We start from the raw sequence: 207,896 nt of genomic DNA on the forward strand, positions 1-207,896 counted from the left end.
TGTCTGGTTTAATAAATATCATAATTTATTATTTGTTTGTGATTTAAAAAATCATTAAAGACCGGCAACAGTATCGGTGACTGCTTTCATTAATGCATATGGATGTGAAAGCGCCAATAATGTGCAAGGATTCTGTATGAGCCATGCATGACTGCTTGTTTTGGTCAAAAATAGCATCAAATGTGTATATTTCCACCAAAACAATGTAAAGAAAAGAAGTACTGATAACCTGCCTGTCAACAAGCGCATACTTCCCCTTTTCACCATGCAAAAACTTATGGTGTGTTTTAAAATGAAGGTGAACTACGTCTTTCAGTGATCCGACAAAGTGTTTTCCCCTGAGCTGCTCAATTCGTTTTGCTGGTATTTGATGTTACAAACCAAAAGAAAAGTGGTGCATGGCTGTGAAGCAGATAAAGACTATATCTATTATGAGATGTTTTGGAAATAAAACTAACGGAGCCAGACATAAATTTCAATTCAGCCCTGCTGCTTTGAAAAACTAAAACTGCAGGAAGTTTTTGTGTCGTTTCTCCATCAGCTTTTAGCTTAATTTTTTTCTCATTTCTCTTTGCAAAATACTTCAAATTCAATCCGATTGGATGCAAAGGAAACAACTATTTAAGTTCTGCTACAGATTCTTAACTGTGTTTACGTGTTTCCTTTGAGTGGGAGATTTTTACACGTGGAGATGTTTTGATCTGAACATCGTTGCTGCAGCTGCATGTTTATTGATGTTCTGCTGGAAGGTGAACGTCCTCCACGGTCGTAAATCTTTCGCAGTCTGTAAAAAGACTTCTGCTGGGATTTGTCGAGGAGTTAACTCACTCATTTAACTCTGACTCATTAAGGAAACGCTTCTTCCCCACAGTATGACGCTGCCACCACTGTGACTCACCATTGGACTGTGGGGTTCAGAGGGATGCTCAGTTTTAGTTTTCTGCTGTTTGTCTCCACACATTTCACTGACCCGCCTGCTGGGTTCCCTGATCTTGATGATCCTGTTAATTCACTGATGTTCTCTGACAAACCTCTGAGGCCTGCAAAGAAAAACTGCAACTGTTTAGGGCTAGAGTTTAGATTTATGACCCAACACCGAGTCGAAATGTGTGCTGGGTCATGCCAAAATTATTTGCCTGATGGTCGGGAGTCAGTGGTGCGTTTAATAACCTGGCAATCCATACAGCACAGAGAAAACTTAACAAGAATACACAAAATAAAGTTGTGTTATTCTACTTGTTATAGTCTAAATAGATGAGTATGTAAGTATGTAGTTTGATTTGTTGAGGAAAAGAAAATAAATTAAGGTGCAGATGTTCATTAGATTGTAACAAGCGCAGCAAGCTTCACAATATTTATGCAACTCTGCTCCCGTCAGTCACACATCCGAGATGATTTACACTTGGCTCATTCTGTGGTTACAAAATGGAGCCGGAGGATGCTAAACAGAAAGCTAAAAACAGGAGAACTTACTCAAATCATCCTCAAAAAACGAGAGCATTAAAATCTTAATTTAAATAATGAAAGTTAATTAGTCGGGCTCAGACACGATGTCTACAGGATCGGATCGGGTCTTGCTGGATTTTTTTTTTTTAGGCCTAATCCAAACTAGAAAGAACACGAGAGCAGCGCTCCCTTTAAAGTTGTCATCTTTTATAACAATTATGTAAAAGACAGACTATAAGCAATCATTTTAAAATGCTGTTGTGAGTCCTTGAGATTATCTGACCCTGCACCTGAAGCGTCACGACCCACAGTGGGGTCCCGACCCAAACTTTGGGAACCGCTGCTCTAATCTTTCACAGCCTTTGTTGGTGTCAGCGGTGTGAGCTGATGATAATGTTGCTGGGAGAACTTGAGAGGTGCTGATAAGGCTCACTTAAAATCTGTATGATTGCTTGTATTGTTTTATTCATTTTTTATTTTAATCCACCGCATTCTTCCGATTTCTAAATGAATTAAACTCTAATCCTGAAACGTCTCCTCACCTCCTCCGGCCTCCAGGCTCACGTTACGTTCTCCTCGCCTCCCCCGCCCCGTCTTCGGGACGTGAAGGTCAGATGGGAGGGAGCGTTTGATCGATAAGCACCACCCTGTCCTGGACTCACCGACAGCTCCTGTCAAGTGTCCGGCAGGACTCCTATCAAATGGATCAACTGTTTTCCCAAAGCCCCCTCCGCCCTCCACCACCTCCCAGCTTTAAAAGAGAGCTGTCACTAACTGCCACTGTCACATACCAGGCAGGTGCTTTCAACGCTCTGATAACGTGCCGAGGAATCTCACCAGAGCCCACGGTGTGTGTGTGTGTGTGTGTGTGTGTGCGTGTGTTGGACTAAGACCTGTTGAAAGTTGGCCCATATGCTGTGGGAGTTTGTGCGTGACCCCTCTGACCCAATTCGCAGCTTATCATTTGGGATCAAGATACGAAATTGTAGGCTTCTTCAGCTGTGCGGTTGTGAAGGGGATTTTTTTTTTTTTTTTTTGGTTTTTTTGTTGCGGCAAGTTGTCGAACTTTGAAGAAACACAAACATTAGCCAAGTTAAAAGGTCAGAGAGCTGAGGGAAAAAAAAAATGAGTTGAGATGAGTTATGAGCCCTGAAATGCATACTTTTTTCCCCTCTCTCTCTCTCTTCTCAACTCGCTGCTTTTCTGTTTGCGTCACTAAAAGAAGAGAGGGGCTCCTCGGTGACCCACAACACAGATGTTGGAGGCCTTTCCTGTGAAGTTGGACAAATCGCTGTTTGCGTGTGCTGAAAAAAACCATTTTTAGGTGCTTATCGTGCTGATGACTGCGTCCTTAAAAGAGAGACGCAGTAAAGTGAACTCTGTGTGTGTGTGTGTGTGTGTTGTGGGTGGTGGTTGGGTGTTGGGGAGGGTGCTGAGGGTGACAAGGAGATAGTGTCGGTGATTGACACGTGAAGAGCAACTAAAAAAAATGCCCCGCTTTGGAATGTGACAATCTCCCAGCGTCCCATGTTGCTCCGTGTCTGACAGTGAATTGTTAAAAGCATTCCAGGCAGCTGGGGGTTGAGGGCGAAAAGGGGGTAAAAGGAGATGTACTGGGGCTACAAAAAAAAAAAAAGAGTTTGTTTGCCCCTACAGTAGATGAACCACATCCTAAATGCCCGCAAATAAACTAACATGTACAAGAAGCGTGCATTAATATGATGCTGAAAGCATTTCAATACTTGCATTTTGCTTTTTTTTTTTTTAATTCAGTCAGACGGGGGTTCAAAGGAGACCTGGTGGTCCCCCACCAGCGTCCTACAGTGACATATAGGCCCCCTCCACAAGCCCCCGAAACCCACCCACTGAGGCAGGCGAGGTGGTGGTCACGCTACGAGGAAAGGTCCTTATGGAGCGGCAAGTTAAACAGACCACACGACAGGGGCAAAAGGCCTCCGCTTACAAGGTCTAATTGGTTCCACAGGTTGCAGACTGGAGAGCAAAGACAGGGACCGCCGGAGAAAAGGATGGGTCAGTGGAGCAGGAGGGGAGGCAGAGCGGGGGTCAAAAGACTGTAGAGGCAGAAAGGGGGAGCAGGAGAAAAATAGAAACAAAGAAAACATAAAATATACCAACAGAAGAAAGAGGAGCGATGGCAGAGCAGTGGAATCAGAGGAGGAGTGGTTCCCGTTTCATTTTTGTTGTAGAAATGAGAGATTTGTTCAGACATCGGGTGGATGATGGGCGACGTCAATCCCACATGTGTGAATATTTTCCGAAGTTCAGGTCGTCTGTAAATAGACGTGTTCAGAGTGCTAGCTTGATGCTGTTGTCTAATTTTGGTTTATTTAGTTGTGTCATCCTATTGTTCTTTACTTAGGTATTTTCTTAAGTTTTAGTAAACTGCGTTGTCCTTAATTTGTCAAGTGTCAAATAAAAACAAATGTTCAAATCCTTTTTTAATAAGGTTTTCTGTTTTCAGATTGTCGCTAATTAACGTCACAAAGTAAGGGTTTGAACGCTCACCTTTCACAACAAAAGACGTCACAAAAGAGGAAGCAATAATTAAAGCATCGATGATTAACTGTTCTAGTTAAAATAATTGGTGGATTTTTAATTAATAATTGGAAATGTTAGAAACAAACAACTTCAGTGTGTTTTAAAGACAAGAACTTGGCAGGCAAGTTTAAATTCATATAATTTCTTTTTCTAATCCACACAAAGTCATAATTATATAAACACACTTATATGTTGGTGACTATTAAGGAGCACTGAGGAAGATTCAGACTGGATATTTAATCATTATCAGAAATTGTGGAGCACATCTGCAGCTTTTCGCAGTTGCTTTGGTGCAATTTTCTGATCAGAATGAATCAATGCAACATCCACAATATCTAGTCAATAAAGCTCATAGTAGCAGTTTCTCACTTCTTCCAGCGAAACTGTAAATCCTTCTGGATCAGCTGGTTCAATGTAACGCTCTGCTGTTGTTTAACATCATTTGTTTATGTCATGTCAATCAAAGTAAGTTATGTGATGAATTATCATTCCCGTTAAAGCTTGTCTTCATTTCATCACTTGACTCATTACATACAAACGTGAACTATCTGGAAAACAGTTGACCTCGATTCTCATCTCCCTTTACTGCTCTGTCTGGGCCTTCTTTAATTGACCTCAATTTCTACCAGGCCGATCAGCGAACAGAAGGAGAAGTTTGCTGATCTGAGCTGTTTGAGAATCGTAGTCTACCTATAGTTTTAGCGATGGCAGTGGAGGAAGTGAACCAAGTCGTTCAGTCATATTGAATGTTGGCCGTCGATATTTAAATAACATTAACAGCCGCCTCGCATTGGAGAAGTGAGTGAACTATCATAACAAAATATGAACAAGCTACTCGACTTGCTTGTTCATAAATGTGGTCAGGATTTTTCATTTCGTCAACACCGGCAGTCTTTCGTTGTCATAAGTTCTTACTTTGTACATGCTTTGTAAGTTATCAGCTAGATTTTGCAACTGGTACTAGTTGGTTTGGGAAATGGACTAGCTGTTGTGCAAATGGAAAGAGTGATGTAAGAAATACAAAAAGGCGACTGAGAAAAACTGGTTGGTTTGAACTGACTAGTTCAAACCAACCAGTTTGAATGGAGCAATCTTTTAAATTTTCACAGGATTGTCATTCCAAAGACCTGAGAAATCCGTTTTTATCGACTCCAGTTCCAAGTGGGCTCGGAGTCGACATTGAACTCCCTTGCTGTTGATCACAGGAAATGTTCATGAACTTGGAGGCTGGACTCCTTCATATAATCCCTTTTGCATGATCCAATATTAGCTCTGGTAGCAGCACAGACTCTCACCGAGACGCTACCACCACCATGCTAACCGGCTGGTGATCAGCTGTCTCCGTTCATGGTGATGTAAACGATCCTTTGGTGGAGATGCTGGTATTCCAAAAGTTCACAGTTTACAACAAAAACATGACAGGAAGGTTAACATCACATGAGTAAAGATCATTGTTTTTTTTTAATGTACAACGTTACAGTCTGCTTGTCCTCAACGACGTCTGACCAGTTGTCTTTACCGTCCTGGGAGGATGATCCGAGCTGAACTGGGTTCAGCCATGAAGCCTAGAAAACATCTAAATGTTTTCTCTTTTGGTATCAAAATATTTCAAAGCGGCAATAGAGAAAACAGCATCCAGACAGATACAAAAGAAGAAGACAAACAGCAATTATATTTTATGTTATGGTGACACAATGTGAAGAATTGTGTCCTTAAGGTCGAAGCCTGACATTAATTTGCTGCTCAAAGGTTTAAAACGACTGAAACCTCACAAATCTGAAGATTGGTGGTGATATTAGCCGAGTGGTGCTACGAGGAAGTGATAACTCCTGTCAACAGTCTCCATGGTAAACACTGAACTTCATAAGAGCTGAAAGAATGATTAAACCGTAAGCACATCTATCTGTGGATTTAGATTACTTAATGTGTTTGACATATTTGGTTTGTGAATGATGGCTTTATTCTCGACAATCGCATCAAAATTCATTGCTCAGACTCAGTGAAGTCATTGTTGGCACATTGATTTATTTAAAATAACGTCCGGTGAAGCCAATGCTCATGAAGGATATACAGCTTAAAGTGCAAACAGTAAAGTGTCTCAAGTGCATTTTAAATCTAAGACCTCATATCTTGTTTTTAGTGTTTTCTTTGCTAAGTTTATATCATGTTTATACCACATCAGCTATTCTTCCAGACAATGAACATGTCAACTTTATGGCTTCAAAACGCCGCACAAAGCCTTAAAACTGTGATCCCATTAAGAGGTAAAATCTGGAACTGTTCAGCAGATGAAAGTTTGACTTTGCGAGCCCTCCGAGTATTTATTTCTTTTTATACCTCGACAAGCTTTAGTCTGTATTATTGGTAGTTATGGACCAGAAAATGGAATTCCCAGAAAAGTGACCCGAGGTGCTGTCACACCGCAGGAAATCTTACAAGTCATTTAATCTGTTTAAGACCCTTAACTTATTGTTTTTCTTTAAACAGAAAGTTGAAAGTGGTTTGCAGACGAGGGAAACTTATTTGACTTGTTTTTTTTTTTATTTGTTTGCTACTGCTAAAGCTGTCAGTGTTGTTTTACAGTGTTTTTTTTATTATTACGTTTACTGAAAAAAAAAGAAGCATTCGCAATTACAAAGTAAGCTTGTTTAAATTTTTCATTATTATTAATTTCCTTGAAAAAATACGCACCTCTTCGTTTGCACTTTGTCACCTGCTTTAAAACGTTCAGCCCCCTTCATGGAGCAGGTCCAGTCTGACATCTCCATGACATCTGTCTAAGACTGTCTAGACCACAGTAATAACACATATAAATTCCTATAGTGAGTGGCATTCCCATTCGATGTAAACCGATCTGCTGTGTGCCTGCCAGGTCTGAGCAAACAAGATCACTGACACCATTTCTGCTGTACAATTTATTTGACGGAGTCAGTGGGTTTCATTGTTCTTCATCCTCATGCTTTTGTTCCTGCGAGCCGAGTGAGTCCGGAGCAAATGTAAAACCCTTTGGAAGATTTAATCCTCCCAGAGTTAATTATGTTAATGCGTGAACTATCTAAATTTCCTACAAACATGCAGTGAGCTGAGTCGCAGCTGTCATAATTAAACGGCCACGGTCCAGATGTACTGAGAAAGTATGCTCCACAGATGTCAACTCCATGTTCGTAGATGTGTTATGAATGTGTCAAACGTCTAGTAAATGTGAGCGTTTACCGTGACTTCTAAATGAAAAAGGACTTGAAACAAAGTGAAGTCTGGTTTCTCGGTCATGTGGACGAACCTGGTTATTGGACTCAGATGTATGGGAGCTTTAGAGGGGAGCAGCCTGTTAGCGTAAAGACAGAAACAGGAATGGACAGCTAAACCTGGCCTGGTGACAGAAACAGAGTCTGATTACCTGCATACCAGCACCTCAATAAGACTCAGAGTCGTTACATTTATGCCCTGTTTATTTATGTTGGTGACAGAACAGAGAGACAAAACAATTGGTGAGGCCATTTTACCTCCTGCTAAATCAATTCACAGACGTGAAGCCGTGCTGAACTGACCCGTGGGCACATACACGCGTTCACATTCATGTTTGGCACAAAACGCCACAATGGATCCAAATTAGTAATATTTGTCAGCTCTGTGAAGAATGAAGAGACCACTAAGCTGAACCCACTGAAAGCCTCCTGGTTGTTCCACCAAATGTAGATTTCTCAATTCTTCCTGAGTTTAAACATCAGTGTTGTTGCTTCTAAATCAATATGAAGTTGTTTTCTTCTTCATCTTTTTCATTATTTTGACCATTTCTCATTTTCTGCAAATAAATGCTAAATTTTTTGCTTGGAATTTTGGAGAAATGCTGTCAGTAGTTCATAGAATAAAAGAACAATGTTCAAACATTTACCTATAAAGAGTAAAATCAGAAAAAATTGATCATTTTAAGTGTTCTCTTTTTTTTCCAGAGCTGTATAACAATAAATGAAGCAAATAAAATATTCTTATATTTAAGTATTCATTTAATTTTCTTTACAGACACACACCTGAAATGGACAAATTAATGTGTAAAAGTTGAAAGCTTGTTTGCCCTTTCTGGACATCATGTTGTTATTCTTTTTAATTTTGTCAAAATGTGTCGACGGTCTCTTTGGTTTAAAGTGGATTCATTAGGCAAAATTAACTTTTTGCATGTTTTTGTATTTCCATTTGGGTCTGTTTCTAAAAACAGTCCAAATGCTGGAAAAAAGAACAAGAAAACCTGATGTTTTTTGGCAATAAGTTAATGTTTTTTAGTATCTGGAAAATGAGTCATTTCAAAAGCTTCTCATTATTATGCCACCATCATGGCAAGAGGCTCCATTTCTCCTTCTGGGTCTGACTCCGGGTCAAGGATGTATCGTTGCACATACATCTTTGACATGTATAAAGTGTGAGTGTAGACCCTTCGTTGGGGGGGATGTGGACAGCTCCAGTTTATATAATTAAAAGTCACAGAGCCCTTAAGCAGCTCGTTGTGATAAGAGCGCAGGACTGAGCAGGTGAAATCTCATTATCTGAGAACAATTTGTGTAAAAAATGTAATAAACATCTTTTTTTATAGCCCATAAACTTATTCTAACCTGTTCCAGGAAGCGTAATAGGTTCCCTTTAACTAGATTGATTTTCCTCCTGTTTTCCTGGTTTCTGTAACTCTTGCCTTTCTTTGGGTTAAATGTTTACTTTTTAACTCTGCTCTGACTGGTTCGCAGTCTGTTTGGGTCCAACACAGCAATAAACATCATGCATGCTGTCATTTGTACCTAACAGACATAACTAGACTAAAACCATTCTGTTGCAGAAGACTACCCCGACATTGATAAAGACATATAAAAGAGCTGCTAAAGCAAGATAATAGTTTATATAACTTCTCTAACCTTTGCTTGTTTCTTCTGAAATATTGAAATATTGCTATTAAGAGCCACCTTTGAAATGCCAAAGAGGCAGAAAACTAAGACGACGTTTCAGTAAAAGAACACCATTGCTGATGTCTCTGAGCTGTAAGCATCCTGTGTGTGAATGAATGTTTCTCCCACCTTCTCCTTCTGCAGGGTGTGAAAGTCAGGATTGGTTCCAGCTGGAGCTCATCAGGTGACAATCAGGGGTAACGTTTAGAGGACCTGCTTCCCTAAGGTGAATGCCAGATGACTCCCCTGAGGGATTCCTGGTTCCTCGTCACCTCCTACCACTTGATTCCTTCCAGTCTCACTGCCGCTCCTCACACTTACCTGGATTCATCGTCCCGTTCCACCTACCTGTCCACCTTTCCGTCGCCGTCCACCTTGGGAATAAACCGAGAAACAATCACCAGCCAACCGCTGACCCGGCTACGTCGGTCTCAGTCTCGCAGATCTCAACTAATTTAATGTGAAGTTGATAAATTATCTTTGTCACCTTCAATTCAGTCGTCAAGAATCAATATTAATCAGTTACATTTTGACAATAATTTCCACTGCTACTTCAGTAGAGGTAGCAAAGCACCAATTACTTGTCATGTTTGATGATATCATGAAATCTGCACTCTACCAGAAACTTCTGCAGGAGAAGGTTTGACCATCCATTCGTGGCCTTAAACTCAATCACACTTGAGTCAGGCAGCAAGACAATAATCCAAAGAATGCCAGCAAATGGTAAATGATCTGTACCTGTATACGATTGGTTCAGTCCAGAGGACCACCAATCATCAGTACTGTTTGATGGCAGCTGTTGCCATCAAGGAGACAATCAGTCGTTAGGTTTATTGAGCAATGACTGCAACTGCATTTTGAATTTCCTCAAGTTATGTTTGTTAAATGATCTGAAACAGTGTGATAAAAATCAAAAACAGAAAAAAATGTGCAAGGTGCAAATACTTTTTCACAGCATTACATGTGCAAAGAACAAGTAAACATTTCCAAATAGCTCTTAAAGTTAAAGTATTTAGTTAACGGCCCCTATGCTCCTCTGAACATGACATTGCTTGACCGGCCCTTTCAGTGCTCAGTGGGAGACGAAGGGTTAAGTCCTCAGTCGGAGGAGATAGGAGCTGAAAGGAGCCCATGAATCCTGAAGTCCCTGCAGGCCCAGCATGGTAAAATAATTAGGCTTACCTTTGAAGAGAACTAAACAAACACAACAGCACTCAACACCAGCCACGTCCTCTGCCGACTTTCTTCTTCGTCTGTTCCTCAAAGCGGCCTTTCCTTTCTCTGTTTCCTCGCTCTGCTACCTGCCATACCAAGCCAGTCGAGTCACCCTCCCTCCCACATCTCTCTTCTTTTCATCTTACTCTGTTCTTCGACATTTTGAAGTCTGGCAGTCTCTTTCTGTCTGCCGATTCTCTTGGGGAAGAAAGATAAAAATGGAGGGGGAAAAAAAGAAGGATGCAGTTCACGGATCAGTTTTTTACATCCTCTAAACTATGCTTTAAACTGCAAGAAGAACCAGCGCTGTAGGAATATTCAAAAAGAAATCCCAAAGTGCTGACTTACTGTTAAATTCCCCATTGTTAAGTGGCTTCTAAGACGCTGGACAAAACAGAGATTGTTTGATCTAATTCTTATAAAAGCAACGAGTTTGAATCACGCTGTTTTAAAACTTTTTCATGGAGGATTTTTGGTAGATTGTCTCAGAATTGCTATTACATTCTATATGACAGATGCTGCTAACTGTTTTATTATCCTTCATACAAAAAAACACATTGACGTAATCAGGAAAATAAAATCTTATTACAGTTATAAGTGCTTCAGTACTCCATAACATACAGTTATGACCAGGGGTGAAAGTAGTTTCAAATTCTTGGGGGTACTATATATATACATATGCATATATATATATATATATATATATATATATATATATATATATATATATATATATATATATATATATATATGAAAGCTGGGTTGCTCTTGAATTGCTACAAAATAAAGCTGTATGTCCTTCAGCCCACTGGCTGCAATGTTGACACCTTGAGATGCCATGAGACCTAAATTTTGAACATCATGGCATGGAATGTAGCAGAGATATTTATTTAATTTTCTTTATGAACCTTCTCAAAATTAATGTTCTTTGAATTGACATGTCTGTTATATATTGTTTCTGTTTTATATTACTTTTATTTTTTTGTTCCTAGTGTGTAAAAATCCATCCTCATCTATGAACACTTGTTTTCCTTTGTTTTTTAATTGTATTTTATTTTGGTGGGGAAGCTTTTATTTTCTTACTTCCTGTTTTTGCGTTATATCCTGTGTGTTCCCGCTGCCCTCCTCAGTTCGCGCCAAGCTGAGCTGAGGAGAGGTAAGCGTTTTTATGTTTGCATATTAAAATATTGAAAATGTTCTAAAGTATGTTGTAAACTCATAAGTTTATATATATATATATATTATTGTTTAATTGTTTTATGTTTAGAGCAGCAACTCACTGGGCATTTAATTCCCACGTTTGTAACGTCTATTAAGTTTTCCTTGCCAAAGTGATTATTTTGTGTGTTTTTTTTGGTTGGTTAAGGTGTGTGTGAGGAAGTTGAAGCCCAGGAGTTGCTGGAGTAAAAATGTTCTTGTTTTGAACAGGTATGTCTGTTGTTTAAAATTTTATTTAGATGTTAAATTAATGTATTTAGCATATTTCTATGTTATGGTGGAGAATTGTAATTATAGGATAGATTATTTCTGTTTAGGTTTTATTTTAATTGTTTTGTATGACTATATATTTATTTTAATGTTAATGAACCTCAGAATTTTGGTTTTGTTTAATGTATTTCTGTGTCAGTTCGCGCCAAGCTGCGCTGAGGAGAGGTGTGTCTGAGGAAGTTGAAGCCCAGGAGCTGCTGGAGTAAAAATGTTCTTGTTTTGAACAGGAATAAAATTATCCTGATTCCAGTGATTCTGACTTCCTGTTTTCAATCGCTACAAGTGCATCCCAGTTTTCAATGTCTGGCATACAACCATTAATTTTTTGCTTTTAAACTGGTTATATTGATCTTGGGTCCAGACAGAGGAATAATCAGTAGCCCAGCATCATGACCTGTTTGTTCTGAAGATCCTGCAGCTTCCACTTCTCTTCCTAACATGGCGCCTCCTCATCCTGACTCTCATACTGGTAGGAGGAACCACAGAGCTCTGTTAAGTTAAAAGCACATCTTCTGAAGTTGGGATATTTTTCCTCCAACAGGTTCCAGAGGAATCACCTCAAACCAGATGTTGGACTGGATTTTATTTCAATGTCATTTGTGAATGTTAGAGCCTGATTTTCAACAGTGGAGCTATAAAAGTTTAAAAAAGTTATTTTGGAGAAAATCTCATCAACATCAATATTTCCACTAAAAAAGAGGCAAAAAATTGATAAAGGAAAAGCCTCTTAGATTCTTGGCCCAACAGCACCAAACTATTTTTTGTATTAGACAATTCATTTAATTTCACACAATTATCGCGGTAGAAGCCATTTGTTTGTTAAATATTTAATGAAACATATTTACCGTGTTTGATGTTTGTTGTAAATGACATATACTCACAAAGAACGAGGTAATTAGTCCAAGTTTGTCGTTTATTGAACGTTCAGAAACTACACCAGCTGTAAAGAGCCACAGCAAAGGTAAAACAACCCGAACAGATGATCAACTCAATACCAGTCACACATTTTCTCTCTCTCTCTCTCAATTAATCTCTCACATGTCAGTTCAAAATGTCCACTGGTACAATTAAGTACAGTTGGCAAGAAAACTCAGTGTCAGACATAATTCATCAAAATTATTTCTGATAAAAATCCGATCATCAATTGTAAGAAGGCTCTGATTGCTGTGATGATCTATGAATATTTTCTTAGGGATGGTAATTTTTGACATACAAATCGATAATTTATTAGTAATTGTTAAACTGGCACTTGTTTTACACTGCTTTAGTCATCTTTTGAATGACATGTTTCTTGGTTTAATGACAATAAATTCAAATCTTAATCCAATCAGATGCATGGATAATTTGGGACTTAAGTACCCAAAATTACATGTGGTACTTAAGTATTTCTAGTAATACTGTTAAACAAATAAATCTGCGATAATTTTTCATGTATTTATTTTTCAAATTCTCAATTTCCCTTTTTTCATTTATCTATTTTTCATTTACTCATTTTTCATTAATCTATTTTTCATTTCACCATTTTTTAATTTAGCTTTTTCATTAACCCAATTTTTAATTTATTTTTCATATTATTAATTTCTCAATTTCTGTTTTTCATTAATCTATTTTTCATTTATCCATTTACCCATTTTTCATTAATCTATTTTTCATTTAACCACTTTTCAATTTCCCTTTTTGATTAAACAATAATTACTGAGATTATTAATGTTGTTGGGCCATTCATTTGAACACGTTTTGTTGATTTTATCCTTAATAAGATGTATTGGATCAGAGGACGTGCTGGTTTCAACATCCTGGAGGCGTTCAGTTTGTCACCTACTGCCGAGATCAACTCAAAACCTTCCGTGATCGTAATTGAGCCCTATTGATTAAATATGACTAGTTGGAAAACAAACATCAGCGGTAGCTTACCGTGTAACGTCTGGGCAACCGGAGGATCCTGGACGGACAGCAGCGGTGCATGTCTGAAAGATGGCCTCTGACGAAGATCTCCAAGGCTTGCCACTCTCATTCTTTCAGCATTCTTTCAGCTGCCAGAGGCAGCTCCATAGAGCTGCCTCTGGATATTGCAGTTCACTTACGATGTACAGTAAAGTTGCTCCCTATAGTTGGATCACAGCTGGTAGCTACGAAGATGTCCCGAACCTTCAATCGTAAGCCAACTTCTGCGGCCACTTTGTCCAAACTATAAAAACTCCCGACGGTGAAGCTCTGAGTCCATGAGAGCCGCCAACTGAAACACGTTCTGTCTGAGCGGCCACACAAAAACTAAAGTCAGGAGTAATAACACTATTTTCTAATGAAGTTAATGAGCTTCAGTTTATTGATAACCCGTTAGTAGGTCGCCATCTTTCTTGAAACAAAGTATGGGTCTGACGCTAACCAACCAATTGGGGAAGTTGTAGCCTGATGACATGCCTCTCCTCATTTGCATTTATTTTTTTCTAAGTTTTGCGGGGAAATAGAATATGATAAATAAGATAATAAAGAAATACTAAATGATTACGGGAAATTGGAAAATGGGAAAATTAAAAATTTTTCAAACAAATGTTAAATGAAAAATAGATAAAAGAAAAATGGGTAAACAAAAAAGTGATATATGAGAAATTGATTAATGAAACTGGGAAATAGAAAATCGGGTTAATGGAAAAAGAAAATTGAAAAATGGTTAAATTAAAAACTAGATTAATGAAAAATGGGTAAATAGATAAAGGGATAAATGAAAAATGGACAAATGAAAAAGAGAAATTGATAATCTGAAAAATAAATGAAAAAAGTGGTTAAATGAAAAATAGATTAATGAAAAATGGGTAATTTTTTCATTAAATTCATTAAAACAGCTCCACACAGCTGTTTTAGGGCCAGGGGCTTCTTTCTCCAGAGCCCAGATGAAAGAGCCGCCTTAAGCAGCCTTACAGGTAGGTCTGGTAAAGCCATTGCTCTGGCTGTCCACTGCCTAACGCATGAAATAAATAAATAACACATGGATAAATAAAAAATAGATAAATGAAAAAGAGAAATTGATAATATGAAAAATAAATAAATGAAAAATTGGGTTAATGAAAAAGCTAAATTAAAAAATGGTTAAATGAAAAATAGATTAATGAAAAATGGGTAAATGAAAAATAGATAAATGAAAATTGAGAAATTGATATGAAAAATAAATACATGAAAAATTGGGTTAATGAAAAAGCTAAATCATTTATTTAACCATTTTTTTATTTCATTCATTCATTTTTTGATTTATTTTACTCATTTTTTATTTATTTCACCCATTTATTTATTTATTTAATTTTGGCTGAAATGGCTCTCCATAGTTTTTCAGTAAAATATGCTTGTTCAGAGAGAAACAAATACCAGGAACATATACCCGAAGAATAATCTCATTTGCTCAAAGGACAGATTGAACCCAGAAGGCAGAATCAAAATGGCTTAAAATAGTTTAATCAAATCTTTTGTTGGGCAGTGATGATAACATAAAAATTAAGAAAGAAGGAGGCGGAGAAAGGTGGACTTAAAGAGAAAATAGGGAGGGGGGGTGAAGGAGCAAAGAGGCATACGGAGGCAGGATTCCCAGAAGACCACTGAATTTCCCTTCTTTCTTTTCTGCCTTTTTTCACAGTCCTCTCACTCCCAGCTCCACACAGCTGTTTTAGGGCCAGGGGCTTCTTTCTCCAGAGCCCAGATGAAAGAGCCGCCTTAAGCAGCCCTACAGGTAGGTCTGGTAAAGCCATTGCTCTGGCTGTCCACTGCCTAACGCATGAAATAAAAAAATAAAAAAGACAGAAAGAGTGGGGGGAGGGATTACACTAGAATGAGCAGAAAAATGAAGATAAACTTGAAAAAGCAGAGTTTGAACAAAGTGACAGAAAAAGCGCAACGATTTGTAAGAACGAACAGACAGGTGAGGAACTGTGAAGAGGTTACCTGATGTTGGGCACCAACCCCACGACGTTAACAATGTCCGCTCTTATTGACTTTGTTGGAGCATTTTCAATGCTACTTTCTACATGTTTACAAGAGTAAACTGCGCTGAAGAGGGTGGGTAAGGCTTTAAATTCAGCAGAAAACATCTAAGATGTCTAAAAGGTAGCCTGCTCAGACTGAGCTAACGACAAGCTTTCTGCTGCAGCTTTGTTTTACTGCACACAACTGCTCTCTCTCTCACACACACATCTTTCCATCCAGATGTTGATGGAGAAGCCACTGCAGGGCTTTTTGGTTTTCCAGCTAAATTACTTATATTTTTAAGTTCCATAAGTCTGAGTGTGTGATGCTGTTATTGCTGGACCACATAAAACATCAGCTAAAAACTGAAAAACAGTGTCCGTGTGCTTGACAACTGGTTAAGAACTTCACCAGAACTTCTTTAATGTCACTGGGAACACCGTGCTCAAAGTCGTTATGCAAAACTGCGTCCCTTAATCACTTCTACACACCGAGGTCATTCCCAGACAGTCATTTCATCCAGTTAGAGACTTATTCAAGATCGCCGCTCAAACACGAATAGGTACTTCAGATGCAGCTTGAAATGCTGGATTTTCCAGCTTTTCTCACTGCTACAATTTTCTCAGGCTCCGGCAGAGCGACACCACCCACACACAGTCTTCGCTAACCACCAGTGTGTGTGCGACTGGAGCGCTCCAGGTGACGTCTAACCTCTCCACCTTCCCACATTTATACAGCCTCATTTCTATGGTATATCACTAAAACAGTTACTTCCCAAAACTGTCATTTTGATGGCAAAATTTTAATACAAAACGTGGTATGGAGGAATGGAGTCCAATTTGTTTATTGGCTAATTTCACTGAAGGACTAACTATCTCTTTTTCTCATGGATACTTTATGGTGCTCAATATTTATACTCAATATTCGTACATGGGAGCTGACCAAAAACCCAATTCGGTCATAAAAATCCGTCAGAATTCTACCTGAACTATTCTGGTGTTGATGACTCTAACAGAGCTTTGCTAATGCGGGAAGCATGGTGGCTCTTCCTCGCAGCAGGAAGTCTCTGCGTTCCAGTCTTGACCAGAAATGTTCTGACGAGGGTTCTCTCTGGGTTCTCTCTGGGTTTCTCCCCCATCTAAAGAATATGTTAGGCTGATGAGAGACATGGTTGAAAGTGTGAGACACAACAATTCAGCTTATCTGTTTATGTGTTAGCCTTGTGACTCGTGACCATTCAGGGCATACCTACTTTATACCAACAATTTTACTGATCAATCAGTGGAAAGCACATGGTACTAAATAATGCAAGATGTATTTAGTGGCAAGTGGTCTTTCGAGACCGTACCTGGGTGTCTTAGGAGTGTGATCCTGCTGCAATTGGAAAACACTCAACCACCACTCAGATCTGCCAATCCAGGGTAACTACCCCCTTAAGGAAGTCCAGGTGAATCTCATCCACCACCAGGGCCTTGCTACCAAGACGCTTTCTAATCACCTCAAGAGAGTTTGGGGACATAAGATCTCTACTGCTGTAATCAAGATCTCTACTGCAGAGAAGATCTCTTCTTGCAGGACATTGGCGAAAGTTGCCTTGACTACCAAACTATCCATTCATGGAGACCAGTGGTGATGGAAGCATCAAACTGGAAAACTGTCAATGGCACTTTACATTCTGTCATTCACTCCTTCACTCACACATTCACACACTGATGGTGGCAAGCTTTTGGACAGTAGTCACAGGCGCCTTGTGGCAGTCTGACAGAGGTGAGTCTGCCATGCACCGGTGTCACCAGGAGACACGACGGGTGAAATGTCTTGCCGATGGACACAACAACATAGGTGGACAGAGTGGGGATCGAACTGGCAACCCACCGGTTGCGGAACAAACATAATAGAATTGTACCTTTTCATTTTTTTAATAAACAAAACATCCATTCATTGTCTGTTCCTGCTTATCCATACAGGGTAGTGGATGATTCCTCTCTCCAGACAGGGATTCCAGACCTAATCCAAGATGGCAGTGCTTACTTCTGCATCACTGTGAATGCCATGGTTACAACATTATTTTAAAAGATTGGAACTTACTTTTTTATATCTGTCTAACATTTACAGATGTTTAAAGGGTTCAAATTTACATGCTGTGGCGATAAGTTATTTTTGGGCAAAGAAGATGAGCAAATAAAATGAGATTAACAATCCTCAACTGTTCTCCTAAAATGAAAATATTAAATGTAGGTCATGAAATATTGACAACTACTTACAACTCCCAAACCAGCTATGAAAATGTATTGGACAAAAAAAAAAGAGTTTGTTTGTCTGTTAGATATGACAGTGAGGCAAAGTTTTAAAACTGGGTGAACATTATGTCAAAGACCTGAAGTGTTTCAGGCTCATCGGTGCAGCCGTCTTCCACTTCCTCCTGCGCTAGAAACAAACTGTGACTTTCTGTGATGCTCTGGATGTGAGCCAGTACGCTCCAGGGCCAGCTCAAGGTAAATTGCTGTCGAGGTGATGCGGTTTGAGGCCCATTATGTGGTTCAGGTTGTTGCAACAAAGCAGCAGTGCATAATTACAACAGGTGGTTGGAGAGATTTTCTTCTCAAAAGCCACTGAGGTTTGGGCAAAGAGAAGGACTAGCAGAGGACACAGAGTGAATTACACCATCACACTCTTTCCTCCCAGCCTAACACACCCAAACTTACTATTTGCTTATTTTCTTTTACTTTTATTCACCATTTCCATTGACCTGGGAAACTAATAGCTGTGGTCTTTTCTGGGACTTTTTGTGTTCAACGATAGTCACATGTAAGACTTTATGAACAAATTAGGATTCAAATGAGATAAACTGGGAGGCTAATAGAAAAGAAAAGAAAAAATCTGGGGCAAAGCTTGGTCCTGTTTCAACTCTTCTCTTGAGGCGGCCAAAAAGCTTCTCGCTGGAGGATCCAGGCGGCCGACAGTTAGGTATGTAACAAAGCAAAGAGGGGGGAAAAAATGATAGCTTTTGATCAGGTTTCAGCAGCAACCTTTCATGTTCAGTCTGGAGAATTTTAACTAAACTCTCCTGACAGGCCGCTCTTGCGTTTGCAGAGACTGAAGCTTTTCTAAATTATGAGTGGCTGTTGTCGATGACTGCTGAACAGAGGATTTGCACGGGGCGTGCAGAGCAGGACCAAATGTTTCCAGGCTGGTTTTAAAAACCGAGGTGTTAATGTGGGTCAGAGCCTGTTAGCGTCAAGTCGGTGCTGATTAACAGGATCGCACTAAGGTACAGTAGAATACAGTGAAGAAAAGTTTATGAAAGGTCGTTCAAGTGCTCTCCAAACAAATCCACTTTACTGCACTTTTAATCCCTTTGTAAAATAAGAAGGGCACCGATACGGAAGACAAAAACAACTTTGTCAGTTTCTGCTTTTGTCACCTGATTATAGTACATAGCTAAAGTAAATAGACTCAACAACCGAGTACATGGATTTTGAATCTCAAAATGAAAGCTTACAATCATCCACATGTAAAAAAAAAAAAAAAAAAAGTGTGAAACGGAGCCTGTTTTATCCAGTATATTAGATTTTTTTCCAATTTGGTATTTGTGCAGCATATTTATAACTATTCCAGTAAAGTTGCTTCTTTTTTCCCAGGATGATTAAATATTTGATCTAGAGTTGTTCCTGCCTTCTTGACGTCCAATCTAAACTGGAAATGGACTGACTGGAAATGTTTTGGCCAGTCTTCAATATTGTAAATCTCTGACGATACTGAATTTAGTCAGTTCTGATTTTAATTTGTGTACAGATATTAACATTTAAAATATATATACATATATTGTATTTTTGAAGAAATTAACTAATTTAATTGTAGACACAAGACTGTGAAACAAATCAATGATTGACTCAGACATAGAGAGCCTTCTCACTCTCTCTCTGTCTTTACTGTAAATCTCTAATCACCAGGTTATTAGATATAGGAATGTGTATAAATAAAAACCAACAAAAAATTCCAATATATTTTATTTACTCTTTTACAAGAAACTGACTTTCACTCCTCAAAACCCAGAAGTGCACCATAATCGTCATGTATTTGAACATATCTTGTCAGAACATTGGAGAAAAATGCTTCAGCGTTTCGGAGATATAAAAAAATGTTAAATTATTCACTTCATCATCCAGGAACCTTAAGAAGCCCTACTATAAATAATAATTAACAATCAATTTAGGAACAAAAGATGACACCAGTTGTGGCACGATGTTTATGCTGGAGAGAGAGCAGTAGGTGTTGCACAGCTCTGCAGTCTGGAGTTTCCTAAATGCCAACATTTCTAAATCCTGCACGTTCCATGAAAGAGCGACCCTGTTGGCGCCGGACTGACTAAACGACGACATGCCTCTGCAGATGGTACAGCGTCCTTTCTTGAAGCTTCTATATTTAATTTCTAAACACCTCGCTGACATTGACAATGTTTGACTTTAAGCTCCACACGGACAAGTGCAGCTGTTTTTAAGTCCTGTCATAGCTTAGAATTGGAGTTGACTTGTTAAAAAAAGATTGGGTGTTTGGTTTAGCAATAAGAGCATGTTAGGGGCAAAGATGGCCGACTGAGAGTCAGTCAATTATGATGTAGATTGGCTGTCTGAACTCTACATCACATCATCGTGACCGTCTGAATTTTAAAATCTGCTCAGGATTTTCTTTACACTTGACCTAAATGTGTGGGTTCCTGGCAGCGAATTAAAAGTCTGGGAATTGGAGTAACAATAGTTATCAGAATATTTATAAGCGCTTTTAAAAATGTTCTGAGAAATGACGGAGATTTAAGTCAGCAAAAGGCACCAGGAGTTTTCATGCGTTAAAAAATAGCCACACCTGCTAACTGTTAGGCAGAATTTGCGCAGCCTACACTGGCATATAAAATAGTCTGACTTAATATGCAGCTAAGAAAACAATAAATGTCATATTATCTCAAGTCTCAGTTGGTCGAACCCTAAAGCAGAAAATTCTGTCTGAAACATTTAATATGAAACTGCAACAGTTCAGTTTCTGAAGAGATGACTAATCTAAAGTTTCCAGGTTTATTTTGCCTAATTTTTTTGCATAATTTGCTTTTAGTCAGATAAGCATACACTTTTGAAGTTTAATGGCGTTCACGTGGAATTTATTTCAAGATATTTTAATTGTTGCTTCAAACAGGATTAAAACAAAGTGCTGAACTGTTCCATATGGCCAATTCACTTGTTGCAGTGTCCCGCTGGAACTAATAAGCCAGTCCATTTTCACCCTTTAAGTCTCCAGCATGGGCCAAAATGACTGATTTACAGCTAAGATGTTGAACAAACTCTCATAATTATATATGTAATGTAATTTACTCTTATACTGCCCCTCCGTGCAGCAGTTTCCCATTATGTTCACACATGGAGGGTGAGAGCCTGCGTTTATAAAGCTTTACAAATCGGAGTCACAGGGACAATAATCGCATTTAAGGCTTGGCGTCTGTAGATCTGTGCTGTGACATTTTTGCCCTGATTAAGAAGAAAATGCATATTGTGACATTTATGTTGCTAGAAATGTTTTGGTGTCATCACATTCTTGGTTATTTAGCAGAAATAATGCCTTTTTTTGTGCTCAGCAAATAATTTCTTGGATTTTGAATCAATCAATCAATCAATCAAATTTTATTTGTTTAGCACATTTCAGCAGCAAGGCATTTCAAAGTGCTTTACATAATTCAAATAAAAACAGCATGTGACATTGAATAAACAGTGAGAAAGAGAAAGAGATTTTAAAAAAAGATAAAAACATTTCCAGAATCGTGTACCAATAACTGCATTCAGCTTTCCACTGTGTTTTCCCAATATTAGTTTTCTGTACTTGTTATGTAACTTGTCTGTTTAGGGAAAATATTGGAGGGGTGGACCTCAAGGAAAGTGTTGCATATAATATTCCTCTTTACTCATTAGACCCGGTACAAAAGTAAGCAACAGTAAGCTAAAAGCATTATTTCCACAGAACAAGTGTGTTGATCTGATTTGTGGTGCATATCATTTTTATTTTCGACTCACTTTTTCACTGCAATTTAGATTGTTTTATTATTTCATGTCACTTTTTTGCAAATTACATTCATACTGAATATACAGATGTACCCCTATTCAGGCAACACATTGGTCGTTTGACTTCTGCCATTTAGTCAAACTTAAGAAATTTTAATGTTTTTACCAGTCGATTTCTCAAAGCTCCTGGCCTGGTAGAAACCAGCTCCATGTCCAAAGCTTTAAGGGTTGGAGAAACGACTGCTTCCTGGAGGTGTGGACTCTGTTACAGTTTTACATTTTACCCAACGGCTAATGTTTGGCTGTGACATAAGTAATGCACAAATTCAACTCTACACAGTTTACCAGAAATTGCCTGCGTTGTAAGCAACCATCCTCTGTGAAGAAAGAAGTGCCGAGCTACATGAGGCGGCTGTTGATGCTAATTCAATATTTGGAAGTGTGGCCAACACAGACTTTGTTCACTTCCTCCGCTGCCATTGCTAAAACTACAGGCGGACTGCAATTGTAAAACAACCTCCATCATTCACAGCTTCTGTTCGCTGATTGGCTCGGTTGAAATTCTACCGGAGAAATCCATTTCAATGGGAGAAAGTCCAGACAGAGCGCAGAAGAAATAGCGAATCAAGCTGAAAACAGGAAGGCTACAAATTACTAGCCTGAATTGTGTGCACTATTCAAAAAAACATCTTTCCAAACAAATAAGTTTGTTGCGAAAACATTCATTCTTCTTATTTCCTTTTGCACTTTCACATACATCAACAAAAACAAAAAAACTTGATCGCCTTCAGTTTAATCCAGAGCTGCGGAGCGAGACTCTTTAACTGGAAGAAGCAGAAGAGCTTGTGACACTCCTGTTTTAATGTCTTTACATTGGCTTACCGATTCATTTTACAGTTAACGTTAGAATCTTGACTTTAACTTTCGAGACTCTGCATGCGAGGCCAAGCACCTTCCTATTTAACTTAACTGTCAAAGACAAAGACACACTCCAACTGGAGGCCTACAAACCAAATCCAATCATAGTCCAAAGCATAAACACCCAAAGTGATCGCTCTCTCCAGCTGTCTTGAAGACACTCTTAATTCGAAGGTACTTTTCTTTGAAATTTGGTTTAATATCACTTTATATTCTCATTTTATTATGTTTATCATTGAACTGTAATTTTATCTTCTAAATTACACTTCAATATTTATTCTCTTTTTCATTAAAGAAGTTTGTGATTTACATCTTTGTAAGGTGCCATGTACATGAAATGCATTAATTACTCGCCGACAGGCAGTTATTTACAGCATTGTTGTTGTGCAAACATGCAGCGGTCATCGTCCGCTTAAAGGAAACCCTGCACCTCTGTTGCCACGAAGAATAATTATGGTTTAACAGCATGATGTATCGCATGAAGCCGTGCTGCGAAAGTAGCACTTGAGGCCCCAGACGAGGTTTTCAGGCTCAAACCCGAGGCCTAAAGCAGTCGTTGAGGGGTGTTTGTGAGCGAGAGAGCATGTGTAATCGCGTGAAAAAAGATGAAAAAAAAAGATGTTATGTGAAAACCATTGTGCTTCATGTGTTCACATGGAATACGTATTACTTAAATATGTAGGATGAAAAAAAGTATGTTGGGGTCCTATCCTGAGGGACCTCCCCCCTCAAACAACCTCTAACCTGCAGTAAGGGAATAACTTAATGTAACTGTAGATTTTCTTAAGTACATGCCAGGGAATTTTTCCATGTGCTGATAGAAAACAAAGTGTTCTGTGATTCTGGACTTGAATGAGATTAATGTGATTGGGAATAATGGCTGGTTATGTTTTTTTTTTTTATCTAACCTGCCTTTAAACACAGAAAAAGCAGAATGCGTCTTAGATTCACTGCATGTCTACCATGTGCATGTCCACTGAAAACTTCACATATTTCAATCATTTATTTCAAATTTATTTCAAATCAGTACATTCCTTACACAGAAGGTGGTACAAGTCAGGTGTTCACATGCTGTCACTTTAGATGAAACTCAGTTTTTCATGAAGAAAAAGCATTATGCAAGAAAACTGAAAAGTCATGCTACGGCCATGTTTGAAATATTTTGTGGTTGAAATTAAGAACCCAAAGGTCATGCATAGGCATAAAAAGAAACCGATGAGCAACACTGGGGAAAAGAACAACATTGCAATAGAAGGGATATGGCAAAGGGACAAGTGAGCAGAGGAATATTTATTCTGAGGAGGGTGATCAATGGGACCAGCATCAGGTGAGTCGAATTAATACAAAAGTCTTGAAGCCGTTGAGAAGCATGAACCAAGCAATTAAGTGCTGATGGATCAAAACGGCCATTACCAAGACGCACAGGTGACGTAACATGAACAAAGGACGACACCGATATCTAAATAGAGCATTTGTAGACACTAGGATCTACTAAAATGCTAAATAAATCCAAAGAGAAAAGGAATTCAAACAAAAGTAACACAGCAGAACCAAACTCCTTCCATGTCATGATAGAGATACGGCCTACACAATGACAAGAAAGACTGTTGACTTGTCCAGCAGACAGTCATCAGCACCCTCCACAAGGCAGATAAGCCATAAAAGGTTGTTGCTAAACACGTGGCAGCTCATAGACATCCATGCATAGAAAGTTGAGAGGAAGGAAAAAGTGTCGTAGAAAAAGAACTTGAGAAACTAATTGGCCTCATGGTTAGCCACTAATGAACCCAAGATCAACTCAGAAGCATCTTAAAGAGAAAAAGAACTGCATATGCTCAGCAGTCTAAAGCGGCCACATTTTATTTCTAAATCGAGGTTTGAAAGTGTTAAAGGAAAAACAGTGGAGAGGCACAAAATCCAGGTCGTCCGAGGTCCGGTGGGAAGCTTCCGAAGCCAGCGGATGACTTGAGCAGCCGTGTCATCGGCTGGTTTTGGTTCACGGCGTTTCATCAGGTAAAGGCAGAGCAGTCGGCTACCAGGAAACACGTCAGGCTTTCCTCTTCTGACCAGCTTTATGGAGTCACTAAATGTATTTTCCTGCAGGACCTGCTCACACTGCCAAAAGTACTAACACCTGCTTTGATTACGGTTCTATCACTGTGCTTGAACGGCCACCAATGGCACAACAATGCCACAATGTTACATTGCATTAAGGCAGTAATTCCACTGACAAGAGCTCCGGCCAAATACAGTACATGGACATGTGTATATATATATATATATATATATATATATATATATATATATATATATATATATATATATATATATATATATATATATAATTGTTATTTGGAAGGACATTTTGGATTAAAATAATTATTTTATTGGACTAATGTAATATTCTAATTCCCTGTGTTTTTCAGGTTAACATAGACAATAACTTGAAACACATAAATCTGCTTGAAACACGTCCATATACGAGTTTCACTTTTTCTAAAATTGACTTACTGAAATGAATTCACTTTTCGATCACACTCCACTTTTAGTGAGATGCACCTGTACAGATGAACGAGTCCCTCCGTATGAATCGGTGAAGGATTCGCACGCAGATCGTTGCAGGCTTGAGCGTCCTAACAAGGATTCAGTTTCATCTTGGCTCCAGTCTGAACGCTCCGCCTGCTCTCGCTGAGGATATTGACTTTCCCGCAAGTTAAAGTATTTAAATGTAGAGTGAGACAGATGCTGTATGTGGACTGGAGGCGACCGCGGGAAGAAAAAGAAAAGAAGAAAAGAAGGAACACGCGTGTGGGTGGAAGACTTGGGGACGCAGGGACTTTACAATCCGCACGTATAGATTGACAGCGGAGGCAACTTTGTTTGCCACATTTTAAGGAGATGCGCGCATCATCTTTCCTCACAAATGACCGCACACTCCAGAGGGAAAAAAGCATCTCTTCCATGACGCGCAGAAATCCGTTCGTGAAACTAACCATCGTCACTCTTCGAGAGCGATAAAGAGGGATTAATTTCTACTTTCAAAAAAACAACAACAAACAAAACAAAACAAAAAAACCGTTTTATTGTTTGAACAACTGAATGAGTCAAAGAGGATTTGATGGAGGAGCTGGGGTGACAGCGACGCTCTTCACAAGACTTCGCTTTTTGGATTAGCGTCGCAGCGCCTTTTAAATCTTCCAGACGTTCCCCTCCTGACTGCGGAGAGGACCTGCGTCGGGACTCCTGACAGTTCTGGATCTCTTAATTGTCATGGGTTTGGCTTTCGGTGCGCAACAAGGAGGTTGATTCGAACTAAACCGAAGGCACCCATCTACGGGAATGCTATTTCTGAGGGCATCCAACGCCGAGTCAGCGAAGTATTCATGAAGCAATATTTGAACTATTACAGGATGAGGCTGAGAACATCGAGGTTAGGTTATCTGTAAGTGTTGGAGCCGCAAACAGATTATAACATGCTTTTTTTTTTCTTTTTCGTTGGTGCAAAAACAGTTATTTTATTTTTCATTTTATTTGCTGTTTATGCCGCAGGTTTCTCCAGTTCGCGGCGCTTTGCTTTTACGCACAGGTAACTCCCACTTCCAGTTCAATAAATAAATAATAAATAAATAAAATTAAAAAAAATCATGCTGCATAAAGTTGTTATTAATTTGAGTAAAACCTAAAAAGATACCTGGCCGATGACTTAACGGCAAGTAGCAACTCCCTTCAACAGGCTGCAGTAACAATGAAAACATTTTATTATGAGCGCTATGGCTGTTGGCAACTATTCAAACATCTTGAAAAATGTTAAGCTGCAGCCTAAAAGGTAATTGTTAAAACACATGTGGCTGCAGGACGGTTGAAATGATGAGGGCGAAAAAAAAGAAGAAAAGAGCACAGGGAGGGGGAGGGGGGGGGGGGGAATAAGAAGAAGTCATGAAAAGGTGAAAGATCATCGGTGGTAAAAAAAAAAAAAAAAAAACCAGCCTATCAGAGTGAACGCTTCTCCAAAACAGGCCACCCATAAATCAATGTTAGACCGCAAGAGTGATGCAGCTATCGGGATAAAAAAAAATAAATAAATGCATAATAATAATTCTGCGATATGTTTCATATTTTCTCGGTAGGACACTGTGCAGTCGTCTCCTAATTTCAAGCAGCACGTCACCGAACAGAGCCGGCTGTCGGACCGCATGAGCCGCAGACTGACCCGAACCTACCAGCTGTACAGCCGAACCAGTGGGAAGCACGTCCAGGTCCTGGCCAACAAGCGGGTCAATGCTAACGGGGACGACGGCGCGGTGCACGGTAGGAAGAAACACTTTATAATGACGAGCAGTCAGACGACATGTGTGTATTGTTACATCAACTTTGCGCTGATAAATCCTATAGTTTAATAACACGGTGATGTGTTTTTTTTTTTTTGTTGTTGTTGTTGTTTTTGGCAGAAGAAGTAAGGTGAATATTCTCTCCGGTAATATTATATATATATTTTTTTAATGCAGCTTCGTAAAGAAGAATCATTAATGTACATTAGAGTAAACATAATGCGAGGCATCTTTTCAACCAATAAAAAATGTAAACAATAAAAACTTAGTAGTTTTTCTTGACAGTCTGTGATTAAACAGCAACTGATAGTGCCCAAATTAAGAGTTGCAATAAATTAATGAATGAAAGTCCTCTCTTTATGGGCAAACTGTGTTAATCCTAAAATGAAGATTTGTTCTTGAAGTCAGCTGAGTTATTCTTTCTTTTTTTTTTTTTATTAGGTAGAGCAGGTCTGAGACATAAGCAAACTGAGCTCCTGCTTTTTGCCCCCAGGCCAACAGGGGGCCTCCAAGAGCTTTTGAATTTTCACATTACTCATCGTTATGAATGTCAAACAATTATGACTGTAGCCATATTGATAATTAATATGGTTTGCATAAAATTGTCCCAATAATTTTAGATTTGCGGAATAAAGAAGAATCTTTTCATTTTCTAGAATGATACATTTTATTTTAGAAATTATTTAAAGCAATAAACATTCTTTGTGTTTGTTTTTTTCTCACTTGGAGGCTTAAACAGTAGAAGAAACAACTCATTAGTTTCACCCATATTTAAGACAATTTTCTTTACTACTTTAGAACAACATTTTATGATACTGTTATACAACAGGGCACACCTAAGATGGTTAACAAATAATTACAGAACAAATTGTTAATTATGATGAATACAGCTCATAAACCATTAAGAAGCGGCTAGAGCGCATCAGCGAAAAGCCAGAGAAGAGACAAATGTTGCCCATGGGGGGGAGGGGAGAGTATTTAACTGGACTCTCCTGTTAAATACAGGAGAGAAAACTTTTTATTTTATTTTTTTATTGCAAAGCCTAAAACATGTCGTCTTATCTTCTATTACCGCTATACTTTTACAGATGCTTTAAGGCTACCTTTCCTAGCCCAGTGTGTTAATATTACAGTCATAAACAGTTATTTAATTATCATTTTGCTTCACCATTTCACACATTTTTAAAATGTTGGGGTTTTTTTTCCCAATCTGCTACTTTGATGTGTTTATAAACTACTTACTCAAACTTGTTTAATACAAACTGTAGATCATGAAAAGTTGAAAAGTAACAGGAAAGTACAGTTAAAGGACATCTCAGCATTTGATGTCTAAATATAAGACATTGGTGACATTTAAAAAAAAATGTAACTAATATACCATTAATGCTCATTAATAGTTTATGAATAATTTTTCATTTGACAGCACTGCATGTGGGAGCCTTATTGTAAAAAATAAATAAGTGACACTGCTAATGTAACTGAATTATTTTTAAAGCTTGTGTCTGATCTGAGGTCAGGTTTCCTGCATGCTGTAAACAACAAGTCTTAATTTGCGATTCATCAATAAGATCAGATCAATTAAACTTGACCCCTCCTTTTTGACTTTTTTTTGTTTTTTTGAGTCTGGATCAAAGTGTTGACTGCCAGCTCAAATAGTTCAGAGAAAAAAATATATATATTTGAAAAAGGTACAAAAGATCATGCAAGGCTAAGCATGATTTTAACAGCGGGTTGGTCCCTCATTAAATTCCACACAGGGTCTAACAGAAACCCTGGCCTGGCTCTGCTCCCACCCATCTCCGCTCCTCCATCCTCCCACCTGCTCTCTCCTACCCACTTCGACTTTATGGGTAATTTTCATTGCCTTGCAAGTCAATGCATGAATCGATTTATAAGCACTGGTTAAAGTTTGCATCTTCCTCTTCACTTGTCTCCTTCGTGTACTTTTTAAGCCTTCCTCAGGCTCAGAGAGAGAGAGAGAGGTCAGCCCCGCTCGTTTCGGCTGCACCCTCTGGGTGGGAGTCGCTCCCATAAACCCAGACCGCTGCACCGCTGCTTGTGGTTGTGTCCCTCTAACCACAGTATTTCTCACTGTCCTCTATCCCCGTCTGAGCCGGCCCACAGAGCACAGAGCCTGACGGGCCCTCGGCATCAGCCAAGGCCATGTGAAATCGCTGTCATTTGATGCTATTTTGGAAGCCCTTGATGCTGCTCGTTAAAGGCGGGCTGCTGGATCACGGCAGATAAAGAGGGGATTCATGTCGTTTTAACAACTTGGGCTGAGCAGCATCATTTTAACAATCTGCTTCATTTGTATCACGCTCATCTTGTCATCTTGTTTTTGTCTGTGCAGCTAAGCTGGAAGTGGAGACGGATTCCTTTGGGAGTCGCGTTCGGATCAAAGGGGTGAAGACGGGATACTACATATGCATGAACAAGAGAGGGAAGCTGATTGGCAAGGTGGCTCGGTCTTAATGAAGCGACACGTTGAATGCTTTTCGTTTACTGTGGCTCTTTACACGCCGCTGGGATGCACGTAAAACCAGCCAGCGAAAGCGTGCGGAAGCAAAAAAGATGACGTTTCAGATCTCCCTAAAAAAAACAAAAAAGCTCAAGCTTTTTTTCTTTCCTCCCCAGCGAAAAGGACGAGGCAAGGACTGCATCTTCACCGAGATCGTCCTGGAGAATAACTACACAGCCCTGCAGAACGCCAAGTACGAGGGCTGGTACATGGCCTTCACGCGCAAGGGCCGCCCGAGGAAGGCCTCGAAGACCAAGCAGCACCAGAGGGAGGCCCACTTCATGAAGCGTCTACCGAGGGGCCACTTGCTGAGCGACAGGAGGCCGTTTGACGTCCTCCCTCTGCCCGTCCCCGTGCAGCCTCTCAGCAGGCGGACTAAACATTCCCATCACCAGCGCTCTGGGGGACGCTGAGGACCGAAACCACTGAAGAGGAACAACACAGAAGAACCACTTCAAGAGAAAGCATAGTGTGAACTCAAGTGCCCAGATACTTTTTTTTTTTTTTTATTTGCCTCATTTCTGGACTTCTTACGTACTTCTTGGTTACTGGGTTTTATGTAAACTATCTAATCTGCTAGTTATTTACAGACTGTAGCGAGATTTCCCCCCTATCTTTGGCTATTAAATCAGGGCATTTTACGAACTGGAGAGCTCAAAAAAAAAAAAAAAAAGAAATCTCATAAAGGGTTAGACGTTAGCCAGCTCAGCGTTGAAAAGAATGTTAAAAAGTGAAGCTAGACGTGGCAGCTATCTGTGGTTACAGCGTCTCTCAGTCGACGTGCTCTCTCTGAGAATTTTGTAACCCGTTTTGTTTTTCTACGTATACGGATATATTTTTACTGTAAAAATGTAAATTACATCAAATGATGGATATATTTATTGTAGAGTGTATATTAAAACCACTAAAGAGTTTCGTAAGCTGCTTGTGTGCTCTCTTGTGGTTGTTTTCCAAACTAGAAGCTAGCATACCAACCAGCCCCCTCCACGCCCCCAAAAAGGAAAAAAAGTTTTGTTTTTTTTTGTTTTTTTTCTTCGTCTTCTTCAAGCTGAAAACCTAGATAACTGAGGGGCAATATCTGTGACAGGCTACTGAATTCAATGTGCTCAGCAAGTGAGACTTGGGCCTGAATGGTCTGAGCTATGCATTAAAAGCGATGAGGTCAGCCCACCATTTTGGCTCAAACAAAGGTTACCACCATGTAGTTGCATTTCTCACGATCGCACACCGTAACCCTCTGATCAAATGGGCCCTTTGTGGGACCTCATATAAAAGGGCATGTTATACAATAGTGGGTTCGAATAATAACACGAGGAGGGGTCAGTTATCAAAAAGAAGCCAGTCACACAGGGGGAGGGGTGGTGGAGAGGAAGCTGAGGGGAGGCAGGGGAGGAGGGGGGGGAAGCACCAGGGCCTGTGTGGCAAAATGTGGCATCAACTGAAAGAGGGGGAATGGCTGGGAAGAGGCATTCGGGAATGAAAGGGAGGCAAGAAAGAAACCCTCTTCCCAGAAGCAGTTGAGCATGACCGTCAAAGGCCAAATGACAGGGGAGAGGAAGACCCTAAACAGAGGAGTTGGGCTTCTCTCACCAAGCATGAGCTGGATGTCAAATTCGTTAAGTTTGTGCCTCCTGGTGCAGGACCATGGACTTTTTTCCCCACTTTCTGTCTACTTACAACCACAAACTATAACCTATTTAAGTGGTATTCTGTGTGGCAGACTATTTATTTCAACTCAATATTAAAAAAAAAAAAAAGAAGCTGAATCGTCCCCTGATGAAATGTGATCAAATGCTGTTTTGTCACTTCAGGGTTTGGCGAAGAAGAAGAAGAAAAAAACAAAAGTTCCTTCCCCAACAGAATTCCCAAAACAACAAGACTGGCTGGTTTAAACGTTTTCTTGTGTCCTGTCCGTTCCATCTGGAAGAAGACAAAGCACAATGGTGAGAGAGGACCTGTGGTTTTGTCTCTGCTTTTTGCACTTGCTTTCTGGGTTTGGACAAGCGGCGAAAAATGCAAGGAATCACAAGGTTGAAACAATCTATATTTAAGTGCCATTGTCCCGTTTAAACAGCACTACCGCTTTTTTTTTTATACTGTTACACTGTTTAAGCATTTCAGTCAAACTGATTGTATTTCTTTAATATGCAGCGGGGAAAAAAACACCAATTTGTCTTTTTTTTTTTCCTATTGTACTTTTTTCTTTTAAAAGAAAGAGACAAAAACTTTCATTTTATATTTATTTTATCAAAAGGGCAGTGCAAGGCAACTGGAAATATAATTTCACCGATTTGAATTTATTCCTAAAGTCGAATCCGTTTATAGTTTCCGCAGCATTTCAACCGACGTGTGTTGTGACAGGAAACGGTGAAACAAGCCTGCGCGATGGCTTTCAGGGTGGCCAACGGCGTGCAAACAACATGAGGGAATTCATTTAACACAAATGAGACGTCGTCGTAACCGTGACCTCTGAACGAACAAGCATAAAGCATTGTGTGTCCGGAGTGTTTTACAAGGACATCAGTGAAAGCAGAGTGGTAGGTTATGTGACCCTCCTACCACCCCCCGCCGGAAAAAAGAAAACACCTTCAAATGAAGTGCAGTAAAACAATAAATACATCTTTAGGGAACCGAGAAAATGAATGAACTTGCAAAGTTCTTAAATCAAGGTTTTAGAAATGCATGTGTGGTGTTGTTTTTTTTTTTTTATTAATACTGTCTACATCAGATTGAATAATTAACCATCAAAACTGAAAGCACTAGCCCAGAGACAAGGCACTGAGGATGCAAACAAAAAGCTTAAAAACAAGCTTGCGGGTGAGGAGGGACATGACAATCGGAGGCGCTGCCTGAAACGCAGCCCTCTATCATTTTCTTTTCATCATACTCAGAATTCACTGGGTTGTACAGTCGACGTCCCCTTCACCGGTCCCCTTCAGTTTCTTCACTTCCTTCAGCAGCTCCTGCTCCAGAGCTAAAATCTCTTTGGGTTTCTGGTACTGGACAAGCGAGAAGAAAGGAAACGGTCAACCTAGAATTACTTTGAGACACACATATATAGACCCTTTTTTTTTATATGAATGCAATTTAGAATTGTAAAAGGAACAGACGGAGACACAATTGAAAAACTTTTTTTTTTTTTTTTTTAGTACTGATAAAATAAATTTTTTTTTGGAGAGACAGAATAAAACAGATCTAGCACTCTGCATTTAATCGTCTTTTTTTAATTGTTAAAATGGTCAACATTAGAGGGAAAAAAACCCCCATAAAATAATCATTAGAGTGTGTGTGACTTACACTGACTATTAAAGTGTTGTTGGCATGCGTGTAACTGAGTGCAGAGCCGTCAAGTGGCAGATGGCTTCGATCCAGATCAGGAACACTGAACTTCTTATAATACCTGGGAAGACATGAAGAAGATGGCATAACGTAGCCATAGAACTAATGGATGTATTGCAAACAGTGCCATCTATACTTTAGGCATAAGAACTGAATCCCAGTAAGCACACTTTACAAGAACAAGAAGGTGCTCAGGAAAATGCCACTGGTTTTGAGCAAATGTACTTTTTATTTGTGGTCTTTATGATGATGCATCTCTCAGACGGCTCCATGGAAACGCTGAAGACATCCTTGGCATAGGGAAGGTTACGGATTCGCCACTGAAAGCTGGTTTTTGTGTCTTTGCGCATAAACACCGGCTGAAGAGACAAAATAGAATTTAAAAAAAAGGCATTCATTTTAAAGAACTTATGGTTTAAATGTATTGGATACATAAATAATAAAAAACCCACATTGGAGCAGTTTTCTTTAATGACATCGGAGTGAAGAGCTGCAGGTACGTTTACTGGCTCCCCGACTTCTACCTGCCACACACCCTGAACTCCCAGCGTGCTTTTCTGCCGCCACTTTCTAGCTGTAACACGCAGTGTTTTAGTAAAACACAATGAAATATTACAGACACCATGCGTTATTAATCTGCAGATGTGTCGAGCAGAAAATCAGCTGCTTACAGATGAGTTCATCTGTTTTCAAGTCGTACTCTTCAGCCATTTCTTTTCCATCTGTGAAGAGGTAATGGATCTTCCTTTTCCCTGAAGGTCAAATATAGAAACAAATGAACAATTCCACTGTACACAAAAATAAAAACAGTACGAATCAAAATTGTTAAGATTTTTTTTTTATCAAATAGCAATTCTGAATGAATAGATTGTTATTTATGATCAAAGAATTAAAAATCCGGGGTTAGTCTAAAAATACCAACAAACATTTACCTGCAATTGTACAGAGAAGCCCAAAATTATTCACATTACTGGCAGATTTAGGTTAAATGTAATATCTAAATTTTTACCAACATGATTCTTAAGATTGAAAGTAATGTAAATTACAAGTTTTGGACTGACTAAGCCAAACTTGAATCTGATAAAGAATCTTTGGGGAAAAAAAAAATAAAGATTAGAGTTGTGGGACAGAGGCTTACCGATCTTAAAGGGCTGGAAATGTTCAATAAAATGAAATTGCTGTCAAATTTCCAGTGAAAATGCACCAAAAGCTATTGAGTTTGATGGCTTGTTGTATATAAATATATATATTTTTCATTTTGCTTTTCATTAATCATTTTTCTTAGTTGTATTATCCACTGATATATACATGTCTGATTTCCTACCAAGAACAAACTTCTTGGTTGAATGAAAATAGTCCTAAACCTAAATCTGTCAGGGGAATGAATAATGTTGGGTTTACCTGTCCAGTAAAGGTATGTAGGTCTTTAACACGACTCTATACTGCACTCTTGTGGCCAGATTGTGATTTGGATTTTTTTTTAATGTTTTTTTTTTAAATATATAATTTAATGTATTTATTTATTTACTTTTATTAACTGAAAAGTATTGAACCAAATACTAACCAATGACTGCTTGATAGACAACTGTCAAGTCAGTAGTATTTGTGAAGACCATAACAACATTTCTGTGTTAAAACTGCATTTCTGTTGGTCTAATGTAATATGAAAATTGTGTAGAATATTTCTGTGCACCTTTTCATTTTCCATTTCAACAATATGTTTAAGTACACTTTTGTCTGACTAATAACGGATTTCATACGTGATAAGCAAAAGTGGCATTGAGATAGATTAATTTTGAGGTACCTCTGGTTAATTTACACTGATAAACATATTCTATTTTGTGTGTATTATTTCCTATTCCCATGGAAAACCTCATACTTATTAAGTATGTGCGGTTTCCACTCATTTGTAAAACGAGTTCGTTGCCTAGTAACACGAACTACACAGGTAGCTACCAGCTTACTTTAAAGAAATTAACTCATAGCGTCTACGAGACAAAATAAATTCTGGTGATAATATGTTATGTAATGCTTACCGTCCTGTATCAAAGCCGTTTTCTGCGAAGATTTCAGGACATCGATCCAGTTTTGCACGGCCATGTTTCCATGAGGGCCACTTCCGTATTCAACTTGTAACCCCAGCAACCTGATGACGTAAACAAAAAAAGTTAACTCGTCTTACAGGAGTTAACTTTGTAAGACGTTAATTATTATTGAATTATTAATTCAATAATAATTTTTATACAATTAAAATTTATTAATTCAATAAACAAATAAAGGTACACAATGCAATTTTTTACTATATAAATTCTGAAAATGAACCAAAGACACACTTTGGGCTTAACGTAATGGTTGCGCCACACCCGGAAGTGAAACATTTAAATTGCATGTTTTACTTCCTCTGTCATAGTTACCGTGTTTATGGTTGGAGTAAAACTGGGGTAAGAGCTGAGATTTTAAGTTTGAGATTTCACTTTTAAGCCAAGCAGTTTTCTTTACGCTGTCAAACCTGAGCTCAAAATCGAAACGATTTATTAAAAACCCACATGTTTATACGTTAAACGTCAACTTAAATTACAGCTAGCTTGCTACTAGCACAACACAGGCAGCAAAAACTAGTGGGTAAGCTGGTTTTAGACTAGCGAAGATGTCTTTTTGTTAACCGTTTGGAAATGTTAGTGATGTGAAGTCCAGATTAAATACCACAGTAAAAACTTTAAATGGTGCTGCATGAGTTATTTATAGTTCTGCTGCAAGAGTTGATGTAATCGTACAAGGTATGCTTACTCAAGTGCTATTCCATGTTACAGATTCCTATATATTGAAGCTCTATTCCATCTTTAAGAGGAAGGTTAAATATTAGACTAAAGAGAGATTTTGTGTCATTTAGCATAACAGCTAACCTATGGACTTACTTTGTTAAATAATACACTTTGCTCAAAAGTAATTATCATAATCAGTTTTATTTATAATGCAAAGTCACACAGTTTTGATTTTATAGTCTATCCTAAGTGGAGATAATGTGCAGGGATTTGAAGTCATTTTGTCATTGGTAACAGTAAATCCAGGCTTTTTTTTTAAGATTACAGATGATTCAAATGAAGCACTTCTTCTGGTAATCTATATGATAAATAGTGTATGCTGCAGAGCTCCATACTGCATTGTTTTAAACTGCTTTATGCCACAGGGCGGTGGCTCCTCCCTCCAACAACCAGGATGGAGCCTCGACACGGGATCATGAAAGCCTTCCCCAAAGTTAAACGGACTAAAGTGTTGCAGGAGAAGGACGTGCCTCCCCTCAAGAAGAAAACAGAGGAACATGATGTCACAGGTTGCTATTTTTGCCCTTGTGAGCTGTATGTAGTCTGACACAGGCAGTTTGAAAAATATCATTGGTACAGTATTGGGTAAAGATGGTTATGGCCCTTTTCTACAAATTCTTTCCCAAGTTGCAACCACAAACTTCCATGCTTAATAATATAGGAAAAAGTTTTAAGTTATATGAATATTTATGGGTGGTGTACGAAGCAAATTATCAAGATAAACAAATCCTCACTAGTCTTCAGAATCTGATAAGCATTCTGTTATTGCTTATTTTTTGCTTTCCTGCTTCAGGAGACTTCTTTAATGGCGTCACAGTGTATCTTCTGCCTGCTGGAATCGGAAACGCCAGATGCCAGATCTTCCACAGGCAAATCCAGCAGAACGGAGGGCAAATCCAGAGTTCGTTGTCCCCCTCCGTCACTCATGTTGTTGTTGATGACACTATGGACAGCGACAGGGCTCTGCGCCTGATGAAGGTGGATCGTCTGCCATCCGATGTTCATCTGGTGAAATGCACCTGGTTAAGCTTGTGTATTAGTGAGAAGAAAGTCCTGGATGAGGAAAACTACAGCCTTCTGTTACCCAAAAGGTTCGGCATCTAATTATTCTTTATTCTAGAACGTAGTTTCAATAATGTCTTGAAACTATTGCCACTTTTATTTCTGTCATATTTGATCAGTTTTCACATGTTCACTTACACATTAGGTCTGGGCATTTGTCATGCATTTTATCATTGGTCATGAAAAATGTCTTGTCTGTTCCAAGAGAGCATCAATAATTATCAGTAAATTGGACGTTTGATTAAATGCACTTCATATGTTCAGTTTAAATCACAGTTCTTTAAGTAAGTGGTGTTCTGAATTAGCCTAATTTAAGTGGAAATGTTTATTTAAGAACGATATTTTTGTTTGTGCTGCTATGAATACTGTGCAATGTACAGCCATAAAGTTTCGTGGTCATTTTTAACATTATCACCATAATACCACAAAGTACTGTGATAGAGTTTTACACATTCTTTTGACAATTCATTTAAGAGAAAAGCAACTCAATTATCAGTCTAACAACATTTTTTATGGGATTTCACACAGGGACTCGGAATCAAAGCATGAAGGTACAGAAGACAAACAATCAGAAAATACTGAACATCCTGCTGAAACAACCACAGAGCCAGAAAGTCTGCATCTTACCATGCAGGAGGAGACTCTAGACATAGTAAGTTTCCATGTACCAGCGACATATTTACTTCTGTCGACAACTATGCTTAGGCTCTGAACTCAAGAAGGCAATTCATGTTGCATCATCATTCGCATTTTATGTTGCTTCTGCTTCTAGACAATCCCAAAGGCCAAAGAAGAAGCTAACAGAGAAGAAGACGGCGTCTCTCAGAGCGACCTAGAAGCCCTCCTCACCGGACGGCACCCTAAAGAGGAGACTCCCGGCTCCAGCACAAACTCCGGTCCAGATGCAGCTGCTGCTGCTGAAGCTCAGAAGCCCGTTTCAGGAAAGTGGGTCTGTGCTCAGTCTTCTCAGTGCAAAGCTATCAACTTCAACAAAGACATCACAGACAAGCTGGAAGTGTTGGCCAAGGCCTACACACACCAAGGAGACAAGTGGAGAGCACTGGGCTACTCCAAGGCTATCAACGCACTGAAGAGCTTCCACAAGCCCGTCACATCATATCAGGTAGCCTATAGAAAGCTTTCTTAGCTGGTTTTGTATAATTTACTTTAACTGTGCCACTTTGTACACACAAATATATGATTTGAACTGGTGAATTGTATCTCTAGCTGTATGTTTGGGGTCATTCTTTAAATTACACAAAGGTGTAATCCACAATTTACATATTTGCTAACTTCTGAAGGCAAATTATTACGCTGGGATTTTATTTAGATGTGCCAAATTCAAATGAGCTGAATAGACATGCACACCCCAAACCTGTTTTTGTTGATCAATCATAATGTGAATAAACAGCACTGATGTTTATGGTTGCAATGTAAAAATGTTTTTAGGGGGATTCATCATTTTTGTTTCTCCCCCCCTCCGGCCCCCACCTTTGGTGTTAGGAAGCTTGTCAGATCCCAGGAATAGGAAAACGCATGGCAGATAAAATAGAAGAAATTATGGAGAGTGGCCACCTGAGGAAGCTCGATCACATTGGAGAGGCCGTGCCTGTCTTGGAGCTTTTCACCAACATCTGGGGAGCAGGAGCGAAAACGGCACAACTTTGGTACCAACAGGTAAAAACAAAAACATTATCAGCACTACAGAGATCCGGGGCTGTAGCACCTCGGCCCATATTTAATATCTGTTACGTCATAGATTATGTTTGAGTGATTAAAGCTAAAATAATGCATCGACTTCAGTTTATTAGTCAAGTTGTTTGTAAAGTTTTCTATCTAGGGAAACCCAGCCGACTGCATTGAGTCATTAGCTACGCGTTTTGACCAAGTCCCAGTTTCTTGCCTGCGTATTGTGCCGTATCCAAAATTGATCTTTGTAACTTTTGTTTTTAATGTTTTGCTGTTGAATGTCATTAAACTACTACTGAAACCTATTATAAATATACTTTTTGTATTATTATTTATTTTTTTTACTTCTTTTACCTTTTGTTTAAAGGTAAATTATTTCATAGGAAAAAAAAAGCATGATTTCTGAATCTCCTGATTTGTCTTGCAGGGCTTCCGCACCCTAGACGACATCCGAACAAAAGCCCACCTGACCAGCACTCAGAAAATAGGACTGAAACACTACGATGACCTTCTAGACCGAATGCCTAGAGAAGAGGCGGCAGCCATAGAGAAAGTGGTAATGTATATTCATTTATAATACTGCAAGCATTTGGTATTCTCTGGCTGAAATACCTTTGTTCCTTTTATCATGTCAATGTGTTTAGCAAGAAATTGGGCGAGGTGGGGGTGAATCACCCTCAAATTATAGCCCTGAAATAGAGCTGTGCTGTTTAGTGGAGCGCAGTGAAAATACAAACATTATACAAAATTATACACCAAATACTTTAGCTCAACAAATAAATATGCGATTATGTGTGAGGAGAAATAAACGAAGGTGTGAAAACAAACCAAAAGCAAAGTTGTGATACAACCTCCAGTTGTATTGGAAAGAGAAGCTAGATGGATGAACAGCGAGTTGGGCTTGCTACAATCAGTAAAGATATAAAGGACAGTGATTTGGCTCCAAGATAAATTCTATGACTCATAAGTTTTTATCCTTTGCAGGTGAGGGATGCTGCACATGCCGTCGATGGCGGCCTCGTGGCAATGGCGTGCGGCTCTTACCGTCGCGGGAAAGCGACGTGTGGAGATGTGGACGTTCTTATCTCTCACCCTGACGGCAAGTCCCACAAGGGAGTTTTCAGTAAGGTCTTGCAGATTCTCCATGACGGTGGTAAGCCCTTTACTATCAGATAGACACACGTTTTTTTATTTTCTTTTTTTATATTGTTCTCATTTATAATAATGAAAATAACATCAATCTGTATTTCTAAGGGTTTCTAACAGATGACCTGGTGAGCCACGAAGACAACGGAGAGCAGAAGAAATACATGGGCGTTTGCCGTTTGCCAGAGCCCGGTCGGCGCCACCGCAGGCTGGACGTCATCGTCGTGCCTTACGAGGAGTTTGCCTGCTCGCTTATGTATTTCACCGGCTCGGCCCACTTCAACCGCTCGATGAGAGCGCTGGCAAAGACAAAAAATATGAGCTTATCGGAGCACTCGCTAAACAAAGACGTGGTGCGTCAAGGCAGCTTGAAGATGCACGGTGGCAACCCGCTTCCCACGGCGACGGAGAAAGATGTTTTTAGACTTATAGGGATACCGTACAGACCACCTCAAGAAAGGGACTGGTGATGATCTCCAAAACAATTTTTTTTGCTTTTAGAAAAAGAGAGCTTGGTATGTTTTTATGAATGGTAAATCAGGAATTATGCAAACACACTTCATTTATATTTTTAAAAAAAAAACATGGAAGTGTTTCACTAGCTAATTTATTTTGCAAAATATAAAGTCTGGATTCAGAATAAAGAGGATTATGATGAGGTTTGTTGATCTGGAGAGCTTCACTGCAAATGGGGCTCTTGTCTCAAGGAATCTTTGGAAAATGGGGAGTGGACTGTATTTATTTAAACACTGGCTGCCAATGTTTTCACCAACATATATAGAAAAAACTGGGGATGAGAAGAAAAATAAAGGCTGAAAATACACATACTAATACTTGTTTCCAGATACTTATTCAACTTCCAAACTTCCGCTGACAAGAAATTACGATAAATACACTTCTTTAGTTCTGCACTCAACATAAGATGTCGTGGTACGCTGCAGCAGCTCCCTTCCCTCCAGAGATGAAACATGTTTCAGGGACCTCAGCAAAGACAGGCTATTCCTCCTTACATCTGAAGTTGAGATAAAATTCTCTATGGGCAAATAAAAATTGGTGAAATAGTCCTTTAGCCCACAAAGGTATGTGTTAATTATTTTTTCCTTGAGGTTTAGATTTTGTTTTATTTACACTAACAAAAGTAGTATCTTATTACTTTTAAAATAGATAAACAATCTGAAAAAACAAGCTCCTCTGCCTCCACCCTGTGGTCCTTCTGCCATTTGTGGAAATACACTGTTAGGTTGGAAACAACCACTCATGGCCAGGAGGAGGATCTCAGTGCTGTCAATCAAGCTTGTGTGCGCTGCCCACTACCTCGCCTTTGCTCTCTGGTAATAACTGCTCAAGCCAGTTAGCATAACTAATGATAGCAGTGGATAAACAGTGTTCCTGGACTGGTAAGTTATTTTTCTGCCAGTAGCACATTTAGTAGCACGTACACAAACTTGACTGACAGCGCTAAGACCCTCCTTCTGGCTCTGACTGGTTGTTTTTGACTGAGAAAGGTGCATTTCTGCAGATGGCAAGAGGAGCTCAGGGAGGAGGTGAAGAAGTGTGATTTTTTTTAATATACTAGGGTATTTGGGGTAACATAATAGCAGATAAGTTGGATAAGGAGGCAGTCACCAAAGGAGTTATTGGTATGCCAATAAAGTTATCTAAAACCGAAGGCAAAAGCATAGTTTGTAAAGAAAATAAGTTATAGAAAATGAGGTGGGGTAATAAAAATAAATATAAATAATTTGCTGTATAGGACACAAAATACAGTTGATATAAGAATTAGAGGAATAGACAGGAGGGAGGAGATCATTCTAAATACAATAAGAACCGGTCATACTTTTTTGAAAGGGGGACGTCTTACTGGTTTATTGGTGTGTAGTACCACAGAGAGGATAGAACACGTTTTTATTAGTTACAGAAAATATGACGGTCAAAGAATATCATTGATTGTGGAAATAGGTTTTAATAAAGATTTGAAATTTGAAAATATGATTGTTGCAAGGAGCTCCATATTGTTCCGATAAATTGTAATGAACGGAAAGATTTTTCGTTTCTTTTTTTAAATACTGGAGAATTTGAGGAAATGTAGTAAGTAGTAACATCCAATAGATGGCAGTAGTGCAACATTGATGGGTGCAAGATCCTTTTAAAAACTAAGGAAGAAGAACACAGTGAATTTGAGGAAGAGCAACGTGCTTCGTTGAGTTTGGATGGAAACTGAACTGTATCTGCTCAGTAATTGCTAAAAGAGCATCATAGGAGGAGGCAACAACAAAGACGGGGAGGCAGCAGCTCAAATGGTGGTAGAGACCTGCTGTCGGAGACATTTCTGAAGAAGCTTAAAAGGGACAAAGAAAATAACCTGCGACAGATCATGGAGGCTGTTTTCAACCAGAAGGTTCTGCTAAACGGATTAGGTTTGTATGTTTTCATGACAGTTGCAGTTGAGGAACATTTTAAGACAACTAATAGATCAGTTACCTAAAACTCAAATTTAGCCAGTGGACATTTTAAACGAGCGACGTCCGCCATGGATTAGCATTGTTATGGTAAGTAGCACTTCAAGAGAGCAGAAGAAATCTTGTTTTTTTTAACAATAACAATATTTGTTGTTAATCAGTTGCTAAGAGATGAACACGTTTTCTGGTAGCAAAGTGCCTTGGGTTGCCGCCCGTCCCGTAATTTTCTGTTAAATGTGATTTGTTCCGTATTCTACAAATGTGAATGTGTAATAATAAAAAAGTGGTGACCGAGTTACTGTTTGACTCACGGTGTTGATGTTGCGATATAGAGCTTTGGAGCTGACGTCACTGCGTATGACGTTTGTGTCTCTCGGCGCCATCTTTGGAGTCCACAGACCAAAACAAACAAGTCAGAACACCGGTGTTTTCATTGTGTTACCGACCACAGTGAAGTTGTTTTCAAGTTGGATAATGGATATCCGGCGCTCCGCGGAGTAAGGGGCGTTCAGCTCAAGGTTGATCCGATTTATGAACGCTAATTTCGGCCAGCTGTTCTTTACCGCTCCCTCCTCAAGCGCTCAGAGTTTCACATAGGGACCGTCAATTTTCCGAACCAAACAGTCCTGTAAATAAATGCCTTGTGGTATTAATGCTATTACATGAGGCGCACTATCCTTTATTCAAATTTTAAGCCATATTCAATAATTTAAATATTAAATGTTTTCTTCAATAGCTTCCAAATCGTGTCCCCCATTACCTCAAAATCTGTGAAATTGTTCTACTAGACTGTATAGATGAGGCACACTCATCTTTTATTACATTTTAACACCTTTTATATATATATTTTAGCAATTTCTGTAGTCAAAATTTAGTATTTTCCTTCCAATAGTTTCTAGGTCATGCCAGCTATTAACTCAAAACAGTGTGAAATTATTCTACTAAACTATATAGATTAGGCATATTTTTATTCCATTTTGACCCTTTTTAAAAAAAAATGTAACTAAAAAATTATATTTAAAAAAGTATTTTTGAAAAATGTTCATAAAATGTATTACCTCAGATGATCATCACTTGTTACCTGTAATGTTTAATTACATAAAATTCTAGGACAGGATTTATTTCATTACATGTTCACTTACCTGAAATATGTTAAATGCAAGAAATATTTATTAAAGTGTGATCCATTTCATAAAATTTGTCACCTTTATTATTTAATTACACGTTACATGTTTAAAGATGGGCTCTTTAATCTGGTTTGTGTCATGATGTGGCGGTGGACACAAACGCAGCAGGCAGTGGATGTACTTTATGAAGATGTTATTTTTAATGAACTAAACAAACTAACTAAATCCAAAATCCAGGGAAAACAAGGAAATCCAAAACACAATGAAACAGGAGACATGAGGGATAACAAACGTAACGACTGGCAAGGTGGTGAGCAGGATAACAAGCTGGACTGGTGAGTTGTGACTGAAAAAGAGGAGCTTAAGTTGTGGGAAATTAGCCTAAATGAGAAGAGTGATAGCAGGTGTGAGTAATTTAGCACAGGAGCTGCTGAGGGAAGGGGGGGAAGGTGGCACAGGGAAACCAAGGAGATCTGCTGGGAACACAAACGGGGAACTGAAAAATACTTCTAATACAAAAGACACTAAGAGTAAAGAAAACCTGATGAACTAGGAGAGAAAGTTATGAGGGAAACCATAACCGAACCTAAATAGAAACTAGGCTGATCTAACAACAATAAGAACTAAGGAACACAGAGCAAGAGAAACTAGACAATCTAAACAAAGATATTTCTTTGTTTAGAAATATCTAAACAAAGAATGACTAAAGAAAGATACAGTCTCAGACATGGAAGAATAACTGAACCTATGGTGATCAAATTAAGAAATAAACATTACCAGAAACCCTGCAGGGAGGCTGATATAAGAAATAACTGGAAGGATAAAATAGAATTAAACTATAGTCATTAAAGAAGGCTTGACATGGACTCAGACAAACAAGGAAAAGCAATAATATAATTCTAATAACTACACTAAATACCTCTAATAATATCAAAAGGACCATGAAGGGCTAAACTAAAGTGAATTAAAACATGAAGCTAAATAAAATGAAAAGCAAAACAAACCCAAAAACCCAGTGTCCTGACAGATGTCTGATTATAATTGTTTACTTTAATCACATAAAATATTTATTTAAAAATATAATCTTTCATGATTATTACCTGAAATATTTTAAATATCAATTTTTTACTTAAAATGTGATTCATTTCTTCACCTGTTTACATGCAACTTGAAGTGCTTGAATCAAACAATTCATGAATGTTTAATACATGAAATTATTAAATGAGAGAAAACAGCCACTTCCAACTGTATTTCAACACAAATGGTTCATGTTCAGAGTCTGCAGCCTTGCTGATCTTCTCTCGTGGGATTTCTTCCTCAGCCTCTCCAACTTGCTGTTCTTCTATTGCCTCCACTACTGTGTTTTCATTATTTACATTTTACATGTCCACTGACAAAACTCGGACCATGCTACATAAACAAAATCATAGCCAAAAAAATATGACGCAACACCAACAAAGCAAATTTAGACACTCACCAGAATGGAAATGTTTGGAGCAAACTTGTAGATATCTGGGGATGTTGGAGAACGTAATATCAGGTCGCCTCAACCGCTGACACCCAGGACATTTGTTTTCTTTTCGTTAGCTCCAATAGCTTAGCCTCCTCGCGTTGTTTCCAAGCAGGAAAATAGTGTAACGAAAGTCCGTTTTCCATCTTTTTACCGTTTCAGTCGTGTGATCGGACATTACAGACAATAACGCAGCAAGTTTGTACCATAGCTAAATTATTTTTAAGTAACTTGGATTAAAAAAAATTGCGAGACTTGTTTTTGTCGGTTAAGTTTAACAGAGAGGACCCCAAAGATGGCGCTGATGTCCCTCCGTCTACAGCAGTGACGTCACTCTCCGAAGCTCTACTGTGCCCAACTGCTTTCTGGGTAACAGACCAACCGACACGCTGCCGCCGTGTACATTTAAATGGACTGGTCCCTTATTTTAGTTTCTGAAAGGTGGCAACCCAAAAAGTGCCAAAAAGTAAACATCTGACTTTTACTTTTGCAAAATTTACCAATTAAATTTCTTGTGTCTAAACAGAGTATTTCAAAAGAATTTATGTTGTATAAACAATAATTAATTTGGTGTTGAGATGAGCGCTTTTTTCTGGTGGCGAACTGCTCCGTAGTATAAATCAGACTTTTGCCGATAAAAGTGTGCTCTGAGACACCGCGGGGTTTAAAATCTTTCGGATATTTTTTCAGTATTTTTGTGTTTGTTGCTGCACACACACAAAAAAATTATTGGTGGTATTTATATGAAAACTAGAAAATTTTTGAAGAAATTTAATCGGGGCCTGCCAAAGTGTGCCCGTCGTTTGAACCCAGCGTTCTGATACTAAAAATTAGCATCAATGCTAAAGTAAACTACAATGTACTCAATAGCATGTGGAGAGTCACAAGCATATTGCGTAACAATATGAGGAAGAGCAACGTGCTTCGTTGAGTTTGGATGAAAACTCAGCGAAGTTGAGTTTTCATCCAAACTCAACTTTGTATACATATCAATGTATATTGGTATACATTGATATGCAATGTATATCAATATATATTGTATATCAATTGTATATTGATATACAATATATATTGTATATCAATATATGTATATTAATATACATATATTGAATGTATATTGATATACATTCAATATCTTAAAATAATTGTATAAGCTAAAATTAGCCAAAATGCTAATTGTTGCTCAAAAAACATAAGATTTCTTCTGCTCTTTTGAAATACTACTTAACTTACAATAAGTACTACTCAACAAGAATTGTGCAGTTATGTTTTTCTGTAAAGTGAAAGTTTTTCATTTTTTGTCATTGTTTTATAATATATTTACCACCAGACATTCAATACAAAAGCAAAAGTCAGATTTATACTACGCAGCAGTTCGTCACCAGAAAAGAGTGCTCATCTCAACACCAAATTAATTACTGTTTATAAAACATAAACTCTTTTGAAATACTCTGTTTAGACTAGAGGATGTGCTGATCAGGTTTTTTTCCTGCCGATACCGGTCACCCAGGAGGGCTGATCACTGATACCGATCACATAATTATAATTTTTTTAATCATAAGCACTACGGTTACATTATGTGGAAAACGGAACCATGAACTCACCTTAATTTACATAAAAGCTTCAAAATGGCTTTTTCCAAGAAAAAAAAACAAAACGGGCATTGTGCAAATTGTACTGCTATCGGTAATACTATCTTTAACAGATGACTGAAAACGTATGAAGGCTCTGAAGAGGCTAAATAATGCAAAAGGTCAAAATGAAACCTCTCAACATTGCCAAAAGATTCAAGTATAAAACTTAACATTCAAAGGCAAATACAGGTTCCATTACAATAAACAATCCAGAGTTAATGAATGAAAACTTCCTGATAGCATGGCGGCTAGCTGATTACTGCTAGTTCTGTTTGGCTGTTTCTGACTGAGCGGAGTAATTATGCAGAGCAGGGAGGAGATCAATTATTTTTTCAGAGATTATCTGTCTCATGTTAGGACAACGAAAGTTTTAATACGCATGTAAAATGTATTTTTTTTAGGTTAGATGCTGTAGCTTTAAGCAGGGGTGTGAGAGTCACTACCAGGTGGAGCAGAAGCGGTGCTCAGGGATAAAGATTGGCTCGAAGGGCTGGGTCGGTCGGGCTGGGGTGCGAAGCGGGGCTGGGCGCGTGCCGCGGCTGGGGGAGCAGCCGCCCCGTCACCCCCGCCCCCAAACCCCCCGCCGCCGCGGAGGGGCCGCGCTCGCCGCGAGGCGGCGGTAAATATTACTACCTGTAGCGCGTAACAGCGGTTCAACAGCGAGAGCAGAACCAGCGTCTTGCACCGCAGCTCGATGACTTAAATTATTTTGCGGGTTATTTGTTTAGCTTTCTGACTGTCGTGCTAATCCGGGTGAGTGTTTGTAGCTGTGCGCTGCTTTACCTGCTATCTGATCGTTTACTGCAGTGAGACTCAATGTAGCCAAACTCCGTCAAGTATGGCATTGTTCTTATGCCATATTAGATTCGTCGTGTAGATGCATTTTGACGTGCTTCACCCCACTTGCTTCAATTTTCCGCCGCAACACGCAAACTTCCCCATTCACTCAGTGCGTTATAGTTCCACATCGCTTAGGATTTGTTGCTGCGCGCTTGCGCAGTGTGAAGGAAAGAGGAGACCAGCTGCACAGGCAGGCAGAGAAATGAAAAGCAGTTGATCGGTTTGTGTGATCGGCAACAAGAGACCGTGATCGTCGATCACCGATAATACACTTTTTCACGGAAATCGTCCGATTATGATCGGTGGCCGATCGATCGGCACATCTCTAGTTTAGACACAAGAAATTTAGTTGGTAAATTTTGCAAAAGTAAAAGTTAGATGTTTACTTTGTTGCACTTTGCCACCAGAAAATGTGTTCATCTCTTAGCAACTGATTAACAACAAATATTGTTATTGTTCAAAGAACATAAGAATTCTTCTGCTCTTTTGAAGTGCTACTCACCATAGCAATGCAATGCTTCCTATTGCAATCCCATAGGAATTGCTTCCTATTGCAATTCCTATGCATTGCAATAGGAATTGCATGACAAGGAATGCATTGCAATTCCTTGTCATGCATAACAAGGAATGCATTGCATTGTCATGAGCTCATGACAAGCTTGTTATAACAAGCTTGTTATGAGCTTGTCATGACAAGCTTGTTATAACAAGCTCATGACAAGTTTGTTATAACAAGCTCATCATGAGCTTGTTATGTTATGACAAGCTTGTTATGCTTATCATGAAGCATAACAAGCTTCATGACAAGCTTGTTATGAAGCTTGTCATAACAAGCTAAGGTTATGACAAGCTTCATAACCTTAGCTTGTCATGAAGCGTCATTTAGTAAATAATGACAATTTAATGCAAAGTTGGCACTTTTAATGGACTTTCAATGCAACTTTTAGTGCAACTTTACATTAAAAGTGTCATTTACCGAAGTCATAGACATTCATAAAGACTCGTTCATGTCAGTCTTATTCACACCCCGTCAAATAAAGTGTTACCAAAGACTGTGTCTATTTAAAAAGTGTCTCCAACAGTTAGCAAGCAAGAGACAAAGGTAAATTTAAAAGACACCAATTAGCCTAGTCACTTTTTTCCCCGAAAGGTAGGAAAAACCGGAGCACCCGGAGAAAACCTATGCATCCCATTTAAAAAGTGTATCGTAGAAAGGAACACAATGTTCAGTACAGGTAGGGATACAAATAATTAATTAATGAGTTAATCTAAAGTTGATTAGATTAACATTATGGTTATGGCCAAACTGAACCCTTGGCCGTCTCCCGGTGGGACATGCCTGAAACACCTCGCCAGGGAGGCATCCAGGAGGCACCCTAACCAGATTTTCCGGCTCAATAACCTGGCCTTAGATTTGGAGGCACTGATCCTCATCCCGGCCACTTCGCACTCGGCTGCGAATCGCTCCAGTGAGAGCTGTAGATCATGACTTGATGAAGGCAGTAGAACCATATCTTCTGCAAAAAGCAGAGATGCGATCTTAAGGCCACCAAATCGGATCCCCTCAACACCTTGGCTGTGCCTAAAAATTCTGTCAATAAAAATATTGAATAGAATTAGTGGCAAAGAGCAGCCTTGGCGGAGTCCAACTCTCACTGGAAACGAGCCCGAGTTGCTGCCAGGAATGAGGATCAGACTCTGATACTGGTCGTACAGGAAGCTCAGGATCAGATCACCAAGGTCCCCCACCTTCAGCTGCCATCCTTTTGATACTGCAACCTAAAGCTCCATGGGTTAAAGCCCAGCTCCATGATCACAAACGCACCTCATATTGAATTGCTGCGCTTAATTGCCATTGAGGGAAATTTACTGTGCTCTACTGAGGCCCTCCTGCCAGGTTGCTCGCTAATGTTTCTCTGCTGAGCTTCTGTGGAAAAAACCCTCCTGCCTGCCGATGTAAAAGGCCACATTTCAGGCTTACTTTTGCTAGGCGGTGTTGGCTTCAGCTGGTTTGTGTTGTGAGGTGTTCTGAGGTTGTCTTGAAACACTGGCTCCAACTTGCCTTCACGCTGAAGCAGAATTCTTTGATTACTTGTCGATGGTGGTCTGGGTGGCTGGAAGGTTTTTTTCTGGATCAGTGGTAGAACTGTGACTTTTTGATCGTTGGTTTGTGTTTCATCTTTTGGTCCTTCCAAAGCAATATCATCTTCACCCTGAGTCTCCTTGCTTTTTATTAATTTCTTCAAATTCTCATGTTGCATCCTCTCATTCATATACAAATCTGTCACCTTACGCACTTGGTCATTGGCTTTTATAATGTCATCTAGATACCTCGGCCTGTATTCAAGTAGTAAGTCTAATTGATTTTTTAGGTATGTATTTTCTGTCTCCAGGTTTAAAATATGATATTCTGTGTGAGGTGAACTTTTCTTTGCAGCAGCAGCTGCAGCCGCTCTCTGTCGTCTCGTCTTGGAGGTCTCACCTTTATACTTCTTGACTTTACTCACATTGTGTTGTTTTTTCTTCAGATGTGTTAATGTCCTCTTTTGGTGTTTTTGCACAGCTAATACACCTGTAGATGAATTTATTCTTGCTTTAAACGGTTGCTTAGTGGCTTCCTCCATTGGATTTTTTAGAAGTTTTTTCTCAACACTTTTATTTTCCTTCTCTGCCTCTTTCAATTGCTTTTCCAGAGTTTTTACCTTGCCCTCAAGACGTCTGTACTTGTCATTTTCTCTCAAAATCTCTTTATTCTTCATGCTGATTTCGTCAGTCTTTCGGGAGATTGTAAACTCAAGTTTCTTCACTTCACTTTGGTGGTTTTCAACCTTCACTTTATATGCTTTGATTTCAGACATAATTTGCCTTTTTTCTGCCTCAGTCTTCTCAATCAGTAGTTTTGAGTCCCTCTTGCGGTTTTTTAAAGAGGTCTGAAGCTCTTTGACTTTATTTTTGTTGTCTTTTACCTCAGACAACTGAGTCCTGTGGGAACTCCGGTTCTCTACCTCGTGTTTTAACTTTGGTATTTTCTGACTTTCCAGGTTTTTCTTGAGGGAGCAGTTTAGCTCTTTGGTGATTGAATTAATTTTCTTATTTAAAAGCTCAATTTGTTCATGAGCTTTTTCCAAATCCTCCTGCAGTGGGTTCTGCTCAATCAGTAATGCATCTGTCAATATGCATTACTGATTATTGACAGTAATATTCTGTCAATATTTTTATTGACAGAATTTTTAGGCACAGCCAAGGTGTTGAGGGGATCCGATTTGGTGGCCTTAAGATCGCATCTCTGCTTTTTGCAGAAGATGTGGTCCTACTGCCTTCATCAAGTCATGATCTACAGATCTCACTGGAGCGATTCGCAGCTGAGTTTGAAGTGGCCGGGATGAGGATCAGTGCCTCCAAATCTAAGGCCATGTTCTTGAGCTGAAAAATCTGGTTAGGGTGCCTCCTGGACGCCTCCCTGGTGAGGTGTTTCAGGCATGTCCCACCAGGAGACGGCCAAGGGGAAGACCCAGGACACACTGGAGGGACTACGTTGACTTTACTCACCTTGTGTTGTTTTTTCTTCAGATCTGTTAATGTCCTCTTTTGGTGTTTTTGCACAGCTAATACACCTGTAGATGAATTTATCGTTGCTTTAGACGGTTGCTTAGTGGCTTCCTCCATTGGATTTTTTGGAAGTTTTTTCTCAACACTTTTATTTTCCTTCTCTGCCTCTTTCAATTGCTTTTCCAGAGCTTTTACCTTGCCCTCAAGACGTCTGTACTTGTCATTTTCTCTCAAAATCTCTTTATTCTTCATGCTGATTTCGTCAGTCTTTCGGGAGATTGTAAACTCAAGTTTCTTCACTTCACTTTGGTGGTTTTCAACCTTCACTTTATCGCACACAATGCATGTTTTCTCCCAATCTATGGAAGAACGGTACCTGATGGGGAAACGTGAATCCACGTGCCTTCAAGTAGAACTTTTTTTTTAAACACATGTGCACTTAAAGACAGGAGGGCCGAGCTCAAATTGTGACACCGCACCTACTAATGGCACTTCCGGTGGCAGGTGTCATTAGGCGCCACAAGTGTCACTGTTTTCGGGGGCTAGCTGTCAGTGTTGTCGCTGACTTCGACATACTTCGGCATCTCATACTGGCACTTCCTCTGACACCTGCCATTATGCCCCACAAGTGCCACTGTTTTCGGGGCTAGCTGTCGGTGTTGTCGCTGACTTCGCCATACTTCGGCATCTCATACTGGCACTTCCTCTGACACCTGCCATTATGCCCCACAAGTGCCACTGTTTTCGGGGCTAGCTGTCAGTGTTGTCGCTGACTTCGGCATACTTCGGCATCTCATACTGGCACTTCCTCTGACACCTGTATTAAGAGAGGAAAAATTATTCTAAAACTTTAAAAACCTTTTGACTCGTTATATCCTCTCTATGCCCGGATTCAGAAAATGCTGTGTGCAAGGACTGAGATCACACAGAGATGACAGCGTCACAATAATCAGCATTTATTCAAGACAGATGCATGCTATCACCAGAAAAGCACATCACAAAACATCAGAAACCTCAGAGCACAAACAACACATGAATTTACCTGAGAAAAGGAAAAAGACAAACAGACAGCAAAGACGTCTTTGGAGAATTGCAAGCGCAAATCTGATTTGTTACTCTGTGTGGAAAGTTTTATCTCCCTTTCTTTAATTTATTCAAATAAGGCGTATCTTTGCTCATCCAACCAGGACCTGTCTCTGACCCTCTCTCTACAGCCATTTGCTCCCATTGTCTAAGGAGAGCTTCTCCAAACTCCTGCTGGTTTATGTCTTTCACAGATCAGTGTGAAAAGCTGGAACTTCCTACTGATTGTTTCCCAGACAGACAAAGGGCAGATCAGAGATCTTGGCAAACAATCTGCCTTAACTACAGGTAAAATAAAGATCAATAGGCCAGAATAAGTTATACATTTTAAAACTATAGTTAGGCTATTTCAATCAAGTCGTGTTAAATTTCAAAACTAGCTTATTTTAAATATATTTTCTTAACAAACCCTCTTTTAATCTCTTCAAAGAGATTACACTCTAAAATATTAATTTAAAATATAGTATGAAAACGTATAAGCCCAAATTCAGAAACACCATCTTATAGCTGAAAAATTCCACCCGGTTTTTAGTAGGCAACCTTCTACATAACATTTGTTGTTAAAATGTTGGAATATTCATTGCACATAAAATCAAACCAAGTCAGACAGAAAAATCATATAAAAATTCAAATCCTAAAATAAATGTTCAAAATTGTCTAACCCAGAGTCATGTCTTAATAGAAAGATGATTTAAAATGCACAAATTTATCAATGTTTAACAGAAACTTTACCATAAATCTTAATGTTATGATTTTTTTAGAAAAGTCAATCCAGTATTCCTGATGTAAATAGGACGATACACAAATATTTGTCCAAGATTATCCATGAAATGAATGAGCAAGTTAGACACACAATATACTGCATATAAAAGACTTACAATCTATGAATAAACCTTGATTAGTTTTGTACACATTCTTTTTTCAAACATATCTTCATTTTGTGTCTCTGTGTTCCTTGATGCTTCTTGAAGTAAAAATGAATTCGTTGTTACGTCATAGGTGAAAGATGATAATTTTGTAACAGGAGAAACAACAAATATAATCCTCTGGTCTCCAGTAGCTCATTTTCCTCAGTTTTGAACTCAGGCTCATCACCTGAGTAACCGATGCTCCCCATTTTGGTGAGTTTAACAAAGGGGTCATTTCCTTTTCTCCAGTTTTGATGACAGAATTCCTGATGAGCATCTGGGTGTGAGGTCGTCCTCCAGCCAGGGCTGAAGATCCCCAGTTTTTCACCAAGTTGTGGTCCTTTTGATGTTCAATGGGGTCATCAGCTGGTCGAAGTACTGGAGCAGAGTCCATCACCCTATCTAGAGCTCCTTAATGTATTTAAAATAAAATAAGTCATTCCTTCCGATTTGAATTAATGTTTTATTTGTACTGATTTGTTAATTAATATTCTAATCATTCTTTATTGTTTTAAGTCATATATTGTTCTTATCAAATCTTATTTTAATAGTTTATTTTATTATCAGTAAGGGAGAGATTTTGTAGTAACTTTTAGTTTTATTTTTTATAACTTCATTCAGATTATAATTCCATTCCTTATATTAACTCTCCTGTAATTTTCCTTGTATATTATAACTCAGTAAATTTAGCATTTTAAAAAGCTGCTCCTTTAAAGCTGTATTTTGTCAATATTTTGACCATCTTTTTATATAAGGCCTACATGAGGAATTAATGTTTCCCATCGTTTTTAACCCAAAACTTAACTATATTTTAGAAGCAGTTCCATAATTGTCAAATTTAAATTTCCAATTTAGACCAATTTGAATAATATTTTTTGTCTTTTTAAAACCTTAAATAATGATCAGCCTGTTTTACAAAAATAAAGTTAACCACGTCACTAAATATCAAAAATGACTTATGTTATTCTAATCAGTTTTAAATCCCAAAATTTCACCCATTTTTACCTTTGTTCCATTTATTCTTTTGAAAACCTATTCATGAAATATTTGAATAGTAAATTACCCTTTTATATTGTTTATCAGTTATCAATATATTTTCAATTTTTTTGGGGAGAAGATTAATACAACTAAATTTATTAAATGATGTAAATTTTTAGTTTCAGACATTCCTGGATTGGTTAAACAACTTATTTTAAACCATATGAAGAGAGATGCAATAATGTAACAATCACTTTCCCTGTTTTAGGAAACACTGTTTTATATAAACTATTTGACAGGTAATATTAGTAAGTTTAGTGTATTCGATTTATAAATTTTATTTAATATTTCCCTCTTTATTCTATAACAGAACAAATGTTCTGTCATAGAATATTATAAGAGTCCTATACAAGTTAAGTAGGTGGAATCTGCTATCACTGTTAACTTCAGCATTATGTAACACAGCTGGATGCAATTCAAACATGGTGTCCCAGATGCCATAACAGCCATTTGCTCCCATTGTCTAAGGAGAGCTTCTCCAAACTCCTGCTGGTTTATGTCTTTCACATAAACCAGCAGGAGTTAATTAATCAAAAAAATTTAAATTTGGTGTATAATTTAAGAAAGTAAGACAGAACTTGGTCTTTAGCTCAGTACGTCCAACAGACACCCCTCAGTCCACTTTAGCATTCTAAATTAAAATTTCAAATTTAGTTAAACTCTAGTTTTTACTGAATGATAGTCACTGTTATAGGAACCAAATAAAATTGAAATCATCTACCTTTGTAATTGAAGCGTATGGAATCCAGATATTACTTTAAGAAAAAAACATAAAAGTATAACGGCTATTTCCTTTCCCATTCTTATCAGACTGCAACGGGAAAAACACATCAGGATATTGGGGAGAGACAGAATGAATCGTAAAAAGGTCTGACACCAGGAGATGAGGCGTCGTTAACACTGTAGCGTCAAACCACAGGGATTCAGGACGTGAAGACAGGAGACCGTGGGTGCTATACATAAATTAAGGAGAAAAAAAATAAAAAATGGCATCACACGATACAAAAATTCAAAAAGAACCAATTTACCACGACCAAGTTTTGTTGGCATCCCTCTTGTCTCCAACCTGCAGACTGACGGAAACTTCAGAAGCGGGCATCTGGTACTTGGGTCACATGATCAGAAGTGAGAAATCCGGGATCAATCGTGCGAACACACAACAGAACCACTGCTTAGAGCATGCCCCAGTCCTTTATCTGCCATAAGATATCCAGAGTAGCAGTCAGTTCTGGAGTACAGACACATCTGGACATTGAATGCAGTCTGTTAGATGAACCTAGGTCAGCCTTTCGTGTCGACAGAGCAGGATGTAGCAACACAGCAGATCAGTCATTGACTCCAACCCCCGTCTGGCTTCGGACAGACGAGATTGTCTTTTGTGGAACACGACTCCCTGCTGATTCCTGGCCGTAGAAGACCCTCACAGCTGTTGCCTGAGTCCCTTTTGGTTCCAGCCAGGTGTGAAAGATAACACCGAACGCAGACATCTGTTGCCAGGCCTTGGAAGCAACGCTTTGCCTTGAGATGACTACAGGAAAACAGTTCTTTCTTCACTGACCTTAATTGTTCGACGGCTTTTGGCTTTCATAGAGCAGTCCAACAGAAGATGGGCATTGTTTTAGCAGTGGCCTGATGTGGAACTCAGAAAGATCCCTGATAGTCACGTCCTCCCATGATGTCTGAGTTTCAAAAGACCCAGCCCCCCAAGATTGCCATCAGTCACAGGCAGGAGCTCTGGCAGAGAAAAAATAATACAAAGTAATTTAAAAAATCCACAAAAATGTATGCAACATTTCGCTTACTTTAACTACTATAAATAAAATGTAATTTTATCTTGTGATGCATCTTCCCGTGTGGCTTTTGGATTTGTTGTTGATGTCATAGCAGAAACGGCCAACTGCTTCAAATCCTGAACTTCAAAAAATCAAATGGAAATGTGTTAAATGATACACCATCAGATGTGCCAGAATTAAAGTATTTTATGAATGTAATATCTAATACCAAAACATCCTTATTGTCCTACGCTTCAAGACAAAGTGCAACATTTAGATTTGAATAAAATTATTACTGTTATACTGAGATTTTTCAAAGCAACTTCTATGTTATTTTAAATGTCAGAAGGCATTCACATGTTATTTGAATGTCGTAGCAGTTTTAACCAAAGTTTTCCTCAAAATTAACAATTTACACCCAACTGTAACAGCACAATTAAAGAATCAGCAGTGATGCAGAAATCCATCAACAATATCAAAGAAATAAACATGAAATGGATGTTGTTTGAACCTGTTCAATTTTAGATTATCAATTTTAATTTAGTAAGAAGCTTCTACGTCAGAGACACCATATTGTGTCAAACAGGAAGGCAATATAAAAGCTCTTTACCCAAGTAAACTCATAATTCACTGTTGTCAAGTGAAAAAGTCAAAATTATTGATCAACTAATTCACAATTAGCCATTATCTATAAATTGATCAATTTAATTTAGGGTCTATTTTCCCTTCTCCCCTGTTGATATAATAAAACCATAATTTTGAAAACAATTATGAATCTATGTTACCGTTTTATAATTTGCAGAAAAACCAAACCATTGTGAGAAGTTCCACCATTTCTCCAATTATCCGTCTAATGTTCAAAATAGACTGAAATGTTTCAAATTTCAAAGTTCTATCAGTAAGATCTTATCTTTATAAACACCCTTGTGTTTTCCTTATTTCAAAAAGAAAAATAATTTATAGGTGGAAAACCAAATTTGAGGAATTGTCCCCATAATACTAAAATTTCAACACGTCCAATTAGTTACCAATGTGTCACCTAAAACAACAGTTAATTCAGTCAATACATGAGTGTGTTAGTAATAAAACACCATAGTAGATGAGACAGTCTGTCAATCACTAAATTTTCAGGTTTAAGCCAAAGCTCAAGTTTTGTTGCTCCTATTGCATTGTATTAATTCTACTGTACAAGCAGAGGATTCCACCTAAATTCAGATTGTGATACCAAAATATGTAATCATTATCAACTTAAAACTGTCCGTAAAGTAGTAGTGAAAGTTAATTTCAGTACAACCTATGCCAGATCTTATTTTTCTAAAATAAGAAAAAATATCACAGCTACTCACTCAAATGACGTCATATTTACACAGCGCTTGTAAAAACCCATGAAAGGCTCCTGACCTCCATTCACTCTCAATCACACGCAAGCAGACTCTTTCACACCTTATTGTCAGAAAATGCAGAATGTAACCCCAGAAACAGTGGGCAAACATATTAAGTTGTCAAATGTCCCACAGCAACTGAAAGAGTCTCATGTTCACCTGTAATTCGTTCGTCACACTCCAACATGTGAAATAAAGATATCTGTTAAACATAAAGTTAGAACTTCCCAATTTGTACTGATTCCATCTTCCAAACACATATTTCCCCAGATTCGAAACCAAAATCCATCCTGTTCAAAGTTTTAAACACAATTTTTATAACATCATACCTGAAAGAAACATAATTATCTGAAATCAAATTAACATACGTCCACACAAAATGCATCATCGTGTGCGGAGAATCGCCTAATAGAAAAATGTATGCATTAGTCAACATTTCCTGATTTATCTGTAGGAAAAGCAGGAAAGAAACACAATTAAGGTTATAGATGATTAGAAGAGGTACTCGCCCCCTGTTATCTTCCTGCGAAGTGAAAAAGAAAAAATATACATAGAGAAAGAAAACAAAATGTTATCACACACAGCGGCGCAGAACGGCACACAGAACATGAAACTTACGCAGCGCACGGTAGCAAAGAAACAGCAGCTTCAAAAAGCATGACCAAGATGGGACACACAAAAGCAGCTGCGCACACAAAGAAACACGGAGGCGCCAACACACAGAACGGCCGACATGACGCACAATGATACAAAAACTGCAAACTCATTCAGACGAAAGAAATCCCTACGGACACCGGTGTCAGAAAATAAAAAAAATATGTGGGCCTCACTCCCTGTCCTTTCGTAACGCTACTCGTCACAGGTGGATTTCACACCGAATTTAGTTCCAGTCTTTTCCGAGTCGAGTGCAGAACTCGAGGTGGACTGACCCTTCAATTTAACGTACGCTTCGAACCACAACCCCAAACACAACGAAGCAGTACAACCTGTGCCAGATCCGAATAACACTCAGCCAAGAACATGTCCCTTAAGAGAGGATCAAACTCTCAGGCTGATACAAGCCTGTTCCTACAATAACCGCACCAATCCATGAGAGCTACAGGCCCAGCCTGATCCAGAAGCTGCGCCTCGACAACTGGGGGTTAGGCCAACAATCACAGTGGTACAAAATAAAAGTCCTATATGCTAAGATCCAATAAGAAGAAAAATTACACAATCGTTTCTCTGCAATCAAACCAAAGATCCGGTCGAAGCCACAAACCAGTGCGTCAAAGAGAAATCAAACTCACATCAGGAGACGCACCTGTATCGTGATCCAACACGGAGCTCAAAGTCGCTCACTTGCGGTCCCAGCTCCAATCACACAGCACTGTTCAGAACCGGACGAGTCCCCAATTATTAAGAGAGGAAAAATTATTCTAAAACTTTAAAAACCTTTTGACTCGTTATATCCTCTCTATGCCCGGATTCAGAAAATGCTGTGTGCAAGGACTGAGATCACACAGAGATGACAGCGTCACAATAATCAGCATTTATTCAAGACAGATGCATGCTATCACCAGAAAAGCACATCACAAAACATCAGAAACCTCAGAGCACAAACAACACATGAATTTACCTGAGAAAAGGAAAAAGACAAACAGACAGCAAAGACGTCTTTGGAGAATTGCAAGCGCAAATCTGATTTGTTACTCTGTGTGGAAAGTTTTATCTCCCTTTCTTTAATTTATTCAAATAAGGCGTATCTTTGCTCATCCAACCAGGACCTGTCTCTGACCCTCTCTCTACAGCCATTTGCTCCCATTGTCTAAGGAGAGCTTCTCCAAACTCCTGCTGGTTTATGTCTTTCACAGATCAGTGTGAAAAGCTGGAACTTCCTACTGATTGTTTCCCAGACAGACAAAGGGCAGATCAGAGATCTTGGCAAACAATCTGCCTTAACTACAGGTAAAATAAAGATCAATAGGCCAGAATAAGTTATACATTTTAAAACTATAGTTAGGCTATTTCAATCAAGTCGTGTTAAATTTCAAAACTAGCTTATTTTAAATATATTTTCTTAACACCTGCCATTATGCCCCACAAGTGCCACTGTTTTCGGGGCTAGCTGTCGGTGTTGTCGCTGACTTCGCCATACTTCGGCATCTCATACTGGCACTTCCTCTGACACCTGCCATTATGCCCCACAAGTGCCACTGTTTTCGGGGCTAGCTGTCGGTGTTGTCGCTGACTTCGCCATACTTCGGCATCTCATACTGGCACTTCCTCTGACACCTGCCATTATGCCCCACAAGTGCCACTGTTTTCGGGGCTAGCTGTCAGTGTTGTCGCTGACTTCGGCATACTTCGGCATCTCATACTGGCACTTCCTCTGACACCTGCCATTATGCCCCACAAGTGCCACTGTTTTCGGGGCTAGCTGTCGGTGTTGTCGCTGACTTCGCCATACTTCGGCATCTCATACTGGCACTTCCTCTGACACCTGCCATTATGCCCCACAAGTGCCACTGTTTTCGGGGCTAGCTGTCAGTGTTGTCGCTGACTTCGGCATACTTCGGCATCTCATACTGGCACTTCCTCTGACACCTGCCATTATGCCCCACAAGTGCCACTGTTTTCGGGGCTAGCTGTCAGTGTTGTCGCTGACTTCGGCATCTCATACTGGCACTTCCTCTGACACCTGCCATTATGCCCCACAAGTGCCACTGTTTTCGGGGCTAGCTGTCAGTGTTGTCGCTGACTTCGGCATCTCATACTGGCACTTCCTCTGACACCTGCCATTATGCCCCACAAGTGCCACTGTTTTCGGGGCTAGCTGTCGGTGTTGTCGCTGACTTCGCCATACTTCGGCATCTCATACTGGCACTTCCTCTGACACCTGCCATTATGCCCCACAAGTGCCACTGTTTTCGGGGCTAGCTGTCAGTGTTGTCGCTGACTTCGGCATACTTCGGCATCTCATACTGGCACTTCCTCTGACACCTGCCATTATGACCCACAAGTGCCACTGTTTTCAATGGTAATTGTATTGGTTAATTATCCGTATAACACCTTGAATATTTTTGGCTTAATTTAATTGAAGGAAGAAAAATTTGAAGGTGGTTTAACTTGAAAATGAAAGTCCTGCTGCCTTGAAAATGCTATTGAAGTGCATTTTATAGTTCAGATTTTAGATTCCACTAGTGTTTTCTTGAATTATAAAGTCATTTATATTAAATCTGACACAGAAGCTGTCACCAAAGAATATTCTATTCCTATTCTATTGTTTTCCCCACTAAGCATATTTAAATATGCTGATCTATGTATAATACAATTTAAAAAATACTTTAAAAATACAATTGTTTATAAATGTAGCTGTTTATATAAGGTTTCCAGTAACAAAACAGAGTGTTATGAAAGATTAAATGCGCAAATACGTCATTGTGCCTGCCAAACGTTTAACACTGAGTGGAGTGGTCGACCGCTCTAAGATGGCCGCCCTAAATCTCATCAGCGAAAATAGTCGAGAGCGGTCCAGGAGGCGTGGGAGGTACCAGTATGAGGTCGCGGCAACCTTTGGAAGGTGCTGAAGTCAGCGACAACACTGACAGCTAGCCCCGAAAACAGTGGCACTTGTGGCACATAATGGCAGGTGTCAGAGGAAGTGCCAGTATGAGATGCCCAAGTCAGCCGAAGTCAGTGACAACACTGACAGCTAGCCCCGAAAACAGTGGCACTTGTGGCACATAATGGCAGGTGTCAGAGGAAGTGCCAGTATGAGATGCCGAAGTCAGCAACAACACTGACAGATAGCCACGAAAACAGTGGCACTTGTGGCACATAATGGCAGGTGTCAGAGGAAGTGCCAGTATGAGATGCCTAAGTCAGCCGAAGTCAGTGACAACACTGACAGTTAGCCCCGAAAACAGTGGCACTTGTGGCACATAATGGCAGGTGTCAGAGGAAGTGCCAGTATGAGATGCCGAAGTCAGCCGAAGTCAGTGACAACACTGACAGCTAGCCCCGAAAACAGTGGTACTTGTGGCACATAATGGCAGGTGTCAGAGGAAGTGCCAGTATGAGATGCCGAAGTCAGCAACAACACTGACAGCTAGCCCCGAAAACAGTGGCACTTCTGGCACATAATGGCAGGTGTCAGAGGAAGTGCCAGTATGAGATGCCGAAGTCAGCAACAACACTGACAGCTAGCCCCGAAAACAGTGGCACTTGTGGCACATAATGGCAGGTGTCAGAGGAAGTGCCAGTATGAGATGCCGAAGTCAGTGACAACACTGACAGCTAGCCCCGAAAACAATGGCACTTGTGGTGCCTAATGACACCTTCCACCGGAAGTGCCATTAGTAGGTGTGGTGTCACGATTTGCGCCTACTGTTTCTCCTTAAAGAACCTAGCACCAACTAGTGGCGTGTCGAGAGCATTAAATGTTTTCGATGTGTGCCGTTACTCTGTAAACAAAGATTGTAATTAGAACGTTTTCATGTAAATGATCCAACAAAAACGGAATTTTTGTTTCGTTTTTGTTGGATTATTGTCGTGTAAACGGCCCCTCAGACAGATTCTTTGGAAAAAATAAAAATAAAAAAATCCTATCTTTATGAGGCACCAAATCTCGTTTTTTGCAATTTTGTCGCTCTTTTAACTCCAAATCCCTCTAAAAATAGTAGCTCCCTTCTCAGGATCAAGCTGAACGTTTTATTACCACTTTCGTGGGGGTGCACGCAGCAATACGAGCTGCAGGGTGACGGAAGAAGAATATATACGTTTAAAGAAACGCCTTATTGGGTGTAAAACAGTAGGTTCCTGCCATGCATTGCATAGGCAGGCCCCAAAAGGCTTTTAAACGCATCAGACCAGTTTTAAATTAGGGAAAAGGACCAAACCACAGATCCAGACGTGATCTTGTTTTGTTGACTTGAAATTATACTGTTCATCTACTAACACAAAAATGTGTAGATTTTTGTTGTATTGTAGTTATGTGTAGATGAATGAGAGAGCAGAATCTGCTCAGATTTTAGATGAACTGGTAGGAGCATCAAACAAAGGCAGATGTTTGTATTGGAGTGTCCAATCAGGACCACTTTATTGAACCAGAAATTAAACAATGTGTGTTCAATTTAACAAACTACAAATCATCGCAAAATATATCAGAATTCTATCAATATGTTCACACAAAATGACTTGAAACTAGATTCCCCAAGATAAAATGGAAGATTCACAATGGGTCTGTGATTAGAATTTTGGAGTCAATGTTGGCTTTTTTCCCTAATTTTTCCCATTTTAAGACATTTTTTCCACATAGAAACAAGTAAAAATGTATTTCGTGTCACTGAAAACAATTCTTTACAGGTGTTATTGAGACAAAAAGAGCCTCAATGGGAAAACAGAAATGGTTTCGTCATATAGTTGTTGTGAAGGGTTGATAAAATGTTACCATAAATAGTCAGAATTCTTACTGCAATATAAAGGATACAGAAATTATTTAATTAAATTTAGCCAAGTCATTTAAATACATCTTTATTGAAGTAGTTCAGTCCAGGCTGCAGTCCAAATACTTTCTAATATGCATAATGTGTTTCCATGTTCGCTACAGATTCTAAGCAGATGCTGATGGTTAAAGAAGAAACTCCTGAAGACCACAGATCTGTTGCTGAGCTGCATGACCCAAAGCCCCAGCAGATAAAGGAGGAGCAGGAAGAAATTTGTATCAGTCTGGGGGGAGAGCAGCTCAATAAGGATATTGATGCCAGGTTTCCAGTCTCTTCTACTCCGATAAAGAGTGAGGATGACAAACAGTTCATTGTGCTCTCACAGAATCTTTATAAAGACGAAATTAAAGACAGAGATTTTCCAAAAGAATTCAGTGGGGGAGAAGAATCCATCAAAATAGAAAACTGTGGAGATGGTTATATTTCCTTAAAGATTGAAGATGCTGAGAAGGATGAAGAGGACAATGAGGTAAACCAGTCTACTTCTGAGTTAGATTCTGGACTGAAAACTGAGAACTTGGACAATGACTGGAAGGAGAGAAGAGCTCCAAAGTCAGATGGAAACATTAACAAACCTTGCAGCTCCTCTGAGTTTCCTGAACAATTTGTTCACTGTTGCCCCATTCAGAAAGATGTGCCACATTCAGAAATGAGATCTTCAACCACCGTGGGTAATGAATGTTTTACAGAGAAGAAAAATGTGGACTCAAAAAGTAAGATTCAGACAGGAGTGAAGTTGAGCTGCAAATACTGTGGTAAAACATTTTCTGGAAAATACACTTTAAACACACATGAGAGAATCCACACAGGGCAGAAACCTTTCTGTTGTGATCTCTGTGGACAAAGATTTAACCAAAAATCAACTTTAAACAGACACATGAGAAACCACACTGGACAGAAACCTTTCTGCTGTGATTTTTGTGAACAAAAATTTAGCCAAAAATCACATTTAATCAGGCACATGAGAAACCACACTGGACAGAAACCTTTTTGTTGTGACTTTTGTGGACAAAGATTTAGCCAAAAATCACATTTAAGCAGACATATGAGGAACCACACTGGACAGAAACCATTTGGCTGTGATTTATGTGGACACAAATTTGGTGAAAAATCAAACTTAAACATACACATGAGAATCCACACAGGACAGAAACCTTTCTGTTGTGATATATGTGGACAAAACTTTGCTGCAAAATCTAATTTAATCACGCACACGAGAAGCCACACAGGACAGAAACCTTTCTATTGTGATCTCTGTGGGCAAAAATTTAGCCGAAAATCACATTTAAAAACGCACATGAGAATTCACACTGGACAGAAACCTTTCTGTTGTGATCTCTGTGGACAAAGATTTAACCAAAAATCTAATTTAAACACACACATGAGAATCCATACCAAAGGAAAAAATGTGTAGCTATGAATACTCAAACTGCACGTCTCCAGTTGCGAAACATTTGCGTGTTGTCATTAAAGTCAAGAGTTTTTTCTCTTTGGTTTCAGTATTTCTCTAGCGGTTTATTTTTCTATTTTATTTCTTAAACGATTCGATTTAATAATAGAATTTATTTGAGAAATTTATTTTAGATATAAAAACAACACGGGCTGCACAGTGGCGCAGTTGGTAGAGCTGTTGCCTTGCAGCAAGAAGGTTCTGGGTTCAATTCCCGGACATGCAACATGCAAACTCCCATGCATGGAGCTTGCATGTTCTCCCTGTGCATGCGTGGGTTTTCTCCGGGTACTCCGGTTTCCTCCCGCAGTCCAAAAAAAAGCATGACTGTTAGGTTAATTGGCCTCTCCAAATTGTCTGGTTGTTTATCCTTGCAAAGTAGTTGTTTATCCATGTAAACATGGTTGTTTATCCTGTGTGTCTCTGTGTTGCCCTGCGACAGACTGGCAACCTGTCCAGGATGAACCCCGCCTCTTGTTAGCTGGAGATAGGCACCAGCAACCCTCCCGACCCCAATAAGGGACAAGGGTGTAAAGAAAATGGATGGATGGATGGTAGAAACAACAGTAATACTGTAACAATATTGCAGGCTGTTTAGATTTTAGAAATTTTAATAAAATATTGTCACACGAACGTCACCACGTTGTTCAAGCTGCAATGCATTTTGGGTAAATGACGTCTATAGGTCCAACTGCACTAGCTCCGTCCAGCCAAAACAGTGATGACTAACGTCATTAAGCCTTTTTAATTTGAACCGGAGCACATTCAAATCCATGGGAATGTAGAAATCACAAGAGGTAATAAAAACGACGAGAAACAAACGGATGAAGAGGACAGAATTGGCTGTAGGAGCTGGTGTTTCACTGTTGTTGCCAGGTTCATCTTCATAAATGAAACAATGAATGATGCATACCTCTGGTCGGTCTGCATGATCCTGTAAGTACTTCTAACAGCTGTTTAGGGTTGGTCGGATCGGTGGTTTCATATTCAGTACTGGCAGCAGTATAGCTCCATTAGCATTTCAAAGAGCTTCCAGCTCTGTCTGTCTCAGCACGGTATTTATTTTTAGCTTGCAAAGGTAATGATCACCTGTTAGAGCCTTTGTCAGTTTTGCTCTTGCAAATAACTGAATGTCCTCTGGAGAGAAATGTTGAGGGCATAAATGTAGGTTCTTCGGAAGTTGCTGTCTCCAACTATGCTCTTCTTTTTTTCATGTGGTAAATAATCACCTTTCCTGCGCACATTTAGTTCCTTATTGGACATTCATGTCAACTTTTCTGGCCGGTATTTTTTAATAGGTCTGAAGATCTGACCTGTAACAAAAGAAAATCTGTTAAATTGTATAATATGATGGTAAATTAACATCAGTTTAGTTCCTAATGTCAGCACTATTTAAGAGAACCCATGATATGGTAAACTAGAACATCTTTGTGCAACATAGTGCCAACTACTGTTCAGGAATGGTCCAGTGCTGTGTTATGTTAATCATCTGGGGGTGGTACTTGGGGATCCAATAACAGTGTGCCTCCAACCCACTCTAGGTCCCCCGCTGTCTCCAGCACTACCTTGGGCCGATTTCCTTGTAATTTGGTTGTATTGACCTAGGCTGCAGTTTGTAATAAAATCTTTGCCTTTTTCAACCAAAGTCCACCCTGTAGAGCCTTATTCCTGAACCATCACCTCACCAACCCCTTGAAGACACTGACGGAATACACCACACAAGCTTCCAAACTTCTGTCTCACAGAGCACACTTCCCCTGTACTGTCCCCACTCAGCTCCTTCAGACTAGCTAGCAGCAGCTAGCAAACACCTGGTGAAACTGCTAGCTGAGCTCATTGTACAAGCTACTTCTCAGTGCAGAACTGGTAAAAACATTGTTAAAAGGTTAATAGATTGTTGTTAAAGGGTGGAGTTTTGGAAAGAGCAGGCATTTTTGAAGACTGAGGCCCAATTTCAAGGCCTTACTTTTTATAACGACTGAAGGATACTTGACTATATAAAATGGCACAATGTGCCTAGAAAACGCATAATGCTGGCCCTTTAAGATTATGTCAAGTTTGGAACCAGGGTCAAATCTTTTCTTTCCAAAAATTCTGAGGCCACCTTACAAAGTGTTTATATCCACTTTATTCATTATTTTCATTAATTCTTCCTGCAGGACACAGCAGCGTCAGAATGGCCTTCTTCGTTTACTGACGTGATGAGTTACATAGAAGATGCTTAGAGTTACCAAACACCAAGTTATTCAGTTTCAAACAATTCGTTCAGGATTTGCACATCACTAGTGACCACGCCACACCCAAATGACCGGAGCAGTGTCTCTCTGTCGGGAAGGGGATGTCTTGTGTAACAGCGGTGTCGGGCAGCGGCGCACCGTAAGCAACCAGTTGCTCCGGCCCCGATTCTCGTTGTCATGTCCCAGAGGAGGCGGCGCATACGGCGGTCTCTGAGCGCAATTCGAGCCGAGTCATAAGTTGAAGACACAGTCAGGGGACGCTGTTTGTGGACAATATAAGTTTACCTCCCGCGGCCGGTTCTTGGAGGAATGAGAGGCGTATGTTCGGCTCTAAAGATGGGGTTGTTTTTGCATGCTGTCGGCTCTGTCAGCCCCACGGAGTCCGCAGCAGAGGGGGTAAGGTTGGAAGACAAGGTTCTTAACCAGAACTGTTGGCTAAAACCCCAAACGGGTCGGCGCACCTCCTGTCCATAAGCTTACTACATCATATAAATACAGAGTGTTTTGTTTTAGCTGCTCGGTTTAGATACTAACTACAGAGAGTTATTTGACCTGCATAAGCAGTGCTACACGAACTGAGATGTTAGCATGCCTGCTAGCTGTTAGCTTCCACGGCTAGCGTGGCAGCCGCTGTACTAAGAAGCTGTCGCGGCCTTTCTTGTTTTTATAGTTTGGGGGGTGGGGGTGGTTGATATTTTAGACGAGCCAAGTTTTAGAAACAACAACTCTACAAGTGAGCAGAACACAGTTGGTGGTATTATTGGTGGAAAAATTGGGTGCCAACAACATCTGTTGTGGTTTACTTCCCAGCTGCATCATCTTTTAACAGCAGTCCGGTTGCATTTCTCTGTCTTTAAACGACTCCAGACTGATTCGCATTTTCTTTGTGTTTGCAAAGTAGTTTGAGGTGTTTGTCTAAACAGTTTAATTTAAAAGAGCACTGTTAGAAAATTCAAATAACCACATAATGTTTGTTGGTTGAATATTAGGACAAAGTGTTTCAAAAGCCAACATTCTGGTGAAGCGATGCCCTTCAATTTAGACCTGTGAAGAGCTGTGACGGCATAATCAAAACAGATTGTTGTGAAACCTGGAGCTGTTTAACAGATTTTTATTTTTTTTTTATTGATAATTTTAGTTTAAAATTACTGTAACAGTAGGTCATGTTTGTTGTTTCAGCATTAAAGATCACAAGTGATTATCCTCCTTTGGAACACAAACATAATTTTGCCTGCATTTGTAATCAAACTCCTGAATTACATATTCCGTAATTGAGATAAAAAAAAAAAAAAATTAAATTGATAATAGTCTAGACCTTGCACTGGCTAATCAATTTGTTGATTAAATTATATTTTTTTGGCTGTTTTAAACAGTTGTGGACTGTTTAAAACAGTCTCACAAAACCTGAAATTGCTGCAACAGAAGTTACTCAACAGGTTGTTGCTAAGTAACCAAAGAAAAACTGAGTTGATGCCACCTACCTTTCTTAGCTGACCATAAGAGGGTGAGCATTGTTCTTCACTGGCTTCTTTCATGATGCAAACCATTTTTTCTGCTGTTTTTCTGCCTGTTTTCTGTAATGACTGTTTTCAACCATTGTTCATTTTAATAAAACACAATGGTCCTTCCAACAAAACCTACACAACATACTAGAGATTGTCCCAAGAATTTGTTACACACAGTACTGTTGTCACTTTATGTACTCAGACACAAAGTAATTGTAATCAGACTTTAAAATAAACTAAAACATATTTTCAAGTATTTTTAATTATATGTATTCGGGGAATCAAATTTCCGCGAAGTTTGATACCATTGTCTGAAATGAAAAGTTGATTGAGGCTTTGAAAGTTTGAAGCAACGAGTTTCACCGTGTGGTTGACGCTGTCATGCACAGTCGGTATGGAGTTACAGCAACGTCATTCAGACATAGCTACAACTTCCAGTTAATATGTAGTTTTAAAATCAAATGGTAGATACAGACATACACGATGTGAGAGGAAATTTAACATGCAACTTTTTTCCTGAGCATCTTGTCTAGATGTGTTTTTGGTTTCAAAACAAGTGGAGCTTCAAATCCATTGCATCATCTGAGCTTTCTCTTGGTGACCTTGACGATGATAATAAGGTCTCTTTCTTTCACAGCTAATCGGCTTAAGAAATAATTGTACAGTGAGGGGCCCATGAGCGTTGGCTGATTGCCTTATAGTCTTGCATGAAAGTGGATCAGTTGTGACTGTGAAGTCTGGCTTAACAAAGAACTGCAGACACCTCTCTTCAGACACAGTATCACATAGTCACAAAGACATCTTTTAGGTTCTCAGCAGCTTTTCATTAAGGTTGATGTGTCTGCTGCAAAGACTTTCTGGGATGGTAACCAAATCTGCGTCTTAATCTGTTTGTAAAGAATGAGAGAGGTGGACAGTTTGGGTATGCAGGAGAATCTGATCCGTACAGACTGTTCTCAGTGTTATTTTGTTCTTTTTTTTTCCTTTTTTTTTTTAAGTTGATCTTTTATATTTTTTGTCTGGATCTCACTTAAAGGCAACACAAAGTTTTGTTTTTATGTAATCTTTTCAGATGGCATTGATCAGCACTTCTTCAAGCTTTTTGAAAGATTCTCAAAGTCTTACCAAGAAAGTTTGCTACTTTTTTAAAACTCTTTTTTTTTTCTAAAGGCTCGTCATAAAACAGGTTTCAAAAGCTACCAAGTGGAAGTTTGACCTGGTGTTTTTCTACCGGTTTTTGAAGTGGACCATTTGTCACCATTATTTTTAATTCTCATAGATGTTTATTTGACTTCATTTTGGAGAGGATCTATCCATAAGACTGTGGTCACTTTTTTTTAAGCTTGGCTCTTACATCACTGCTTTCTCTTAGTTATGAAACGCTGTGCCGACACAGAAAATGGCAAAGATGGAGTTTTCATTTTTAAAACTTTTTTTTTGATTACCTGTAATATAAAGGACCTGTAATATAAAGGAGAAACTTTATGAAACAAAAAATAATAATAGAAGTGTCGTAAGTGAAATTCAGTCTCTTTGTTGAATTTAGGATCTGTTTTCTGTATGAAACTTCAACACATCTGCAGCATCAGGAAACGCGCAACTACAACAAGACTAGTTAAAAGACAGCCACAAGCATTTAATATTCAATTTTAAGATGAACCTTGTGATACAAAAGAAAACATGTTTTTGGTTTAAAAGGAAACTGAACATACAAATGTTTAAATGGAGGGGTGTGATGTAAATTCGACTTTTTATAACTTTATATCATGTTATAATGTTATTACCTCTTGGAGTGTTGTTTTGATACTTTAATCTCCCGTGGCAACCATCTGGGGTGCCTAAACGCTTGCTCAAGCAATCCTCAAACAAGTGTAGAACATCTTTTTTTGTGAAATTTAGGACGTTATTTCAAATATTGCCATTCCTGTCACCCTTTTCTAGTGCACTACTTTGAATTAAAAAACTTAAATGGAAAGTTATTGATACAGAAAATCTCTGGGTCTTTTTTACTTTGTAACAACTTCCACATTGAAGGGAGTTGTGACAGCAAATGATGTACCTTCAGGCGAGTCTTTGGTCAGCAAGAATCAAGCTGAAAATGAAAACTATCATTGGTCACCCGAAGGTTGATGCATTTCTCTAGTCCTCTCTGCTGGATTAAAAAAAAATCTTTGTTTTACAATTCTTTTTTTATTTGTGCTGCAAAGGTCAACAGAAGGTCTGCCTTTTTGGTCCAAAATCAAGAAGATCACAAATTGTTTTAAAAAAAATTGCACAGGTTTTATTTGAATGCTTTTTTGCTACCGTATTTTCCGCACTATAAGGCGCACCTAAATACCTTCAATTTCCTCTAAAGCCGACAGTGCGTCTTATAATCCGAGCGTCTTATATATGGACCAATATTGAGCCACAACAGGTCTAGGAACTATGGTAAGCAGCCGCCGACTTCAGAAGAAGAAGCATGAGGTGCATGCTGGGATAGTTGTCAGAACGCTGGTTTAATAAAGTTTGACTGACCCATCTACCTACCGACCGTCTAGAATCAGGTCGTCTGCAGGTCATTTAGCACCACGTTCTCCACAAACATGCTGTGCGCGAACGGAGAAGGGTGACCATCATCCGGCCACGTCCCTGCCCAGTCGCGGAAGGCTCTCCTCGCCGACCGGAGTCGGACTGTTTTGTTGACATTCTTTATGTTAACAAAGTGGCTTTAGACATTCATCCTTTAGTGGAGCTCCATCTAGTGGATGCATAATGTAACTCCAGCCTCTACTGTAGTGTCTATGCACCTTATAATCCGTTGCGCCTTATAGTGCGGAAAATACAGTAATTTTAATAGCATTTTTAAGTATTCAGATCGGCGCTTTAAACCAAGAACCAACCAGATTCTTTTAGGCGAAACGAGGACAGTCTGAGACACATAGGATACCAATCAAGCCAGGAGAACAACAGATGATATTGCAACAGAGGAACAGAATGTCATGTGGTCTTTAAATCTTTTCACAGACTAGTCTGTTATGTTTTTTTTCTTTAGTTGGCCGTGTTGATAAAGTCGAAACATCTGATGGTTTAAAACCAGGCTGCTGTTTCACAGTTAGCAGTTAGATTTTGTTCTTATCCAGTGTGTCTTGTACATCTACTATTCCTCTTTTGTGCCTAGATACGTCTATCGTTTCTCTCTATGCGTCTTACACTCAACACACACCTCTCAGCCCCTTATTGTCATGGAGTGGTGCAGCCAGGACCCTGTTCTCAGTCGCTGCCTGGAAATTTCCGTAAAGCAATCCTTGTTGGCTGTTAGGGCTGCGTTGGAGTGGGGTGGGCGTGTGCGAGTGTTTCGGTGGGTAGAGTTGAAGAAGGCAGTGGAAGGTAAGCAGAAAGGGGGGGGTATGCTTAAGAGCTTTTTGACTTTTCCTCCGTGGGGAGAACGAGCCGTTAGGTGAAAGAGGGATTGTCTGGATCTGGAATCGTCATGCCTCTAAGTCAGCGACTTTCAATGGTAATCTATAGAAACTAAAACTTATCTTTATATTTAACCTTTGGTTGCTAACGATTAAGATAAGTCTTGACAAAGTCCAAGAGGTTTTCCCAGAAAACCCCATCAGCGCATATTGCTTTCTTTAATGATCTGTACTGCTTTTTTGGCATCCTCTCTTCTAATCCATCTTGTTTTCTTTGACCTCCTAGCTTTTCACAGGTTTGATGGATATCATTAACAGGTTCTGTTTGGTTAACTTTTGACCAGGCTGCAAGTTTGCTGTGTTGACAGTGAAAACATACAGCAGGCTGATGGAGGAGACAAAAGTTTAGAGGATTTCTGCTGAAAATGACCTTAAAATGGATCACTCTTTGGTGTTTTAGGCTCACATTGTGTATTTACATTGTGGGCAACATACTGAGGGCTTTTGTGCTGGCAGTGATATAACAGTTGATTTGCACTAGAAAAAATGTCAAGCTATAAAACAATTTTGATATTTTACCAAGACACAAAAGATCGCAATGACGTTAATGAAGGGTAAGATTTTAAATTCAGTGATACATGTGGCCTATCAGGCAGTACGTGGTAGCATTGTTTTTTTTTTGTTTTGTTTTTTTTACAGATTGAAATGTGAGTAAAGCTAATACATTTATTGGGTTCTAGTCATTATTATTAACTCTAAATTCAAAGTTTGAGATGGAGATGTGCCTGTCAGAATTTTGTGGCTATTTTCGGAAGTTTGACTTTAAGAAATATAACATGTAATCTACATTTGCCATCATAATTGGTCCAACTCTATTTAATAGTTGCAGCATTCAGTAGAATCTCTATATACTTTGCTGATTTGCATCCTAATTCCATCTCTACGTCTTACTATTTTCTCTCAGCCTTCTTGCGTTTCACGCTCCTAAACAAACCATTTCAGAAACACACACTGAAGCGTTGCATCAGTTTACTTACCTTAGGTATGTCATTATGAATTAATTATGAAAATACATAACTTGTTCCAATTTTCTGAATATTTTCTGAAGACTGTGTAGATAGATGTATTACACTCTGTGTCCATTGATTTTGCTTCTGATCTCCATGTGGGCTTGTTGGCTCTTATTAAAAACGACACATTATGTTCACTGATCAAACTGAAATAATGTCTAGAAACATTGACTCACATAAACCTCATTAGGCTGCTTGTTTACATTAAACAATACAAGTAACCCAAAAACCATTACACTAAATTAGATGTTTAAAATGTACAGAATTGCTGTTGTTTTCGAAATGTTGCCGTATGAAATGTATTAAAGTGTTTATGCATTCGTACTCTAGATTTAAATATTGACCCTGCTGGATGAACTTTCACTGCACATGACGGCCACACATGATTTTAGTGGCTTGAACACTCAAACTCATGAAAAGTGTTGGGGACAATGTGTTGATGGTAAACAGACTGTGGAGACTGGAGGCTAGTCATATATTGTCTCTGCAGTATTAAACAGCAATATCCCAAGTGCATGTTTTGCCCTTATGTGAAAGCAGGGGCAAAACGCCCCCAGGACAGGTGTGAATTGTTGCATGGCTGAGTTCAAAATGTCCTGTGGAAGACGTCAAGTTTGGGGGAAAGACAAATCTGAAAAGAACAAAACTGCAAAAGCACCAGAGGGCAGAAAAAAGCCAAAACAACCTGCACCTTTTTAATAATGAGACATTCACAACACTGATTTCTCAGAAATAACAATAGAATAGATATATCTATCCTATGTTGTTGCTAATCGGAAAATGCGAGTAAATAACAGCTGTAATGGCATTTTTCCCATTGAACTAATATCCTAGTAATACAGTTTATTCTTTAGTGTCATGCTGAATTTTTTCTTAAATATTTATATTTCAGATCAAGTGACTGAGGGGAATCATTGTGACCAGCATAATCAATACTTTTTCTGTTTCCTGTTAACCTGGGTTATGCAGCAGAAACTCACCAAGTACATCAGTAGTCTGTTATGACTTTAAGTTAGCAACACATTTATGTAAACAAGTCGAAGAAAACGACTAAAAGCTAACAGAAAAAAAAAATCTCGTTACAAGTCATTACAGCTCTGGGGGGAAAAAGAGACCACTTAAAATGATTAGTTTGTAAAATGAACATTATTCTTTTATTCTATGAACTACTGACAACATGTCTCTGAAATTCCAAGCAAACATTTTGTATTTATTTGCAGACAATGGAAAAAGGTCAAAATAACGAAAACATTGCAGCGTTTTCAGACCTCGAATAATGCAAAGAAAACAAGAAACGACAACAGTAATGTTTTAACTCAGGAAGAGTTCAGAAATCAGTATTTGGTGGAATAACCACCAGGGTTTCAGTGGGATTCACTGCAGTGGTCTCTTAATTCTCCCAGAGCTGATTGTTACTTTTGTAATGCGTGAACTTGGAAAAATATGACTAAATATTGGTGGTGATGGTAACTGATGACTAAACACAAGCAGCACTGTGGGTTTTTGTTCAAGGAAAACTTCTGCCAGTGTCTTTATTAGCACTCAAAAACATAGCTGTGTTTACCCCTAATGACTCATGGGAGCAGAACCTTACTCTCGTCAGACTCCTTTCCAAACCTTTTCCCCTCATGAAAGGAATATCCGCTGAACGCCTCGAGGGAATTTATTCTGATTTGTCCGCTTTCCCTTCGACTCGAGGATCAACAGAGATTAGATTTCTCTGGTCAAAGGTCTAGGTCAGTGCGACCGCACGTCCATCCCTTTCTGCTGGATGTAATATTTCAGGAATGTGTGGAGGGATTTTAATTACTACTGGTGCAGGGATTTTCTTGGATTGGATGATTTAGTTTATGTTCAGGGTCTTTTTATTACCACATTATTTATAAGAATAGAGCAACATTCTGCAAAGCTCTTAAATAACCAAGAAGAACCAGTTCCTGCCTGGTAGCCTTTTGTTTTTCTTCTATGAGCAAAAAGTTTGAGTTTGGTTACTTACCACTTCTGTAAGGCTGGGTTGGTTCAAACATGAGGAATTTAAACATTTATGAGTACCCTATTACTGGAAAAAGTGGGTTCTGATGGAAAATTAAAATGTCAAGTAGTCCTCGCCTATAACAATGCCGCGAGCACTGAAATTGCAATGGCAATTTTAATTCAGTATGTATTGCAGTTTTAGTTTGCAAATAATGTTTCCCCCTGAAGTATGAATCATCCATCCTTACACCTTAAATGTGCAGAATAGTTGTGTGGTGATTAGTGCAAAACTGTGAGTCTGTTAATAAATGTAGTTTCTCGTTATTCAAACTGTTGCTGCAGTCTTCACCTGGTCTTTGTTCTCCTCCAAGCACATTGGAAGCAGCTATAAGTGGCTGTAGACAACGGAGGGGTGAATACCAGAAAGGAATCCTTATTGTTCTGCCGTTTCATTTTTACCCACGGCCTGAAATAATACGACTGGACAAGATGACTTATTTTACACTAAAACATTCCTTCACAATGTTCTGCTGTCCTTGTGTTGCAGAGCTTGATCCACTGTGATGGCGTCAACAACCAGAGCTACTTCTGCGAGTACGGACACTGCTGCGGAGAATCCCAGTGCTGCAGTTACTACTATGAGCTCTGGTGTAAGTTTCCTCCTTCTTCCTTTTCGTCTTTACACTCACATCATATCCATTTATTTCCAACTTCACTAAGACTGCAGCTTGTGTTGTTTGTGTTGTGTAATTAGTCACTATTTTCCCTTTTGGCCTAGTCTCAAAAGATCAGCCTGAAATGACAGAAATACATTTATTTTTACAAATTTATGTTTATAAACTATTAGGAAACCTCGGTGAAAACAGGAGTTGGTTACATGGCCTGAAGTGAGGTTTTGCCTCTTAATAACACTAAGGTGTGCTTCATTGATGTCACTTTAAAACATTCATTCAGAAGTGAGTTGAAATACAGCAGGAAAGTCATTTTTTTTCTATTATTCCAGAAATTGGGTAGCTAATAGTTCTATTTCTTAATAATTATAGATTAAACCAAATTTAAAGGATTTAATCTATAATTGGATATGTGTCTTTTATGTTATTTGTCATTAATCATTTTGGTTTTTAAGGAACTGACAGAACCCACAAATCAATGCACCTTCTAACTTACAAAATTACTTTTTCAGTTTATGTGGCCTCTTAAAAGAAGGTTTAAAGCTGGACTTTTGATTCTGAGATGAATTGTCCTTTGGATCTCAAACTAAATGTTCACGTTCCACTTTCTGCAAACAGAACATATGCATCATGGATCAAAAAAGACTTTATTGTCAGATTATCTAATCTATAAATTTCTCTTAGTTTGTCGGTAAAAGTGAAGTATGAAATGTTACTAAAAAGCTTATGCAACAATTTGACGCCCATGGAGAGATTCATTTTCTCAGAGCCTGAATTTAATGTTTTCTATGTGTTTTTGTTTGTGTCTGCCTTCTTGTTTGTTCGTCCTTGAAGTGAAATTCCTCACATTTTTCTGTGACGACACAACAGAGGTCTGTTAATTTCCCACACATCGTAAACAAAGTTCTCTCCTGCTTCCTGCTGCAGTTTAAACTTAAGTCTGGAGGAGCTGACAGGGCATTACTAAAAGCACATTAAAATAATTTTTCTGGCAATTTGGAATGTATATATTTAGAGTTAAATTTAACCTATGCCACCAAATTAAATTATTTCTTCCATGGGAATGCGTTGAACCATTATGTTAGGTTTTAGGTGAATCGCTTCTCTTAATGTATTACTTGGATGCGCAGAGGCATATTTTACTCGCTTCCTGTTTTATTTTTGAAATAAGAAACAAAACAACAAATGTAGGATTTCTAAAGTAAATGCTTTTTTCCCATCCATTTTTAGGGTTTTGGTTGGTGTGGGCAATCATCTTTATTTTGTGCTTCTGCTGCATTTGCCACCATCGGCGCACAAAACACCGAATGCAGCAGCAACAGCGGCAGCACGAGATCAACCTCATCGCCTACCGGGAAGCACACAACTACCCCTCAGTTCCCTTTTACTTCCGTAAGTACACAAAGTCTTTGAATTTTGCATTGGTGAAACCTGCAGATACCCTAATGTGGATTAGTATAGAAATAGTTTGCAGCTTTTCGTATCTGTGTTAACCATGTTGGGGCGTAGCTTCACCTCTGACTTAAAAAAACTAAGTTATTTTTTTGCCTGTGGGTATGTTTTCCTCATTTGTTTACCAGAAAATGTCTTCCAAGTCAAAGTGGGAGCTTGGCTCAGATTTAATGTTAGATGAGATTCATCCTGGGGGTCTTGCAGCATCAGGACCTTGACTTGTTTACATGTCCCAGCCTTCAGGAAACGCTGAGCATTGCTTTCTTGGTCCCTTGCCAACTTCGCAAATCCTGCTCCGACCGTGTTTCAGCGCAGGAAAGAAAATCCAGAAATGACTCCATCACTTTACGCCTCCTGATACTGTGGGAGGGCTTGAGTAATGATCTGGAAAGCTCTGTGAGGCCTTAAGGAGAAATGTTTAGTCAAGGTTGGACAGATGTTTTTATACATTCTATAAAGAGATGCATAGCCATTTATTTCTTTGTCTGATATTGTGGCAGACATTACCAGAATTATTTTTTTTGCAACAAACTTTTATTAGACTGATAGTGCAACGTTCATGAACTCTCAATAGAAATATCAACACCGTAGAAATGTGAAGTCAGCACACTAAATGTTCAGGAAGGAGAGGATGTGTTGATGCAAACCCCTAAAACTAAAGCAAAAACTGAAGCTGCTTCGACAGCGCGAGTACCACAGTGAAATAACGCCAACGTGAGCCGAAAGGCCGCTCAGAAAGGAAGAAGCCATTACTTTGAAATCAGCACGAAAGGCCAGATTAAAATTTTCAATTGCACTCAAGAACAACGCATTAATGTTTGGACGGATGTCCTGTGTGTCTGAATCTGAAATTGAATTGTTGACGATCTTCACAAAGTAGATGACATTACAATGAAATAAGGTCATGTTGAAATGTTGAAGCAACATCTCAAGACATCAGGCAGAACGTCAAAGCTTCGGCCCAAAACATTATTAACGTCAGATTAGTTTGCTTTAGGTAACAAAGACTCTCTGTTGGTGCGTCACTCGGCCCTGATCTGATTCGCATGGAAAACTTTTTACTCATTCTGAAAGGTGTGAGGGAGCGAGGCGACCTGCAAACTTGACCCAGTTACACCAGTTCTGCCAGGAGGAATGGGCCAGAATTTCCAGCATGCTTGTGTAAGAAGCCGGAGGAAGAAACCCGAAAGGTGTGACTCAAGTCGTAAAAGTTTGAAGGCAAATACTGAGGGAGTGGATGTAAACTTCTGAATTAAGATCTGAATCTAAACAAACCAAAAATTGTCCAAAAACAAACTTTTGATCTGATTTAATGTTGGCGATTGTTTTGCTTCTGTGTACAGTCTGTATGTTTTGGGGTTTTTTAATGTAAAGAAATCTATTTTGAATCTCAAAGTTGAGTTTCGTCTATTTTTCTCTCTAGGTTTTTTACCAAATTACCTCCTTCCTGAATATGAAGAGGTGGTCAACCGACCTCCGACCCCTCCACCTCCTTACACCGCCCTAAACTTAAACTCCTCCTCTGTGGCTTCTGTTGCCATGGCTCCTGAGCAGCAGGCGGGACACTGTCCATCCACCCAGTCCTCTCCTGTGCCCCCGGTCTCCGACGGTCTCTGCAGTAGACCCTCAATAGAGGAAGCGCAGCCTCCTTCCTTTGACTTTAGGCCGAAGCCCGACAACAAACCCCATCAAACGACCCAAGATTCCAGCATTATTCTTCTATCAGATGGGCTGAATGTGGAGATGCTCAGCAGCCAGGAGAAAAAAAGTGGAAGTGGGGATGACTCCTGCAAGGATCCCCTGCTCAAGGACCTTTCGCTGTCAGAGGGTTGTACTGAGGATAAGGAGCGCCTCCCCAACGGGAGGAGGCGGCGATTCACCGGGGACTCTGGGATCGAGGTGTGTGTGTGCGGCACACGCGGGGGCGGCGGTTACGGTGGAGCTGGCGGGACGGGTCAGGAGCAGGAGAGCCTGCTGGGGCGTGGCTTGGACGGCGGTAATGAGGAGGAGGAGGATGCGGGCGACTTCTGTGACAGTTGCGGCCATCAAGCCTCCCTGAGCTTAGAGGAGGAGCAGGCGCTGGGCGGGGCGGAGAGGAGGGCCGGGCGCGGGCCCCCGCTGACGCCTCCGAATGCAGGCGGCGGCTCACTCAGTCCCCCCGCGTGCCTTCTCCTCCACACCATCAGCGAACAGGACGGCCCGGCCCACAGCCCGGATCCGCAGGGTTGAAACGCTGAGAGGCGTCAGCGGCACCTTCGGATTGTTTTACGAATGAGCCCATCTTAAAATAACCAGATGAGGGAGCAGCAAAATGACTCCGACGCACAGGCGGAGACGCCTTGCTCTTCCCCGTACTAGTCCCAGTGGCCTTAACCAGCGTAACATGGGCTGCGTAGGGGGCAGTGCAAGCCCCTTCAGCAGCCTGCAGCAAGCGAAAGCTCTCCTCTCCGCAGTCATCCTTCTCCTTCAACCCAACGCACTGACTCGGCAACGGATTCAGTGGGAGGATGAGAACAGGAACTCTTCAGTTGCAGGAAATCTGCAACTGCTGCAGCACATTACATGGTGGTGTAACATGCACAGCGGGAAAAACCTCGAGTGAACTGGTGCATTCATAAGGATACCGCAACGTCTACGGCATTAGCAGACTGCACGGCGTCCCGGTAGTCGTGCTTCTAAAGTGCTTTTTCAGCAACTGTAAACCACTCTGCCTTCTGTTGGTGTTGCTCTATCAGCCTTTTAAGCGATACGATAGTTTGTCTGCGTTTAGAAAACAAAACAAAAAAAAATAGATAAAGCGTGAACACTTCCAGTTTTGCACAGTTTCTCTAAAAGTGAAAATATTTTGCAAAGTAAAACAAACCCCAACATTTTAAGGCTGAAGTGTTCATTTAGTTTCGCATGGTTTGTGATTAGTTTCCATCGCAACATATTGAAATGGAGAGGTGTGTGTGTGTGTGTGTGTGTGTGTGCGTGTGTGTGCGTGTGTGTGCGTGTGTGTGTGTGTGTGTGTGTGTGTGTGTGTGTGTGTGTGTGTGTGTGTGTGTGTGTGTGTGTGTGTGTGTGTGTGTTGGCAGTAGGAAATGTAACATTTACTTGGAATGTGATCATTTCAACCTAACTTAGCTGAATGTATGTAGTCGGTGCCTAACAGAACTCGGTGTGAAAGCTCGAGGAACAATAAGCTTTAGTGAAACTGACGAACCCTGAAGAAGCAGGTACTCGAATCAAGAATGTTGAGCTTCAGAGAGATTAAAACTGAAATGACAACAAGCAAACCTCAAGATGTCTTTTGTAAGTCACTTCCACAAGATTACCAACCCTCACCAGCTGTTAAAAAAATGAATCCCTCGTTAGAAACACTGAGAACTATTCTTAATATTTGGTGTTGCATCTTTGGAGCAACTTCCAGTCTGATGTCGTTCAATATGTCAGTAACGTCATTGTTTAGAACTAAAATTATATCCAAGTCTTTTTTTTTTCTACATGTTTTGCATTTGCACTGTTCAGTTAAAGAGATGAAATTGAAGAAAACGATCTGAACTTTTATGTATGTTAAAGTAGGGCTTGATGAACCAATTAAAACCTGGTCGGTTTCTTCTTGTATAAAATCCACTCAAAAGTATTCACTACCTTGAATTTTTTTATTATTATTATTTTCACTTTACAAAAAACTTCGGATTTAGGTCCGGGTTTTAGTTTCTTACTGGACAAAAGCATCCCCTCAGCATGATGCTGCCACCACCCAGTAGGTTTCATTTTGGTCTCCTCAGAGCTACTTCTGCCGCTGTACGCAGAACTTCTAGTGGTTGCGAGTCCAGATTTTTATTTGTAAAACTTCACAATTACAAAATTCCACTGAAATTCACACAGATTTCTGGTTGTGATGTGAAAAGATCAAGGGTTGTTTCTGTAATTCCACAACAGAGACATTCCACACTTGTCGTCCTCCAAGCCCCTATTATTGAAGATGTTGCTAATGTTTTGGTTAGCAAACACAGTTGTTTCACCAAGAATTCAGTTCATTACTTTTGTTCAACTGCCCGTCTCCATAGAGGCCACGATAAATTGCAACATGTTTTGTAAGACTTTCCTTCCTACAACCGCATGAAAACGCAACGTTCAATCTCTGCGAAGCACAAAAGTTTTAACAATTGGTCAAACAAATTTATTTTAGTATGAATACATATATACTGAAAGCACCTTGCAGGAGGTTATTTCCCCCCACATTCTTCAGCACAGGGTTACAGTGCAATGTGAAACCTTCTTGTATTACCAGTAAGCTGATTGACTTTTATGCATCGCGACATGGACACACTTTTAAGTGCTTTACATATTAGCGTATTTTATGAGCTGCAGATGAAGTATTGTGTACTTTTGTCTTATTAAAAAGAGCTATTTTCATATCTGCCTGTTCATTTAAGTGTAATGGAGAGAAAATCCTAAAACCACTTTATATTTGCAAATTGTGTACAATCATCTGTAGCGAGTTGGAGAACCATATAGTTGCTTTATAATGTTTTACAAAACATTATAAACATTTAGCTTTATTTTCATGGACAGATTTTACTATTAAGGCTAACATTGGGTTCTTTTAGAAAATCTCCCTGCATTGCGAGGTTGTGTGAAAGGTACGTTGGACTAACGATGAGTATTTGTTCAGAGATCAGGGCAGTGCTGCCAAAGATGCTTTTCTGACTTAAGTGTGTGTGTTTTGCACATATTCTGTGAATGTTCTGATCATAAGCCATTTATTTCAACAACTAAGATGAATGTATGTTCAATAAATACACTAAATTTACAAGCAGTGTTGTCTGGGTGACTTCCTGCCATCTTGGTTTGGCATCAGCGATGGAAGTTTAGTGTGGAGGAATGATGAATATAGAGAGACTAAAGCAAGTCTACCCCATCACTTACTGATGATGTGTCTTACAACTTTGTGAGATGTGAATAAAAGATTTATTAAATAGTAGTTTTGTAGGTTCTCTCTGTGTGTGATTGAGTGAGTGCATGGCTGTTTGTCTTGTGTGCCGCTTTTAAAAGCCTCGTCTACTGACTAACGGAGATGGATACCGGCCCTGTACGATCCTCCAAGGATGTACAGGTACAGACAATGAATGACTTGAATGAATGGGGGAAATGTATGTACAACCACTTTCAGAAACTACAGAAGAACTATTTTTGATCCCAAAAACGCTGAAATCAGAGCTTAGTGAGCCACCACACACAGGCCTATCAAGCTCAATAGCTGCTCTTTGTGTTAAGCCACTTCTCAACAATGTCTGAAGTCTCTTCCCTTGACCAAGGAGGAAACTGGCTACACTGCTGCTGTCACAAAGCCCTCTATTTAGATTAAAACAAACTGAATTTCATTTAGAAAATGTGGTGCCAGAGGCAGGAGGAGGAATCCCCACAGAACCCATGTTATCTAAAGTCCAGTGTGACGCTTCCACAGTGATGACTTGAGGCACCTTGTCGTCTGCTGGGGATTGTCCATTGTGTTTTCTGAAGTTCAAAGACAAGCACAGCCATCTACCAGGACGTTTTCATGGTTTCTTCTGCTGACAAGCTTATGGATATGCTGAGTCCAACTTCCACCTGGACTTGGTACCTGCCCACTCTAATGGCACCTGCTTTAATCAGTATGGTACCTTTGTTACTGACTGACAAGCCAATTATCCTGACCTAAGCCCTCTTACAGAACCTATGGAGTATTGTTAAGAGGAAGATGAAAACTATAAACACAACAGAGCAGACATGTAGCAGTCCCAGTTACAAGCTGAGCTCCTGAGGCAGTAATTATGCATAAATCAATAAAATCCAGATTAAATTAACATTTATATACACAGGGTCCTATGCTACACTGCAGTCACAGTCTAAAAGCACCCTTTTACTGACATCTATTCTGATCTTTTTGACTGACTTGGATAAATAGTAACTCTTTTATAATTTAAAAGAAGTAACCTTATGAAGTTACAGGACGGTCTAGAAAAGATTAATCTTTTGGACTGAGATTTGGGTGGAAATCCAGCAGAGGGCGCGGCCGATCAGGAAGTGAAATCCGTACTGCTTTGTTTTTAAACGTGACCTAAGTTCCCTATTCAGCCTTTAAATTTTGCCGGAACCCGTGATAATGGCTCACCACAACAGGTAAGTACTTAATCTTCCCGCTATGCGCTGTTTGTAAGTGGCATTTTACAGCTAACATGGCGAGATGTGTTCCGACTTAAATGTCCACATGTAGTCCAAAACGGGGACATAAAATTATGTCACAATAACATTTATTAAGGTACTCTGCACATTTTAATTATTCTGTAAGTTTTCTGTAGCTATAGCCACCTGTTTATTCTATCTAAATGCAGCTATTGTCGCAGTCAAGGCTAACGCTGGCATTGAGAGTTAATGATTGACTATTCTTTTTTTCTTTCTTTTTTTTACGTGCCAATGGAAATGATTCCTCTGACAGCAGCGTTCACGAGGATGTCAAGGTAACGTGACGTCGTTTTGCCCTCCTTCATCCAATTATACATTTAATTTAAGGTCACTAAAATTGGCTACATTTTAAAAAGTTTTAGATGATAAATGGAAGTTTATTGACATCCCTTTCTTATGCAGTGATGTCAAACTGTGGTGTTGGGACTCAACTGTTGCAATTCTCAAGTGAATCAATTCAATGATTCAGTTATTGAAAGTTGTTAGTAATTATGATTCAGTTGATAGGTGATTGAATTTTATAAGTTGAAAATGCAGTCAGCAAGGGAAAGACCCAGAATGTCATGCACTGATTAATTACTTCAGCAATCATTAAAAAAAAAAAAAACTACTCCACTCAATACTTTTGAAACTTAAAATCATACCAGGTCCGCTCACTGCAGCACTGTTCAATCCCAAGCAGTGAGGTGAGGACTTAAAAGCTAAATTCTCCAGCCATATTTGTCCTCGTTTGTTGGTAACTGATGAAAAATAATCCACCGACGACTGGAATAATTCATCTTTACTTCACACCAGCTGAAACCTCACGTTCATACTAGTAAGAGCTCAGCCTAAAATCAGAGAAACAAGTAGTCCTGTCTCAACATATTGAAGTCAGAATCATAACAGGCAAAACAAGAAGATATTTAGCTAAACCCCTAGCTAGTTACTTAAAAAAAAGAAGCTTGCTACATATAATTTGGCACCAGAACAAAGAGCTTTACTGCAGCTGCCGCTATCATTGCAGAATTTGCAATGATAGCGGCATTGCAAATTCCTATATAGAGCTATATAGAGGATGCGGTTTACCCTGTCGTCAGTGTTTGAGCTTTTCCATGATTAACAGGATTATTATGGAAAGAGGCTCCAGAAGACGTCGGACCTGAAGACAGGCGCCTGCGTGGCTCCAGCTCAGCCTCTCCCAGCCTTTATACGGGAAGCCCTGAAGAAAGTTCACCCTGAAGTATCTAACAAGTAATTTAGGGGAGGAGGATTTTTTAATTATTTTTCTTTATTGAGAAAGAGCTTTGAGATTGATCTGTTTCTGATTTCCCCCCCGACCAGATACTACGGGTGTGGTCTGGTGGTGCCGGAGTCCTTGGAGGGCTGCAGGATTCTGGACCTGGGCTGTGGGAGTGGAAGGGACTGCTACATGTTAAGTTTGCTAGTTGGGGAAAAAGGTCATGTCACTGGCATTGACATGACTGAGGCCCAGGTAGGGAGCAACGGCGTTACGAAAGCAGCCATTAAGACGGACCACAACATCTCAGCCTGTTGTCGAGTTCAAGAGAAATAATTTCTGGCTTTAAAAATGACATTCATTGGGACAACTTCACAAAGTCTGTAGCAAGTTTGAAAAATTACTTGATTCAATTTTAGTGTAAATTATTGAAGAAAAAAAATGCAGAGTAGTTGGTAAACTGAGTCTTGTTTAGGGGTAGAAGGTTTTTAAGCATGTTCAGAAGAAGTGTAAATGGCTAAATGTTAACTTTACGAATGTTTAAACCCGAAATGTTTGACTCAAAATGAATGTGAAATACAAACGTTCAGAATAAACCCAGATATTTTTCTTCCATTAAAGCTCGAAGTGGCCAGAAAATATATGGATTATCACGCGAAGGAGTTCGGCTACAAGAAGCCAAACGTGAGTTTTGTCCAGGGCTACATTGAGGCCTTATCTGCGGCGGGTCTGGGAAAAAACTCGTTTGACATCATCATGTAAGACGCCATCCTTAATTCATCAGGTCTTCTTCTTCTTCTTTTATCCTGTTTGTAACATTGTTGATTTTTGATATTGCTTAGCTCAAACTGCGTAGTGAACCTCTCCCCAGACAAGAAGCAGGTTCTGGCTGAAGCATACAATGCACTCAAGGTGCGCAGCTTCATGCTTTTACCAGTTGTTTTATTTATTTAATCACTATATATTTGAAGTTGTATTGCTGTTGCGATATTTTATGCAAACGTGTGTCTCCTCAAGGACGGGGGTGAGCTGTATTTCAGTGACATCTACTCCAGTGGAAGGCTGACAGAGGGAATTAAAAATCACAAAGTGCTGTGGGGTGGGTCACAAATATTTTCTGCCACCACATAATCATACAAAACCGATATTTAAGGAAAAAATATTTAGTTTCAATTAAATTTTAGGTAAAAGATTTTTCTATTTACAATGAAACAAAACATTTTCATCAGTTTGATATGACAGAAAAACAGTTCTGTTAAAAATTAATGACGCCTGTTTATGATGAAGCAGACACAGATAACTTTTTTTTTTTTAATAATTGTATTATAAAAAAATTTCCTGTCAGAGCGTCACAATAAAAGCATTTTGGGGTTTGAATGTGTGCATGTTTTCCCAATGCTGTCAGCTAACCAGCAGTTCACACACCTTCTTAGTTGACTAGTATCAGTAAGGCTTTGTTCCATAGTTTCTGTTGTTTGTCTCATAAAGGTTGGATGATCTTTGCAGGTGAATGTCTGGGCGGAGCGCTGTGGTGGAAGGACCTGCTGCAGCTGGCTGAGGAGGTGGGCTTCAGTCAGCCACGGCTGGTCACGGCCACCGTTGTCGCCGTTGACAATAAAGAACTGCAGGACGTGTTAGGTTTGTTTTGTAGAACAGCCAGTTCTACTTAATTATATTATATATATTATATATGACCAAAAGCTCTTTTGTTGTGTTTTTACCTTTTCTGCACCTTCTCTGGCTGTGTAAAACCGCTTCCTCTCAGTGTATTTTTACATTTCGGTGAACTTAAGTTGTAAGGAACGTCGCACCACAGCGCACTTACATGAGTGAATTTCATTTAGTGACTTGTAGCCCGTCGACGGTTCTTGCATGTGTTCATCCAGGTGACTTCAAGTTTGTTTCTGCCACGTACCGCCTGTTCAAAGTCCCCAAAGGCAAAACCAAGACCTGCCAGGTCATATATAATGGAGGCATCACTGGGGCAGAGAATATCTTCCAGTTTGACTGTCACTACACCTTTAAGGTCTGTACACATCTTGCGTTATGATGTCAAAAAAAAAAAAAAGCACCGTGTTTAAACGGCTGTTTTCAATACAGACCAATGAAGTGGTGCAGGTGGACGGAGAAGCAGCTTGCATCCTGACGCATTCCAGATTTGCAGAAGACTTCACTTTCCAGCCACCAGGGGGCTCCAGTGAGCCTTGTTGTGCCAAGCCTAAGGTCAGTGTCATGTTTTTAAGTTTTTGCATGAGGACTTCTCCAGTGTATTGTATGTATCCTCGTATCTTTATTGTTATTTAATTATTGATGCAGACTGACACGGTGGATCCTTTCAACCTGGCCTCTCAGTCGGGCACTCGAGGGGGATGCTGCAGCACGAAATCTGCCGACTGCTGCAAATGATCACGGGACGAGCACTGAGAAATGCAGCAGCATGCTGTATGCTGTGCGACTGTCCTTTTTCAGTAAGCTTAAGATCAGACACTTCAGATGAATAACATTTCAAACTTTCCCTGTTCCAAATGTGCCTCTACACAGTTTTCTAAGAGAAGAGAGATGGCTGTGAAATGTCACAAAAGGACTTCTTTTTTTGGCTTTCCTGAAATCACTTTCTAAATTAAGGATAATGGAAAAATAGCTCAAATCAGAAAAAATCTGAGTAAAGATGACTACAAAATAACTTGCTATTCTTCACAGAGCACCAGTGAAGGTTTTTTTTCTTCTTTTACATGTGTTGGCAGTTCTTTGTAATCAACAGGCTCTAACACCATCGTATCCTTACTTAACCTTCGTAAGGTGAAGCTCTAGTTTCTGCAGCCACTCAGGTTCTAAGGTGATTTACAGAACTGGACATGTTGACATTTCCCTGTAACATGTACTCTTTGTGTAGATGAATAAATATTGTGTGTCCTCAAGATATCTTGGCTTATTTGTGAACATTTGGTATTTTTATTTATTTTTTTTAAACTACTTGTGTGGTGTTTATAAACAGAACTCCACAGATGATTTTAAAAATGCATGTTTTTGTTTTTAGCTGGGCTTTAATGAATTACTAAAATCCTCAAACCTTTTTCGCTGTTCAGTAAAAAAATCACATTTTAAATAATATACTAATGTTTTTACAGAAAAAAATACCCTGAAACCACCATATACATGGCTAAACATCTGCTTTAATTGATGAAAACTGAATCCTGTAAGTTGCCCTCTAATACAAGATATATTTTTCATATGTGTCAGACCCAGCAACATTTTTTTTATCTGTAATGACAGCACAAGTGGTTTTGTGTTAGCCATCATTATTTTGTCTTCAGGACATTCTGACTAGCTGAACATTTTTTCCTCTTGAGTCAAGAAACTCCTACTCTCATGTGTTTTTGGTAAAGTTTGTGTCCACAAAGGTCACAAGTGAGAAGTCTGTATGGATCCCTGTATGCTCATTTAATTTAACTGCTAAGCTGAATCTTATTTCACACAAAAGCAAAAGGATCCCTGCCTTTATGGATTCTCATGTATGTTTAAATGTCCTCCATGGTTACATTCATTTGCCTTCCTTAGCCATTTCTCTTGTGTTTGCTGAAGTGATTTCAGTGAGGCGATTGCAGGGCCAGAGGACTGCTTACAAATTGACCATCATTACACGTTTATGATTTGTATATGCTGTATGATAAAGAAACAAGATGCATGCACTGTGTTTTCACGATCGTAAACATGTCCAGACTCAGTAGACAAAGAAGGTGGATGGAGAACGCGTCTTGACACCATTCCAGCTTCGCAGAGAACTTCAGCTTCCTGCCACCGGGTGGCTCCTGTGAGTCTTGTTGTGTCCAACCTAAGGTCAGTGTCATATTTAAATTCCTGCATGAGGAATTCTCCGATTTATTTGTTTGTTTCGAACCACTGGAGGTCAGTGTGTGCCTGGGATCAATCCGAAGTGTGTGACACACCCAGGGAGCCCCGCTGTGCGCACAGTCACAACTACACATGTGTGCACCGGGACGCCCGCTTGCACTCTCTCTCCCACTCGCATACCCACTGAAACATGCATACGCACACATCCACACGCAAGAAGGTCAAGCAGCTGTCTCAGAGTCATAACCAGAGTGTGGAGTCATGCCGGGGAACCTTGAACAGGAAGGAATGTTCTCTTCTCAGCCAATGGAATGCCATCTTATCAGCTCCTATAGTCATTTGGCGCACATACACGTACTTATTTGTTACGGAAAATGAGTCCTTAAGAGTCATCCATCAATAATAAATGAGTGTTATATCCCAACAGTCACTGATGTTTGATTGCATTGGAAACACAGTGACTGTCGAGGCTTATAGAATGTGGTTTGGCCTCTGGACGCCCCCGGCCCCCTGTAGGGAACGTGACCCCGGGTGATGAGGGATCGTTTGCTGTGTTTGAGTGGTGTGAAAGTGGTGATTTCCTAAACATCCACAGTGCTACTTAGCCGTGCAGCACGACTGCGAATGTGTGCCAAATACAGTGCTGCATAATAATTACGACGAGCTTGGTTATCGTGATTGAGACACGGTTGTACATCTGACATTTGAACGGACACGGCGCGTTCTTGTGTGTGTGTGTCTGTACGCGTGCGGACGTTTTACACTTCTGATGTCTTTATTGCTGTTGAATTATTGATGCAGGCTGACATGGTAAATCCCTTAAAACTGGCCTTTCAGTCTGCCAGCCCAAGGCCTCATTTCAGCCACAGGGGGATGCTACAGCACAAAATCTGCTGACTTCTGCAAATGATTGTGCAAAGAGGACTCGGAAATACAGGCCCAGCAGCGTGCTGTGCATGAGTGATTTTCCGACTGATGCAATGAAACTGCATTAATGCCTGCTTATGAATGATGGTCATTTGTTTTGCTTGACACTACAGGAGGCCAGCAGCACTAATAGATTACAACGAGGCTTGCATTTTTGCATGTGTCTCGAACTGTGCAGAAATATAAACACTTGCTCTACGAGTGCGTTTAGGATGTTTACTCACAGTGCCTGAAAGAGGATTGTGTTATCGAAAAAAATAAAATAAAATAAGTGACTCATCCCTGGATGAGTGTGTTGGTCATGGCTCACCTTAATCTCCTCTCTTACAAAAGGATGGTAATAATGTTGAAACCCCAAACCAGAGGGGGAAAAAATGGAAGTGGATGCAATTGGGAACTACAAAATAATGTACCTACACTTTGCTCACTTATCTTAATCAGTGGGCTTCATACCATTCATACATGTATCTAGCTTGTTCTAATGAATGCTGCAATAACCTTTACTAAAAGATTTTAATTGGCAATTACAATAGAATATATTATTTATCCCTAACTGAGAAATTCCCAAAAGCTAAGTTTATGTCAGCAGCAAAAAAAGTAATAGAAATATATCAGATTTTTTAAATAAAAAATATACGAAAAAAAAGATAAAATGGAGCAATAAATTGGATAAGTTGAACCTGAAATACTCAAGAGAAATAATTTGTACCTGTTTGAACAAACTTTAACAACAAAAGTATTTTATGTATTTTTTTAAACAATTGTTGGTTTATATAGACATACAATGTGTATAGCTCAGTTAATTTAATTATGTAATAAAATATGTTCATTTTCAATAAATGTCTGTGTAATAAGCACTGTATTTTCCAAGTTTCTAAAAATACCCAAAACTATAAGCCCATTTCACTATACAGCGTTTTAATGTGTTGAATTTTTATATATAAAGAGCCACAACAAACTACTGAAAACACATTATTGTACAGTGTAAACATACTCTACTTTTTAAAATCACTTTTATTGGTCTCAGTTTTCAAATATATATATATATATATATATTAGTTTTTTGTTTTTTTTTATCTGTCAGCCATAAGCATTGGAATAATTAGATGTAAACACTTGAAATCTCTCACTGTGTGTAAGTAGTCGATTTAAACTTAAGATTTTATTATATACATTTGTGATTGTACTATTTTGTACTGTATATCGGTGTATTTTGTTGCGCTACCTTCTTGTGTTGTCTGTGAAAACGTGCTAAATAAATAGTACTTAAAAAGTGCTTAATTCAATATGTATATGTACATTTTAGAGTAGAATTGTTGGCACACACTAACTTTTTTTTTTTTACAATATTCTATTTTTTTTACATGCTCCTGTTTTTATGATACACTTTTCTGCAAGTTTCTTGTGAAAACAATTTGTTTTTTAATTTCTGAATTATATTTTTTGCTTTACCTTAAGTCCACTTGCAGAAACTTAATTTTTTTGCTCCAAACAGTCTGATGCTGACCCATGTGGCTTATCTTTTTATTAAATCAGCCAGGAGTCGTGCCCCCGAGTGCAGGGTGCATAAAGAAGCCTGCTTTAAAAAGTCAACGGGTAGAGAGTTCTCTCTGCCTCCAAAGATGAGCTGCACTTGTTCCGTAATCTGATTCGCCAAGGAGGCTGCGGACGCCCCGCCCCCCGGCTCGGCCGCCTCCCCGGATTGGTCCTTCCCGTCGCCCGTCTTGGGGACCCAGAGAGAGGCACGAGCTGGCCTGTAAGCCTGCGCTGGCTGCTTCTCAGTGTCGGACACGTAGTGGGAAAGAGCAGGTCCCGATGCACAAGTCACGGCAGCCCTGGGCGGAGATGAAGGCGGACTCCGACTGGCTCTGATTTTTCAAAGCCCTTTTCATTCAGGAGCTTGCTTGCCCAAACGGTCATCGATATGGCAGATCCCTTATCCCCTGGACCCAACATTGCAAAAATGGCGTCACTTAGCCGGGTCCGAGCTTTGGCGATGATTTTCTTAGCTGTCACTGGCTGCTGTGTCACCCCGACAAGTGGCAAGGAGGGCTCCGAGGAGACCGTCATCATCGGGCTCCGGCTGGAGGACACGGACGACATTTCCTTCATGGATAAAGGCTACCTGCGGGTGAGCGAGCGGTCTCGGGTGAAACTGAGGGTCTACGGGCAGAACATCAACAACGAGACCTGGTCCAAGATTGCCTTCACGGAACACGAGCGGAGCCGGGCGGTGGGGGGCTTTGACAGCTCCTCGGGGGATAACCAGAGCCGGGAGGACTCGTCCGGCTCGCATCCTTGCGGAATTAGGACTTCGGATATAATTATATTACCCAACATCATATTAAATCGGAAAACATCCGGAGTAGTCGAGATTGAGGTCAAACCCCTGCGGAAGACCGAGAGGAGTAAAGCGTACTACCTTTGCATCGCCACCTCCACGCCGGCGGTGGCCGGGTTGCACGACCCGTGGACTGAGAACACCTGGATCTACCACGACGGGGACGACACCAAAGTGATAGTGGTGGAGGAGAAAAAGTTCCTGCTGCCTTTCTGGCTCCAGGTCATCTTCATCTCCATGCTGCTGTGCCTGTCCGGCATGTTCAGCGGCTTGAACCTGGGGCTCATGGCTCTGGATCCCATGGAGCTCCAGATCGTCCAGAACTGCGGCACGGAGAGGGAGAAGAACTACGCCAAGAAGATCGAGCCGGTGCGGAGCCAGGGCAACTACCTGCTCTGCTCGCTCCTGCTCGGGAACGTGTTGGTGAACACCACGCTGACCATCCTCCTGGACGACATCGCCGGCTCCGGGCTCATCGCGGTGGTCATGTCCACCATCGGGATCGTTATCTTCGGTGAAATCGTGCCGCAGGCCATCTGCTCCAGACACGGCCTGGCCGTGGGGGCAAACACCATCTTCCTCACCAAGTTCTTCATGCTGCTCACCTTCCCGGCGTCCTACCCGGTGAGCAAGCTGCTGGATTACCTGCTCGGACAGGAGATCGGCACCGTGTACAACAGGGAGAAGCTGCTGGAGATGCTGCGCGTCACGGACCCTTACAACGACCTGGTGAAGGAGGAGCTGAACATCATCCAGGGCGCGCTGGAGCTCCGGACTAAGACCGTGGAGGACGTCATGACGCCGCTGAGAGATTGCTTCATGATGCCCGGGGACACGATCCTGGACTTCAACACCATGGCCGAGATCATGAGGAGCGGCTACACGCGCATCCCGGTGTTCGAGGGCGAGAGGTCCAACATAGTGGATCTGCTGTTTGTGAAGGACCTGGCCTTCGTTGACCCGGATGATTGCACGCCGCTCAAAACCATCACAAAGTTTTACAGCCACTCGCTGCATTTTGTGTTTAATGACACCAAGCTGGATGCGATGCTGGAAGAGTTTAAAAAAGGTGAGAAAAGCATATTTGTTGTTCTCCCCGTATGGAAAGCCAAAAGTGACACAATCCAATACATTCTTTTTTTTAAGTATAATTATCTTTTATGTATGACTTACAATAATTAATTGGAAAATTCAATCGCCAAATCAATATTTAAAGCATAGTTTTAAATGTTGTGTCAAAGTCAGGGTGTAGTTACAAAGCTATTAATCCACTGGTTTTCATCCACAATGTGTGCCTGATCACATTCCTGTTTTATATATTTTCAACCATTATGATCATCTTCACTCATGTTTATTCACTTTCAGAATAAGCATTAATACTCATTTTTATTAGTATTAATTTATTCATTCTTATATATTTATTCACATTTCTGATCCCTTCGTTTTGTAATATACTTGCTTTTCACTTTACTTTTCATGTTTGCCTCTGGACCTCTCCTTTAGCGAAACTGTACTTGTCAGAAATAGTTAGTTATGCTGTGTAGTACAAATAAACAGCTGTTTAACATTCAAGATGTCTAATTGTAACAAGGTACATCATTTTTGAGATATGATAACCTTAAGTATCTCTGTATAAAATTAAAATGTTATTTACTTTCTTTCATTTAAAATTGAGAGCATGATTCATTCAAATTGGTGATATTACAAGATATTCCACAGTTGTTTATTGTCATTGCAGTTTTGATTCCTAGTCTTAAGAAAAAATGTAGAATAAACATGCTAAGTTCTGCAGTACTTACTGTAGCTTTTGTCTGAAAAATTATACCTGCCAAAGGTTTTTCTCTTTAAAGACTGACTCGAGTCTAACAAATGGATGGGAACTGGTTAGTTAGTATAGCCAGCAGTTTTAACAGATGAATGGATGGTAGCCAATTGTGTGGCACTACTTTTGCTTTCGAACCATACCTGTCTCTGTTTTCTGAAACGCTAAACTGCAACTGAGGGAAAAACACAGGAACTTTATTTCAACGGTGCCCCCAAGACGGAGCATGGCAAATGTAGATCAAGTTAAGCTAGCACTTTGTATGCGATTCGGTTATGTTTTTCCCCCCCGAGTCTGTTCTTGTCTTTACGCAGTTAAATAGTTAACATAAGACTGAATTCAGTGGATCCAACATACATCACGGTATTGAAATAAGACCTGCAAAGCAATAATAAGAAAAACACTTGCTCTGCTGAAACACTTGTTTGCAAATCTGCATAAAATTAAGCATGCACTGTCTGGAGATTTGCTGACAGATTTGCAAAAATACATACATGATTTAGTTTTTTTTAAAAGTAAATATTTGCATTTAAAATGTAAATATAATATAAATTTAATAAAGAGATTAAAAAATTAGGAATACTTAGTTACAGATAAATAGCTTATTCAATGATTGAACTGTGGCACTTTTGGTTCTCCATAGCGCCCGTATTGTCTGTACATGTGCAATGTTTCAGGATTCTCACTCCTTCACTGGTTATTAAACTGGTGCTTCACCTGTCTTCTCTTCCTCTTGAGTCAGGTAAGGTATTGGATGAGTTGTGCCATAATTTGTGAACCAAAGCTGACCTTTCATTCTACTCTGGATGCCTGTGTTGGAGCTGCAGGCCAGGTTGTTTCAAATGACCTCAAAAATAGTCTAAACCTGATTTTCAGGAGCAGAGTGAGGAGAACGTATTTCTGGCCTCCTTTTGACAAGATATTCCTTGCAGCGAAAGCAAACGAAACAAAACAAAAATCACAGGAGCACCACGTTGGGTTTGTTTCAGCCTCATCAGCCACATCCTTAGCCACTAGCTTCCTGTAAACGGGGGAGCAGGAGGTGCCCTTATCACTCTCCATCACTTCCACTCAGTGTTAATGTTCACACTCTCCCACTCTCTTCCAGCTTTCCACAGCTTCTTACCTTGCCTCTGAAGCCTCCCCGGCCTGCCTCCCCCTCTTTCTGTTGCTCTCTCTCGCTCTGATTTGTAAAGCAGTGGGACATGTGGGAATGGTGCAACGGCGGTGCCGGGGTTATCAGGTGAGGGCATCTCGTTCGAGAACCTGCTTAAATCCGTCTCTGCCTCTCTCGTGCTCGCATCTGAGAGCGATGGTGGCGATAACAGCTTTTGTCCGGCGCTGGAATGCGGTTGGGTGGATAATGAATAACAGCCTCTAGCACCTCTGAGCCCCCGAGTGTTTGTCCGCGCATGTCGTTCGACAAAGATGCTTACCTCACCTGTGGTTTATTCGGCGGAGGGGGCGGTTTGATTTCCGCCCTCGCTCCGTGGGTTGCGTCTGACTAAAACATCTGCTGCTGGACTTAATGCAGGTTCCTCCTAAAACTACAGAGCTGCAGGAGGGACGGCGAGGCGCGCCCGTCCGCAGCTCATTTACCAATACTCTAAAATGTTGGAAAAAGCATGATTGGGTAGCCTCGCATGCTCATTAGAATAATCACTTTACTTTTAAGAGGATTAATCAGGAGGTAAAACAGAACAAATCATTCAGCTCCATTACCAGAAATTAGGTGAAGTTCTCCATGCCAAATTAGCATTACGTAACGTACTATTTGTTTTCATCACAGTTGACTGGTTACAGACAGGCACTGTTGTTGAGAGGAAACAAACGTCCGTCTTTCGGGGTTTATTTTATTAGTATTGTTGCCGCCGTGTAAAGTGGAAAAGTATCGATACCTTTTGAGATTTCTTTGCACTTTGTCACATTACATCGACTAACTTCCATGTATTTTACCAGGCTTTTATTTGACACGTCAACACAAAGCAGTGGATAACTGTGCTGTGGAAGAAAACTGACACATGGAGTTCACTTTTATGTTGTCTAAAGTTTGCAGAACCACATCTCTACCAGAGGGCCTGGCGATAAATAAAGCGATTTGATCAATTAATAGAGTTTTCTGTTTTTGAAGATTTCATTTTTGGGAATAAAACGATTTTATTTCCATCGTTCACCCAAGAACTGTCGTCTTTTTTTGCCATCTTTTATTTATATCAGCTTTGAATGCTGGTCAACTCACAGAAGGAATGATTGGAATGAAAGCCAGGTTTCTAAAGATATTTTATGGATTTTTTTAAGGAAAAAAAAGTGAATTTTGTATTTAAAAGATGAATTTTTAAGCTATATTGCCCTATTACCAGCCTCGCACAGCTATGACTGGTGTTTTTTCCATACCAGTCATAGCTGTACAAAGCTTTGACTTTTAAAAACATTGCAAAACTATCTTTTGAAAGCTAGTTTGACGCTTTTAAAAGCGTCAAACTAGGCTTACCTCATTCTACAATGTTTTTTCTTTCTCCTCTTATAATAGTGGATTCCATTTTGTTCTAAAATATGAAAATAGAAAGACACTTTAGTTTAACTTTATTGTACTGCTCATAACATGTTCTCATAATAAGACATCTAATGTTGTGTAGAGGAGAGCGGCTTCTCCTCCAGAGTCACCATGGCTCTCTCTGTTTGATGCTCTCCTTGCCCAGTCTGTCTGTTTAGATGGACAGCCATGTCCTGGTAGGTTTACAGCTGTACTGTACTGTTCCCATTGTCAGACGATAGACTGAACAGCATCCAGTGTGATGGTCAGTGCTTGGGATGTTGTTTTATGACGTAACCTTTTCTACATCTTTATCCCTGATGTAACTGTTGTGATTCTTGGCCCTTCCGGTGTTGGGTCTTCACTAATGTTCACTGCACAACTTTCAAAGCTGCTCTCTGGACTGTAGCTCTAAAATCAACACCTAGGGAGGCAGAAGGACTTTACGGTCTCTTGTGAAGGAATGGGCCACTCTGAGGCGCTCGGTGAATGCCAGTGTGGTTCCATGCAGTCACTCCTTCTAAATCAACTATTAGTGATATTTGAAGTGAAAGGGCACGTAAAATCACCAAACGGGGTTAGTTGACGGTGAGGCACATAGTAGTTATTTTCAGTAGCTACAGACCTGATTAGCAGGAAAACAGAGCATGAAATGTGCTTCTAGTGGTCAGCAGCTGTGCCCAAGCCCTGCTCCACCAGTGTAAAAGCATGCTGCCGTTTGTCTTTGTGGTGGCATGTGGAGCTGCGTCCTCTGACGTGTTCTTCTCCTTGTTGCAATCCAGTGGACGACGGTGTGTTTGACAGGGAGCAGGAGAACGACACCGGGCTGACTGTATTCTTCAAGCACAGCCTTTGGTGCAGAGTGGGTGATGGTGTGAGGCTGTTGTTCAATGGTTGGGTTCAGCCCATGTGAATTCATTGGAAGGATCACTTAATGCTTCCACAAAAGACCATTTTTGGGCAGTTTTCTGCTCCCCGTCCTTAGGAGCTGTTTAGAGATGGCTTCTTCTTTTTCCAACATGACTATTTTACCAGTGCATAAATCAAGGCCCTTATAGACATCAAGGACTCTGACATAAGAACACGACTGGCCTGCACAGAGTCCAGATCACAGCCCTGACGCAGGAGCACCGTATGATCGTCAGCGTCTGGCTTCACAAATGAGATTTTGAAAAAAAAATAGTCATAAATTCCCATAAACACAGTCTTAAGTTTGGTTAAAAGTCTTCCTAGAGGAGTTAAAGTTCTTGGTGTGACGTAGTGTGGGCTAATACCATAATTAATAATTTGCTTTAACAAGCGATTGGTATTAAATTTTATGTGTGTAAAAAGCAAGTGGTTCAAAACTTTTATAGTGCTTTTCCAGTATTTATATACACAACTGTGGCATGGAGACTGTAACCAATCACCAGGTAACGCTGATTTAAGCCGAGCAACAAGCAGCATATGCATATCTACCAGAACAGACGGTTCACTGATATCGGCTTGTTTTATTTGTGTTACAGTATGAAGAACAGATACATGGATCTGTGCAATAAGATCTAAAACCTAAATCTAATTGCTGATTTTCTTTCCGTAGATTAGGTAAAAGTCATCATCATTTTGTTTTTGCACTTGCTGGAGTATTGTTCTGCCAATAATACTCATCTTCAGATTAGATTAGATAAACTTTATTGTCTCCATGGGGAAATTTGCGTTGCACTCCCCTTGTTCACCTTAAACATCTTATGCTATTTGTCTACAAGAACTGGATAGACACTGACTGCTGTTCACATTCCTTTCTGATGTGCAATTTTGCATTTTTATTGACGTGCGTTCAAATTAAACTAACATTTTGGTGGAGTTAGAGTCGACCACGAAATAATCCAGGCCCAGCCTCCTGTGGACTACTCATCGTTTATGCTAATCCTAAAACGAAGAAAGCTGTGCTTTCAAGCCAGTAACTGGCCTGTCCAACTTGACTGATGCTAAATGTTAATATTACAACTCACAGTAAGACTACCGAGTTTTATAAAATGATTACTTATGCTTTTAGTCTTTGGGTACAGAAGCTTCCAGGAATACAGAGGCTCAAAAATGAATATAAAAAGCTCTCCCTGGGCATGTTCTTAATTAGAGAGATATCTAATGCTTCTCTCTGGGTTTGTGCTTTTGACTGAGAGACAGCGCCTTGGAAAAGATTTCCTTTGCCTTAAAGTTTTTCACATTTTGCCATTTTAGAACTGCAAATGTTTATGTCCTGTTAGAATAAACAGGATAGCATAAAATACTGCAGCATAAAATACTGCAAGAGTGGGAAGGGGAAGCAACAAGAGATGGTTTTTCAAAGTTTTTTTTTTTTTCCAAAATAAAATCAGAAAAGTGTCCAGTCTCAGTATTTTGTGCTGTGTTGTAATTATAGCTGCTCGTCTTTTGGGGTTTGTCTCTACCAGCTTTCCATGTTTTGGAGATTGTTGGTTTTTTTTACATTTTTTTATTCTTATCAAAATAGCTGAAGCTCAGTCAGATTGAATGGAGAGTATCTGTGAACATCAGTTTTCAAAAATTCACAGTTGGGTTTAAATCTGGACTTTTACTGGGCCATTTTATCACACAAAATATCCTTAAATCTAAACCACTTATACATTAAGGTGAACTTAAACCCAAGTCTGAAGCATCTTGGAGCGTGAAAAGGTTCACTTGAGCACGGCGCCTTTAAACACATTGCCCGTTACTTGGCAAACTTTAAAGCGGACTGGTTTTCTTCTTGTCACTCCTTCGTACCTAGACCAGATTTGGAAAGTACTTGATGGGTAATTGTCCTGTCAACAGTCTCTCACCTGATCAGGTTAGGATGTCTGCAGGTTTTTCAGCGAGTCAATTCTAAGACCGAAGAACTTTAAATATCGGGGATTGTTGAGGGATGTTGAGGGATTCTACTGTATTACATTCACAGCAAAAACTGTGAAATTTCTGGGGTTTGTTTGAGGCTTTTGGCAGAAGCTTTGTGCTTCTCACACTGCATATGGCTCTCTACAGCCTTTACCCCCATAGCGTCAAGATTTCTTTTTTCTTTCACAGAATGTGTCAAGCCTCAGAGGTACAAAGAAGTGAACCGGTGATGAAAATGAACACGGTACAGCTAACTGCCTGTAAATTTTCCCTTACACACGATTGACACAAAAAAAAACTTGCTAACTCGTTAGCAAGTTTCTATTAGCAGAGATCCAGCAAGAAAAAGAAGTAGGAATACAAGACTAAATAGTGCTGCTATGAAAAAAATTAAGACCTAATATATTTAAGGCTCACTTACATGTTTTAAAATGAATTGAGAACATTATAAAGCATTCATTTTATAATCATAAATGTAATACTTTAGAGACTAAAGTATTACATTGGACACCCTGGCTGAGGATCAGTGCAGCTCCTCCAGAGTTAGCGCTCTCTTGACTACTTCTCTAAATAAAGCTCTCCCTGACCGGCCTGTCAGATTAATTGACCATTTAAGACATTACTCTACATGCAGTTGCACTTTACTTACTAATTAGGTCATTATGAAGCTTATTGGTTGCGTTTTTTTTTTCATTTGGCATTGTCAGAGAAAAAGGACCTGGATGCTAATTCACCCTTTCAGAGTTTGATGTGTTAAAGATTTTGAGGACTTTCCTGACATCTTGACATTTTTTTTTATCACATTGTGTTCAAACCATCACAATCCTAATAAAATGCGCTCAGGTATTAATGTGGGAAACAAACAAAGAAAACAAAATAATGGGTCTAAATATTTTTTCCTCCTCACTGTAGTTTTGGTCAACCTGCTGTGCGTCCCACCAGTTTAAGAAAGCAGCACCAGGTCCGTGTCCGCGTCGCATTTGCAACATGCTTACAGTAAACTAGTCGGTTTAGCTTTAGTGGCTGAATCAGAGTGTTCCTGCGGCTGGCGGCACACCAGAGGGAATTTGCCTTTGCTTCGCCTCCCTCTGGGGAAGTCATAAGCGACTGTTGAAGGGAGGGCGGCGGGGTCAGAGTTTCCAGTCAATCTGGCTCTGGTCGCAGTGCACTCTCACTTCAAAGTGCTTTGTGTTATAAGTCACTGTTAATTAATTTGTTGCCTCTCGCAGAGCTGCGTGCGTATCTGAAGACTGTTGCAGAAAGAATAAAGGGCCACGTATATCAAACACGCAGCACGTCCAGGATGCTGTCCGACGTCTTTCTGTGATTGTTGTGGCCTAAAGCGTGAAATACTTTTTTTCCCCCCCCAAAAGTTGTGGTTAAAGTTGCAATTTATTTAAATCTTTACTCTTTACTCCCGCATCATCATCCTGCGGGTAAATCTGTGTTCGATGAGTGAATTTGCATTAATGGTTGCGGTCGCAACCAACTGGAGAGACTGAATATTGCGCTGACTCAGACGGTGTTTCTTCTCTTGTAGATATTGGGGATTTCTTGGAGATGATTTAAAAAAATTTTTTTTACACTCTTCCATAATTCAGTGTAATACTTTCATTGAGGTTTCTGGTCTCCGAAACGACACAAAAGTTAATTTTCTCTGTAAAAGAAAGGGAGGCGTTACGCCGTGATTCGTTACATCATATTTGGCCACATCTTAGTGACACGCTGTACTGTCACAGGTCTCCACAACACAGGTCCAACAGGTCAGGGGTCGCAGCGAGCTTCACGCGGGAGCCTTTTAATGCAGTCAGACACCCTTGTGGAAACTTCTGGCCCCTTCATTAATTGCCGTGTCTCCGACTGCAACAATTACCGTCATGCAGGGGTTGTTTGGTCCAGCTGCAGGGTCACTGGTTAATGAGTGGGTCAGCGCATGCCATTTGGGACTAAACCGAGTGGCGGGGGCAAAAACAGGAATTCGGCTTTAGAGGGAGGTGTGCTATTCCTGAAAGTCAAAGTTACTCAATGTGAGTCAGCGGACGGGGCGCTGCTCACGTCACGGCACGTTACCGTAACCGTAAACTCAGTTGGCTCTAGCTCTTGTAAACTGTTGTTTTAGTTTGTCAGCTCCCTGCTTGTCGTGAATATCCATATTACCTTGTATTCAGGTATAATTTTTTTTTCTTTCAGTTTCAGAGTAAGGCATTCTGGGTAAAAAAAACCCCATTGAACTACTTCCCCCTGATTCCTGTAATATAGGCCAATCTATGCTTAAGTCAGACTCAGCAACCTAAACGACCTCTGTCTGCAGCGCTTTGTCTTAAAGGGGGGGAAAACAAAAAGTTTTTCCTGTTGCAGCGTTGACAAAACTCTTGTGCTTGGTTTTCTGTTGTTGTGGAGGATATGACAGCAAGCGCCTTGTAAAAACCGTGTTGGTAAGAACACTTAATGTTTCCTGATGAGGGACTCTCCTTTGAACTCAGTAAGAATTAATCAGCCAGCTGCTCACTTTATTAGAAGTGAAGAGGTTTTTTTTTCTGCATCTCAGTTTACTTGTTCTTGCAGGGCAGAAGTGTTGTTCGGAGATTTTCCCCTGTGCGGAATGGGATTTCTTTTAGAAAGGTGCAGTTGTTTGTAGCCAGAATCACAGTAGAGCAATCTGTGCTTTGTTATAAAAGCTATCCAAGCTAAGCCTAACCGAAAAATAATTGTCTCGCTTGCTAAATCGTGAACTAACGACAATTGTTCGCTCTTTTTGGGTTCAGATTGAGTGGTTTTGCCCTCACTTCACTTAAGAATCTTCTTCCCACAGTGCTTGGATCATGTGTTGATGGAGTTTCTCCTGAGTTAGCAAACAGAAAATAAAATGAATAAATTAATCGCATGGTAAATTGAAACAAACGCAATAACGCATGATTTATGATTTTTCTCTTTTCTCTCTTTTGACCAATAATCGGATGATAATAGTCTTGTTGTTTGGTGCACTGATCTCAATTAGCGCTTTCTGTTTTTGAAGGACCATTTTGTTTACAAAGACTTCATAATTCATGTTGATTGTCGTTTCTGTTATTTTAGTTATTTTTTTGGGATACTTAAAATGTCCTCCAGTTCCAGTGTTAAATGTTCAGTAGAATTTAAAATGTATTGATGTATTTCTTAGATTTATTAGCACTTTAAAATGTATTTCTAATACTGTATAAAATAAGTTCAGTTAAAATCTGAGCTAGCAGTAAGTCCTAAAGAACCTAAAGAGTAAATATAAACTACTAGCCTTTTTTTGTTTTGTTCATTGCTGAATGTGTCAACAAAATGTGACGTGTCCATCCAAACTCTGCAGCTTTGGACATCAATGAGGAAACAAATGACTGACTTCTGGCGTGTGTGGTGTTGGCTGGACTGAACTCTGGTGTGTGTCGTGTTGCAGGACTCGCTTTAGATTTGGCCTACATTCTTCAGATTCTGGTGCAACATGGAGTAGGCTTTTAAGACCCGATTAGTACAGCAGTCGAGTGTGAATCTAGACATGGTGCATTCCCAGAGCCTGTCCGATGGGGAATTCTGGGGAATTCTAACTTTTCTTTACACTTTTTTTTGTTTTTTTTTAAATAGATCTCATAATACCACATCACTCACCTCAGAATCATCTTCATTATACAGCTGAATAGCCAACTTTGCAGCAAACTTAAATGTAGAATTCAACTTGCTTACATTAGGTTAAGTTTGCAATCATGCAGTGCGAGCCTGGACTGGGTTGTTCAACAAAGAAACTGCTAAGTATTACCTTACTATAGTTGGAATTAAAGGGAAAGTACTTTAGCCTCCAAGTTTGCTCCACTTGGCAAACGTCTCCAAAAAGGCAGTCAGACACACAGTAAGCTGCTGTGAAAGAAGTAATCACGTATTTCTGAAAAGTTAACCCCTTGTTAATGACCTGTTGTGTATGAAAGATGCTTGATGTATCCCCTCTGTATCTGACCTGGTCCCTGTCATCTTTATCCATTTGCAGTCCTGAGGAATCAAGAGGCTACTTATAGCAGAATGTTTAGTTTGCTTTACTCAAACGGTTTGTCTACAAAGTCTGGTTCATTTGGGGAGGTGGGAATGCGTAATTGATCTATGATGCAGACCGAGGAGCGAACTCTGGTCCTCCTAAAACCTTAATTCCCAGCTCGCAGGAAGCGAACTGTAGCGCAGGGCATTCTGGGTAAATACAACCAAAACAAACAGGCAAGTCGAGCGCTAGCGAGAGAAATGGCTCATGGTCTTTTGCCAAAGAATAAAGAGAAATCCTACAAACGCTAAAACCTGACACCACTTTATTTTTGTCTAACTTTCGTGAAGAAGGAAGTTGGGTTCAGTGTCTTCTTCAGAGGTGTTCGAGTTGTTTCCTTCAGAGGTTCTTGTTGCAGCGCCACCACAGGCAGGCAAGGTAACAAATGTTGCAATTTTGGTCCCCAAGCAAACCGAGTCACCGTAAGCTTCAGGGATAGTTTATTGTAGCAGATATTGCGTTATCAGGGCGTGTCCTTCGGTCACAGCAGAGATAAAAACAGTTACAAATTGTCTGAAGTGGTATGGTACATAAATATGTAGATTTAGCTTCAATCAAAGACTGAATGCTGGTTTTTTTCGTCATTAACATGACACTGTTGCATCTTTCTGCATCAACCCGGCTGCAGACTCATTAGTGACTCCTGTCACGTCCAGTGGCCCCTTATGATGCGCTGCTCCTCAAGAACTGCTTTCTGTAGTTCTGTGTTGTGCGTGTAGTTAAGGGGCAGAGCCTGCCTTCGGCGCATGTTGCCTAGGTTCTGTCGCCATGCGCCACAGTGGAAAAATTATTATGCAATTCAGAATGCAACCACCCCCACGCTGCTTTTATTAATCCGTTTCCCACAACAGCGATCGCGCCGGACCGCTACGTGTCTTTATTTTTTTTCTCTCGTTTACAGATTATTTAGACTTTATGATTTGTGTCGTCACAGAACTACAAGACTCAGATGCTCTTACTGAACCTTAGAGCAGATCCAAAGGGGCGAGAGCTACAATTACCAAAAACAAATTACACTTCTTAGAAAAGTATTCACTCCCCTCGAGCTGATTTTTGTCACATTACAACCAAAAACTACAACATATGGGATTTAACACAATGTACGGTAGTTGTTTAGTGGCTACATTCATTTTATTATTGTTTTTTTATGATAGAAATCTGACAAGCGTGACATGCGTTTATAATTTATCCCTCTTTACTCTAGAAACACTAAAAGGGATCCATTGCAACCAGCTGCCACAGTTTCAGTAAGAGGTTTGTTAGCAAGCAGTATTAAGCAAACAACATCATGAGGAGCGAGAAGCAGAGCCGACAGGTCATTGAGAAAATGATGGCGAAGTTTAAAGCTTTAAAAAAATCAAGAAAATTCTGCTGATATTCAGCTGTTGTCGACTAAACACAAATTTCCAATTCCAGTGTTTCCATTAAATCGGAAATGCGGTTAAAATCCCACACGAATAAGTTCGTTTGACTTCAGTGTCAATTAAAAATGCATTCTAAGTTTTCAAAATAGCTTTTCACAGACACTCTTCGTCTAGTTTGATTAAGACGGTAATGTTTTTTTTAAAGAAGGGGACAACTATAGAAATGTACCCATCAAACTACGCAGCCTTTTAATTCGACTTTACGATTAAGAACTACTTTGTGTAGGTCAATCACATGGACTTCCAATAAAATGAATTAAAATTGATGGTTGTAAAGTTTAGAGGTTATGACTACCTTCGCAAGGCCCAGTATGAGTATGAATCTCCAATGCAAAACATTTTCTCGTGTTTCTTTGCATAAGCTGCTGCCAACTCAAACACCTTACAACCACTGCAAGTTCACAAAGGCACTGAATTTTCCAGAGCAGATATAATTTTTTAAAGAAAAATCCTCAGTCCGTTTAGTTTTTTTTTCCTTCTCATAAAAAAACAATTCATTACATCTTTGAAAAGGAGGAAATGCTTGTTTTGTCTGTGGTTATGTCTTTAAGATCTTATCTGAGTCATTTGGGTGTTGAACATTGCGTCACTCATGTAAAATGAACGGAAATTACTGCCATTACTGTCGCTGCACTGTATGATGATTAGGAGAGGGATTATGCTCAGATCAGTGCGTCTTAATAGCAGATTGGAGTTCTCAGAAGTCGGTACCGTTTTCCTGTTAGCGTCAAATATGCTTCGAAACTGACTGAACGTTTCAGAATTCGGCTAATCTTATTGCTTGCCTCAGCAAGAATGTTTTATGTTGAAGTCATACAGAAGGCAGAAATATGAATGTCTGCTAAAGCTCCTTGCGACAAAAGGTGTAGGTTTTGTTTTCATGTCCACTGAGGATAAGACCATTCTTAGCTTATTAAATTTGAGAGCATCTCTGTATTAAAAGATATTAATACATATCACTTGATATCTTTTTGATTCTTTTTGCTAAACTTCTTAAACTATCCACATCTTGCCATTTAAATGATTAAAATACTGTTTTTTATATCTTTCTTGAAGCAAATACCTCTCTTCCTTCCTTCACAAAGGTACAATGTCTACATCTAGCTTGGTTCTTATGTGATCTTGATCTACAGAGTAGAGAGCCTTGAATCAGAGAGTTAAAAAAAAGAAAAGCTGCTAACTTTTCCAAATCCTTTTACAAACACAGATCTGTGTCAGAGTTTTAACCTCAAAAGGTTAAAAATGCTTTAAAAATTCTTTAATTTTTAACCTCAAAGGTTAAAAATCTGACACAGATTTGTGTCTGTAAAAGGATTTGGAAAAGTTAGCAATTCATTCAGCCTTCCTGTTACCTACTGAGACCTCGCTCTCTCTCCTTCAGTCTGAATGAACCGCAGTCATACATTCTGTGCTTCCTCTGACATCAGATTCAAACACCTCACTGATACTGAAAATGTAACGGTGTCCATCACTCTGATTTCAGCACGATCTGGTTACACTTAGAGTAGTGTGGTTCACTGATTGGGAAAATTGGGATTTTTGAGTTTCTGGCTGGGCCAGTAAGTCTGAACTCCCACCGATTTCTCTGTGCATCTCCAGTCCAGAGTTGCTGGTGTGTGCTAGAAGCTCCGTCAGAAAGCCTGCGGCTCGTCGGATCGCTCATGAACAAGAATCCTGTTAAGACATTAATTGTTAAAGACAGAAGTGCTGAGCTTCAGCTGCGCTTCAACATTTGGTCTGAGGCAAATAAGCCGAAGTTGCTGGATGGCAAATGGAAGAACTTCTGGTGAGACAGCAGTAGTTTGAAGGGTGTTGACTGGGTTGTATATGATATGACGATATTCTTTTAGCCATATTTATACCTTCCACAATTTAGCCACGTGGAAATGGATTCTGGCAGTCCTAAAGCCGCGTTGTACGACTGTGAGAAAAGAGCAAGCAGGCAGCAGATCCACAGCAGCAACAGCCGTGGAGGAAAGGTTGTCTTTGTGAATGAAACACACGGCTGCTGTGATACGGCAGTTCAGCAAAGCAACAGCAGCTGTGAAGGAGAAAGGCAGGATAATGTAAGCAAGCGAAGCAAAGCTGTTGTTGATTCAGCAACTGTAACGTGGTATTAAGAGCAAATATTGATGCTGCATTAAAATATCCGCTTTTGGTCAGAGAGAGCTGCGCTAGCAAGCTGAAGGAAGCTCGTGTGTATTGCAAGAAATGTGAATTCACAAACCCATGCATTTTACTTATGCTTACATATTTTATGTTCACGTTGTTAAATTAACAGCATGGTTAAAAAAACAAAAACAAAACTACAATAGATTTTCCTTCAGAAATCCAGTCTCCAGAACATAGTGAACAAACAGTGGTGCTGCGGTTGCAACCTGAAAACTCAAGAAGAAGAAATATTTGTGAAAAGCTCTGTACAATAAAATATCAGTTTGCTTTCTGTCAGTTCTGGTTTTAGATATCTACAGATAATAATAATTTCAAAAATCCCCCAGACTTAAGAGAAATATGTAAAACTAATGACACTCCTCCATCTTGCCAGTATCTTGTGGAAAACTTTGCTGCCGCAATTACTTGAGTTCATTTTCTCTTATATGACTTTTTTTTCCCCGCAGACGGCCGTTTCTCCTATATGCTTCTTTACGATACTTATATTTGAGAGTTTCATATATTTCAGTTCATAACATTTTTCTTTCTGAATCAAAAGTTACAAATGACTTCCAACTGAAGCATGAATCCTTCAGGCGGAAAATGTATTACAGTAGACCCCCGTATTGGGAGTTAGGGACCACAACTACTCATGAATAACTGAGATCTCCTCTAAGTATGCTTACAAATAGTTCAAACAACAAATATATCTTAATATGCATTAATACACGTGGCGTATTACAGAAGTAAACATCTAAAATCTTCCTTATTTCCCATCTTGGGCGTACAGACATCAGCACCAAGAAAAATTAAAGTCCTGTCAAGTAGAATTGCACAAAACTATTTCAGCCTCTCTAGTTGCATTTTCTTTAGGATATTTTAGATACGTTCTGCAAAAACAATCTGTGAACACAGCAAATTATACCGAGGAAAAAAAATCACAGACTATAAAGACTCCGTAAGAAGTCTCCATAGAAATATGTTAGACATTGAACTATGAGTTGAAAAACTAACATCGGGAATGCCAACTTCACTTGTGATTATAATCACTTTGCTTTAGGGTAATATTTTCTTCCAGTGCTTACAAAATGTTCTCTTACTGTCTGATACTCAGTTTTTTTACCATTTGTTCAGCATTCTGGCTCAGAAACTATGTTAGAGTGTTTTGTGTTTGTTGCGTCACACTCTCAGTATGCAAAAGAGCTCTGAAGCTGAAGTTGTTTAGTTGTACCAGTTAGACTGTTTCTTCAAAATCCTTCCCACTTTAGAGTAATGCTTGGTAGCAGCTGGAAATGGCATTTGAACTCTTCAATTGAAAGCAGCAAGAGAGGAAAATAAAACTGCTCTAACTTCTGCTTTCATAGAAAAACTTAAAGATGACGATGATTCATAGGAGGTTATGAGTCGATGATCCCCATAGATGTTTACTGCTATACAAGATTTACTTGAGGTGTGAACCCACATTATTATGCACTGCTTCTGTATTATGGCTCAATTTTTACAACATTTCAACTTCTTCATTAAAATTTCAGCTGTGTTTTTTTATTTTTATTTTATGCCACGATTTTATAGATCAATGTGCGGGAGTTTATTTTTGCCATTTTATTGTGATTGTAGGTAGATTAAAATGAAAACTGACATTTTTTCATACAAAGCTGTTAATTTAACAAAAACGGTACATTTTCTAATACTACTAAATATTAAAAAAAGTAATCACTAGCATACAGCTGTGGTGGTTAGTGATATTATTGTGAAAATGAACCTTGAACGCCAAAACACAAATGTACCTTAAACATATCCGCGTGGTTTCTAGTTGACGTAGTTTAATTACAACTAAATTACATTTTGTCTTTCATTTTTCTTATACCTCTGTCTTTATTTGAAACCAGAAGATTCCTAATCGTCCTTTGTAATTGTCGAGAGAAATTCTGATGTAGACGTGTTGATTTGTGCAGTCACTCAGTGTGAAGTCTGTCATGTGGACGGGTCGACGTTGAGTGGTGGAAGAGGGTTGTCGATTTAAAATACATTTATCTAAAACCGGGCCCCATTCAGCTTTTCTGTCTCCCAGAAAACCCTTTCAGCCCGGTCAGACTGGTATCCAGGCTCGGCGCAACACACTTTAGGGAAGCACCACTTGCTTGTGCTGCGAAGTCCCTTCCCCCTTCTCCCAAATTCCCTCTCTCCCTCCTCCCTCCATATTGTCCTCTTACCCATTTCCCTCAGTGTTATAAATTACAAACGACACAATCCTCCAGGCCTAATGCCCTGCTATGGACGCCTTCCAAGCTGCACTTTCTGGAGAACCGAGAGGCCGGCTTCATTGATAACACTGGGCACACTGTCCGTCCCTTTATTTACTGGCAGGGGGAAAAGGCCCAAGACGGGCCCTCCAACAGACCCGAAAGACACCAGCGCTTTTTGCAATCAGCTGATGAAACCTACTTTTCAGAGACTTCGGCAGTGGCAGGCCTTACTTTCATTTGGACATGTGAAACACCTCAACGATGAGCGAAGACTCCTAATTCCTACCGTAAGGTTTAGTCCCGAAGCAAAGGAACACATTACAAAATCATTCAGGAGAGAAGTCAGTCATTTGGGGGGGGAACATTTGGAAAATTCTCACACTATTGTCTCTGTTTCTTAGAAATTGGCACCAGTCCGCCATTAGCAGTTAGTAGCAGGAGCCAATGAGGCATTAAGTGTCAATATCCAAAGGGCATGTGGCTGCTTCAAGCCCTCGTGACGTGATATCAGGAAGAAAATTGACCTGTGAAGAAGTACGCAGATATTGTAGTGGGTTTTTGAAATGCCAGAGTTAGATTCCACTATTTATTTATGGTTTTTTTGTAGGCATTTCTGTTCCTTTTTGCTTCGTTTTCACTGTGGAAGAGCCATGCAAATCAAACTTTCACAGTTTGTTATGTTAGTTCCCTCTAAGCACACATTTCAAGGCGCATAAATACTGTTGGCTCCAGAGAGCGGAAATGTCGTTTCAGCCCCCTAGTTTAGACTCTTTTTTGCACATCTTAGTCAGATTTAACACTCGATCTGGAAGCGTGAAGAGGTTTTCCTAATGCCACACATCCTTATGCGGCAACACAGCACTGCAGTCTCTCTAGAAGCAACTTTGTTATGAAGGCGCAGATGCATTTTTAGGTCATTCAGTTCTCTTGGTATGCCTCTGCACTCTCTGGAGTCTCCTGGCGAACAGCGAGGGAGGGAACTGCTAGTAGAGCCCCACTATGGGTTGCAGGCCCCAGCCACTGCTCCAGCTGACCCTGCAGACCCAGATTCAGTATCGAAGCTTTAACCCCATCTGCAAACTGATCCTCCAGCTCTGAATTATTCTTCCTGTTGGTTCTGGTTTGTTTTTACTTGAGTATTTGTTTTTTTTGTGCGCAGATATTTGGTTTTGACAGTCTGCTGGTTGGTTTCCGATGTCAGCTTTGCATGTTTAAGATCTTGATCTGGTTTAGCTTGTTGTTCTGGAGTTGAGGTTAATATTTGTTGTAGTTCCGAGTTTTATAACTGTTTGAGCATCGAAGCGTCAACACCTTCATTCTCTGAGACAAATTTTATAACTTTGATTTTGCTTCTGGTAAACCGTGTATATTGTACTGAATTATGTACTAAAGTACCCAATGATGATTTATTCTCCATTTTTTTTATAGAAAGGTCTAAAAAATGTCTTTCTTTAATTGCATTCCTGATGGTATTCGTTCTAACAAAGTTCCCTGAGCCTACATCCTTACAGATCCTCCATCATACTTAACTATAGCTCAAGGGTGCTTGTCCATGCATTTGTCTTTAGTTTAATTCCAAGCCCAAATGAAAAGCAACCTGACCAAATCAAATAGTCCAAAAGGAGAGTGACATAGGACATGTTTGAGAGCTGTGAGTCAGCAGTGAGGTGTACGGTAGGAGCGAGTGGAATCCTATGTGGAGGTGCTCTACGCACCGTCTTCTTTGTTTTGGTGGCGGACAGGCTAACAGATGACATTAGACTGAGTCGGTGCGGATTAGCAGATGACATTATGATCTGCAGTGAAAGCAGGGTGTAGATAGAGGAGAAGCTAGAGAGTTGGAGGTGCGTACTGGAAAAGAGAGGATTAGTTGTAGCAAGACAGAGACCCACATCTGGAAACGAGAGGGGCGCAAGTGGAACTCTGATATTACAGGGAGTACCAGTAGACAAGGTAGAGGACTTTAAGCCAACGGTCCAGAGCAATGGCGAGTGTGAAAAAGACGTAAAGAAGCGTGCAACCAAGTTGGAACGGGTGGAGAAAAGTGTCATTACGTGATAAGAAGTGTGATAAAAATATTATCAGAAAGAATGAAAGGAAAGGTGTACAAGACAGTAGAGTGACGAGCGATCTTGAATGGTTTAAAGATGGTACCAATGAGGGAGAACTGGTGGTAGCACAGCTCACGATGTTGAGGTTCTCTTTGGAAGTAGCCAGGATGAGGAATGAGAACATCAGAGGGACAGTTCATGTTAGACCATTAGGAGATAAAGTCAGAGAGGCCAGACTTAGATGGTTTGGACATTTTTAGAGGAGAGACAATGATGATATGGGTAGAAGGATGCGGAGGTTGAAGCCGAGAGGAAGACCAAGAGGAGATTTATGGATGTGGTGAAAGAGGATGTGAAGTTAGTTGGTGTGAGGGTAGAGGATGCAGAGGATGGAGACGGCTGATTCACGGTGGCGACCCCTGGAGGGAAAAGCCCAAAGAGAAAAGAGAAAAAGATCACTGTGTGTCATGGCAAAATAAACCTAGTTCCTTATCCAGCCTTGTGTGTCACAGTTCTCCTGTGACACACATGCTTCAGGGAAACAGGATGATATTGATTTCTAATTAAAAAAAATTTTTACTTAGTAAAGAAAGCGTTAAAACCTTAAGTTATATTTATTGAGTATCAGTTGTTGGAGGCGCAAACAAGTGTTACTCCACTGACTTTGAAAAACAGTTATTTCTCAACACAGAAAAATTTTTTCACTGTGAGTAAAAGCACTGAAAATAAAAGACTTGATTTTTAAAAAAAATGTTGACAATTTTAATGTTTTTGTGCTAAAAATGTCAAAGTTTCTGTACTAACATTCTCTGCCCAAAACTTTTCTCATCATCCAACTGCGGCAGAATTACGGCATCCTAAACCTGAAAAAAATCAAGTCTGGACATGTAATGATAATTAACATCTTAATTTATTGTAATCTTTTAGTAAATTGCATTAAAGCCCCAAGCCAGCCGTGGCGTGTGAAAGTAGCCTAAGTCAAAATTAAAACTTGGAAAGTGAACACCATCAAGTTTTAAAATCCGTTGTGCAAATTAATGTACATTTTGAAAGCTCTCACAAAGCGTCTCATTGCAAGCCACTATGAGCTCACCTCGGGATTTATGCACTTAAAACAACTTGACAGGACAGAACGTCGGTTTTCTGCTGCATTCTCCAAGCTTGTTGCATAAAGCGCAGAAGCTTTTTTTTTTTTATGAAGTACTTAGCTCATTCTAGCTTTAAGGATTTTGCTCAGCTAATTGTTTTTACAGACGTTTGTCAAAGCTCCAAGCAGACTGTGCCAGAAATTAGTGTTTCCCTGTGTTTAATTGTTGAAGCGTGTGCAAAAGACTCCACTACATACTGCAGAGCTGAGTTCCTCTGATGGTTGTCAGATCTTTTGCCGAAGGAGTTATTTCCTTGAGGACAGTCTATTTGACAATTATAATTCCTCTAAATATCCAGCTGTCGAAATTAAAGATGCCAGGCTAAGAACTGAGACTCAGCCACTACTTGAGGTTTATTAACATGATGATGTCATCAGCTGTAGGACTATAATCTATGCACAACTTCTCGAGATCATGATTGGCTATATAGAAAAGAATTTATAGAACAACTTTAAACTTTATTGTGTTTAATTTTGAGACTTGCATATTTGATCACATCTCAAAAAGCTGCATATTATCAACGTGTATGAACAACTTCAGCACACAATGCCAAATGATTCACGTGATACTTTCCCTGATATTATTGTAAATAATAGTGTGTTACTTGTGATTTTGCTAAAAGACTATTTTTCTTTGCAAATGTTTTACTCGTCCTACAAAGGTGATGTTTATCTTTACCATCTCTGTGGTGATATTTTGTTCCAGGCTCCTTATCAGAATTATTATTATAATGCAGACTCATTCTTTAGTTTTCGAACAAGAACAACCTGTTTGGTCGTGCCAAAGCATCTCATTTAGATTTAAATCCGGACTTTAACTGGGTTACTCAAAACCTGTTGTTTTGTAAGCACGTTTTAGGTGAGCTTGTTTTGGATTGTTGTTTTGCTGCCTGACCTCAAGTGGACTTGGCCCTCAGGTCACAAACTGATAGCAGGACTTTCTCCTGTAGGCTTTTCAGGAAGGAAGCAGGATTTGTTGTGCCATCGTTAGCAGTATTTTGTCCAGACCGGCACATGACCACAACCATGTTTGAATGTAGATATGATGGATGAATTGGTGCCCAGTCTATTTCCTGTTGTTGAATTAAGAACATTGACCTGAGGCAGGTGAGGCCTTTTTTCCACTGATATTCAAATTTCTTTGACAATCTGAAACATTTAGGTGTGACAAATAGGCAAAAACAAAAAGAATCTGTAAGGCCGGAAATACTTCTTCATAGAAATGTATGCTTTTAGCAGATCCGTTGTGTCTGTATCTTTGGAAACATCCATTGTATATTTGTGTGTGTATTCCTGTTGCTTGTGTTGGTTACAGTCATGCAGATTTCAGAAGATTGGCTGAGATGTTTGCTTTCAGTCTCCAGGAACAGAAGTGAACATTTCAGCCTGTTAACAATCCTGACAAAGAGGCTTAAATCTGCTATTTCATTACATATAAATACAGAGCATGTCGCTTGACTGGAATCCATTGGAACTGCTTTTGATTTCAGAGCAGCGTAGCCCCTCAGGGGTAAAGCTGTCTGCAGAAACCTTACATGCTGCCTTTCATGTGCAGTACATGTACAAATGCTCTCTGTTTTATAACGTTGCTGCTTGGTTCAGATCACCTGCCTGGTCTGTTTTTGGTATGTCCATGTTAGACGCACTATTGTTGGATTTAAAAGCATGTTTTCACTCAGAGACTCTGGCATTTCTGTGTGCTTTACTTTGAGATCATGATTTTTTTTAAAGATAGTCCTTTATCCTTAGTCCATCAACCCAATGAGATAATGCCAAACAAAATAATTTTAAAATGTTGGCTAATGATGTTTGTGTGTTTTCTTAGATTTTTTTTATTTTATTTGTGGGCCTGATTCATTTGTTTATGTTTTTTCATGAATGTTTCATGATTCACGATAACTTTTCTTAAAACGCTCTCATTTTCAGTCGAAAATGATTTGTTTTTTTTATTTTCAAACTTCAACATAATATGGAAAAAAGCCAGTCTATTTGACAAAGATCAATTTTGAAATGCTAATAACAAAAATAGTTTAAATTAATGTACGTCAACATGCTCAGACAAATAACGAAGATTTTGGGGGGCGGGGGGAAAACGCCTGTACATTGAGTAATGCTGCTGCAAAAGTGCATCTTTGTTGAAAAAGATTTATGTTGTTTCAGAAATACTCCAAAATATGTTGTTTTACATTGAACTTGTTGAATGAGTTTTAATTTGAAAGTATAATTAACCCCTACATTTTTCATAGTTCTGGCAGATTTAGATCTAAAACTATCTATTTGCTTTTTACCAACATGTTTTTTCTGACTAAAAGTAATATTAATGGTTTTGGAGCAGCCCAGGTAAAGTACCAATTTGAATCTCATAGACTGTGGAAGGAACTAAAGATTAGGGTGATGGCGAGGAGGCCTTCCAACCTATTATATTATGCATTAAAAGGCTGCTTGTCCACCATATACCTTGGTCATTTGGATGGAGAATGGATAATCATTGTTCATCTTCACATTTGGCATTGCTTACGTTGTTTGTTGTTTATACTTTCCAAGCATGATGGGTATTTTTTTGCGGCATATCAGATCAAATCAGCTGCTGAAAGTGGTGCAGACAGCAGCGGCATGTGATGCAGAGTATTTTGAGCTATAAACTAGCAACACTTCGTCACTTCACACCCCAGGTCATAGTTTCACTTTTGCTTGATTATTGTAATTTGGTAAAGCCTCGTTCTTCTCATTGTTCCGTGATGTGATCACCATTCAGCAGTTGCAACACTCACACGACAGAGCTGCACCTGACCGCAGGGCCATTCATTTATCCCCACTGGTTTCCCATTGATGCCTTGCCTTATGACTGAGGCCCAAAGGAATCTCCACCCAGGGGACCTTTCAACAACAAACGCAGCCAGCTACAACAGCAAGCTGCTTCTCTGAATGAACAACAATGTCTTTCCAGCAGTGTGTGTGTGTGTGTGAGAGACCATACTGTATGTGTGTGTGAGTTTAGTCAAACACCACTGGCTAGTAGCAGCAGAGTGACCAAAGCCCTTTAATGACCGTTAGGGGCTGGAAGAAGACATTTTTAGACTTGTCTTCAAGAACTGAGATGTCCATGTGTAAAGTGCCTTGGGCTGCTTTCACACGCCCATTCAACTACAACCTAAATAACGATTGAAATTTTATGGGTTACACAAAGAAAACGTAGTTTATAATTATGACCTGACGGGAAGAAATGCATTGTTTTTGTAAGATTTTACAAATAAACAACCTTCCGCTGCATTTACGCCTGTAAGTTTTCTGCGCGATAGCTCTACCAGCTTTGCATATTTAGACTGAAATTCTGACCATTTCTTTTTTGAAAAGCTGCTGAAGTTCAAGTCTAAGTGGGTGGAAAAAAACTGTGGATGTTGGTTTTCAAGTCTTGCCGCATATTCACAATTGGATTTAGGTTCGATTTGATCTAAACCGGTCCATCGTAGCTGTGGATGTTTAAGATTGCTGGAAGGTGAATCTCGACTCTACTATCAACGTGTTTTGAAAGCTCTACCAACATGCTTTCTTCCTGGTTTACCCTGTATTTTATTTATTTGTTCATTTCATTTATGTACAGTTTGAAATGAACATCTCACATGTCGAAATGAGCAAAGGTTTTGAATGGAAAGCAGTAGTTGGATGAAAGAAAAAACTTATATAGTCCATCCCATCTCACAAAAGTCAATTCACTATACATTAAGCAACAGTCAATCAATTTTCCTTATAGATATCTAAACACAAAACAGGTAATGTTTAGAAAAACATAATAAAGAAAAAAAGATATACATTTAATGACACAACACTACTGAGTCAATATACTTTACTATATACTTTGATAGAATATATTCTCTCATAAGTAAAAATGTATCTACTCTTTGATTTCTTTAGACAGATTGTCCCACAGATTTGTTCCATAAACAGAAATACAATGTTTCATTTGTTGAATTGCACAAGCTACTTCACCACCTTGGTGTAGCTTGTGCTGTACTCTTCCCTTTATCTTCCCTTGGGATATTGTTTTATAACCTTGTAAAACCTGCTTTAAACATCTTCACATCTTCCTCCCTGATCTGTCCGCTGTGTTTCTGGGTGTGAACGCCTGTATTCCACATTGGAGTTATGCTATGGAGTTATGATGTGCAGCATTTGTCCTGTGCCACACATAGCATTCAGTTAAAAAGTTCATTGATGTCTAACGAGACCTTTTTTTTTTCTTTTTTTTTTTACACGATTGCTGTGTCTCACATAACTTGTAAAAAAAAAAAAAAGACTTCTTTTGGTTTTCGTCTTGCCACTCTTCCCATACAAGTCAGATTTGCAAAGTCCATGACTAAGAGTTGGCCTGTTGACAGACTCCTCAAACTGAGCTGTGGCTCTCTGCAGCTCTTGTAGCATTCCCACGTGGCTCTTTGCTGCTTCTCTGAAGAATGCTCTCCCTGTCCAACTCAGTTAGTCGGTGGATTGAACAGCACTCTATGTGATGCTAAAAGCTTTAAATACCGCTTTATGACTTAACCTTCCTTAAACATGCACTAACACTGTAAGAATTGCCTTCACAGAATAACTGTTTTAGAAATAAGATTAAATAACTGAATTTTTCTGACTATAAGTTGCTGTTAGACAAAAAATGTGACATGAAGAAGAAAAGCACATGTGAAAATCACAGGATTTATAAGCTATATTTAATTTGGAATTGTTTAGTGTGAGAGGAACTTTGTGTTGATGATATGATGTGGTGACAAATTGTGTTCACTGCTTTTCTACAAATTCACTGAAACTATCAACCTTGATTTGGAAGTCTGCTGGCAGATTTTGATGCACTGATGTCCGTGTTTTACATCAGGTGATCTACAGCTGTGCTCTGCTGGCAAAGTGTGCAGCAGGGCGGAGCGGAGACACATGTAGTGAATCCAGGGTGATAGAGAGGCAGTTGCATTGCATAAAGCGGTAATACCGTCTGCAAAGTCATTAATATTCATCTTCTTGGTAACTACTGGAAACGTAACTGCACCGTTCACAAACCTCAATAAGTGTCCAGCAGTTTCAAAAGGTAGCACCATCAGATATAGCTATCTAGATTCGCTAGAGTAGGGAAATCTGACAAGGTAGCACAGATCACCAGAACATTGGAAATACGCACTTAAAGTATCCATCTGTGCAGTCAGTCCCCCACCTCGATTAGCGGTTAGCTTTCCTCGCCACTGCAGACAATAATGTTTAATCTTTGGTTCAAGTTCAAGGTCAAAAAGCTCATCATAAAGATAAAAAAAACATATATGAGTCTCAGGACCTGAAACTATGAAGAAAAGTTGGTTGCAACATCTTTTACTTAGGCGTGTCACAGTAAAGGTTGCTGAGTGCAAAGTCATGCTACACTTTTCAGATTTATAATTAGAAACAAAATATTAAAAACTTTCCTTTACTTTCCTCCTTTCACAGCAGAAATGTGAAATCGCCACAAGACACATTAAAGGTTGTTGTGGTAATGTGGCAAAGTGTGACAACGTTCAAAGGGTTTCAATACTTTTGCAGTCACACTTAAGATTAAGCCATGCAAGTCTAAGTAAACACACGGCCGGTGCAGTGAAACTGCGAATGGCTCATTAAATCAGTTATGATTTAATGTTGCAGTGCAGTCATCCAGGATTGGTAACTTGTCAACTGGTAAAAGAAGATGGTAGAGGATTTATCCAGCATAATTTAATGGTCTGCAGTAAAAATCGTTGTAAAATCTAGCAGCGTTTTTTCCTAGATGCTGTCCACAGGGGTTGGTTGTTATGCAACATCCTTCACACCGTCTAAGCTTTCAAAAGAAGTCCGTTTTCTATTGATAATGGCAGAGCCAAGTTAAAGGCACTCGCTTGTCTGTTCCTTAGAACGAGATTGCGCAAGTGCCACAATGGTGCCCCATTTAAAGAGGGACGCCACTGGGCCTTCTATTAATGGCACTAAGGCTTGCTCTGCTCTGGAAGGAAAAATGTGACAAGATCTGCACCACAATCAATGTTGAGAGGGTAAAAAAAATCTAGCTAGAAAAAAACGTGACCTGTTTTTGAGATTTGTATACATTTCTAAGCAAGCTGAGAGGTAAAGTATTTCATTTACTGTCTGATCAACTAGACCAGTGTTTTTCAACCTTTTTTGAGCCAAGGTACGTTATTTTAATTGAAAAAATCTCAAGGCACACCACCAACCAAAAATGTAAACAAAGATACTCTGTAGCCGCCTATATTACATATATAGTCATTCTTATCAAAGTTTCTTGAATAGGAATCAAATAAACACAAAAATGCATTTTTATCACATTTTATATTTCTTATTTCAAATTGCACTTAACATGTCCACTTCAAAAAATACACCTGAACAGTCACAACACTGTGGTGTTAAATTTAAAGAAGTTGTAGAAAACGTCAAAGTGTTTTACAAACTAATCCACCAGCATTCTTTTAGCCGGAATACAGAAAATAATTCTTATTCTGAAAGAAGCAATAATATTTGGGAAACATTTCACTTCATATTCACTGTTACAATATGAAGAGTTGCATGTACAGAATGTCAAAATCTGTATATTTTACCCATGAAAACAGATCTTATTTCCTGGCAGAAATTGAAAGACAAAACTCTTCCTCAACAACTCTCAGTCTCTCTCTGGTTTTAGTTTTTATAGTAGCCAGGCTTGAGAAGCTCATTTCACACAGATATGTTGTGGGAAATGGACCCATGTTGACATTATGAATGTTTTTGTGCTCTCATTTGTTGTTTTTCTTTTTTTTTTAATCATTATTGGATTATTGTGTGTCACATCATGTGACCTGTCTAATTGAACACACTCGTGTATAAAGGGTGTGTCCTTCAAACAGGGGGAACAACACGAAAGCAAAACGGTTTGAGTCTCATGATGTCACGTTGAACGCTGTGCTGAAAAGCGATTCTGCCAACAACCCATGTTCTTTCCAACCCAACTACTGCTGAGCTTCTCTGTCTTTTCCATCACTGTCGTCATAGTCTTGCTAGATTCAGTGCTCTCACCGCTACCTGTAACATTCATGCATCACTAATTCTCTTGTTGTAATGTAAAATGCTGTGTACCTGCTGCCATCTAGTGGTAAAAAAAATAACATGATTACGCCGCTAGTCACTGCTACAACAGACACTCGAAGATGGCATTATTTGCAGATAATTAATTTTCAAAAAATCTTTTAAAATCAATTACCGTATTTTTCAAACTATAGCGCGCACCATACTAGCGCCTTCAATTTTGTTTTTTTTTTGAAAAAAAAAACAAAAACAAAAAAAACACTGGAAGCTGCTCTCGATTTTCCATAAGGACCCAGCAGAGGGCTGCTTCCTAATAAATCTGTTTCATATATGAATTACGCAGCCCTCCGACTCCAAAGCGGAACCATGGTTTCGTTCACACCGAGCTTAAGTGCAGCGGCTCTATTTCCCTTCCGCCAAGATCGACAGCCCGCAACTTAAAAGCTGCATGATATGAGTTTGAAAACGTTTCTCTGTCGTGCCTGCTGCTAGCATGTGGTTGAAAATTAGCACGTTCTTCTTTTGATTTACAATTTTGACTTCTAATGATTCACTTCCTGCTAGAGAGCCCCCTGGTGGTTGAAGAAAAATACACAGAAAAGCCACAGCGGGCTACAATCCGCATGGCTCAAAGTTAAGGAAAAAAGTAGCAGCTTATAGTCCGGAAAATACGGTACCGTAGGTGAAATTGAATAATTTCCACGGCACACCTGACGATCACTCACGGCACACTAGTGTGCCGCGGAACAGTGGTTGAAAAACACTGAACTAGACCACTGACAAAACAGGCATTTAGTCCATTTCTCACAATGACATTTTACTTTAGGTTGTAGTTTCAGCCTTCTCCTTCGGTTACTTTACTGAGGCACGAGATCATTTTCAGACTCCACTTAACAGACTCTGCTGTTCTAAGTAAATGATTTTCGAAGCAGGACAGATGCAACAGGTTGAACCTGGGATCAATTCTCATGTCTTTACTGGTTTTGCATTTATCAATTTTTTTGTTGCGATTTTCACATAGTCAAAGCAGATTTTTAGTCTACAAAACGTCTCTGCTGCGTTATTAGCACTCAGTGTGCAATCTGACATTGATCCGAGAGCATTCATCTGTGTGAACGAACGATAAGTTGAGGTGTGTGTGTGTCTAGATCTCACACACATGAGATCTAGATACACACACATGGCACATGCTTTCGGACAACTCCTACTCCCCCTGTCAAACTTGAGATGTCCACTCCGCTGTTTGAGTGCGCAGAAGAAAACGGCCCTGCCCTGAGCGCCGACTGAGAGCACTCAGGGCAAGAAGCTTGGTCCTGGACAAACATGAGACTGAGGGATAGTCGAATTCACTTTTGTTGCATGTGTTAAAAACATTCCGCTTAAATGCAATGATCAAAGTTTTGCCCTTTTAAAAAGCATCCTGTTTTATTACTCCCTTTTAGAGCAGACTCCAAATGCTTTCCTGATGTCTGCAATATGTGGTGTTATTTGTGTTATTTGCCTTTTGCTTCTAGTTTCCATGTGTGAAAATTTTTAGCACAACAGTGAAGTGTCTTAATTGAGGTTAGCAAAGCATCTCCAGCGGAGCAGCTGCATTAGCCCCGCTGCACGTCTAATAATGGCTTATTTCCTTCTAAATGTTGTATAATAACCCTCTCGGGAGTTACTTTATCTGTGCGATCTCTAATACTAGAGTATAAAATTGTACACAAACACACACAGACAGACACAGATTCCTGTCCACGTCTCCAGATAATATATCTCTGACCTCAGAATTATGTCACCTTGAGGTGAACTCAGACTCTGTTTATGAAAAGTGGGCGGGGGGGCTATAAATCCTCGGTATGTTACCAGCATCAGGGTAAAGTTTTTATCCATGTCAGTGGAAAAATGGGTCAGAAACTCTGATCCTTTTTTTCCGCTAGAGGTAGATTTACGAGAGACGGATCATCTTGTTGGTTCCCATCACCCTAACGTTGCACTATATTTGTCGTTGCTCAAATAGTAGGAAAAATAGGGGGGAGAGTTAAAGCTGGGAAGGGGAGGGGTGTTGCAGTGATGAATGTCTACAACAGATATTGACCTCTCATACTCCCACCCCGATTCTCTGAGTCTTACTTGACTATTTATAGAAGGCAAAACTGCGCTGTGGAAAAACATGACAAAGCTGCATTCCATAAATAAATCTGGGAATGGTGGAAAAGAGCGCATGGGTTTGTCTCGGAAGGCCTGAATGGAGGTTCTCAGGCTTTCCTTCAGCATGTGATTGGATGGATGGATGGATGGATGGATGGATGGATGGATGGATGGATGGATGGATGGATGGATGGATGGATGGATGGATGGATGGATGGATGGATGGATGGATGGATGGATGGATGGATGGATGGATGGATGGATGGATGGATGGATGGATGGATGGACAAAATATGTTAGCAAAAGTTTTTAATGAGGATGCATTACATAAAATTGACTTTTTATTTTTGTTTTCATCATGTTATAATGTTAATTCCTCATCACAACCATACCTGGAGTGTTACTTTGATTCTTTCATACATGTTTCAGAAATCCTTGAATTTCCCAAGGCAGCCATTCAGGGATGCCTAAACGCTCTCTCTGACAAACCGTCGTCTATTTTCACAAAGGTCCTCGCCGGAGCTGCAGTCTCCAAGCTGACCTTTGGCCTCACAGTACACTCCTCCTCCATGTCTTCCCCATTAAGCTCCTTCAGACTAGCGACAGCAGGAATTAGCAAACACATAGTTTAACTGGAAGTCAATTCAGCTCATCATACAAACTATTTCCCTGTTCAACGTTTCTAAGAATGATCGTTAATGACATAACGGAGGAGCGTTGCCGTGACGACTTGCCGAATGCAGAATGTCAGAAAGAGCAGGAGCTTTTTAAACAGACAGAGGCCCAATTTCAAGGCGTCATGTTTAAGTCATGTTTGATATATACAGCTTTTTTATATATATAACAACTGAAGGTAATGTAGTTACTTGATTTTGCTATAAAATGGCTTTATGTGCCTGGAAAATAAATAATATCCCCCCTTCAAAGATGTCTTCCAAATCTCGTGCTGACAGCTAAACTTTCCCCAGAAGAGGAAGTTTACGGATCGTAGTTTGGGCCAACCATTTGGTTAAATACCCCAAGGTTTTCACTGCTGCAAGCTCTTCCTCTGGCCCTGATAAACTGGTTGTTTCTCAGCACCACTGCTGAGCCGGGCCAGCTGATTAAATGCATCATCACAGCACCACTTCCTGCCATAGAGAACATCTACAGGAAGCGGTGTCTAAAAAGGTCTGGGAAAATCATCAAAGACTCCAGTCACCCAGCAACACAGACTCTTCACCTTACTGCCTTGTGGGAGGCGCTACAGGAGCCTACGGACTAGGACCGCCAGGTACCGGAACGGGTTCCTCCCCATGGCTGTTACACTCCTGAACTCCAACAACGATGGCTGGGTTCTCATATACACAACAACACATGGATGGATATACCACTTATTTACCTACACTTTTAGCTATTAGTCACTATTGTACAGATAATCTATTCCTGGACTTATGGAGACCAACAATCAATCAAAATGTTGTGAGCACCATGTTGAAAGGCGCAGTGTTAGTTTGATTTTTTATCAGCCTGATATAAGACAAAGTGAAACACATTAGCATTCAGTAAACCTGTGAAGCGTAACACAAGCTTATTGTCTCTGATCTCCCGGCTGTTTATTTTAATGTCAGCAGTTTTAGGCAGGGCTGTGTCGAGCTGATATATTTTCTACCAACCCAGAAACACCATTTCAGACATCTTCGCCACTCAAACACAGTCAACGATGACGTCGCTGGGCGGTGGAAATAAACGGGCGTCCAACTCCCATTTTCCAACACTGCTGGTGCTTTGGTGGAAAAGTCCCAAACTTGGTTCTAGAGCTAGCTCCTCACCATTTCTGAAAGAAAGTAGTTTGGGTTTTCACAACCAGAGAGACATTTTGGTGCGCTGTTATTAGCACTAAAAATGCCTTTTCCAGCTACTGTTTGGTCGTCCCTCAGTTGTGTTCAGAGTTGTTGTATAAAGTTCAGGGAGACAGTGTCTGTTTCTGGCAGTCGGAGGAAGGGAACACTCTTGACAAATCAGCAGTCAGTCACAGATAAAACATATTAATTTTCTCATATCTTTTTTTTTTACAATCTTTCTGCGGGGAAATTCCTATTGTAAATCGCTGAGTCCTAGAGATTTATATTTTACAAAAATAGATTTATTTCCTTAATAATAGCATTGAAATTTTGGCTAAACAATTTAACTGGATGTTGTCACTTATAGAATTAGTATTGCTCCTATTCGTAATTTCACTAAGCGGTTCAGTGGCCATTTGCATTAGCTGATTAAATTTCTGTGCAGAACTTGTAGTTGTAAATACTAGAATAAAAAAGAAAATTCAAAACCAGATGGATTTGTTAGGTTTAGCAGACAGCTGTAGACACGACGACCCGGTCGACTTAGGAAAATATCTACATACCTACTTCAACCAGGTCTTACATACATCTTTTTTATTAGTCTTTTTCCCCCTTTAAAAGAATCCTTTTAATTTTGCACCAAATTTATTTTAAAGGTTTGTACGTTGAGAGCTGAAACTGAAACTGCAGTCACATTCCTTGTTAGTATGCAGGACGCTGGCCAATGAAGCTGCTTCTGACACTGACTTTGTTTCTAAATCTCTTCTTCTGACTCAGCATGAAGAGCTCTGAGATTACTCAGCGTTTACCACATCTCATTTACATTTGTAAAACTATTGCATAACAATATCACTGACAGGATGCAGCAATACCCCGGCACGGTCCGCTGAGGCTTGCATTGAAACGCAGCGTTGCAAATCAATTTAACACTCTAAAAGTTAGAACTGATCATTATTTAATCGCAAGTTCTTGTTATTTCTTTTTTTAAAATCATTCACTTTATTAAAGAGCATTTTTGACCCTGCATCTAAATAAACAGCAGCGAAAGGATGTGCATTTGAGTAGTTTGACCTCTCCAACATTGCCTCTGGCTAACCCTACAGGCAACCTGCTGTGCACTGCAAATAGCAGGACTGCAAGAGAAAAAACAGTTTGATTCCTAAGAGAAAGTATCATTTTGAGGACAGATGAAATCATAACAGAAAACCAAGAGTTGAGAAAGTTTTGAATGGTCAACAAATCCGCAAAATGTCCATCCATGTGACACACCTGCCTAACCTTTGCAGATTTAATATTCTAATATTAGTTGTTTTTTTTTCACTGTAAGTGGAAAAAAAAATCTTTTTAATTAATTACCAGAATTAAAGGATGGGAAACAAATAATCTATGTAGTGTGATCTAATTTATTGAATATGACTGTGAAACTTGCATAACATTTTCAGAGTTATAACTTTTCACAGAGCAACAAAAGTACAGAAAGCTAATATTAGCTGGTTGTTAGTCAGGCTGTCTGCTCGGGTAAAGCTTGCTGTCAGCTACTCAACTGACATGCAGTCAGTTACCTTAACAAGGGCGCCATTACTGGACCTCCCTCGGTTTCCTGTGTGCGTTTTTGGTAATTGAAACATTTAAGATACAGCTGAATTTGTCTTTCTTGAATTCGTCTTTGTAGGCAGCCGAGCAATGGCACACAGCAATAGGTGTGGGCGGGGCAGGGCTGTGGTACCTTGCTCCACATTGGGGGAAGATCTTGATGGGTTTTTTTCACATTTCCTCGATAAATAAATGACAGCATTCTTTGGTTGGCTCCTTTGTGAGTCACATACTGTGACTTTGTCGATTGATTATGATATTTTCTGTAAGTTGGACTGCAGACCTTTAGATTATTTTACGAGGTTTGATTTTATAGTCAGAGTTTAAAAGAAGTAACTCAACTCAGTCTTTAGAGAGTTGAACCCCTTTCTGTTGTTGGGCCTGTACATCATACTGAAAAAACAAAAACAAAAAAACATTCTCTACATGTGACTAAAACACTGGTGACATAACTATTACTTACAGAGCTGCTCTACAAATAAACCATTTATTGACCTAAATGTTGTATTTCATCTTGGTGCCTTAATGTATGAAACTAAAAGCGGGCTGACCCTTGGCCCTGTTGTGCTCTGGACAACCCAGCATGCATTCAGCCTCAGCCCAGCTAGACAGCCCAGATGTCAGTGGTGGGTTATAGGACCCTAGACGACTGGTCTTCATCTGGACACACTTCGCCTGAGGCCACTGGCAAGTTCCAAGCTCCAGACGCTCAGCCTCCACTGTGTATCTCCGGTCCTTCACAAAAACCTACTGCCTCTACAGCAGCTGGGAAGCGAGGGGGAAAAAAACAAAACAAAAAAAAAAACAGCCTGTTTTTATATTTTAAGATTTTCATCATGGTAGGGAAGCTGAATTTTACATTTTCCATGTTGGCACCATGTTGTTTAGTCTTTGTAGAAAACTGGAAAATATGAAAAAAAAAAAGTAGTGCTACCGGGCTAAAATGTTTGAATGTTTGCTTGAGGTAGAGGGTACTTGAAGTTATTATTGGTAACTTTGCAGATTTTCAACTACAATTTTAAAATTCAGTTTAGATCTGAGATATTTTTTTTAAACGTATGCAGTTAAATCTCAAGAAAAGATGTCATCAAAATCTTGATTTATTTAACCAATTCAGAACTACTTGTAGCTCTTTAAAAGTTAGACTTATTCCAGTAATGAAAAGTATCTCCATGTGCTGTGCAGGAGAGGCACTTATTACTTGGTCTGGGCTCCTTTTACATGAATTATTTGATCAATGTATCATGGAGGAGATCAGCCTGTAGGAACGAAAACTCCCTTCATCTCATCTGCATTGTGGGGTCTGGTGTTAATCATCTTTCTCTTGACAATACTCCGTAGATTATCCATGGGGTTCGAGTCAGGCATGGTTTGATGGTCCATCTAGCACGGTTTTCTTTTTTGTAAGTTCATTTTTATGACCCTTAAAAATACACAGAAATAAATAGTTGAAACCAGATTAAATCAGCTGAAAGAACATCCGAAAGAAACATAAAACCCCAATTTAAGTTTGCAAATGCGCACAGGGACAAAGACTCGAACTCTTGGAGAAATGTCTAAGATGGTACAAAGACTGAAGTGTTGAGAACTCCAATCCAACTGTGATGTATGGTGGTGACGGGATGCTGCAGGAGTGACTAGTGCACTCCACAAAATAGACAGCGTCATGAGGAAAGGGCATTATATGGAAAGACAAGACATCTAAAGACAAGAAATGTGTCTTCCAAATGGACAATGATAGTATGCATACTTCTTAATTAGTTACAAAGTGGCCTGAGAAAAATAAAGTCAATATTTTGATGTGGTTACCGCAGAATGACTGGGTTTTTTCTCTGTGGACTCTGGCTTGTTTTCACAGTCCAAATCCCCAACTGTCAGGTTAAATGGTCTGTAGGGTGTGTGTGTGTGTGTGTGTGTGTGTGTGTGTGTGTGTGTGTGTGTGTGTGTGTGTGTGTGTGTGCGCGCGCATATTTTGGCTTTGTGTTACCCAGGAAGTTCCTCTGGACCAATGGAGAAAGACCTCCACTGGTCCATGTAACCCTGGATAGGATAGGCGGGTATAGAGAATGAATGGATGTATGTTTTTTTCAATCAAAAACAAGATGGCATTATTGAATCATAATAACAAAAATAAATAAAAGGTAATATTGTCCTGTTAGATAAGATATAGTTCTTCAACGCCATCAACAGAACCTCAAACCTTTCATTAAAACACGTCATGTAATTTTTAATTGTAATAATGTTTCTTGGAACTTTTAAGCGCTGAGATAAATTTTCCTTTGCACCATCACCACCAACGGCAGCAGCAGCCTGAACCACTGATGCAGCACAGGATAGATCTGTGTTTTGATGTTGTTTGCCTCAAATTACGACTCTACCGTCTGAATGCTGCAGTTTAAATTGACCGGCGAATGTTTTTCTAGTCTGTTATCGATAAACTTTGATGAGTTTGTAGCCTCGGTTCCCTGCTCTTAGATGACAGTATTCATCCTGCTGCTTTCAGGCTCGGTGTGTTCATACGGGTCATTCTGCATACGCTGTGTGTAACATGCGGTTCAGTGAGTCTTTTTGTCTACATATCTGCCTCACACTGGATATTTTCTCCTTTTTGAAATATTTTCTGAGATGGTTGGGTTTAATCAATCAATCAATCAATCAAATTTTATTTGCATAGCACATTTCAGCAGCAAGGCATTTCAAAGTGCTTTACTTCCTAACAGACACAAAAACACAAAGTCATGCAACATAGACTCAACAATCAAAACATTACATTAAGTCAAATGCCATCATGAAATTCGTAATTGATTACGTTTCAAATACAACTCTAAACAGGTGGGTTTTTAGACGAGTTTTAAAGGAAGCCGGTGTTTCAGCTGTTTTGCAGTTTTCTGGAAGTTTGTTCCGAATTTGTGGTGCATGGAAGCTGAATGCTGCTTCTCCTCGTTTGGTTCTGGTTCTGGAGATGCAGAGCAGAACCAGAACCAGAAGACCTGAGAGGTCTGGAAGGCTGATGCAACAACAACAGTAGATATTTAATGTATTGTGGTGCTAAACCGTTCAGTGATTTATACACTAACATCAGTATTTTAAAGTCTATTCTCTGAGCTGCAGGGAGCCAGTGTAGGGACTTTAAAACTGGTGTTATGTGCTCCGTCCTCCTGGTTTTAGTGAGAATGTGAACAGCAGCATTCTGGATCAGCTGCAGCTGTTTGATTTGTTGGACAGACCTGGGAAGATGCTGTTGCAGTAATCAATGCGACTAAAGATAAATGCATGGATGAGTTTCTCTAGATCTTGTTGAGACATAAGTCCTCCAATCCTGGAGATGTGCATCCCAGAAGATCATCGGTTCCTGAAAGTAAAACCAGCCAGTCTGGCAGCAACAACCGCGTCACATTCAAAGTCTATTAAACCCCCTTTGACAGCATTGACTTACTGCCATGTAATGTGCTATTTACTACCTCATAAAGGGGCTAGTAGAAGTGAGCGTATGTGCCCATAAATACAAATTCTGAATATACCGGATCTGCTGCAGAGATCTGTGGGCAAGAACCAAGCCACACTGCCTTTCATGGAGGCTTGGTATGCTGCAAGCTATTCACTCCGACGTATCCCCGGATAAATATGGAGTCCTGTGACTTCCAGCATGTAGACTAGTATTGGAAAAACATTCTGTGTATAATTTTTCCTTTGCCCTCTGTTCCATGGAGAAATTTCTTTCCCTTTACATCGCAGCTCGTGGGACAGACTCTAAAATAAACAGTTAAACTTTGCATAAACATGCTTTTTTGTGGTATTTTCACAGACTGTCTTTCTTTTCATTTTGATGCCGTCTGTGTTATTCTTATTTTAAAGTGATGACCTCTGGTGCTTCCAATTAAGCTCTTCAAAGTCGATGGTGAGGGGAAACAGAGGAAAGAGACAGGTCAGCTGTGTACGTGTGTGTGTGAGAATGTGTGTTGTCACGATTGCTTGAAGAGCAGACGTTTTCGAGGGTATTCCGTGCCTTATCAGCTGGCTTATCTAAAGGTCGGAGGTCAGCTCTGATGTTCCAGGTGAGGTTAAGGTTTTCATCCTCTGATAAAGCTTGATGAGAATGTCATGTGTCCCTCTGATACTCAACAGGTTACCAGGTTTTGTCGATGTAGCCTGCTGTGTTTCTGATGAGTTCAACTCATTGGTTTTTCTACAGATTGAAAGCCATATTTTTTTCTGCAATAATAGGTTTTTATGCCTGGATATAAAGGATTTATTGATCATAGGTATAGTGAAGGCTTCACAGAGAAATAGGTCTCAGAGTTTACACTTTAGCTTTGCAATATTTAACTCTTGAGTGTTTGTCTATTCTGCATGAAGTTCACTTCAGTTGTTTGTAAAAACCCATGTTGTATATTCAAACAAATCAAACCACTTATTTAATTTAGATTATTCAAGTTTCTGGAATCTTCTTCTTGCCAACTCTGATCTCAATTCTTGTCCAGACATTTCCAATTAAATTCAAATTAACTGGGTCTTTCTAGCAACTTTTTTTTCCCCAGCAACCTGATAGAAGGCAACAAACTCACATTTTAGCTGTTTATTTTAATTTTATTGGCTTTTTCTGCTTCATTTCATCTTCCTTCCTTTATTTGTTTAATACGTTACTCCAAAGTCATTTTGAATTATTAAGCAAAACTTACTACATGGATTTTCTGTTTTGATTTAATTTAGGGACTCACCGATATGAAAATGTGGCCTGATAGCGATATCCGATATTAATATTGCCGATATGGCCAATAACCTATATTTACCGATGATGTATATGTTATATATATTTCACTACCATCTCAACACATTGAAAGACACGACCACACAGCCGACTTCTGGTTTAGTTAAACTTCCCACAATCCTATGCTGCATCACTATCGCTGGCACATAACCAAACGAATACCAAGTAACCAATCTCCTCCTCTATCCCTCCAGAAACAAATATCAACAAGAAGGAAGTAAATATTGGTTATTAATATCAGCCCAGTTTTATTATTTGGACTGAAGATATAGGTTAAAAAATGACTAATATCGGATATTAGTGCCGATAATGGTTTTAAGAGTGGATTACTTAACTTGTCATGGAGAGTTGGTGTAAGCTAGTTTGCTATACTTATCAACTTTTCCAAACACTCTAGTGACTTTTCAAAGAGTCTAATCTAATGTGCTCACAGCTTAAAGTGTATGCAAATAAACCACAACCACAGTCACAGATGCAACTACTCCATTCGCTGGGATACAAAACAACCAGACACAACCAGTGAATCAAAAAAAATAATTAAAAATGACTGAATAAAATGGTAGGGTTTTAAGAGAAATGCAAGAGAACGTAATAAAACAAAAATATTTCCCAACAGATGAATTCTTGTCTCTTGCAGGAGCAGGAAAAGCGTAGCAGACCTCTTTCAACTAGCTGGCCAGCAGTGTGCAGCAGCAGGTGGGGAAGGGGTATTTTGTTTCATTTTCATTTATTAGCGTATATGACGTCTGTCCCCCCACCCCCGTTGAATATTGTGCAGAATTTAAAATGCAGATACAAAACAGCGCTACAGCGGCCGCCGGAGCGCCAGACTTAAACTTGTGCCAATTAAAAACATTTTAAAATTTTCTGATCTGTTGGTGCAAACTCAGCAGAAAAGAATAACTAATTACTCCATGCCTGATCCGCCTGTCATCGCTGCGTCCTCCAAACAGCTTCATCACTGTGGTGTTCGGTTCTGGTTCTGGTTGGAAATTACAATTCTTGCTGCACAACAGATATTTTTCTTATGGAGCAAACTATACTTTACCTAAAACATTATTACACTTTCAATTAAAGTGCATTTTTCCATCCGTCAGTAAACTGTTAACATGTCAACATATTTACCAGTATTCTCCTGATTCTTGGTAATTTTACTGCAATATCACGAGTGTAAAATGGATAAAATTATGCAACAATACTAGATCAATTGAAATTGGCTTTGAGAATTAGTTTTTTCCCTTTTTTGCATCAGTGATGACCAAAGTATTTGCTCTGGGGACCAAAAACGACAAATTTAAACTATCGGCTGGCCACAAAATTCATTAAAGTAAAAACGCAAAAAAGTAGTTTTCTGTGGGAAAACTACAGAAAACTAGTAGTTTTCTGTAGTTTTAAATGGCTCAATAATTGTTGAGCCATTTATTGTTGTAAATGGCTCAACAATAATTTTTTTTTTAATGAAATCTGTGTATCAGTAGAGCTATAGTAGACTGGTGCCTTAATAAAAGAAAAACAATTTCCAAATGTTTTGGGTCATCAGTTGCTTTCTGTTTTGTTCAAAATCCTTTCAAGGACAACAAATGGCCCCCGGGCCACACTTTGAACACCCCTGGTTCTTCTTTGTGGAGCTTATAATTTTCAGCCAAAGCTTAGAGCATTTTAATTGAGACGGAGGAAGAAATAAAAAGGTTTAAATGACAAATAGACATATCAAGAACTAAATGACATCATGTCTATTGTTCATTCCAAACAATCATCTTTCTGCAGCATGAGTTGTGAACTTTTTATGCATTTTTTGTGATTTACCTGATCTTTGAACTAAAACCTGCAGCATTACCCTCTCAAATTTAGTCTCTACGATAAACTACGCTAATATACATTATGTGTCTTGTGCTTCACGCCTATAATCAAAAGTTGTTTTACAGCTTTTCTACAAAAAAGTCTATAGTATATTTCTAAGTAAATCAAATCGCGTCAGGATATTTATGTTCAATCTCAAGTGAAATTGAACTTCAGTTTTAAATGTTGAGTTCATTTAAACTCAAAATCAAGACCGCTGAGCTGGACAGTGTTGTCTTGAGTATTCACTTTTATTTTCAGTCATAACGGATTAGAATATTCATTTAAATGAGACTCATTTGTCAGGTTAAAAGTACTTTTAGTTTTCAGTTATTGAACATATATTTTGTTAAGCCCAGGTTTCTGTGTTAATCTATATAGAGGACAGAAACTGACATAATTAAAAATAAAAGCTGAACTATATAAATGGCCAGTAACTTAAAATTAACAGAATGATTTTAAAAAGGAGAAATTTATCTTGTGTTTTAATATTTAATTGACATTTACATACATTTTTTTCTCTTCACTTCCAAAAATGATATATTAAGTGCATATTACAAATTTTACTGTTTACAAAAAAACAGTTTGCTCACAGATACATTTATGTCTTCGATGTTTTCTATTTAATCTATTCTCAAGTCTTTTTACGTTTTTATATTTTTTATATTTTCCTGCTTTCATTTTTAATTTAGCCAGTTTTGGTCTTCCATAGAAAACACGTTTAATATAAAAATATGACAGAACATCCTTATCTTAAATGTCATTAAGCAAAAAGTAATCACATTTAGTAATCAGCTCCTTCAACTCACATTTGGTGAATTGAGTTACTGAAATAAAAATAACTTTTTAACGCTGTTCTAATTTACTGAATATGACTGTCTGTGGAGCTGATGGCACCAGAGTTCGGTTCATTGATCGGCTTTGCTCTGCTGACCAGCACTGAGTATGTTTACAGTAATTGCTTCGATAAGGACTCCTGAGGACGGATCACTTTAACCCATAAAGCTCTAAGTGTGTTTATGACGGACGAGCTCACCACTCTTAACGAAGACATTTTATAAGGAGGCTCCGCATCCTCTATTTTGTAGTTACATTAATTAATGTCTTCAGGAGTCAATCTGAAAACATTTCTCCCATCTGTTTATCACTTCCACTGGGACGTCTCGCTGTCGTGTTGTGGGGAAGCGGAGGGCTGCAGTGCGATAAAAACTCTCTCAGTAATCAGCATTAGGGTCTCTCCATCCTGCGCCTTCCTGCACCACAGCGGCCAGAGCGCCTGCCAGCTGAAGCGGAATCGATGTAGCTGTATTTCGCTACGCAGGCGTCCATCTTTTGTTGCACAACCAGGTGCATGTGAACCGGCCATTCCTCGACAGTCTGCTCACACGGAGGATCCCCCCCCCAACATCCCCTATCCCTCCCAGCCCCCACGCACACCACTTCCCGCTCCCTCGCCCGTTCTGCTCCTGGAGCTCAGTGAGAATATCACCGGGGTGGAATGGAAACTTCATTTTGCGGGGGCTAATATTAGCCCGGGCCTCTGGAAAATTCCTTTTAAATGATCGCAAGCTGAGAAAAAGCAAAGAATTTGTTTAGTGTTTTGCCTGACAATTATTCTCCGCGTGCGCTGCAGTTTGTGTTTCAGATGGGAGCGGCACGCGGGAGGGTCCTGGGAACACAGATGCGATGCGATGAGATGTCGGATCTGTCTCTTTCTTTGACTGAGCTTTTATACACATTTTCATTTTTGATACCTAACAGAACTGGCCATGCAACTTGATTGTCACAAGCTTTCTTTTCATTTGGTAATAAAAACCCATAAGTTATTCTCTGAGAGAAGTGGTTTGTGTCGACCGGTTTGTATCCCAGTAACCTGATGCTTGAACTATATCTGCTTTGTTTTATTACTATATAACCCTAACTTTACAACCTGTGTGTGTATATTTTGCTAGGAACATCCCACCTGGCCATAGTTCAGAGGGTGAACAATGAAGGCGAGGGAGACCCCTTCTATGAGGTTCTGGGAATTGTCACCCTGGAGGACGTTATTGAAGAAATAATCAAGTCAGAGATCCTGGATGAGACTGACTTATACAGTAGGTCTCCCTCTCTAAGCTCATAAATAGTTCAGTGTTTGAATGCAGACATGTGTCAAATGAGATGGTGTTGTTTTACCGAAAGGTTTTTCACCTTTCGTCACGTTCCAGCCAGTATTTTATTCGTATACCAACACAGACTAGCACAAAATTATAAACTGTTATAAATATTAATAAGAAATATTAATAGTAAAGGCCTGCTGCAATGAGCTATAAACTAATCAGTCACATGTTGAATTAAAACAAACTCAATAATTTCCATTTCCGTTTTCTCTTTTCTGTGTTTCTACTAAAAACCGGATGACAGGCGTCTTCAGTCTGGTGCTTTGGTCTCAACTTGCCCTTTTTTTTTTTTTTGAAGGACAGTTTTGTTTACAGAGACTTCATGATTCAACTTATTTGTTGTTTCTGTTGTTTTGTTAATTTATTTTGGATCTTTAAAATGTCTTACAGTTCCAGTGTAAAATGTTAGAATTTTTAATTTATTGATCTTTGAGAATGCGTTCTTGCGTTATTATGCCATTACCATTATATTAATTACTCTCAAAACAGCAATATTACCGTTTATCACAATAACTCCTGGGACAATTTATTGTCCAGCAAAATTTGTTATCATGACAGACCTAGTGTTCAAATGAAGTTTTTGACCCCTTTTACTCTGACAAGACTATAAAATTCAGTGCAACCAACACCATCTGAAAGTCATCTAGTTAAAAATTAGAGTCCAGCTGTGTGTAATCTAATCTCAGTGTAAATCCAGCTGTTTTGGGAAGGACACAGAGGGTTTTGGTAGTGAGCCAAAACCCTCTGTGTCCTTCACGAGGGATTTGGTCCATCTCAAAGACTGAGGAACATAGCAGACAGGCCAGGGGGAAGCTTAAAGCAGAGTGAGGTTAAAAAGCAATATCCCAGAGATCCAGTTACCCTCCCATAGAGCTCTGTTCGGATGAAGAGTACGGCACAGCTGAAAACCTACCAAGACATCGTTTTCACCCAGACTGACAGCCAGGAGGGCCACGGTGACTCTGGAGGAGCTGCAGAGATCCAAACCTTAGAGGGGAGAATCTGGTAACAAGATTTTACAGCAGGACAAAAATCTCTAAAAATACAGCCAGAGCTGCGGTTGGACGGACAGGATACTGGTCTAGTCTGAGTCCAGATCGAAACTCCATGAAGATTCTGGGTCAAGGCTTAAACTGATGTTTAGAAACGAACTCCCCCTGAACCTTTGCTAGGTTCCACAGACAAATGAGCTAAAAGTTTAACCTCCTGTGTGAAAAGCAGAGAAAGACTCGTGGCTGATTGCAATGAAAGATTGCTCCCCAAAGTATGGACACAAAGGAGCCAATTACAAAACCTCACATTTTTATTTGAAAGAGATTTTTTTAAAAGATTCATAATTTTCAGTCTTTTCTGTTTTATGTTGAATAATCAAATATAATCCAATTAACATTTACTGGATAAATTATCATAACCTGTAAATAAATAAATAAATAAATCTTCACTCACTGAGATCGACATTATAAGCAATCTATAATTTTGGTTACTCTTTTGATTGCCTGCTTTAATTTATTATTTTATTTTGATCTGGCTTACTTTTTGTGGCCGAGTTCAGTGTTTTGGATTTTTTTTTTTTTAACTGGCAAAATGTGACATAAAATTATAAACTATTCAAATCTTTATAATAGAGGTAAATGTCTACAGCAGTTCTAGTTGCAGTACATTTTTTATTTTTTTTAAAAGGGACATTGTACAGCTCAAACATAAATGTCACTATGTGAGGCGCGGTACTGGATAATAGCATGAGCTAATTCGCATCTGTAGGCCCTGGACAAGTTACAAACATAGATATGATGCAGTGACATTAATAGGTAATGGCATAAAGTGTCTGGTCCAAAGAGCACTAGACTTCCATCTTAATAATGAAAAATATTTCCCTTATTCATTAAAATTATTTTCTTACCAAAAGAAATCAACATGGGGTGGAAATAGTTTGCTTACAGGGACAAAATAGACATAAATTAGGACAAAAGGGGCAACTTGTAAGGGTGGGAATTGACCAGTGCTCACAAAATGAGACGTAAATATGATTAGATTTCCATGTGGGTTCTTAACTTACAACAGCTCTCTGTTGCATTTGATATTGATGCACATTTAAGCCACAATCTTGGTTGTAAAAAGTCATGTTTTTTCATCATACCCAGCTACTTATTTATTTGAAATTTTGTTTCATCATTTTTGGATATACTTTCAGTCTAAAGTGTTTGCCAAGGTAATCCGCCACCAGAGGTGTTTTCGGTTGAGGTATTTTATGAAACATATTTGCTTTCAATGTTTCTTTGAAAATAATCTTACCTTAGTCCATGGATATAAAAAAAAAAACCCAACAACTTAGTGCTGAAATATCAACCCTTTTCTAATGCGTCACAGCAAATCCTAACGCATATGGCTTTCTGTAACGTCAGGAATGTGGTAAGAATGTCGTAACAATGTCGCCCGCTAAAGGTCTCCTTTTCTGAGAAAGTGGCCACGGCCGCTGTTCCAGAAAAGCCAAAGAGCTTTGGGTAACTCCAGTTTAGGCACCCTGTGACCTGGGACAACCAGCTCGCTGTCCGTGCCTCAAAGTGATGTTTTCCTGATGGAGGAACGGCTTCAGGTTGTGTTTTCATCTTTTCTCCTCAGCCGACAACAAGACGAAGAAGAAAATCACCCATCGGGACAGGAAGCAGGACTTCTCTGCCTTCAAGCCCACTGACAATGAAATGAAGGTTAAAATATCACCTCAGCTTCTGCTGGCTGCCCTGCGTTTCCTAGCTACAGGCAAGTAGGGCTGCGTTGCTGCTTGACTTCCCCCAGTGTGCCCTCAGCTCCTAAATGTGGGGAAGGTTTGTGTGTGCATGTGCGTGTGTGTGCGGGCTTTGAGTGCGTATGTGTGTAGAATGAGTACATGAGTGTACATGAGTGTGTGTGAGGGAATGAGCTGTGTAAAGACTCACAACAAGCGTGTTGGTATGCATGTGTGTGTGAAGAGGTGGAAGGCTCCTTGAGCGTGCTGCACGGGACGTCCACAGGCTGTGTGGAGAGATCCTGGAGGAAAAGAAAAAACAAAAAAAAAAAAGGAAAAAACGCGGGCGTTTATTTGCTTGCATGTCATGCACCGAAGGTTACACGTTGCAGTCTTCGTTCGCAGCTTTAAAAACACCACCCTGTTTGCTTACACTCCCTCCTCAATGACATCACGTCCAGCGTTTTTTTGGCCTGTGATCGCGGTTCTCACACAAGTCGACATACTTGGGTGCTTGCTGGTGTAAAATGTGAAGCATTTCAGCAGCTTTCCCCGGGGAAGCGGAGCAGGCGGCAGCGGGACGGCAGAGTTGTAGGACGACGGCAGCGGCTGACGGTGCCTCGTCGCATTTTGGATTTGCTTTCGAACTTTGACCTCGCGGCTAAGCGTTGATTAAGTTTCTCCAAAGGCTATTAGGGAGTTCAGTTCCTCTCAGCGGAGCCTGCAGCCAGCTGACACACATCACCGCCGCTGAGTTGAAGGAGCTGATTGGCCCAACAGGTGGCTGAGGCTGACCAGTGGCTGTTGGGATACACACTTCCTCATTTCTGGTCCCACTTTGTCCCAAAATGCAGGGTGTGTGTGTAGTTTTATACAGTGGTGGCGATCAGTATTTCTTTAGGCTTCTGAACACATTGGCTTTGTTTTCCCTCATTTCTCTGTCCGTTTTCAGTCGCTTGGTCAGAACATTTATGGATAACTTAGACTGAGCCACAGTGCTTGAGAGAAAACTCGACACGGAACATACGTAAAGTAAAAAATGTGATCTTATTGCGGAAAAAAAAAACATTTACCTGGAAGGCGGCCACCGGATTAAGGGTGGCAACTTATCTTATGCTAAACAGAGTTAGGACCAGCAGATGTACATGATGGATGGATGGAGTGTAACGTCTGTTTGCTGTTGTTTCTAGGGGCGGCCAATATGGACTTAGAATTTTATCGCGACATTTTTTTGGTGCGATATTTTTGTATGATAAATATTATCAATAAAAATTACAAATTTATTAGTTTTTAGGTAACTGTAGCCGCATGGCACAGCATTCTTAGCACCACAAACACAATTGTTCTTGGAAAACATGTCCATTTGAGATATGCTTCTTCAGGAGGCCACTGACTTAAATAAATATGTGTTTTATATCACTGAGCTGCACACAGTATCTGTATTCCATAATATCTTTGAATCTACTCATATTTATTGCTATTTTTGTGCAATATGTGGAGAAAAAAATAACATTTCCGATGTTTTTTATTTACCATCAGTGACTGAAATTCATCATGACAACAATAAATCAAAGCTCTCACCCCAATAAGAATTTTTCACGATAAATGATAAACAATACGATAACTGTTGGATGCCAATAAGATGTTGAATTACCGTATTTAAAATTAGCTCATTTAAAAGTATGTCAAATACCTGCTTAAAGGTTGTTATTTTCAAAAGTTTCTTTTAATCTGAAAAAATGAGCCTCGTCAGACCTCATTTTAATTTGTTGAGTTTAACTGTAAAGTGTTTAAGGTCAGGCCGTTACACCTCATTTAGATTTAACCTCAGACTTTGACTAGGCCAATGCTTTTCTTGCTCTTTTAGAGCTTTTCTGAGGTTGTCTTGATTTGGATCACTGTCCTGCTGAAGAAGCCAGGTGTGCTTAAGCTTCAGATTATAAATTGATGGAGGGAAATTCTTCAGGATTTTCTGGTATTTTGCACAATTCATTGTTCATCTCACACACACTGGAGTGTGTTCCAACACCCACTACCACCTCTGTGAGTGTCTAGTGGCACAATATTCATATTCTGTAATGTATAAGTTTGACTTAGGGATGGGTAAATGAGGCGTCATGAAGCGTTTCGACTCATAGCAACACTGTATTGATACTGTGTCGATACTGTGTCACTGAATACTGACACCTGCTGGACGTTAAAAATCCCTACAGGCAATGTAGTTAAGACTAATTTGATGGCTTAGAATTTTATGACAATAAGATTTAAGTCATTGGATTTTATTATACATTGTATTATTTCATATCTTCAGTGAAATTTAAAATATTTGTTATTCTTAGTCAGTAAATGTGTACAATAAAGTGAAAATTTAAGTTAATGTGTTTGGAATGAGGATGCTTGTGGATTGGAGTTTTTTTTGCACATTTTTATTCTATTACGCTTTTTTGACACAACTTCTCCTGCTGTGGAAAAAACCCTCTCACATGGCACAGATGAGGCTGGAGTGCAAAGGTATTGCAATGACAACCGGAAGAGGTTAGGATAAATTGTCTTGTGTTTCTGCCAGTATGTCATTGGATCCTGACATCTGGCAATATTTCCCTCTGCAAGACATCTCAGCACCTCCTGGATGGCATCAGCTGTGGCACTTTTGGTCTACCTGCCTACTTCGGTGTCAAGATGGTGCCAAAGGTTATCTAAAAACAACAAATTGACGTTTTAGTACATCTTGTCCAAACAAACAACAAATAATGCTGAATAACATGCCTGAGTTGGGTGCAGACAGCTGTTGTGAAGATGGTCCCGGCTGGGGCTCGTTTGTGCGTCCGATAATAGACGCACATTCTGACCGTAGTCTACTGATGGCCTCAATGCATTTGGAGGAACTGCGGAACCCAAGTGATTTAAATCTGGGATTTAGAAGTGTTGCAAGTGTCAACACACTTTTTGACTCCAGATTGGAAGCAGTGTCTGTGACTCGACGCTTCAGGTTTTCATGTAGGTGTATGGCTGGCTGTGTGTGCAAGGTTGATGCAATACTCTCTAGTGCAAGATAGAGCATTTTCATCATTGGAATGACCTTGGATCCTGACACTCGCCTCTCTTCAAACAACTCCACTGTAGCTTGATGGAAAGGAGCAAGCACAAGAAGTGTTTCTCCTATGATGGTATACTCATCAGCTGTAAGTAGAGTCAAATCTTCTTTTAGAGAGGCCACAGATACCCAAACTGGTTCCCTCTCATCATGTAGCCTTGACAGCATTTCATATATGCTCTTCCAGCGTGTTGGCACCTCATTGATAAGTTTCAGGATTGGTCGTCCCATCTGTTGTTGCACTTGAGCAAGCTTCTCCTTGGCTGCACTTGAGCAGCCAAGGAGAAGCTTGCTCTGAAGTATGATCTGAAGTGATCTGAAGTATGTGACAATGTGCCTATATTTCTGTGTGATGGATGTAAGTGTGGGGATCTGATCACATGATTTTCTAACTAATAAATTGAGAGTAAATGCAATGCATATCGAGTGCCGAATTACTAGCTGCCTAGCGGATGCGATCATGTTTGGTGCTGCATCAGTCACAAGACACCTTACTTTACTGGTCATGGCCCAGTCCTCCATTATGTCTCTTGTGACTTGGGCCAAATTGTCAGCAGTGTGACTTTGTGGAAAGTATTGTACTCCTAACACAGATGTAGACAACTGCAGATTTTCATTAATGTAGTGACAGGTAAGAGCCAAATAAGGCTCCATGTTCACAGATGTCCGCATGTCAGCCGTTATACTCACTGCCACAGCTTGCTGTACTTCCATTTTCACTCGTTCGCGTTCCTCCTCAAACTTTTTGGCCACCATTTGTTTGATGGTCTGAAAATTATATCAGTGAAACCAAAACAAAATCAATATATTAAAATTAAAGATTTATTTTTTTTTATTTTTTTAACTATTACTTTAAATAATTTCCACACAAACCTTTCTGGTTGGCAAACCATATGAAGGTTCAAGGACTTGAACCAGTGCCTTGAACCCTTCACTCTCCACAATGCTGAGAGGCTGGCAGTCCTTCACAATGAAATTCAGTAGAGCCTCATCCAGCATTTGCTTCCTAGAAGCTTGATGGTTAAAAATGAAGTAAACGATACATTTAGATTAAATAAGTTATTAAAAGAAACTTGAGTAATTTGTAAAATGGCTGTATACCTGAAGTTATTCTAGGTGTATCTGGGACTTCATTCTCATGTTTGGCCCTATAATTCCTCAGCATTGAGGAGGTGGATTTATTTACATAAGACAATTCTGTCAAACATATGCGACACCTAACCTGCAGAACATAATATGAAAGTAAACTAAGAGTCAATTTCAGCTGAATTTAGATTCAAATAGCTGAAAAGAACCGGATGAAACAACAAAATGAAAATAAATACCTTATCTTCCGATGTAAGATCAAAATGGTTCCACACTGCAGAAACCTTTCGTTTGTTTGGAGGCTGTTCCATAGTTGACACTGTACCAAAAAAGATCACGAATTCTTTTGGCAAATGCATCCCGCTGACAGATTCGCTTCCTTATAAACACAGTTTGGCATCCAGTGTCATTTCAAAACAGTTCCTGTATTGGTCACGTGACTTGCTGAAACCAATACGCCCACCGACACGGGTGTTGGTCTATGGGCTTGATGCATGCGCCGGCGCGTCGGTGTTGCTGGACCCATCACTAGTTTGACTGTTTGTTACTTTTTGAGCTCCTTTTTGTCAACTTGATGTTGCCAGATAGTTTTAAGGGATGTCTTGACTCTGAAGGTCTCACATTAGTCAGATCTAAAATCCACTGGATGATTTAAAACATTTCAATTACATTTAAATGTAACTGAAAACAGAGGAAATCTTTATGTTTTACTGGAAGCACTGGGTGTGATAAACTAATGGATGATGCAGCTCTGTGGTACTTTGTGGTACTTTCATATTTTTCTCTTTGTTAAGAATTTCCAATAATATCCATCTGCTCTAGTTCCTTAGGCCTGACAATTCTCTTATTTGTTTGCCTACTTGTCTTGTCTTGTTGAAGAAAACTTTAAAAAGAAAAACCTTGACAGGGTCGAGTACTGTTAACAAGACCCATTTATTTTATAGGTTACAAGCAAGTTTAGCATGAAAATGGACATTGTAAAAGTATTGCACAATGCTTTTTCAGAGATTGGGTTTGAAGAAGGGTTGGACTTGGGGTCGGCAGTAGGATCGGAAATACGGTTGGACTTTGGTTCAGAAGGAGAGTTGGAATCAGGGTTTGAAACAGGGTTCTGTATCCTCTACCTAGATAAAGGTAAATTGGAATCAGGGTTGGAATTCCACACTAAACAGAGGCAAATTGAAATAAATAACACTACTAAATAGTAGTTATTTCTGTGAAATGAACAGCGTTCTACTGTTTCAGAACACAGGAAGATGCACTTGAAGTGACGTCACTGTCTTGTTTGTGATCGCGGACCATCTGGGAATTAAAGTTTAAGGCTTTTTACGCAGTTCATTAGCGCCCCCAGGTGGTCAAATGATTATTAGCTGAATTAACTAGAAAGTGGGGGGTGAGTTGGTGTCTGACTCTGTCCGTCGCAGAGCAACACAGAGACACATAACCACACACACACACACACACACACACACACACACACACACACACACACACACACACACACACACACACACACACACACACACACACACACACACACACCCAAGGACAATTTACAGAAACCAATTATCCTAACGGTCACATGTTTGGACTGTGTGTCACATGCTGTGACATTGGGTCACCCCTATGTCTTGAATTTGGGGGGTGGGGGGGGAATCATATTTTATTTATCGCTACAGAAGGGTTCAGTGAATGCGCATATGAAACTGGTGGGTTTGGTACCTCAAAAAAGGTTAAGAACTACTACTCTAGACAGATACTCAGGACCCAGCATGACGGTGTCTGGTTCAGAAAATGTAGAAAATATTACTCATTGTTTTCCAGTTTTGAATGAATATCGGCACACGCTCCTTTGTTTTTCATCTTATGCTTTGATTAAAAATCTTGTACTATTTAACCCATAAAGTGTAATTTCAAAAACCGCCTCACAGTCTCCTCATGGCCTCTTTTTGTCTGCTTGGTTTTTCAGAGCTGGAGCCATTTTTTCCGGCACAGATGTCAGAAAAGATCCTGCTGCGATTACTGAAACTCCCCAACGTCATCCAGGAGCTGAAATATGATGTGAATAACAAGCGGGCAGCAGAGCACTACCTCTACCACAGGAACAAGCCTGTGGATTATTTCATCCTCGTCCTGCAGGTGCGCATGCAGTTGGGCACAATGAAGGGGGGAAAAAGCATAATTTTAGTTAAAAAGATTTTAATCTATTATGTTTGCCTCTACTAGAAATAACCAGAAATACTATTTACATTTAAAAGAGTGAATGTCACTCTTCACATTTCAGCGCTGCAGCTCTTTAAAGTCAGACAATAAAAGTGGAGAAGATGCAGCTTCTCCCAAGCTTTTCAAATCGCATTGATGAATTTTCATTTATTTTCTTCGACAACAGCTGCACAAACAGCACTACTTTGGAAAATCACATAAAATACGTTGCTGTCAGTTTGGTAAACTATTGTTTTCCTATGTCATAATGTTTTTCCACTGTACAGGCCGAAGGGGTTCATTCCCACAGAGGCCATGCATCCTTAAATGGTATGCATGCTATGGTTTTAATGCCGGACAGCTTAGATTACAACAGCAGCAATGGCAAAGATAAACAACTCATGAGCAGTTAAAGATGTTTGACCTCATCATTTTTCACATACCAGCCAGTTTACAGCCTTAAAATGTACAATCTTTCTATTAGAACTGAAGAACTGAAACGATTAGTTAGATTAGTCGTGATTAATTGATTATTGAAATAAATCTGTTCTACCCAGAATTTTTTAAGTGGCATTTTTGGCTTCACTTGGAACAAATTGCATATATATATATATATATATATATATATATATATATATATATATATATATATATATATATATATATATAAATCCTATTAAGCACCTTAAACACTTATCAAAAAAATAAAATAATGAACAGATTAATTGACAATATTTTATTTAGCTGCAGATCCATTGCTACAAATGACCAAGCTTCCATTAAAGGCATGCTATGATGTTACATTTCAGGCAGTACTATTTTTATTTTCTTGTTTAAAGGGGGATTAAATGATTTATTTGCAACTTTTTAATGTATTTAATGTGGTGTTTGTAGTTAAGTAAAAAATCTGCAGCATGTGCCAATGTTTTTAATCTTATTAATACCCAGAATAATTGATAAAATAATCCATTACTAAAATAAACATTATTCAAAAGCCCTACTTTCTATATGTTTAAAAAGAGCTGTAAATAGAAAAGATAACACAAACGATAACTATGTGGACGCTCAGTTACATCATCCACACCAAAGAGTGTTGCAGTCACTGTTAGGCTTCTGATTGGTCAAGACCAATTAAAATGAAAATCTAATGACTCCATTCACCTGGAACATACGTCCGAAACATTATGATCATAACATGTACTTATGAAAAGTTAAAAGCCAAGACTTATCCTGTCTGCAATTTAATTCTACAAACTATTATTAGCACGGGTGCAAACAGGTACGGAGGATCACAAAGGTTTATGTTGTTCTTTTTTTTATTTTTCAATCTTGCCTCGCTCCATACTTTGTCAGTTTTGTTATATCTGACTCACTCCTTCTTAGCATGTAAAGAAAATCTGGGTTGCAGATTTCTAGAGAGACGTTTTGTCCTTCTGAGAATTCAGTTGTGGCTCTTTGCTGGAGGCGTAGCGACGTCCTCCCTCAGTTTAAAACAGCTCACTCATCAGCTCAACACATAAAGCACATATTAGTTCAAGTCGTCGTTTCCTACACTCATCTCTCACACCTCATGAAGATGAAGACAGCATCGTCTGGTTCTGCCCAGGTCCAGATCCAACAAGCTGGTTCACCTCCTGGCCCAACAAATTTACTGTGAAGACGCTTTCTTTCCCTATAGAAGTTAATTCTAGAGTTTGACTAGGACACTCTAGAACCTTTATTTTATTTGCTTTCAGCCGCTCAGAGCTGAAAAGTCTTTTGGATCCCATAACCTAAATAAATTGGTTTAAGGTTCTTACTGTGATGGTCAGACATTAAGGTTTTCAAGTCCAGAGCAGAATTTGTGATTCCTTCAATTGCAGCAACTAATGCAGAACATTAAAGCAGCAACGCAGCCCCAGACCATCATACTATCAATCAATCAATCAAATGTTATTTGTATAGCACATTTCAGCAAGGCATTTCAAGGTGCTTTGCATAATTAAAGAAAAAAATAAAATAAAACAGCATGTGACATTGAATAAACGGTAAGAAAGAGAAAGAGATTTTGGGAAAAAAAAAGAAAAAGATTAAAAAAGATAAAAACATACTTTTGTTACGGAATTTAAGCGCCTGTCGTCTCCGGACTCCGCCGTCCATTTAACACGGGTATTATCCAGGCCCCGTCGCCTGACAGGACACTACCACCACCTTGTTTTGTACTGGGACGCGTGCCATCCACAAGGTTCTAGTTTTGCCTCATCGGTAAACTGAATATTTCCTAGAATAAGATTCGTTTTGGCAGATTTGAGATGGGCTTTTGTCTTTCTTTTCTTGCCTCTGAACGCTCCGCTGGATGGCCTTTTCAACCAGTTTCGAGCTTGAATGGCTTTAATTGATGCGGGAGAGGCTGATCACCACTCCTTCAAAGGTTCTTGACTTCATCACCCTTCCTGACTGATTAATATCAATGGCTTTGCTTCTCATCTATTTTTGAATTTATTTAGATCAGGAGATCATGTGTAGCCTTCTCATCTTTTAGGCGAGGTGGCCAGTGAAATTAAATTCAACTTCCCAAATAAATGGGGTCAAGTCGAGTTAATGCATGGTTTAAAAGGCGAGATCATTACTTTTGGGTGACTTAACAACTAAATAACCTTTGTTCTTTTATGGCTGTAGGGGAAAGTGGAAGTGGAGGCAGGAAAAGAGGAGATGAAGTTTGAAGCAGGACCATTCTCCTTCTACGGGATGATGGCTCTGACAGCGCCACCTGGTAAGAGCTCTAGGTCTTTGTCGTCATGGTGAGGGACTATATGGGGGAAAACTACGAAAATCAGCCCTTCACTTTCTCCATAATAAATGTTTTTTGATTGTCATTAAGGTTAATTAATTGTAAGCCGTCCAAAGATTACAATATATGATTTATGTTTAACCTCAAATTCAAGATTATACTTTCGCAAGTATCTTTTGTAGCCCTTTTCTGTTCATGTTTTGTATTCTGAAGACCTAAAAAAGCTTCTTGTTTCTAAGCAAAGACTCAGTGATTGAGCTGAAAGTGGCTGTTTTAAAGAGGCAGCATGACGTCATGGACAAACGTCACCAGAGAACATCAGCTGGTGATTGACTCAGTCCTCCCACTTCATTCATAAACTTCACAGACCGCCATGTTCGGATTCTCTCTGTCGTTGGGTTTAGGGAGACACCTGGTGGTGAAATGGTGGAACATACATTCCTTCTAGTTCTAAGTGAAATCAAACCAAACACAGTTTGATGTTTCAGAGCTCTTTATCTAAAAACTAATTGCTTCTGATTGAAACTTCTCTCACGGATTAAATAATTTTTAAAGCTATTGATTATTTCTACACTACTGACACTCTTTTTTTCTTCTTCTTCCTTTCTTTCATTCTTTTCTCCTCACGATGGCCTTTCCCTCTTCTTCCCAAGTGCCGTTGTCTCTGTCTCGTACATTCACCGTCAGTAGGGCAGAATCATTAGCGGGATCTCCAGGTATGGTGACTTTTCCTGTCCTTTTTAATGCCCATTTTACCAATTATATCTCCAGCCAGGAACTAACAGGGTTACCGCACAATCTGGGAAAATCTGATATTTGACTTAATTGATTTACAGAGCTGGATAAGTTTGGAAAGAGAAAATAAGATTTCAGAAAAATATTTGTGTTTCCATATTAATCTAAATATGCCCTTCCTTCATTTCTCCCCTACTTTAATACTTAGCTTCCTAATGTCTTTACTTCTTTCAATCCTTGTTCTCTGTCCAGTCTCTTTGTCTTCCTTCCTTCTTTCCTGTTTTACTCCTTCATTTCTTGTTCTTTCCTTCTTTCCTGTTTTACTCCTTCCTTTCTTGTTCTCTTTTCTTCTGTTCTTCCTCTCCTTCTATTCTTCTGTCTGTCCTTCCTTCCTGTCTTTTTTTTCTCTTTCAAATGTTACCTATGTCACGTCATTCCTTGTTTTGCCTTTGTGTCTTCTTTCCCTCCTTCACCGATTCCTCTCTTCCTTGAATTCTACCTCATTTCCTTTCTTCTAGTCTCTTGTTTTCACAGGTTTCATCTGTACAGCCTGATGGTGAACTTCAGTATTTTCGGCCAAGAATTCTGTAATATGAAGTATATATATATATATATTTGGCTATGAGTGTTTTCATTGATCCTTGTTGTGGTGTTTGTTGCTCACTATGAAACCTGCTGTTCAAGAACGCAGCAGCACAGACTCAAGGGCCTCGCCCCCTGAGCCATTAGTCAAGTATCTGAATGGTGTCTGAGTCCGGAGGCCCCAGAGTGGAAGCAGACTCCGCCCCCACTCGCCCCTGACCTTTAACCCTCCCACTGTCTAAACAAGACCTGCAGCTACAGCCCCCTGCTGGACAGCGCACATACGTATGTCCACATGTGCAAACCCCATGTCCACACAAGCACACCCTCATGTTTCTGCCTGACCAGAAACAGCCACACTGAGCGTCTTTTTCCACCTGTTACGATGCGGTGACTGGCTCAGCGACAAACGCACACCGCCTCTTTGTGTGTTGACCCGGTACCTAGAAAGTGGAGTACTAATCCACCAGAGTTCACATGCCAGGTCTTTGGCCCACACACACACACACACACACACACACACACACACACACACACACACACACACACACACACACACGCACACACACACACACACACACGCGCACACACACACACACACACACACACACATCCTGACGTGGGATTACATACATTCCAGTCCCTGTGGCAGCATTAGAGCTGGCCAAGCCGTTTTCACTTTGTTGTGTGTGATTTCCACGTCTTTAAGGAGTGGAAAACATAATCTGGCTTTAATTAAAAATTAGAGGGAAGAAAACAATAACAGAGCAAATCTTCTGGGTGGTGGCACATGAAAAATCGGCAGCAGCATCCCCGGACATGCAGGGTTCACCTGCAAATGAGATTTCCATACATCACAGTGCTAATATGTAACTATAAAGACTTCAGCTCTTCTGTTGCTTTTGGTTTGTGTTTGAACTAGGATCTCTCTCCATCCTCGACTTTCTTGCTGAAACCTGAACATTTTGGATCATAACAGACATTAAGAACTATAAATAATATAAACCATCTGTTCTATCTGAACAACAGCATGATGCAGTCACCACCATGCTTTACTGTGAGTGTACTGGATACATATTTTACATTTAAGGTGCCATTCATTCTAAAAGAAATGTGAACAGTTTTGATATCTACAATGTGTGTAGGATGTCAAAGAGACAGTTTCCCTCTTTCCACATGTCAAAAACGTCCCAGCTAGCCTTGTTCAGTAATGAAAATGACCCCCTGTGAGTGAAATAAGTGTCCAATTAGTCCACTGATAGAAGCTGAAAAATAATTTCAACAATCATTCGTGTTCTTGGACTGTGTTTAATACTTGACCAGCGCTCTGCGATGCCCCGTTGGACTCTGCTCAGTCACATCTGTGCGTTTTGACCTCCTCATCTTTTTCTGTCCTCACAGAGAACAAGTCTCCTCCACGCTCATTTGGCCTGAACCACTCAGACTCCCTGAACAGGAGTGATCGCATAGAGGCCATCACGCCAACGCTGGGCAACAGCAACAACCAGCTCAACTCCTTGCTTCATATGTACGTCCCCGATTACTCTGTCAGAGCGAGGTCGGACCTGCGGTACATCAAGGTGAGAATAGCTGCAAGGATCGGGCCAGAGAACATGGAGACTCAAAAGCCTGAGATGTGTACCTGATGCTCATGTAGTTTATGTTAATGCACTGTAAAACATTTCAGCTGCGTTTAGTTGTGTCTGCTAATGTTTGCTCTTTGCGTCGATGAAATCTTGCAAGTTTTAGGGTGCATTCACACCAGCCCCGTTTAATCGAACTCCAGTCCATTTGATAGAAAGTCCGGATCGGTTTTTTAGGTGTGAACAGATAATCAAACTTTGATAAAGACCAAAAAAAGTGAACTCTGGTCCACCAATACCTAGGTCTTGATTCGATTAAAGTGACGTCTGGCACTTTTTGAATGCCAAACGGACTAGAGACCGCTCCAAAAGCAGGAAGCGGACTATACTGCAAGGCATTCTGGGTAAATACAAACGATAGAGGGAGAAATGTTTCAAAGTCTTTTACCAAAGACAAATGAGAAATCTATCGATATTCTAAATATTTTTGATCAATCTACCCACCTACTGAGGAATGTGTAATAATTATTAAACAACAAAAACTGAGTTAAGACCTAAACAAGTTTCTGGTTGACCTTACTGGCACTTGCATTTTCAAGGCAACAAATGAACCTCCATTTCTGAACAAGTCAAACCTCCTTCAGGTGTTTCACAGTGTGGCATAAATTCATATGTTAACAACAAAAACTTATTTTCTTGTTTTGTATTATGTTGCATAAATTTATACACTGTTCCGCAAACGGTGTATACCATTGATGCTTTATGAACGTGTCCGGTATCTGTTGCGAGAAGTGACCCCAGCAGCGACTCCTCTGTTGTCCAGGTAACGCGCCAGCAGTACCACAATGCCGTGATGGCGTCACGGATGGACAAGACGCCCCAGTCCACGGACAGCGAGCTCACCAAGATCGAGCTCACGCTGACGGAGTTTCACGACGGCGTGGAGACCCCGGCCATCGTCACCACCACGGCCAGCACCACGAGCACCTCCCCCGCCGTGGCCGTCGCCACGGCCAATGAGACGTCCCACCTGCTGACCCCGCAGCATAACTGTGTGGGCCAGAACCTGGGCCTGAGCTGGAGCAACCACAGCGCCCACAATGAGGGACCCATGTAGCCCTCAACCCCCCGCTGCGGCCGGTGGAGAGACCCTCCACCTTGTCCCCTGGACACGCATGGAGCAGTGGTGTTAGGTGAAGAGGGAAAGTGGGCGGAGTCAGGGTTCTGCTCCAACCTGAAGCCCCAGTTCAGTCAGTGAGACCTTTCCACTGTAGGGGTCGATGGCAGCAGCGGGGACGATGGGTCACCAGAACCCCCCCCCCTCTCCCCCCGCTGTACTGACAGAACCAGTGAAACGAGTTTTTCAACGGACTGGAGGACAACGGAGTGCAGGTCCGCTCGCAACGTAATGCAAAGCTCGCTGGACTTTCTCCTCAGGCCAAAGACTTTGGTCCCGCCCCCATCCTCCTCCGTCCCGACACACTGAAACAAACCCTCCGCTCCAGTGCTCCCTGCAGGGAGGCTCAGGCGACTGCTGGTCCAATCAGACTCACACACAGAGCGACGGTTCGTCACAGACTGCACCAAAAGAAACCGCTAAACCGAGAACCAAGAATGTTTTTTTTCTTGTATTTATTTATTTTATAATATTGTTTGTATATATGTACACGTGGAGAAGTGAAAAAATAAACTAAGAGCATGCATCCCCAGAACATGCTACATATATGAACACCCACTCATGTATATGAGGAGGTGAGTCTTTTACAGAAACACTATGTACATTGAAGATCTATTATTTTTACTATTATCTTAAATCAGGCTTATAGTATCTTTTACACCTTTAAAAAAAAAAGAAAAAAAAAGCAAATCACACTATTGCCTTGGAGAGAAATTCTGTAATTAGATACTTTAACAAAGTGCAATGAACAATGATTTATTTAAGAGATGATTATAAAAGATGATTCAGTGTATTCTAAGTTGGCAGATGTATTTGTATGTTTGTGCTGTCTGTACATTTGTTTCTGAGACGCGCTCAGCTGCGTCTCTTCCTCTTTGTCTCTGTCGCGTTTTTGACCGACCTCAAGCACGTCTGGCTCAAGTGACGCCTTCACCAGTTACTGCAGTGTAGTTTGGGTGGGGAGGGAGTGAAAGTGCCAACCAACAAAGGTATCTATGCATGAGAGGTTCAAGTGTTTTTATGCCTTTAGTTCAATCAAACGTGAGAACTGCACAGTATTAACGGCCTCGTCCTAACACGTCAGAAAGAGCAACCTCGACATTAAATGATGCACAGCTAATGCTTTTCCATTGTTTTGCTTATAAATATGTCTGGTTTTGTTTTAATTCTGTTTTTTTTTTTTTTTTTTTTAGCTGGTTTGGACAACGTGACAGACACCAGGCTGTCACGTTGTTTTGGCTTCCCTGCAGATTGTAGTTAATAACCCAAGCTTATTAGTTATTGAGTTGATCCGATTTTAAGATGTTCTTCAACAATGCTGGCTGCTATTAAAGAGACATATTTATACATCGTTCTGATTTTTACCGGAGGTAAGCTGATTGTGTTTCATTTGCATGATTAAAACATATTTTAAAGGATATTCCAGGGATGGGCAATTTGAACTAAAAACTGCTCTTAAGGTTACACCAGTTATAGGATTATTTTGTAAATATTGGCTCCCAACCTCTTGTATAACTTATGAAAATAATAACACAAGTCAAACAACAAACCTCTTCCTGAAGATGTCTAAAATAATTCTTTAGTTAAGGAGAAGCTGTCCCGTAATCAACGATTTTGCATGTTTAAGCCTTTTAATGTTGACTGGTGTGAACATGGGAAGTGACAGAAAAGCAACAAAATAACTAAAACTGAATCTAATCTTGTTCCTGACTAGCATTAAGCAAACAGCACAGCTGTTATTGATCATGTTGTTTCAATTCTTGTTATCGATAAACCTCATGATGAAAACCTTTTCAGCCATGAATTAGCTTGTTGAAAGCTAATGAATTCATGCTAGCTATCTTTAGCTAGCTGTGCTACGGTCCCTTTCTTCCAGTGTCTGTCAACTATACAGTTTTATTTATGAAGTAACCAATTGTTGCTAACTTCATCTTTAAAGTGATTCTAAAGCTAGAATAAAAACAACATTTCGGGTCTAATATGTTTGAAATCCACCTTTGGACAGATACTTAAGTATTAAAAAAGTCTTTACCTATCCCTGGGATGTTCAGAGAATTTGTTTTATTGGAAAATATTGACTTAATTTCTTGTTGAGTCAGCTCAAAGATGTCTGCTTTAGACTTGGAGGAGAGGCAGGACAAGAATGAACCAAGATTAAATATTTATATTATGCAAAAAGTTGAATTGTTTATTTGTTTCAGACAAAAAAATAAATAAAAAAAGCTTCTTCCCATCTAGCTTAACAAGCAGTTCTGTTCATGTTTTCCAAAATTTGTAGTCTCTTGCCATTTTTTTTATACTTTACCTCACAGGACAGAGTTTTAATGCACTGTGTGCTGGAAAGTAAAGTAACTCTGTGCAGATGTTAATGAAAATAGGAGTTTCCACGCCTGTTCATTCACATGTTGTTTTTCTTTTTGTGAGTTTTTTTCTTATTTTATAGCAACATGAAAATGTCTCTTAAGGCTGAATTAGTCTCTTTAAAATGTAATTCCCGATAGTAACCACTGGTGGTCGCTGTTTCTTCGTGTTTTTCCATGTGAGCGTGTTTTGAGTGTGTGTTAGAAAGCCTGGGAAATGAGACAAAATAGTCCACCCATCTGCTCCGCCACGAAAGGGCGTCCCCTCCTGTTTCATAAGCAGACACAGATAGCGTCTGCTCAGTTTGCAGCTGTTCTTTTTTGTTTGTTTGTTTTTTTTTAACTATTATTGTTGTTGTTTACTTAAAAGTGCTCCTTACGCAGCAATCCCATCCTGCTCTGCTGGAACAATCGCTCCCCTAAGATAAAACAATGTTTGAGTGCAGCATTTAAACAAGGCCGTGGGTCCCAGTGCCTAACAAAAGAATAAATAGCGCGGCAGTTCAAAACGACAAATATTATTTTTTTAATGAACGCACAACAGGAAACAGTGTTGGGGCATCTGCTGTGACGGGGTTTATATTAATACTCCATAAAATAGAAAACATGCATTCTCCTTTGTTCTAAGCTAACAACTCCATCATTTGAGTGAATGCTGTGGTGTGTTTTTACCTGCTCTGATGCTTCTACCTGAACACGACATTCCTGTTGCCTCTTTCAGCTGGTGGTTTAATAAAAAAGTGAATGATTAACAGATAAAACAGGAGTCGTCTTTTGTAGTTGTGGTTGTGCAAGTCACACAAATCCGGCGTCTTGGGAGACCAGAAACTATAATTCTTGAAAATTCAAGTGTCGCTCCTGTGAGCAGCATTTTCTTTTTTTAAAAAAAAACCAATAATTTTAAAGCTTCATCTGACTCTATCCCGCCCCTCACTCTCAAAAAATAACAAACATGGCGCCGTTCGGTGTTTTGTGTAGTTTTCTGGTAGTGTTACAGCGCCACCGACTGGCCCGGCATAGCTAGTACATCATTTTCTGTGGCGCTGCATCCTGTCGTGTGGACGCCATTTTTTCTTATCCGTCAGCCAAAAATATACTGATCTCGTCTCAGTGTGTACAAGGCCTGAAGAAATTTTTTTGTTTGTTTGTTTGTTTATTTTGCCAGAGCTGCAGTCATAAATCTATTTGTATAATGTAGCAGGAAGAAGCCTGCCCCAATATTCAAAACACCTGGCCCCTAATCACCTCATGAGGGGTGGAGAGTATAAAGGCAGACTCTCTCACCTTGTTGCTTATGCTGGCATTTGGTCACGTCATTGGGAAGGTCACTTGGGTAGCGTGCATGTTTTAAAGCTCTACATCAGTAAGTAATGTTTCTCCTTCAGCATAAGACCTACAAATTCAATATTTGACTTAAATTGTTTACATCTAGAAAACCACTGGAAGCTCCTGCTTGGTACTGGGGTGTGGCTGTGATTCACCCTCCCCAGTGCAGTTTTCACATAAAACGGGTATGTATTGTTTTATTGCACCCATACAGCTCCATAACACCAAAAATAACAATTATTTATATATAGCACATATTGGAAAGCTGATCCTCCTGCTGTGGGCTGGAAAGGATCCTCTGGTTTGGGGTAAAGTCATCCAGCTCTGGTAGGTGACAATGGTTTCCTCTGCCTTCCATTGTCTGAAAATCACCTACTAACCTTTTGATTTAATTCCAGCTCTGTCACTGCTGCAGCTCACTGGAGACCCTGCTGTTTTGTTTCAGTATTTTCTTTCATTTTTTTTTGGTTACTTTATCTTGCTTCATTGGTTGGCTGTTTTATTGTCGCAACTGCTTTGTTAATTTGTTTGGTTTCTTTAGTTTTGGGTTTTCTTTGGTTTGAATTTGTTACTTTGGAACATTCTATTGTTTTGTGTACCCTCCAGCTTCACTGCAGGAAGCAGCCATGGATTGTTTTAAACTATTCTATTAAAACATTGATTATTTTAATTGGTTAGGTTGGAGGTAACCTCATTTTAGTCTTTGGCCAAGTGTAAATTGTAGTAATTGTGTTTTTTTTGTATTTGCTTGTTTGACCCCACCCCCTTGTCTCCAGGCTGAGAGCTGACGGTAGTGGGAGGGGCCTCCTGGGAGACTGGAACTGTGTTGTGCGAGTGGCCGGATTGCGAGTGGATTGAATGCCTGTTCACAAGTGTTTGGGGTGATTTATTTTGGATTTATACATTTATTTTAGGAACCAGTTCCCATTTGGACCGTCCTCCCCCTGCTGGTAGGCCTCAGTACTGTACACCCCCTTCCTATTGTGTTCCTTATGTTGTGATTGTCTACTTTTTAACATGAAATAATAAATGTAATCCCATTTTTTTGGAAAAGTCTTGTTCTCTGTGGTCACGAACCTCGAGCCTACTGGCAGTATATTTCCTTGGGTGCAATTCCCAAGGTGGCGTTGTTGACAACTTCTGGTTACCCTGCTGTGAGGAGCAGAGTACCAGACTCCTACCCTAGTGTTGCCACAATAAGATCAGAATGTACCAAGGCTTTGATTTTAGAGCTCCAAAATAGTGTGACTGTTTGTCAATCTCATTTGGTTGTCTTTAGGACTTCAGGTTCTGCTGACTCAGCAGAGATAAAATGCTGAGTCAGTGGATGCTGGTGCACTGCACAACAGTGTCCGTGAGACTGAACAGAACAGCTGGCACTTCAGCAGTCTAAATGTAAAGCTGAGGTTTGGAGGATGTCACATCATCACCTTTACATTATGAAGAAGCTGCCAGTGTTGTCCAGTCAACCTCCGTACATCTTCTGAGCATTAAGAGCAACATTTCATCATTTTCCCCTCAATATCCAACAAAACCAGAACCACAATTAATGAAAAACTATCTTTATTCTAGATTTTCATGTAATGATTTCAATATACAGTCTAAAGGAACATTTCAGGAAACAAACACTGTTCAGAGGAACATAATCCGATATGCATAAAAACAAAAGGACAGTTTAGAAAATATGAGGAGGATGTTAATGTTTCTGAGCAACACAAGGATGGAAAAAAATAATCTCCTATAGCCTAATGCTCTTCACAAGGCTTTATTAGTAAGGTCTGAATGTTACACTTATGTGGTAGGGTTACAAAAAGAAAATAAGAAGTTATTTTGAATAAAATAAAAAAAGGTCTATCTACAGTTCTGTGTAAACCAAGACCATTTAAAAATACTTATTTAGAAAAATAAGAACCTCAGCTAATATAGTAATTGTACTTTTCATGCTAACCCCACTTCCTCTGACTTAAGGTTTTCTGTACAGGTTTGCTGTGTTTCATGAGTGTAAACTATGCTGACACACTGGGAAAACCTTCAATGTTTCTTTTTTTTAGAGAGGAAATAACCGTCAAGTCAGAATGGACACCAACTGCATGTATGTGTGTATGTATATATATATATGCAGTTTATGCAACTTTCATCATTAGCTTTTACAGATGCCTTCTGACCACTTCTGCAAAGACGAAAACATGAAAATAAAAAAAAAAGATTTCTTTGTAAGAAAAAAAAGACAAACAGCTGTGATCTTTCCGATCAACATCAAATAAAGAAGTGACACATTAAGCTAAAAAAAAAACCAAAAACAAAAAAAACACATCCCTCCAGCCCACGCCAAACCAAACCAAATCAAATATGGAAAAAACAAGAATAGATTAATTGTACCTTTCCTTTCCTGGCCAAAATGATCAGAGCCGTACAATTTCAATAAAACCTGAAAACCTAGCATGTTAGGAAAGGAAAAATGAAGTCCAGGCAGTCCGCTTCAACACACACATGAACACTAATACCATTTTAAACCCAGTTAAACCTAGGTTTAAAACCCTGAAAACTTATTTTTCCCAGCAACACATTCTCTCTGCGTGCAAAACTTGAATCAAATCTAATCACCGCTGAAGATTTTTTATTTTTTTTGCCTGTGGAGTAAAAATTTGCAAGATTCCTGGAGAAATGTCAGTGGAGATTTAGCATTTAGTAAGCAATGTCAAAAAAAAAAAAAAAAATCTCCAGAAGCTGAGATACGGTCATTGTCTCGCAAAAAAAAAAGAAATCATCTCTGCATTTTTAGTCATAGTTTCAATTCAGCTCCATTGATCACAGGTGTTTGGAAACTTCGATCAACATACCAAAGCTTCATAATATCGCCATGTTTGGACAAACATTTAAACTGGATCTTATTGCTTAAAGCAACACATTTTCCCACTGAAGCTAAAATAATTTTTTACTGTTAGAATAACGAAAAGTCTGGTTTTTTCCACCAAGTAGTGATTCCTCGGCTCTCCTCCAGGTAAAATGTTAGCATTGTGTTATTTCAAGATGAACCCGTTCAATCTGAAGAATTCAAGGTCCAAATCAACCTCATCTATCTCATTTTCCACAAGTAAATGTTGGAAATGACAATTTTTCTTTATTTGTAGTTTGGGAGAAATGTCTCCACCGTATTCTGGGGGGAAGCGGTGGTGACGGCGGTAGGAGTTCGCCCTGCGATCGGGCGATAATCACATCACGAAGACAAAACATTCCTGCGATCAGAAACTTATTTGCCATCAGTTGCCAGCCAATGACAAATCAAGACTAAAGCAGCTGAGAAATCTGAATTTAAAAACGCATCACAAGATGGAGGAATAAGGTGGTTAGAACAACTCGAATGGGTAAATTTGACTGGAATCTGTAAAACCAGGGAAAGTGAACATCTAGTTTTGTGTTGGGGAAGGTTGGCCGGCTGCAGTGATCTGGTGCTTGAAGCTCACTGCACAGACGGGCTTTTGGGCTTCAAGCTGCTGACACTGCAGTGTCACACAGCCAAGTATGAGGAGGAGGAGGAGCCGCACCGTCTGTAGGTTAAAAAAAATTGGTTTTTTTTGCTTTTTAAGGGAACAAAACCATAAATCTTTGCATAAAACTGCACTTGAATCATAACTGAAACCTAGTTTTTAGAAGTATGTTTTTCCCAACCAAAGATTACACACATTAAAATAGCAATGAATAAAATTGCTATTTTTATAGCAATTATATGGGATAATAAGTTTTAAGAGTCTCGTCTCTTTTTTTTTTTAAATTAAAATCAAGTACCACAGCTTTAACTCTAATGATCACAGTGTTACTAGGCAGACAGAGGGTTACTGTACACACACCGCCTGCACGTTTCCTTTGATAACTGATGCTGAGGACTCTGCATATGTGACGATAAAAACACCCTAAAAACACCTTCATACACTGAAGAACTTCACATATGGGCACCTTAAAAAAAAAAAAAAAAGAAAAGAAAAGAAAAAGAAATCCCTTCACTCCAAGCGAGTCCATTTCTCATCAACATCCCCGATACAACGTTCAAACTTCATCTTGAAACTAAAATGAAACGGTTTGGGTCGGCCTGCTTGTTGTGACGCAGCTATAACAAGTCGTTTGCCATGTGGCGAGTTACGTAACCACTACAGTATGTCAGGGCTCCTCCAGAGACTACAGTACTACGTCCTCAACTCCCCACTGAACCTGACGCACATCGAGATCCTGAGGTTTAGGAAAACCGATCCCTACTGCCCGCGGGGAAGATTCAGTTCTTCATGCATGAGTTAGAAAACAAGCGAGACGGATTAAAAACGTTGTTCCCAAACAGCAGGAAAATGTCTGTTTTCAACAGTCAAGACGATTTTCCCGCGCATTCCCTGTTAGCTTGTCTCGTAGTTAGAGGTATAGCATAACAACCGTATTTGCAGGATTACAGCGTAAACATTATTTGGTTATAAAAATACGTTAAAAACTAGCATTTCATGAGATGATTGCTCAGGGTGGCTTTTTTTTTCCCCGTTTCAAGAGTCGAGCATGCGTGTTATTCTTCTGACAGACGTGTGTGATCTCTTCCTCCTAATGGTCCTTCGAATATTTTTTTTTGTTAGAAATCTCCCGAGTGTGTGTGTGTGTGTGCGTGTGCGTGTGTGTGTGTGTCCATGTGCATTGATTTACATTGACAGTAAATGCAAGTACACACAAACGCACACAGGAGGCGTTTCTCCTTCCCGTCTGGAGATCACCATTCGACTCTATGAGGAAACGTAAGGCGACGGGGAACAGGAACATGGCTCAACTCTGCAGGGTGTTTTATTACTCTTCCTCCTCCTCGTCGTCATCCTCATCGTGGCAGTGCGTGATCTCCTGGGGCGTCTGGGGGAACAGGTTGGGAGGCTTGATCTCGCTGAAGGAGCGGGTCAGGTGGTTGCGTCTGCACTCCAGGTCCTTGCAGTCGTTGCACTGGGTGCGGTTGCGCGTGGCCAGCGGCGACTCCACGTCGATGTCCACGTGGGCGTGCTCGACCGTTGACTCGTGAGGCATCTGAGGGACATCGAGCAAATATTTAATGGAGAAACGAGGAAATTGCGGTTGGCAGATGTTTAAAGTCCAGGGTTCGTTGGTGAATTTTTAAAACTTTTCCAGCGTCACATTTTGGGATAAAAACAATGCAACTGAGTTAAAGAAGCCCATTGTGGTTTTCTATTAAACAACATTATTATTATTAACAATGTCTTCAAACTCCTGGCCTCAAGGAGTCGTTTCAGGACAATAAAGTCAAGGACTAACAAACTAAAAAAATAGTTTCTACCCAAGAGCTGTTGTTACCCTGAACACAGCTAATGCAGATAAAACCTGATCTTTCTTTCTTCTTTATTTATTTATTTATTTATTTATTTATTTATTTATTCCTAACATCCCAGTTGTTCTGTATTACTTTGAGAGCTGCTATTTTTCTTATTCTCATTATAGTATTAAAAATACAACATTTTATGCCTTGAAAATGTTCTCACATACATTTTATACACCTGACTGGCCTGAGAAAGAGAACACAAATTTAACAAAAACAAAAATAATCACCCAATTCCAATAACATTTGAAATATAAACCCACTCTTATTTAAATTTTACAGATCAATAATAACAATAATTGGAATAAAAAATATTCATCACGTCGATCAAATCCCTTTGTTTTAAGGTAATTGACCTTTTTGCTCAAATTAAATGCTTAAATACTATACAGAAATCAAAACAAAGTCTTTACATGAGCAGAAATACAAACTTCAGCTTCTATTGGAGCTTAAACTCCACAGGCTGAGCTGAAGGTTTTGCATCAGTGCCAGTGAAGCGAAGCGTTGACCTGGGAGTGACCTTAAGGTTATGTCTCACTCCGGTCGGACACTCACCAGCACGTGCGCAGCTCTGAACAGGTAGCTGAAGGGGTAGTACAGCAGGTTGATGAAGGAGGCGGCGTACAGGTCGGCGTAACGCATCACCTGGGAGGCGAACAGAGTCTGTCTGGAGCCGCTGCGGAAAAGGCTCCCCATCATTCCGTAGCACATGTCCATGTCGTGCGTGACTTTCTGAAAGGAGGAAACGAGAAGATGAGACGATACGCTGCCTTTTATTCTGAATCGGCGAAAACGGCCAAACGGAAACAATCTGAGGAGGGGGCGTCGGGAGAATGGAGGGCGCTGTGAAACCTCTCCAGCTTGGTGTTAAAAGCTTGGGGACAAAGGTGGTGCAACACAGCAGCACAGGCCGTACCTTGACTCGTCTCTGAATAGTGCTGATGTCGGGCCTCTCGTTGCTGCTGCTGTCCAGATGTCTGAGGAAAGATGAGGAGAAAGACGATGAGTTCAGGGTCGAGGGCGCGGGGGTGTGGGGCGGAAACGCATATCAATTCGCTGAAACATAGGAACTCAAAGAGGCGGTGTAACAGCGAGCCGTGGCGGGCTATAAATACGGCCAGCAAATGTGGTTATCAGGTGGCCTGCGTGGGCCGACCCCTCCACTCTTCACCCTATTGACCCCGTTGTTCTCTCAGCGCGGATGCCTTTACACGGGCCGCGGAGAGCAAAGAGCAGCAGAGCCGGCGGTGGGGACGGCCGGGACGGGAGGACGGGGCGGGGGGGTTATGTTCGAGACAGGAAGTGGACGAAAAGAGGCCAAAGGGGAACAGCTCTTACTTGTACAGCTCTGCCAAGAAAACGTCCAGGCTTTGAAGTTCCTCGAATAGCGCTGGGAAACATAATAGGAGAAGGAAAGTGTCAGTGATGAGGATGTTCTCTGTTGACTTAACCCTTCACCCTCTAATAACGTCACATGAAATATCCCTTGCAAAGAAAAATGTGTTCTCAAAAGACCATAAATGCAAAATAAAATCCTTGTTTTTTTAAACTAGCATCAGAGCATGGAGACAAAAATATTAATGATACCCAAGTAAAAACATTTACCAAAACAATATCAAGTGTTTAGAACATTTTAAGCAAAATACAGTGATAAAAATGACTGTACTGTGAATATTTGTAAATAGTTTTCATTTTTTAAAGTACAAAGACCAGTCCCAATCAAATGAATCAAATAATAAACCGTTTTAACCTCTAACATGTCATGTTGTTGCCATGATGTGACTCTAGTTTATTAACTGAAATAGATATGATTTAAAGTCAACACACTTGATGGTAAAACATTATAAAAATCAGCATCAGTTCGATTTTACATCAACTATCAAAGTATTTTAAAACCTGGACCCTTAAACAGGCTGCATTGTTTTTCTATTTAAAACTCTGGTTTGTAATTCTTTATTTATGTTAAAATGCATTTCAAACATTATTTATGTTTAAATATTGCAACCTGGTAAATGTAATTCACGTTTCATTATTAAAGGTTTGTAAGTTTAACAGTGTTACGGTTTCTCCCTTATTTTCATACAGATTTATATTAAAAAACAGTTTGGTATTATTTGGGCATTTTCAGTCTTGGTTGAATGAAATAAAAAAATAATGATGCAAAACTTTCCAGCTTGACATAATCAACTTTTACTTAGCTTTATTGGTTTTGTAGTTTGTTTACTATTAAAAGTCTATTCAGATCAAACCACTTTGTAATTTGTTTTTTGTATAAAAAGAAGAAATAACAGCCGACGTCTTCTGGCTCTTTGAGGTTGTCTAGGAATTTTGACTCGGGTTTTATTTTGAAATTCTCATGGTACCAAAAGATGAAATCCAAACAGTGTTTCTCTCTCACAGCTCTTGTCGGTCCAAACGTGCAGCTCCTGGGCCAGCTCAGGAATCACCAGGAACGTCCTCCAGCCCTGACGCTTCTTAGACTTGAGGATGTCTCCGAAGATGTGGTCCCCGATGTACAGAATGTCCTTCCCTTTGGCCCCCAGCAGGTCGCACACAATGTCTGAGGAACCTTGGGGTAATAACACGTTCATTAATGACACCTCAGGCCCTTTAATGCTAAAAATAAGAAGTAATAAGCAGCAACACTGAAGCTCGTCTCACCTCCTGAGTACACTATGCCGTGCTGCAGAGGTCCTGTGTAGGTTCCAATCTTTAGACGTCCTGTGGTCTGGATTGAGGACGCAAATAAAATGAAAATCACCCAAGTAAAGATCTTCATCAGACTAAACACATTTGTGTTTTTAAAGTTAACGATTGCATTGGTTTCTTTCGCATTTCGGACGCAAATTGTAATAACTGTTATCGCTTTGACTTTATTTAGAGGAAACCTGCTTTCAAAAATTACAAGTTGCCCAAACGCTGAGGACAATCTGACATGGTCACAGAGTCGGAGTCCTGCTTCGTGTCCGCTCACCGTGTCGACCTGTCTGAGAACGGTTCCCTCCCCGAAGAAGACGGGCTTCCTGGCGTCCACCAGGATCAGGTCGAAGTAGGACTGCCAGGGCTTGTGAGCGGTGCCGGGCTGTGGAACAAACCACAAGAGTTACCAAAATACCGACAGTAAAGTGACACGTTTTTCACCTTCTACCTGCAATCTCAGCAAAATCGATCTTACCTTGGGGCCGTGGGGGAAGTCAAACAGGTAAGTCATGATTTTCTGTGAGGGGAAAAAGTGTTTGGATGTAAATCAAATATCGAATAACAACTAACTAAACAATAAAAAATAAAAAAAACCATTTTTGTTGTTTTCGTCTAAACGGTTAACCGTCTGCACTCACGTCCGTGTATTTGTAGTCGCTGTTGGTAGCCAGGAAAACCTTGGCCACTTCATTCATCCGGCTCAGGAGAAGTGGGAGCTTCCCCTGATGGGAACAGAGAGGAGAGAAAAGAGAGAAAAAAAGATCTTTAAGCATCTTCACAAAGAACGTGACACAATGTGTGTGGCTCTCGTAGCAGAGGACACCTGCTGCATGCAAAGTACTCACATCTCTCACTACGTACTTCTCCAGGTTTTCCACAGTTTTCTCCTTCAGCGTTCCCTGAAAAGACAAAGGAAAACGTGTAACACGACATGTTCTGGCATGCTGAAAATAATAATGTTACTTAAATCAATGGTCGCATGAACTTTACCTTGAAGTGAACCCAGTCCACCGCGTCCCGAACGTCCTGGAACATGCTCTTGTAGGACATGAAGAGGTCGCCGTCCTTGAAGCCCGTTTCACAGCTAGAAGGGGGGAGGGGGAGAGAGAGACACGTGCACAGCCGTCGGACAGGCCACATCTTTACAGAGGGTCTTTAAAAACATGACATTTGTTTCTTTTTGTTTGCTTTTAAATGGGATAGCCTTCCCTTGTTGGAGGGTCCCCAGCCAAACAGGAAAGCATTCTCCCCCTAAAAGACCAACAACCAGGTTTCAGAGGACAAAGGACATGCAGCCATTCCAGATTACATTCTCAAAAGAAATTAAAAATCAATTACAGGCCATTAATCCTCCTTTACAGAAGTGCTAAAAAGATTGTGGGAGATTATTTCATTTTATGTGGATAGTTAGTGAGATTTCCTTTGACTGCTATTAATCTGACAAGGATCCATGCGCCTACTGTCTGGTATTAATTCTGTAATTCTATTAAAAATAAAACAGGTCTGACTGAAGTCCCAGGAGGAAACCGTTTAATAAGAATTAGCTGACATTAGCCTTTAGGACACCAGGACGCTCCCATGCTTTGGGCCATTTGCTCTCACCCCTGCGTGGCTTGCAAATGTCTTTGTGTCAACATGCAGAACTCAGAAACATGTTGTTGCACGACGTGCAGCCTGGCAGGGACGTTCTTACCTTGTGTATCGGTCACAGTTGGAGAAGAAGTCCACAAGACAAGCAAAAAGATATGTTTCTTTAAAAGAATAAAATAAAATAAAAATTAGTCAGAGTTTTACTTGGGTGTAAATTTTCTGGAGCAGTCTCCACCAGCCTTACCTGGCAGGTTGAAGAGTGTGTTAAGGATATAAAAGCGCTCTGTGTCGTCCCTCTGGATAAACTTGTTGGGGTATCGTTCACGGATATCAGGACTGGGAGAAAAAAACAGAGAGAGAGAAAAGAAAAATATATTTACTTTATATAAATATATATATATATATATATATATATATATATATATTTATTTCTGAGATGCAGAAAGGAAACCAGCTTACCCTCGGAGGAAGTTAAACCCGTGGACACAAACCAGGATGTTGCCATAAGCATCAACCTTCAGTAGGTTTCCATACATGGTATCAAACACAAGGCCTCTGAAGAGGAAGCAAAAGCCAAAAACTTTACTTTATTTGGACTTTTTGTGATAGACAATCAGCAAGTAGTGAATAACTGTGATGCGGCAGGGAAATGACACGAATGGGAAAAAAACGCTACAACTGAAAATATGAAAAATGCAGTGTGCACTTATAGTCAGCCCCCTTTAATCAGACACACCCACACACAGAGATACAGTTGTGGAGGAGTTTAAAGCAGAGGTAAATTGCAAAAACAAGATCACAAGCTTTGGAAATTTTACGGAGTAAATGAAGAGAGAAAATCATTCTGAGTACAAATAGAGCTTCTCTGGGAGGAGGTTCACCTTCCTGCAGGACAAACACGCAGCCAGAGCTATAATTTGCATCAAAGCATATTCATTTGTTAGAACGGCCCAGTCAAAGTCCAGACCTAAATTCAACTGACAATATGTGGCGGGACTTGAACGATGTTTTGCTTAACATCTCATTTTACAGTTTAACATTCGGTATTTAAGGAAAAAGGGGATGAGCGGGTCGGCCGTCAGCTCTTGTTGTGTCCAGTTTGGTCTGACCTGGTGGGAAATGAAGGATCGTAGACGAAGCTGAGCAGCTCCTGGGGATAACCAATGGACACCAGCCTCTCCACCGTCAGCTCAAAGCCCAGCGACTCGTACTCAGGTGACTTGTAGACTAAATATCAAAACACACAAATATTTAGTTTAGCACATTTTAATAGATTTACAGTACTGTTAAACAGAAACAGAACAGGCTTGTATTTGATTTTCTATCTGCAACATTCTTTTATTTTGTTAATGTTTGACGTTTAGTGTTCAAATTATGAAGCTATGAACTGAAACTTTGATACCAAAAGTCTTTTAATGTCTCAATGTGTTTCCCCTATTAGAATAATTAGAAGTGATGAATCCAACTAAAGTTATTTAGCTTTCTGGCTAAAAAAACCCCCAATAATTTGTCTGATTGAGATTTGGACTGAAAAGATATGATCTATGCTATTTAAACCAAGAATGCTGTAGTACCAATGCTACACTAGTATGGGGTGAGAGAATACTGTCCAGATAAGCTTGAAAATTAAAAAAAGATACTGAGCACGGCTAAAGCTGTGCTAGGCTAAAGAAGCTCCTAAAACAATTGTAGCTTGTTTAGCTTGCAGGAGGCCTTTGCTTCTCATATTTATTGATTAACTGATCAATAATTGGATGGCAAAACAAGATATTTTATTTATTTATTTTATTTTTTTTACAGATTTTGAACCAAGCTATGCCAACTAAGGAGTTCTGGCTTATTTTTTTATGTATTTATTTTATCTTAAATGCAAACTGTATATATTTTTGTGAAGTTTGGGCCTAATCACTGCTCTGAGTATGTTGTTCTTTCAGCATATTGACTTTTTTTTGTTGCCTACTCTAGTTAACAATTAATCGATTACTAAATTAGTTGGCAATTACGTCAATAATTGATTCGTCACGATTAATCATTTCAGTTCTGATGCAATGTTTCCAATTTTAACTTGCACCCAAAAGACAGAGTTTGATATCATTATTCTGTTGACATGTTTTCACTCTCCAGCGGCTCCTCGCCCTCTAGACGGCTGCACAGCTCCGCAAAGAAAGCTGATCAAGTGTGAAAATTATAAGGCCTTAAAATTTCATCTGCAGTTCATGAGAGCTCTGTGGAGACTGATGAAGCTCTTCCTCATCGTCGCCCGCACTCGGTATTTACACTATTCTCTCGAAATACAAACATAGGCCGATGCTAAGAAAAGGCTGGCGCAAGATTAAAATGCTTTCTTAGGCTGGGGGGAAAAAAAATAGGAATATGTTAGATGTTATAAATACGCAAGAAAGAATGTTCTCTGTGTTGTCGGCCTCCCAGTGGGGCGCAGGGAGGAAGGACCCGGGGGCAGCTGAACTGGTTGATGATTCTTAAGGGGGCAGTAAAGTGGGAGGACAGCAAACAGGAAAACATCTGCAGTGTTCTGTAAAAAACACACAGCAGCAAACTAAAAAAGACCCGAGCTGAAGAAAACTAGCTCATTTTTTGGATCAAGTAAAACTCTCTGTAAGAACAAGCCTGTTCCCGCATTATAATCATGCAGTGTGTTGCAGCTCGGCTGCCCCCTCCTCTCCTCTGTTTTTCTCACAGTAAACTGGGGGTTTGGGCTCACTGCCCAGAGCTGCTGCTAACATCCCAATCCACTCCTCCTGGCTCACTTGTCATAATCCTCTTGAAAGTCTGAGGTACAAAGCAAAACACGAAACAACTGGGGGAAAAAAAAAAAACTAAAAAGAAAACAAAAAACCATCTATTTTGAGAGTCGTTTCCCCTCGATCACCTTTGCCATCATCACTCTCTGTATGTAGTTCAGTGGTTTCACTGAGTGTGCTCGTTCCCTCACACAAGTACAATCTGTACTGGCTGAATGAAAGGCCAATCAGGCTGGCCATTCATCATAACCATGTTTATTTTTTTATTGTAAACTTGAAACATAATTACACACCTCCACAAGTCAAATGAAACGCATACTCCCATTTTAACAAGGTTTGCATTCCACAAGCAGGCTAAGTTCAAACTCAAATTACTTCAAAAGGCTTTTAAATCCTTATAATCAATGCAATGCAATCAATGCAGACTATTGACTGCATGTTTTCTGCAATGCTTTGAAGAAATACGAAGTTGTTTGTCAGAAAGTTCCTGGTTAAGTGATTCTCCAAAGAAAAGTAGGACCAAAATTCCTCAATGGTGACGTAAAAAGACTTGTTGGCATTAATCACAATCCGTTTACTAGGATCAGGAGGAGAAAACTACTTTTCTTACAATGAGACGGGTTGTTTTGGATTGCTTTCCCCTTTAATAAATAAAACTGTCAGGGCAAAAAAAATTTTATTGAATTATTTTTTTTTATTTTATAAAACATGGCAATGAGTAGTGCAAATAACTTTTTTTCTTAGTAATAAAAAAAATGCCTTTCTTTAAAACTTCACACAGCAACAGAGCATCTTTTCACAAGTAACTAAAGTCACTTGATGCCATTTCAGACATTTAGCGGTTAGCGTGATGGGAGAGAGTTATTGAGCCGCTTTGCTTACATCCTCATTCAAATCCATGTTGACAAAAAGTTTCTGATTTTTCTTCAACGAAGGGTCCACCAAAAAACAGCAACATAATCAGATTGGAAGTTCATGGTTGCATAATTTGGGTGCCGCCCGTTATTATATTACTGTTTCTTGTTGCATGCTTGACGGTGTAGCATTTCTGCTCTCCAGAGGTCCTTGTAGCTCACATTTCTTCTGCTGTCATTAGATACACACAAACAGAACCTGCTTAGAGTCACGGAGAGACATGACTTCATCTTCACAAATACATCCGATCACATCCTTGATTAGATTATTGCCAGATAATTACAGTCCCACCGCTCCCACTGCTGAGCGCTGTGTCGTCTCCCCGGGGTTTTGTAGGCCAGGTCAGCTCAGGCCCGAATGTAACGCACACCCTTCACCCAGAAGGTAAACAACCCGCACTGCTCTCCAAACACACCACCTAATCCAAGGCTCCCAAACGGGGACACAGTGACTGAACCATGTCACATAACCGTCTATATTAAGGAGCTAACAATATGCGTCTTAATTTATCTGTTTCCATCAGTGTGCAAATGAAGGCCTTGGTTTTAGAATCAGGACACGGTGAGGCCCACTGTGGAAAAATACGAAGACTCCGGCACCGCCTCGGGGGCCGACATTAAGCCCAAAGTCTGCTGGAAAACTAGGACAAAACTGATAGCATCTCAATGCAATCTGGGTCTAAACAGGCTGGTGCAACTGTTGCAGTGTCGTGCTCCCGTTAGTAGCAGCAGCACAGATAAAGCGAGGTTGACCTATCTAATATTGATTTAGCTTAGAAAATGTTACCAAATACGTGATGTTTGAGGGGTGTTCCCTTCAGAGTTCGCTGAGGTTTGAATTTTTCATAAGGTTAAACAAATTTGTCAGAATAAAAGAGCTTTCTTGTAAGGTATACAAAAAAAATGCTCTGATAATGTTTATATAAAACATATAGGATGTTAGAAAGAAATGCATTTCTTTTAAATAATTAGTAAATAAATACATAAATAATAAAAAAATACAGGTTTCAATAGTTAGCTGGCTGGGATGTTTAGCTTTGGTTAATTTAAAAATGAAACATTTGCATAAAAATCTATGCAGGAAATAATCAAAGTGATCTTAATGATAGACAAGCACACTTTAAAAAGCCCAAAAATCTAATTACGGTAGTTTAATCTTTTACGTAATGAGGTCAAATATCCACATTCACACTGGTCACTAAACCCAGTGACAAATTGAATATTTGGGACATTTATCTTTAAATGGTAAATTAAGAAAATCCCACCAAGAAGTTAGATTTCTTAGTTTATATATAAGATAAACGACAATTCGGAGGATCCTAACCCAATTCAACAGTTTATATCTGATGATGAGGACCTTGTTCTTCTACAATACAGACTGGATTTCTATTTTAATGTAATTTTCCATATTTGACTAAAAACATTTGGGAATCTTTACGCAGTAACAATGTGTGATCTCCATGTTCCACAGATCTTTAAATAATACTGAATTTGGCTTCTGATTGGGCGGTTTGGTAAAGGATAGTCTCACTGGTCCTTATGCAGCTGATCCAACTTTAATGAGTTTTCACTTTATAAGCTGGTAGTTAGGACTTAGATCACAACATTGTTCTGCTTGTAAAACTAAAACTAAAAACACTTTTAGCTGCTTCAAATCTGTGTGTGGCCCTGGGAATCCAGAACAATGGTTTTTATGGCTTTTCCTCTCTATTACAGGATTTTTGCAAGTTTAACCAACTCAAATGTGAGACTTTTTAAGACTGTAATGAAGACCTTTATCTCCACAGAAATGTATGAACTTTGTTCAGCCAACTGCCAATCAATAACATTGAATAAATAACATACCTTATGTATGTTACGTACATACCTGCAAGCTAGGTATTTACCCAGCTAGTAGGTATTTACACCTAGCTAGCAGGTAGGTGTAAATACCTGACTAGTAGGTATTTACCTAGCCAAATACCTACTAGCTACTACTACTAGGTAAGTTTAAATACCTAGCTAAATACCTACTAGCTACTACTACTAGGTAAGTTTAAATACCTAGCTAAATACCTACTAGCTACTACTACTAGCAGGTAGGTGTGAATTCCTAGCTAGTAGGTATTTACGTAGCTAAATACCTACTAGCTACTACTACTAGCAGGTAGGTGTGAATACCTAGCTAGCAGGTAGCTAGGTATTCACACCTACCTAGCTAGCAATTAGGTAGGTGTAGGTTTACATCTAGCTAGCAAAGATATGCTAGCAGTGAGTTACTGGTAGCCTCAACCAGTGTCACATGCAATGAGGATGTCTCATTGTCTCAAAATGTCTAAAAAGAATTTTTTTTAAAATGGAATATGCAATTAAATAGTCCAGTCCAGACAAAATTTAAGACTTGTGATCAATGTATTCTAGACTTTTTAAAGATGTGGACAACCTGTAATAAATTAAACAATTTGAAAACTGCTCTGTTTTTGAAGGTTATTTTTAAATAAAAATTTGATTGAAGATCTGAAACATTCAAACATGATAGAAAATAAAAGATGGAATAAATCTGGAAGGGGGCAAATACTTTTTACAGCACTGCACTCAGTAAACGGCAAAAAAAAAAAAGATCTGTTTGGAGTGCAAATCGCATCCACCTTTCTGTCTCTTTAAACAACATTGTTAATGCGCGTTACAAATGTGAACAGCTCCTAAAAAAAAAAAAAAAAAAAGCCTGTTGCCGTCATCCAGTGGGATGTTAGGCAGCAGCTATTCAGTGAAACTGATGAGGCACTTCAGTGATGAAAACTGCCCAAAAATACACGATAGCCACACTTCTAGCAAACATTAACACTTGGTAACAAGCTCCCATAAACTGAGTCACATCAACAGCTGAGCATCTGGAAAATCTCCTGCTATCCAAACGCGGCGAGGGCCTCCAGAGCCTCACAGGATCCGCGAGTGAATCCCTACCTCAGGGGAGCCACCGCTGCTGAGCCCCACAAACAAATGTGACCCGCTTTTCAAAGGCGGTGAGGGTTTATTTTTAGACGTGTGGAGTCCAAAAAAACTGGAGCGAAGTCAGAGAACGACAAGGTAGGGCACACAGCGAAACGCTTGGCCCACAAAATATTCACACAACTCGCTTTAACTAACCTTTTCTGATCCTCGGCATATTGGAAAGTTAATACATCACCAGGATCTGGAGCTGAAGGGACCTTCATTAATTCATCCATTATTTATAATGAAACTGTCTAGAGTCTATCTTATCTTTGTATTTATTTTCAAAGGACAAGTTTTAAAAATAAGTCCAAACATATAAAGTTAAACAATACTAAAAATAAAACTTGGTACATAGGAGGTTTTTACTTCCAAATATTAAGTGCAATTTCTTCATAGTTGATCAGATATATTTGCTTTTATCTCTGCTTTTGCAAAAGCAAATGATGTGCGTCAATAAATATTTAACTTACCCGCTAAAGTGTAATCCATATCGAAACCAAAGCACTTGATTTTCTCCATTGCCAAGCTTCTATTGACGAAGATTCTGAGGAAATAAATAAACAAAACGGCGGAAACATGTAAGTTACATTGTTATGATTAACAAGCGGACCGTTAGAAAATATAAAAACTCTACAAGAAAGCTGCATTTTCTTACATCGATTTTCCAACGTCACAAGCATGAAGGAAGCAGTCAAACAAAATCTGAGCAACTAAAATATTTACCTTGTGTCTGCATATTTTAATAAATGATGGATAAATAATCACATCTGTTATATTATTTATTTTATCTGCTTCTTCTGCTACCAATTTAAAATTAAATTCTATTTCCATTGATTGCTTATATTAGATAACAGACCTAATGTTAGACTGCACAGTTATTTATTGGCATTTCACTGTAATGTAGGTGTACTTTATGGAAACTCTACTATAAATCATTAAAAGTCAAAAAGGATTTTGCTCCTGAGAATAAAAAGTGACTAATACTGCAAAAGTACGAAAAAGGCATCTGTTCTTGGAACGCTGTAATGCTCTCTAGCACATGGAGCAGAGAGCATCTTGGCAACACTTGGTCTAAAAATTTAACATCATCAACTTTTATACTACAGAAGCTGAAGAAGATCATTAATCATGTGAAATCCAGGAAAAATGGACGACAGCTTCAACTGTATTTCCTTATAAATGTAAATAATAAAGAGTAAATGAAAAATACTGCTGAAATTGTCTTTCAAATGTGGAAACACAATGTTTACGTAGCCATGTTTACGTAACCATGCCGACACAGAGGAACCGCACCGCTAGCAACAGACCCCGTCTCTTTTCAACAGCCCTGATTTAGCTGAATATACAACAGAGCTCCACTACAGAAAACCAAACAAATCAAAAGTTCAATCTGTCAGAAATTAGACTTAATCCAGTTACAGAGACAAACAGAAATCAGCCGCTGTTAGAAAGATTTCTTTTTTTTTTATAACCGGTGCTTATGCGATTCCCAGTCAGAATCACATAATCCTGTTGAAAAATCCAAGAATCCGTTGTGAAATACCTGGCAGCAGATCCGTAGTGAACAAGCTCCCATTTAGAGTTTAGTCCAAGACACGACTGGCAGTGCATTCTGAGTGAAATAAACATTAGTTTGCCTCTGCGTTGGTCTGATCTGCTCCAGCTGCACGGTGAAGCTCTGGCACCCTGAACAATAAACCCCCCAACCCCCAGGTCCCCTCCCTCACTCTTTGCTTTCTTGTCATTCAGAAATTTTCTGACTTGTTGCAAAACTGATTGTGGCCCTTCCGCGTCATTCTCTGTTGTTGTCAGTCGTCGGGGTGGGGGGGGGGTTGTTGTTGAGCAGTGCGATGATGTTTGTTTGCCCCCTCAAAGACATCTAGAATAATCCCAAGTCAGGGAGGATCATGAGAGCCGGCGCCTCGAGTGACAGCGGCTCGCTTTCCTCAGGTGAGGATCAGAACACACACAGGTGAGCTTCAGGTCAGTCATCTTCTGGACTCATTTATTATTCACACTCCAAGCTGTCGGAAGACTTTGACAATTATCCAGCGAAATGTTTCCCAGGCGATTACGTCACCTGTAGCTCAAACAGATGTACTCTAGTTAACGCAGCGTCTACTATTTGGTTATTCTCTGAAATTTCTGCTTTTTGAAGATTTTGATTTTGGATTTTAAAGTATTAATAATAAAGAACCCTGTCACAAGGTTAACTTGTAGCCATTACATAGAGACAAACCAATCAGGCCTTTTCTGCCCGATATCAATTTCTGGCTTTTATTTTTGTACTTCTGACCTGTCCTTCCATTTCTGATTGATCCTATTTTTTGTTCTCTTTACGAAAGGCTACAAACATAAAACATAAAAAAACAAAGTGCCACATGCTCTTTGGCAGATGTATTAGTGTATTAGTTTTGAATCTAGCAGAAGATAAAGGGATTTTAAGATTGTCCCCATTTTTTAGATCGGGAAAGAGCTGAACCAGCGTTCGACTTGTTTATCACGCTGAATGGAATAAAAACATTTTTTCATAACAAAGAATTTTGCCAAAGACTGTTTAACGCTGCTTAAAACTTCTAGTCAAAACATAAGAGGGGGAAAAAAACCAATTGAAAAAGATGTTTGCTTAGATTTAAAGTTTAAGATAAAAAGTTGAAACCTGATACATTTAACAATGGATTTCACCCTCCATTTAAGTAATAACGTATACAAATGTTATCACCTGATTATTACGAGGTAAAATTGTTAGTATTTGCTTCACCACTTTAGTATTTACTGCTCAACAATCAGAGAGCAGCATGCTACTTTATTTTTAACATTTCTGAGCGCTGCGGGGGTTATAAGTCACTTTGAGCCGAGCATTTCAATCTAAATCGTTCCTATTTTTATGCGGATGACATCTAATATGCAACCTTTAGCCGGAGGGCGGTGGGAGGCAATGAACGGCCATAAAGGATAATCCGTGGTCCTCCTGAGCTCGTCTATATTGAAAGTGGGTGTGGGCGACTTGATTACTATAGTCAGCCTCGACTTTGGTCTTGCTGACAAAGAGGTACAAACATTTCCGACGGGCCGTGAGTACAAGAGAAGCCCTTAATTACTTTAGCTGTAGATGGAAGCAGCTGCGGGACGCCCTGCCAGATTGTTTCCACTCCTGTCTAATCTCACGCAGGCGGCGATTGGACTCTGGGAGTTTTATCTATGCTGGTCAAAGTCATCCGTCCGTCGTGATGTGATCCCCGGGGGCCGCTCTGTGTGACAAACAGTCCCATTTACATAAACGCTTGAACCGATCAAGAACTTCTTACGCAAAAGCATCGTATTAATCAGCGGGTAATTGTTGTCCGGCACGGCACATGTGGCTGCTTTGCATGCGCGTGCGTCTGATGGGAGGGGCGGGGTTGTGGACTGAGCGACCTTTGCCCCGGCAGGACACACAGACCCAACAGATTAGTGACAGTTTTATAAACCCTCTGAGCACGGGATGTGATATGATGGCAGGGAGGAACAATGGCGCCCGTTGTCCCCCAACCCTCCGAGTTAAACATTGAACAGCCACTCACAGTAAAATACTAATCATGAATGGATGTTTCCTCACAACAGGCCGAGTTCCCCCCAGCCCCCCCTCCACCCATCATCACACAGAGCGAAGACTATCAGAGGCAACAGCGATTGGACGAAATAAAGGACACAACGATGCATTTGAATTCACTGCCAGTCGCAACGAGACATATTTGCTGACCGACAGCAAAGTTCTGATTCATGCATTCATTTCCTGGAGCCCAAGAGCCTGATGACATTTGCCACCAGGCAGCAAGAAAAGCTGCACAGAGCCAAACAACCGCCCTTAAGAAATGCGTGACTGAATATGCAATCAAAGCTGGCAATAACCCAGTTTGTCTGACAGAAACTCAACACAGTGGCTGAGTTCTCAGACCACAAGAGCTTGTTTCTATATAACCTTTTTTTTTTTTAGCTTGAGAGCATGTATTTGAGTGTCTTGAGTCAGAACCAACTTAAAAACTCTGACGGCACACTATGGTTTGGGCTCGTTGCGTTTTAAACCACTTCATCCAGTGAGCAGCACAGACTTGCTACCTCTCCATGTCAGGAATTATATCGAGCCAACAATCCTCCACCAGCCTTTTAAGTCAAACTTCTAGTTTTGCTGCCTCAACCACATGACGGAAGCAGTGGTTTTCTACATGCTAATGAATGCGCTAGAAACAAAAAAAAAAAAACCATGGTGCCATTTTAAAATGGGCAATGGATGAGCAAACGTTGTGAAGGTTGGCTTCTAAAAATGAAAAACCATTCAGAAATTCATTTTTTAGCCATCCAGAGTCAAATTGCAAAATACAAATACAAACTTCTCATCTCTGACCTTTTACACACAGTTAGTTACTTCTACTACTTTAAAATGCCTTCACCTTTAGAGGTGCGCCGATTGGAGCTTTCTGGCTTATCACCGATCTTTAAAAAGCCTGACGTGGCGATAACAATTTTGGATGACACCAACTTTTTTTCTTCGGAAAGTTGCTACATTGGTGGAGTGACTACTGCTAACTCCGCACATGCGGATCCGGTGAGCGGTTCTGTAAGCCAGTCTACTCTCACGGCAAAGCAAAAGAGGACTCTGGCTGATTTTCAGACGTTTGCGTCGGTAGACAAAATCAATTTCTCATGTAAGTACCAGCCGATCGCCAGTCTCCCAGAATTAAGGAAATTGCGGCAGATTAATCGCCGCACCCCTATATTCACCACAACATCAGTTCTGGTCAAATTAAATCGCCAAAGATGAGTTTCTATGAAACTGAAGCTGTTCTGATCAAAATCTGCCATCCAGGTCAAAGTATTTCCTACATAAAGAAGTATAAAATAATCCTTAAATAACCACATCACTTTACAGATTGTTTATTTTATTCCTTAAATGGTTACATTGATGGTGTGCGTCTCCCTCCAGCAACAGGAAGATCTAATCTACAGCAGAAATGTATTTAAATTCTCTCTGAAGTCTAAACAAGGTGGTGAGGAATAAGTAGCAGAATTGTACTTTTCTGGTGGTCAGCGAACGCACCACGGCCTGGTGATGTCTTCTGCCAACTCTGAACGCAGCTCTGGCTCAGACGGACAGGAAGAAAAGGGCACAAAAAAAGAATCCATTAAGACGTTGCGGTCAACCAATCGGAACCAGGCTTTACCGACCCGATCCGATTAGGTTGCCTAACAGTTCCTGTGCACCATCAGCATTGTATTTTTTTGGTCCAGTGTTTTCATGTGAACGCCGGTAAAAAAAATAATAAAATGTATCGTTTCCTGCACAAATATGCAGGGGAGACTTTTCACTTTCACCGTTTTTTATTGTATCCATCTTAGGCGAGTGTGATCCAGAGAGAGGAACCACAAAGACGTCCAAACACCCCGTCAGCCCCACCAATCTGGGGAGCCTTTCCCAGAGTAAACAGGAGGTTGTGTGAGATTCCCCGTTTCTGAACTGAGAAACCGGCTGGGCCGTGATCCAAACGAGGTTCTGAGAGTAAACCATTTCAACCAGAAGAAGAAAACCTGCTGTGGTTCAGATTCTGGTCTGAAAAGGACTCAGATTTACCTTCTCTGATTCACTTCCAGTTCTTTTCTTCTCCCATGTGTTTTTTTTTTTTTTTTTTTAAATTCAAAACCACTGTTGGATATCTTACTCAGAATTAGGCCACCAGTTCTTTCTTTAAACATCAGACACCAAAAACCTAAAAAGGTTCGGTCTTTAACCTATTTATTAAAGTGTTTTTTCCTCCAAGATTTGTGCGTCAACACAGCCGCTCAGTAAAGAGGGATTCAATCTTCAAGATATTTATTGCACATATACTAAGACTGGTTAGTTTGATTAATGAGACAACACAATAAAATAGTTTCCTGTAGCCCAAAAATAGGCTTTTCCAACAGTTTTGTGAAACATGATAAGAGATACAGAGGAATCTAAAGCTCAGGATTACATAATATAAATGTGCAAAGTCAGCCTTATCCATCACAAGCTGACAGCGCCAGAGTTCTTATCGTGCTCGTCGTTCCACCTGGACGTTCTCCAGGTCATTCTAAGATGAGCTCCTTACCTGTGGTAGGGCTCCCTCCTGTACTTCTTCATGGCTACGCCGTCCATATTGGCTGGCAGGTCTGCATAGTTTTGCAATCTGTCACTCCATGAAGTCATCATCTTTTAAATGTGTCAGAGTCTGGGGGAAAAAAAAAAAAGTAGGTGGGGAAAAGTTCTGAAAGAACCGAATTTAAGTCCGAGTCATAATCACTGTTTTATAACCGAAGTAAAGTATTAATTGAATGTTTTCAAACTGCTTGCATCCGTCTCTACATGCACACTTGTGATTGTGGTCCACCTACATTTTGCTCTGTCTGATAAAGACTTTATTTACGTCATTTAGCATTTTCTGGCGCAATTGTCCTGTCCATATTTTCTCTGTGAAACATTCTGTATTACGTCTAACTAAATGAAAAGCGCTCCAGGAATATAAGTACTGCTACCACATCCAGAACAGTATAACATGCTGCTTCTTACTTCTGAGGAAATCAATGAAATTTATTTATTATTATTTAGACACAAACAAAAATATTGGATGAAATAACTGTAATGCACTGATTATGGTTTTCCTAACAAATACTGATGGGTTTTTTAAGTTCAATCTGCTAAATCTAATTTATTATTTGAAGGACTGTTAGAACACCTAAAAAATTGCACAAAAAATTGTTTTGTTTATTAAAGATTTTAGTTTTGAATCTAACAAAACTAATATGATTTCAAGATTATCCATATTTATGCATCAAAGCATATCTCTCCAACTAGGTGATCACTAAGTGACCTGCAGATCGGAGACAGTCGACAGAAAACTAGCCAATGCTAACCTTTGGTAATAAACAAGTAAAAAATAATAATAAATTTGGTCATATCAAAGCTGTAGTATGTAACTTTTAATTTTTTAAGAAGTGTTTTTTACATATTAGTTAAAACTATTGCCATGTAGTGACAGTATAACATGAGATGGATAATCTGTGAAAATATTGAGCTCCTATTGCCGTCTGAAGACATGCACTGCTCCCGGTCAAAAACAAGGAGCGTCTTAGTGCTGTCAATCAAACTCGTGAACACGCTGCTAAATGTAATGGCAGAGAAACAGACCAGCAAGTGTCTTATATCTCTCAGAAACAGGGAAAAAAAATATTCTGAACAGCCAAATTTGTCTTTCATGTAAGAAAGGGAAAACTCTAGCAGGCTTCTTGTGGCCAGCTGATTAGCAGTGTGCAGATACAAGCTGCTTCCCTCCACCAATGAAAACTCCAGCACTTTGTCTGACTGCATGAGTGAAGAGTGGAGAATGAGGAAAAAGGCAGGAGATGGGAGACAAACCTATTTATCTCAAACATCCTTCGTCATTACATGTCAAACTAAATACTGATTGTAGAAAAACTGTTCAGGCTGAAAAGATTTAAAACAAAAAAACAACAACAGTCTGGTGACTTTGCTGACTTTGTTAGCTGTAATTACCAGTGCTGTGTTTGTGCTTCCCTTGCTGACACCGTTTCTCCCTCAGCTAAATACTGCAGGAAAGGAGGAGCAGAAGTAGCTTCTTTTTTTTTTCTTTTTTTTTTTTTTACTTTAAATGGAAGCAAGAATAGAAGCGAGTTTTAAGACCTGCCAACGACCCCTGTTGATTAAAACTCTCACTGCAAAGCTTGCACCATAGTCCAATTTCTGCACCTATTCCTATATGAGGTCGAGAGAACAGACCGAGACCTCACTCGGTTACTTTTTATGCTCGTGTTGTTTAGCTAATGTCTATGTGACAGCTTGATTTGATTGACTTTGACAGATAAGTCAGCTCTTCTCGGTGATTTTTCCCCTCTCTGGTCGAGTTGTTTCGTCGTCTCCGTGGCTTAGATGCACTTCAGTCAAAAACTATCTGCTCAAAACTACAGCCTCAAAGAACACCTTGTTCGCAGCGCTTCCAAACATCTAATTACATTGGCTAACAACCGTCGGCTGTTCTTCTTTTGGTTGACAAAGACTGAAAGGGCAACAGGAAGCAGGAGTTCAAATAACTACACCGCACTATCTCCACCTTGGTGAAACACAAAGAAGACAGTGAAGACAGTCTAAGCAGATTTCTCCTACAACTGACGTGTTTCAGCACTCACCTCCGAGTTCCTGAATAAAATCAATGGGGCCGTCCGTTAGTCTGAGCATGCGCTGTGAGCTGTGTCCAAGTAGGAGAATGAGGTGTTTTCCTACGGTGCTGCTAGACTCTGACAGTGGGAAGCTGGAGGCGCAGCGGCGGCGAAAACTCAGCAGAAAGCCAGGCAGATGAGTATCCGAGCTCGGCTAGCTCTCAGCAGTCTCTGGGAGATGCCAGCTGTTGTTATGAGACGGTCAGAGGGAGGCGCTTGTTCCTGCGTGTCACAAAGAGGCGGACCCATCTGCCGTCGTGGCGGAGACACGTGACTGCGTCACAAGAGGCTTTCAGCAAGGAGGGTATAGTTCACAAACGTTTTCTTTATTAAAAATAAATAAATAAATAAATAAATAAATAAATAAATAAATAAATAAATAAATAAAAGTATGGAACGCATTTCATTCTGGGTTATAGTTTATGCTAAATTGTAGAAGTCAGAAAAATAGTCATGTAAGGTAGTAAACCACCATTGTTTACTAGTACATCTAAAAAATATTGTGTAAAATTGAAATATTTCCTGCCAGTCATCTCAGAAAATGAAATGAGTCTATTATCTACAAACCTCCCACAAAAAGCGATATAATACCAACCTTTGTTTGTTGTAATTTTTATGATTACAAGACACAGATAATCATAATTAAAAAAAATATATTGTCTCAGAAAATTAGAATACTTTAAAAAAGTTTATTAAAACCAAGGAAGCAGAGCACATCATTCCAGTTCTGAAGACCTTACACCTGCTCCCTGTAGCTCATAAAATAGACTTGAAAATAATGTTGTTGTTTTTTTATAAATCACTGACACCAAAATACATTAACGATCTGCTGTGGTTGTATTAACCAATCAGAACACTCACATCTTCTGGTACTGATATGCTCTACATCCCCAGAACCAGAACCAAACATGGAGCAGCAGCAGTCAGCTTCTATGCACCACAAATCTGGAGCAAACTTCCAGAAAACTGCAAAACAGCTGAAACACTGAGTTCCTTTAAATCTATAGAGTAAAAACCCACCTCTTTAGAGTTTTATTTGAACCATAATAAATGAAACACTGACCTACATTTTGATGTATAACAATGGCACAGAGCAAAATGCAACGTTCACTGGTTTACTGTGTGCTGTATTTTATGACTTTGAATTTTTTGTGTTTTTATGATGTAAAACTTGTCTTGTTGCTGAAATGTGCTATGCAGATACACTTGACTGATTGAATGGTTAATGGAAACTTGCTGTGTCACACCCTAGTCAACCTGCAAAAGTTTCTTAAGCCTTTAAACGGTCTCTCCAGTCTGTCAGGAAGACAGTCATCAGCTGAAACTCAAACAGTTTCATTAAAATCACAGATGTATTTTAAGCTTCTGACTCTATTTGTTTAGCTGTGTCACCGACACCCTTCACAGGGAGGTGGAGACACAAAGGTTACTCCTGAAGAAGTTGGTGGTTCACAGAGTTCTGTATCCAAGCACGTTACCAGAAAATTCAGTGGAAGGAGGAAGCCTGGTTAGAAAAGATGTGCCGGGAACAAAGAAGACTGCAGCCGTGAGAGGATTAAGTGACATCCATTCTTGACAGTAATCCCATACTAAACATGAAAGTATTCTGCCTCAAGCTGATTGCTCCATTCCAACTATGAATTGATCAATATGTGCAAGACGGACTGGTTTTTGGTATTTGAGCTACTCCCATTTCAAGCTTGTTAGTTTAGTTTTTTTTTTAATTTTATTTCGGACACAGTTCATACTCTAGAAAAATTCTTCATACTTATAAGCTTCACGCCTATCAGGGGTAAAGCAATACATGATCATTCAGAGATAAATGACATTTTTTTATGGGTCTTTCCAACAAGTACGGCTCCAAAAAATTAGAATATGATAAAAAACGTTTAACTTAAATCAAAAATTCAGTCGAAACTCAAACAGATTCATTCAATTCACAGATGTATTTTAAGCTCCCGACTCTGTTTGTTTAGTTGGTCACTGCTTAAAGCCTAAAATTCAGCTTCTCAGAATTGTGCATTACACCACGCGCCAATAAAAGAGTGACCTTCAGTTCTGCGTTGTTGGTTCTGGTGGTTCTCATGTTTCTCTGTGGAGTTTATACCGTGAAGAGTTTTCAGCCAATCAGTTACAGTGATACCACTGGCATTGAAGCAGGTATTAGTACTTTTGGCAGCGTGGGCAGGGCTGAAGTGTTGGTGGAAAATGAAATAAGCATCTATAAACAACCTGACATAAAGTGCTCTAAAATGTTTTTCTAGACATAAGTGCTGACTTTGGCCCTGATGAAGCAACTTGGATTCTGTGCATTTTCTCCATTCCACCATCAAACTCTGTGAGTTTCAGTCTTATTTTTTTTACCCAATAAGACGTTTCTGATGTCGTCTCATGGTTCAGCTTAACACAAGAAGGGCAACAGGTGTAGTCTACATCCCATGTTTGGGTGGCTCATCTCGAAGAACAAGCTGCAGCAGTCCACTCCAAATGTGACTTTCATGTACAAAAAAGGGGGAAAATCCCCTCCTTTTAGCCAGCTGATAAGCGGCGTGTTGACACAAGTGGAGGAAGAAGAGCTGAAAACTCCTGCATCTTGTCTGACTGCATGGTGACAGAATGAAGAATGAGGAACAAAGCAGTAGGTGAGAGATCAACCTGTGTATCTCAATTATCCTTCATTACTTTTCAAATTAAATATTGATTTTATCATGCACATCAGATTGTGCACGATATAAGCTGGGTTTGTTTTAGCTATGAAGAACCCGTATAGGAAAAGTATCGCTGGCAAAGACCGCACTGTTAATTTGAGCTTTATAAATGTAAGACTTCCAGATTCAAAGTCTCTTATAATGTCTTAAATTTGAACACTCTGCTATATTCCGTTGAAAAGCTATTTTTGATAGCTTTTATGGCTTGTTATTTTAACAGTAACAAGCCATAAGAACTACAGAGACATGGTAAGCAAATGTTTATGCATGTGTTGCTTTCTATAGACTTTTAATTCTGTATTTTGTTTTCACTGTTTCATACGTTTTATGAAATAAAAACCTGCCTCCAACCACCTATTGGGAAGTTCATGCAACATCACATCACCCAGCAAGCTTTTCAAGCTCTAAGCTGCACTCACTCCCTACACTTGACAAACATAACTAACTTTTTGTTTTAATAGGAGCTGTTCTGTTGTGTTGTGCTGTACCACTGTCAGGCACCAGATGGCAGCAAAAGCTCGTTTTAAAACTAGACGTTTCTGTCTGTACCCCAAATTGCAGGCCAGCAACGGTATAGTTTTAAATAAATTACATATTATGACTTTACTGGTGCAACTTGTGTCATTTATTACGACAGTTTGTTTCCTACAAAATGTGATCGTATTGGAAATGCAAGGTTTGCAAACCTATTGCATGTGATGAAATGATGGCAAAAATAATCTTCATCTCAGTGGGTTGTGCTAATGGGTTCAGGTCACTCTGGAATATGGTCATTAGCCTTTTTGCTCCTCCGTAGGTGACACAAGCGGATGACAATCATGATCGGTGCATCCACTTAAAAACAACTGGTCATGAAGTCATTATAGGCATTATAAACTTTTTTGTAAGTTTGATATTTTTTTAAGCAGTAATATAACTTTAAATTGTTAGCACACCGGCTGAATGTGATCAAATGCTATATTTTGGGTCTTAATCCAAACATCTTAACGCGTTTGCCTCTTTACAATGTTCAACTGACGTCTTTTCTGCTCATTTTATTTTATTTTTTTGTTTTTTGATTCATGAACTCTGACCTTAGTTACGGTTAGTGAAGCCCTCGATGCTTTAAATGTTGTCTCTTTCGTAACCTCCTAAATGAGATGACATTTTGTGTCATCAAGTTAGACGAGCCACTCTGGAGAAAATTCACCACTTTTACGCGTCTCCGGAAGCCTCGGCTTTGTGACCAGTTCCGGACTGATAGAGGTCATGGATTTTCTTCCATCTGTTTTGAATTTCTGATCTGAAGTGAAACTGAACTGACGTGCTGCTTTTTGATCTTCTTTTTAAGCCAATTTCATTTTGTCAGATGGCAATGAATCCCAGCACACAGCAGTTTTGCGCATATTAAAAAAAACAACAACTTCATTACAGAGAGAGAAATGATATGGATAAAGCAATGATCCATTGTTTGGAGCGTGTGTGCCCAGGATGTCACTTTAATTTTTTATTTGGCGATTTTGCCTGGTTATATGGCTGCTCTCTAAACACCATCCCGAAGTTTTCCTGGACCGTGTGACGCATGAACGCCGGATGTTTCCAGCTGGCATTAATTAGTGAGTGGGTCCACCCCGCCTTTATAAAGGAGACGCGCCCACCGCCGCGCTCTGTGTCCCCACGCAGGCGAAGATGAGCTACGGATCTGATGTGTTCTCCTCCTCCTCCTCCTACAGGAGGATCTTCGGGGATTCTCCCCGTTTCTCCTCCTCTCCGTCGCGCGTGTCCTCCCGCGGAGGAGGCTACCGCTCCTCCTCCCTGTCCCGCACCAGCATCTCCTCCGTGGGCTCCTACAGCAGAAAGTCGACTCGCTCCTTCTCCGCTCCGCTGGAGGCCTTCGACCTGACCCAGAGCAGCATCCTCAACAATGAGTTCAAGATCATCCGCACCAACGAGAAGGAGCAAATGCAGGGTCTCAATGACCGCTTTGCCATGTTCATCGAGAAGGTGCGCAACTTGGAGCAGCACAACAAAGTGCTGGAGACCGAGCTGGTGGCGCTGCGCCAGCGGCAGGCAGAGCCATCCCGCCTGGCGGAGCTCTACCAGCAGGAGATCCGAGAGCTGCGCTCCCAGCTGGAGGAGCTGAACGGAGAGAAGTCCCAGCTGGTGATAGAGAGGGACAGCATCGACGACGACCTGCAGAAACTCAGGGGGAAGTACGAGGAGGAGTTCCGCGCCCGGGAGGAGGCGGAGGCCACCCTCAAGGCGTTCAAGAAGGACGTGGACGACGCCACCATGGTGCGCCTGGACCTGGAGAAGAAAATCGAGTCCCTCCTGGACGAGATCAACTTCCTGCGGAAGGTGCACGAGGAGGAGGTGGCCGAGCTGACGGACATGATCCAGGCCGCGCAGGTGTCCGTGGAGATGGAGGTGGCCAAGCCGGACCTCACCTCCGCCCTCAAGGAGATCCGCAGCCAGTACGAGTCCATGGCGTCCAAGAACCTGCAGTCGGCCGAGGAGTGGTACAAGAGCAAGTTCGCCGACCTGACGGAGCAGGCCAGCCGGAGCACCGACGCCATCCGAGCCAGCAGGGAGGAGGCGAACGAGTTCCGGAGGCAGCTGCAGTCCAAGACCATCGAGATAGAGAGCCTGAGGGGGACCACCGAGTCTCTGGAGAAGCAGCTGCGGGAGATGGAGGACAGGCACAGCATGGAGATCAACAGCTACCAGGTAACTCCAGCTTATTTATGTAAGTGTTTGTTTATTAACGCAAGAAGATGAAAATTGACGAACGGGTTTCATCTGAGTGATCAGTTACATATTTATAGAACAGAGTAGGAATATTCTGTATTGTCTCACAATGGGGACCTTTCTGTGCAGCAGCAGCAAAGCAGCAGGCAGTGACAGCAAATAGACGCACAAGAAGAGAAAATAAACGTTAAAAACAGAATTACTAAAATAAACAAACTAAAAAAAAGAATGAAAACCGAATAAAAGAAAAGCCACAATGATTAAAACTACTTTAAAAAGAATATATATTTTCAGTATTTTTTCTCTGCTAATTTGTTAGATTATTATTATTATTTTTTATTCCAGTTGTATTTATTTATCGAGCATTTGCATTGTTTTTCCTGTGGAGAACCATAAAAGTCGCGGTGCGGATGAGCTGCAGTTGCTCTGTCCTTGGTGCTGAAACACTCCCCAGAGAGAAACACACTCCCCTGCATCCGACAACGCCCACTGAATACACACCATCTACCCGAATTTACAGTCATTTCAATCACTCCTATCAGTTTTCATCAGAAATATAAACTAAAAAAGAGGGAAAAAAATCCTCAAATGTTTCAGAATATGTCAGAAATATAAGACATTTATTTATTTAACCAAGAAAAGTATATGGAACAACACAATTGGCATACAAAGGAATACCCGTCCCTGCTTTAGAGTCAAAGTATTGCGGTTGCAAATTATTATTAACCCAGAGCTCTGATCTATTAATCCTGCTTAGGAAAGCATGGCAGAGCTGGAAAATGAGCTGAGGACCACCAAGAGTGAGATGGCTCGACATCTGAGGGAATACCAGGACCTGCTGAATGTCAAGATGGCTCTGGATATAGAAATCGCTGCATACAGGTATGATCGGTCACGCTGGCACCTCACAGAAAACGAAACACACGATTCTTCTTCACGGCTTAGTGCTTCATTGTGTGTTGTCTCTAAACCCTGCTGTCTGCGTGTCTCCCTCTCTGCAGGAAACTCCTGGAAGGGGAGGAGACCCGCATCGGAACAGGCATCGCCTACCCCAACCCCTCTATAAGCGCCGGTGTCGGGCAGGGCTACAGCTACCAGACCCGCATCTACTCCAGCTCTGGCAAGACCTCCAAGAAGGAGGGCAAGGAGGAGGAGCAGCAGCCGCAGAGCAAGCCCACCGGGAAGGTGTCCCAGCGCGAAGTCTACGAGGAGACCGTGGTGACAACCAAGAAGATGGAAAAGCAGCAAGAAGACATCCCTACCAATCAGAAAAACTAGAAACCTCCTCTAAGCCTGGGTCTGAAACCACTAAACCTTCGCTCTGTCCCGCGCAAACACACGCCTCTTTTCGTCTCCCGTCTGTTTATTCTTATTCAAATCCGTCATAACTCCACAGAAGCAATCACTTTATTGCGACAAAAGTCATGGCTGAACAAGCGCAGGCACTTTGGTAGCAGTCTTCATCACCAGTCATCTTGTAGGAGAGACACAGTGAGCAAATTTTTACCTCAAGCTGTGATGTAATCTCAACACATATTGAGGGATATGCATTTGTCTGTTAGGATGCACAATAACACACACACACACACACACACACACACACACACACACACACACACACACACACACACACACACACACACACACACACACACACACACACACAAAAGAAATAGGTTGGAAACATTTCAGCTGGTGTTGTGCTTTTATCACTGACAATTTCAGGAAGAAACCTTACATAGCAAAACGGTCCAACATCATATAAACCCATGGCTTCTAGTTGAGCTATTCTGTTTTCTTCTAATACCAGTAGACGACCAGAGAAAGGGGCGATGATTTCCTTTTAATTCATCAACAATGTTCCTATGTCACAGCGTTGCTATTTTAATGAAGCTGAGACTTGAAGCGAGCAGTTTCTGAAAATGTATTACTTGAGCTTTATTTGCATGTGGTGTGCCACGCTTGGCTGATTGTTCATCTCATTCGACTTGGCGTCGTTTGAGCATGAAAGGTAAGCACCGCTTTCATCGTCCTTAAGATGCACCTCTAGGCCTCCGATCTCGGCCGATAATGTGAATATACCGAAAAGGGTCGTCTTTGAAAGCACTTGAGTAGAAATGAATCGCCTAAGCTTGGAATGAGTAACTATTTGCACAATGTTCTACCGAGGATGCAAGGGGAGAATACATTTTTACAAACATGAATCCAATTTGTAACTGATATAAAACGAATGAATAGTGTTTTTTCAGTCTGGTTGAGTATATACTTGGGATCATACATTATACTTCAGCACAAAAACGCATGAGATTCTGTTTGTTTCATGTCTCTGGGTGTGATTTATCATATACACAGATAGTTTAAGACCCATGCTCCGTGAACCCCACAATCACATCGATGAAACCCGAAGACCCCGCGGAGCTAAACGAAAACCTGCTGGATCACAGAAACAACTCGACCTCGCTTCTTAATAACTGTGGCCATGACTGGATCAAATGTCTGTTGTAGAAACTACTTCACTCTTAGAGTAACTATAGGACTTGTAGCTTATTTACTTTTTATTAATTCCTGCTTGTGCACTGCCTCACTCCAGGTCGCGGCGGTCAACGCCGTGATGAACTGCACTCACTTCTTCACAAGTAGAAGCAAAGAAACTGCTGATTGTACAGCTAGCTGCTCTGGTTTTTGGTTGTGTTTACCTGAAGCTTGTGACGAGTATCTTAGTACTGTATACATGTGCTTCTTGCACAGTGGCCTAACATGACCGGAACAGGGGGGGGCGACAGACCTCGACGTCAGGGCGTTTTGGTTTTATTGAACGCCGTCGCCGTTTACGTAATGCGCGCTTTGACAATGGATGAACGGCTCATGGTTGCAAAGCCTTACACTAAAAACCAAAAAAGAAAAAAAAACAACAACAAACAAATGTCACCACAACTGCGGCACTGCCAAACTTTTCTAAATGCACATTTTTCTCAAAAGGAAAAAAACAAAAACAAAACCAGTACAATATGTCACCAATCCATACTCAGCTGTCAATATTGAACTATATTGTAGAAGAAATACTGTAGAATGTGAAACGCCTTAAAACACCAGCAGCTTCTGGTTCCATGTTCAGTGTGTATATTTCAGTCCTGCGGGGTGTTTTCATCTTCCGTCGTATCTTCAGTAGTGTTTATTAGAGTTACCATTACTTCTAAAGCATAGGGATTGAATGTAGTTGACATGCTTTTCTCTTTACCGTGACTACTATATATGTATTGCCGTATGACACCATATCAATAAAGACTTGACCTGACCAAGGCTGCATATGGTTTCATTGTGTCTCTGACTGTGTGCTGGACAATCTAAACATTTTGAGCATATTTTTATGCTTTAAATAACAGTTTTGCATCTTTATATTCTTTAATCATTGATATCCTCAAAGTAATGAACACTTGTATTTTAAAAAACAGCTGAGATGATTTAACCCTTTCATGCGGTCACTACAGTGGACAGCTGTCTAAAAGCCATTTTCTTGTGCTTCTTGTGGATTTTTATGTTATAAATGCACACAGGCCACTGAAGTGGACACTAATGCATCATAAAATACACCATCAACTACTGGCCATCAGCTGCAATTGCAAGAAATTATTCTTGTTAAATCCAATATTGCCGACAGACAAAACAGGACCAGGTCCCTTCTACTGTAGACGAGTCTTGCAGGTAAAAAAAAAAACATTGTGACATCAGATAACCCCTAAAGAACAATACTACTGATGTATTTTTCAAATAACAACTTTGTATTTGGAGAAAATTACAATTGATCACCTAAAAAAAATATTTATTTTTTTTTTGCAAAAATATTTTCCTATTTTTTTTATGCCTTAAGAAAATAAAAATAAAATTGGAAAAAAATCCTGACACAAAGAATCATAATTCATACATAAAAGGGTTAAAGTGGTTTAAAAGATCTTTTAAAGACGCCACATAACACGTCAAATGGATTCATACCCCAAAACTTTTTCTCATTTTGCCACATTAAAATATCAGATTTCAGTGAAGTGAAGAACGGCAGGCGGTTTTTGGCTCTCCTCTCCTCTCCTCAGAGTCCGTGTTTTGTACATCCACCTTCACTACAGTCACAGCCGCAGTGTTTTCAGGGTCTGTCTCTGCCAGTTTTGCATATTTACAGGTGGAAGGTTCGGTACACCGGATGGACAGCATCCAATGAACATTAATTTTCGAGTCTCATCGCAGATTCTCGATTGGATTTAGGTTTGGACTTTGACTGGGCCACTCCATTTTAGCTCTGGCTACATTTTTGATATATTTTTAATCCTCCTATTAACCCTGACCTGATTCCTCATCCCCGCAAAATGAATATTGCAATCTTCAAGACATTTCTTGTATTCTTTTGTCTGTGGGGCCCTTTGCACAGATGGATTTTTATAAATGTGATGGATAACTTGCTCCAATTTGCCGCGTTGACCTGTACACTAAAATCTTTTCTCTCCCAAACCTCAACATCTCCATCTTCACAGATCAGGCCTTCTTTCCTCTTTCAGCTGGGTGGGACAGATTTACGTGTTTGCCCGTGACGCAGATTGCAGTTCTTCAAAGATTTATACCACTGCAGTGCTGCCGAGTGGAGGGTGGGATGTGGGGACCCATAACGGGGCTGATATTAAACAAAATCCTTCAGTATCTCGTCAAACCTGAAAAAAAAGCTGCTCTCGGCTGCACTTCGGGCCATTTGACCCTCACTTCATAAGCACAAAAAGCCCTTGTGAGCTGTCGAAGGGTTCATCCTCCTCCATGCTGATTAAAACGTCAAATTAAAACCCTCTTCAGTTCAATTCATGTAGATTCTACTGCAACTCTGGATGTTCCCCAGTTTATTCCACAAAAACTAAAAGCAAACTTGCACCAAATTCTGGCCTCAACATTTGATTCAGGGGTGTGCAACTCAAATCCTCAAGAACTCCCCTAGTCCAGCATACCAGAATCAAATGTAAAGATCATTAGCAGGCTGATGCTAAACACAACTGAGGAGGTAAATTATCTATCAGGCAGGACACCAGTTATTTAGGATCCGAGTTGGACACCCTGAGACGTTTTGGACGAGGCAAAGTTTTTTCAAGTTCTTATTGCATCATTTTCGGTGAATCTGCGTTAAATGCAGCTTCTTCTTTCCGTCCTTAGAGCTAACGCTGCTGCCACTTACTCTCCTTTGGTAGCCAGTCTGTCTCAAGGTTCGGCATGTTTCTGATGACAGAACACAAACAAAAAGTGTAAATATACGTTTCCTCCTGGACATCTAGAATATTTTTGATCTTTCAGTCTGTAGATATCCACCACAGTAAATGTCCATCTATTTTTTTTATGTCCTTCCAGCTACAACCTTGAAGAAATAACTGCAAGTGAGGAGAATGCTTTATGTTCTGTGAGATGATAATTTTGTCTGCACCTAACTTTAACGTTAGTAGAGACGAGCTTCGGTGAGGAACAGATTGACTATGAATTTGCAATATTTTTGTCCACATAACTGGACTGACAATTGAAACCTTCCTTGAAATCAAACCAGCTGGTTGGTGAGATGTCCTTCCATGTAAAAAAAAAAAAAAAAGAATCCCAACAATTTCTGTCATTACATCGAGATGGAATACATTTCAGATATTTAAAGATGCATCTCAGCTTTATTTCTACCAGGTAGCAAAGAGTTAATTGGTGGGTAACGTTGCCATAGATTCTGTTGCTGAGCAGCAGCCACCTCAGGGAGGGATTTATCCCAGAGACACACAGTGTCGAGACAGATCTGAGTGAAAACTGAGCTGTGTACACTGACACAGAACCTGGATCAAACACAAAAACAAAAAAACAACAAAATCTAAACCGAAGAGATGAATTTACCTTATTTTGGCTAGTGGATCTCTGACTAACGTGGCTAAACGCCAGAGTCATTAAGGGCTTAAAATAACTTGAGGAAAAACTGAAAGAAAACATTTTATTTTTAAATCTTGAACCTTATTTGTAAAATTGCCCGGTTCAAGCTGTTTTCTGGATGAGGGGAAAGGTGCTGAATCATTTCGAGGTAGGGCCATTGTGTGTAAACCATGACATCAGCGCCATCTTTTCCTTTTTTTATACATAAAACTTGGAGCTAATAATAGAGTAACTGCCAGCTGAGCCACCCAGACAGACATAAAGACGGAGGAAAGGAGGGTCTTTGTCCCTGAACAAAGGGGAAGGGCACATCCTTCAGTCCTGACCTCCTTCTGTGCCACTGAGGGTGTTCAACTTGAGAAACATAATTACATTTCTGCCACATCCTGCTTATCAGAAAATGGAGCGGGTGGCCCAGTGATTATTCCTCAAAGGTTTTCAATGAATTTTATAAGGGGCAAATATTTCACACAGGGGGAAATGTTAATTGTCTTTTAGTCACACAGAGGAATTGTGATTATTTTCTTTCTTTTATTTTCTTTAAACTTAGTCGGAGATGAAACAGTCAAGCAACCTGAAATAGAAATATGTTGCACATTTACATTTGGAGATATTTCTGAAGACTTCTCTAAACTAAAGAGAAGACCCTTGGTATTGTCTGTTGACCAACATTTGGCACTGCACAGGTAGCAGGTTATAAAGGAATGAATATAATAATAGTCAAACACAGTTTCTGAGGTGAGATAGGAATGTGATTAATGACATCCTCCTTAAAACAAACGATGATAAAATACAAATTAGACACTAAATGTTGGAGGCATAGCATGTGTTTTTAGGTTTAGCTGTCTGGATCAAACGCTGGAAAGAAGGAAGGCCCCCTGACGGATCAGATGAACTGTGATCCTCGGAGAAAAATCCCATGAAAGAAAAAATCCGTTTCTCGTTCAGACATTTCAATCGTCTGCAGGATACTTTCTAGAATACATCCTCCAACGTGCTAAAAGGCCGCTCTTGCAACAATCACCTTTAGATGTAGCTTAATCATTGAAAAATGCTTTTCTCTTTCTGTTTTGCAGTAAAGTTTAGCTAATGTAGGACGTAGTGAATTAGCTTTTGACATTAAACCATCTTGGCATCACTTTCTGAGTTGGAGCAGTCCGTGACATACCAAAGTGTCGCAGGCTCCGTATTCAGCTGAGACTTGTTATTCTGGAGGCCTGGGAGGACGCAGCGGTGCTGCAAAACAAGCTTCACCCACAGGGGCTGCGTCCGTACAGCAGCTGAAGTTTGCATCTAAAAGGTTCAATACAGATGACTTGAAATTAAACCTGGACTAATCGTCACATTTTACTGACACTTTGCTTTCTAAATCTGCCTAATTTCAAGTCGTGGTATGATAACTGCGCACTCCACGACGAGCAAGGAAACTTAGACATATTTCAACTGTGAATGGTTTAAATCTACTTTGCCTTAATATAGAAGCTGTCAAATCTAATGGATGTCTTCATAGAACCACACTGTACCGGTATGGCCTGAAATATAGTTCCTAAGTTAGAGGGTTGTGCTGCTGCTGCTTCATGTATAATGGAAGAGCTGAGACCTTTCTGGGAGTTATTCAACATCCAGTTTGCACATGACGCAGCAGTTTGAGGCAGAAGGCTTAACACAACTTTAAAAGTACACTATAGATGATCCAGAGAAGAACTTGGTAACAGGCTTCTGAATATTTAAGTGATTAGTAAGAGCAGCGATAACAGCAGCGAGTAAAAAAGGAGCAACTACTGATCAGAAGATCAGAGTTTCAGAGTCACAGTGACGCGTCGCACCGACTTTAGAGGTTTCTGCTTAATCATAGCATTATTATCAGTGTAATAGAGTAAAACTCATTGGCATCTTCCAACTCAAACTTATTGTGAAGTTTTGCAGAGCAGTCACAGACCCCGTAACAAAGCATAACATTATGATCGACTGGTAAATGTCACAGTTTGGAAACAAATAGTTTGACACTCTATTCGTTTGTCATAAAATTCTGTTGCCTTCAGAAATTCTCCGTAATCCAATCCCAAAACATCACAGCACGTTCCAAGTCAACAAATCAGGATGGTGCATTCATCTCTGCATGTCGTGGTCAGATCTGTGAAAGTTAATTTCCGCTGGAGTTGATCAGGTAAGAAAACCAACAGGTCAGATGAGTTTCAATCATTAATCTTCGATCCCAGAGGATATGAATGTTGGTAACATTATTAAAGCCATTAATAACTGTGAAACATGAGTTTTTCCTGTGAAGTCACAGCTTTATGCTCATGGAGCTAAATGTTGTCTTTTTACAGCCCGTCTGCAGTTTTGTTGTGGGTTTTGCACTTCAATTACCTACACCAGATTGCCCTGGTTCATCCCTAACTCACAAAATAAAAACATTAGCATCTGCAATTAAATATTTCACTGATTCTTTACAAGATGTCAGTTTTAAAATCATGTTTTTGCTTTTACGTACCAGGTTATAAAACCCTTTTTTACTTGCAGAACACAAAATAGACAGACTCGACTGGCACTATTTTGGGTAGAGGTGTGATTGCACAAAAAACAACTTAAATTTGGAAACATTCTTACTTGATTCCTGGCTTATTTTTAATAATTTCCAACTCCTTTTGGCAAAATTAAACACTTTTAAGTATTCTCCATCAATTTTCAGGAGAATTCATTTCAGTTCTTTCCAGAACTTTCTTTATCAATCCAAAATCTGTTTCACTGCCAGCACCAGTAGCACCAAAAATCCCAGTCTTTATTTACATGTATGCCACTAATATCACCATGTTCAGTTATTTACACCACAGAGTAGTTATGTACGTCACAGTGCGGTTCACTAAGAAATGTGTTTATTGCAGTCATTTTCTTCTGCTGCTCTATATCCACAACTCTTTGTGGATGCAGGATGGGCTGAAGCCCGTCCCAGCTGTCGCTTGGCAAGAGGGCAGAGTACACAACAGATTGATCGTCAGTCCGTCACACAGCCAACACAAATACAAGCAACATCCACCAACGTACTCCATCATAAGATCAATTTGGAGTCCTCAATAAACCTGGTCTGCATGTGTCTCAGCTGTGGGAGTAAACTGGGAAAATCAATGCACGTCGTACACGAGGCTATTGAAACAAACTGATGACAAACCGAATAGACGGCTGTTGTTTAATGTGAGCTGAAAAACGTAAATTGGAGGCATCGTCCCACAAAATCTGTCTCCTCTCACCTTGTTTTTCCCCCTCTAATATACGTAAACGCTAATCTGCCCACGACATCAATGTTTCTTTATTAATGTGCGGAAGCAGAGTCTGTTCAAGCTGAGAAAGGACACAGAAGGACACTTTCCTCCCCCAGCTGAGCTATGCAGGTTGAAGGAGTGAAGATTAACTGCCCCCAGAGACCACCTTATTGACAGATGCTCCTGTGTGCCACAGAGTCTTCAAACATCCAGACGTGCACAGGACAGCTGTGTGGGGGCGACTGGGGCACGGCCAGTGAGGCGGGGGAGGAGGGAGAGCGCGGTCCACCCTCCTGCACCACCAGCAGCAGCTTGTAGGCGGATGCTCTGAAAAGAGGTGAGAGAAAGTTTATTTCCTCCTGGAAGCGAACCTTTAACTGACCATCCCACTCATCTGTTGTGCTTAAGCTCTTGGGACAAAATAGAGATGAACGGAAATTAGAACTGAGGTTTCTAGAGATTGTTTTGGGTTTATTTAAATGTGAAATGAACATGGAAGAGATAAGGGTTGAGAAGAGGAGGGAGGATAAAGAGAACAGTAGAGAACACATGGATGTCTTCTTCTGCAACTACAGAAAGAGAAGAAAATCAAAACAAAGCAAACAAACAACAACAACAAAAAAACAGAACGAAGAAACCACAGCGGTGACTGCATTGCATTCTTTACAAAAATTGAAGCAACTGCTTCAGGGGAAACATTCAGACCTGAGTCTGTTGCAATGTTTTGCCTGCTCTATTAGCATCTCCTCAAAATGCAAAGTGTATTCAGAGTTCAAGGCATGAAAGTCAGCCATGTTTGAACATGTCCTTTTGACAAATGGGGAGAATCAAAAGCAATTTCCTGTCCAGCAGGCTGAAAGTTTTTACAGTAAAATTGTGACAAATCATCATTGTGATTTGTCACAATGATTGTTCGACCCAAAATGATTTGCAGAGATAAGTTTTAGGCTTTTGGAAATGGGAGCAAAAAGATCACCTCTAGTGTTCATCTGTATTCTGTGTATGTCTCTGTTATTATAAAGTTACTTGTGACTGTCCAAAATTTTAGGAAATAAAATGAAAAAGCAGCATTAACACAAATCTGACAGCTGAGTTTGTTTACAGAAACTGTATATATACTGTATATATTTTTTTATTGCAGCAGCATTTTCTTACTCTTCTAAGTTTTCAAAGATTTCTTGAAAATCAGTGTAGTGATCTGTGTTTTTCTGTGTGTTATTTTGGGGTTTTCTGTGTCCTGTTTTCCCCTGAGTCTCTGTGCTGTCCTGATTGTTCCCAGCTGTGTCTCGTTTCTTTGATTACCCTCCCAGTGTATTTAGTCCCATCTGGTATCTTTGTCTATTGTCAGATCCTCGTTGTGTAACGTCTTGCTGCCTGTTGTTCCTGTGGATTTTTCATTAAAAATCTTCATCATCACTTCAACCTGGGTCTGCCTGCGTATTTCCTCACCTCACCAACTGCCAATCATGACAATCAGCACACATCTGCATTAACTGGACAGCATGTTCTCTTGTCTTCCCCATCTTGAAGAATAACTAAGGGATCCCAGGAGCTCTATTTAATGTAAACTTATAAAGTATGCCTAAAATAAAGAGAATGTTTCAAACAGATGGCTCAAAACAAATATTTTCAGTAACACTTTATTTGAAGGGGTGTGCATAAGACTGACGTGACACTGTCATAAACATGACATAACACTTGTCATGAACATAAAGGAGCCTTTATGAATGTTTATGTCAGTTGTCATGAAGTGTCATTCGGTAAATAATGATACTTTTAATGCAAAGTTGCTCTGAAAGTTGCATTGAAAGTGCCAACTTTGCATTGAATTGTCATTATTTCATGCAAAGTTGGCACTTTTAATGAACTTTTAATGCATCTGGTTACTACTCAGCTCTGCAAGAACCTCGAGTCATGCTTAAAGTGAGCACGTCTCATTTCCTAGAGTCATGAGTCATGCACGTCCACTTCTTCTTCAAAGCAGAAGAAACTTTATTGGCTTTCCAGAACACATCGCTGCATTCCTCTTCTCCTTGTCTGTCTGAGCCGTGAAGTGCTGCAGTTTGCAGATCCGAGATAGTTTCAATCCATAAACCACTGAACACCCTCTGCGTTTGCTCCACCTCATTTTCTGCCCTTCATCAGCACCGCAAACACTCAATGCAGCTCCTATAGCATGAAGCGCGATTGTGTGTGTGTGTGTGTGTGCGTGCGTGCGTGCGTGCGTGTGTGTGTGTGTGTGTGTGTGTGTGTGTGTGTGTGTGCGTGTGAGTGTGTGTGTGCTTGCCCTGCTCACCCATCTCCCAAAGTGCTGACTACAGTCATTCCATACCTCCTGGCAGTCTGCCTGCAGGCTGATATAGTGTGTCACCATTCGCACATAAACAGCTATTGATCGGCTGGAAAACACCAAAAGCTTTCCATTAGCTTGACATGAGTGTATTTCAGATTGCCTGTGGGACTTGAGGCTGAAGACTCAATCAGACATTGTGCCTGACTGCTGAACTGTTAAAATATTTACCCAACACGGCGATGTAGATAAGGACAAACATCCTGCCGCCTGACGCGACGCCGTGTTTCTTCCTGTGTGTGGTTGTTGTAGCCAAGGGCGTAGGAACAAGTTTATCATGGGGGGGGGGCGGACACATATCGAAAACTTGAAAGATCCGCAAATAGCTTGAGCAAAAATGTCAAACAATGGTGTCATCAGCGTGTTACTCTAATCTGACCCCTTGTAACGAGTAATCTAACGTGTTACTATTTACAATCCAATAATCAGATTAAAATTAGTATCCAAATTAAGTATTTGTGATTATTTTTAGAAAACACATTGTTGCTTTCTTCTTTTTTCCTTGGGGAGATAGGTTTCATATGTAACACCAGCGACACAAACGTAAACGATGGAGGGAAAAGAGATGCACATTTTCTACCTGATGGATGAATTTTTCATTCAGTGATCAAATTACTCTTTCAAAGTAACTATGCCTATGGCAATACACTATATATCATATGTGTGTAGACCTGTCACAATAACAAATTTTGATTTTTGATAAACAATATTATTGTTGTTTTTAGACCATTTTTAAGTAATAAATGTTAATGGGAAAATTATAATGCAAGAACACAATCTGAAAGATCAGTAAACTTAAAATTATAATGAACATTTAACACAGCAACTGGAAGGCATTTCAAATATCCAAAATAAATAAACAAAACGACAAATAAAATGAATTTTGAAGTCTTTGTAAATAAAAATTTCCTTCAAAAAAAGGTTTAGCTGAGACCAAAGCACCAACCAGAAAGCTTTTTATCATACAGTTTTTTGTAGAAAGAAAGAGAAATAAAAAGAGAAGTGATAAATCATGCCAATGGAAATTATTGAATTTGTTTTAATTTATCATGAGCACGGAGCTCGGTTCATTGTGCGCGTTGAAGCGGACACGCAGCGGCACGAGCTGACGCCGCTGCATGCGCAGCGTGTCGCAGCGCCTCGTGCATCTCTGGATCTTTGCAACTCGGTGCGGATCACGCGCGCCGCTCTCCCAGGCGGCTCCAATGTAAACCTTAACTATAAACCTTGGGGCTGGTACAGTTTATAATCAGTTAACTCACACATTGTGAGAGCAGAAGAAATCCTATGTTTTTTTGAACAATAACAATTTTTGCTGCTATAATCTGTTGCTAAGAGATGAGTGTGTTTACTGGTAACCAAGAGTCACGAAGTGAACTTCAGATATTTACTTTAGCGTAATTTGCCAACGGTAAATGTCTTGTATCTAATCAGGTAAGCGTTATTTCGAAAGAGCTTTTGTTTTATAAACTACTTGTTATTAATTTGGTTTTAAGAGATAAGCGGGTTTTTTTCTGGTAACGAACTGTCACGAAGTATAAATCGAGATTTTTACTTTTGAGTTGAATGTGTGTTTAGTATAGCCTACTAGCCGCTAATGACAAAAAAACTTTTCTGCAAAATTCACCAACTGCACAATTCTTGTTAGTTGTATTTCAAAAGAGCGGGAGAAACATTATATTTTTTTATCAATAAGACTTTTTGTTGCTACGCTGTTAATCTGTTGCTTAGAGATGATCGCGTTTTCTGGTAACCAAGTTCCACAAAGTTCCATAAAGTAAACGTCTGAGAGCGCAGAAGAAATCCTATGTTTTTTGAACAATAACAATTTTTGCTGCTAATCTGTTGCTAAGAGATGAGTGTGTTTACTGGTAACCAAGAGTCACGAAGTGAACTTCAGATATTTACTTTAGCGTAATTTGCCAACGGTAAATGTCTTGTATCTAATCAGGTAAGCGTTATTTCGAAAGAGCTTTTGTTTTATAAACTACTTGTTATTAATTTGGTTTTAAGAGATAAGCGGGGGTTTTTCTGGTAACGAACTGTCACGAAGTATAAATCGAGATTTTTACTTTTGTGTTTAATGTGTGTTTAATATAGCCTATTTGCCATTAATGACAAAAAAAAGTACTTTTCTGCAAAATTGACCAACTGCACAATTCTTGGTAGTGTAAAATAAGTGGTATTTCAAAAGAGCTGGAGAAACATTATATTTTTTTATCAATAAGAATTTTTGTTGCTACGCTGTTAATCTGTTGCTTAGAGATGATCGCGTTTTCTGGTAACCAAGTTCCACAAAGTTCCATAAAGTAAACGTCTGAGACCGCAGAAGAAATCCTATGTTTTTTTGAACAATAACAATTTTTGCTGCTAATCTGTTGCTAAGAGATGAGTGTGTTTACTGGTAACCAAGAGTCACGAAGTGAACTTCAGATATTTACTTTAGCGTAATTTGCCAACGGTAGATGTCTTGTATCTAATCAGGTAAGCGTTATTTCGAAAGAGCTTTTGTTTTATAAACTACTTGTTATTAATTTGGTTTTAAGAGATAAGCGGGTTTTTTTCTGGTAACGAACTGCCACGAAGTATAAATCGAGATTTTTACTTTTGAGTTGAATGTGTGTTTAGTATAGCCTACTAGCCGCTAATGACAAAAAAATAACTTTTCTGCAAAATTCACCAACTGCACAATTCTTGTTAGTGTAAAATAAGTGTTATTTCAAAAGAGCGGGAGAAACATTATATTTTTTTATCAATAAGACTTTTTGTTGCTACGCTGTTAATCTGTTGCTTAGAGATGATCGCGTTTTCTGGTAACCAAGCTCCACAAAGTTCCATAAAGTAAACGTCTGAGACCGCAGAAGAAATCCTATGTTTTTTGAACAATAACAATTTTTGCTGCTAATCTGTTGCTAAGAGATGAGTGTGTTTACTGGTAACCAAGAGCCATGAAGTGAACTTCAGATTTTTACTTTTTCAAAAGTAAAAATCAAAAAGCAGAGCACAAACATTTCTAATGTAACTATTGCCCACATTAAAAGTAGGCTTTTTCCTAAAATAAGCTTTTTAGCTATTTTATTTATTAACCATGTTACACTGAATGGAGGAAGTCAATGTAAGACAACATGCTAGTTATAGCCCACATGCCACTGGCTGCATTTAGGCTAATATTACCATTATTCGTTCTTGATATTGCCTAATGTTTTGTGATACCAAGTATAGGCTACAGAACAAAGACAGAAATATTTATAGAAAGAGATGTTTAAGCAGAATCATTGCAAAGGCAGAAATGAGAAAACAACACCATTTATCTTAAACTCCTAAGAACTGGCTTTAACTCTTGAGTTAAAGGAATTCTATTAAAAAACAGAAACACCTGCTTTACAAGCAGCCTTAAAATGTTCCTTTCTGTGAGCACCCTATGTATCATCTGATATTGTTCGGACAGGTTCAGATCTGATATCACTTGCCTTGTTAAATTTCCTGTTCCTAACTTCTCTGACGAGGCCCAGAAATTTGATAACGAGTCAGATTTCTAAGTTTTAAAATGTTATCAGAAAGGTAGAAAGTTTGCAAATTATTTTCCTTACACTTTACATTTATGCAGCACTTTGTATTGATCTGAAGTAATCATCTTTGTTGTAAAATATCTTGGAACTTGTGGCTGCAGCATTGCAAATGCTAGAAATAGTTATGGGATGTGAGCACTTCTGCACATCATGGTGCTTGTTAGAGAGCCCTAAATATTGTATGTTCATGTTATTTCCCTCAGTTACTCAACATATACTGTTACAGAAACTCACAGTTTCAGTGTTGGGGTCACATTGTATTTGGGAAATGTTTGATAGTTGTGCACATAAGAAAAAAATAATGTAGTTTACTGCTAGGTGAAACACTAGTTAAAATCAAACCTACTTGGAGATACTCAGACAATGTGTATATATATTTATTCATATTTATATAAATTCCCTTCTCACCCTTCCGCAGGTGGACTCTTGCATCCGCTGAGCTAGGGTCCTCTACCAGAGGCTTAGGAGCTTGAGGGTTCTGCGCAGTATCTTGGCTGTGCCTAGAACCTGACATTTCCGGACTGAGATGTCTGATGCTGTTCCTGGGATCTGTTTTAGCCACTGCTCCAGTTTGGGGGTGACTGCCCGAGGGCCCCGATGACCACAGGCACTACCACAGGTCCCTGCGCTCCTCGGCCCTGTAGACGCAGGGTGAATCCTAGCAACCTGTGGCCTCTTTGCCGGGAGCACCGGACGCCACCTGATGGTGTAGACCCGCCAATTTCTGCCAGGATCAGTTTGGTAAATGCCATGTCGCTGACAAATAAAACTTTTGTCATTAGGGATTTCTTTTCCTCTTATTGATTGGATGTTTTATTAACAGAATCATGGACAAGTGGTTTGGTGACTCCAGCATTTTTAATGAACATGTACCGCAGAACTGCAGCTATTTTAATGCTCCAAGGATGTCAGGGTCCGGTGGAGGTATAGTGACTGTTTTTAAAAGCAGTTTTACTTCTAAACAGTTGCCTCTGGCCTCGTGTAGTAGCTTTGAGATCAGCCTATTTGAACTCAGCAGCTCTCACACTGTGCTGTGTGCAGCGGTCTAGTACAACCATACAACAAAAACTTTATAAATGACTTTTCTGATTTCCTGGCTGATATATGCCAAGGTATGACCGAGTTCTCATTGTTGGTGATTTTAATATTAATGTCTGTGTCCTCTTCACCTATGGCTCAGTCATTTCTTAATGTTACCGATTCTTTTAATTTTGTGCAGTCTGACTGGTGCTATCCATGAGCATGGTCACAGTCTTGATCTGGTTTTATCTTATGGTCTACCAGTTTGTAATTTAGTGATTGGTGACTCATTATTTTCAGACCATATGCCTGTTTTATTTGAGATAACGCTGTCCTGTATAAAAGCTAAGGCTAAAGCTAAAGCATGCACTGCAGCTCGGTTCTATCGTGTTCTTAACCCTTCTACTGCTGGTCAGTTTTCTTCTGTTTTTAATCAATTTATTGGTGTATAAAGTGCTTCATAAATAAAGTTGGTATGGGATGGTATGGTACTGTGGTCTTCACCTTCCAGGCCTTTTCCAGTTCCTCTCTGAGGCCCTGGTATTTCTCCAGTTTCTCGTGCTCCTTTTTCCTGATGTTGTAGTCACTTGGTATTGCTACATCCACCACAACGGCTTTCCTCTGTTGTTTATCCACCACCACAATGTCCGGTTGGTTCGCCATTACCATCTTGTCTGTCTGGATCTGGAAGTCCCACAGGATCTTAGCTCGGTTATTCTCCACCACCTTTGGGGGTGTTCCCCACTTTGATCTTCCAGTCCATATTCTGCAGATGTTCCTGTACACTATGCCTGCCACTTGGTTATGTCATTCCATGTACGCTTTCCCTGCTAGCATCTTGCACCCTGCTGTTATGTGCTGGACTGTCTCAGGGGCCTCCTTGAACAACCTACACCTTGGGTCTTGTCTGGTGTGGTAGATCTGAGCCTCAATTGCTCTGGTGTTTAGGGCCTGTTCCTGTGCAGCCAGGATAAGAGCCTCTGTGTTGTCCTTGAGTCCAGCTTTTTCCAGCCATTGGTAGGATTTCCTGATATCAGCCACTTCAGTTATTTGTCGGTGGTACATCCCATGTAGGGGCTTGTCCTCCCATGATGGTACCTCCAGCACCTCATCCTTTGTTCCCCATTCTCTGAGACATTTGTTGAGCACATTGTCTGTTGAGACCTTGTCTTTGGTGTATTTATGGATTTTGGATGTTTCATCCTGGACAGTGGCTCTCATACTCACTAGTCCTCTGCCTCTTTCCTTGCGGCTAGTCTCGGGGTGCTGGATTTGGGGTGGGACCCTCCATGCATGGTTAGCTTCTGAGTCTTAACATCCGTGGTGTACATTTCCTCCTTTGGCCAGCTAATTATTTATTTATGTATTTATTTTTATTTCTAACAGACAGAAAAGACAATCAAGAAAGAAAAAAATAAAATAAAATAGAATGAAACAGACTACAGAAATAAGAGGTAAAACAAATTATTATGCCCAAGTGACAAGCAAATTTTATATTTTCTGTTTGAAAAGGAGCAGGTAGAAGATGTAATATCTTATAATGTCCTGCCCCTTTCATACTTATCAATTTATAATCAATTAACTGTCAAAACATCAAAACGAGACAACTTGTTTCCATTTTACATGACATTTAAAGATGTCCCATTATTTAAAAAGTATTTATATCATCAATAGTATTTACAGACTTTAAAACAGTCATCTTATAGAACATTTTGCAATAAGCTCCTTTTTAATCAGTTTTTTAAGCTGGTTTATATTTCTACTTTTTGAACTCATCATTCAATCCATTCTATACATTCCTGCAGGATCTCTGATTACTGGTAAGGCGTAGCTGTTTATTGCACAGATCTTGTTCTTGCCATTGAGCTGGCTTCTCAGGACTTGACTTATTCGTTGGAGGTATTTGGCTGTGACTCCTTTCCTTGTGACCTCATCGAGGTTGCCATTTGCTTGTGGTATTCCCGGGTACTTGTAACTGTCCTCATTGTCTGCTATTGTTCCTTCTGGGAGTGAGACCCCTTCTGTGTGGACGACCTTCCCTCCATCCGACCACACTTCTCTAGTCCGAATGACATCCCAATGTCAGTGCTGTAGATCCTGGTGGTGTGTATTAGTGAGTCCATGTCTCGCTCTCTCTTGGCGTACAGCTTAATGTCATCCATGTAGAGGAGAGTTAGGGTAACATTAATGGTGGCCCCATTCTTGAGTCGGTATCCGTAGCCAGTCTTGTTGGTGATTTGGCTGAGGGGGTCCAGATGCAGAACAGCAGTGGACACTTGTGCAAGTGGTTTGCAGTTTGCATTATATATAAATAAAAAAATAAAATAAAATAAACAAAACTGCAACTGCAAACCAATTGTGCATGTGGTTTGCAGTATATATTTAAAAAAATAAAATAAATAAAAAACTGCCCTCTGACAGACTGGCGACCTGTCCAGGGTGACCCCGCCTCTCGTTAGCTGGAGATAGGCACCAGCAACCCTCCCGAGCCCACTAAGGGACAAGGGTGTAAAGAAAATGGATGGATGGATGGATGGAATAAATAAAAAACTGCCCTGCAACAGACTGGCGACCTGTCCAGGGTGTACCCCGCCTCTCGCCCGGAACGTTAGCTGGAGATGGGCACCAGCAACCCTCCCGACCCCACTAAGGGACAAGGGTGTAAGAAAATGGATGGATGGATAAAAAACTGTAACTGCAAACCAATTGTGCAGTTTGCAGTATATATATAAAAAAAAAAATAAAATAAAAAACCTGCAACTGCAAACCACTTGCACAAGTGTTAATCAAATGGGGCAGAAATCAAAAACTCTGGAAAGAATCATAATTCTTTCCAGGAAACTCTCTGCCCCCACTGCTGTTCTGCATAGGTCTGAATCCCCTCAGCCAAATCATCAACGTGAGCCATCCCGTCCTTCCAAACAGACTCCAGGATGGTGGCTCATGGGATCCTCCCGGTCAGAGCCGTCATGCACTCCCGCAACATATGCCCCCGACCCGGAGTCGGTGAGGCACCTTCTGTGGGAGTGCAGCGCTGCTGTGGACCTGTGGGAAAAGGCCGGCTCCTTGCAATTCCCATACTTGCCAGCAACGGAGGTCCTCGACACGCAGCTAGTGCTGCACGGGGTGAGCAACCGGAAAACATAAAAAAGGGCCTCATGGAGATGTGGCTCACCCTAGCCACCATATTGACCTCCAGAAACCTGCTGGTAAGCAGGCGCAGGCAGATGCCCCCTCGTGGCTGTGATCCGAATGGTGGCTACAAGAAGAAAAACATACAGAGCTACAGGTGACACGCCTGTAGCTCAAGGACACAGCCACAAAGAAGAATCGCCTGCGCCTCTTTGGACGAAGGAGTCGGCGCTCCACGGACAGAGGTCCCAGCAGCAGCGGCCTGGCTCTCCGGGTGAGGCAGGTGGGAAGGAGCAATGGGGGAGGAAAGCCCCTCTAAGCACCATCGCTGTTTGGAAGAACGGGATGGCTCCAAACTTCAACCAGACTGGCCACGGATACCGACTCAAGAATGCAGCCACCAAAAGTCTCCTCCTCTACATGGATGGCATCAAGCTGTACGCCAAGAGCGAGCGAGACATCGACTCACTGATCCGCACCACCAGGACCTGCAGCACTGACATTGGGATGTCATTCGGACTAGAGAACTGTGGCGGATGGAGGGAACGTCATCCACACAGAAGGGGTCTTACTCCCAGAAGGAACAATAGCAGACATAGAGGACAGTTACAAGTACCTGGGAATACCACAAGCAAATGGCAACCTAGATGAGGTCACAAGGAAAGGAGCCACAGCCAAATAAGAGGGGGTACCCAAAAGTTTCCAGAATGACGCTGCTGCACGAGCAGTTTTCGTAGTACATGATTCTGCCTCTAGGTATTTGTTCAACCACGCCTTCTCTATCAGTGTGCCAAGCGACGTTGATGTGGAAGGTTTCATCTACCCGCAGTGAATTTTCTTGTAAGAGCTGTTTTGTCCAGCCGTCGTTTTTCTTCATGGAGAAGTTCTATGAGCAGCGCGCGGCTTCCTGCTTGGGAAAAAGCATCGGAAACCGTTCAAATGTTGAAGACCGCTTACAAGGATGACGCTATGTGTCAAACTCAAGTTTACTCGTGGTTCACCCGCTTTAAAAATGGTGAAATGTCAATTGATGATCAACCGCTTTTTCCGGAGCAGGAAGCAAAACTCACAGCCGCGCTGTGAAGCCGGAAAAAAGCGCTGCTCATAGAAATTCTCCATGAAGAAAAACGACGGCTGGACAAAACAGCTCTTAAAAGAAATTTCACTGCGGGTGGATGAAACCTTCCACATCAACGCCGCTTGGCACGCTGATTCTTCTTCTTCTTTTAGGTTTAACGGCAGCTTGCATCCATTTATGTTGCACTACTGCCCTCTATTGACTCCTACCAACTACCCCTCAAATTCTCTTAAAGATCCCAGTGTTTTTAAAAAACGAAAAATCTTCTTTTTCCCCTCAATACTATTCAGTAGTATCAGTTCAGTAGTATTGGTGATCGACCAATACAATTGGTCGATCACCTTCTCAAATACCAATTCCCTACTAACACCTAGTTCCATTTTTAATAATCTTCTTTGGCTTTCATACTTTCTACATTTGATCAAAACATGTTCCACTGATTCTACATCACCACACCACTACATAAACAGTAAGGTGTTCCCATCTTAAAAAGAGTTCCATTTAGGAAACTAGCCCGGTCTTATTATTATAATACCTCCTCCCTCCTGTTATCCTCTATCCTTCTACATCGACTGTATTTGTATCCTAAATAAATGTCTACCATTATCATTTACCCACCTAGCTTCCCATATCTTTGCTTTCTTCCAAATTATACTTTACCTCAGATTAGATAACTTATTGCATGTCAATATCATCTGTTTAATCGTCTCCTTACCAGCCTGTCTGCTCTTCATTCCCTATAACACCTACATGAGCAGGAGTCCAGAATAATATAACATTTTATTTGTTCACATATCCATGATGGACCGCCATAATCTCACATAGAATATTTGATGATTTTTGTGCGTCCCTTTCCGATACCATCAACCAGATAGAGAATCACTACAAACATATTATCCCATTAGTTTCCTCCACCCATCTAAAGCTACTAAAATACACACAATCCACTGCGAATACACTCAAATAATCAGATGTTCTTTGAAATATTAATCTTAATTCAGGAATCACTACAGCTATACTGGTTGCTCACTTTAGGGTCTTTGACCCATCAGTAAAATGCAAGTAATCATTATATATTCTGCATTGATTATAAAATCTTGGCAAATATCAATGTTTTCTTTCTTAAATTTTAGTGTCTGTCTACATAAAATTCCAGTCCATGTAGTCCACAGCCACAAACAGTTGGACTAAATCCTTATAATAACATAAATTTCGCTCCATCATCCCCAACCCACCCAAAGCTATCAATGTTTCTTTCCTCTTCCAACACTTTTCTAATACTTCTAACCGGTGACTGCATTAGTCCTTTTAAACTTATCCAATAATTGACCATTAGCTGCTGTCTTCTAATGCATAATGGCATTTCTCCTGATCTACTTGTAAAGCACATACTGGCGTTGATTTAACTGCCCCTAAACAAATTCTCATGCTCTGGCTGAATCACATCTAACTTTTAACCTAGTTTTGGCTGCTGATCCATACACCACACTCCATAATCTATTCTTGATCTAATTAGTGACACATATATACTTTTAGGGAATCAAAACTTGCACCCTTGACACACTGATGAGAAGCGTGGTTGAACAAATACCTAGAGGCAGAATCGTGTTCTACAAAACGCGCTGCAGCAGCGTCATCTGGAAACTTTGGGCACCCCCTCGTACCTCCAACGAATGAGGCAAGTCCTGAGAAGCCAGCTAATGGCAAGAACAAATCCATGCGATAAACAGCTACTCACCAGAGTAATCAGAGACCCTGCAGAATAATCACTGGCCAAAGGAGGAATGAAGACCATCGATGTTAAGACACTCGAAACTACTGACCATGCATGAGGGCTCCCCCCAAATCCAGCATTCTGACCAAACACGAGTCGTAGGGAAGGTAAATAAGGCAGGTGATCCTGAGTTTCTAAATTGAGGAACAAACCTTTGGAAGCCTAAAGACCTTTATTGGAAATAACAAACGTTCCACAAACAGGAGCCATAATACTGGATGGATAAAAAATAAAACTATATGATCACGTAAAAGGTAAAATAAGATTCATAAATATATATTATATGAAAACAACAAGAAAATGACAAAACAAACCCTAATGATTCTATTGCTTTTCTCTTTCCTCTGTCTGAGCCTCGCGCTGTGCATCTGACCTCTGACCTCAACTCTCCCATCTTCCTCCCATGGACCAATGAGTCCCTCCTACAAACCAGCTGATGAAAATGATCGAGAAGATCTGGAGGATCAAGAAGACAAAAAAGACCTCCATCACCTCCAGGGACAACTGCATCTCCTGTGGCATTGGACTGAAAACTGTGTGAACTGAGCTTAACAACCTCCACTGGTCTGCTGTCCAGTACAGCGAAGGAACAAAAGCTAAACATGCTTCAGAGCTGAAGAAGACGACTCTGAACTGCTGACGCTTGTTTCATCTGTGGACAACATGGACATTTCCTGAGGACGATCTGGACAACCCAAAGATCCAACACCAGAACCAGTTGGACTGACAGAAAGCCAGAGGAGAGAGACGTGGGAGGATTTGGCTGCAGCAACGCCGAGACCGAGTGCGGAGAGGGCGAGAAGGAAGGAACAAAGAATCCACATCAACCACTGTGAAGACAACCTGTCTGTAATGTCCATCTAGATCACGACTTAAATCTGAAACAACAGAGCAACAGAGTGAGCAGCAAAACTCACTCTACCAAGTATCAAGTACTTCAACTTTGACACCAAAGAGGACAACGTCCAGAGCAACAGCTAGTTAGATGTTCTGAAAGGCTCTCCACCAAAGAACTATTGCTGGTCCACTGTGAGTGACCGAAGCAGAGAGTGAAGATTTATACTTTTATGACAGGAGGTAACAAATCCTCCTGAGCAGGCGATCAGTGTTCCTGCTTCTACGCTTTACCTACTTCCAGATGGAAAATCTGCGCTTTCTTGTTGGGTTTGAACGGACACTTATCTATACCTTCACGCACTAATGTAATTTTTGTTTGTGGTTTTTTAGAAAACACATGAAATTGGGTAGCTAATTATGATCATTCTTATTGTTTGACTCCTGAGGATGTTTAAGAGTTTAGAATTCATTCTTCTAGACATAAGAGAAGTCAATTAAAATGAACTTTAATGTGTGTAAAAGACTCATGTGTGTCTCTGCCTGGCAGAGCTTTCCATCCAGAATTGCTCATGATTGATGTCCACAAGCTCCTGTATTGTGCAGAATTCATAAATAAACCTGATTGAGTGATTTTACCTGAACAGTGCTTGGTAAATTTTTTTCCACAACAATGGACAAAAACATTAAAGGCTCTCAAGTAAAAGGCGTGGCAGTTTTAGCTAATGTTGGACCCATGAGCCAATGCTAACATTAGCATATTAGCTTGCAAAGACTTTTATGCGTCATCTTTTCAAAGAAAAATGTACCTGTAACCATATATGCGAGTAGTAAAGGCATACATGGCACATGAAAATATACTGAAGACGAATAACTCACCTTTAAAGAAGCTCTGTCTCTTCCAATGGAAGCTTACCACACTTTACTGCGCATGCTGAGCTGAAGCCTTCACTCCAGTGACAAAAATAGTCAAATCCAGTTTACTCAAAATAACGTAGTCTTGTACTTTTCTCAGGCCAAACATGTACATTGCTCACATTACTTGAATTGAATAAACAATTTAGTGAGACTTGAGTAAAGCATACAAACCTAATTTAAGTAAGAACAGGTATTGCCTTTTAGAGTGTTCTAGGCAAGGGCGTAGGAACGAGTCTGTCATTGGGGGCGACGCATATCCGAAACATATCGGAAACCTGACAGATCAGTAAATATTTTGAGCAGAAATGTCAAACAATTATGCCATCAACACATCAGTAATGCGTTACTCTAATCTGACCCTTGTTTCAGTAACAAGTATTCTAACACGTTACTATTTACAATCCAATAATCAGGATTCCAAGATGAACACTCACTTTAGCATTTGCCTCACAACTAGCAAGCTACATACTCTGGTAGCACAGACAGGCTACCAGATTCTGATATATCTTATTGGTCAAAAGACATTTGATTATTGGTCAAAATGCACTGATATCAATTGACTTGCAGTTGAACTGGTTCTACTTCTTTCTAAAACCAAAGTAAAAACCAAATAATAAAATAGACTCTGCAGTTTAAACTCAATACAGCCGTTTGACCAACAAAAATAAAATCTAAAAAACAAGTTTGTTCTTCTTGAACAACTCTCTACGTCAGTGCAACAGTTTGATCTACAAAATAAATAAAAATGATGCTTTCACGTCTGACACCTTAGCTCCTCACTGTTAACTCAGTCTCACTTCCAGCCCTGCATTCAGTAACTTACCAAACATGATCCATAAAAAACACTGAAGCAAAAAGCCTAAATGTTTTATTCTCCTGTCATTTTAGCCGCAAACATTTAATAAAAATATCTACAGATATGTGTTTCTGTCTCTGCCTCCCTCTGACTCTCTGCAACCTGGTGTTCCTGCATGGATTCATGGATTTACAACAGACACTACAGTAATTTACAGGATCAGAATGTGAACTAAATATAAAAAGTATGTTTTTATCATACAGAATGAGAATTTAAACGACTTCATTTTCAGATGTATACATTATTATACATCTCAACTCTATTTACTTTGTAGCAAAAATTTTCACTAATTTATTTTTAAACCTCCTCAAGCATTTTCCTTATTGTCTCCTATAATTAATATAATTTTTTATATAATTAATATAATTAATTGATATAATTTTTATATCTTCACACTCTTGTGACCTCATCAAATAAACTGGTTTGATGTATGAACTGAACTTGTATTTGACCTGCACTCTCAATCTGCAGCTAACTCCTCACATCACACAAGCTCCCAAAAGCAACAAAAAAACAATTTATGTTTTCGCATCCACCTGAATAATGTGTAGTTGCGCCACTGCCAACGGGTCATAGGTTGAACGTTCACACATACTGTCCTGCACAAGATGTTGAACGTCTTATATAATTTTTGGGGGGTTCGAATGTGACTCTCTTCAATATTGGGGGGGACATGTCCCCCCCGTCCCCCCTGCTTCCTACGCCTATGGTTGTAGCTGTGGAAAACCTCATGTTTCTGTGTGTGTGTGTGTGTGTGTGTGTGTGTGTGTGTGTGTGTGTGCGCGTGTGTGTGTGTGTGTGTGTGTGTGTGTGTGTGTGTGCGTGTGTGTGTGAGTGAAGCTGCAGATCTATATGCTCACACTAATTGATATGCTCAAAAGCCAATTGATAAAGCAGCTTTTAATTGGAAAACCGTTTATAACATACGGGAAGACAGAGAGGACAGGAATCATCTATATCTGGCTATGGATTAACATTTTACCTGGAGCAAAGTTTAAGATTTCCTGAGCCGTGAGGTTAGAGTGTTGTGCATTAAGTATTCACTCCCTGACTGTCCAGTATATTAGGATTATCTGTGGTAGGCCAACACAAAGCAGCACATAACTGTGAAGAGGAAGGAGAAAAAAAGGGATGTGTGGTTTACAATTTAGAAATTCCATTCAATTCACTTCATTTTGTCCTCAAAGGTCAACTCATTTGTAACAGGTAGTGGTGTCGGCCAACAAATTCACACAAGCTTTTTTACACAAAGATTAATAAACATCCATCTGAAATAAATGTCTAAAAATAACATTTGATAAATAAATAAAATGAAGTTGGATGGCTGCAGTTCAATAATGACCTTAAGTCAGGACGTTAAA

General features: G+C 39.9%; 9 protein-coding genes and 2 long non-coding RNA genes across 19 annotated transcripts; 8 read left to right on the top strand and 3 right to left on the bottom strand.

Annotated features, from left to right (window-relative positions):
• Positions 1 to 25,251: 25,251 nt before the first annotated feature.
• fgf8b (fibroblast growth factor 8b) lies at positions 25,252 to 30,322 on the top strand. Its single transcript, XM_008409721.3, has 5 exons — positions 25,252 to 25,991; positions 26,099 to 26,135; positions 26,677 to 26,857; positions 29,231 to 29,337; positions 29,515 to 30,322. The coding sequence occupies exons 1-5, from the start codon at positions 25,933 to 25,935 to the stop codon at positions 29,809 to 29,811; spliced, it is 681 nt and encodes a 226-aa protein (XP_008407943.1). The 5' UTR covers positions 25,252 to 25,932; the 3' UTR covers positions 29,812 to 30,322.
• A 1,763-nt stretch (positions 30,323 to 32,085) lies between these two features.
• On the bottom strand, positions 32,086 to 34,903 carry dpcd (deleted in primary ciliary dyskinesia homolog (mouse)). 2 transcript variants are annotated; one of them, XM_017304039.2, is made up of 6 exons: positions 34,774 to 34,903; positions 33,409 to 33,489; positions 33,190 to 33,311; positions 32,963 to 33,096; positions 32,696 to 32,798; positions 32,086 to 32,397 (listed from the first exon to the last, which is right to left on the bottom strand). In XM_017304039.2, the coding sequence occupies exons 1-6, from the start codon at positions 34,835 to 34,837 to the stop codon at positions 32,293 to 32,295; spliced, it is 609 nt and encodes a 202-aa protein (XP_017159528.1). In that variant the 5' UTR covers positions 34,838 to 34,903; the 3' UTR covers positions 32,086 to 32,292. The 2 variants fall into 2 exon arrangements, with proteins under 2 accessions (XP_017159528.1, XP_081462627.1); XM_081606501.1 differs by having other exon boundaries at positions 32,963 to 33,311.
• Positions 34,904 to 35,070: 167 nt separating this feature from the next.
• Positions 35,071 to 40,287, top strand: poll (polymerase (DNA directed), lambda). The gene is made up of 9 exons (XM_008409705.2): positions 35,071 to 35,178; positions 35,925 to 36,068; positions 36,353 to 36,650; positions 37,150 to 37,273; positions 37,394 to 37,744; positions 38,125 to 38,298; positions 38,738 to 38,866; positions 39,295 to 39,463; positions 39,565 to 40,287. Exons 2-9 carry the CDS (start codon positions 35,954 to 35,956, stop codon positions 39,924 to 39,926), a joined length of 1,722 nt encoding a protein of 573 aa, XP_008407927.1. The 5' UTR covers positions 35,071 to 35,178; positions 35,925 to 35,953; the 3' UTR covers positions 39,927 to 40,287.
• A 1,309-nt stretch (positions 40,288 to 41,596) lies between these two features.
• On the top strand, positions 41,597 to 65,339 carry LOC103465109 (uncharacterized). The gene is made up of 2 exons (XM_008409682.3): positions 41,597 to 41,873; positions 62,349 to 65,339. The coding sequence occupies exons 1-2, from the start codon at positions 41,831 to 41,833 to the stop codon at positions 63,656 to 63,658; spliced, it is 1,353 nt and encodes a 450-aa protein (XP_008407904.1). The 5' UTR covers positions 41,597 to 41,830; the 3' UTR covers positions 63,659 to 65,339.
• A 434-nt stretch (positions 65,340 to 65,773) lies between these two features.
• Positions 65,774 to 80,976, top strand: wbp1lb (WW domain binding protein 1-like b). Of its 2 annotated transcripts, none has more exons than XM_008409659.3 (4): positions 65,774 to 66,327; positions 74,429 to 74,531; positions 75,783 to 75,944; positions 77,428 to 80,976. In XM_008409659.3, the coding sequence occupies exons 1-4, from the start codon at positions 66,241 to 66,243 to the stop codon at positions 78,231 to 78,233; spliced, it is 1,158 nt and encodes a 385-aa protein (XP_008407881.1). In that variant the 5' UTR covers positions 65,774 to 66,240; the 3' UTR covers positions 78,234 to 80,976. The 2 variants fall into 2 exon arrangements, with proteins under 2 accessions (XP_008407881.1, XP_008407889.1); XM_008409667.3 differs by lacking the exon at positions 65,774 to 66,327 and adding an exon at positions 68,913 to 70,935.
• Positions 80,977 to 81,112: 136 nt separating this feature from the next.
• Positions 81,113 to 86,356, top strand: as3mt (arsenite methyltransferase). Of its 3 annotated transcripts, none has more exons than XM_008409640.3 (11): positions 81,113 to 82,154; positions 82,471 to 82,492; positions 83,323 to 83,450; positions 83,541 to 83,691; positions 84,058 to 84,194; positions 84,279 to 84,348; positions 84,454 to 84,535; positions 84,943 to 85,074; positions 85,323 to 85,462; positions 85,537 to 85,659; positions 85,753 to 86,356. In XM_008409640.3, the coding sequence occupies exons 1-11, from the start codon at positions 82,138 to 82,140 to the stop codon at positions 85,840 to 85,842; spliced, it is 1,092 nt and encodes a 363-aa protein (XP_008407862.1). In that variant the 5' UTR covers positions 81,113 to 82,137; the 3' UTR covers positions 85,843 to 86,356. The 3 variants fall into 3 exon arrangements, with proteins under 3 accessions (XP_008407862.1, XP_008407868.1, XP_008407873.1); XM_008409646.3 differs by having other exon boundaries at positions 82,474 to 82,492; XM_008409651.3 differs by lacking the exon at positions 84,279 to 84,348 and having other exon boundaries at positions 84,058 to 84,120.
• A 3,637-nt stretch (positions 86,357 to 89,993) lies between these two features.
• Positions 89,994 to 152,539, top strand: cnnm2b (cyclin and CBS domain divalent metal cation transport mediator 2b). Of its 3 annotated transcripts, XM_081606565.1 has the most exons (8): positions 89,994 to 91,625; positions 132,026 to 132,169; positions 134,852 to 134,989; positions 141,104 to 141,273; positions 143,995 to 144,088; positions 144,760 to 144,822; positions 146,825 to 147,003; positions 147,830 to 152,539. In XM_081606565.1, the coding sequence occupies exons 1-8, from the start codon at positions 90,140 to 90,142 to the stop codon at positions 148,121 to 148,123; spliced, it is 2,568 nt and encodes an 855-aa protein (XP_081462691.1). In that variant the 5' UTR covers positions 89,994 to 90,139; the 3' UTR covers positions 148,124 to 152,539. The 3 variants fall into 3 exon arrangements, with proteins under 3 accessions (XP_081462691.1, XP_081462692.1, XP_017159437.1); XM_081606566.1 differs by lacking the exon at positions 144,760 to 144,822; XM_017303948.2 differs by lacking the exons at positions 134,852 to 134,989; positions 141,104 to 141,273; positions 143,995 to 144,088; ... (1 more) ...; positions 146,825 to 147,003; positions 147,830 to 152,539 and adding an exon at positions 128,872 to 128,930 and having other exon boundaries at positions 132,026 to 132,089.
• On the bottom strand, positions 138,350 to 140,793 carry LOC145551510 (uncharacterized). Its single transcript, XR_014087375.1, has 3 exons — positions 139,150 to 140,793; positions 138,922 to 139,061; positions 138,350 to 138,816 (listed from the first exon to the last, which is right to left on the bottom strand). It is a non-coding gene; the product is annotated as an uncharacterized LOC145551510 (long non-coding RNA).
• An 876-nt stretch (positions 152,540 to 153,415) lies between the features above and the next one.
• On the bottom strand, positions 153,416 to 176,602 carry nt5c2b (5'-nucleotidase, cytosolic IIb). Of its 3 annotated transcripts, XM_081606595.1 has the most exons (18): positions 176,358 to 176,602; positions 174,266 to 174,385; positions 168,629 to 168,702; positions 162,619 to 162,736; positions 161,969 to 162,064; positions 161,754 to 161,845; positions 161,613 to 161,670; positions 160,910 to 161,003; positions 160,765 to 160,818; positions 160,558 to 160,641; positions 160,395 to 160,436; positions 160,194 to 160,301; positions 159,881 to 159,947; positions 159,618 to 159,788; positions 158,558 to 158,609; positions 158,136 to 158,196; positions 157,775 to 157,951; positions 153,416 to 156,912 (listed from the first exon to the last, which is right to left on the bottom strand). In XM_081606595.1, the coding sequence occupies exons 2-18, from the start codon at positions 174,364 to 174,366 to the stop codon at positions 156,685 to 156,687; spliced, it is 1,677 nt and encodes a 558-aa protein (XP_081462721.1). In that variant the 5' UTR covers positions 174,367 to 174,385; positions 176,358 to 176,602; the 3' UTR covers positions 153,416 to 156,684. The 3 variants fall into 3 exon arrangements, with proteins under 3 accessions (XP_081462721.1, XP_081462723.1, XP_081462725.1); XM_081606597.1 differs by lacking the exons at positions 174,266 to 174,385; positions 176,358 to 176,602 and adding an exon at positions 169,702 to 169,801; XM_081606599.1 differs by lacking the exons at positions 161,754 to 161,845; positions 161,969 to 162,064; positions 162,619 to 162,736; ... (1 more) ...; positions 174,266 to 174,385; positions 176,358 to 176,602 and having other exon boundaries at positions 160,910 to 161,170.
• Positions 176,603 to 180,534: 3,932 nt separating this feature from the next.
• inab (internexin neuronal intermediate filament protein, alpha b) lies at positions 180,535 to 185,117 on the top strand. Its single transcript, XM_081606608.1, has 3 exons — positions 180,535 to 181,801; positions 182,580 to 182,704; positions 182,824 to 185,117. Exons 1-3 carry the CDS (start codon positions 180,764 to 180,766, stop codon positions 183,098 to 183,100), a joined length of 1,440 nt encoding a protein of 479 aa, XP_081462734.1. The 5' UTR covers positions 180,535 to 180,763; the 3' UTR covers positions 183,101 to 185,117.
• Positions 185,118 to 195,453: 10,336 nt separating this feature from the next.
• Positions 195,454 to 197,708, top strand: LOC145551507 (uncharacterized). The gene is made up of 2 exons (XR_014087373.1): positions 195,454 to 195,838; positions 197,342 to 197,708. It is a non-coding gene; the product is annotated as an uncharacterized LOC145551507 (long non-coding RNA).
• The last annotated feature ends 10,188 nt before the right edge of the window (positions 197,709 to 207,896 follow it).

This window comes from Poecilia reticulata, chromosome 1 (genome assembly GCF_904066995.2).
Source record: "Poecilia reticulata chromosome 1, P_reticulata-male-v2, whole genome shotgun sequence".
In the NCBI taxonomy this organism is placed as follows: domain Eukaryota; kingdom Metazoa; phylum Chordata; class Actinopteri; order Cyprinodontiformes; family Poeciliidae; genus Poecilia; species Poecilia reticulata.

Bases quoted from the DNA above. Each gene is read 5' to 3' on its own strand.
- fgf8b (XM_008409721.3), top strand. From the start codon at position 25,933: ATGAAGCAATATTTGAACTATTACAGGATGAGGCTGAGAACATCGAGG. The intron at 26,858-29,230 runs GTAGGAAGAAAC...TTGTCTGTGCAG, and splicing joins GGACGACGGCGCGGTGCACG to CTAAGCTGGAAGTGGAGACG. The intron at 29,338-29,514 runs GTGGCTCGGTCT...TTTCCTCCCCAG, and splicing joins GAGGGAAGCTGATTGGCAAG to CGAAAAGGACGAGGCAAGGA.
- dpcd (XM_081606501.1), bottom strand. From the start codon at position 34,837: ATGGCCGTGCAAAACTGGATCGATGTCCTGAAATCTTCGCAGAAAACG. The intron at 32,799-32,962 runs GTACATTTGCTC...ATGTCTTCCCAG, and splicing joins ATAAAGACCACAAATAAAAA to GTATTATAAGAAGTTCAGTG. The intron at 32,398-32,695 runs GTAAGTCACACA...TCGCTTGTCCAG, and splicing joins ACAACACTTTAATAGTCAGT to TACCAGAAACCCAAAGAGAT.
- poll (XM_008409705.2), top strand. From the start codon at position 35,954: ATGGAGCCTCGACACGGGATCATGAAAGCCTTCCCCAAAGTTAAACGG. The intron at 36,069-36,352 runs GTTGCTATTTTT...TTCCTGCTTCAG, and splicing joins AGAGGAACATGATGTCACAG to GAGACTTCTTTAATGGCGTC. The intron at 38,867-39,294 runs GTAATGTATATT...TATCCTTTGCAG, and splicing joins CGGCAGCCATAGAGAAAGTG to GTGAGGGATGCTGCACATGC.
- LOC103465109 (XM_008409682.3), top strand. From the start codon at position 41,831: ATGGAGGCTGTTTTCAACCAGAAGGTTCTGCTAAACGGATTAG. The intron at 41,874-62,348 runs GTTTGTATGTTT...TGTTCGCTACAG, and splicing joins GGTTCTGCTAAACGGATTAG to ATTCTAAGCAGATGCTGATG.
- wbp1lb (XM_008409659.3), top strand. From the start codon at position 66,241: ATGAGAGGCGTATGTTCGGCTCTAAAGATGGGGTTGTTTTTGCATGCT. The intron at 74,532-75,782 runs GTAAGTTTCCTC...ATCCATTTTTAG, and splicing joins TTACTACTATGAGCTCTGGT to GGTTTTGGTTGGTGTGGGCA. The intron at 75,945-77,427 runs GTAAGTACACAA...TTTTCTCTCTAG, and splicing joins CTCAGTTCCCTTTTACTTCC to GTTTTTTACCAAATTACCTC.
- as3mt (XM_008409640.3), top strand. The intron at 84,195-84,278 runs GTAAGACGCCAT...GATATTGCTTAG, and splicing joins AACTCGTTTGACATCATCAT to CTCAAACTGCGTAGTGAACC. The intron at 85,660-85,752 runs GTCAGTGTCATG...TTATTGATGCAG, and splicing joins CTTGTTGTGCCAAGCCTAAG to ACTGACACGGTGGATCCTTT.
- cnnm2b (XM_081606565.1), top strand. From the start codon at position 90,140: ATGGCAGATCCCTTATCCCCTGGACCCAACATTGCAAAAATGGCGTCA. The intron at 132,170-134,851 runs GTAGGTCTCCCT...TTTTCTCCTCAG, and splicing joins GGATGAGACTGACTTATACA to CCGACAACAAGACGAAGAAG. The intron at 134,990-141,103 runs GCAAGTAGGGCT...TTGGTTTTTCAG, and splicing joins CCTGCGTTTCCTAGCTACAG to AGCTGGAGCCATTTTTTCCG.
- nt5c2b (XM_081606595.1), bottom strand. From the start codon at position 174,366: ATGATGACTTCATGGAGTGACAGATTGCAAAACTATGCAGACCTGCCA. The intron at 161,846-161,968 runs GTAAGCTGGTTT...TTTTTCTCCCAG, and splicing joins GGGTTTAACTTCCTCCGAGG to TCCTGATATCCGTGAACGAT. The intron at 159,789-159,880 runs GTGAGACGAGCT...TATTACCCCAAG, and splicing joins CGGCATAGTGTACTCAGGAG to GTTCCTCAGACATTGTGTGC.
- inab (XM_081606608.1), top strand. From the start codon at position 180,764: ATGAGCTACGGATCTGATGTGTTCTCCTCCTCCTCCTCCTACAGGAGG. The intron at 181,802-182,579 runs GTAACTCCAGCT...AATCCTGCTTAG, and splicing joins TGGAGATCAACAGCTACCAG to GAAAGCATGGCAGAGCTGGA. The intron at 182,705-182,823 runs GTATGATCGGTC...CCCTCTCTGCAG, and splicing joins ATAGAAATCGCTGCATACAG to GAAACTCCTGGAAGGGGAGG.